General features: G+C 37.0%; 1 protein-coding gene across 4 annotated transcripts; it reads right to left on the reverse strand.

The window, feature by feature from the left end:
- Nucleotides 1-71,975: 71,975 nt before the first annotated feature.
- On the reverse strand, nt 71,976-235,815 carry egh (beta-1,4-mannosyltransferase egh). Of its 4 annotated transcripts, none has more exons than XM_081739134.1 (4): nt 235,579-235,815; nt 184,661-185,524; nt 86,234-86,770; nt 71,976-73,137 (listed from the first exon to the last, which is right to left on the reverse strand). In XM_081739134.1, exons 2-4 carry the CDS (start codon nt 185,462-185,464, stop codon nt 73,093-73,095), a joined length of 1,386 nt encoding a protein of 461 aa, XP_081595260.1. In that variant the 5' UTR covers nt 185,465-185,524; nt 235,579-235,815; the 3' UTR covers nt 71,976-73,092. The 4 variants fall into 4 exon arrangements, with proteins under 4 accessions (XP_081595260.1, XP_081595258.1, XP_081595261.1 ...); XM_081739132.1 differs by lacking the exon at nt 235,579-235,815 and adding an exon at nt 234,871-235,017; XM_081739135.1 differs by lacking the exon at nt 235,579-235,815 and adding an exon at nt 224,809-224,910.
- Nucleotides 235,816-288,358: the final 52,543 nt, after the last annotated feature.

Below are 288,358 nucleotides of genomic sequence, written 5' to 3' on the forward strand. Positions count from 1 at the left end.
TTAAGGAATTATTTACACTGTTCGTGTGTCCGTCCGTCTGAGAGACAAAAAAAAAAAACCTAAAGAATTACGAGGGCCGTTCGGAAAGTAATTTCCCATTGGTTAAAAAAGAAACACCAAAGTAAATAAGAAGAATTTATTATATGCATCTGAAAACTACTTATTTGCTCTATTTTTCAACACAATTCCCATAAATATTCAAGTTCTTATCATACCTCTGCACTAGCTTAGAAATTGCATCAGAATAAAAATATCCCGCCTGAGCCTTGAGCCAGCCTATGACCGCATCTTCAGCTCCTCATCGTCACCAAAGCGCTGAGAGCCTGGAAATATGCGGAAATTCATCGGAAAGTTCCGAGATTCTGGAACGTTGATTTCCACTATCTTTTCCATCAATTTGCTAAACGAGTTCATCAGCGATCACTGATGGCGTACCACTCCTCTCTTTGTCATGAATGTTTGTTCGTTCACTTTTAAATGAATGAATTCATTCACGAACAACTTCACTCATCACGCTTGCTCCATACACGGCACAAAGTTCCCAATGAACAGCTGCTGCCGAATATTGTTTTGTCGTAAGAAAACGTGTAACAGTTCGCACCTCGCACTTGGCGAAGTTTTCTGTTGCAGCACACATTTTGAGACGCTACAAAAGTGGAACTAGTGATCAGACAACCTTCACTGTACCACGGCTGGATACAGATTGATGTACCGCGCATGTCTGTGCAAACATGAGAGCGCTGCTCCCACTACTTCACGCACAGTGACTAATCGGAGGTTACTTTCCGAACGCGCCTCGTATTTGATGGATCGACATAAATTTTACCAGCACGTAGGCCTATACGGGCAAAAGTTTGGAATCGAGTTCATTGGCGGAAGTTAAATTCAAACCGGAAGTGGTACCAATCAACCACTTTCGTTTATTACGTCGATCACTATACAGCAAAAATGGAATAGATATCGAGAAGTGGCTTCCTGTCAAGAACGCACTCACGGAGGGTGTGTGTGTCGTAACTCGACTATCATTTGTACACTTTCTTAACATAATTATACTTATTTACCAGAGAAATTATTGATATAGCCTAAAGGTTTGATTTTATACCTCATCAGTACTCTTCCTTTCCTTATAAAAATAAACTAGTTCTATCAGATATTCTAAGAATATATAGGTGGCACTAATTAACTATTACTTATCGTGTTTTTGGGTGCAGAGCAACACAGGTCCAATACTACGTAGACATATTGGACCCTCCGCCCAGAAAAAAAACTTTGGACTCCTCCCAACAAAATATTCTGGATGCACGCCTGCTTCCTGTAATCGATTAAAAGTCCCAACAATACAAGTTTCAACTCCATCGTGACTCTCTACTAAAACCGGAAATCCACTCCAACTTCCGGTTTCAATATTGATTTATACTGAAGAAAAATTCGTTACCCTGAGAGAGTATCCGGACTTTGGTTGGTATATTATACAAATACACGGAATCCTTATGTTTACTATGGAAATCTGTACGGTGCATACGTTATCCATATGCTAAATACATACTGCCCTTTTCCCGCTTAGATGTTACATCATGCCACTGCATGATGTCCGATATACTAACAGTCTTCCGAATATTACATACGTCAGCTATATGATATGTAGGTATGTGAGATCCTAAGTGATGAAAGGAAAAACAGGACAAACCAAAGATTGGGCGCAGCTAGTTGCACTGCTCGGTACTAATAGAAATAGCTATATTACTACATGTAATTATCATGAACTCTTATAAATCGCTTATCTTATTTATTCAATTAATTACTTGCACATATCTGAGCCGTACTCTTATCTTAAAAACACAATCGATCTTAACATGAATCTAACTGACCACTCCCATTATACAATTCACAATAATCACAGGTAAATACATTTCATTGCCCAACACTAAATATAAATATACCACATTGACTTGACACCTAGTGTTCCGTTTCAGGCGCTGCTATCGGCTGAAAGAATTCCACTGTCTTTCGCTAAGGCTCTCTCGCTTAGCAGCTGCTGAACCCTTATTGGCTCAACGCGTGGGTGTGACGGGGTGTGAGCTTTAGTTCGCATTTTTGCCACGGCTCAATACATTTTGGGAGCACAATACCTATATACAGTTCTTTCGTATTGAAAGTACGTTTATTCGGAACACTTATACGGAAAGTACTGTACACATAAAACATACCGGTTTGCTTTCAGTTATACGTTTGCTGCAAGAGGTTACATAGAGTTATATGTTAAGTCCAAAAACTACAGGATTTACGCATGTAACCTACGTTTTTATGTACACCACATACTTTTTACTCAGTGTACATGGAGCAAAACCTATAAGAGATAGCGAGAAGTGTGCGTGTGTGTGTTCTTAATTCATTTAGTAATCTACTAATAATAGGTAGAATACTATCTTATCTCTTAACCCTGTATTCAAACGGAAAAGGGCAAAAATCAACCACAATTGAGTAAAAGTAATAAAATGGTTTTATATTCCGTCCCAAGAATATATTCAATCTCTACTCTCGTCTCTCTGCTAAAACCGGAAGTAGCAGAAATCAACCGATTCCCGTTTTAATATTGATCTCTATAGATTGCTACCACTTCCTGTTTAAATATCAATTGAAAAAATTATCACAAACCAAACCAAACCCCGTCACGTGGTGTGCACATGACGCTTTGACACTTACAAGGGAAGCATCAATGAGCTCATATCGAAACCTACCGTAAAATTTCACTCAGAGGAAGGAAGTCCCACAGAAAGATCACACACAAAAAAGCAGCTGCGTTTTTGAAGTGGAATTAACCAAAATGGCAGGTTGAAATGTAGCGTATCCATGTCGACAATTGCACAATACATTCAGTACCATCCCTTGTAAACGGCCTCTTAATAATAAAATGTCAATAACAACAATGTGGGTACATACTATACCTAAGGGGGAGTCGTACGGTAAGGTGAACCTTGACGGCAGCCATCTTGAAATACGTCATCTTGAATTCAGGTCAAGTTTTGTAAATAGGAATAGGGCAACATGATACATGGAAACGTACACAATAAATATGCCTGTAACTTTTTACCAAATGCACGTATCTTAAAACTCTTGCTACCATTGTTTTCTGCTTAAATTCTAGCCCAAAATTATGTATCATATTGCCCTATTCCTATTTACAAAACTTGACCTGAATTCAAGATGACGGATTTCAAGATGGTTTTCGTCAAAGTTCACCTTACCGTACGACTTTCCCTTAGGTATAGTATGTACCCACATTGTTGTCACTGACTTTTTATTATTGACAGGCCGTTTACAAGACGTGGTACTGTACGTATTGTGTAATTGTCGACATGGATACACGACATTTCAATCTGCCATTTTGGTTAATTCCACTTCAAAAACGCAGCTGCTTTTTTGTGTGTGGTCTTTCTGTGGGACTTCCTTCCTCAGAGTGAAATTTTACGGTAGGTTTCGATATGAGCTCATTGATACTTCCCTTGTTAGAAAAGACAACCGCGTAGTGATAATTCTTTTTTATGGCCGAGAAAGATGGACGCAGAAGAAAGTGATAGTCGAACTCAAAAATAACTACACACATGGCCATGTGTACTCGAGAAGTTGCAACCAGTGGTACTTTCAGGCATACTATCCTCTCGAGGTCTAAGACAGGCCAAGTGCTCTTACGAAGTTACACATTGCTGCCGTGATCTCAAGAATCATTTGAACATACACCTTTAACACCTTTGGTGATTATAACTTATTTTGAAAACTTATTTTAGCCAGATAAGTAGTTAGTTCGCCTGCTACCTGCTTTGTAATTCTTGTTGGGAGAAAAGTTCATCTTCTATTCTTGCAGTGACATATACTTTGACCTATTGAATTTTTCTTAATTTACACACACGAGTGATTTATTTTTAAATACATGTACAGATTTTACAAAGGAAGATGCAGTGGTGGATTTAGCCCGGGGACGGGGAAGCCTGGCCCCCAGTTTTTTGAGTGACAAAAATAATTTAATCTACTATTTATATATATATTTTTGAAACTTTATAGTAAACTCATGTATACCTACGATAGTATGGGTTCCGGCTGCCCCCTCCCCCAGCTTTTACCTTCTGCATACGTCACAGGGAAGATGCATGTACAAGATTTTTGAACTTGACTATAGGTATATTTCTTGCTTCGACTTCCTTACATAGGGCTATATTCATTGTCTGTGAATAAAAATCCGCATTCGTGAAGTTTCAATATGTATAGGTAATTGTGAGAGGGTGCACTATGGGACTGCACTCAGATTACAGCCCCTATTATTTGGATTTCCCGTTTAACAAAATTGTGTTGAAAATATTTCCAAGAACAAAACTACTAAGCACTGCACTACACATTCTCACTCCTGTATCTTAAATTCAAACACGAGTCGTGCCATACTGTGTGTACGGGTATAACTGAAATGCGTGTATATAAGCCAATAATAAAATTGTTATAGAAGTCTTCGAAACATGTCTTCAGAAGAAACATCAGTTCATCAGCGAAAGCACGCTTTTCACTTCAAGAGAATTGGGTTATACCGCATCACAGGCTTAATAATGAAATATCAATTAAATAAATAAGCGTTGTTGAGAAAGCAAACTAACAAAATTTACTATCCCATTACTACTTAAAAATATAGATTATACGTAACATTATGTTATCATATTTGGTCTAGCAATTAATTCGTGCGGTTGGTACGCACACATTGAAGCTGTAGTACAAACACAAAATACATAAATACCTTAAGAAAAATATTGTCCATCGCTAGCCACCACTTTCGCCCATCTGTCAGGCAATGTACGGATTCCGTGGCGAAAGAAGTCCTCATCCTTGGAAGCGATCCAGTCAGAGACCCATGTTTCGATATCTTCTGAAGAAGTAAACCGCTGTCCAATCAAATCGTTGTTCATGCAATCGAACAAGTAGTAGTCCGAAGGAGCAACGTCTGGTGAATACGGCGGGTGGGGTAAAACTTCCCATCCGACATTTTCTAAATAGGTTTTGACCGGTTTTGCGACATGTGGGCGAGCGTTATCATGTTGAACAATAAGTTTATCATGTCTGTTCTCCCATTCTGGTCGTGTTCTGGCCAGAGCTTGCTTCAAACGCATTAATTGTCGTCGATAACGTTCTCCATTCATAGTTTCACCCGGTTGCAGCAGCTCATAGTACACCACACCTTTCATATCCCACCATATGCACAGCATAACCTTTGCACAGTGAATATCTCGTTTTAGTTGTGATGGACCTGGTTCACCTGGTTTCACCCAGGCCTTTTTTTCGTTTAGGGTTCTCGTAATGGATCCACTTCTCATCACCCGTAATAATTCGATGCAGAAACCCCTTTCTGCTCTGTCGTTGAAGCAGCAATTCGCAAATGGTTTTTCGTCTTTCAACGTCTCTGTCTTTCAATTCATGTGGAACCCAATGTGACATCTTTTGAATCATTCCCATGGCTTTCAAGCGTTTGGAGACTGTTGTTTGATCAACGCCTAATGCTGCTGCAAGTTGTTCCTGCGTTTGACACCAATCCTGCTCGAGCAATGCTGTCAATTCTTCGTCTTGAAATTTTTTTGGCTGTCCAGCTCGCTCTTGGTCTGCCAAGCCGAAATCACCACTTCTAAACCGTGCAAATCACTTCTGACACGTTCGCTCAGCTAGAGCATGGTCACCATACACTTCCACCAAAATACGATGACTTTCAGTCGCACTTTTCTGCATGTTAAAGTAATGCAGCAGGACACCCCGCAAAAACACTTTATCAGGCACAAATTGCGCCATGTTCACTTAACTACAAACTGGTGTTGTTGACGCTTTAATCCACTGCCCTATACTACGAACGATACGCGATGACAGGGGTTTACAACAGATGTGTGGATACACAGAACTGTGGGACGCTCCGTTCGTTGCGCCATCTCTTGTCCACCCGCACGAATTAATTCCTAGACCAAATATAATATATTTATATTAATGAAATTTGATCAAAATTAAACTCTCCTATTTGAATTCCTATAAGATAAATAACTTATGTCATATTAAACAGTTCTTAATGAACTTATGAAATAGGAAAGTTATTATTTTTCGACGAAATTCACCTTATCAGTAATATTACCCTTCCTACACTTTTTCAAAATATACTAATAATTCCCTATTGTAGAGTTAATTATGAACCATTTAAAAAAAATCGAGAGTAAAATCATCAAAATTTGGCCAAAGAGAAAAAATGATAATATGAAATCTTGTGTTAAAGTTTCAGCAATATATATAGCAGATATCTGATGAAGATAATGGGTCCGATTAAGGCAATAATGATAAAGATATCAATGAAAATAATGAGTATGATGAAGGCAATGATGAAAATAATGTGTCTAATCAATCCAGTGATAATAATATCTGATAAAGATAATGCATCTGATGAAGGCAATGATAATTGTTTGTGATAAATATAATGTGTCTGATGAAAGCGAAGACATTTGATAAAGGTAATCTGTCTAGTGAATGCAATGAAAATGATATCTGATAAAATGATGTTTTTGATGAAGACAATGTGTCTAATGCAATGCAGAAGGAAATACAACCTCAGCACTCGTAAAGTGGGTTACATGTAGTGGATTATAGAGTGGTTGGTTACATGTAAAAATAATTGAAAATAATCGATATTAGTGTCGAATTCATAGTTTTTCGGGGTTGCTGAGATGATTAGTGATACTCATCTACTCGCCATAACATTTTAATCTAAGTTTAGGCAAGAAAGGACATGTCAGATGGCCTTGAAAACAACAGGGGGATACAAGGCCAAAAGCGATCACCGAAAAGTGACAGGGGCTGAAGGCGTTGCTCAGTCTTATTTGCTGCACTTATTTCTTAATTTTCGACAGGGTCGGTAACGCCGAATGTATTTCCCGGGAACTAACAAGCGCAACGTTACTTTTTTTTTTATTATTTATTTATTTTCAGAGGGACAATATCGAAGGTGTTTCTCTTCGTTAATAAGTTTACTAATCGTTGCCTGAGAATTGACAGGGGTAATCCTAAAGGCGTTGCACTTTGTAATTTGTTTCAGTATTTCTTTATTTTCAGAGGCAACACCGACTCATTTTATTTGGCGTTGTCCGAGAATTGATAAGGGCAACGCTAAAGGTGTTGATCTTCGTAATTTGTTTCATTGTTTCTTTATTTTTAATGAAAGCGTGGGAACAACAACGGCAACAGCTTTGTTGTTCATTTCACTCATTCCTTTACTTGCAAGGAAGACGTGGAAACGGAAGTATCGAAGGTGTTTTGCTCTTAACGTCATTCTTCCCGTGTGTCATTAGATGGGAACACGTCACAAAACCTAAACAATACAGAACCTAAACGGCATAAGAAATAAACGACACAAGGCCTGAACGGCATAAGGCATAAACAGCATAAAACCTAAACGGCACAAGACTTAAACAACATAAGACCTAAACGGCGCAACACCTAAAATGCACAAGACTTAAACAGCATAAGACCTAAACGGCGCAACACCTAAACGGCACAAGACTTAAAATTTAGGTCTAGTATGCCTATATTTTTAGGTTTTATGCCGTTTAGGTCTTATGAATGTTACCCAACTAGACTGGGGATTCACATGGACTTCAAAGACGAAAGCGCTGTTCTTTATTTAAATAACCCATTCATTTATTTTCAACGAAGGCATTGATGGTGAAGGGAGGGTGTGAGAAGAGGCTGGCATTACAAATTTTTTTCGTTACGCTTTCATTGAAATGCGCATCCAAAGAGGGAATGGGTTAACATACTTTCAATAAAACTATTCGTTCCCTGAGAAGACATGGCATTTCAGCTAGAATTCAATAAAATATCAAACAATTTTATACAAATATAATTAAACAGCAATGGTGTTATTCTAATTATTCAACAACCGATATATATAGGATGGGTAGATAGATAGATATAACTCTCTTTAAAAAAAAAAAAAAAAAAACATACAAAGTAGACGAAAGCAATCTTTTTACTGGATATCACAAGTGACAAGTAGAGATCTACACAGCATCCTAATACCAGATGGTGCGACGAAATTAGATAGCACTGTGAATATCTTGGAAACAAATTATCCAAGATAAATAGTTGTCAAGAAGTACTGGAGAGACCTTAATTCTGCAATGGACAGATAATTGTTGATAATGGTATATATGCGTTTCAAATAGAAATAATCATAATTACTAAACTCATGGGAACCAGGGGTAAAAGTGGATCTGAAAAGGTACATGACATCACGTCGTTCCCCATGCCTATCTTTGCCCATTGTAATTTATAGGAAGTGGGGGGATGCCATAGATGTTTTCTGGAAGTGGGGGAGCGTTTCCCTCACTTTTACCTCTGATGTGAACCCAATTCTCATTCTTGATATCTGATAAAATGAAATCTTTGAGTTTTACGTTCCACGGTTATGCGGTTAGGCTAAAGGAGACGGTGATGATGAGTAATGAATGAAATGGTGGAATGAAGAAAGTGGGAGGAAACGGGAGAACCCCGAGGAAACCCACGCACACGATATTTGTCCACCACAAAGTTCACTTGGCGGGGCTGGGATCGAACCCGGGACCCCATGCACCAGAGGTGAACGCTCTACCACTGAGCCACTGCGGCCCCCTCATTCTAGATATCTGATCATTTGAGATTAAGAAATGAACTCTTCTACCTTGTTCTAGGAGATAATATCTTTAACCTTGTAGCTGTAAGAATTTCTAAAAACAAAGATACGTAAACTAAAATGTACTGTTCCTGGGTATAAGTGGGTAAAATTTACTGTTATGTCTGGGGATAACAAATGGTTCTGCGAATACGAAATATTTTCACAATCGGTTACCGGCTGAATAGCACAACTGTAGGGTCTATAAACAGTGCATATAAGAATGCAAGACTTCGTTTAAAGACTTTGCATACAAAATAGCTCTCTCATTAGGCATTCAAAATGTTCTAAAAAGCAAACCATTTCATACATGTCGAAGCTATCCAGTTCTTTGTAATTTACAAAAGAATACAAGAGTATATTTTAATTTAGCTCCACGCTGTGCTTTCCGAGAAAAGCTGAAAGGGCTCTGCGGGTTATTTTTTACAAAAACAAACTAACCTTCAATGAGGTATTGATTCTCTGACATAAAGTAAGACCACAAATTAAATAAAGACCTTATTTTTCTTCGTGAGTTTGAAAACATTTCGTCTGAAGGCCAAAGTAAACTTCATTCGTTAAGATACACAAACATTAGTTGGTTAGCCTCTCTCTGTAGCAACGAGACTCATAAATATTTATACAATTATTCAGGGAATAGTAGTAAAATTGGTACCTCACCGTCAGAATTCTTTCGTAACCAAGGTAACTTTCCATTCGAAACACAATTTGATTGGCATAATTCCAATTGATGGTTTTTCAAAACAGACTAAACAAATGGTCCTGGGTTGAATATCTTAGCACAATTTTGCAAATGCTTTATTCACATTAGAAGAAACTTTTGTGTTGAATAATTTTCCGTGAGTGATGTACGAAAAACCAAACTCTAAGTGAGGTTTATAATGTATAAATGTGCGGCTCGAGTAAACATAATGATAACCGCCACTTCTGGTGGAATCGAGTTATTAGATGAAATGGGTTGTGATAATAGCACAGAAGAGTATGTAGGTAGTTTAATTTCGGAAGTGTACCTGTAGATAACAGGAAAAGCTTGTAATCATTGCATTGAATTGCACGGGAATATTGAGCCTTCTTTCCCAGGTTAGAAAGAAAATGTTTCCCCGAAGTGGGCAAGGGCGCCGATCCTGGGGAGGCCGGGGGGCCGGGGCCTCCCAAAGCTCATGTGGGCCTCCTAATTGTATTTATGAATATACAATATTTGGCATAATTTGAATGGAATTTGTCTTAAAATCATCATATATATATACCTTCTGCACTTGAATGCCCCCCCCCCAAATTTACGGAGAAATCGGCGCCCTTGGAAGTGGGCCTCAATGGCTCAGTGGTAGAGCGTTCACCTCTGACGAATGGGATCCATGGTTCGATCCCAGCTCGCACCAAGTGAGCTTTGTGGTGGACAAACACCGTGTGCGTAGGTTTTCCCGGGATTCTCCGTTCATTCATTTTTCAAAACCGTCTCCTTTAGCCTGGCCGGCATAAACGTGGGACATAAAACTTAAATATTTCATTTCATTCTTTTATTCATTTTATGGTTTCCCGAGCCGGTTAAATATAGATGTGAATTGAAGACTAAAGTTCGCTCTTCAGGTCCGTATTTACACTCGAAAACATGGAAAATTAATGGTAAAGATAAATTATTGGACAAAATGACAAATGTATAGCAGCCCTATGCGCTGATTTAATGGTTAGCGCGTTCGCTTAGGTGCTCAGAGTCCCTGGTTCAATTCACGGTGGGAGAGCATGTTGAACCCATTGCGGTGGTTCATGTCCCACCGTAAACAGTAAAAGTCTTTCAGTTTATCGTCCCACTTTTATGCCCTTTATGTCAAAGGAGACGGATAATTAAGACAAGTGAATGATAACGGAAGAATTAGTGGGATGATAATGTAGGAGGAAAGTACACCGAGAAAACCCACAGGCACAATGTTGCCCATCACAGACTTATTGGGCCGGGAATCGAACCAGGAACCCTACGGAACAGAAGATATAACTCTACCACTAAGCCACCCTACCTTGCAGTTCAATCTGTAGATCCACATCTCGTACAGCCTCGGTGCTGAAAAAGAAAGCTAAACTTCAGCAAACAAAGGAATAAATGTATCACCCTGTTGATAAAATTCTTGATCTGCGTCAGTTAATCATCAAACTGAAGGAAACGCCTGAAGAAAATGTAACTTCCACGCTTATTACAGCGTAAGACTACCGTTAGCCTGTAGAATGAATCCTGAATGATTTCCAGGGGAATATTGCACCATTCTTCGCGGAGCGCAGCACACAGTTCCATTAACGAGGGTGGAGGATATCTACTCCGAAATTTGAGCTCCAGCGTTGATCGTGGGTTCAATAACATTCAGGTCTGGAGAGACTGTTCATCCAGATTATCATGAAACATCGCCACGACAGCTCCAGCAGTATGCATTTGCCATCTTTGGAAATTGCGTCATTAGCTGGACTATAGGATTCATGTTGTCGCCTGAAATATTCACTTCATTACTCGCAGTAATGCGTTTTGTAAGCGTAAGCACAGGACCCAAGGAATACAAGGAAATGTGACTCATAGAATCACAGAATGAATAGAAAATGTGAATTAATGAATACCACCAGGATGCCAGGATGAATAAGAACTGCAAAATGAATTCGCAGTACTACCAGGACTCATTATGCCGATCTACGAGCATGAATTAAAAAAAAAAAAAACGTACGGAAACAAGATCAACATGGTCCGCATCTACCAAGATGAAGCTCCATCATACGACGGCTAGTCAAGAAAGACTTGGACTGATTTTTTTTCTAGGCAATTTATTATTACTCAGCAAAAGGCACATGATCCTTTTCAAAGTAGTCCCCGCCCATTTGAATGCACTTTTTCATTCGAGTCTTCCAGTCCTCAAACACGTGTCGCAGGCCATTCTTTGAGAGGTCCTTCAAAACCGCCTCCGATGCCTTCAGAACCTCGGAATTATCGGAGAAGCGGCGTCCACGCAGTCTGGATTTTAGGGCAGGGAATAGAAAAAAGTCGCACGGTGCGGTAGGCGTTTCCACCATCCTCAAACCTTTGCAACAGCTCCCTGTAAGTCTCCACTCGAACGGCCTTCTGCTCTGGTGTCAGGAGTCGCGGAATCCATCGCGCACACACTCGGCTCATGTGGAGGTGGTCATGCAAAATTTTGAAGGCACTGCCATGAGATATGCGTAGTGCGGCTGCCAGATCATCGATACTGATGCGGCAATCTTCTCTAACAATGACTGCTGCCGTGTTAATGTCACCTCAGTAACAGCTGACGCTGATACACCTGGTCCACCAGCTTTCGTGATTGTCATTCGGCCCTCTTTAAACTCTTTGAACCACCAGAACACTGTACTTCGTGGCAGAGCGTCATCTTTGTAGGCTGCTCTCAACATTCCTAGAGTTTCTGTTGCACTTTTCCCCAGGCGATAGCAGAACCGTATAGCTGCAAATTGTTCATCTCGTAATGACTCCATTTCTTCTACAGGCGACTTCTAGAGGCGGCGCAGAACATCACCTGCAATAAAAAGTCGTGGTTACCAAACATGCAATGATTCCTTAACAACATTTTATATATATGCACAGCAAGACCCACCCTACTTGTATGCCAAACTATGAAGCTCCAGCGTTAACAGAACTGCCGGGAAAAAAATCAGTCCAAGTCTTTCTTGACTTGCCCTCGTACATCTGAAAATCGACCCTTGCATTCTACCAGGATATCACAGAGGCTACTGTAATACAGGTCATGCCTTTCAACGAAAGATCTGTGAAATCTCTGTAGGCAAGTCTAATGATTTTTTGTGGATTTAGACTACTAAAAAGGGTGGGCAAGTGGCATGTGACAAGTGTGAGTGGAATCTGGAAAGTTGTGAAAGTAAAATACAATAAAATTTCCTCATAGTTCTCCAACGGAGCTTTCTGAAATGGAAGCTACATTCTGGGCCATTGTTTTGAATCAGGGGAAATACATCGAGTACTGTCGACCTGGCGTCATAGATTTTCACAGCTATTTGGTAATTACAATTTGGTCACACACGCGCGAAAAACTTCTATAGCAGAAACGATCCACCCTACTGTTTATTTGAAACGCTTGCATTATGCGGCAAGTTTTAAAAAGGACCCTACTCAGTTTTCAGTAAAATTATTCCTTTGTACTGAGTTAAAGGTAAAACCGATGCTATTCCTGTATACCTTCAAGGTACCTTTACACCTTTAGAATTACAACACTTACGCCACATTTATCCTGTCGAACGAATACTGCTTCCAGCATCCACAGTAAAACAACTACCATTCACTTCCCACTCATGCACTCACTCTCTCATTATCATGAGAGAAATTAGGTCTGTTTTTCAAAGGAAACGTAACACAGCTCCAGGATTTGACAGAACCACTTATCACCATATTAAGGAAAGCAAATAGACCTGTTCTGTCACTACTTATAGCCACTCATACATTAACAGTCCGTGTAGCCTTCTTCTGGGCTGTAAAATATCAAAGACATTTATGTTCCCTAAACTCAACAAACTATCGTCTGACGAATCTTCCTATAAAATTGATTAGATTAGTTTCTACTTTCAGTAAAACAATCGAACACATCCCCTTCAAATGATGCCATCCATCCTTACAATCTCATTAAAGAATATCCTTCTGCTCTAATGATTTTTCAGCCAGGCACTTAAGCCTTCCTACTTTGTCCAGGCTTCATCCCAACAAAATGGAAAATGTCAGAAACGCATATATTCCATCGACAAACAAACCGCTTTCTGATGTCTCTTATGATCGATCCAGTTACCTTCTACTTCCAGTAAAACATTTGAATGCATTGTCGTCTAAATACTGTTCTATAGCTTACAGGACAATTTCTACCAACTCACGAAACACACTTCAGACCATATTCCATCAATGTCAGGTACCTCTCAACCAATCACTCTAATTGTTTAACCTTTCTTCTCTTATATTATTCGAACTAAAGAAGGCATTGACAAAGTATGGCAGCTAATTCATAACATTATCCAGATTAGGTTTTCAGTTACGTAGAAATATATTCTCATCTATTATCTTCTTGCCAATAGTCTCGCTCACTTTATCACCAATAAATCACTTACCATATTCAATCTTCCTTACGTTTGGTGTCCCACAGGTGTTGACGTTACCAATGCCACTTTATATTCTGTTTCTCTCTAATTTTCCACAGCTACCAAACAATTGTTTATCGATTTCAGTATGCTGAGGACAAAGCTTTTCTCCATCTTGGCAAATCTGTACAAGTGAATCTCTCATTTCAAGAAGCAATAAATCGATTCACTATCTAGTATTGTACTAGAATTAATGGAACTTCGTAATTAACAAAGCCAAAATTAAATCCGTAGTTTCCGCCAGTTTTAGAAACACCCAACTCTTCATTCCTAAGAATTGCGATACGGTTAGCATTTAACGGGAGAGAGGGCATGGTGGCTCAGTGGTAGAGCGCTTACCTCTGGTGCGTGGAGTCCCTAGTTTGATTCCAGGTCAAGTAAGTTTGTGGTGGATAACATCTTGCTTGTGGGTTTCCCAGGAGTACTCCCGTTTCCTCCCGCTTTCTCATTCCATCATCATTCACTTGTCTTAATTATCCATCTCCCTTCGCCTAAAGGCTATAATCATAAGACGTTAAACTGAAAGATATTTCCTTGAAAGTGTTTTTATCTAAACTCACCAAAAAGTAGGGTTGTATTTAGGAACCCTCTGCTCGGGGTGTTGGACGCAGATTACGAGCTGAGTGTTAACATTAAGTTTTGCGGTAAGCTATCAAACAGTCCTTGTGAAACACGGAATATGGTACAGTGAGCATATAGTGACGAAACATTATCAAGAACCCATGTTTCTCAGGGGGGCGCGGTGGTTCAGTGGGAGAGCGTTCACCTCCGGTGCTTGGGGTCCCTGGTTCGATCGCAGCTCGCGCTGTGTGGACTTTATGGTGCACAAATACCGTGCTCGTGGGTTTTATCGGGGTTCTCTCGTTTTCTCCCACTTTCTTCATTCCACCATTTAACTCATCTCTCATAATCACCGTCTCCTTTAACCTAACCGACATATCCGTGAGACGTAAAACTTAAAGATTTCATTTCATTTCCATGTTTTTGAGTGGCACAAAAGGTTTCAGGAAGGCAGAGACACAGTGCAAGATGATCCTAGAGCATGCATGCTACCAGTCAATATCACATGCCACTTCAAATGTGGAACATATGAGGTAGTTACGACAAGAAGACTTTCACGTAGCTGTGCGCACGATATACAGCAGAAGTGCTGATATTGGATGGGGATGTGTGTCACTGGAAGAATTGTTCCTAACACATTGACAGGAAGTAGATAGAAATCACGCGAATAAACATTGCAGTGCTTTCAGTTTTACAGAGCGAGAATTGATTCCATATATTGTTAAACATTATTCCAGGAGATGAAGATTGGTACTACCGGTACGACCATGAAACGAAGCGCCATGAAAATATTGCAACAACCTAAGCTTCTGAGAAGCATTTCTGAGTAGTCTAAGACATTTCCGCTAACGCACAATTTTTCAGTCGCAAAAATGGATAAAAACATCCAATGGACGAATTTCTAAACGAGAAAATCAATCTGTTGTTTCCATGTCTCCCAAAGAAACGGTGGCAACTGTGCGTAGATAGGCGACGGTATACTTTCAGGAAACAAGGGCGCCGATCCTGGGGGGCGGGGGCCGAGCCTCCCAAAGCTCATGTGGGCCCCCTTATTGTATTTATGAATATACAATATTTGACATAATTTGAATGTAATTTGTCTTAAAATCCTCATATATATATATATACCTTCTGCATCTGAATGCCCCCCCCCCAAAAAAAAAAATTACAGAGAAATCGGCGCCCTTGTCGGAAGACCTAGGACCGTTAGTTGCTGAGTTGAATAAATTACTTTTTATGACAGAGATACCGTGGGTCAATAAAAACTTGTCCCATGACCCACCCACCGTGACTCACCTTGACCCACCACCCACCAAAACTCATCGTTATCAATTGTGACCCCCATGAACCACGTCCTCTTCTCCACTGATTAAAAAGTTTACACTTGTAATAAAACAAGGCTAAGAAATTATCACTAATCAGAGTTTGAATTTCTACGGCCAATTGTTCAAGCACTGCTCTGTTACAACACCGGTGGATCTGACCTTTACGATATAAAATGGTAAAGTGTTTGTAGTGGGCCATATTACGATGAATTCCCATTTAATTATTATATATTATAATTACTTCCTTGTTGAATTACAGATACTTTTCAGTGGAAAATAGGATGAAATATGAGTCTCAAATCAAGGTAAAATAGGCCAACGTAAAGGGGAAAAAATGTAAAATTCGACTGTGTCTCGATAGCCAAGTAGGAAGTCCTATTGCTGCTATTACAGTTACAAATATCAATATCCAAAAGTGCCTGAAGCTCTTTTTTCGTTTAAATATATTCGTCTCAGGTAAGTAAATGGAAACAAATAGAAAAGGAAGAGAAATGGAGGCCTTGGAAGTAAAACGTAGACAAATTCACCAGTGTTCAGAAGATGTTGTCTACAATGCACTGAGCAAAGTGGGTCGGTAAGTGGTACTGGGCCGGTGGGTCAGAGTGGGTCATGGTCGGTCACGGTAAGTCGCAGTGGGTCACGTTCTGTTGACCCACGACCCATTGACCCATTCACAAATCTTGACCCACTTGACTCACGACCTACTTACGAGCTCAGTCCCGGAACTTCTCTGGTAAAGGTTCTGCATAAATACAGTACTTAACACAGGAACAGTATAACAGCGTAACTATTTTTAAAAACTTCGAGCGTGGTGTTAACAAGCTTATAAACTGATAGCATTAAACTAAATAAATAAGATGCTGACAGTACACAGTGTAGTTGGTAAACGAATGCTGGCGTTGATGTTGTACAGAAACATATTGTTTACATCACTGTATCAAGATAATGTATATTTCTGTGCACCTGTCATTTCTAACTTGTTTAACACTACCAGATATGTAAGTTGTCAACACACACATATACATGACATACATATAATCAGAACTCAAGGACAGGCACTTGTTGTGGTCAAGTACCATGGTTATTCCAAGGGAAATGAATCATTCTATATTGTTGAGTACTTACAGTACTTTTATGAAGTTTTTTTTTTTTTAAGTAAATGTATTTACGCATTACTGTCTGTCAAAGCAACAGGCAACACAGTGATTCACATTTAATAATAGAGCACCTGATTACATTGAATATTTTTTATTTTTAATGTACAGTAATAAGAGTACTGTTTTTTAAAAAAAAATCTTACGCACACGCCGTATTTTAGAATATGGTATCCAGCATGGTAACCACACGAAAGAAATTCTAAAACTTTGGCTCTGAACTAAGGTCTCAATTTGATATAGAAAACACACGATTATTTGATTTAACTGCAACTGTAGGGAAGATTACAGAGATTTTCGAAGAGAGGTAGGTGGCCAGGATTTTTTGAACAACGATACCTATAGTGTTTGTGGAATTTCGAAGAGAAATTTCCTATCAATAACACAAAATTTCCCCTTTTTAGTTAAATTTTCTAAATAGTTTGTACACTGTAGTATTTTATGCAATACCGTAGTTTATGTGTGTTCATTAAAAGATACGTACATTTCGTATTACTGGTAAAGAAATGTGTCAAAATAAATAAATAAATCATACTTAACTATGTGATTTTGTGCATATGGTAATGAAATATACGAGGAAGAATCAGAAATTAAGGTTACAAGGCTGATATTTCTGGAATTTCGTCTGTTATAGAGGAATGAGAAGTGTGTGGTAATTTTAATATATGGAGTTGGCAACTGTGCAGAGTTTCAGCCACCCACCACCTAGTGCACTAGTTGTAGGTAAACACAAATGGCAACTCTTTTGCAAAACTAGTCCCGCGAAGAAGTCCGTTCAGTTATTCGATTTCTGCGGACGAAATATGTAACCGCGACTGAAATTCACCTGCAGGTGGTACAGGTTTAAGGAAAAACTGTAATCTCTCGTCAGCATATCGCAGAATGGTGCCGAACGTTTGTGGCTGCTAGAGAAAACGTCATATCACGCTCTTGAAGCTCAAAGGACCATCACGCTGTTGAAACTAGGGATGGCCACAAAGTTCCGGTTCCGGCGGAACCGGTTACTCGGTTCTCGGAGATCCGGTTTTCAGAACCGGTTCCGGACCTGGATCCGAAAACCCGGTTCCAGAACCGAATCTTAGAAACCGGTTCCAGACCTGGATCCGAAAACCAGGTTCCAGAACCGAGTCTTAGGAACCGGTTGCAGACCTGGATCTGAAAACCCGGTTCCAGAACCGGATCTTAGGAACCGGTTCCAGATCTGGATCTGAAAACCTGGTTCTAGAACCGTTTCCAGACCTGGATCCGACAGCCCCCAAAGACCCCTTAAAGGAGGCACAAACTTCACCTTCAAAAAAAATGCAAAGAGGACCATATGCTTGTAGCCTTCCCCGCCCAGACCCGCTTGTGCCCCCAGAAAAAAAATTTGGTCCATCAGTGGGTGTTTTTCAAATGAGTTGGCCAGTTTGCCTGTTTAGCCAATGAGTTTGCCAGTTACCCAGTTTATTTAGCCAAATGAGACAAGCTGCCGCCGTCTGGGCGCCTGCCTGTCGCTTCCACCATTTTATCTAGCATACTGTTCACAGCCTGCCAGCAATTCGGGTTTAGCGTAGAAATGGTCATAAAGTTTCGGTTCCAGCGGAACCGGTTCCCCGAGGAACCGGTTGTTGGAGATCCAGTTTTCAGAACCGGTTCTGGTTCCAAAGAACCGGTTCTAGACCTAGATCCGAAAAACCGGTTCCGGAACCGGATCTTCTAGAACCGGATCCGTTCAGACCCGAAAACCGTAGGGGGGCCACCAGGAACAGGTTCTGGCCATCCCTAGTTGAAAGAGTTTTGCTGGGATATCATCGACCACCCTATGTACAGCCTAGACTTCCTCCAAGCGACTTTCTCCTGTCTTGCACTTGAAGGAGTACCTCGGAGGCCGTCGCTTCGCTTCCGACAGGGGGTGAAACACTTCGTGACGACGTAGCTGAACACGCAAGGACAGGGTTTGTACCCAGAAGGAATCTTCAAACTCATCCCACGATGCGACAAGTGTCTCAACTGATATGGAGACTATGTCGAAAAGTACCCTAATGTATGTACTATAGGCTATGTAATGTATGTACTGTTGGCTATATTGGTTGTATAAAATAGTATATACACGTTTGACTGCAGGCTTTGTAACCTTATTTTCTTATGTCCGTTTGCTTCGTAGATATAGCAAATTTACCAAGACTTCTGAACAAGGAACTTCCATATAATTACGGTTAATGGTCAGAAATGTAGACATTCCCATCGGAGGATAAGTTCCCTTCCGACGCATATCTGTGATCGTGCTTAATATGGGTTCGTTAGTTGAGTAAAATTTAGCGTCCCTATAAGCAGCGAGACTATGTGAGACATGGGCCAACAGCTTAACGTGGAATCCGAGTCACATGAGCTCCCACCGAGAATCGAACCCGGGCATCCAGCGCCAAAGATGAGTACGACAACAATATACACATATGAGGAAGCTGATGTACAGTACAATATGAGATACAAATATTTTCGGTGTACTACTTTAAGTCGTCGTGACTTTAAAGTTCACTCCAATCCCCTTCGGGAAGGAAATGTTCTGAAATCACTACTATCCATAACGAATAAAGGAACTAATTTGTTCTCCTCTTCAGATGAATACATTTGGAAAAGACAGGTATTGTATCTTCTTGCTTCCTTAACAAGTCATACTTAGAAGTATTATTTTCTTATTATAAACATAATATTTAGAAAAACGATAACCAGAAAATAAAACAAATCATAGACTGAAAAGTAAAAAACAAAATCTTCAAAAAAGTCCCTTTAGAGGCCGTTTAGACGTTATGATAAATCATCAAGGGTAGAGATAAATTTCAGAAATCATAATGTCTAAATTAGTTTATCTCATGATATCTCTCCTGCATATGATACGATGCGATAAGTTCGACATGTTCAACTTATCGCATGCAAGCCAGGTATAGCCCCCCGTAGAGAAACAAAGGAATGAATAGGTCACCGCTTCCAACCCTCCTTGGCTGCCAGCTTCTTGGAAGGAAAGCGGGAAATAATTTTCCGAAATATCTGGTTAAAAACAGGTTTTGTTAAGAATTTGCTTATACCTGTCGTCCAGTGGTTTGTTCTGTTGACAAAAAGGAAAGAAATATATTTTCCCCGGTTTCCGTTCATGAAATGCGAGAAGACTTCCAAACTACGAAAACTACAACAAATTAACCGCTTCAATTTGGTTTGCTTTGATATCTGAAGTTTAACCTCGGCTAAAGCAAAGGTAGATCCATAGTTTAAAATGAGATAAAACCGGGAATTGAAACCTGGGCCACATACATCAGAAGCGACACGTCCTTGATTGAAACCCTTTTCATGTCTTCAAAACAAGTCATTATAACCAACCAGAGATGGCCAACACATCAACCAAAGTCTCTAGCCTACCGGCAATCGTGAGAGGTAGCCCGCGGTGGTCTGTGTCACACTATCTGTATCAATCAGTCTCGATGGACTGTTTTCTAGTTTCTGATAACAAATGAACGTTTCTGAGAAAATAAAAATGAATTAATTAGGTTTTTAAAAAAATATTTAATTAATCCTAATTTTATTGTTCGTATTTACTTCTTCTTTACTGTCCATCACGTCCTCATTATTAATCTATATTTTGATTAGTAGATCACTAGAGAATTCGGAAATGAGAAGTAGCCCTCAAACCTAAGAGAGGCTAGCCACCCCTGTTGTAAACCTATTCAATATTGTTTTATTTTCGGTTCTTACTCTGGTTTGTCAATCAAGCGCTTTAGTGCTTATCTCATGTTATTATAATCAATTTCGAATTCCAAAATTGTATATAGATACTTCATAATTAAAATTTCGAATTTTGAATTTATGTATAGTTGTTTCATACTTCTTTACTTCTATATAAATTGTATTTTATTTTAAATATCGTATTAAAATATTTGAACCAAAAGTCACCGCGTTAACCATTATGTTAGTCGGGTTAATCTTCTCCCTAGAACTTCTAAGATTATATGTAATAACAACATTATATATATATATATATATATATATATATATATATATATATATATATATATATATATATATATATATATATATATATATATATATAATGATTAAATGAGCGCATACAGTAAATTAGAAATTTTATAATGTAAAATTCAATTAAATAACAATGTACTTGTAATTATAAACCATCATTATATCCACCTGCCATTTCGTCCTCTGTCAAGATGCCCACTGGCCACTTCCTCCATTAGTTTGGGCTGAAATATTTCCTGCTCTTTTGACCACTCTCAATAATATGTTCTTCTGTTATTTTCTGTGTAAATGATAAGAAGTGACCTAGAAGAGGCCCCGATACCGTATGTATGATCAAATTAAGAAGCACTGAGGAATGATTTGAAAGATGGTTGCCCAAGATGGAATGTTCTGGAGAAATGTTGAAAGATCTTTATCAAACATTGGATTGACAACGGTTGTAAATAATAATTATCATGATTTTATATAATATTTTTGATTCCCCAGATAATACAGATAATTCAAATTGAACAGAGTTGTTAGATTGATTTTCCATCTAGTATAAAATAATAAAAATTTATTGTCATTGCTTATAGCCTACCCAATTTGCAAATATATTACAGTGCAGTGTCTTCTAAACGACCCCCCCCCCCAAGTTGTAGAATTCCTCTAAAGATTTTTAAAATACCTGCAACAAAAGTTAAAAAGTCATGAATATCCCCTAGAGAGTTAGATTCTCAAAATTAACAAAATTAGACAAAACACTGCTGGTGGTTATTTTACAACTTTATCTCACAACACTTGAAGAGCTTTACATAATTCATAGTTCATAGAAATGAATAGTCATAGTTCATTTCTATGCTCAAAGTTAATGTTCTAATTTGCAGTTATTCATTGAGAAACTAATACTGCAAAATTCTAAACTTCGGAAATGAAAAATCAAGTAAAATGTTTTGTTTTAAATAGATTATATCTATATCTATCTACATTATAACTCACAGCATTATTAATCTAATTAATGCGCTTATCGTAGCTCCAGTATTCGGTTGCAGGGGCGTAAATAAGGGGTTCGCGGACCCCGCATTGTGGGGGGCCCACACCATCAGGGAGCTCAAAATTGTGAAGTGGGACGTAGAAAAGGGGTTCCACTCCACGCTGTCTACGGGAGAGTATAACGACTCACCAAGGGTAGTCGTCAACCTGGTTCGATCGATGATATAAAGAACTTGAGTGGTAGTAACTGTTCTCATGTAAAAATATCTTGAATAATTATATATATAATACTATTCTCACCTTCTCTATCAGAATTATAAAGTAGATGAACGGTTTTAAATGGTTTATTAGTTGATACACTTTTAATGTATTTTTCATTCACACTGTCGTGCACACATACATGAGAATTAGGTATCCATAAACAATTACATAACAACGAACTATCTATTACTCTCTAATATCTTACAGATATTAAAAACATTCTTCTTTTGTTATTATTAAATTAACATTCTATAAGGTATAGTGCTTATGTATGAGCACTTTCTACCCAAGGTACAGGTAATTATTAACCTATCCAATATTTCGTTATATAAAAATGTCGCCCGACGATGGGACTGAATATAAAAGTCATAAACGAACTTGGCTTTTATCTTCAAGAATCACTGGTCCGTTTACAATAGAGATCTTACATTACATATGTCCTTTACATTTTGATCGCCCCTCGTATATCTTCATTACATTTCATATATATATATATATATAACAAATCTTTCATTTCATTACTACTTATATTTTTAACAATAAAGTTTCAACACAAAATTAATATAATGTTAACAATTTTTGTGTTTAGTCAATTATGAATTAAATTATAATCCTTCACGTTAATAAGAAAGAATTAAAATCATTAGAAACTTATCGTTGGTTAATGAAAATCAAAGAAAATGAAATTGAATAAAAATCAAAAATTAAACATAACCTATGTTTGAATGAGCAAAAGGAAGAAAATAAATCTATTTTTACACAAACAGAGGACACCCTTTTATATATATATATTTTTTTTTTTTTTAGTCTTCTTAATTCCTATTTATTTGAGCAAGAATGTCAGGCGCGACTAACTTTTTCACTAGATGCATCCATTTTTCTTTTGTATACGGAGTAGGTTTCCAAACCTTTAACTCATCTATATTACGAAGTCCAATTGACGTACCCGTTTTAGCGTTCAATAATTCAAAAACTTTAGGGTTTATTTCCTTAAAACATAAATAAGGACCTGAGAAAATGTCACAAAATTTATAAATCTTCTTTAACAACATATTACTTTGTGGATGTTGTTTAACAAAAACTAAGTCATTGACCTTGATCCGATATTTTCCTTCTTGCAAAGACTCTACTTGAGAATTACGTTTCAAAAATTTGTTATGTCTTCGGATTTTTACCATATTCACTAAGTTGCAAGAATCAATGATTGTTGAATCCTCTAACTTGACATCAAAATGTTGTTCCACAGGGAAAATCAAATCAGAACCATTATGTACATTCGCAGGAGACACGCCTAACGTATCTGATATAGAATGATTCAAAAGGTACGTGATTTGATTGACATGCTTGATCCATTCGGCATGTTTATCTTTACAAAAGTGTCGAAACAGCATACCAAAATTGCGATGTACATTTTCTACCACAGAGCTACTAGGATGGTACGGAGTTACAAAATGAATTTTAATATTAGCCTTGTTCATAGCTTTGAGGAACACATCACTTTTGAACTGCGAACCATTATCACATAATATGTGTTCGATAGGGCCACAATGTGGAATATATACATTCAAGATTTTATTTATGATAGCAGCGGAAGTGGCTCTACGCAGAGGATAAGCTACTACATAACGTGAGAAGATATCCATGGTTGTTAGTAAATAAATTTCTCCAGTAGCTGCTCTTGGTAAAGGTCCATATAGATCGATTGACAGAAACGAATGTGGTCTCTCAGGCGTTATTGAGAGCATTGGTTTTTGTACAGCCTGGTAATTATGTTTAATTCGCATGCACTCAATACAGTCCTTGATATAATTTTTTATTTGAGCTCTCATTCCCTTCCAATAAAAGGATTTATTAATCAAGGCACATACCTTTATATAACCAAAATGACCGAAATCGTCATGATAGGCCTTTAATATGCGTGCTGTTAGCGTAGGTGGAATGCAAATTTTATTTCTAGATTTGAATTTAAAATCTTTAATAAGTAGAATTCCGTTAGATAATTTAAATCTGGAATTCCAATGCTTGGGACAATTACATCCCTCACTGCATGAAGACAAATGTTCCATGATTTGTTTATATTCATGATACTTCATTTGATGTTCTCGTAGATCTTCTATTGAAATGGTAGCTATTTCATCCTGTAAGATCTTAAATTCGTTGATGGACAAGATATGTTGTTCTTCTCCGGGAAACAGACGTGATAATGTATCTACGGGTCCATTATCTACCCCTTTAATGTGTCGTACTTCGAAATCATAAGCTTGAAGATCTAACGACCAGCGAAGTAGTCTGTTATTATATCCCTGTACGCTGTTAAGGTATCGCAACGAATTATGATCGGTAAGTACTATAAAATGACATCCGCTAAGGTATGGAGCAAATTTTTGTATGGCAAAACGTACAGCCAAAAGTTCGATTTCTGTCGTGGTGTATCCTTTTTCAGCTTTCTTTAAAGTACGGCTAGCACAATGAATGACAGCTGGTTCCTGAATAGTTGGATTAGGTTGCCAGAGTACTGCAGAGATTCCAAGTTGAGAACCGTCACACTGTACATAAAAAGGAACGTCATATCGAGGGTGATTCAAATGGATGTTTCGTTTTACGCACTCCTTCAACTTATTAAAACTGTGTTCTTGAATCGGACCCCATTGCCATGGTACTCCTTTCTTTATAATCATAAATAAAGGTTGGGCTATCTCAGCAAATCGTGGGATGGCTTTGCGAAACCAATTGAAAAGTCCTAATATTTGCCGTGTCTGTTTCACATTTAACGGTGCAGGCAGATCTTCTATGGCTTGTACTTTAGATTGACTGAATTGTAAACCAGAGGCATCAATTTGGTATCCAAGAAATTCTATGGAATTCTGCAGAAATTTTGATTTCTGTAGGTTGATAGTAAGGCCTGAACTTTCCAATCTGTCTAAAACTATATCTAAGTACTTCAAATATTCATGTGGATTTTTCCCCATGATTAAGATGTCATCGGCGTAGGTTATCACGTTGCTACGTAAGTCTCGACCCAAGACTTTGTTCAAGCAGGATGCTAACGCCGCACTACCATTAATAAGCCCAAAAACTACACGGTTGTATTCGTATAAGTGACCTTCAAAACTAAATGCTGTGTACGGTTTTGAATCTTCATGTAATTCGACCTGATTGTATGCCATTACTAGATCTAAATTTCCGAAGACTGCATTCCCTTGTAAAGAGGCTAGTATTTCTTCCACTGGGGGATACCTCACTTGTTCCAGATCAATGTGACAATTCGTGCGTCTCAAATCTAAAACCACACGTAGAGAACCATTTTTCTTTGGAACAACATGTAATGGATTAAGGTGAATGCTTCGTGAAGGCCTAATGATCCCATCTCTTAACATATCCGTAATTTGCTGGCGTACATTTTCCCTGTATCTATATGGAATTATATAAAGCTTGGTCACTATGGGTTTGTCTGTTTTAACTTTAAAAGAATAAATAAAATCCTTACAAAGCCCAGGACGTTCTGAAAAGACATTTCTATGTTTGTATAGAATATTCTTAAAGTCAGCTTTTACTGTATTATCTGTAAAATCAAGACTGCTTTCGAGTGACTTAACACGCTCAGAAAATAATACATCGTCTTTTAAATCCACCAAATTTTGTGTGTCTTCCATTCGTTGATCATTTAATTGACCACTTTCTGAACGAACAGAAACATTATTCACTACATGAGAAATATTATTATATTGACAAGCAATATTATCTAATTTTGGAAGCAGTTTCTGAACGATTTCCTGAGGTAAACCAGGTATAGTCAACGTTTGGTTTCTAAAATCGAGCATGACACGCAATTGCGATAATAAATCTAAACCCATAATCACTTTTTCATTCAGTTCCTTTATTACTAAAATAGGGATTGATATTTCAAAATCTTGAATAGTTATTGTCACACGAGTAATTCCAGCTACTCTCTTTTTATGTTTACCGGTAAAATCAACTATAATAAGATTCTCAGCCTTTTGTAACTTAGGATTCGAATAATTACTAGTAATTGTTTTCCACAGCGAATACGATAATAAGGAGGCATTTGCTCCTGTATCAAGTAAAGCTTCAGTGCTTAACCCATTGATTTTGATAGGTATTTTAGCTGTGCTATATGATTTTAAAAATACAAAATTTTTTTCAATATCAAAACCATCATTGACAATATCATCTTTGAACCAACAACGATTTACTACAGGCATAAATTGGTACCGACATCTATTAACTGCTATTTCCGAATAATTATTTACAGAGACATCATGTGAAAGTTCATTTTTATCATTAACATGAATATGTAAGTTGGAATATAAATGTTCATAAGAATCAGTATCTGACGTGCATTTGACATTATCGCTTAACTTTGTAGCTAAATGTTCATGAGAATCTACAGCTGATATGGGTTTAACCCCTACCACATCAGCCGCAATTAGTTTAAATTCATACTCGTGTATGGTTCCAATAAAGTACATTGTACAGCACAATCATGATTATGCCCCGTATTACTGTTCTGTACAGTGCTTACTTCAATACCTGGATCTTGATGCGAAGTGTCATCTCTTGACCCCCGATTACGTCTATCCACGTAGTGTACTGTATTCCTGGAATTTCGCCATGTATTTCGTCGATTTTTAAATTTATTTTGACTATATGGTCTAACATAAGGATTGCCACGATTAATTAGGTTAGGTGTATTCCCTACATAGCTCTGCCTATTTTGCTCGTTTGGATTACTTGAATTTACTCGACTTCGGTTGTATTCCGTATCGTTCATACTACGGATATCTAGATTCCTAACAGGTACAAAATGATCTGAATTATTCTTATTTTTACTCACACCTGCTTGTTGATTCAAAGCATGGTATTGAGTTTCATAACATTGAACGAGCATTAACAAATGATTGAAACTCATACACTGTGTAGAAAACAAGATCTGTTGTAACTTAAATGGGAGCAAATTTCGAATGGATGCTATTATTCTAGATTCCGACTGCAATGGATTAACAACTTTTAATTCGTTGTAGGTGTTTACAACAAACTCGACAACAGATTTGTGTAAACGAGGATTGAAATGTTCATTTCTAATCGTGGCATCTCTATTTGCAAGCAAAAAATCATTTTCATAATTTGCGATCAGTGCTGCCTTGAATTCCTCATATGTATTGATGTGATCACGTATTGCCTTAAACCATAAGGAACATGGTGGGAGTAATAAATGAGGGATTAGCTTCAGATATTGTGATCTATCTATACACATTATATTGCATTCGTCCTGAAATTTTTCCAGGAACGAAGTAGCATTCTCATTACATTTACCACTGAATTTACTCATGGCACGTATTTCACTCATCTTAACGTTTAACTTTACCTTCCTAGTACTTATTGGGTGACAATTCTTATCCATGACGTGATGTGTTGTTGCACCGTCTCTTATCTGCCCATCTGTACTCTTCGGATGAATTTCTTCCAAAATAATGTCCTCATCGGATACGGATGAAGGCGAGGTCATCTCTTGTGAATGGGGAAACTCTAAACGATCACTAACCATATTATTATGGTATGCGTTGTCCCTGACCTGTAGCTTCCTCATTTCCTCCTGTAGAGTAGCTATCAGTTGTGTATTTGCACGTATGTTGTTTGAATTATTGGTGACCTGAACCTTTTGCTGACGAACAGAAGATTCCATTACTTCTAAATCCTTTTTTACACCACTGATTTCTTGGATAATGTGGTCGTGATTATCCTGACAATCCTCAGATATTCTTTTTAACTTTTCCTCGAACTGCGAGGTGATGTCATCCATCGCCTGGATAATTGATTGTTTCGTTTCATCTGACTTCTGTTCCATTCGTTTACTTAATTCCTCATATCGCTTGTTGGATTCTTCGAACTTCTGTTCTATCTTCTGTTCTATCGTCTGCTTCAATTCCTCGTATTGCTTGTTGGTTTCTTCGGACTTCTGTTCTATCGTCTGTTTCAATTCATCGTATTGCTTGTTGGATTCTTCGGACTTCTGTTCTATCTTCTGTTCTATCGTCTGCTTCAATTCGTTGGACATATGAACCAAATTTTGTTCCAATCGCTTCATGGCTTCCGAATCGTCTTTACGACATTGTTCTTGCCGCTGTAAGGCTAACAAGATTCGGTCTTCTAGTGTCATTCCTGGTGCTACACTATGTTCACCGTTGTCACTATCATTGGGTTCATTCTCCATAGCGTTACCGTTCATTTTTCTTATGATTATTCTACCACTTCTCAGTCTTGTGAAATTTGTATTCATTAACTTTTTTACAAAAGTAAATTCACCCTTACTTTGCTTCGGGTAGTGAATTTACAAGGAGTCCCGGGTGAGGTAAACCAAAATTTTTATAACGACTCACCAAGGGTAGTCGTCAACCTGGTTCGATCGATGATATAAAGAACTTGAGTGGTAGTAACTGTTCTCATGTAAAAATATCTTGAATAATTATATATATAATACTATTCTCACCTTCTCTATCAGAATTATAAAGTAGATGAACGGTTTTAAATGGTTTATTAGTTGATACACTTTTAATGTATTTTTCATTCACACTGTCGTGCACACATACATGAGAATTAGGTATCCATAAACAATTACATAACAACGAACTATCTATTACTCTCTAATATCTTACAGATATTAAAAACATTCTTCTTTTGTTATTATTAAATTAACATTCTATAAGGTATAGTGCTTATGTATGAGCACTTTCTACCCAAGGTACAGGTAATTATTAACCTATCCAATATTTCGTTATAAGAGCCCCAAGCTTTTAGACGCCACTGTTCGGTTGTGCCATTTGTTTGTATGGCTGGAGAAATCAAATTTATGTCAAGATAAATTTGACTTCCAGTCCTGGTTTTGGAGAGTCGCTTGAGTAATCAATCACATTGAAATTAAGATCAATGTACTAAATACTATGAGGTCAATTCGGAAAAAGACTGCCGTTTGATATCAATGGCACACACTCGCAGATACAAAATGTTTATTATACACATGGAAAAAATATTACATTACATTACTTTTTAACATATTCACCATTCAAATTGAGGCACTTGTCATAACGTTTTATAAGGTTTGAATTCCTTCTTAAAAAAAAAAAAAAAAAGTGACAACGTTCTTTCACAGCGCGAAGCTTAGGGTTATTGCCATATATATAGTATGATTTGTGTCTTATTTCGTAGCTCATTGGGTCCGTGCAAATTCCCATTCTCGCGACCCATGTTCGAGTTTTCGTTTTACTACTTTTTTATTTTTATTTTTTCATCGATCAGATAGGACTCCAGTAAAGAGGAAAATATTCTTACAGTTAAAGGTGTGATTCGATATTCTGGTAGTATTTATTTATATATTTATTGTCAACGAACAAACTGAAGTAGAATTTTACAAGCGTAAAACTGTTCTAGATTTTACTATTAATAAGTTTACAGCTCAAAAATAAATTGAATGCTCTTCAATTATAGTCCATAATTAGCTATGGTCAAGAAGATGGATTTAAGTTGTTTTGTGTGTGGTCCGCACATTGGCATCCATCATCTTTAATTCTGGAACTAAATATAACTAATTTTATTTTTCGTTTAGAAATAAAATAGTCACCTTTAGCTCTGAACGAAACAGAGAGTATAGTGCAAAAGGTCACTATGGCATTACATTTCGTTATATAAAGAAATGAAAAAAAGTACATTTATACTTGAAAATGTCGAAGATAATTAGACAAATATTATGAACAATTCTATAATGGAATTAAGCAATAATTTATAATAAAATAAAACTGCAATGAAATGCAGGTGATATGAAGTTAAAAAAATTTTTGCCCCTATATGCTGAAATACAAGTTTCTTGATTAGATAGGGAAACTTCGCCTTGAAATATACACCATGAATTTGATTCTCGATAGAATCTGAAATATGTTAAGATCATGGGATTATTTATCGTAGGATCATAGTTTATACTTCATTTTCTTCAGCACAGTGGCGGATCGAAGGAGGCAGGGTGCGAATTACCGGGGATGAGGGGGATTTCCCCCCTAAATCACATTTTGTTTCCCCCCCAAAGAAGTCAGCTGAAGTATCCCCACCGGGGATGCTCGCTTTCCCCCTCAAACTATGCTTAGTATAACTCCAAATTTCACTGAGTTTTGTTATTTCTTGTAAATTTAATCTTCTAGCTGTATTTGGAAATGATCGATGTAAACTGTTCAGTTTTGGTCATTTCTACTTACCACCTAATTACCCACTATTTTCAACGTTGTTTAGTTGAACTATATTATTATGACTACGGTTGTTAGTTGCAACTGTACCTTCGTACCCTTCAGTTCGTCATCGTTTGTGAATTTGAATGTACTAATTGCGTATAACAAAGCCACATATAGATTTATAAATGTTCTTAGCGGCTGGCCAAGAAGAAGTAAACAAATAGCTTCTTCTACCATACTTGGCGAAGTTCGGATATGTCATATTCATCCTCTATATTTGTATCGATTATCATCTTATTTTAATTTTTGTTATAACATGTGATTTCAATTTCCAGTGTACTCTTTGTTAGCACATGGTCTTCATTCCCTAATAGTTTGTGTGTATGCAACTCAAAAGTTGCATTTAATTTGTGATAATTAGCATAATAATCACTGCTTTTACAGTTTACGGAAATGAACTTTTGAAACTGTACTCAAAATCTGAGATATAGGTATTCTTTCGTGAGTATATGTTAACGTACACGCTGGGGATACGCTCGTAGTGAGCAGACATGTTAATGAAGGTGATTTTTAGGTGAATAAGCGAATAATTCAAGATTTGTTTCAGCATTTGTTAATACGACTGGTTCTCCGTGTCATTGTCCGTGTCTGTATAAGCATTTCAACTAGAGCGGTTTTTTTTTTTAAAGTTAACCCTTCATTTTTCCATCTTTTCGCTGTACATTTTGCTGTCCACGCTAATAATGTTGTCTGAAAAACTTCAATGTTTTACTTTATTTGAATAACGTAGCCCATAGTGAATCAACTCATCTTCAACCTAACAGTAAAGTAATTTTTAAGTGTTGACTTTCTGTGCCCATCACGGAATCGATATTTGGAGAAAAAAAAAAAGTCGTGATGAGCACAGCTTTAGCTGGAAGTAGAAGCACAAGCTCGAAATTTGAATTGAGAGATTTTAAATATTTGGCCTTCGATTTGACCTTGATGTGAGAAATCGGGACCAGCAACAATCCATTTATTTGATAGGCTAATATCTAGATTTTCTTAAAATATATATATATATATATATATATATATATATATATATATATATATATATATACAATATATATATATATATGTCCGGTTTAACTGATAATTTTAGTGGTTTTCACAAGACTGAAGTAGGTTTCTTTTCGCAACCTGTATGTATTAATGCAAAGTGGAAGCTTTCAATATGAGTGGAAAAATTAACATATGCTTGTGATCATGGCTATCGCTCGAGCCGAATTATTAACTAAATAAACCTTAGAGAACTACGGGGACAAGAGTGAGTACAACATTAAAACACGTTCAGAAAGGTTTAGTGGGGTGTGTGTATGTCAGACAATATATATGTGCATAGTTATTGTCGGTAGATTTATTAAATTAATAAATCTCTTATTTATTACAGATGTCACTCACACACACACACATATTATATATATATGGGGGGTAGGGCATTTATTGTCTCATTATGTCCTTTGGCCTAATTTTATCTCCCCCCAATATAGATTATTTAATTCACACACTGGAAGGAGGGGCTATAGGGGCTCTAGCCCAGCCTTGACGCTCAGGTATACACTGGATAAAATGGGGTTCAATTCTGATTTACACTGGATAAAGCTACAAACTGCGATTTAGTCCCTTTCTTTATCATATCCTGGATCCGCCACTGATAGAGCACCCTTTTAAACAGTACCACTCATTTGTCCGTATTATACACCAAAAACTAAAAAATCGAGGAAAACCGGGAGATTTTTCGATTTTTTCGAAATTATTGCGTCCTTCTGGCCCGGGCTTGGGTTCAGGTAGGGATATGTTTTTTTTTTCTTTTTTTTTAAACGTAGTTATGTAGACAATACGTGTGCAATATTTCAATCCTGTATCTTGAAAATTAAGGTCGGGAAAAAATTTTGCAATATATATATATATATATATATATATATATATATATATATATATATATATATATATATATATATATATATATATATATATATATATATATATATATAATATACTGTTCCATAATTCATGCAATTTTCTACAGCACTGGGAGAATATGAAGTTTTCACACTATTAATGTAAAATTTGGCACTCTTATTGAGAAATATCTTAATTTTTTGAATTTCTAAAGGAAATAAGAGAAAATTTCTGTTTAGCCTCCCTTTTGGGGGTGTAAACACAAAAGTTCATTTTCCTTATGGGAGATTCAATGTTAAATTTTGGAAGCAGTTTTCTCCAATAATTATTCGTAAAGATTTTGGGGCAAATGAATTGTATTTGTTACAAAATGCAAAAACACTCATTAACAAAGCTAATAAAGCTGTCTCAAACATTATTTTGGGAAGGCCCCTCTTTTGGGGGCAAGGGGCGTAAAAAGGTGGTGGGTGATGTGTTACCAAAATCCCAAAATTTATTTTCGGTGTGCCAGTAAGCGTCAGGTTAATCACGAATGACACAGAATTAAAGCTCCAATGCTCCTTGCATGTGCCAGGGACTTATATGGGGCTATAGCCCCCTCTCAAAAAAATATATAAAAAAAACTCCATAAATATCCTTAGTAGGGACATACGACAAGAAGGTATTTTTTGTTAATTGATGTGAAATTTGGCGTCATTGTAGCAAAAGAGTATGCGTTTTTCAAATCTGGAATGATATTTTGGTAACGCACCGTCTTAGGGGGGCACAGGGAGTGAATCAACAGATGATGGATCTTTATAACAATTCAAAAGTTTGTTCCGGAAATGCCGGTAAGCGTCAGATTATTCACAAATGTCACAGAATTAATATTCCAATGCTCCTTACATGAGCCAGTGACTTATATGGGGCTATAGCCCCCTTTTAAAAATAAAAAAATCACCATAAATATCCTTAGTAGGGACATACGAGAAGAAGGTATTTCTTTGTTAATTAATGAAAAATTTGGCGGCATTGTAGCAAAAAAAGTATGCGTTTATGAAATCTGGAATGTTATTTTGATAACGCACCATCTTAGGGGGCAGAGGGGGCGAAGCATAATTTGGTGGATCTTTATAAAAATTTCAAATTTTATTTTGGAAATTTCAGGAAGCGTTAGATTAATCACAAATGATACAAAATTAATATTCCGATGCTTTTTGCATGTACCAGTGACTGATATTGGGCTACAGCCACCCTTTCAAAATTCATGTAATTTACGATAAATATTCTTCGCAGGGACGTACGGGAAGAAGGTAAATATGCTTTACAATTAATGTGGAATTTGTCATTATTGTAGAAGAATGTTTTGATTTTTTTTTTTTTTTTTTTAAATCTTGAAACTAGTGTAAATGAATATCGTCTGTCAGTGTACCAGATTGAGGATATAACTTTGTTGTATTGGCATCACCGGAATATAATCAAAGATTTTTGTGTTTTTATAAAACAAATTGGACTCTTTTTATAGCATAAAAAAACACATACAAGTTACCTGTATATTTTCTGCCCACTTAAGCAAACCAACTCGAACACAAAATGACAATGGAAAATGCCGCGGGTGTCACGAACGAAAAAATCTTAATGAGAAGTAATATTTTAAAAGTTAAAAGTGTAATAGGTGACCTTTAAGTTTCAGTAATGTTTTCTTTATTCATAAAAAAAAGCGTATATTTTCCCTACTTCTTCCACAATAACTGTATGATCCCACTTTCCACGCAGTAGCTTACTCGTATACTGCACTTGTAAGCACGTCAGGAAATCGTATACTACGGACACATGGTTCCTATAACCGTGTTTCTCTTTTCAATTTTTGGCTTTATCATTTCAAGTAATTCTTCAAATAATTTATCCGGCATTCTAAAATAGTTCGTGTACATTATACTGTCTTCAGTCCTGATTACCTGTACGAGGTTAGCATGAATCCCATGTCCATATCGTCTTCTAATCCAATCTTTTACCCAGACTTTTCGATTTTGTTTTCTTTTTTAAACATAAATACAATGATACCATTGCCACGGACGTGATAAAGCTAAAAGTTGCACCATCGCTGTCTTCCATTCCAAGATCTTTATCTCACTACGGCGGGAACAAATTAGCGAGAAACAGGAATTGTCCTTTTCTGACTGACACGGTGCTCACACACACACACACACACTCACAAACAGCGTGGTCATCTTTTGTTTGTCTAGGAGACACTCAAAGTTTCTGAAGTAGTTCGCATAATCTCCGAAAGATGTCAGGCCCTATTGACCATGTGCTAGAGATATCTACGGAAAATATCGCTGTGTGTAAATAGAAAATATCTCACCTGCATATGATAAAAAAATCTCTACCCTTGATGATTTATCATAACGTCTAAAAAGGGCCTTATACATGACTAAAAAGGAAAGAATGGGGAGCTTTTATAAATTCTTCAATTCTTATGTAAATTAAGTGATTGTATCCATGCATGAGGGTGCTCCCCAAGCTTCTCTTTTTAGTCATTCATAAATAGTTTTTTTTTTAAAGTAATTTTCTTGAACGGTTTATGTGCCAGTTATAGGACCTAAATAAGCGATCAAAGACAACACTACGCTATGGTAACCAAAGTTACCATAAATCCTAAAAGGGCTAAATCTTATGAAAACGACGTAAATGGTAAGTGGAAGTAATTCTGCTATTCATGAAACGAAAGAAAAAAAGTTACCAGCAAAATATGCGGTTGGCAACACCAGATTATTACACCCTCCTTAATTCAACGAGGAAAGGGGAGAACCCTGAGAAAACCAACGCACCGGTATTTGTCCACCATAAGACCCACTTGACGAGAGCTGGAATCTAACCAGGGTCCTCACACACCAGAGATGGGCGCTCTACCAATGAATAATGATGGCTCCCATCGAGGAATATCTAATTGGCAATTAAGATAAATGTATATAATAATCAGTGGTGTTTTTACGTTTTTGTTTCGGGGGAGGAGAGCTTTGCTAACTGTATTCCTGAAGAAGTAAAAACTCTGCAAGATATTTTATTTACTTTAAAATAGTAAATAACATTTCGGGGGCTTAAGCCCGGAAGCCCCCTCAAATGTGCCACTGATAATAGCTTAATTTATGTGTGAAGCAATATGAAAGGAGCCATCGAGCTTTTAAGAGAACTTATTCTGTAGTCATGTTCATTTTATAACAAATAAAACAAGTGACTTGTGGTCTTTAGAAAACGGCAATCAGAAAACAATAAAATATTTATAGTATCGTAAGACTTTTCCTAATTAACGCATACTACTTATCCAATATAATTAGCTTAATTAGTTAAAATTACTCTTGTGTTTTCTAGAGTAAATGTTGTCAACTGCTTTTTGTCGTTTAGAAATAAAAGCAAACAGTTATGAACAAATAGACAAATGGCACTTGCACTTTCAAACAAGAAAAATGACTCTTCTCAGTATGATTACTGTTTACCACTAAACTTAATTTATATTTTATGCAAACAGCGTACTTTGGAAGTCATATTTCTGTGCAATTAAGTATGATTTTTATTTATTCTTTTTCTTCGTGACAAATGTAGTACCATGTGCTTCTCTGCACATATTGATCGACTTGTCGCAAATTACTTCGTTTAGCAATGCAAATTATATTTGAAGAAGGAGTTCCAAACAGTCTGTGTTTGTTCACCATTCTTCCAATTCTTTGTACGAAACAAGAGTTTCCAACTGAATAATAATTTCAATATATTTCGCCGTACTCAAACGGGGAGAAAAGAAGGAATGAACACGAGACAAGGATGTGGTTATCCTATCTCGAAAATGTATTGTGAAAGTGATGTCTCGTCTCGAAAGATATTTCTATTGGAAGAAATTTATCTCAGCTCGAATTTTGTCACGGAAATTCTGTCTCGTATTGAAAAGAGTATATCGTGTTGCTATCGGAGGAACTCTGTCTCGTTCTGAATTGTGTCTCGTCTCAAAAAATATTTCTGTTTTTGTTGGGAAAACTCCCATTTTGTCTCGAATCTCTTCACGAATATTCTGTCTCATCTCAAAAAATGTAGCTGTTTTGTTGGATGAACATCGTCTCATTTCGAATCTCCATACGAACACTGAGAAAAATGCGTTCTCCGGACAGCCGTATATTGTACAAATATACGGAATCCTCTTGCTTACTACAGAAATGAATACGGACCATGCGTTATCCATATGCTACATACGCACTGCCATTAGATGTTACATCATGCCGTTGCAGGATGTCTGGCATCTAACAGTTTTCCGTATATCACATGCATATACTTACGTTACATTCCTCAGCTATATGTTATACACGTCCATTTGTATGTGAGATCCTGACCGCCTATATTGTTCCATACGGAAAGTACGTATAGATGAAACACTTATACATAAAGTATTATAAAACATGCGTTTTCAGTTATACGTCTGCCAACTACAGTCCAAAACCTACAGGAAATACGCATGTAACCTACCTTTTTAAGTACGCCACCTGCAATTTTTTTCTCAGTGAATATTCTGCTGTCTCGTCTCAAAAATATACTCGTTTCTATTGGAAGAACTTCGTCTCATCTCAAATCTCCACGCGAAAATCTGTCTCGTCTCAAGGAATGTAGCTCTTTCTGCTGGATGAACTCCGTCTCGTCTCGAATCTTCCTCACGAAAATCCTATCTCGTCTCAAAAATGCACCTGTTGGATGAACTCCGTTTTGTTTCGAAACTTGCTCACAAAAATTCTGTCTGGTCTCAAAAATGTACATGCTTCTATTGGATAAACTCCGTTTCGTCTGTCTCGTCTCAATAATATACACTCATGTCCAAAGTTATTGTCGCATGACTATAAATATGTTATTGTAGGAATATAATTTGATAACGAATTCGTCCGGTATTTCTGATAATGTTAGTATGTGTATAATCAGCAAACACATGTATGTGGCGAATTGCATGTCAAAAGAGCAGTAAATAAGAACAATAAAACGAAAATAAAACTTTTTTGTCCAATTAGTAACATTTTGTTTAACTCATTCTAATTTTCGTGTTTATAATTCTTTTTTTATGAAAATTACCACAAATATACATTTCCAGATAATACACATAGTATCAGTATTAAAAGTACCTTGAAGAATCATTATCAAATTATAGTCTTACAAGAAGACAGTTATAGATATGCGACAATCATTTTGGATATGAGTGTACCTGTTTCTATTGAAATAACTCCGTCTCGTCTCGAATTTCGTCACGAAAATTCTCTCTCGTCTCAAAAATGTACCTGTTTATGTTTAAAAAACTTTGTCTCTTTTAAATGTCCTCCAGTGCTATCAAACGGGACGGGTCGGGTCACTGGGGTGGGGTCGGTCTTCAACCCGTCCCGTTGAGAGCACTTTGTCTACTATTAGGTGCCCTAGAAGTAATATGTATTAGTATGGCTTTGAGATTTGTCAATTGTCCCCTTAATTAATTTGTCATGTATGAAACGGGCTCAGGGGCGCAGCTAATGGTCCCGCTGACCTTGCCGTGGCCCACAGGTTCCGGGCCTGGAAGTATTCGTAACATAGGGCCCCCTTGAAATTGTAGGCTCCAGGGCCCCAAAAGCCTTAATCCGCCCAGTGATTTATCTACACGCCCGCCCAGCGATTTATCTACACCCCTAACACCCCCAGCACCCTCCTAAAATTTCCGGACATCCCCGAAAATAAATTTCTTACACGCCCCAAGTAGGGGGGGTGCAATATTCGAAAGATTCATTCTCGTTCTGCCTAAAGCCCTCGAGGATTTTGTAGAAAATATTTTAAATGATCTTATCTTTAGGCAGAACGGGAATTCCCGTTCTGCCAAATCTTTGGAGACAGTACATTCTATGCGAGGAGGAATTTTTGAGGGAAATGCAGCACCGAAAAGCTTGACTCCTAGCGTGTTTGTATGCAGAGCGAAACTCATGCATAAAATGGCAGTAGTAACGAGGGGGAACTAAATCCAAGCAGTCAAAATACAAGGAAAATTCTGACGAGGACAAAATCCAAAGGACAAAATCACAGGAATATATATTGGATATACCAGTGCACATCCTATATGATTATTTTTCCCTTCAATTGTCATATATTCTAAAATGTTATCTGTATTTTTTCAACCGAAATAAATTTTTCTTTCTTTTAAAATGCTGAAAACTCGTAAAATGTTATAATAAAAGGGCAGATTAACCCATTTGGCGCCAATGTCCTATATATAGGACAGTGATAAAATATGTCAGTATTCAACACTGATTAATCAAATAAAATTTGTTCCTGTATGCGCATGATCGGAAAGTCACATGCTTTCTTCCAATATGGTTTGTGGGAAATTGGTGCAATTTAAAGTTAACTATTGTACCCTGAAATAGCTGAAATTTTTACTGTCGATCAAGATTAACTTGTCGTATGAATAAAACATGGAAAGAACGAATAAATCTAAGGTAAGCACTTATTTTATACTCTCCAAATATTATTTTTTCTGGTTTTATTATTGTTTAAATCCGCAACATAAAATCTTTTGATATAGAGACCTTGTTTCTCTAGTGTCCTGTATACAGGACATTGGACACTTGACCTACCGGTTTTTAGGATATTTCAATTCTGACTAAATATACTAAGTAAACTTTATGTATGCAGTAATTATAAAATACCAGATTTTTTATATTCTAAAATAAAGCATAATAAACTTAAAACGTAAATTAGCAACAGGTGGACCTTCAGCATGCATTACTATTCCTTCGCAGAAATATTACTATGCCATTACTCGCGTTGTCTCCAGCAACAAGAATTCACCCAGGAACACAGGGATTCTGTAGAAAGTGTCCAGACACGAAAAGTAAGCAAACATACGTTAATACGAAATCACGAAAGAAAGCAAAGAAGATGCAAATCCGAAGAAACTGGTAACATCGTACCATCAATGTAATGTTGGTTTTTGCATAGTGTCATGCTTTGATGATTATGATCGCTAATGTAAAAATGCTGTGTATTGATTTTAGAACATAATATACCAGTATGTAGTCTTGCAAAAATAGTAGTTTAATAAAACTGGCGTGAGTCGTAATCACGTATAATTTTTACGTTTTAAATATTATCAACCTAAATGGGCAATGTCCTATATATAGGACAGATTGTACCAGACGTACCCGACGTACCCCGGTACACACAACCGTACTCTTTTCTTTTTTTTCGAATATGTGTTAAATGTATAAGAAAATATGTAACATGCAATCATTTATACGCAGTAGAAAAATTATGGCACCAAATGGGTTAAAATTAATTACTTTCACACATACCCATATGAAAAGTTCTGGGTATTCTTATTTATTATGCCTTTACTACATTTGAAATACGTTTAGAATATTACAGTAAGACCATTCATTTTAATTACGAAAAGTAACTGTGATGCTATTTGATTTTTAAAAAGTCGCTCTTGTGTGGTAGCATATAGCAGTCTTTTATTTTAGGTAATGTATAAATATTTATTTTAATTGTGAAATACTGATCAAGAGTTTTTAAAATCAAAATGTGAAATATATACTTACCATAATAGCCTTACGTCTTTTATTGGGTTTTCAGCATATATAAAAAAAATGTTATTTCCGTAAAGTGAAGAATTTCAGACAACAGTTTAGAATGCATATTAGTTGCATCTAAACTGATGCATATTAGATGCATATTAGACAACAGTTTAGATGCACAGCCTAGTTGAAGAAAAAAATAATTATTACTTTTATCAAGCTGCACCTATGTAACTTGAATTTAGTCCGTTTATTATTATTATTATTATTATTATTATTATTATTATTATTATTACTGCGGTAGTGATTTTACTTTCTCGGCACTAAATTACTTGCTGATTTTATATAAAGTTGCAAATATCTTCTAGATAAATTAATCAAGAAAAAAATAAAAGCTAATTCCCTACAGAATATGATATTTCAGTGCAATTAGTTCCTTATGATTCTATCAGACACCAACGCTGTTTTTAAATAGAAAAATCGGAATGTTAACGCGATGAAATTTTTGTTTATACTTTATTACACAGCAAAAAATATTTAAGGAAGTTCTAAATACATTCCTTACTAGAAAATCATGTTGTCTTCAGACTTCAAATTTTATTTTGACTTTGAAAGTTGATTCCCTGCATTTTAACCTTGGAAATTTGGAAGTGGAGGCAAATAGAGAAGGTTAGCTGGGTAGAGAGGAAAACGAATTAGGAAATGCTGGAAAAATGCAAGAGAAGAGAGTAATATTAGACGATATAAGGAAGCGAAAAAAAAAATGGATGGGTCACAAGTTTCGATCTTGCGAAGGGATTGCATTCTGAGAGATGTAATAAAGGGGGTGATATGAGGAGAGCGAGAGTGTGTAAGAAGGTTGCAATTGATAGATTGTGATAAGGAGGGTGGTACATTATGTTGGGTTGCGAGGAAGATATTAGCGGGAAATCGCAAAAATGGAAGCTTCTTACCTAGCTCACGGAAACTGGTCTGTCATTAATGGCAGAACACTGAGGAGGAGGAGGAGGATAATTATACAACAAATAAAAAAGCCGAAACAATGATTTATGCATACGAATTGCCCAGCATTTTTTTTTCTGGTGGCAGCTTTGTAAGGTTCTAGTTCTCTCAAACTAGTTAGATTGTCAGGTCAGGTCACTCGGGTCAGCTTGAGTCGGGTCACTCGGGTCAGCTCGGGTCGAGTCATCGGGTCAGCTCGGATCGGGTCACTGGCGTGTAGTCACGGGTCGGGTCGGGTCGTTCTTCTGACCCGTTGAGAGCACTAATCTCCACCAAAATTAAGTCTCGTCTCGAAAATGTACCTATTTTTATTGGAAGAACTCTGTTCTGTCTCGAATCAGAACCTGATTCTATTGGAAGAACGGTAGCGTCTCGAGTCTCCACATGATTATTTTGTCTCGTCTCAAAAATATATCTGTTTCTATTGGAAGAACTGTCTCGTCTCGAGTGTCCAAATGAATATTCTGTCTCGTTTCAAAAATGTACCTGTTTCTATTGGAAGAACTCCGTCTCGGCTCGAATCTACTCACGAAAATTCTTTTCGTCTCAAAAAATGTACTGTTTCTATTGGGAAAATTCCGTCTCGTATCAAAAATATACCTGTTTCTGTGAGAAAAAACTCCGTCTCGTTTTCAATCTCCTCACGAAACTTCTCTCAAAAATGTATCTGTTTCTTTTGGTAGAACCCCGTCTCCTCTCGAATTTGCACACGAAAATTTTATCTCGTCTCAAAAATGTATCTGTTTCTATTGGAAGAAATCTGTCTCGTCTCGAATCTCCTAAATATAATTCTTTGTCGTCTCAAAAAATATGTTTCTATTGGAAGAGTTCCGTCTCGTCTCGAATCTCTTCACGAAAATTGTGTCTCGTCTCAAAAAATATACTTATTTGTTGGAAAAAATGCTTCTCGTCTTAAAATGTAACATGGCATTTTTTTCTTGTACTCTTCATTTATTTCAATTCTTATCGTTTACATTTTATGTTGTTCATATCCTTTGGATTAAATGGGATTAGAATTTAGCGCTCTTTTCAGCACTGAGGCTATATTGGACGTGGACCTACAGTTTAATGTGAAATCCGAACCACGGTAATGTGTCTAATTTCAAAGTTTTCCTTGCAGTGATCGTACCCGAGACCCCGTGCACCAAAGGCAATACGTTGTTCGTAGTTTCATCCAGTAAGTTTATGCAATGTGGGAAGATTTATAAAGTTAACATGAATAATATTGCCTACTAATCTACATTTTGATGCTATCGTTGGATTGAGCTGAGGTTTTTAAAAATTAAAATTTAATATTTTAATTTATATACAGTATTGTTTATCAACCAGGACCGCGGTGGCTCAGTGGTAGAATGAGTTCCCTTCTTCCTGGTGAGTGGGGTCTCTTGTTCCTCACTCGGATCTAGCTCCCGTCAATTGGATTTTGCGGCGGACAATCACCGTATAGGGGATTTTTCGAGGTTTTCCCGTTTCCTCCTACCTTCTTCCTTCCACCATTGCATTCATTTCTCATCATCACCGTCTCCTTTAACATAGCTGGCATAACTGTGGGACGTAAAGCTGAAAGATTTCATTTCACTTCATATGTTTATCAACCAGGCTGAGTTCTTCCGTTTATTTTACTTGATTTGATTTCGAGTTAGCGCTCCGTTTAGCAGCGAGGTAATATGAGATGTGTACTTACAGCCCAACGTGGGAACCAAACCGCTTGAATTCCTGTCTGGAATCGAACCCGGGTCTTCCACATCAAAGTATCATTCGTTGATTAAAGCACAAATCGGAATCAGATATTGACCTCGGCTAGGTTTGACAACGAGTAAATAGTTGTGGCTGTCTCATTTTGGAAAGATGCAGTGAAAGTAGTTTCGTCTCGGAAAATGTATCTCTTATTTTTTTTTTTTTTTTTTTTCTATTGGAAGAGCTCCATCTCGTGTCATATCATCCCCTTTTTGTGATAGGGTTTGATGAAGCCAAGTGGTTAGTTGGCAAAATTCTCACAAAATATTAGTTTTATCATAATAAATTGGTTTGTTTTCCTCAGCGATTAGTTTATTTTTATTATAGTATAAATAGGTAAAGCTCGTATAATAGAAAATATTACAATGTTAATTAAAACTGGCCTCTACATCTCCTTAAAAAGCATATTCTTGGAACTGTGTTTAACCTTTATACACCGGGCAGCGATATGAACGAAATCGTAGACTCATGTTGTGGGCCCCAGTGATTCCCTCCCCCCTAATTATCGCAGGGAAATAATTTATACCTAGTTGGAAAGCTCATGGAGCATTGCTTTCAGCGAGGTAATACTTGTGCAAGTTCCGCCCTATTTATAGAAAAAGAAAAAGAAACAAAAAATACTTTTAAAAATATGAAAAAAATTATAATTTGGGGAGGGGGCTAGCGACCCTTACAGTCACTCTACGCTGGCAAAATCAACTAAAATGTAGGCAATATATTTGTGTCATCAACATGAAAAGAGGTAGACACTGCTGCAATACAAAGCGGTATAAAAATTCAGAACGAAATTCTTATAAAAACGCCCTGTGCAGTGGCGTATTTAGGGGGGCTTCCGGGCTTAAGCCCCCCCGAAATCTTACTTACTGTAGTGAAGTATATGAAATATCTTGCAGAATTTTCACATTTTCAGGCAAAGCCCCCCGAAACAAAATCGTAAATACGCCACTGGCCCTGTGTATCATTTTCGAAGGGCTGTTGCAGATCTTCACGTTGTCGGCCCTGGTAATCTTCCTAATTATCACAGAGTCATGATTTATACATCGTTGGAAAACTTATGGAACACAGATTCCAACTACATTTGTGTAATTTCCGCCCTATTCGCAGTAGAAGAAGAAGAAACAAAACTCCAGTAAACAATAACATCCTCGCTGGCTATTTTTAGCTTGGCTTGTAGACAAGAATGTAGGGGTGAAAATGATGTTAGATACTCTTTTCCTCCTACAAGAAATTTAGTGGGAGTGTACGTGTGTGTTTCAGACAAAATAGAATTTTGTGTTTTACTAAAAAGAAAAATCGTAAAAGCTTCACATACCAATTTTTATAACTGTACCTTCAAGGGGGGAATGGCCTCACAACAAATCTGATGGAGAAACAAAAAGAAAAAAAAAAAACGCGAATTTTACCCTTCATCCTCTCTGCCCTGGTATATACATAAAGTGCATATCGGTGGCAAGCTTCATCCTTCGGAAATGCATTGATACCAAAATTCTCTTCCTAGCTTAAGGGTCTTCACTACAGCGAAATTAAACTACCGCTAATTTTAGAGTTTTCCTGTAATATCTTCAAAACAAATAAAAATATTCGAAAAGCAGAAACGTAGTGAACTAGACAATACGATTTTGCATGTGATACCATTATCACAACTCATCTATCTGCTTTCGATTTGCAACTGTAGATAGATTTAGCATTTTTTTTGCGGGTTCTGTAAATAGCGGCATACCAAAAGTAGTGTGGTAAATGCATCACATGCAAAATAGTATTGCCTAGTTCACTACGTCTCTGCTTTTCGAATATTTTTATTTGTTTTGAAGATATTACAGAAAAGCTCTAAAATTAGCGGTAGTTTAATTTCGCTGTAGTGAAGACCCTTAATTAGGGGCTGAGATATTAAGGTTGAAAGCGTTGACGCAGTAGTTGCGTCCTTCGGCGTTTAAAGGTTAAGAAATGTTAATACTCTTGCTTGAAATAAATATCTGAATCAATCAAAGAAGATTCAAACATCTCTGATTAAAATCCATCCAAAGATGTAAATCGGAAGCGTTCCCCCAACAAAAAATGACGTGGATAATAGGTTCTTTTTAAGACAATAATATACATTGGAGTTCTTGTGTAAGAAATGTCTCCTCGAGAATCAAACTTATGACCTCGTATACAAAGAATACAGGTAATAAACATTCAACATTCAAAAGTGGTATCGCAGGCTATATATATAGATTTATGTGGTTTCGACAGCAAGACTTGTAAACGAAAAGTACGTGACATTTCTGTTAAACGTTTTCCGGTCAATGCTTAAGAGTTGCCTAACCTTTTGAAGGTAAACTTTCAAATGAATTTCATATTGACATACAAACAAACAAAAACTAAAGAAAAAAATAAGAAAAGAAAGAGGTTTATTTCTTTTGTCGCCGTGACGGATTACTTTATTCATTTGTCCTTCTTCCGAAATGAAAGAAAAGTCTGAGGAAAATTAATTTTAGATATGAAATAAGTTGTCTTTGTTATCAATGAATTAATTTCCAGAACTTCTCCGGTTGCTATAGTTAAACATGTTTACTTTCCTTTTCACTAGAAATATTTTGTTCTATTGTTAGGTTATTTTAGTCTATAAATTTGAACTCTTAACGCAGTCCCGGATATAGAAATTTTTCCGTCTTGCGTTGCTAAAATAAGCTCATATTCATAAACTGAAAAAAAAAAAAAAAGTTAAATAGATCGCTCATATCGCTTGATCGTAGAACAGAGTTTAAAAAAAAATGACTGAAATATATTGGATCTTGGATCAGGAGGCCACAAAATTTTTCAACGGCCCCTAAACCGAGTTTTCGTATTTTCTACGGAATAATAGCATCATACGGTGTACTGAGCTAAATGATAGTTTGGGTTTGGGTACACTATATGTACTTCTCCAGATATAAGGTGTACAAAGAAGTTTCGATTGAATGAAATATATTGGATCTTCGATCAGGAGCCGCAAAATGTTTGAACGTGTCCTAAATCGAATTTTTTGTATTTTCTACGGAATAAGCCCATCATACTGAGTTTATAGTTTGGGTTTGGCTACACTATATGTAGTTCTCCAGGTATAAGGCGTACAAAAGAGTTTTGACTGAATGAAATATATTGGATCTTCGATCAGGTGCCACAAAATGTTTAAACGACCTCAAAAATTGAGAGATCGAGCCGCCTCCTGAATGAAATAAGTATTTTTGTATTTTGTTGTTGAAAACCAGCGGACATAATAAGGATGTTAAATTATGTACTAGTGCATAATCATGTTTAAGCAACAAAAATATAATTATATGCGTTTGATTGATATTACTTGATTTCCAGATATAAAATAGTAGCTTAAAACAAACAAATATTGAAAATTAGGAAAGTGGTGGGCACAAAAACCGGTTTTTCGGTTTTCGGTTTTCTTCAAAACCGGTTTCGGTTTTCTCCAAAACCGGTTCGGTTTTTCACCGAAACCGGTTATCGGCTTTCTCAAAAAACGGTTCGGTTTTTTACCTGGTCCGATTTCGGTTTTCTTCAAAACCGATTCCGGTTTTTTTTTCAAAATTTGTTCTATTTCTGACCAGAATGGTGTTTCGTTGTTCTCCGGAAACCGAATCCATTTCCACAGAAATAGTTTTGTGTGTTTTCGAAAAGTTTTCACCGAAACCAGTTTCGGTGAAAAACCGAACCGGTTCTGGAGAAAACCGAAACCGGTTTCGGTGAAAACCGAAATGTAGGTTTTCGGGTTTCGGTTTTTATAAAAACCGGTTTTCGGTTTTTATAAAACCGGTTTTGCCCATCCCTATAAGGAATAGCACTATATAATTGATGAGCTACTGTATTTGTATTCAAGAGTTGCTGCTATTGTTTTTAGGGGGTATTATTGGGTAAACAAGGCATGGGAAAAGAGGACATGAATGGTTTTTTGGATTATTTTGCTGCAGCGGTTCCTAATCTTTTTGGTTGACTACACACTTTAGTGTACCTCCACGACATCGCGATAGGCTTATTTCACATTGTTTTATTAATAATAATATAGATTCATTAGTCGACAATTTTTTTTTTTCAAATTTCTGCCTATTTTTATTTTTCAGCGGCTTCTTAATGATTTGTACTCGCTGATTACAAATTTCACATTGGTTTTGCGGTAGTGTCAACGATTCATATTATTAGAAGCATTTCATATTATATTGAAGCAATAATAATTTATAAGTGTGTCATATAGGAATATTTAACTACAAATAAAGCATAAACAATTCACTCATCAAGTAATCTATTCATAAAATAATATATGAATACGATTCAAATATCGTACTGAATAAATGACTATTTGACTTTCATTTGTTACATGACATATATATATTAAAATTTTATAGCTACAATCAATTCGGTAATCTAATTCCTTCAAGACTCGTTTCAGCATGATTTCATCAACAGTGTACACTGCAGAAGTAATGCGCTCTTGCAGTTGAGGAATATCTTCGGGCAGAGTTGGTTGGTTACAGAGAAAATCACAGAAGGTTAAGTCCAGTCATCTTGGTGGCCATCGTAAAAGATGTTAACCATTTTAAGCGGCTCGTCCAATCTAGCAGAGTAACAATCTCTCTTTAACCTAACTCCTATCATTGCGATAAAAGTGCTTAGGGATATATATATAAAGTTTGCACTCTCATGTTCAAACTGTGGCATAAGTCACGTAGTAAGTATATGCAGAAATGTTTCTCCATCCACAGTTTCTTCGGCGAGGAAATGTCCATCAAACACTTTGGAAGATGAAATAGTGCAAGTGCAAAATAAATTTGTTTTTGGTTAATCACGCACAATTTTAACGATTTTATGACGCTTTTCAGACCCCCAGATACGAACATTTTGTTTGTTCACTCTTCCGGTCATACGCAAGGTAGCCTTATCACTGAAACACAGTTTGTTCAGAAAAACTTTCGACACTTCTGTTGGCAGTGGCACGAAGTTGGCACAAAGTGCTTTCGAATTGAACAAATACTATTATGAACGTTGAAAATAGCATTAACCTGTGCAAATATAGATAGAATATGGGACTACAAGATTCTACGGATTATGATGTACAATTCTTTTAGTGTATTTGTTGAATACATGGAAAATAAGTAATTGTGTTGTAGTTGGGTTCAGCTGAATAATAAAGGTATTAAATAATTTAAATACGTATTTTTTTTAGAATGCAATAACTTCAAAACTTTTGGAATACCTCACAATATTCTTTGCGGGACACATGATCATATTAGGTATTAAATGTTGTTACACTCGATATGAGATAACTTTGTAAACGCTTACGTATCACGCACCATGTAGTTGTTCGGGGCACTTGAAGTTCTCGACACTTTCACTGTACACTTTTGAGTGCTACGTTGAAAACAAGTTCGTACTCTTGCTTCAAACATAGAAGGCCCACCAGATGATTTTCTCTTGCAAATGCATCCTCTTGTCTTGGATTATTGATATCATTTGAGAATGGAGTTCTTTGATAGTGGTTCTTTACGAAATGTTGTGCGAAACTCAAGTTGTACACCGACTATTATAGGATGCTAAATGTTTTATCTGGACTACAAGTAGCTATCTTGCAACTTATCACTCTGCAGAAGAACTGGCAGAACTGCTACAACTGGCAGAAGAATTTCGAACTACTACAGCCATGCCATAGAAAATTTGAGGATGAGGTTGAAAGCATTTCAATACAATTTTAAACATCGATGAATTTTAGCGCTTATGGAATAATTTTTTTTTTTTATCGTTCGAATCATTTTGAAACAAATTGCATTCATACCTTATACATATGTTATATATCATATATATTTTATACATGTTTCTAAAAATATATGGCAATAGAAATCAGAAGTGTACGAAGCTCTCAGAACGACCTATATAGTATACCTTTAGAGGATATATATAGCAGAACTACCTTCAACTCCTACACTTACGCTATTATAGTATTTTTTTTTTAATTTGATAAATCTGTTCTAGGTTGTTATTATTCAAAAAGAGGTTTCTAGGATTAGTAAGACTATTATCTTTATTTCGTCTGAAGCTGAAGAATGCTCATTCCCCCTCTCAACCATACATCATAGACTAGAACAGGTCGTATATAAGATTATTATTATTATTATTATTTTATTGCAATATATCATTCCATTTCTAATGGAGTAGATATTTCTCAAAATATGTAGACTAAGCTCAAACACATATATTTAGTAAGTGCTTGGGGTATATATCGTTAGACTATTCACTTCATCGAAGGGACATTTCTCTGTTAATGATTGAGGCAGATATTGAAATGTACAAACAAAATGGACATTTTAACCTCCTTCTCTTACAACTCCAAAATCACTTTTTTTTTTTTTTTTTAACTTTTACGAAAATTGAAAATCCCGATAATATATTAAGAAATACTCAAATATTCTATGAACCTCGAACTCATACATTTGGACATCTAGCACAACTATTTACGAACACAGCTATATGATAATTTACAATTCTCCTTCTTCAAACTGGTAGTTTGATTTTTTTTTTGTACCCTAGCCTCTGGTCGATAGTGTCATATACAGGCATTCTAGAAAAAATTGTCCAGAGAGAAGGGTATCAAAATGAGAGGGGGATGTACTGGGACACTATTTTGCTATATTGGCAATAGCAATTTAATTTTCCTTCATTCCGGGGGAAGTGAGCACTGGAAGTATGCCTGAAAGAAACACTATTCACATATATCACCCATCAAACTTCATCAACAAACAAGTTGAGAATGCTCCAAGAGCATTGCCAGAACGCAGTTAAAAAGAATTAATTTTTTTTCGAAATTTGTATGAAATTATACCTTAAATTTATTTGATTAACTGATAACGCAATAATTATTAAATTATTAACTGCTATTGTTTTTGAATCAGAATTGGTATTGATCAGCACCAATATCATCTCTCTATGACTTACGTACTGTTCCTGAAATATGGTTCCTTAAATCTCTCGAAATCGGAACATTTTTTGGTCAATATCTCGAGAACGGTAAGAGTGACGCGAAAATTCCATCACTTCTTTTGAGTGTTTGATGCTCCATAGAATAGAGGGCTCAAAATTGAAAAATTCGCAAATAACAGACAGACATAGAGAATTCAGTAACGAACTTCTTAAGTTCGTTGAAAATGAAAACTTTTTGACTGATATGTATAAAATAAACAGTGGTTTTAAAACCATTTCTTACGAAAATGCAATAAAAAGTTTTAGAACCGCTATTCACTTTCGAACATTTCGTACAATTTAAGCTATAGATAATGCAAGAGTGCACAATACCATGGTCCATGACCACCTTAAATTCTGTTGATATGTCTCACCTTGAAATTTCCCATACACTTGCTACCGGTGATGAATAATGGTTTCATCATAAAAATTCAATTAAACGAAGAAAGATGTGATACACTGTATTGAAATTTACACTACTGGTTTCTATAAAGGTAAGCAAGAAAGTTCTATCGCTTTTTCACCTACCATCTTCGAACATCGATATGCCACCTAAGATTTATCTGGAAGATCAAAAATAGTCCCAATCAGCATCGAAGACCTTCTGCCAACGTTCTGGAAAGCTATGGATTCCATCGCGGTAGAACTTGGTGGGCTGTGAAGCGAAGAAGGTATCAAGTACATTTTGCACCTCCACTAGGGATTTGAATTGGCGTCCTATAAGGTGATTGTTCAAGGAATGGAACAGGTGATAATCGGATGGTGCAACGTCCGGGGAGTATGGCGGATGCAATAGTGTTTCCCATCCAAGGAGTAGAATGGTGTGGCTTTGCGTTGTCCTGTAACAGAAGGACCCCTTAACGATTCTGAAGTGCTGGCTTCAGAGTTTTGAGTTTTTCTTGAACACGGCTCACTGTGATCATATGTCACCACATGTTAACATCCTGTCCAGAAATGGCTCCTTCCTCAGACGAGACAGCAAAGGAAAATAGGTGCCTTCTCGCGTTGCCTTTTGGCCCGGAGTCAATCATGTGGTACCCATCGACCCAACTTGTAGTGCTTCCCAAGTTGATGGAGGTGCTGGCGAATGGTTTCTCCACTCCCGGTTCCTCAAATGTCTGGCTACTGTTCGCCTCAATTGCTGCGTGAAGATTTTCATCTTGTATATGTGTTAGTCTTCCGGCACGTGGTGCGTCTTCGAGTGTTTCGTCACCATCCTTAAACTTGATAAACCACCGCTGCACTCTCCACGTAGTCACGACACCCTCACCAAAGGTCTGGCATATCTTCCGCCCTGCTGCAGTGGCGTTTAACCCCAGCTAAAAAGTCGTACAGCATACACGTCTTTATGACGCTCTGTGGAAGTCCCATATTCACTCTGTCCTTACGCAAGTTCACGGTGCAACTGAACTGACACAACCAGGTAGTAAGTTGGATATACCCACACCAACAACTTACCTTCGCCTTATCTCCATTCGCACTGAACTCACGGTTTGAGGGCCAATTGAACAAAAAGCAACAGAACTTTCTTGGTTACCTTACGCACACACACTCACACACAAGTGGGAATTTGAGACAGCGTTACCAACTTCTACAGCGCTAAATTCTCAGCTTTTACAAACATCCGAATATCTCGGTAAGTACATGACTTATCGACTTCAAATAAATGTGAAAATGCTTCTTATGACATAGCAAATTGTCCTATAAATTTTAAACCGTAATGTACTTATGGCCTTTTTCGAGTTATTGCACCATATCCAAACTCGACTTTTGTCTTTTCTGTTATGTCAACACTGTTTAACGGACAGATCTAAACTTGGTGTCAATTTAAACCGTTCTGGCCAATATTTAAATTATTGTGCAAAACTAGTGTGTACCTCACTCCCTGTGTGTGCGAAAGGCGTTTAAATGTGACACATATTTAACGTTATTTCTCAAGAAGTTTTCAACACTGACCTGCGGGTGGCATATCTTTCGTCTTCCTTTTTAGTGTTGAATTCAATTATGAAATACAATTTAGGTCGTTCCATTTAAAAAATCATAACTTTATATTGGGTTGGCAACACTGTTCATCCGGTGATGTCAAATAATACGTCTACGAATGTGCCCCTTTGTATAGTTGCTTCGTGCAAAGTTTCGCTTCTCTCTCTCTTTTGGTTTCTCCGTTATCAAGGTTTGACATTATAAATGACGCATCCGGTATATATATATATATATATATATATAAAGGATGTTTCAAAACCACACCAACAACGTTTGAGAGGTAATTCCTGACAGCAAGATAAGACGAAAAGTATAGACCAACTTGGGTGCACAAATGCTTCCTTTCGGAGTTATAGACTACCGAAAACATAAAAAAAATGAAGTTTAAAGGTCCATACCTCTGAAACTATGGGACTAACGTAGTCGGGTCACGACTTCACTTAGAAAGTAATATGTGTGTTATCCAGAAATACACGTTTCAGAATCCTAAGATACTCACGCAACAATTTTTATAGAGGCTGTTTGGCTACGGGCATATAATTTGAAGTACTCACCAACTACCTTTATAAAAATTGTTGCGTGGGTACCTTAGGATTCTGAAACATAGGGAGAGTTCTCGATAGGGAACATATTAGTTGCCAAATGAAGTCTTGACCCGACTACGGTAGGTCGCACAGCGTTGGAGCTAGGGACCTTAAGCTAAGTTCATATTTTCATGTTTTTGGCAGAGTATAACTCTGTTGGTCTATACTTTTTGTCTTATTTTGGTCAGGAATCACCCCCCAAACGTTGTCGGGGTTGTTTAGAAACATCATATATATATATATATATATATATATATATATATATATATATATATATATATATATATATATATATATATATATATACACGTTTGTGTTTGTTTTATTTTGTGATTTTTTTTTTATTACAAAAGCAATTAAATGGAGGAACACACTTGAAAACACTGGTTCACATGAACTCGTTAGGTGCAAGGGCACTTGCTTGACTTTCTTTTGTTGTTGTTCTGCCTGCTGATGTGAGTAGAAGAAAAAAAATGGAAGATCGTCCTTCATCTTACGTCAAACAGGAAGCAGAATGAAATTACATATTTCATTGTAAACTGTTCCTTGTTGCAATGGGAAAACATTTTAAAATTAACACTGGCTAGATAACTAGCAGTTACATGCGTCCAGTTAGAATACATGTGAAAGGGAAGGGGATTATGTCTTGTATAATAATTAAAGAATACGTGCAAAAAAGAAAGGAAAAAAAAGGAAAATGCCGCTAATATTTTGAGCAAACTTGTTCTGAAAAGAGAAGAAAAGAATGATAATTTGAACTTGTTATGAAGAGCTAAAACAAACCTAGTCCATGGCATTGAGCAGTAGCTTGCCCAAGGGAATGGTACTCAAAGACGAAGAAAATAACTCAACTGTTTCTCTAGGTATCCTTGCAGTTTTCTGGTTTCATTTGTCAACTGTGAAAATATTTAAATAAAAAATAATACATCTAATGTTAAAAGTACGAAACACAAAAGGACGATTATATGTGAACAAAGCTGAAAATTTTGACACCTCTATTTGCAAAAACAATCAGAAATGAAAGTTCGATGAAATTCCCATTTTCTTTCTTTTTTTTTTTTTAAAAAAAAAAGTAAATTTAGTCTTTAGAAAGCATAGTTGAAAAAAGATATAGACCAGACAAAAGTATTTGATATGGTATGGACGACTCCAAAAGTGAATTCCACTTGTAATTCTACTTTTCCTGCAATAGTAGGCAACCAAAAACAGGGTCGTTGGGGTGGTTGAGAATTACAAAGGCGTTGGACCAACCCTCAATTCTGTTACAAATATATCAGTGTAGCAAACTGCAAATAAGATAATAAAACAAATTGTTAAGAATTGACGATTTTATGATCGTAAGGGCAATGGATGACAAAAAGTTACAAAATGATCTTTCTTAAGCAATTCAAACAAGAAGAATGGAAGGAAATAGATATCAGAGGAAAGCAGTTTCTCTTTTTTTTTTCCAAAAAAGCTCGTAAAAATGAAAAGGGTTACATAGTGTAAAGGTCTAATATCAAAAGCTAATAGCACAAAAACAAACATCCACACGAAACGGAGAGACAAACACAGAATAACGGACGCCAATGGCGTAGCAGACTTGCAGGCCTCCTATGCAAGATAAAGAGATGGGACACTAGTTGTAAACTCAATGATAATAATAACAATAATGATAATAATAATAATAATAATAATAATAATTATTATTATTATTATTATTATTATTATTAACTCATTACCTATTCAAAATCTCTGACTCTGCCTAAGAGCATGTCTGCATATAGCGGTCATATGTGCACTTCTTATCAATTTACGGTTCCAAAGGCCAAAGGAGATAGAAATTTCCGAGAGAGAGAGAGAGAGAGAGGGAGAGAGAGAAAGAGGTACAAAAAAGTTTATGATAAATTCTAGGTCAAGGTTCGAAACACTTGCTTTCCACAGGCGTTTTTTTATTCATTTTCAGAAACAAAAGAGTTTTTTGCGGCTAACAAATTATAGTATATAATATGAAAATTTGAAATGGCTTTATTTATATTGCAACTGGCGGTACTAAATAAATTGTCATTAGAAGACATTATTGTAAAAAAATAAGTTTTATTTCTTCATTCATCGCAAGTCTTAGGGGCCTCCTATACGTCACCCCCGAATATCAATATTAAAAATTTAGGATGTTGACATATCGACGTCGATATATTTGCGATATCGAATGTTGATATAAGTCAATATAGATATCGATATATCGACATATCGCACAGACCTACATCCAAGAAATAAACTGACTTGAAATATACTGGCATCAACAATCAAAATCTAAATATCTTCCATTCCGTACCCAAGATTGAGGGGTAAGGAGGTGAACCCGAACAAAATATTAAGCCAAAAAATTTGATAAAATAAAGATAGTTATACTTTCTCCTTAATAGAAAACTATTACCCTAATTTACCTATTATTTCTGTTTCTGATTGTCATGAGAAATCACTGACAGTACACATACTTTACATAGTATAGCAATATACTCTATAATTTTTCACAACTTAGCACACCGGAAGATGAAATTCCTGGGATATTAAAGTGGAATGTTCTAAACCGGAAGATAAAATTCCTTGATATTAAAGTGGAATGTTCTACAAAATAATCATAATTCATGTTCTTACTTCTATCAGTAATTTTCACATAGACTAAGAACTACAAGACTAATAGAATTAGAAATGAGAGATTTCACTCCTTTTTTTTTCCTCAGACTAAAAGACTTCTGCATTTTGCTGTGAATAGTAATTGCGCCAGTTGGTCTCACTTTGGACTTTGACCCCGGGCTGTGATGTCATAGGTCAAAGGTCAATGCCCTTGGTCCGTGGTCAATGACCTAGGGGTATCTAGGACTAACCCTCAAGATTTTGGCAGGGGTACCTTGGCCCACCACCTAAATTTTGGCAGGGGTACATAGGACCACTCACCTTAAATTTTGGATATCGCCAAATCCAAAAATTTGGTATGGTAGCCTAGAACCAGGATATGTACTTCTATCACTATTAGAGGTCCATCTCGTTCCCTTTCATCGGTAAAAAATTGCCAAAAATTGAAATTTCGGAGGTTTTTGACCTGATTTATTCCCCTTAATGAGGTCTTATTACCTTATATGGTTATATGAGCGTATACAGGGGTCTATTCCCTATCATAAGACATGACTACAATGATGCACTCCTTTAAAAATTTGGGGAAGGTACCTTGGCCCACCTCTTAAATTTTGGAAATTGACCAATTTAAGCATTTGGTATAATAGTACAGGACCTTAATATGTACCACTATCAATTTGGGTGGTCCACATTGTTCCTTTCATGGGTAAAAAATTGCCACAATATAAAAGTAAGCAATACGTTGTACCACGTGTAAGGTTTTTCACCTAATTTATCAACTTGGATGAGGTCCTATTACCTTATATGGTTATATGGGTGTGTACAGGGGTTCATTCTCTTTTATTAAACATAAGTATATTGGTGCACCCGTTTAAAATTTTGGTGAAGGTATATTCGCCCACCCCTTAAATTTTGGAAATTGCCCAATTTAAGCATTTGGTATCAGTGAAAGAGCCTAATATGTATCATTATAAATTTGGGTGGTCCATCTTGTTTCCTTTCGTGGGTAAAAAATGCAGAAATTTAGTACGATCACGTGTTCGAATTTTGACCTAATTTATCTCCTTTAATGAGTTCTTATTACCTTATATAGTTATATGGGCATGTATAGGAGTTCATTCCCTATCATAAGACATCGGTGTATTAATGCACCCTTCTTAAAATTTGGGAGGGCCCACCCAAACTTGGCCCACCCCTTGAATTTTGAAATTGCTAAATTTAAACATTTGGTATAATAGTACAGGACCACAATATGTACCACTATACATTTGTATGATTCATCTCGTTCCCTTTTACGGTTAAAAATTGCGAAAAATTCAAATTTCGGAGGTTATTGACACATTTTATTCCATTTGATGAGGTCTTATTACCTTATATGATTATATGGGTAAGTACAATCGTCTATTCTATTTCTTAAGATATGGGTACATTGGTGCATCCTTTGAAAATTGGGAGTACATTGATCCTCACCTTAAATTTTGGAAATGGCGAAATAAAAGAGAATGAACCCCTGTACACACCCATATAACCATATAAGGTAATAGGACCTCATCCAAGTTGATAAATTAGGTGAAAAACCGAACACGTGGTACAACGTATTGCTTACTTTTATATTGTGGCAATTTTTTACCCATGAAAGGAACAATGTGGACCACCCAAATTGATAGTGGTACATAATTAGGTCCTGTACTATTATACCAATTGACCTTAAATTGGTCAATTTCCAAAATTTAAGAGGTGGGCCAAGGTACCTTCCCCAAATTTTTAAAGGAGTGCATCATTGTACCAATGTCTTATGATAGGGAATAGACCCCTGTATACGCCCATATAACTATACAAGGTAATAAGACATCATCAAAGGGGATAAATTAGGTCAAAATCCTCCGAAATTTCAATTTTGGCAATTTTTACCGATGAAAGGGAACGAGATGGACCTCCAATAGTGATAGAAGTACATACCCTGGTCCTAGGCTACCATACCAAGTTTTAGATTTGACAATTTCCAAAATTTAAGGTGAGTGGCCTTAGTACCCCTGCCAAAATTTAGGTGGTGGGCCAAGGTAGCCCTGCCAAAATCTAGAGGGTTGGTCCTAGATACCCCTAGGTCACGGCCACGGGCCAAGGGCATTGACCTTTGACCTATGACATCACAGCCCGGGGTCAAAGTCCAAAGTGAGACCAGCTGGCGCAATTACTACTCTGTGATTATCACTTTATTTAAATATAAGTCCCCTATCCCGGGCCAACTCTGGCTACCAGGGTTTGGAGGTAATTGGTATACGAAATTGTAAATTTTTCGACTTTCAAGTCTCGACAGATTGTTAAAAAAATTTCACATTTCATGTTGTTTTTCTGCGTTACGAAAACACTTGTGGTTGGTTCTACTGTATTCATAGTGAATTACTTAACTTACACACTAAGGATAAGAAATGCGACAGCTAAGCCAGGCAGCTAGTCCACCTAATATACACTTTCATATACCATAATCGTGTCTGGTAAAGGGGCCTCTCTCTCCTCCTTTCCTCTCTCCCATAAAATCAGCAACAACATGAGCACAATTCTAATTTGAAAATATATATGTATTGGTACCAATAAAGCGAAAGAATAAAAAATGAGACGAAATATGATTCATAAGTTAATGTGGGAAGAAACTTAAACCCATCTCAATGAAAAATTGAAGCGAATAGATATATGTTAGATGTACAGAAGTGAGACACAGAGAGAGAAAATGCGACAGAAGAAGAAAAAGAAAAGGGAGCATACATAAAAATATTTGATTTAAACGTAGTTAGTTAGAAAAGACCCTAACATTATAATGTTTTGTTTCCAGTAATATAGAAATAACGTTTGTTTTTTATATTTTCCAGAACTATTCGAATATATAGATGATGCTTGAGAAATCAGTAAGTCACTTCCAAAATGGATACCAAACTTAGTGGTTAAATTAAACACTTAAACACTGAACAAAAAATAAAGAAACAAACAAAAAGAAAAGAAAGAAAAATGAATGCGTTATATTTTACTGACACAGGGAAAAAATAAATTTTACTTGTTTCCTTTATATAAAGTGTTTTTTGTGTACTTGTGTGTAGTGTGTGTGTGTGTGAGAGAGAGAGAGAGAGAGAACGGAGCGATGAAAGATGTGATAAGGAAACGTCAAGAAAGATGGATAGAGAGAAAGAGAGAAGAAAATAAATATGAAAACTAATTATCATTACAATGTATGATGAAGATGCACACATTGTTTAATTGGATTAATCTTGTAATCTTGAACGGCGGATGAATCTCTGTTGGTAGTGAATATTTTACGGGAAAAAGATACTACCTAATGGGGATTCGAACCTAGATCTTCTGTTTGGAAGTCTAGCACGATGTCAATACTCCACCGGTTACTCTACCCGAAACATGTTTAACAAATAATATAGTATTTCTTTCTAAGAACAATAACATGAAAAGTGGATACTACAGATCCATAAAATGTTTGTAATTGTCTTAGTAGCCCCCATAGTTATGATTAGCCGTTTCCCAACCAACATTCGTAGATCGTCTCTTTCCTGCTACAGGTGTTTGCTTCCACATTCTTACGGATTGCTCGTTTAGTATGAGAAGTCAGTGTTCGATTCTTCACGATCACTGTGAAAAAATAAGCTTTGGCTGGAACAGGATTTAAACTTACTTCTTGAAGCTATATTAGTCGTAAATCCAGTATTTTACCCCCACACTATCCTGCCACCTAAAACTAAAACCCAAATGTTACTAGGTTCAGTTCTGCTCTATGGCACGAACCGTCTTCTTTCTATAAGATTATATACATCAAAGTGCACGCAAAACTTTATTTATTCGACGACCTGAAGACAAATTAGTGCCCACTAATAAACGAAATAACATACAATTCAGGAAAATTTACAGAAATAACATACTACGCAGTATTTTTACCACGCAAGTTCAAAAGTAGGCTTATAATAACAATAATAATAATAATATAAATAATAATAATGCTAATAAATAATAATAATAATAATAATAAATGTTCATCTTCACTGTATAGTTGTCACTTCAATGAGTAATAATTTCAATTTGCTTCTATACTTGTGATACCACGTACGGATGCGATTTACGGAGACAATCTAGCGAACATTCTTTGAAGATTAAGCAGTTGCCCCATTTTCTCTTCCGTGTCCAGAAAATCTATCAGAAATCCATGTGACATGAGAAAGAATCGATCTTATGTATACATAAAAGTCGAGCAATACTATACGTTATAGTCGAATAACCTTGTGTGTAGCGTTACAACAATATTTATTTACGTCTCCGTGCGCGTGGACATGGGTTCAAGTCCGTTGGGAACTGTACAAGACAGTGGTTCTTAACATACATTAGCCAAAATGCAAGTCCCGTCATTAGAAGCTCAGCTGTTCGTTTTAGCCTTTCGTAGATAATAATAATTGATAATGTTTAGTACCGCTAATAGTTTTTGTCTTTGCGTATTATTTTAATCTTTCCTTTATTTTAAAACTAGCTGAAATGCCCGCACTTCGCACAGGTCAGATAAAATACCTATGTAAACAATCTTAACAACAAAAGAAAAAATAACTAATTGATTTGACACTATTATCGGTTATTTTGGATTACGTTTACATGTCATGGTATCCCCGCAGTTGACCTCGGTCCGCATGCAATGGTAGCTGAATTTGAAAGTAATCGCTAAAGGAAGTGTCACCATTGATCTCAGCGACCGCGAAAACTATGGATTTGACACTAATATCGGTCATTTTCTACTACGTTTACATGTTCCGTTAAACGTCCCTCTGAGACCCCCTGGTTGGAATCTTGAAGAAAAAACGCTTTGTCTTGGTCTGATTCCTGAACCAGGGTACCCGTGACCCAAATTTGGTAACTCTCGATCCACTGGTCTGGACCCCAGGCCTCACACAAACCGACAGACAGACACAGAAACACAAAAACAAACTAATTTATTTATATTAGAATACAATTAGGAGAGAATATATCCAAAAATGCCACCATAATTACTCTTATTTAGAATGCCAACGAAATCTACAATTGATAACGAACAAAAATTTCCGTTTTGACATTGCTGCAAAAAGTAAAAAACGACAGAGGAAGTGTTGGACTTCGAACCCTTACTAATGGACATCAAAAATATTACCACCACCTCGGATTCTCGCCAATGATCGTCTAGCATCAAAACTATCTCCACATTTTCAAGTTCTCTAACATCAGCAAAGAAAAATAAATTTGCTGTAAGTAGTACAAAACTTGAATAAATTGAACCCTACAAAGTGCTCTAATTCAATTACTTGAGGACCATATAATTTGTAGATGTCATAACGCCTGGACAGATGCAAGCCTACTTACATGAAACTTTTCTCGGCACTGATAACAGTTGGTAGTCCTGGTGTTTATGCAGGTAAAGTTGTAAAGTAGGTAACTAACGAAACAGTTCGTCATTAAAGATGAATCTATGGTTTGATTGTGTTGTCCAATGAACACCACATATTATTCTCAATATTGCTGTGTATGTAATGTTATTTCTTTATATACTATACGTTTAGGGAAATAAAAATACTGACCACACGTGAATCAGCAAATGCTTGAAAGTAGGTGAAAATATTAAATCTAGAACAACTGCTGGAAATAAGTTTGTAAAGCATTGTTTTCATTAATAGAACTTCTCCAATTCTCCTCATTCCAACATTTTTTTCTTTCTGGAGAAAAACAGAAAGATGGATGGCTGCAACAACATCCATTAATACTTCTTCTATCACTCATTTTCAACAATTTACTTTGACAACTATTTTATTATGACCGAAACAGAGTTTTACAACACTGAAATTGTAAAAGTGTACAATTTGTTGAAGACACTTCACACCAGGTTTTCCCTTCTTTAATTAACAGTGATGTCTTAGAGTTGTGAAATAAGCGTTGGTTTACATCCTGTTTTTTCTGAGTTCGATTCCCGTTGAGTAATTAAAGATTTTTATCATTTGTACTGTTGATACTTCCAATGTAAGATAGCATGGAAAATAGTCAATTTCTCTCGGTTTTAGTGTTGAGACGACTTTCTTCAGTGCTCTCGCAATAGAAAACTGACCAACGAAAGATGATGTCAGCCCTATCAATCTTGATCCGTACTGTCTGGGAACTTAAGGGTATTTAGCGAACAAATGGTGAATACGTAAGGCATATCATTAGTATGGGTCAAAAATACGACTGATCTAAAATAAAGGTTATAGATTCGCAGAAATTGCTTATGTTTTTACTGCTTCTTCTACTAGTACTGCTGCTAGAAATATTAATGTTTTAAGCAATTCACCATTTCAGATACGTTCCATATCAACAAAAAGACTTGAAATTGAATAATTAAAAACAAAATATGTAGCCAAGTCTCGATTTTCCAATAATAATAATGATAATAATAATGAAGAAATAACATAATTAAAATACCAATTACGTAAATAATACCTCCCAATTACGAAAAATAATTCGTACGAAGGGTTTCGAACCCGCGTCTCTGCCATACGAGTTTCGTGTTTTCCCAATCTTTTCTTTTAAATTTGCCCCAAACGTCGTAATATTCGCCAGTGGCACCTCATGTTCTTTCGACTTATTCCAAACACGACAGGGACACGAACACAGAAATATCGAGGACAGTTTAATTTCGACCTTGCTCTTCAGAAGGATTCGAACTCCCATTGGGCTTCACCTCACAATCATCACTAATCTGCCATAAATTCATCATACAAGGATAAGAAAATAAACTAGTAGTTACGGAAGATACAAATAGAACTTTCTATTTCTACAAGTTTTAGTACAATTCAAAAAATGCGAAAAGAATGTCTCCCGTCTTCTCTTCTTTGGAAATTAGAAGCTAAGGTGACGAAAAATAATAATGTAAATCGGGACCATTGTTAAAAACGATGAGGTAGCTTTAATTTGAAGAACGTCATTAGTATCTTATGTGCAGTCTTACATGCAATGACTTTAACTAGCTAATAGTTTGAGTGGAAGTTGCAGTGACGCGGTAAATAAATGGTTACCGCATTGAACATCCTATTCGGCGGCCCCGGTTTCAAATCCCCGCCAGGTTCAAACTTTTTCAAATATTTCAATATCAATTTCAATACATAGTGTCAGAAGCAAGATCTCCCCTCCAGAAAGAAAAAAAAATGTTGGAATGAGGAGAATTGGAGTAGTTCTGTCAATGGAAACAATGATTTACAAACTTATTTCCAGCAGTTGTTCTAGATTTGATATTTTCACCTACTTTCAAGCATTTGCTGATTCACGTGTGGTCAGTATTTTTATTTCTCTAAACATACAGTATATAAAGAAATAATACATTACATACACAGCAATATTGAAAATAATATATGGCGTTCATTGGACAGCACGATCCGAACCATAGAGATTCATCTTAGAATGACGAACTGTTTCGTTAGTCACCTACTTTACAATTTTACCTGCATAAACACTTGGATCAGGCTACTAACTGCTATCAGTGCCGAGAAAAGTTCCATGTAAGTAGGGATGCATCAGTCCAGGCGTTGTGACAACTACAAATTATCTGGACCACAAGTAATGGAATTAGAGCACTTAGGGAGGAGAGATAATTTTGCTGATGGGTATACCTTGTTAGGGTAAATACAACACACAATTTTCCACGCTCGTCTAGGTACTAAAGCACGCAACTTTGATGCAAGGTGTCCGGGCTCGGGTGGGAGAATCTTGAAATTTGAACGCATTACGATGGTTTGAATTCCACCTCAAACTGTAGGTCTCGTCTCACTAGCATTTTTACCAAGACAAGTAAAGTTGAAGTGTGCTCTGAGAAGTAATTGTTCAAAAAATATTATTTTAATAATTATTTTGTAATACATTCTAGACTCATATTTTCTTGGCATCTGCCTATAACCGTGTACAGAATTACTGTATAATGAGCATGCAAACTTAACGTGTCATAATAATATACCTACCTACATACATATATGTCATAAACAATATTCTTGCAACCTTGTATGTTTAAAAGTGAGAAATTAAAAATAACATGAACCTACCTGAGTTAGGGGGTCACTATAAGATACTTTTGCATTATCCATGTTCAAGGCAAGCTAGGATAGAGAGCATGCACGGCAGAGCAAGGCAGTCTTCGTAGATTTCCTTAAGGAAATGTCCTTTTTCCTTTTTCTTAAATTCACCTACGAAATTTCCCTAGATTAGCGAAATTTCCCTCAAACTACGAAACTGGCACAGGTTGTATTCGTAGGAGCAGGCGCGTTAGCAATGATAAGTTTGGGTATAAAGAATGAAAAATACGAAAAACACCCACTAACCGGGACGAGTGGTCACAACAAGTTAACTTTGCAATACAATTACGTAGAAATAAACCTCAGTGTACAACGTTTTGTCTGTTTTCACACATCAGTTACATATAATTGGTGCCTATATAGAGGGGTAAAAATGGATCTGAAAAGTTAGGGGAACGCATGACGTCGCGGCGTCCCCCGTGTCTATCTTTGCCCATTGTAATTTTTTTAGGAAGTGGAAGACGCCATAGATATTTTTTGAAAGTCGGGTAACAACGTACCCTACGTTTCCCCTCACTTTCACTCCTGCCCAGTGGTGTATTTAATGGAGTTTCCGGGCTTAAGCCCCCCGAAAGTTTATTTACTATTTTAAACTAAATAAAATATCTTGCAGAATTTTCACATTTCCAGGAATAAAGTTAGAAAAGCCTCCCCTGAAACAAAATCGTAAATACGCCACTGTTCCTGCCTATATAAACAAGTTTCTTAAACATTACATTTTTATTGTGAGTTAACAGATTTTAACTGTAAATTTTCAAGATAATGGTCCAATATTCTTAATCTGCACAATACCATAAATTGTAATCTTTCTCTGTTCTTTATCATCTCTAGTATTATTTAGTCTATCATTATGAGTTTCATTGGCAATTAGGCATAAAACGAAAATGTCATATTTTTATTTCCTTTCCACTAATTAAGGATTCTTGTTGATGAATAAAAAGAACTTAAACCGCATTTCCGTTTGATAAGATTTTGTCGCTCAACTTAGAAAACAAGAACGTACTTTATGTGATGCAGATCAACTACAACAATACAGGAATTATCAAGGATTACGGAGAATAAACTAGAAATTTTCCTCTGTACTGCCACTATTCCGCAGTGGCGACTTTAGCAGGTAGGCCAGGTAGGCACGGAACTATCAAAAAATTTTGAAAAATATATAAACGTTAAAAGATAAAATAAAGAGTAAATATATTTTCCAGTATTTATATTAATGGTAGATAATTATTTCTCAAGTAGCATCAACTACTACTGTAAAAGTAATTTTCTACTGTCATTAATCAATCAAATGTGTATATGTACTCATAAGTGAGGGAGCGGTCCTACCCAAAAATTAAAAAAACTAAAGCTGACCCTGCTATTCGGAGTCTCAAACGTTTAAAAAATTACCCGCGGATGACATGAATGTAATTAAATGACTTAATTATATTCATCATTAATACCTTGCATTCAACAAACGAATCCCGCTTACAACGATAATATGTATTATGTTACTATGGACAATGGTCCGTAGTGTATATCACTTTCTTTTATGGCCAGATCTGCCAATTGATGTTATTTCATTTGTTGCCAGATATTCATATCTATGCTTTATTCAGTTAGTTTAGAACATAAAGGATACGCCACTTTGAAAGAGTGTATATTCGTTTAAGGATAGTTTTAGACGGAAGCATTTATTGTAGCATTTCTCGTAGCAGATGTGCTTCCAAAAATTTCATATAATATTCTATGGCATCAAAAGTATATGGTGCTTTTAAACGGTAGCATTTTGATAAGCATCTGTCGTGAGATAGCAAACAAATCAGTGGAGAATAGCGCAATTATGGCTCCGAAATTAAGCGTGAGGTAGCTAAAACTATAGTAATTGTAACAACAGTTCTCGTTAATCACATTAAAAAAAAACGAAAATCACAAAGAAGTATGTGGGCAAACAGCATCCCTACTCCAACTCATTTTTCTTTACTACAATTCAATTTCCCACACAAAACAAAGGGCATGGATATTTCGCACAAAACCTTTCGCTTCTTTTTAACACACCACGGCGCTGCAATCGGACCAGAAGTGCTGGGGAAAATCAGGGGCGTCATTTCAGACTTTGCTTGAGGGGGGCAAGAGCACCACCGACATAAGATTTTAATGTTTTGTAGTAGTATATTAGTAGACAATCAATTAAAGTATATGTATTCCTCAAACTCTTGGGGAGGGGGGCAATTGCCCCCTCTAAATGACGCCCCTGGGGAAAATGCTACGAAATAGAGCAGGTTATATCGACAAGAAATGCCATAGGATAGCCAAGGCATGGGAAATGTTATAGCATTTGCTACTTTACACGGTAGGATATCGATGATACGATTTTTGCTACGAGAAATGCTGTGATAAATGCTTCCGTCTAAAACTAGCCTAAGAAGAAAACGTTTTGTAAAAATTAAGAAGATAAATGATAAAGTATTTATGCAAAACACACAAATTCGCATATATCGTATTCTGCGTTGTCATTTTGAACAGTTAACTAGTGAATTACGTTAAAGGGATTCTTTAGTACATCAAAAACGACCTTAGGGCATAGGTCCGGAGTCCTTCCGGTTCCTTCTGGTCCGGAGTCAAATCATGTGAGACTCATAGACCCAGGTTGTAGCGGTTCCTAAGTTGATGGAAGTAGTAGTCCCTCACACTGAATTGTCTACATGAGTTGGTCTTTCGGCACATAGTGCGTTTTCGGGTGTTTGTTATCGTGCTGAAACTTGTTAAACCACCGCTGCACTGTCTGCGTAGTTACGACACCCTCACCAAAGGTCTGGCATATCTTCGACGTCGCTGCAGAGGCGTTAGACCCCAGTTTGAACTCGTACAGCATACACGCCGTTATGATGCTCTGTGGAGGTTCCATGTTCACTTTGTCCTTACGCAAGCTCACGATGTAACTGAACTACCACAACCAGGTAGTATGTTGGATATACCCACACAAAAACAACTGACCTTTGCCTCATCTCCATTCTCATTGAACTCACTGTGTTAGGGCCAATTGAACCTATATAGACCTTCACAAAAAGCGACAGAACTTTCTTGGTTACCTTTACAGCTATCACGAACCTCGAACTGGCTTTTTAACATGTTACTTGGATTAAGATGTGCATTCTCATAAGGAGACAGCGGAGAGACAAACTCTATGCGAAAAATTGAGTATCTTGCACTTCTGTTGTTAGGAAGATGAACGGTGATATATACAGGGTGTTTCAAAATACCGACAACGTTTGGAAGGTGATTCCTGACACCAAGATAAGACAAAAAGTGTAGACCAACTTAAGTGCACAAATGCTTCCTTTGGGGAGTTATAGGCTATCAAAATTGTGAAAAAATGAATTATAAAAGGTCCATGGTTCCAAAAGTATTGGACCTACCGTATTTGGATGAAGACTTTACTTAGGAACTAATATGTGCTTTATCTAAAAATGCATGTTTCAGAATCCTGAGGTACTTCCACAATTTTTATAGAAGGAGTTTGGCTACGGTCATATAATTTGAAGTGGTCAGCAATACCCTATTCCTCACTACCAGTGCTGTGCCGTAGAAAATCAGCGCTCGGGGCGAGAGTATACGACGGCGTCCCCGTACATACGAATGAGATCGAGAAACAAGCCGTGAAGCTCCACCGTGGTTGGCGAGAAGCGTAAGAATCTTTTTTTTAAAAAAAAAAAAAATAATTCCTGCTTTTCCTCGATTTTGAACACTTTTTATTACTTTTTCCTTCCATTTTATATATGTGCACATACATTTTGGTAACATGAGTAACATTATTGGACACTTGTTAAAGCAGAAAGAGGACTTAAGTACCTACTAGTTTGTACTGATATGTTTACAAAATTATTTTAATTTTTCAAAATATTTTTTCTTTCTCAAATTTTACGCCCCCTTTCTTTGGCGCCCGAGGCCGTCGCCCCGCTTGCCCTCCCCAGGGCTCGCCACTAGTCACCACAAACTTCTTAATTCTTTTTTGTACATTAGGCGCGATTTTGTCTGTTTCTTGTCGCAATAGGTTGGTTCCTTCTGTATACCTACATACTACATCCATTTGAGATTTATCTCAGATATATCAAGAAAATAACATGAAACGTTCTTAGACTATAGATCAGTATCACAGCCTTTACACTTTGATGTAATTATTAACGCATGCGTTTTACATTACGCATTTAAAATAAAGGCTTTCTTGTTATCTATCTTACAAGGGGAAAGCAAACTTTGGTAAACGAACTTCGGGGCCATCTTTCGCAAGGTAGTAGTGCACATTTAAAGTATTAATATTACAAACTGGGAGAGCGCAATAGCCAGAAATAGCGTCTTAAATCCTGTACTACAATAAGGAAACGTATCCACCATATTGTGAGACTGGTTTGTCCTTCCACTGCAAACCGAAAGGTTTATCGATCCGGCTTAGATTTAGGAGGATGGGACACCAACTCATTATTTGGTTACTGTGCGAGAATTTCTGAAAGAAATGAATCTTAACAGATGGAATAGACGTGGTTTTCCAGTTACTAGCATCTTAACAGATGGAATACAGAAGGTCAATCTGCGTATATGTGTCCAATTTTACATCCGTACCCCTGACCGTAGAAGCGACCGAACCAAGTGGTTAAACGCGTGTGCTATACCTGGAGGTCCATTCTATCGTCTGCCAAGCGAAACTGTGTACCTTGTGCATCATGGTTCCAAAGGTGAACCGTTTTTGGAAGGGCTACGTAATTGGACTTTTCCACGCCAAATATTCGGTTTCTAAAATTCAAAAGCAGTGCAAAGAAAATGGTTGTGCATTGGATTCGACGACTATCAAGAACATAATCAAGCAGTATAAAAAAAGAAGACATACCAGGTAAGCATTCACCCACTAAGGAGTTGAGGAAGCGAGCGTGTACCACAGTGACTCCACAAGTAGCTCAGAAGTTGCGGCGAATGGCCTTACAAGAAAATTCCCCTTCGCAACGTGTGATGGCAGCTCGACTCCACATACCACAGTCAACTGTTAACCGCGCCCTGAGTGGAAAATCAAACCCCCGGAGGGTCTTTAAAAGTCATGGACATTACCTAAGTGCTGTCCATCGCCGTGAGAGAAAGACCAACAGCAGGCGCCTCTATGAACGCCGTCTATCTGGAGAAAAGTGGACGTTTGTGGCCACAATAGATGAAGCATGGGTGTATCTATCAGATTGTGGCAAAATTCGCTCGATAACTTACACTTCGCGAGATGCAAAAAGCCGTCCTGCGTTCATCCGTCATTGCAAAGCAACTTTCTCGAAAGGATTTATGGTTGTCGCCGGTTACTCTTATCAGGGCATGTTAACAATTCGTCAGGTCCCTAAAAACCGTAAAATCAACTCTGCATTCTTTCAGCAACATATACTGAGCCCAATTTATACAGAAGATCTGCCTCGTTTGTATGGGCATGCCATAAAGCAAGTGTCTGTGCATATGGATAAGGCCTCCTCACATACATCTCGTTCTACCCAGAGCTTTCTGAAGCAGATGGAGACAGACATTGGTATTCATGCTATTCCATTTCATGATATACCAGTGAAATCACCAGATGCCAGTCCCATGGATTTCTGCGGGTTTGGTCTACTGAAAAGGGCACTTTCTTCTCGTCGTGTCACTACTCTCAGGGGCCTGTGGAAAGCCTGCCGGGAGGAATGGGAGAAGATTCCACTTCCTGTACTTCGTCGTAGTCTTCTACAGTGGAAGTTACGGTGCATGGCTATTGCCAGAAAACATGGCCATCACACTGAGGCCAACCGATGGTGGTCCCATTGATTTTCATAAGGTTAGTGCTATTTCAAAATTGGACACACATACGCGGATCGACCTTCTGTAGACGTGGTTTTCCAGTTACTAGCATCTTAACAGATGGAATATACGTGGTTTTCCAGTTACTGGCATCTTAACAGATGGAATAGACGTGGTTTTCCAGTTACTAGCATTTTAACAGATGGAATAGACGTGGTTACTAGCATCGTAGTTGGCCTCTTTAAAGTCCTGATCATTCATCAACCAGCAGGTTGCCAGTATGAGTTACCACACAACTAATGAACTAAAACCGCATTACCATACAACTAACATTGATCGTCATGGTCACTCACGCAATAGAGAATTTCAGAATATATATATATATATATATATATATATATATATATATATATATTACATAAATATTTGTTATTACATATATATATATATAATATTACATAAATATATTACATAAAATAATCATATCCAGACATTTTGCATTAAATTACTACTTCATCTCTTAACACAGTTTTTTTTAAATACATAACTTTACCTCATCGCAAAATACATAAATACATAGGGATGTAACGAGACTTTTGGATCATTCTGTACAATAGACGTTTCTTGGCATCCTCCTGGAATCGCAAACACACAATTGATTCATACTTGACTACTCACCTTGTCCAAATATCTTCATACTACTATTAGCACGTTCTCTTCAGGGCAACAGCAACATAACACTCCAATCAGTCTGCCTTTACGGTGACTGGTGTGCCGGGACCATCAAACCTTCATACTTTCCACAGACACATTCTGTGGTGTGAATTTTGTTCGAATCGGTCGATATACTTTATACTGAGTGATCTGAAAGGATTTTGCATCAGCATTAGGTTCATATCGCATGCAGCAAAAATTCAGTTTCGAATATGAAGAACCTCCCTAGGGGAAGAAGTAAGTTCAATAGTGATTTGATTCGAAAGGACATAGCACAAAGACGAATTAGCTTCCATTGAATAAACTAGGCGAAATCTTTTCAGACAAAAGGAATAAAGTGTATGCAGTATTCGTTGATTTGAAAAAGAATTGTAACTTTGAACTAGGTAATCTGAAAGATGCTTGGGATGAAATGAAAGACCACTCAGATGATGAAGATATGATAGGAACGAACCACTAAAAGCCGGAATATAAGATATGATATAGGATAGTGAATTTGGAAGAGATGTTCGAAAAAAAAAAGTCTTTCAGTGACATTGCTTGCTATTTAGAAAAGTAGCAAAAGAGAATTTGATTAAGGTATAAGGGGCCGCGGTGGCTCAGTGGTAGAGCGTTCACCTCTGGTGCTTGGGGTCCCGGGCTCGATCCCAGCCCCCGCCAAGTGAACTTTGTGGTGGACAAACGCCGTGTGCGTGGGTCCGTTTCCTCCCACTTTCTTCATTCATTACTCATTATCACCTTCTCCTTTAGCCTAACCGGCATAACCATGAGACGTAAAACTCAAAGATTTCATTTCATTTTTGATTAAGGTATAGATTACTTTGATAGAAACTCAAAGGACTAGCATATTTGTTTTTCAGATAACATGGCTGTTGTTGCGAAATCTGAATCAAAAATTAACGTGATATCAAAAAAAGATATTTATATAAAAGCTGTGAAACCACTTTAAAACGAAAATAAATGTGAGATTCAGTACATAAAAGCAATTATGTCTGGGATGACTGAAATTGTGACAATTATAGAACTCTGAGCACAGAAAATAGAATAGGTGACTAGCTTTCAATACGTAGGTAGTTAAATTAGTGAAGATGTAAAATGTAGACGATAAACAGAAAGCAATGTGAGAAATTAAGATGACTGTGGTAATACTGATAACAAAAGCAATATACGAGTCACTGAATAAAGACTTACAAAAAGGACTCAGATATGGAGTATTGCATTGTTCGAAGCAGAAACGTGGACAATACAGAAAGACGATAAATGATATTGAGTTCTTCGTATGTTGAAGAGAATGAAAACACAAAGTGATTGGAACAAGAGGCATTAGGAATACGAGCAAAACGAATATACTATGAAATAATTTTAAAAATGTTGGAACATTGTTGAAAAAAAATGTACTCTGAATAACGTGGTAGATTGATGGAAGATAAGCAAAGAAAGTAGAGAAATATAAATGAGTAGCATTAATGGTATAACTCCATCAATATTGTAAGAATCCCCACATCACAACACAAGCACATGCTCATAAATGACACGTGCTAATATTTACAAATAAGCAAACGATACACTAAAGAGGAAAACACGAAGGGAACTGAAAGGAGACGAGCCATACGAAGAGGACATATAAAAGAGGAACCACGGAGGAAGCACGCATTAGTTGACCACTGACCGCAACCTATCCTAATAACCCTGGAGGCTGCTCTGAAGCGAAGGGGTATACCTTAGACATTACTGTAACTCAAGGAGGCTGCTATGAACTGAGGTCTCCTAGAACAATCCTTGGAAAACCCTGGAGGCTGCTATGAAGCGAAAGGGTTCCCCGTACGAAACAATATAATCTTCAACCTGGGTCATAATAGAGACTTTGTTATAAGATTCTTGTTGTGTCTTGTTGTAAAACACAAAAGAAGTATTTTATAATAAAATGGTGAAGGGCTAAATCTCGGTCCATTATTGGCTCTACCCATAAAACATTTCAATATAAACTTCCTTAAGAATCATAGTATGAGGAAACATCAAAATACGTATGTACCACGTGCCCTACTCGTACCAGTGATGGACGAATATCATAATTAATTGTACAGCTGGAGGTAGAAACCAGATCCCGTTAGCTCTTACTTTCCATTTACCTCACAATTTTAATCTAAATTTATTTGGTATCTTTGATCTAGTCGTTATCCTCAATTTTTAAATGTCAACATGCCCAAGCAGGAAGGATTCTATCCGAAAACGATACAAAAGTGTCCATCAAAGAAGCTTTAACAGAATGAGCATTGTAATACAATTTTATATATTTTTTTTATTTCGTTTACTGTTATATTTATTAAATAAAGAGGTAGCTCAGTGGCAGAATTCACATCTGGTACATGAGATCCTTGGTTCGATCGAACTTTGTGGTAGACAAACAACGCGTGCGTGAGTTTTCTCGAGGTTCTCCAGTTTCCTCCCACTTTGTTCATTCCACCGTTTCCTTTATTTCTCATCATCACAGTCTCCTTTAGCCTGGTCGACATAACCGTCGGACGTGAAACTTAAAGGTTTCATTTATTAACTAAATCTTCTTTTCTTTACAGTGCAGTCTTTCACCAGGTCTGAAGTAGAGGGCTTCAAGAAATTAAACAATACATTGCATATAATAAAAAAAAGTTTATTATAAACAATTTGTATTCTTTGCACATTACAATTTTTTTAAATATATATATATATATTCACAATATAAAATTTATTATTTATGTGATTTTTTTAAAAATTAAACATCTTTGGAAGTCTCTACGTGTGATGTCACTACTTTAGCATTTATTTTCTTGGCGCTAGAAAAATGTATACATCTAATCTGCTTATGCCATTTTTTTTTTTTCAAAAATCACTTTTGTCAATTTATACACACACAAAATTTTTTTTACATTACAAGGTAATAAGCTACGAAAATACACTTCCTAATACATTTCAACTACATAGACTCTTCTTAACATTAATCAATGCTGGAGAAAAAACACTTTCATGCAACAAGAGCCAATATAGTTTTCACAAAAAAATTTTTACACTATTATTTGTAATATATATAGATTTCATCTTATTCGTAGGACTTGAATGATAGTGGATGGAAAATTTGCTCCCACTTAATCCATATGTATTCAATTTCGCTAACAACATTTAGTTTTAATCTGAATAATAATAAATAGAGATTATTTATAGCGATTAACATTCATATTTTAGCACTTTTGCTTCTTTATATTCAAGAAAAGATACAAACATGTTACGTAGGTAAGATAGTTGCTTAAAACACTGAATTATGCATGCATCTAATACTGTCAAGCTTTGTGAACTATAACTTTTGAGTTTTCCCAAACCAACATTAAAACGAGTTACTTGAAAACACACATGTATATTATCTATAAAGATATTACGGACTTGTTAAAGGCTATTAGCATATGTTGGAGGAACAGTAATTCGTGACATCATTTATTAATCTTCAAAAAATATTAAAAAGTTAAACAGGAAAGAGGGTAAAATCAATATTTATCTGTGCCTCTTCTTTTTGGTTTACTAAAGTTCCTTATAAAACTCATAGAAATACAAACACAATATACTATAAACCACGTATCTACTGAGACCGTATTAATTTATTGTCAGGCTCATTTCCTTAAAATTATCAATCCAAAGCGTAATAAAAATGTAGAAATATAATGAGTGAAAAAGGCAACACAAAATTCTACAAAAATAAAAGGAAAAAATTTACGTCTTCAGATATTTGCAGTTTCAATTGGCAATATTTCTTCCTGTAGTGCCTACATAAGAAAGAAATATAACACAAGTAAGTGAAGTAATAAGAGCTATGAATCAGAACTACTACTATTGAATAGACACGTGTATTTATTGTATATTTCTAGGTTTCCCTTTTGTTTCTAAGATATGAACATATTAATTTGCTCCAAGTCTTTACTATTATGCACCCGGATTTATGTTATTAAATCACCCCATTTGATAATTACAACTGGATTATATTTAGAACAGAATTGTCTTCTAAACAAAAATGCCTACTTACTTTCTCACCTTTCTTTGGAACATCGAAACAACAAATATATATAAACAAACAAAATTTGGAAAAAGTATTCGAGGGCTTTTCGTTCACGATTAATGTCATGAATCAGGTTTATCATGTTCTAGGTACGACCGTTTTCTAATTTTACTATTTCACTAATTATTAGTGTCTTTAAGAGAATAAACACAACGTGTTAAGGTAAGCATTCCATTTAATTTAATCCCAGCCTACTAGTTCATACTATTTATTTTATTGGGGAAAACTTTACAACTAATAATTCGAAGTGAAATTCATGCTCGCCATATCCCCGCTATTTTTTAAATACTGAAACAAAAAACTATAATCCTATAAATTTTTTAAAGCCTATGACGCGGTAAAAAATGGAAATTTCAACAAAATAAAGTCAAAAGAGTTTTGGAGGAGAAATACATAATATGAACATGTCACGACGCTAGAAAGTTATCATATAGGATTCGTCAGCAGAAAATGTATCCAAAGCCTTTACCACAGCGTTAAAGTAATACTACTTACATTCTATGGCGTTATTTCTATAAATGTTATTACCTTTTGCTCTACACATATTTGGAACAATATAAAATAATGTGAAGTTTTACATCAAGAATCTTTTAGGTAAATGCAACTGCGAATACCAAGAGGTTTTAAGGTATAATTTTCCTTCTAAAGAATTGAATTCATATTTCCTTTGGAAATACTGCGAACAAGAATTGCGAACAAAACATATTAGATTCTGTACAAGTAAATAAAATAATGTCACGTGCATTCTTTTGAAAAAGAAAAATACTGTTTATCTACTTTTATTTTCAAACCATCTTCTTACAACAGGAACGTTTTATACAGCTGACATTCTCAACACCTCCCAACAACTTTTCTACTTGTATTTTCGGGCCACGGTAGTTCAGTGGTAAAAGGTGTGTGGAACCCTTGGTTCGATCCTAGTTCGCGCCAAGTAGGTTTTATGGTGCACAAACACCGTGTGCGTGGGTTTTCTCGGAGTTCTTCCATTTTCTCCCACTTTCTTCATCATACCATTTCATTCATTTCTAAACACCACCACCATCTCCTTTACTCTACACGGCATAAGCGTAGGACGTAAAACTCGAAGATTTCATTTAACTTTTTCTCGTGGTATTTTATTTACGAACATCATTTCAGTACTGCAAAGAACTACATGAACAAACTTAAAGTACAAACAGAATGTATATTTAACAATGAAACAGGAACATGAACTTACTTAAGTATCTCTATATGTTATTTCCTTATTCGTACATGTTTCAATGACGGCTTATCAGAATCCTCGGTACGTGTCTATTGAGCACTTTTTTTAATGTTGATTCGTAGGCTCACGTTAAAGGTAAATTTCTATCCTTAGAAAACCCCATGACTTACTGATGTGCATCAACTCTTGAAATGGTTTACTGAGGTAAAAATTCAAAGTAAGTTTTTTGCTGTAAACGAAGTGGGCTTTCTAAGGACAGAACTTTATTGTTAACGTGGGTGCACGAATCAATGTTTTTCAAACACAACTTAATAGGCATATACCGAGGATGGTGACAATCAGTCGTTGAAACGTATATGCATAAAATACATACGGGTCTTTAAGCGAGTTCAAAGTTAGTATTTCATTATATATGGACATTAGTTGCTAATTCCTAAGACATTGATCATTTCTCTTGGCGTTGGTACGTGAACGAATATGCACTGTCTTGGTCAACTATGTACAGACTTGTCACATAACGCATATTTCTGAATTACACAATTTCACACACGAGGAATGTTCCCAACATTTTAACTAAAAGATTACCAACCAATCTTTTCAAAGAAAAAAGGGTATTAGCAACAAAGAGACCATCGAAAGAAGACGAGACTAATTCATGACAGCCATCTTGAATTAATAATCACGAATTAACTTATGTTAGCTGAGGAAAACATTATGCTACTCGACTTTTCTTTTACCTCAGAATCCGGCGAGTGTATAATTAAAACTGCAGCCAAAATAGATGACATATTGCATAATTAAATCATATTGTTATAACAAAAAACAAGAACTATTATTTCAATCCTAAACGAGACATGGAATATTATAAATACCAGTCAAAATTGTTTTTACTCCCACGCCCTTTCTCTAGAGGCATCAATAAAGCGATGACCTCCCACCGTTTCAAACTTGATTCGAACAATAAGACTGCCTGTATGGTTTACCGACTGTATGAATCAATGGGAGAGGATATATTTCCGCTGTTCTTTTTCTTCCCACGACCAACTCCTTTCTTATCTCCAGGTTTTGCAGCTTTTTGATAAACTTGCTGAAATTATGCTAGATTTGGGCAGGATGCTAAAAGCAAGATGCTAAAGACATGCAAATTATGCTCGACATAGCATCATTATGCTAGATCTGGCACCGCTTGCTGCAATACTACACTGATAGCTTACTAATAATATAGTGATGCTTATTTTTTTTTTCGCATCAGCTCTCGATCACATTCACGAATTATGATAACCTCTCTATCGACTCGATCCTAAAATCACTAATAGCTGCAATGCTGCAAAGTATTGCAAATATTCAACAGTAATATCTCTCAAGAAAAGAATCATTTTCATGGGAGTAATGATATATTGCAGAAGTTAATCATAAATCTAGCATTCAACGGATTAATATATCGTAAAACTAACTAGTGCTATGGTTCTTACAACAAAAACATAACCATAAATAACGTAATATGCTTTATTCGGGACATTTTCCTGTGCTGACACAAAAATATCGGAAAGTATACTGTTTTGTTATATATATATATATATATATATATATATATATATATATATATATATATATAAAAGAAAAGGAACGCTACTCTTAGTAGCCCCCTCCGCACATAAAGGGGCGGAAGGGATAACCATGACAAGTGTCGGGGGTCCTGAAAAATATTAATTTAAGTTTAATTCATTCAACCGTGAATCTTTCAAGTTTGAAATTCTTGACAGCGACAAAATAATCGTAAAATTTCCAGAGATAAAATTAAATTTTAAAAAGCGTAATTTAGCGGCTTTTTTTTTTTTTTTAATCACTTTTGGTGAAAATAATAAAGTTCGGTTCATTGCTAATGCAGCAATTTAGCTATTTTTGAATTGTTTCTTGGCTATTTCAAAAATGGAGACGGCAACAATGCTGACTACCATTGGAAAGAAGTAAGCTCTTAAATTTTGTCTGGGGGCCCTGCTCTTAGGATATTGAAGAGGGGGCAACAATGAAAACTGCTTTTTTTTTCTGCAAATATGGAACTTTTTCGTTTAGACTTAAATGAAGTTTTGTTAAAGCAACATTTATTTGAAGGTTAACATGTGAACGTTTCAAATACAGCGCAAACAAATATTTTTAATAGTTTATTGAACTCCATTAGCATGAAACTACCTGAATAATTTCAAATTTCTTGAACATTTAAAGCTAATCTCAATACTGCAAAAAATATGCTAAAGTGAGATCGCTCATTGCTTTACCACCAGCATAGATATTTTACTGACAACAAAACAAATTACACCAGAAAAACACGGATATTTCAAAATGTTATGTCGGTACTTTCGAAATGTTTTTCGTACACACACATTAAAAACCAATACTACATACATAAGTATCAGTTTAAGGAAGCTTGTATCATTTACAAATATGGTACTCTATATAACAGTGAAGAAGATGCAACCTGACTGCTAATATTATCCTGGAATGTTTTCTATGATACTGCAACCAAAAGTAGTGACACCACTAATATGCTATGTTCGTTGTTACATATTTTCACACCCAATTACTGTATCTAAAAAGTAATTCTGTATATTAACTCAGTGCTAATTCCAAATAATATTTTATTCGTCACGATGTCTCTTACCAGTTCGGTGGTAATGACGAATAACAATATGCCGTGTTCAAATCCACGAAATCACTTTATATATTAGACCACATGATGTTCACTCTGTTCGTAAGTTAAGAAAACGTCGATATTATGCTCGTGTGTTCCAACAGAAGAATTTTACGATCCGAATATACATATGTACAGAGGAAGGTCCATACCTAAGGGCATGTGCACACCAGGTTTTTTTTTTTTTTTTTTTTTTTCTTAAATTAATGTATTCAACAGGAAAGCTGAAGCGTTTTCCACCTTTTCTTCATCTTTTTAAGTTATGAATCAGGATTTTACTTGTTCATTTGGTTAGCATAAAGAATTCGTTTTGAAAAGGCGTACACCCATGAAAGATATATGAAAAGAAGCACAAACACACCAACTTTATACACCCTCTACAGATGTTCAATATGTGACGCTTTGGTGACACGACATACGTCCAGACGATACTCGAGCTCATTTCATACATTTTGTAGCATAGTCCTGTTAGTTATCTGCACTGCAGCACTGATGCATTCTTTGAGCTCGAATAAGCATTGCGGTAGTGGGGGTACGTAAACAAGATTCTTAACGTACCCCCACAGGAAGGAGTCGCAAGGCGTTAAATCAGGAGATCTGGAAGGCCAGGTGCTTTTCCCTTTACACAAGCAACCAGTGTTCTTGAATTGCCGATACCACCGCAAAATGCTTTGTTTACGTGACAGTTCTTATCCATACTCTCTTCTGAAAGCGCATTTCACAGCTATAACAGATGGACATCTAGCATATTCAAGCACACACAAACTTTTTTTTTTCTTGGTTTCCCTCTATTTTTGATAGGTACTAACCTCGTAGTGCCACAAACTTGGTGAGTTTATGGTTCTTTTTATCTATCTTTCATGTGTATATGTGTAATACTTTTGAAAACATAGCCTTTTCAAAACGAATAATCATTTATGCTAACCCTGTATTATGTTCTTCTATAATAAAGCTCTCGTACTGCTAGTTACTGCTCTAGACTTTAAAAAAAAAAAAAAAAAAAAAAAACGCGTACTAACTGGCTCACGGTTGCACACTCAAGACTAGTGATTATACTGAATAGGGGTCCAAATTACGCTAGATTATTCCTAAATTATATCAATTTTCAAATTATCTTTCCGCACTATCTCTAAAGAACCCATCTTATTTTAACAAGATGTTCTAGCTATATTCTCGAAGATGCAGGGGCGGATGCAGGACGGACTTTTGGGGGGGAGGGGTTGTAATACTGCTACTTAGAGCTACTTTTAAGGGCTCCAAACTTTGGGATGGGTTTTATTTATATTTTAAATAAGAAAGTTTGCTCTTCTGGAGGGGGGCAATCGCGCCCTCCCGGATCCGTCCCTGCGAAGATGTCGCAGATAGAATTGGAATAGTTGATTAGATAAACACGTACGACAGATACATAATTCATAACATTTTCATCACTTTGTGTTGATATGAAAGCAATGCACTTAAGAATATTGCACACAAATCCAAAACACTTGTATTAGAAAAAATGTAGTCACAAGTGTTTCAATTTTCCCTGAACATCTTCGGCTCCCCCACCCTTTGCTTAAGGGAAAGAGCGGAACGACCTCAGCTGTGTTGCCAATTTGTCATTTCAGTGGTTTCGTATCGGTGAGTGAAGATCGTAGGCTACTTAGAATTGCAAAGTGCACAGCGAAGTCTGTGAAATCATTCATTGTGGCAACGCTTCCGCATCCAACAACTGAAAGACCTCGGCCACTGCAACTTGTTCCTCCTCTTTGAAGAAAGATACGGGAAAACACACACACATAAACAGCAGCGCCAGCGGGACTCTATCACGAAAACTATGTCTTAGCTATGAGGCTACGCTGCTTGAGAATAAGTGTTTACTATTTAGCTGATCTAAATTATTGTTAAGAGACGAAAGTATTGGCGAGTGCTCTTAAAAATCGATTTGACCTGTCACAATCTTGTACTGACACATTCGTCACATTAATTCGGCCGATAAAAATTACAAAAGTAAATTGCCCTTTGGTACGGATAACTTCCCCTATATATAATCATTAACAATACGAACACTTCACATATATTTTTGTGTGACAATTATTATATAATTTAAATCTTACATTTGACATATCGATAGTTATGGTAAATGCCCTGAACTGTTATTTTATGTAGTTCACAAAGAAACCAAAAGCAAATACGTATGTAACAAATTAATAACAGTAATAATAATAACAGTAATAACAAGGAAGTAATATACAAGTCTGGAAAACTAAGAACTCACATTTCCCTTTGCAGGTCCATTGTAATTTCTTTTCCTTTTCTTAACTATACTAAATATCATCTTAACCATACAAGCAAGCTGAGAATTAGCTACTGTAAAAAGACCAAAGCACTGAATATTAATTTGTAAAAGACCGTTATTTGTTTGTATATATTCTGCACACCAGCAACTGATTGGAGAATTTATATTGATTGAGCAAACAGTGAACTTTTTATTTATTTCCAAAATCATGAAAATTTACTGTTTAGCGTCGATTTGTAAAGGAATTAAAAAAAAAGAAATACTTTGGGTAAAAGTAAACAAACCCAGTTTTGGTTTAATAAAGTTCTTAAATTTTATAGAGAAGAAAATGCAACCACGCCGAATAAAAAGAAACAATATCCCAGCTGTTACGAAACATAGTCAAAAGTATTGTAATTCCACTTGAAATTGGCAAAACTCTTCACTCTACACTGGACATTCATTCATAGTTTTGTCATGTTGCAACATGTGAAGCTTTGTTAACTGGCTACTCAACAGACGCATTCCAGTTAACAGGTATCAAATACCGGTACCACAACTATTTCCAAAAAAGTACTATATAAAGTGATGTTGAAATTAAAAACGTTAAACTGAATTTTACAAAATATTCAAGTTAGAGAGTCGTTACGTGAAAACTGATAATGTGTATATCACTGAATATCCTAGGGATATTAAGATGATCCAGACGTCTAAAATGGGTGAAATACGCACCTTTCCTTGGACAAGATAGGAAGATAATACAGTAAAGCCCCTAAAACTCGGCACTCGAAAACCTGGCAGGCCAGATAACTGGGTTACACCCTGGCAGGATGAAGAAACCCTGCGCGCTAGTTAATTTTCATTATAGACAACTTTAAGCCTTCAGAAAGTATTTTTTCTGAGGTCTGCTTTATCAGGTAAATTACTGTACAGAGTGTATTCATCAATTTTCGTTTTCATGTATAGTAAAGGGTAAAAGGCCTTCATAAAGTATGTACTTTTCCTTTGTTTACGCGTATTTGGGCAGTTTATTCTCTGTTGTATTCTCAAGCAACCAATACATACAAGTACAGTACTGTATTCTGTGAGGAAACACTCTTACTTATTCTTTTTTAACCCCATTCTCGACAACCCGGTATTTTCACAAACTCAGCCATCCTTTAGTCCACACTAGGACGAGTTTTCGGGACTCTACGGTATAAAGATAAGTCTTAAGGAAATGAGTAATAACTGCGACTGAATTTATTTTCACTGAGAAGTGTCCATTGGCGGATTTTATTTCTGTTGCAATAAACTGTCGGATTTCTTAGCCCTAAAACGCCTTTAATTTACACGTGGAATTCATATAATTTTTTTCCCCCTTCTTCGACAACACGATTCAGCTGTAAGATCTGCAACAGGACACATGTAACAACAGAACGCTTCATGTAGTGGAATTCTATCATAGTTTCTTATTGACTCTCACTAAAACATGAACTCACTTGTGTTCATATGGTCTCATGATCTAGGTAATATAAAATTACAGCAAAAATAGCAGTAAAAATTATATATACTGTATAGGTCGCCATATAACACTTTCTCTCTCTTTCTCTTCAGAAAATATTTCACAATGGGATGCATCTCATACGTCAGTAAATATATAGTTATTTTCACGATGAGAAAGGTAGCACATTGCAGTAACGCTTCTAAGGTAAGGTATTTCGCATCAAGATTTGTTGTTATCGAACACTGAGACCAAGTCTTCACAATATTGTTAAGCCTATCTGAATTGGCTGGTGTAGTGTTCCGAACAAAGAAACACAATATTTTATTATTTCAGTAAAGTACAATAGATTCGTACTGTTGAAAAATTCGTAGCCTAACCCAGAAGAGTGCAGGTACAGTAGAATGATGAAACTGTACAGTTTTAAAGAACATATCTCTGTATATAGAAATACAAAATTTTCATATTAGTAATGATATTATTGTTGTGCTTTCTAGGCCCCTGAAGTGATCTTGTGTACCCAACCAGCGAGTTTCACGAGCATCGAGATCAGAGCTGCTCCCAGACTTTTGTTCCACCAAGGAAAGTCACCAAAGCAAATTCATGAGGAAATCAGTGAAATACTACAGAACTCCCCTCCGTCACAGCATTGGGGATAAACGGGTAGCACAGTTTAAATGTGGCGATTGATCAACAGATAATGCATTATATGAAGAAAGACCAAAAAGAGTGACTGCCCCCGAAATTGTGAATGTAATTCATGACACTATTCTTGAAAACCACAGAATCTTAGCAAAACGTGAGGCAGAGATTGTGGGTATTTTTCGGGAACGAGTCGGTAGCACAATTCATAATGACTTGGGCATGTGCAAGCTCTCGGCAAAATGGGTTCCCAAAAATCTGTGAGCAGATCATGAGCGTGAAAGAGTAAGAGCATCAAGGGATATCATTTCCCATTTTGACCACAATGCCGACCCATTTTGACGGTGGACGATACATCATTGTACCATTACGATTCTGAAACGAAAAAACAGTCAGTAGAGTGGCAGCACTCAGGCTCCCTTTTCCCGAGAAGTTAAAAAGACAGAAGTCGACACGGAAAGTGTATGGAACATTCTCCTAGGATAAGGATGGGGTCATGCTCATAGACCACTTCCTCAAGTATCAGACTTTAGTGCAGAGTATTACTCTGCATTACTTACAAAACTGAAAGACAAATAGAAAGTGCAACGCCGAGGTAAATTTAAAAAAAAAAAAAATCTACTCCTTCAGGACAATGACCCTGTCCATCGAGCACTGCAAACATAACTAACATTGTATGATTTTGGGTTTCAATGTCTAGATCCTATTATTTCCCCCTCAGAGTACTTATTCCCTGAACTGAACACTTGAAAGGATGTCATTTTGGATCTGATAAGGTGATTAGTGCTATAGAACCGTCTTCAGATTTGTTTTAACTGATCTGCATAAATTGAAGCACAGTGCAAGGGAAGTGTATTGAACTTCTGGGGGGTGTCTATAGAATAACTGCAAAATTTCATCATTTTACGTGCTTTCCTATATTGGGCTACAAACTTTTCAGCAGCCCCTCGTATAGTAATATTTTAAAAAAAAAAAATCAAAAAGTGCGTAATTCTGGTACTACTCCCATTAAGTAATATTAAAATTTCTCTCTCTAATGAAAGATATTTGGAAGAATTTTTTGATGAACTGGAATATTGCTTTACAATTAATCGGTACGGAAAAAAAAAAATACTACAAACAACTACGATTGTTATGCTGCATTTGATATACAGAGCAAATATTATAAAATTCCATTTGACTAAACACTTTACAACATGCAAACAACTTATGATAACAAGCTGGAAGAACTTACTAATATGTCTAGCAACATGTAGATCGAAGACTTCATTATTAGTTAAGACTGGCAATTTACTGGTACTACTTACTGCAAAAATCAGCAAACACACAATTCAAATGGTGTGTGGCTAAAGGTGATATAAACAGGTATTCTTTGTAAAATGGTAGACAAAATTACCGCCTTGTATTTTACACTGGGGTAGTCAAAACCTGTTAAATGTTCATCTTAAGAGTAAGCAACTTTTCCTTTCCTTTAGACTGGAAACTAACATTGAAGTGTTGGTACAAGTATATTTCTATAATACAAACAAGGCCTGCTAAATGCTTGATTGAGGTACATAAAAATACAGTACTCACCTGAATTATGCAAAACATCTGTTGGGCAAGATTTAAGGGAAAGAAAGAAAAATCAAATTACTGAGTACTGCAGTTAGTTTCCAGCTTTAACGTATCTACTTCTCTACTTAGTTCTTCTTATATATGTTGTTCCAGTACTTTAATTTTAAAGCAGTATGAATAAAATATAGTAACTTGAACTGAAGAAGTAACTACCTGATGGCCCCTTGCGTGTTAAGATCTCATGTGTGTCTGTATCACAAATAACATTTCGGATACAGACATTACGAATATGAGAACTATATATATAAGCTTTCAAAAGAGGTATAACTCATTAATATACAATAATGAACGGCTGAATAGTACAGTGTCAAAGTGGAAGCCATGAGATGTACTATTCGGTAAAGCCACACACACACAGAATTATCATTTGCACTTATCCACTATGGAAGACTCAAAGCGAACATAAAAGTACAATACTGTGAAAAAAATAAGAAAGAGAAAGTTAATTTTCCTGACGTTTTTCGTATTTCACACATTCCGTTTTATAACGATGTCCAAATTTACAATTAATAACAGTGTAACATGACGTTTGGAATATGCATTGCGGGAGTCGAAAAAGTTCACTGCGTTGTGAATTTTATCTCTAATGAATGCACACAGAGTTTAAGACATTTCAGTTTTCTAATACAATAATAATTTCCTTAATCGTCTGTACATTTTACATAGTTCCATTTACAAGAAGAAAAAAAAAAGTTGAAATGTAAAACATGGATTCGTTCATGTAGCTCTACGAGAACATTCTTTATAGAGTAAATGTGTTTCTATCATGTTATTAAATTAGATTGACCTTGTATTAATTATACCGAAAATATATTTTACAGATATCCAGATTACAATTAAACAATTTGGCAAAGCACAGAAACCCCCGACATGATGGTATACTAATGGATCAGTTCAAAATGGCTTTAAAAAAAAATTGTAAATGATCAATCCGTTTCAGATTTATGACAAATGCAAAGAGGGAGCATAATCCACATTTTTTTCACAAAATGATAAAACATGGAGACGACATGTTAAGAAATGTTTACACAAACAATTTTCCGCAAATATACAGAACAGACATAACAAAGGGCGGACTTTTGCTCCAAAATCCTTTCTGAAATCTTTAAGTCTTCTATCATTGATTAATATCTACGTAAAGAAATCTCAAATGATCGAGGATCAACCTCAAACTCATTCACCCTCACATTGAGAAGGACTTCAAAATGTTGTGAAGTATACAAGGTATGTCCTCACCTTTAACTTGGGTAGTATTTCGGAGGTTTATATTTGATTTTTTTCTAGAGGGGAAATTCCAACCTCTTCCTCACAAATCGAACACTCATGACTAGTGAAGTACCATTTGAGATAACTTATAGAAAAAAAAAATACTGATTGTTAGAGAAAAAAAAAGTATTGATTCACCTGTTAACCTCATCCAATAACCCGAATTAGAATTTCACGTAATACGTCAGAATAAATATATTTAGAAATAGAAACAAAATCTGTACTGTTTTCCATGGTCTTTGGTTCTACTTTGCAATTAGAATTCCGCATCAAGGTTTTAATTATGACCTTTTATTAACTGAAGTTACAAAAAGAAAAAAAAGTATGGAATACAGTCAATTTAAACATAGTTTCTTTCCAATATTTACTTTCTGCAAATCATAAATGCATTCTACTTCTTAAAAAGAAAACACATCACAGTGCAATAATTATCATTACTGGAAAAGAGCAATGACTGTTACTAATTGTAATTGACAAAGACACAAAACTGGGTTTTACTAAACATTTTCTTTGATAATCCATTACTAATACTCTCCAATCAGTTTTTATCATATTGAACATGTCAAAGAGTCAATGCAATAAGTGGAAAAGCTACCCTAACTCAATACTAATGTATGTCATTGGTCACTTGACACAGATATGGAATTAAAAAAAAAAAAAAAAAAAAATACCTTCAACATTAAAGAGATCATTAATGTATTATGAATTATCAATATAAATACAAGTGGGTCAAAAAGAACAGAACGAACATGGTGTTAAAAATTTGAAGAACATATACCTGTAATTATACAAATAGGCCCGTCAGGAAGTACCTAGTAATGCATGTATATATTATATATGTATGTATTTAATACACTCTTTGAAGAGAAGATTAAAAGTGACAATGTTTGTGATTGGTTCAATCTTTCACAATGCACACACTTATAAATTCTAGACTTCTGTCCTCAATATGAGGTAATATAACAGACTGAACCGTATAAATAACTGCTACCAGTTCTGTTACGAATATGTGATGTAAAAATGATTATGCTTGTATGTGTGTGTGAAATCCTTACCTACGATACGACAGGGCAGGGCAGGGGAATATACAGAAATGCATAATGTACTACCAGTACGCACTAAAATACTTTCCTTTTGTTTTAATACTTGTCAACAATAGCGTGAGTACTATGAACATTCTTTAATAATAAAAAAAAAAAGAAAGAAATAGTTTAAGTAACATCCTTATGAGTCAATCTTTTCTAGTAAAGTTTAATTCACAAGCTATAGTAATTGAATTATTTCTTATTTTGAACTGTCATATTAATACGATCATTCAGCACAAAAAAAAAAAAAAAAAAAAAACTCTCACATTCACTCAACAATACGCACACATTTTGATCTTTGGAACCCTTTTGGAACTGTTGTCAATAGAGATCATTGTGGGGGAATTCAAAGTACCCACAAACTCTACTTCAAATATTTATTTTTATAGTCATAAATTAGCCACTAAACACAGCCATACCAAGCAGTCACACTACAACAACAACTTTGTGTAGCGACAAAAAAATAATGATAAATTGAAGTGCAACAAGAAACTAGTTGCATGACTAATCAGTAACAAAATTCTACAAGATCAAACTGTGATTGGTGGTCGAATTTCTTTGCTTACCACATAAAAGCGATGTTTATTTCCGAATAGCCCCCATATAACAGCAGCATTTTCTATTACGACGTTGACTGGTATGGTGCACAATGCACCGCAGATGCACAACAAAAATCGCACCATGCCGAATCGATAGAGAGAAAACGATTTGACTACACCAAATATGTACATGTAAATATTTACAGCTGCAATGAAGGCACACAGGAAGTCTATGAGAGGCGGGCAAGGAATCGGACACAAAGCTGCCAGCACCACATTCGACGTAGACAGAGGCATTGTGATCCAGGAATAACACGAGATGGCCAGCAAGAACTTGTTCCGCACTGGAATCGCTGGTGAGTGGACTACCAGCAGAATTCCTTGAATCCAACGCTTGCGTTGCTGGACAAAATCATACAAAGAAAACGGCGACTTCTCCCACATCTCACCCTCTACGAAGCTGAACGAATATCCTTCTTTGTACGCCATCATTCCAAAGAAACAATCCTCGGCCACTGAACCATCTAAGCCATTATCAAAGGACACCTTCCTCTCGGCTCCCACCTGAAATAAAAGAGAGACAAGTTTCTCGTTAGCATTATTTATAATATTATCACGCAAACATTAAAATAGTAAAAATGAACATTAACATTTCAGTAATTCGAATTTATCTATAACCACAACACCGGAGAGAAATAGATTTGATCCATCTAGCCTGGACATGAAATAATTCATCAAAAACACTCAGAGACTAGGATCGAACCAGGGGTTTCATGCCCCAGAGGTGAACATTTTTCACTCAGATATCATGTCCTTAACAATTAAGAGCTCGGTATAATTACAAAAAAGAAAAAAAAAAGTGTTCTAGTCAAGGTAGTACCCGTGAAGGGGCATTGAAGAGCATTTTGTCAAGGAGGTAAAATGTAAGAATTCAGGAATGGGTCAGACCCTTAATAAGAACGGTGATCAAAGCTATATAAAATTCAAACTTCAAATGCCATTTGTTACAAGTATAATGTACGTTACTATTAGGAGTCTTTCGTCACCTACGTAACTCATCGTAAGGACAAATACAACAGTAATAATCTATTACTTTACTGTGTACACTGATCAATAGTTGAATTGAAGACAGCAGGACAACTGCAGAAATCACCCTGCAGAGGCTCCACCAGTACATGTGAATGAAACGCATCGCGCGTGTACTGCTGCCGTGTGCTTTCTCTGTCTGTGTCCGTGTTAGTGCAGTGCGTAATAGGCAAGACGAAGGACCTGAGTGCATTTGACCGTGGTCAAATCGTAAGGGCCAGACGACTGAACGGCTAGTTTTCGGAAGTAGCTGCGGCACTCGGATTTTCAAAGGCAACTATATCAAGGGTGTATCGTGAGTACCTGGCTTCCGGTAAAACCGCATCCGCACGGGCAAACTGCAGCGGTCAGGGGCGTGTAGACGGACGGGTCACAGTGGTTCAAATCGCGGAGAGGTTCAATGCAATACAACAAAACGCCGTATAAACAGTCACACAATCCACAACCACCTACTAGCCATGGGGTACAGAAGCCATCGGCCTACGTGAGTACCCCTTCTAACCGAACAACATAGGGTACAATGTCTAGCATGGACAAAGGAACAAAGACACTGGACCGTGAACACGTGGGAAAAGGCTGTCTGGACAGATCAGTACGTTTCACATTGGTACATGCTGACGGACGGGTACGGGTGCGTCGCCAACTGTACAAGGCAATGAATCCATCGTGCCAGGGAAAACTGTTCGGGCCAGTGGTGGTGGTATTCTCATCTGGGGCATGTTTACGTGGACTGAAATAGGTATTCTAACATGTGTGACACGGTCCCTGACAGGTGAACGCTACCGCGATCTTGTGGATGAGCATGTTGTCATTTGCTCGGCTACAATATCCCGATGGTGACCCCATCTTTCAGTGGAATAATGCGCCGGCCCACCGCTCTAGGATGGCAGCAGACTGGTTTGATGAGCATTTCTCTGATCTGGCAATACTTTCCTGGCTATCACGGTCACCGGACCTCAATCCCATCGAACACACCTGAGACACCATGGAACGATGCCTTCAGGCTGTGGACCCTTTACCGACCAACATGCGGCTCTACGGGAGACTTTGTAGCATATATGGATTAAGATGGCACAACAACACTTCAGGTGCCGCATGGAGACCATGCGGCGGGGGTAACCGCCGTTATCAGAGCGAAAGGTGGCGTTACACGGTATTAGACAGGCATCTCTATTTCAACTGATGATTAGGGTATATCAGGTTGTCTAAAAAAACTTATTACCTTTTATTAATGTATCTCTTTTAGCCTGAAGGGATAAATATAAGACATAAAACTACTAATTTCATTTCATTATTTTTTTCGAACTTCCTAAACGAAACGAGAATATAAGAACCCAACTATTATGCAATACCCGACAAAATTCTATTCACGAGTTTGACAATTTAAAAATTCTACCGTACATCACAAGGTTATTATTTTGAAAGTCACTGCTACATATCGAACAATTATAGTCTGTTAAATTCAAAAATATTACTTCAAACAGTAAACTGTAAAGAAATCTGGTACGCATATCCGATGTTTCTTCACTGAGTTTAAAACAATGCTCATTAAGTACCATAGCAACTGCGTTACCCACCATTCATTTGGTCATCGCATAATGATTTTAAGAAAAAGAGTTTTCCTTGGAACTGTAGTCATGTAGGAAATAACAGTTTATAGCTTCTTTGACGATTTTCTTCGCTTTTCATTTTGCCAAGCATTTATCCTCCCTATTGGACGTAAATAGCGTATAATCAACAACCAACACGAGTATGCGAGCGAAATAAATACCTCAGAAAAGCATGGCAGTGATGCATTCAAGGAAAAACCAAGAAAATTTTCAGAAAAGCTTGAAAACGAAGAATCCAACTCTATTCTTTATTTAGAGGTATTACTAGTTACCTCATAATTCCTATAAAATACCAAAGTACAAATAAAAGTGTCGAACGAACTTTACAGAAAGAGGCTTTTAAATACCTACCAAGACAAATATTTCTAAAATTAAACGAGAACAACATAAATGAAATATCATTACATACTTATAGGGGAGAGTAGATATGTAAGGACTTTAAAAAAGTATTTTTTTTTAAATCTAAGTTTTTCACACGACTTACTTGACGGAAATTTTGGACTTCTAAGAAGTAATATTTAATTTTAATGGATAGCTAACAGTACGTTTCATCTTTCCTTTCCCATAATATGAGGGCCGTCCAAAAAGTAGCCGACGTTTTGAAATAAAGTAACAGAATGAATAAACCAAATTGTATTACATATATTTGAAATGTAAACTTTTAAGCTTTTATATATATAATCACCATGCAAATTAAGGCGTGTATCATACCGTGACACAAGTTTTAAAATCGCAAGCGGACGGTTTCTACCACGACAGTATTGAAACTAGTGGTGGGCACAAAAACCGGTTTTTCGATTTTTCTCCGAAACCGGTTATCGGTTTTCTCCAAAACCGGTTCGGTTTTTCACCTGATCCGGTTTCGGTTTTCTTCAAAACCGATTCCAGTTTTTTTTACAAAATTTGTTCTATTTCTGAATAGAATGGTGTTTCGTTGTTCTCCGGAAACCGAATCCATTTCCACAGAAATAGTCTTATGTGTTTTCGAAAAGTTTTCACCGAAACCAGTTTCGGTGAAAACCGAACGTTTTGGAGAAAACCGAACCGGTTTTGAAGAAAACCGAAACCGGTTTCGGTGAAAAACCGAACCGGTTTAGGAGAAAACCGAAATGTCGGTTTTCGGGTTTCGGTTTTTATAGAAACCGGTTTTTGGTTTTTATAAAAAAACCGGTTTTGCCCATCCCTAATTGAAACCACTGGTTTACACCGGCATGCAGTTAGGCGTCAGTATCAAAGCGCTGTGTAACGAGCCATGTCTTCCCCGCTGGGAATCGTGAAACTACGATTTGTACGAATTTTGTCTTCGATTTGCATAATCAGTTCACCAGACACAAGACTAGGCCTACCACTGCGGTCCTCATCGTAAACACTAGAACGGCCATTTTCAAAATCAATACACCATTGCCTCACTTGGCCTTTACTCATTATTCCATGCCGTACACTTCACACAGTTGGCGATGGATTTCAATTGACTTGTGGTTTTCTGCCAACGAAAACCTAATTACAGAACGCACCTCACAAGAGGAGGGATTTTCTATTGCAGTGGACATTGTAACACGTCACAGTCCTCACATTATCACAGCTGGATGCGTACTGAGTATGGCAACGTTTTAACACCAAAATGGCGACTCTCGCGATAGCCAAAACATCTGGGACTTTCTGGACAGCCCTCGTAATACAAAAAGAAGCGTTTGATTGCTTAATCAGAAGAAGAAAAATTCAGGAATCAAAGAATATCGGTTATTCAATAGAAAAGAAAGTGCGAATCGGTGGACGCATTGTTTTTTTTTTTTTTCTAGTTCCAACGAATTATTTGTAGAGTTATTAGATGAACGCTTAACAACAAAAAAGTTTTAGTACAAAGTTTAATAATGTTAGCAGGAACTGTTTTGAAAATGTCGTAGATTTCGTGTTGATTCCTAACTTTTGACACTCTACATCCGAAATATTCGAAATTAATAGCCGAATTATGAGTCTTATTTCGAATAGTATATTAATTTTGATGATGGGATTCTTTATAATTGATGGAATTAAATGAAAATAACCAGGGACGCTATATTTCTGAACTGTGGGTGATATCGAACGTAGTGTCTACTTCTATTATGGAGTGCATATAAAACATTTTGGATAAACTTGCTCACTTCCTTGATTCTGCAACTCAAATGGAATGAATACTGCCATTTTCTAAAGAGTGAACTAGGCTAATAACGTGAAACAAGAGGATTTATATTAGGAACAGGCATACTTAATTTTTAAGGGATGATCGTGCCACTGTCTTTCCTGTGTAATTTGCCACAGACCTTACCTGAAAGCTTACGACCTCACCGCCACTTGTGATAGTATACCGCCGTGCAGTTTATCACTGGTTGGAATGACCTGGATTAAGTCTCTCGCTTAAGGTGGTCGCTTAGGACCCATGCCAAAAGTAGGGTAATGGGATAATATGCCTATTGCGCAATAAACCGAAACCTACCTCCGAGATATAACTACTGGTGAGGGGAATTCTCCTAGTGGGTATGAGTTACAGACATCTCCACTGTCAGCACCGGAGGGTACGGAAAGTTCACCTCCCATTTTTAGCACCGTAAGGTGCCGAATCCTGTGGTGTAACGTGATGGGTCGAGAAATTTTTCGAGTCTTGTGGGCACGTAAGTCTTAGAACTCAAGCACTGGTTTACTGTTGATGATTCACAATTTAAAAAGTATTGATAACGTGATTTGTATAAACACAATGAAGAGCGTTTATGAACGTTTAAAGATACACTGTTATCATACAATATACTCTGTTTGAATGTTATGTGAAACCACTCGTGAACCTCTCGTGACGCGAAAGAAAAAAAAAATCAGAGGACAAATTTCCTACACAAATTTATAAAACAAAACGTATTTATAGCCTTGGACAACAGTAATAACCACAAGCCGACAGAGACCAATCCATTTCTGGGGTACCTCTGAACACCAGAGGGACTTACCCTGTCTACCTCAATTACTTTCAAATTTGCATGCTAAGGTATCACCGTACACTTCTGAGCCCAGTTATGGCACTATTAGAAACAGCAAATATATATATTATTCAATTGTGTTGAAGCCATTACCTCTCCTCTTTCCTTGTTTCGCCACTGTTGATTGAAGTCCTGAGGCGAGGGCGACGATTTCTCTAACTGTGGGAAGGGGACATTGAAATGTATGTTTGGTTGCGGACAAGGGTCTAAGAAGGCATATATGAGGATTTAAAGACTAACTGAATTCAAATTATGCAAAATATCGTAAATTAATTTAAAAAATACATGTAACAATAAAAAATATATATTCATAAAAATACATGGGGGCCCACATGAGCATTGGGGCACAGAATCGACGGCCTTGTCCTGAGGTCCATTCTTTTAATGTTTCAAGCATAGCATGAACAAGCCATCAACACTGAGAAGTTCAAAGAACTTAAATCAGGAAACACGAGGCTCACAGTCACTTTCATTTTTGTACTAACTACAAAAATAAGAAAAGTTCTTTCTCAGTTACCATCATCTACAGGAATTCCGTGATGGAAAGCATCAGGAATCTATTGTTACACGCGCATTGTCTCTTCTTCACTCGTCGACTCATTTCACCACCACAATTTAACTGCTAATTGTTAAGTCTCATGAAGGAATGTACTACTAACCATGACCTAATATTATCACCTGTGTGCTAAGATTCTTGTATTTTCTGCCCCGTATTGTATGCGTGTCAGCCCATGTGCTTGTGACACACAGGAAAGCATCTGTATTACCTTCCCACATAGTTTATCTCCAGAGATAGCTTTCTCTTACTATCAACTTACATTTTCACTGGTTTAACTTTCTACGATAAAAATATTTTACATCTCCTAAGTTTCATCGTCTTTGCGTGGTTTACTATCTTTGGACCAACAGCAAACTTTAAGAGGTAAACAATATGAAGCTTACTTTGGCCCACTGCACGACATAATTAGCACATTTAACGGAAGTTTACAACATGATTGATACTTTCTAAAAACTTGCCCCCTCTCCCTAATTTCAATCTCGAACAATCTCAGAGATCTACCGTGGCTGTAAGGTTAGCTACGCGCCCTTGCCGTTGGGGACTTGGATTCGATTCCCAGTGGGAGCTCACGTAGTTGATATCCCACGTTAAGCTGTAGGCCAATGTCTCATATAGCCTCAGTGCTGAGAGGGACGCGCAACTCCAAATCAACCACCAATCAATCTAAAAAAAACACACATCATGTTTTGTCAAAATCGGAAAAGCTTCCGAAGTTTTTTTTTGAGAACACTTTGTTTTAAGCGGGAAAGGAAGAAGTAATGATTATAGGAGTTCAGCTGATTTTGACTTTAACATCCCTTTCAGTAGCGAGGCTATATGAGACGGGACCTACTGATTAACGTGGAATCCGAACCACATGAGTTCCCGCCGGGAATCGAACTCGGGTCTCCACGCCGAATAATTCCAGGAATGCCTCGGAGAAATTATACATTTATTCCATAAATAAATAAATAAATAAACGAAAGCTATTATGGAACATGTTTGTGTAAATTGGAAGGGAAGTGGCGGGAGAGCGTAAACTCACCCTTTTACTTGATATTTCTTTGACTCAAGCAGTGGGGATGATTGGGAAGCCTCAAAGAAAATATATACTAAATTTGATCAAAATCTAATAACAATGACACAAAACTTGCGGATTCAAGGGGAGGGCTATAATCCCCCCTTGACGCTCAGGTATACACTGGATAAAATGGGGTTCAATCCTACTTACTTTACACTGAATAAAGCAGAAGCTATGGTTTAGCCCCTCCTTTGATTACATCCTGGATGCGCGGTTTTTTATATATACACACACAGTGGCAGATCCAGGATGTGATCAAGGGAGGGGCTAAACCATAATTTGCAGCTTTATCTAGTGTAAAATAGGATTGAAGCCCATTTTATCCTGTGTATACCTGAGCGTCAAGGTGGGGCTATAGGCCCCCTTGGATCCGCCCCTATTATATATTGCGATTGCATAATTTTTACAACGATTATAATGGAAAATTAGGTTATCAAGTGCAAACCTGCGCGATGAAATGAATTTTACATCGTTAAAAAAATGAAATGAAATGTTTGTTTTACGTCCCACGGTTATGCCAGTTAGGCTAAAGGAATGATGTAGGAGGAAACGGGAGAACCCCGAGAAAACCCAAGCACGGTGTTTGTCTACCACAAAGTCCACACGGCGCGAGGTGGGATCGAACCAGGGACCCCAAGCACCGGAGGTGAACGTTCTACTACTAAGCCACAGCGCCCCCTTTACATCGTTAATGTGAATGGATTTTAACCTCGAACAACAGGGTTATTTCGTATGATTTGCGGAAGGAACATACAAAGTTCCGTTAAAATAACATAATTACGAGGTCGTCGTACAACAAACGGACTCAGAAGTGCTAATCGAATCGAATGAAAGAAGCTCCGTACGCTCGTTTCAATTAATTGGAGTCTGTTTCATTTTTGGAAATATTAACACTGGAAAAAGGGAGGGGGATTCTGTAGGTCAGTCGGTCAGGGCTGAGGGAACATCAGAATAACAACCAAAATCTTAGACTCTGGGATTCGAGCTGCAGACCTCCCGACGACAAAGCCAAAATACCAACATTCACCTATGTACGCTCGGTCGCAGAGTTGGCCAAAACCACGGTTTTTATTGAAAAAAAAACTTTTTTTGTTTAAACCAGGTTTTTTTGTTTAAATAATTTACTGTATGTATTTATAACACGTATGGACAGAAATAAGTTTGTTTCACTTTGGTGTTATTATGCAACAACTGGGTTATGCTGGAAGGGGTCACATAAGCTTAAAGCGGAGTCCAAACCGTTTCTCGACTTACGTCCGAAACAAATTGTCCTCCATTTGAACTCGAAACCGGGACTAATTGGCCACAAATGCGATACGTCTACCGACTCACTCACGAAGGACTCCTGATACGCTGTACTGATCTTTACATACTTTGAATATAATTGTCTAATTGTCAAGAGTCATTTGAGAAGGACAAAAAGATAAGCAGTTGCACAAGTGAAATCATTATACAGAATTACATATGGACAATTTCAAAATACTGCAGAGTACAGAAGAACGGAATTTAGTTGAAGTTAGTTCACTACGACTTTTATTAGTCCAAGTTAAAGAAATACAATGACTTAATTTGCATAGCAGTAAGAAAAGTGAATAAAGATACGAATTATTTGAGTTCACCTTGGCTCTGACCCGTTTATACATAAAATGCCTCTCATGGGGTTTGTATTTCCGCCCCTCCCCCCAAGTACGGTTTTTGGATGTATTTTATCAATAGTAAACATTATTAAAACCAACAATATTTAGAATTTTTCTTTGATTGCAACTGCATAACAATAAACTATAAAAAAAAATCACAAAACATATTGGTTTTTTAGTTTAATCTCTTTGAGTAATGAATGGGGAATTTATAATAAGTCTGAATATAATACGAACAATATGCGAGTGTGACACGTGATAACCCACAGATATGTGTTCAAGATTTTACGAACACACACTTTTACGAACATTTTTTTTCATTTTTTGGTTTAAACCATTTTTTCTTAAAATTAGCTGGTTTAAACCAGCCAACCCTGCTCGGTCTATTGCGTTTTTTGTCGTAACTTATTTTGGTCTATTGTGATATTTGCTACGACCGGTTCTATGACCTAGGAAGGATCACGAAAACTTGTTGCATTATCTCCATCAAATTCTTGCCCTGTTAAGAGATTCTTTCTCCTGTAGCAACATATTTTAATATGCTTCAATTTTCTGTCTATTTAAAAAAAGCTTCTTCTGCATGTGTACAGCCACTCGTAACACATGGCCATCATATACCGTCAATGATGACTTCCTTCTTTCCCCCAAGCATCATTCTAATCGAAGGATGATTCATGCCGCCATCTGCTGCAGATAATAAGAGGCTGACGCTCATGTCGGTACAAAGAGAATAAAAATATGCTGGATTTGGATGTTTCGTCAAGGAAAAAAAGCTCAAATGAAAATTACCCTCTGGTAATAGCATAGCAAATTTTAGTGTAATCATTTTTAAAATACAGCAATAATCTACACCAGTGGTAACAGATTTATAATGCATGGTAAGGTCGACCAAAAAGAACAATATTTGAGTCATTTTGCAATACCGTATCCCCCCGAATCAACAGTTAACTTACTTCACGAAAGTCATACATTTTCTAAATTTTCGTTCTATTCTGGGTATTCTGCTTCTTGTTTCTTGGGTCTGAGGCAATTAGGACCTGAGATACGAACATCTGACAGTAATGTATTACCCTAAATTTTATCTTTTTCTTTTCTTTTTTTTTTATCGGCCCAGTTCGGTGTCGCTTACCATACAGAATCTGCTGGTAATCAACAGGTTAAAGAAAATATTTTCAAGACTAAGCGTATGGCTATTTGAGAATACGTTACCCCCCGCAGGGAACGCGGTCAAAGTGGCTATTGCCAGAGTTATAAATCATATTGTGAGTTGCCAGGTCCAGGTCTATACTAGGAGAATTCCAATACTCTGCACAAAGCATCTTCGGAGCAGGTGTTTCTTTCTAAAAATCCCATTGCCTGGCAACACGTCTTTCCTTTTTGTCCTTCCTTTAGACATCTTTTAAACAGCAGGCAGTCTATTGTTCCGAAACGCACTAAATACGCTCGAGCTGACGTTTTCTCCGCGTTTTTATTGCTTTCGCGTTTGTGATTAGCCATCTACATTTAAATACAGGGTCAGCGTATTCCATGCGTACGCATGATCCATAAAAACGTGTTACGAACGCATCATTAACCGTAGACTAAAACTTAAGTATTAATTCAGGTATATTATGATAGCCGCGACACTATATCTGTTTCATTTGAGTTTAAACTTTTTATATTATTATTCGAAGGCCGCCAGCTTAGAAGAATAAGATTCTCTTCTTGTCTCCTTTTATAAATTTATGCCCTGATTTTGTCCCCTTAATTTCCTTCTGTTTCTTTCCTCTTAATGCATATGGGAAATTATTTTTTTAATCCTTTATTGGGCAGTGTTGCTCTCAAGCAACATCGCATTCTATTGCGTTATGCACACAAATTATAACTTCAATGATCATTTAATTGGCACCATTGCTTTCATACAATATTCATATACATGATTTGCGGGTCGTTTCATTAGATACTTCTAATCTTCGTCAACAGGGGACAGTCAAATTTAGTATTGTAGAAGCTTTATCTCCTACGTTCCGCGAAAGTTCTTTATTTTTTTCTTGCTCTGTAGGAAAATATTTCAACGAAATTGTTGGTAATTACTGAGAGTATAATATTTTACCATAATAGGGCAATGCTGCTCAGTAGCGATACATAAGACCTATTTCTATTTCAATGTTGCTTTGAAATAAACACTGTATTTTGTAACCGAAGTATAAAAATACTTTAAAAACTAGGAAATTATGATCAGGAAGACATGGTTCAACCATAAAAGCAAACTAAATATTTTAATTGTAATGCTATCAATGTTGGCCAATTAAAGTTTATATCATATATATATATATATATATATATATATATATATATATATATATATATATATATATATATATATATATATATATATATACTGGAATTTAAATGATTCAATTTCGCTGATTTCTTCTTTAATTCTATCTAAATACGAAGGATATTTAATTTATAACCGGATTTTTTTTTCAGGTATTACTGTGCGCAGCTTGGCGTCCGTATCCCATCCTGTGATAGGGTAGTTCTGACACTTTTCTGCGACAACAAGCACTTCAGGAGATCGAGCCTGAGAGAGCGGCGATAGACGCTAGCATCCAGGCAGGCAGTGTGAAGCTGGCGGCTCTAGTGGAGCAGCGCTGCATCAAGTTTCTCCTGAAGGGAGGTGTGAAACCTAATAAACAGCAACCTCCTCCGGACCAAAGTCAAAGAGGCTTTGAGAAGAAAACAAATACGGACGGTGAAGCATGGAGTCATCCTCCTGCATGACAACGTGCGGCCTCATACAGCACGACAACGGTCACAGCTGCCAACAAAGTTGATTGGGAGATCCTAGACCATCCCCCGTATAGCTCCGATCTATCACCTTGCGACTTTCATCTTTTTGGTCCCCTCAAGGAGCAGTTAGGAGGATAAAAATTAAACATCGACGACGAAGAAAACGTGCGTGCTGAAATGGCTGAAAGATCGTCCTAAAGAATTCCATGCCGCAAGGATACGGGCACTCTCTCACACCGATGGGTCGAGTGTGTGCGTTCACATGGGGAGTACCTTCAAAAAGAACAGTAATTGATTCGCATTTTGTCTTCTCTAAATTCATTTTGAGTACACAAGAAACAAGTCAAAGTGCTGCCTTGTTCCTGTGCTCTATCCGAAGGCATGTTCTAGCCCAATTACCGAACGTGGCTAGGAAAGACGTTAAGCTTGAAGACAAGATGTAAGGTTTCCCTGACTGAAAATATAGATACTATTATTATTTGACGGGGAGATTAAATATAGACGCACAGTATAGTGTAAGTGGCTGTCAGTTTTGACTGATTAAATTTGATTACTGCCATGCTCCTTCAATGAAAGGGTTAACTGCGTAAGTGGTTTCATGTGGGATCCATTAAAGCAATGGCAATCCAAGAATACTAATGAAAGTCTTCATCAGTCAATTCAGAGCAAGATTTCCACAGGACACAAGCATCCGTATGGATCCTGGAACAGAAGATTTTCGCTTACTTCATACGGCGTGTTCCAAAAAGTTTATTTAACAATGCAGGGTAGAATTCTTGGGTAAATATAGTGCATAAATAATATGTAAAAATTACGACTGGAAAGTGTTCGTTTTTATGCCACGCGTTGCTGAAGAAATTGACGCTAAAATCACACAACACTAAAGCAGAATATGTATTTGAAACGAAATGTTTAGTTTGACGCCCTGTTGAATTCAGTTTAACGTACATATCGTATGACGCTAAAAATGATAATGAATGTTGCAAACTGTTGAAGGAAGTAGGAGGAAACGGAACGAGAAAATCAAGGGACACGATTATGTTCACTATAAAATCACATTACTAGAGATTGAACCAGGAACTCTTGGCTGGGACGTAGTGTTATCCACGAGATTTAAGGGGCAGAAATTTTCGTGATGACATGAGACGAAACAGCTTAAAAAAAGAAAAAAGAAAAGAAAAGAAAGAAAGAAAGAAAAAGGAACAAGTACACTTTTCCCGACATCAATCAGTTTCACTACACTGTTTCGATTGTTAGTTGATTGAGTTTTCGCGTCCCGTTCAGCAGCGAGATTATATGAGACGTGTACCTACTAGCCCAATATGAAATCCGAATTACATGAGATCGCGCCGGGAATCGAAACCGGGTCGCCTGCACTGAAGAGGCGTACTACCGTTTCGAGACGGGTCTCACATGGAATTCTTCTCAGAAGTGAGCCTTCCGAATAAATGTTCGAAATGATTTGTATTTCTACTCAGGAAAAAACATGAGTGTCCTTATACAAAGTACAATACGTTCTGGAATGTTCCCGTGAGTGATCCCACAAATGGAAAGTTTGGATAAAGATTCCGCTATCACGAAGCCCAGTTAATTTCACACTTGAGATAATATTTTATGATTACCTGAATAGAATTACAAAACATTTCCGACACTTATTGGCAGGAAATCATGTATAAAATGACTAGAACTTCGGGACACACTATGTTCTTGACACGTGTTTACTTCCTTTATTATACATTTACCGGCAAACGAACGATATCAGGATATGAAATACAGTATTATTTTGACCCAAAGATACGAATATTGACTCAAGATTATAAATATCCTGTATATGAATTGAACTTATGATTATTACTGCTCAAGAATAGAGTATGTAGAGAACTTTTCTGCAATACATCTTGTTTTTGCATATAAAAATGTGTTCACTATTAAAGGTGGTTGCGTTAAAAAAAAAAAAAGAAAAAGAAAGAAAAAAAACACCTCAGTGACATTTCAAAATTATGATCCGAAGTAGATAATCCTAACAGGTTTTCTTGTCCTAACACGTTATGTTATCTTATTTACCACATTCACATAAAAAAAGAATGCTTACGCTTAATTCGTCCTTCAGAGCAGAAATTAACATCCTTCTTATACATGGTTTACAGGTATGTACATATTATACAGTGAAACCTCTGAATAACGGACACTATGGAACATGAATTTTGGTCCGTTACTAAGAGGGCCCGTTACAGAAATTTAATTTCTCACAACGTTAATTGTGTGTAGTAATATACAGTAAATACATTATACATGAGAGTAAATACAAAAATTCAATATGAAAAAACTATTTAGTACGTACTTGAATTACTGGAAGGGATGAAGGAGTAATTCATTTCTGCTATATATTATTATTACTGGGGGATGTGTTACTATATTCGTATACTGCAAAAGATAATGTGTACCTAGGTATATGGTAATGTATGTTAAGAAGCAACTACCCGTCTAAACTCTTGTTTAGCGAAAAAGTCATGCTTTTTCTTTTACAAGGATAATAAAACTCATTAGCAAGTTTCCTGAGAATCTTCAGTACAGCTGCGAAAGAAACACATACACACATATTATATTTTATATATATATATATATATATATATATATATATATATATATATATATAAAATATGTGTGTGTGTGTGTATTTGTTTGTTTTTGGGTACTGGCGTGGTATCTTCGTTGGCGGAATGGATGAAAAGCCAAGTTATTGGAAGTGCATATGTTTATTGACCCAGCCCCAATTACAAAGAATATCCTCTTTGAGAAAGTGGAAAAGGAAGCCGGGAAAACTCTAACCCAGACTTGTTTCAGTATCATAAATAGAAGAAAATCCAAGAATTATGCTTTTCCAAAAAAGTAAGAGAAGAAACATTGCTCGTTGAAAATGTTATTTTAAAACAATATTTATTTTTGTTATCCATGAAATTGTCGGGAAAGATACAAGGACCAAAGGAAAAAGAACTACACTTGTTAGGAAAGGAAAGAATAGAATTCTTGACCATACGACTGATCCTGCATGAGTGTTATTGCTTACTGAAGGTTTTCTACAATCGGATTTCCAGCAGATTGCGGAAAAAAAAAATTCAAGTTCAGCTTGATGCTGTTCTGTTTCATGGTTCACCAGGTCTAGACTCATGATAGATACATTAGTGGGGCAAAGAGTTTACTGTAATATATCGCATAACCGAGAATAATTTCTGTCCGTTATGAAGAGGTTACTGAAACGTTTAGGAGAGTTTTGTTCCGTAAGAGAACATATATATTTTTGCCGGGAGAAAACAATCTGTCCGTATTAAAGAGGTGTCCGCTAAGGGAGGATATATATAAACAATTTGACGAAGGGTCGTATCTCAAAATCTCACTTTTTCAGATATAAAGAAAGAAAATAATTACATGGACAGGAAAGTAGTTGAATATGTAATAACTCGTCACCTATTCTAGATAATTGTAGAATTAATGCATATTTCACTTTTTCCTCCTCTGTGGAATTATATTTTTTTCTTTATGTCTGAAAAAGTACAATTTTGAAATATGACCCTTCGTCAAATTGTTCACGATATATATATATATATATATATATATATATATATATATATATATATATATATATATATATATATATATATATATATATATATATATATATATATATGATTTGCTGCACAGGACACCAAGTTATGTAACTCGGTGAGGAAATTATTTTGATATCAGTTACAGTTCGAAAGCCAGGATGCGTAAGTTGAAATTGATAGGAACTACTTGGTTAGACATAATGTTATCAGTTTCGATCACTGCACAAGTTAACTTGGAAGGATCAAACATACATTAAGCATTGAAACGGGCAAATGAAGTCTGCCTGTAAGCGCTGTTGGCAAATCGGAGGGCTGCGGCCATGCGATGTTGTCACACTAACACCAGTTTATACACGAAATAAGCTACTGACCATTCACTTGTGCCCAAGGGCGCCAACCCTGGGGGGTCCTTTCCCCCCCCCAGTGCTCATGTGGGGCCTCATGTATTTTTATCAATATATATTTTTATATGCATTTTTTATTGTTATATGTATTTTTTTGAACGCCTCCCCCCCCCGAAGTTACAGATAAATCGATGCCCTTACTTTGTTTTGGTAACCATACAGCTGTACCACATTGTAACGTCGCGTCAAAAGCTTTTGTTTCATTCCCCTATCAAATGTGTACAAAGTTTAGTGATAAGAACATAGCGGTGCACAGAAATCCACTTAGCACACTTAGGAGGATCAACCTGGAAAAGTCGAGCTGGGGTTAGGAGTGTGGTTCTGAAATCAGGTCTCTCCGGGGCGGGACATGGGGATTTTCATATAATAATCAAAATCTTTTTAATAAGTTATCAAAATACTTCGTCACGAGAGGTTCACGAAGGGTATGATATAATATTTAAATCATATTTATTATTGGCGTATATTGTGTAATGACCTGCATATCTTAAAACATCGATAAATGATCACTATGTTCGTAAAATTATTTTATCAATTTAGTTTTTATACTATGAATAACCCACATAACACTAAAACAGTGCTCGAGATCTAAGACTTAGGTGAACTAGTGTTGCTTACAAGACACGTGAAATTCATCGCCTTATCTTAAATATACACCCCCCCTTGTGGCTAAACGGTTAGCGTATGCGCCTTTGACGTTGGAAACCCGGGTTCGATTCCCGGTGAGAGCTCACGTGGTTTGGAACCCACATTATGCTGTAGATCCACGTCTTATATAGTCTCGCTGCTAACAGGGACACCAACTCTAAATCAGATCAGATCAAATCAAATCGTTTCGATTTTAGAAAGTTACTTCTCATTTCCTCTACTCGTTTCCGAGACGAAACGAGAAATTTCTCGTCACTAAGATTACAAGACAGATATTTCTGGAGTTTCGTCTGTTGTTATAAAGGAATGAGGAGTGTGCGGTAATTTCAATATGGAGTTGGTAACTGTGCAGTTTCAGCCACCCGCCACCTACGGTGCGAATTGTAGGGAAACACAAATAGCGACTAGTTTGGAAAACTGGTCTCGCAAAGAAGTCCGTTCAGTTATTCGATTTCTGTGAGCGAAACCTGTAACCGTGGTTGAGATTCACCGGCAGCTGGTACAGGTTTACGGAGAGATTGTAATATCTCGTCAACATGTCGCAGAAAGTTTGCGGCTGGTAGAGAAAAAGTCACAGACGAGGAGAGTAGTGGAGGACCGCTGTTAAAGCAGTTTCGCTGGGACATCATCGACCACTCTCCCTACAGCCCGGATTTTGCTCCAAGTGACTTCTACCTGTTCCCGCACTTGAAGGAGCACCTCGAAGGAGCCGTCGTTTCGCTTCAGACGAGAGGTGAAACATTTCATGACAATGTGGGAAACACGCAAGGACAGGATTTTTACCAGGATGGAATCTTCAAACTTATCAAACGATGTGACAAGTGTCTCAACTGATATTGAGACTATGTCGAAAAATAACCTAATGTATGTACTATCTGTTGGTTGTATTGGTTGTATGATATAATAAATACACGTTTCACTGCAGACTTTGTAACCTTATTTTCTGATTACTCCTCGTACTGCTGACGAAGGACGAAAAAACAAAATCAATCAATCAATGCCCAGTTATTTGAGATGAACGAACCTGGTATCATAGTGGTCATCTTCCAACTAGGTACAATAGCTGTCAAGTCAACCCATAGTTAACATCAAGAAATTTTCCTAACCAAGTTACGCGTTTCCCTGTCATCTGCACTCTCAGTTTGTAGATCCAGTTAGCACTCTGTACAAAGAGGCTGTAGTCGTCATACCATACAAGGTCACAGAAGGAAAAATCTTATGAATATGTAGTAATTTCTCTCGTCTTCTACATTTGAATGGCATCTCTTATTGAACGAAGGAATCAGCTGAGCATTCAAAATGAAACAACTGGATATCGAGGACTACCATACTTAAACCACAACGGAACAATGAAGCATGCATACGATATTTTTTTCCCCCTTCAGATTCACACACACTACACATGGAGCGAAACAAAAGAGAAGGCGTTAAGTAATGCAGAAGAGAAAATGAGTGCACTTTTAACGCAAGTCAGGAATCACGTGAAGTCGTATGTCCCGCATGACAGTAGCTGAAGTTTTGCCTTGACTTTTAAGAATATTAAGTCCGTTGTCAAGACATTCCCAACGGGAGTAATCATAGAATATTCAAGTCATTATAAAAGAGCTTTCTTGTTTCTAAACGAGGAAAACTTTACGTCAGAATTTTTTAAAGCGGCTTTCAGTTTCGCTTATATTAGCATACTACCAAATGAATCTATATATAAATGAAAGTGGCCATGTTTCTGACTTAATAACTCTTGAACCATCCCACCGATCTCATCAATTTTTCAACATAGATGAGATTGAAGCGTGGGACGCTTTTTATTATTTCACTTTGACGGGGCAAGGTAGGGGAGGAGGAGAAGAAGATACATAAAAATCGAAAATGGCCGATATCAGTGTCGAATCCATAGTTTTTGGGGTCGCTGAGACGAACAGTGACACTTCCGATCCCGTTTAAATCCAAATTCAGCCTCGCAACTTAGGAAAAGGAATTTATACAAAAATGATCGAAAACGACAGATATTAGTGTCGAATTCATAGTTTTCGGGGTCGTTGGGACGAACAGTCACACTTCTTTTTTCGATCCCGTTTAAAGGCAAATTTAGCCCCGCAACTTGGGGGAGGGGGATATAATACATAGAATGATCATCAATGACAATGATCGATATTTATGTCGATTTCATTGTTTTCGGTGTCGTTGAAACAAACAGTGGCACTTCTTATGCCGTTTAAATCCACATTCAGTCCCGCAACTTGGGGGGAAGGGAGATAAATAAAAATGAACGAAAACGACCAATATCAGAGTGTTATTCCAGGAAAGATAAGCAAAATATAGGGGTCGTATCGGACTAATTAAATGAAAGCTGAATTTCTCAGTATCGGTATTTCAAACTAAACCTTAAAATATACTAAAAGTCTCCATAGATCCCACTCCGGCTTCACTTTCAAAATGGCGTCTAAAAATGGCGGCACAAGAATTCGTTACTCTCTCGCATTTGTTCCTATAACTTGAACAAATATACGTAGATTTTTCATCTTCTAAGCGCCTAATTACGAAAATTAAAATGGGTTACTTTATGTTCATTATTAAATTAAGGTAAATTTTAAAAAGAAATTTTTATTGAGTAAAGCCCTTTTATTCCCCCCTTTTTTTGTTCGTGAATATACATGTAATCTCAACATTGTAGATAATAAATTGTAATTTCAAGTACCCTTTTTCTTTAAAAAAAAAAAAAAAAAGAAAGAAAGAAAGAAAGAAAAGAAAATTAGAGCATTTGATGTACTTATGAATAGATGTATTTACAATAACGCAGGATGTATTAGAAATGATTTAATATAATAGTTCATAATTGTATGGAGCTACAAGTGGTTTACAAGACATCGTCGACAACTTCACCTGGTTCATCAGAAATAATTTCTTGAGCACTAATGCAGGTCATTACACTGTAGTTTTTGCAGAATTTAATACAGAACAGTCCGTTGTTTCGACATTCACATCTTCCGAAACAATCACTACGAAGAGATATTTAACAGTGACAACTAATTTGATTCAAGAGTTCATCAGGCACCGCTGGAAAAGTTGTTAATACTGGGACCAATTTTACATTTTTCATATACCAACCCCATTCTGTGGGTTCGAGCTTATTTCCAAATCAAAACTAGACTTGAAGGTATTCTCTTAGTGAATGTTATCTGGCAGCTGCAGACTTTGGAGGTAGGTACGCAAGATCAACGGTGGATAACGACAGTCACCCAAGAGTTATTTTCTATATATGTATCGAAGGGAATCAAGATCCTCATCTTTCTTACCGCCGTACAGTCTCACCAAGAATTTTTCTCCTGTAGTTATTATGAATTCAGTGTCTTAACTTTTACCATTAAAAAGAGTTAGAGAGTAAGCTAATTCGTTATCTGTTTGAATCAGTTTGAGAGCAGACTTTTTGTCCTTCTTGAAAAGAACTGATACTGAGTCACAGCCTGTTAATGGATGTAATGCAGGTATCGAAACAGAAAGAGGCTTCATTTCCTTATTAACCCTTTCAGACCTGATTTTTTGTTTACTCTCCGATGTTATTGTTATTTTGAATTATTATTCTTTATGACTTAACAAATGAAATACAACCGTCAATTCGTTTGCGGATGTCATATTTAGAGAATTATGGACGAAACATTTTGCGTGCATTAGGGTTGAAATACGTATGTAAAATAAAAAATGGGATTAATCGAACACATCATTGTGATCTATATAGTTTAGAAACTCAAAATACATCACTAAAACAAAAGGATAATTTATTGCAAATAGCTTGTTTCGCCAAGAATAAAACAGCCTACGTGGCTGAGCTTTGTCCATTGTGATAGCCCCTGCAAGTAGTCTACAAGAAATGTGCATTGCTTCCTGACAACAGATTAAAACACCACAGAAATAGTGAAAAGTGACTTAGAAAAGTTCAAAGAATTCTGACATAAAAACACAGCCATTTAGAATCCTCCAGAGTAATTATATTAAGCTTAAAACTTAATGTACACAAATGTGACCACCAGGTCTGAAAGGGTTAATAATCCCAAATCGTAACACCTAATTTCCATTGTGGTAGATTTTGGTTTTTCGAAGTACAGGTAATTTTCTGATTATGAGGGTCCTATCATAATTGCCAACAAACCAGTGTATATATCAACAATAGCAACTGACCGAGCGAAATTAAACTACCGCTAATTTTAGAGTTTTTCTCTAATATCTTCAAAACAAGTAAAAATAATTGAAAAGTAGAAACGTAGTGACCTAGACAATACGATTTTGAATGTGATACCGTTATCACAACTCATCTATCTACTTTTGATTTGCAACTGCAGATAGATTTAACTTTTTTTTTTTTTTTTTTTGCGGGTTCTGTAAATAGCGGCATACCAAAAGCAGATAGGTGGATATTTTTTATTTGTTTTGAAGGTATTACAGAAAAACGAAAATTAGCAGTAGTCTAATTTAGCTGTAGTGAAGATCCTTAACCCCTTTGGGATCCTATGGTACAATTTGTACCATACGCGTTTTTCATGGTACATTGCGTTATTTCTCTTCTATTTGAGCTTTTTCGTCCGGTTTTTTTTTTTCCAAGTCCAGAGGCCTTGAAGAAGACATTACGCATGGTTTCAGACCGTCCTGCGTCCAGACATAGGAGGTGATGACGTCATAAGTCAAAAATTTATTTTCTCATTTTCTAAGCATATGTTCAATATTTTTTGGCGGGCTTATTTTTCTGTGTAAAAGATTGAAATTTTGCACAAACATTCAGTCCACCGAGTAGTATTTACCAGATTTTTTGTTCCGATGTCAGTGCTAAAACAGGGGGGGGGACCAGAGGGGCAAAGGGGTAAAAAAAAGGGATTTTTTTACCCCCAAAATCCCGTTTTTCGTAATTTTCCCGCCTTACATACATGATAGGACCACGTGAGTCATACCGTCTGAAAGGCAGTTCCATTCTGAAGAGAACGACGGTCGAATTATTATCCTAGGGTAATTAGGGATGTCTCAGGGAATTTTTAAAAAATATACTTCTATATAGGGAAAAATGGGGCATTGTCGGTATATATATTTTTTGGCGGGCTTATTTTTGAACGTAGAAGATTGAAATTTTGCACAAACATTCAGTCCACCGAGTAGTATTTACCAGATTTTTTTGTTCCGATGTCAGTGTTAAAACAGGGGGGGGGAACCAGAGGGGCAAAGGGTTAAAAAAGGGATTTTTTAACCCCAAAAATCCCGTTTGTCGTCATTTTCCCGCCTCACATACATGATAGGACCACGTGAGTCACACCGTCTGAAAGGCAGTTCCATTCTGAAGAGAACGACGGTCGAATTATTATTCTAAGGTAATTAGGGCCGTCTCAGTGACTTTTTATCCAAATATGCTTCTGTATAGGGTAAAAGTGGGGCATGGTAGGGAATTTTTTTTTGTCGGGCCTATTTTTTCACGTAGAAGATTGAAATTTTGCACAAACATTCAGTCCACCGAGTAGTATTTACCAGAAGTTTTTTTTCCGATTTCTGCGTAAAAACAGGGGGGGTCCAGAGGGACAAAAGTTGAAAAAAGGGAAATTTTGCCCTAAAAAATCCATTTTTTCAGGAATTTCCCGCCTTAGATACATGATGGAGACATGTGAATGGTACCGCCTGAAAGACAGTTCTATTCTGAAGAGAATGATTGGCGAATTATAGTCCTAGGGTAATTAGGGATGTCTCAGGATTTTTTTTCCCTGAGATCATAGTGTTTTATGGTAATTTGTGGCATTGTGGGAATTTTTGGTACAAATTCTCTCGCCCTTACTATTCAAGATAGAAACTTGAAATTTGGCACACACATTCAGTATACCAAGTACTATTTATCAGATTTTTTTAGATGGCTACGATCACACAGGGGGGGGGGGAGTCCAGGGGGGCCAAAGTTCGAGAAAAAAAATTTCCCTCCGAAATTTCCACTTTGACATTTTTTCCCGCTTCTGGTATATGGTATGGGCATGCAAGTGATACCATTTGAAAGCCAGCTCTATTCTGAAGAGAACGAGGTATGAACCATGATCCTAGGATAAATTGTGACGATGCAGTAGCTGCTTGACTGAAAGTCTAAAAAATAGCCCAAAATGCCAGGACCCTAAAAGGGTTAATAGCTGTCGACACGATCATTTCATCAGCACCTTCTTCCGCCTGCAAAATGTTAATGTTCTCAAACAGCAACAATAGAGTAAGTTTTTCAATGAGACGTGTCTTATTCAGTGAATTGCACAAAGTTTGCTGTCAAGATGTGCATAAAACCACTCCGTAGAGGGGTTGGAGACACTTAAGAAATCAGTTCTTAACCATATATTGTCAAGAAACTCTAGCTTTTTAACATCAAGTTTGTCATACGTCCCTGATAATACATCCTTTACTATCAAACTCTTGATTCCCAAATTAACTTAGTTGGCCTTTTGTAGACTTTGTTTCTTTAGCAACATGATCAGATTTGGGAACTTCAGTGACTCTGGAAATTTCAGTTCTTTCAACTACTTCTGGAGGTGTGCATATTTTTATTCCTTCCATACTATGAAACGAATTGTGATAAAAAATAAAAAAAAATCCATTGTCAAATGCGAACTGAATAAATGAATTTACTTTTTGTTGACTCCTCTGCATTTATTCTTGAATATTCGTAACGTCTTATCTATTGGTATCGGACACTTATTCTAAGACTAGTCAAAATATCTATTAGTTCTCAAGATGCGTAGTGACACTTATCGTTGAATTTAGGGGGGAAATAAATAATCTAGGCCGACCACCAGAAGTGATAAATGAACGCTTACGGTTAGGTCGTTCCTCTTCTTTGTTATTTCACGAATCAAAAGTTTCAGGGATTCAGGAACCAGTTCATCACCACTTATTGTTTGTTCATTCAAAGGTGTATAGTATTCAGTATTGTACGGTTAAATTTGGATGTCTCCTCTAATAATTCCTACTGCTTTTTTTACACGATTCGAAGAAGTTCTTCTAATTTAGGTTGTGTATTGCTACCACGCTTCATGCAACAACTTATTGGCATAGCCTCTAAACGTGAATATTACTTCTTTATCATACGAAGTCCAACCTTCTGTTATGACCAATCTCTCTCTATAGTGATGAATAAGCTTTTTCTTCAACTCCTTGTCAGAGTAACCAGACATCCATCATTACTATCAATATGTTCAATGAGTGTATTTAAGGCTTGGAGTCTAATTTCATCCATAAATGTTAGATCTTTGCTGATTTTTTCACCAACAAAGAAGCTATTGAAACAGTTATGATAATATATGGCATCTGCTGCTACAAGATCAATGATACTTTCGATTACTTTTTGTCCTTCACTCTCTCTCTCTGGTTTTCTCCCGCAATAAAACAGTTTTCTGAAACGAGAGTGTTCGGGAATTAAAATTTCCTGTGGTTGGAAACACTGCTACCAGACAAACGCAAACTATCTCAAACGATGGTATCCCACTAATATATCCTAGAAATATTATGACAATATCTAATAAACTAAGCATCTTATTTTAAAAAATCCTACCTACAAAAGTCACAATTATGTTTCCATTTAGAGAGCAAGGTCTACTGTAAACCTCAACTGTACTTCCCCTAATTGTCCACGTGAAACTTTCTATGCTGCGTAAGACGAGGCTTTTAGATAGTGCTATGTTTGTTCCAATGTAGCCAACAAGAGGGGAATTATAGAGGGAAAGACGGGATATTTTCCGAATTTCCCCTCTATAATACTAGGGAACTAAAATATTCTATGGCTAGAAATACTGCTACTAGACAGACGAAAACTATCTTAAAATAAACTTCGGTACACCACTAATATATCCTACAAGTATCATGTCAATATCTAAGAAACGAAGCTTCCAAATAAAATAATATATATATATATATATATATATATATATATATATATATATATATATATATATATATATATATATATATATGGTAAAGAGAAAAGTAAAAAAGTCATGGTTAGAACCTGAATTCGAATTTTTCGTACGCCCCCTAATTATCCAAATGTAACGATCTCTATTTGCTTTTGTTCAGTAAGGACTAATGTTCGACTGGTGTAAGTTGACTTGGTTCGTACGTATAGGTACAGATTTAAAAACGTTAATTTCGAAATTTGTCGAATTTTTGACCAGAAAATAGGGAAATTTTAATTTCCCTAGATCGCAGCACTGATTTCGAGTTAAATTCGAAACTCGAAAAATCTAGATTTTTTCTTACTTTGGGCTCAAATTTAAGAGGGAAATTCGACACTCAGATAAAAAAAATACCATAAGGATAAACTATGGTCCAACCATGTTTTGTATAGAAAACATCATCCCGGTATCTTAGTGTTCACACAGGATATGATTAAGTAAGTGTCACTACCGTTAGTGACACTTCGCCACCCTGCCTTGAAAGGTTAAACGAAAAAATTCAATAAACCTTATTCTCCCTTGACGTGACATCTTTTTTAATAGGCTAGTTAGAACGTAGACTTTAAAATTAAGAAAAAGAAAATTAAAGTGATAAAACGTTTAGAATATGAAAATCAATGTTTATTTGTTCAAGATATAGGAACAAATGTGAGAGAGTAACGATTTCTTGTGCTGCCATCTTTAGACGCCATTTTGAGAGTGAAGCCGGCATGAAATCCATGGAGAATTTTAGTGTTTTAAGGTTTAGTTTGAACTACCAATACTGAGAAATTCAGCTTTAATTTAATTAGTACGATATCGAAGCATATCTTTCCTGGGCTAAATGTTTCAGTAATAGTAAAAATGACAGACCGACTAACGGAACATGGAACATATTACTAATTTTTCTTCCTTTAACCCAGCAAAGCGGCTAACTGACATTAGTTTAAGTATAAATATTAGTGTTTAGCGAAAAAAAAAATGTAAAAATGAGACATGTATGAATTTATAGATCTCATTGAGCTAAACAAAATGCAATAGGTAAATAAAAATCTTCATGCGTAGTTTTTGAGAAAATCGAGGAAAATATTTTTCTAAACAAAAATAAATGCAGTTAGATAACCACGCTACATACTTAGATGAAACTGCTGTACATGGATACCCTCAAGTTTTTCCATTGTGGCGCAACCAAGGCGACAATATACAGCAGGGCTGGCAAAATAATCGATCGCCGCGCCGCTGAGGAACAGGTAGATCGCGGAAGTTCTCAGAGATTGTGATATCATTTGAAAGGAAATCTTACACACCAATTACCTTTCTCTTAAGTGAGTTTCAATTCAGATAAAATAATTTCAAACAAAAGAACGAAAACACAATATTTTCATACAGAAAGGAACACAGAAATCGTACCTATATTCACTTAGCTGGCCTTAATTAAAAATTTCGTTTTCAAGTTCAGAAGTTTCCCAAATCTTCCAATCAATTTTCGGCGAAGTGATGCTTTTGTGCATTTATCTTGGTCTATAAATTTGTTTCATGTTCTCGTGCGAGGATTAGCTTTTAATTTTTCTGTTTTAATGTTGTTTCCGAACACCCTATGTAACTATACTCTTAATATCAACTGTTTGGGCAGTGTTAATGCGGTCTTACTTTTGTTGACGATATGACTATCAAAGTGAACAGGAAGTTTCTGGCGGAATTTGATTATGCATTGCGTGATCTGTCATTGTGCACGGAGAACATGAAACAAAGGCGGGAAACCCGGTCTCCCACCGATACCATCAACACAACAACAACAACATTGATTTAGAATATAAACGAACGTTTCTGGATTTCCTATCTACGTAAATTAGTCCTTGAATTGCCAGCGTTTCAACAAGAAAGTTTCATCATCGGAGCTGACCAGCATTAAAACTATTGACATTTTTATGAAATGTTGATGATAAAAAGGTGACAGACGAAAATACAATCAAGACTAAAATATAAGCAGATGCGTTTAGTTTGACATTGTCCAACTACAGAGGATTCCAAACAACAGGAATTCAATATAGAAATCGGAAATACAGTAAAACTTTTCTTTAGCGGAATCGAACGGGACTCGCAAAAAATCTGTTAGACACAGGTTTCGGATTAACGAAGGTAGATCTATGTAAAATAATAATAATAATAATAATAATAATAATAATAATAATAATAATAATAATAATAATAAAAGTACATGAATATAATGGACATATGAAATAAGATACTGTACGTACCTTCATCAATTTACAATATTTATTACTACTACGAACTAATACATGTATAACTTGCATTTCGACGTAAGGCAAATTGTCGCAGTTCCTTTACACTTTTGACAGCATCTTGATAAATCTTAGGTACTCTTCTTTCAACTCAATGGCATAGTTTTTAACTTGCTCTCTTTTGATTTGTTGAGTGTCGAATACGATGCAGCGTGCAGTTGAAGATTTCTTCTCACTGCAGACTGCTGAGTGCATGGTTGCAAATGACTACTATTTTGATTAATCAACTATTGTATTCTTTGGGGGTGGAACTGACGCATATTTCTCGGGCATTTCATTCGCACCAATCTAATATTGTTGAAGTTACAGTGTTCAATCCTGTTGGAACACTCGTGAAAGAATTAACTTTTGATAAACTACATTTATGTGCGGGTATATCGGCAACTGCTATCCTCTGCTATACCTTTTTATGCAAATATATCCTTACTTGAATGGCAAAGGGTTAACATACGAAAAATCCTATGAGAACTATAGACTCAGCCGTAGATCGAGTTGCCAACTGGCTTGTATTTCACAGACCTGCCCGGAAATATTGCTATTATTTTGATTGAGGTCGGTGACCGGTACAAACTTCTTACCAGCTCTTGTACGACCGGTATTTGAAAATCTGTAAGCCAAAATAAAATATCGAAATTCTTCAACAGTGCCTTTACAAATACAATTTTCCGTTGTATTATACATTAAGCGTTTTTTTTTTTTTTTTTTTTTTATCTATGGAGTTCTCATTTATTTCCGAGAAATTTTATTTTGAAACACAGTTTTCAACAAGAGAGACAGATGTCCATTATTTGTCTGAATTGTCGGGCATAAATAAACCGATAAATTTAAATTACACATCGATTGTTGGCAATAACTTTTAGGCATTTCGTTAGTATATTGTTTCACGTCCCTAGCTGCTGCGTATAACAACTTTCCTTAAACTTCCAACTTCCTTTCTTAGGACTTCTCAAAGCAATTACCTGGAGTTAGAGTAAATTTCATTTTATAATTCTAAAATGGTCACATAAGGATTAATATACTTTTGTTCATCTGTTCCGATTTTTTTTAAAGTATCAGTTACTGGTAAATGGAATAAAATTATCAATACCGACTTCAGTTTCTCATTTTTAGCACAATGTATCTATTAAGCTTATTGGTGAATGTACTAAGCATATACAGAATACATGTGTTAATGCACTTTTGTCCACGATAGTACATTTTCTTCCGAACAATGGGTCCAAACAGAGGTACTTCACACTTACCAGTTAGACCTATATAATAGAAATTTTGAGGGGGTGCTGGCAATTTTATTTTCCAGAGTTGGCAACCCTAGCCGGAGAGTTGCTCTAAGAAGACTGATTGGTTAGAATAAAACAACCATTCGACGGAACTTTTACGAATACGAACCACTTGAATAATTTCTATATATACATACATGTACAGTAATTTCAATATTTCTCCTTTCCTTCAGTTTCAATTTCCATAACATGAACTAAAAATATATTTCACTTATAATGATGATAGCGTGTGTGGTTCAGACTGGATGTTATTGAATAACAATCAAGCTATTATTATGACTACGATATGAAAGCGTTATAACAGCAGCTGCCTATGACATTGATAGCAATTTGTTCATGTTCGTACGCGTACGTAAGAACTTCATCAAATCACAATCATATTCCCATTTGAATTTTATTGACAGAAAACAATCATAGCTGACAGTACTATCATTTGTTTTTTAAGGGTGGAGAAAATCAATTATCAACATTCTATATACAATTTGATTTACACAATACACAAACGAACACGCTGGAACTCGAGTTAATATTATTGTTTTTGTTTTACAATTTGAAAAAAGAAGAAAATAACTGAACGTATTACGAACATACTCTACTACTGTGTCCAAGTCACACTCTAGTACATGTGCAAATATCCTTTGCTTTTAATGTTTGTATTTTAATTGTCAGTGGGTACAAAAATCGGTTATCAACCAAAAACCGGTTTGAGTGAAAAAACGAACCAGCTTTGAAGAAACCGAATTGTCGGTTTTTCTACAAACAGGATTCCGGTTTTTATAAAAACCTGTTTTGACCATTCCTAATTTTGATTCAACTTGGGGTCAGCATCTACGTAGTATCATTCAAGAGGAACTGATAGAATAACTAATACAACGGGATAAGAAGGGTGGAAAGGATCACGACAATCACAATTCATGGAAGACATTGCAGCCAAATTTTCATTTGGCCTTCAGTAATGTTCCAGTGATGCCAATCCGTAGGAAAATTCGATTTTGCAGGAATTTTTTACATTGTTTTTTCGAGAGAGACAATGGGAATTTTTGTCGAAATTGGCAACACGAATTAGATTTCACTATACTATATACGAGACACACGCCAATAAAATTCTGTAGGAGAGGAAAGTACACACAAGTCATCAATAAGCGAAAAATTCGAGTTATTGTCAAATTATGGTCTGAAGCATTTCTTTGTTTCGGGAAAGTGTAAACAAGTGTGGAATTGGTTTGTCAAATAACTTAACGACGTTTTAATATTGCAAACCGCGTAAGAAGAATAGAATTAGTTAAATCTTTTGCCCATTTTATATGGACATTTCTACATCTACGCATGCATGGCATATACAGTCAAATAGAACCAAGAGTCACCAACAGATAAGGGCAAAGCACCCGAAAAAGCACATACATGGACATTCCTTGTTTTTTTCCCCTTACCCTTCATATTATATATATATATATGTACCTCACTAGTTCAACCTCACTAAAAATACTTAAAATGTTCAACCTTGTGAGTACTAGCTTTAACAGGAAGGTGGCACTCTTTAAAAAAAAAAAAAAAAAAAAAAAAAAAAAAAAAAAAAAACTTATTGACTATGATGCTGAAAATTGTTTTAGAGGCTACGAGAGTTCTACGTAAACACATCCCAGTTGAACGTAACCCCTTTGCTACGTAGAAACAATTGTCTCATATGTAAGCCCATGTTAGCTTATACCAGTGTCACTGCAACCCCATGCAACTGAATTTTAATCTTAAATATTAAAATCCTTGGTAAAAAGATTGAACATCCGTAAAAACAATCGACTACCTATTTGGACAACTAGTTTCAGTGGTTAGTTAAAATTTTGGATGTTCGCCTTAAATAGGTTTCGCTATAGCAGGCATTAGAGCCTACAAAAAAGTAACAGCAGGTCAAGCGTCTGTAGTTGAGTAACTGGTACCCATTGCATTTGTGAACTGGAGTAATAACTTTTTTATTCAGCAGTTATCCAGCTGGCTCACGATACTAATCGAGCACCTAAAATTCTGTGCTCCCACTGGGAATCGAGCCCAGGACCACGCTTAACAAAAGGTGCAAGACCAGCCCATTAAACGGGAGGGAACTTTTAAATTTTGTATTTCGTTTTTTAAAAATGTCTAGGTGATATATGATATACGCATTGCAGTAAGTGAAATTAGTTGAACATTCATTCGAGACTAAAATGAGCAATTAGATACACATGAACAATAAACATTGCTACAGTTATTGCTGCAATAAAGCTGCTGATCTTGCCAACTTGGTTGTCCCGTTCACACGTATCATTAGCGAGATATCCTGTTGTGTACACAGAAGGCCGAAGAGCGTTGTTAAAGCGTGGTTTCCTTTCTGTCCTCTCTTACATTCTCATTTACATAAAAATACAAGATGTGACGGTGCATACTATTCACGGATGTTTGGGGAGTTAACCACAAGGCCTGGCCCCTTCAAATTATAGTTCTGTCTACAGACAGCGTAACTGCTACTATTTCATTGTTAACAGTTGACATGGAAGATATGAAAGAGACTCAAAGTTGCATTACTACGTTAAATTTTCTACAATGACTAGACGTCTGTAGTTCTGAAATAATTGTAATTTATACGTTAATCGTAACACTGCATTATTATGAGTTTATAATAGCTTATTTACAATAAACTATTTCTAAGATCTGCGTTTACTGAAGCAATTGACTGAAGGCCTACTAGAATTTAAAAATAAACAGGTTTTATAAAATGCACTATATTTGGTTACACAATATCAAGTAATTGTACGAAGACAAAAACATTAGGTGCTCTTCCTAAAACTGAAAGCTAAAGCTTTCATAGTATCACGAAGTGGTTCGATATAATCCATTATAACCAATCGCGACTAATCCTCTTTGTTCAATTTCTTCAATTTACTCTGCCATATTATATATATAGGGCGCAAAATTTCCGGTCGCCAGGTCGCCATTGGCGACTAGACATTAAGAGCTGGCGACCAGTGTTCAGCAGGAATTGTTTCTGCCTAAACTCACAGGACTGCCAATTTCTGTTTCGCACGAAAATAATTGTCACTGAGTGACAGAAAACACTGAATGTGAAGTCTTCACAACGTTGTAGTTCGTACCTCTTTTCCCACCTTTAGTCGAAAACTTCATTACGCGATTCCCAAATTTGCTTCCAATTGTCACATTTTGTGCAGTTTTATCTGTGAATTTTGCTGGTAATTTGCTGAAAATTTCTATCAATGGCCCTTCACTTAAGGACTTTGATCCGAAAACTGCAATCGAGAGCGTAACGTGAAATCTTAAAGTAAGATTTTTTTTAACATATATATGAATTGTTCAATTCAAAATTGATTACTCTGAATATAATTGTCTGGTTTTTAAATTTTATGCTCTGATGCAATCTCTTTCTTTGCCAAACCAAAGGTCGTGAGGGGGAGGACCTCTCATTCATTATTTGTACGTGAGAGATATTGGCGATCATAATTTTTGAATTGGCGAGTGCGTCTGACTTTGAAATTTTGCGCCCTATATATATAGGAAAATTGCCAAAAGTGAATATTTTTAATTTTGTGGTCTAAAGGAGGGATGAAGAATTTCCCCATGTTATTTACATGGAGGTTTTTTTTTAAACCTATAATCTCATGTTTTAGGTACTTGGAATAAAAACTTGAAATTCGGCATGCTTGTACGTTTTCGTTAGCGTTAACTAAGTAAATAAGTAAAAGTAAATAAATTCTAACTGTAGAGTGGTTTTATGGGGAAGTGAAAAATCTCTCCCATGTTATTTATATGGGACAAGTTTTACACCCCGAAATTATTGGGCACTTCCTGTAGGGCTACAATTACTAAATTTGACATGATTGTAGCTTTTTGGGACTAACCAACAGAAAAATTTCCATAAGTGAATATTTTTAATTTTTAGAGGGCCTAAAGGGGAGATGAAGAAATTCCCCATGTTATTTAAATGAGCGTTTTTTGGGGATACAAAATCTTATCTTTTAGATAGTTGAAACAGGAAAAAAACTTGAAATTTGATAGAATTATGGATTTAAGAGATGCGAGGCCGTAGGTCAAGTAAACGTGAGGGTCAGGGGGCGAAGCCCCCAGCTGTGCCAAATTCAGGAAATGTAATTAAAGAGCAAATGCACAAAATTTACTCTTGATGCAAAGGCGGATCCCCCAGCTAGCCAAAGGATAATATTATATATATATATATATATATATATATATATATATATATATATATATATATATATATATATATATACAGTATAACCTCGTTAACACGAACTCGCTTAAGCCGAACACTCGGTTAGGACGAACAAAATTTCGGTCCCGGCATCGCTGAACGTTATCTTATAGGAAGTTTTATCGGTTAACACGAATTTCGATTAGCACGAATTACGAACTAATTTTTAGTCCCTTGAGTCAGTAAATGTTTTCATTTAACACGAACTTTCAATCCTTAGTTTTTTTTTCAGATCATTATTCCTATTTTAGATTTCACTCCAGATCAGTTTTTGTCATACAGTATTTATACAAGACGAAAATTGCCTTGTAAATAAGAGAAAAACCAGAAACAAATATCTTTCCTCTCTTATGAGGTGTTGATTCTGTCCTCCGTCAAGCGCTGAACATGCAGGTGCTTGGCAGACGAGCTGGTGACAGCTCGGGACAAAACGTCTTCTCTCCCCTGTAACTCCAAACTGGTGACAGCAGTCATAAATACCTTTCCGTTACTAGCGGTACCCAACCTGCTAGCAGAGTTGTCAATTTTATAACTTGACCTTGATTTTCTGCGTGGAAACTTTTTTTTTTTTTTTTATCTTCGAAGATAATAAGCTTACTGTAGTGTTTTCACTTTTCAGAGGATGGTACCGAGACCGAAACTAGTCTCGATCTCGATCTTAACTCGAATTTGAGACCGAGCCGTGCTTTTCGACATCGAGACGAGACCGAAACTCTCATCTCGATACAATTCTGTGGATGGTATCAAGACGGAGAATAGTCTTGGTCTCGTCTCGAATTTGGAACCGAGACTACTCAGTCTCGTCTCGATACCATCTCTAGTGTTTTCTATGGCATACATAATATACTGTAGTGGTATGTATAGTCTGTATACTGTAGTGTGTATGTATGGAGAAAATGTATTCGAATAATAAAATTTGGGTCCCCGGTTAACACGAATTTTTTTAACACAAACTCCTGATTTTTCAGTCCCTTGGAATTCGTGTTAACGTGGGTTTACTGTGTATATATATATAATAAAATTCAAAGTGACTATGTTTGTTACTCTTAATCTCTTGAACCGCCCGACAGATCTCGATCAAATTTTCAACGTAGATGCGGTTCTGGGCTGGGAGTGTTTTTAGCTAGTTCCTTTGGCGGTAGAACTTAGGGGAGGGGGACAGAAAAAGTAAATAAAACTTAATAACTCTTGAACCATCCGAACGATCTTGATCAAATTTTCAATGTAGGTGAGGTTTGGGACTGGGATTATTTTTATCATTTGACTTTGACGGAGCAACGTCGGGGAGGAGGTGGAGGGGGAAATATACAAAGTTCAATAAATATAAAAGTGACTATGTTTGTGAATTAATAACTCTTGAACCACCCGATCGATCTCAATCTTATTTTTAACATATATGAAGTTCAAACCTGGGAAGTTTCTTTACCATTTCATTTTGACAGTAGATTTTAGGGGAGAGGAGGAGGAGGAGGGGAAATATGCCAAAATGAATAAAACTTAACTCTTGAACCACCAGACCGATCTTAATCAAACTTTCAACATAGATAGGCTTTGGGCCTGGGATGTTTTCGTCATTTCACTTTTACGGTGCAACCTAGGGAGGGGGAGGGAGGAGATATATAAAAATCAATTTATATAAGACTGGAAGTGACTATTTTTGTAACTTAATAACTCTTGAACTATCCGACCGACCTCAATCAAATTTTCAGATACCTGAGATTCGGATCTGAAAACATATTTGCAATTTCACTTTAACGGTAGATCCTAGGAAAGGGAGAGGGAAGGGGGGCGTATAAATAAAAAATAATAAAACCTAATAACTTTTGAAGCACCCAACCAACCTCGATCAAATTTTGAACATATGAGGGTCGGGCCTTCGGAGTTTCTTTTTTATCTTTTCACTTTGACGGGCCAACGTAGCGGAGGGGAGGGGTATATATATGTAAAAAAAAAAAATGACTACTTTTGTGACTTCGTCACTCTTGAACCACCCGACCGATCTCAATCAAATTTTCAACATACATGGGTTTAGGGGCAAGGATTACTTTAGGCTATTCAGTTTGACGATGCAACGTAGGGGAGGGGGAGACAACTTTCAAAATGATCAAAAATAACCGATATTAGTGTTTAATCCATAGTTTTTGGGGTCGATGAGAGAAACAGTGACACTTTTGATCCTGTTTTGAATCCAAGTTCAGCCCTGATAGTTGGGGAGGGGGAGGGTACAACTTAGGGGAGGGGGATAAACATTTAAAAATGATCGAAAATGACTAATATTAGTGTCAAATCCATAGTTTTAGGAGTAGCTGGGATTAACAGTGACAATTCTGATGCCGTGTGTCGCAGCAAGGAGGAGGGGGAGGGGGCTATATATAATAATGCTCGAAAATGATCAATATTAGTGTCTAATCCATAGTTTTCGGGATCATTCAGATGAACAGTGACATTTCCGATCCAGTTTAAATCTAAAACCAGCCCCGCCACTTGGGGGACAGGAAGAAAGAGAGATATAAAAATGGTCGTAAAAGGTCACTATCAGTGTCGAATTTATAGTTTTCTGGATCCCTTAGATCAGCGTTTTCCAACCTTTTTCAACTTGCGGCACACTACGGGTGTTACTTGGATTCTCGCGGCACACTTATAGATATTATTATTTGTAAATATAAAATACAGTGGTATTTTTTTCTGTGATTATTGATCTTCTCACAAAGAAGAGAGCTATATCACTGGGTTTTCCCCGTGGTAAATCATTATGCTTACTTTTCATTCTAATTTTAAAATACAAAACAACTGCAATGAAATATTGGACTCAGGTTTTATAAAAATACGCTTTCTTTTTAAAAACTGTGTCCAACCTTTTACAAAGAAGGAAGATCACTAAATAACGAACGAACAAACAAATTTATTTTACGTACTTTTAAAATACAAATGTAGGTAATTTGTCGGAAGGATTGAATGATGTTTTAAATTTTCAAGTTACGAAATAGTCTGCAACAATAAGGAAGCAATAATGGTCATAACAATAATAACACATACTTTTTTCAACATTAGAAATGTACAGAGCAGTAACCGGTATGAAACTTAAATTTTTATTCATAGTAGAGGTTCATAGTAATGTAAACTAGAAATATACATTTTCCCCTACGTTTTGATTGCTATAAAATTCATAATTTTATTTCGATTCCTCGCGGCACACCGGTTGGGAAACGCTGCCTTAGATGAATAGTGGTACTTCCGATCCCGTTTAAATCCAAATTCAAACCCACAACTTGGGGGAGGGGGAGGAACAAATATTTACAAACCATCGAAAATAACGGACATTAGTCCTGAATCCACATTTTTTGAGGTCGCTGAGATGAACGGTGCCACTTCCAATGCCATGGCCCGTAACATGGGGGTGGGGGATATATATATGAATGGTCAAAAGTGACAGATACTAGTGTTGAATCTATAGTTCTTGCGGTCGCCATAATGAACAGTGACACTTTTGATGCTATTTAAGTCCATTTTCAGCCCTGACACTTGGGGCATGAGGAGGGATGAGAGAAGGAGATGAGACGGGGTGACATTACGGATTTCTGTCGTTACACTTCTATTGAAATATATATCCTAAGGGGGAAGGGGTAATTCAAGCGAAGAAGAAACATTTTGTTTACTTAAAAATACGGGACGAAGCTAAGTTCTTCATGTTCGGGAACATGACAGCAAATGTCATACATCAGAAATATAATTAATAACAGCTGACAAAAATACATATACATATTGCGAAAAATATAATGAAGTGAAAGTTATTTATGATTTCTTTATGGTCTGCGGCTTCAATAGATACACTAATCATACGTAGGCCTACACCGTGCTTCGTTCCAAGGACTGCGATTTGTATTGGTAAGTTTATTCATTCGGAAGAGAAAAAACTTAGTCCATTCTGTAGCAGTGATGCATTGCGGATGGTGGGATTTTTTTTTTTTTTTTAACATATTTAGTTCTTATCCAGTTTTCAATTCCGATTATTTTTCTTTCGTTCATGTGGTTAGAAGCTTATTGCATAACGACTACCTACGCGCAACAAAACAGCACATACCAACTTCACGTCCTTGCATCATGTCATTGAGAGTGACGTGCTCGGAGTCTGTAAAGTTGTCAGGAGGAAAATATACTCACTGCTGCCTGGTTTCTTTAACAGCACGACGAAATGCTTTTTGTTGTCATATTATGAACGTATATACATTTTTTTTTAACGCAATGCCATTATAAAATCATAAACGCTTTTGTTTGAACTAACGACAACTACGAGCCCCACACAAAAGGAAAAGCCTCTACGGTTTCATTGTCACAAACAGATTCATATACAAAAGCAGGAAAATAAAACGGACGGCTGAAGAATGAGAGAATGGCGTGACTGAAAAAATACTATTTATCTGCTGCCCTCTCTTCCTTCGCAAACACACAATATACGTATAAGTCGAACCTTGACTGCAATATTGATCCGTGATCGCCAAAACTTTCGAACACACGCTTTGTTTATAGATTCCATTATGCTAGTGTTTCCCAACTTTATTTACCTACCACCCGTCTCTTAAGCCCTGAATACTTCACGTCACCCTCCTTCTCCAATTTCAGATGTAGCATCGAATTTTTAAATAATAATAGTAAGAACTAGGCTATATTCTCAGCAATTTATATTTTATCTAGAATTACCACAGTTATCCAAGTAGGATAGGTATGATCTAAGGAACCATAACTGGTTTAATTATTCATTCGCGATTTTTACTACCTCCCCGTGCCGGAGTCGGTAATTTGCGCGCATGTTACCTTCCTTGGATGTGGTAGACATTTCTCAGGTTCCCTCTCCGGAATCGAACCCTGATTCCCCGTTACTCGTAACAACCAACTCGACATGCAACTAGAAACCCGCCCAGCAATGGAAAGGATGCTTTTATATTTTTTGTATTTCAGCAAGTTTTCTGTATATCACTGTAGTGGGTTATTATTATTACTACGTTTCTTCCTATCGAAACAACAGTTCTTACTAAAAAGTCCGGCAATCGAAATGAAATCGACCAATTTCCAGGTCAAAGGTTAGTGACAAAATTTCTTTATTTTTACTTAAGAACCGGCGGGAGTCAAGTGACCTTGACAAATCGAAGATATCGCAGTGAAAAGTGTTTCCTTATTTTGGCAACAGATGGGGTTGTCGCTGAAATGCCGTCAAAGCAAATGCACCCGTCCTTTTCCTTCGTTTTCCCCTGCATGTGGTCAAAGTTGGACAGCGTAGGAGGGGGATGGTTACGGCTGTAAATGGGACAGAAGAGTGAAATTCTTTTCTTTTGGCTAAAAGAGAAACCGAACTGAAGAAACAAATAAATAAGAGGGACCAACATGATATCAGCCGTCAGCTCCCTGTCAGAGAGCCACTCAAATATCTACAACGATCACAAACATATCATAGAGAACTAAAGCACTTGTCGCCTGTCTCTTTCTCAAAGGATTCTACCTATGGTAAATAACAGAATAGTGCGGGAAGAATCTGATATAAAATGAAGAACCATGCCAATATTTAAAAAAAAAAAACACACACACACACACACACACACACACGGGAGAGTCGATATTCTAATTTATTTAGAGCCTTCGTGGTTTAAAAAAAAAACAACTTGGAATTGAAAGGCAGAAAACCCAGACAAACATTTGAAATGTATTGCAAGTGACACTTTTGGATCACTTGCTGGTTTTTATGTTTAAATAATGTTTTTAATTTTATATATGTTTTATATCTTAATATTGGTACTGGTTTATATATTTTAAGTTATTATTATTAGGTTAAGAAATCCAGATCTGGTCATTGGGTGATTAATTATTGTTATTATTAATTGTATGTAAATGTAATTGTATTTATTATGTATATTTATATTATTTCTGTTTTCAGCTATTATATAAAAACCTCCTCTAGTAAAAAGAATAGTTAGATAGCAACTCTGTTTCAGGGAATAACAGTCAGTTTGAAAGCATTCAGAGAAAGCTTCTTGTTGGTGGGAGAACTCTCCTCCCTACCACTCGTTTTTTCTACATAGCTATTGATATGATAGCTTTCCTATATAAACAGAAGATTTTTACTGGAAAGGGGTCAGTTGACCGTCAGTCTTGGGGGAGACTTCGAACAGTCTCCAAGATGTAGTCTATAGAACGGACTCGGCTCTGTGAGCCGAGTGGGAACCTTTTTCTCCCCGTAAGAGAATATTAGCTCTTCAAGTAAATGAAGGGGGAGTATTACGGTGGTCTTGCTTAGACGCGTTAGGTTCTCCGAGTCTTAAATAGGGCAGAAGGCATGAGCTATATTAGGTTCTACCTTCTAGTAGGTTTTTATTTTTAAGGGACTTCTTTCTTGGACTAAAATGAGGTCCTGTGAGAAGAAGAGATATAGAAATATAATTCTTATACTAATTCAAGAAACAGATTTTTGCTAGGGAATTAGGCCCTGTAGAATAGGGACAGGATTTGATCCTTGAAATGCTACATTCCATATTTAGGTGGATATGGCATTTAGATTAACAATTCCCTGATACTAGGATTTTTGAGTACGTGTTTCAAATCTGACGCTGTATACGGCTTTGGTCGGTTATAAGGTAATTTGTTCCTCTTGCAGGACACAATAGGTTTTTATGAATACTCTGAACACAGATTCCTGGGTTCGATTCCTCGAAGTGGACTCGTAAGAGGCTACTGATAGAGTTCTTAGATTTTTTTTTTTTTTTTTAATCACATCTCCTAATTCAGGGAGTATGGTTCTTAACTAACCTTTACCTGCCAGATCTATTTAAGGATCTTTCGCTACTTTAAGGCGAACTCATTCTCCTTACCTACCTATCCCTATAATAAGTATTTAGATAGATATCCTTCTAGTGCATCTCCTATTTAAGGGAGTACACGAAATAGGGTCGTAGGCCAGGGCTTTTGATGTAGTGAGTCAATGCCCTTTATAAGTTAAGGTTGACAGAGGACGCTTTTAGTGAGGGCTAACCCTTCTGTCTGCCACAGGCACATAATTAGAGAAACATTAGCTTTATTAGGTTTACTAAAACTAGAGAATAATTAAGGAATTAGAGAAGAGAATATCCAACAGTATTTCTCATGCACTTCTAAAGAAAGATATTTCATAGAATTATTGACATTTTCTAAATAAACTTTTAATAGAGGTAACTCATGTGTTATGATTTCATATGTAGATAAGATCCTGAGTTATAAACCTGTTTATTAAGTTAATTACCCTAGACATTATTTTGTTTTAAGATACGAGTCTGAATCTAATTTATTATATTCTAATTTTTTTAAAAAGTTTGTCGATTATTTTGTCCTAGAGACGGAAAGAGTCTGTACGCACAGGCTGACGGATTTTAGAGTTACAAAGAAAAAGTAACCATTTATTATTTTTTTTTCTTCGACAAACAGTATTGACAATGTGAATCATTTTTTTTAGTGGAATCCATTTCCTTATTTTCTTTTCAAAATATGACCACCAGATTTACCCTCTCTCTCGCCTTCACATTCGAATGGTCCTGGGTTCGATACCAGTTGCTGACCATCCTGAGTCTTTCCTATTATAACAGGAAAAAGCCGCAATGTTACATTCAGCCTTGGGGGCCGGCTTAGAAGGACAGGAGGGAGCACATGCCCTGCTTGATGTTGGTTTTTATTGGGGGAAATAGACCACTTCATTAACAATAGAATTAAAAGATGTGTCACTCATGTCCAAAATTATTGTCGCATGTCTATAAATATGTTATTGTAGGAATATAATTTGATAACGAATTCACCCGGTATTTCTTATAATGTTAGTATGCGTACAATCGGCAAAGACATGTATGTGGCAAATTTCATGTCAAAAGAGCAGTAAATAAGAACAATAAAACGAAAACAAAACTTTCGTGTCCATTTAGCAACATTTTATTTTACTCTTTCTAATCTTCGTATTTATAATTACTGTATTTTCCTATGAAATTTACCACATATATTTCCTGATTGTACACATAGTATCAGTATTAAAAGTCTCCTGCAAAATCATTATTACATGATATTTTTATAAGAAGACAGTTATAGAAATGCGACAATCATTTTGGACATGAGTGTACAAGGATGTAACAGGTGTTTGTTTCAAACATTAAATAAGTGTTCGTATAAATTGAACTTATTTCCTGACGTCATAGAACTAAGAACTGTTGCAGAGCGATGTAAGTCCGGTGACAATACAATATTCCATTCTTACTTTCATACTTTGCAATATATCTATTTATTTTAAAAGCAAATTTTAATATGTTTTTATTTTCAACTTCCTTATCCTAAAATAAATACTAGCCTTTAACCAGCCCTGGTATCCCTGGTTGCATATCACTTTAGGATATGGAAAAGGTGTCCAACGAATTAAAAAAAAAATGATAAGACACCTTTTAAAGACATTCTTTTGTTAATAAATTCCCACTAAAAAGTTAAAAATAATTTTATTTATGCAAGACTAAATAAAAAGAATGGAGCGCGTCATTTTAAGAATTTATAAAGTAACTGTAAGCCTATATGAGAGCGCATCCCTTTTTTTTTAGTCACGCATAAACATTTTTTTAAAGTGCGACTTGATTAATGAAAGAATGTCTTTAAAATGTTTATTATTATCTTTTTTTATTATTGTTAATGTTTGCGTCCTTGGCATAGGGTGTTTATTTTGGTAAGGTACCGTATGGTACGTTTCTATACTACTAGGGTATATTAAAATTTAGTTTCCTATGCGTTACTACATACATTAAAAAGCATTTTTTTTAAGAATTACTACCGAATATTACTACCGCTCCGCTAATAAGAGGGAGACAGACTGAGGATACCAAACACCTCTACCGTTAATTGAGAAATATTTAGGTGTCGACACTGATGAGCAACATCTACATATGAATTTGAATGTTTTATGGGCTTTAGACAATTGATTCAGACCGGGAAACATGGGGGACAGAATGTTGGAAGCAAGTAGTCCAGTCCCTAGTTTGAATGTCTGGAATGAGTAAGGACTCTTCCCCCCTTGGTAAAACCTGCCGGAATTGGAAGCAATATCAAAGAAACACTGCTTCGAAAAGAGACCGAGCAAACATGCATAAATAGTCAGAGTCGGATTTAGGTTTAGTGGGGCCCCAAGCTGTTGAAAGTAATGGGGTCCTTTATGTGTCCAGATGAACATAGGCACCCTACATACAGAAATGAACAAACTAGAGATAATTTAGGAAGCAGACTGGTAGAAGGAGCCCTATTAATTACACGAACGTAAGCTACACAGCAGGAAGCACTGTTGCTACGTATATATAAATTTTACTTTATTTTTTAAAATTTTCTTATATTTTAGAAATCCAATTTTTCTTTAGATTTTGGGGCCCCCAAGAGAGCGGGAACCTAAGCTATAGCTCGTTTCGCTTACACGTAACTCCGGCACTGTAAATAGTATACATATACAGGCGCGGATCCAAGGGTGGCTATAGAGGCTATAGCCCCCCCCCTTGACGCTCAGGTATACACTGGATAAAATGGGCTTCAATCCTGTTTACTCTGGATAAAGAGGCAAACTATGGTTTACCTCCTCCCTTGATTATATCCTGGATCCGCCACTATATATATATATATATATATATATATATATATATATATATATATATATATATATATATGTACATGTATGTATGTATATAAATGTGTGTGTCTAGTATGTTGTACGATGGAAGCTGATGAAAAGAGCTTTATACCATATTATTCTTGATTTTTTGACAGGTAAACAAAGAATATTTCGGGAATTAATCTATCCTAAAGATTATAATAATGTATCTTATTTTTTCTCTTGCATGTATATTCTTAGCCTGCAGGAAGTTTTCATTTCTTTCTTGGAATAGATAAACGAAGACTTTGGTTCGGCTTCTCCTTCACAAATTTTTGTCGAAAGGTTGACTTTATCGCTACAAACACAAATTACTTCTTCTCACAGAAACCATCTACAAACACACTGTACTGCTGAAAAGCGCGCCATAGACGCACGCACTTGCATTACCAACATGTATGAAAGGTTTCTTTCATCAAGCATCTTGAAAGAATTTTTTACCCACACACGTACCAACGTGCTGTCCAACATACTGAAAGTAGTTTGAGAAATGTGGAGGACGAGGTAACGCGTGCTTTATCTTTCTGCAACTGCACGACCTTGGCATGCGACGGAGGACAGAGTCACGTGATTTCTTCCGCTGTCGTGATTGGCGGATCTAAATATAAAACAGCCACCTTGCATGAACGAGCCCATACACGGTAAACATGCACGCAGAACGGCAAAAATATCAAACATGTTTTCAGAAGATTTTGAAAACTTTTAACATGAATGAACGAGGCCATACACGATCAACTTGCCTGTGGTTTTATCATTTTTCATACAAGTCGGGCTGTTTCTTCAGGCATGTGTTTACGTGTATGGGCTGCTAAACAGAAACCATCAACCAAAGAGGTCATAAATTTTGCCATTCCTCATGTTTGAAGTTCCCGTTCTTCACAATGATTTCCTTCCTCCCGCCCCTGTTAAGAAGTTCAAAGTAGATTTTCAAAAGGACTGGCTCCCGCTGAGAAGGAAAGTGGGATGAGGAATGACTATAGTGCCATCTAGCAGTTATACGGCCAAGTACGTGAACACGAAAAAATCTGATTTCTGATTTCTGTAGATTCAATTATGAAGGATATAATTTCTCATCGATTGTGAAATGGATGTCTTTGGAAACAGCGAAAAAATAGTACAGTAGCGCACAAATACAAAGATTGTACTCCATTCTCAAAAAAGTCCGGAGTTTTTAGCTCTTTTCCTTACTGTAAAAAAACAGAAGACTTTTCCGTCTGATTTTGATCATTTTCTTATGGGAATTTGGATTATAATTATCTGTATTTATAAGAAGAAAATATCACGCACAGCGTTCAAATTGCACCTTTAAAATGAGATGCATCATATTTAGTGCGCTACTGAGACATTTTTGCGAAAGAACGAAATGAAACCGTGATTTGCCTAAAAAATGGTTGAGATCCCATGTTAAATTGAACACCAATATTCCGGCCGCTGTGGCGCACTCCTTCTCCCTCTTAAGACTGTACTATATTCATAAAGTTGAAAACGGGTATGCATTTATGTTTTTGCTGCGCAGGTTTGTTTGTAATGATTATATTGTTGTATAGGCGCGTGTGCGTGTTTTGCACTTTTCAGAAGATTCCGCTAAACGCTGTAACTTTTTAGATTTTAAAGATAATGAGTTCAAACCAAAGCCATATGTAAGATAATGGAATGGACAACATTCTGTGTTCTGTGCACACTGAGACGTACTTCAGAACGTCGAAAAAGAAAGCTTTGAACGTCTCAATGTGCACAGAACATAGAATGTTGTCCATTCCATTATCTTTCATATGGTTTTGGTTTGAACTTATTATCTTTAAAATCGAAAAAAGTTACAGCGTTTAACGGAATCCTTTGAGAAGTTCAAAATACGCTCAGGTGCCTATACAAAATGGCCGCTACGACAAAACCTGCGCGGCTAAAAAATAAATGTATACTCGTTTTCAACTCCCTGAATGTAGCACAAACTTAGGTAAAAACAATTAAAAACTAAATTTTCTCAGCAACCATCATTGGTCGATTTCGTTTGGATTGCGCCTAACTTTGTGTTTCTGAGATATTTAATTTAGCGTCTCTTTCTTGCAACATCGTAATATGATATTTGTAATTACGAATGTAATTTATTTCTGTCAGAGCATGCGCCCCCTTGCTCGCTCCTTAGGTCTCCAGGTTGGGAACCGCATACTTATAATAATAAGAATAATAGCTACTGACAAGGGTTACGCTCTGGAGCGAAAATTCGATCCTTGGCAGCACGATGTGAATATTGTAAGTACCGCATCCATAGGTTAAATAAAATTAGTGGAGAGTCCAGACAGCCGCTTTGCAACCACTTCTAAAGTTTTTCCACAATAGTTGCAGAAATCAAATAATATCCCTAAAACTTTTTGCATTTTTCTAGGAGTTGCGCAGTATTGTACGCAAATGGTTCCCAACCGGTGTGTTCCGAAATTTAGAATTTAGAAATTACGAACAATTTCATGAAGCAGTTAATACCAATTTCGAGACGGAATGTACCAGTGAAAGCATCCAGCAACGCTAAAATGTTGTGTACTATACAGTCGTTACTTAATAATAATATTTATTGCTGTAAATTTCTAATATTAATAATGATAATGATAAAAAGACAAACAGATGTGTCGCAATGTCCTCAGAGTTCGGTAAAGCGTGCCGTCAGATAAAAGAGGCCGAGAATCACTGCCCTAACCATCTCTTTTCTGCGAGTATTAAGTAATCTGGGTAATTCAAGATGGATGAAGTCAAAGCTACATGCATATTAATCGAAAACTCGGATTATGTGAGTTTGTTGTGAAGAGCATCGTGTCGGTGGGTTTTCTCGGGATTCTCCCATCTCCTCTACATTCTCATTCCACCATTTGTTTCAAAATCATATATTTTCATTATTTATCATTCTTCTTTAGCCTTAAGAGCATAATAGTGGGACGTTAAGGATTTATTTTTTTTTTCGAATCGTGGAATCCTACTGTAATGCAGTAAGAGAACAACTTTCACACCCATAAAACTCAATGGGAGAACAAATCTTTAAGCACTTACGCAACGATTGAAGATTTTACACGACGTACTAAAACACACCATCATAGTTTGGAAAGGGAGACGGGTCGAAAAAATTGGGTAAAAATCCCCCGGAAGTGTACCTGAAAGAACCTCTGTTTATTTATTTATTTTGAAAACTCTCACGTCTATGTTCGTATCTTCCAGTTACGCCCAGCTTTCAGATTCATATAGTGGAACGGGCAAAATTACGCTATTATACATTTTTAGCGTAATGTACGAGTCCTCATATAATATCTTTCACAAATGCACACATTATATTCTAACTTTTAGAAAAGTGAGAAAAAAGGCATCTTTTTCATGCATCTTGAATTAAAATCAATCGAATTCGTTTTTACTCAACCAGAAATATCAACCAACGTCATTGTGTCAATCAATCTAGGAAACAGGAAATAAGTTGAAAATAAAGATCCGCAATCTGGTTTGAAGATTCCTGTTTATTAAAACTACATTTCCAGGAAATATCTACAAGGAAGTGGCAAGGAATAGTTAAGGAAGGTAGCGGTAGGTAGTGTGGGTTTCACAACACTATATTTGTTTCTTTGATTTTTCACTTACGTAGTGTACTCGATAGGATGTCTACATACCAATCGGGTTTCCAGTCCCGGTAGTCGCTGAATTTCCGTTCAACACTCATATACATTGTAGCTCACAATTTTATCATGTAACCATCCACCTGGGCATCTACGGGCCAGAGCAAAGTAATGATTAAATCACCATTTTCCGAGGTCCCAAAAATGTATATTAGTACTGTTAAAATTACTCGAGTATTTAGATAATGTATAATTCGATTTTTTAACAATACTAATACGACTTCTTACCAACAATTCCTAGACCAATCTTTGCTGTTCAGCAACAGAGAAAGGGGATGGGGTGTATGATTATTGTTAATCTTCATACGTTAACGTCCGAGATGAAATTCCTCGGAGTGACATTTACTTCTTCGCAGTTAGTACTGGGTCGTTCCAAAAGAATTGGATATTTCAGAAGTAACAAGTAGAAGTGCCACATGTACACCAAAGTTTTGTTTCATGTGACGTTTTCAATATTTAAACCGGAAGTGGTAGTAGATTTCTGCCATTTTTGATTTTAGTACAGAATTCACAGTGGGGATGAAATATATCCTTGGTACTCTTAATTGATTGCAGACAACTTCCTTGCTGTCTACTACTGTTTTACTTTATAGTGATCAACGCTAAAACAGAAGTGATTGATTTCTGCCACTTCCGGTTTAAACAGAGGCAGCAGCGTACAGACCTGCACGGGCCGAATTATTCGGCCCGAGCCCAATGCAGCCCGAATGTACGTAGGCCCAGCCCAGCCCGGGCCCGAAAAGTTTTGGAGATTTTCGGCCCGAGCCCGGCCCGATAAGTTTTTTAAAATTCTTGGCTCAAGCCCGGCCCGGACCCGATATATTTTAGAAGTTTCATTTTGTAACATTTTTAACGGGCACACTTCTTCAACGTTTGCCTTTATTCTAATTATCGTTTAACGAATGTCAATAATTATTAAAGAATTGCAATTAATGGGCCCCAGCCCGGCCCGACCTGAAGAGAAATCAGTGTCGGCCCGCCCAGGCCCGGCCCGTGCAGGTCTCTACAGCAGCGTCATTTCAGATTTAGCTTTCGGGGTAAAACTCTAGATGTCAGTAGGTTTTCAATCTTTTATTTATGTATTATTATCTTATGGATTACAATGTATACAAATGTCCAACTCAGGGAAAGGCAACTCCCCCAAAGCCCCAAATGTCGCCTCTGAAGAGAGGGTTAAGAGAGAAGATGGCACCTGTTCTAATCGTTTTCAAAAAATTCTTCTCGCTATCTCCATCATTTTTGCTCTATGTAGATCATTACTGAAACCGGAAGTTGTAATGGATTACTATCACTTCCAGCTTTAGTACAGAGTTAAAGGTGAAATGCATTTATGGGCTGCTTAATCACTTGCAGAAAACCGTATCTCGCTATCTATTGCAGTTTTTGCTCTAGTGATCAATGTTGAAACCGGAAATGGTTAATTTCTACAATTTTCGGTCTGAATATCACCTTCTTCAACGAACTCTGTTTCTAAGTTTTGATCCTCCACATCCTGGCCAAAACTTATGTTGATCCATCAAAAGAGAGGACGGACAGGGTAAACATGTAAAGTAGTTTGGGAAACCAAACGCCTTAACAAAAATTAATGAAGAAATATTTCGGATGGACAATTTCTATTTTATCTATATGACTACCGTTTTCCTTATAATCACTCTGGACAGATATAAACACTTTGTCATTCACCTCCTATGAAATTTCTGTCTAAATAGTTTGCATTTTTGAACTGATTCGAACAATCTTGATTCCAAACAGAGCCATCCATGTGTCGTGCACATCTCAATGATCTTTTCTGCATTTTTCCGAAATGTTAAACTTAAAAAAAGCATCGCGAGGTACGAGTCATGACTCAAACACTGTCTTTCTGAAATAGTTTGTCTCAGAACTAATATTAACAAAGCTCACTTGGCGCGAGTGCGGATAGAACCAAGCACCAGAGGTGAACGCTCTACCACTGAGCCACCGCGGCCCGCATCTCGTCTCTCAAAACTAATATTAACAAAGCTCACTTGGCGTGAGTGCGGATAGAACCAAGCACCAGAGGTGAACGCTCTACCACTGAGCCACCGCGGCCCGCTTCTCGTCTCTCAGAACTAATATTAACAAAGCTCACTTGGCGTGAGTGCGGATAGAACCAAGCACCAGAGGTGAACGCTCTACCACTGAGCCACCGCGGCCCGCTTCTCGTCTCTCAGAACTAATATTAACAAAGCTCACTTGGCGCGAGTGCGGATAGAACCAAGCACCAGAGGTGAACGCTCTATCACTGAGCCACCGCGGCCCGCTTCTCGTCTTTCAGAACTAATATTAACAAAGCTCACTTGACGCGAGTGCGGATAGAACCAACCACCAGAGGTGAACGCTCTACCACTGAGCCACCGCGGCCCGCTTCTCGTATCTCAGAACTAATATTAACAAAGCTCACTTGACGCGAGTGCGGATAAAACCAAGCACCAGAGGTGAACGCTCTACCACTGAGCCACCGCGGCCCGCATCTCGTCTCTCAGAACTAATATTAACAAAGCTCACTTGACGCGAGTGCGGATAGAACCAAGCACCAGAGGTGAACGCTCTACCACTGAGCCACCGCGGCCCGCATCTCTTCTCTCAGAACTAAAATTAACGAAGCTCCCTTGGCGTGAGTGCGGATAGAACCAAGCACCAGAGGTGAACGCTCTACCACTGAGCCACCACGGCCCGCTTCTCGTCTCGCATCGAATTTTGAATGCAATTCTCGTTTCCAGACTAGGCAACACTACCCGCACCAACGTCATTGCTCTGATGATTTAGCTGTAAGGGAACTCCACAAGATTTGTAGTTTTCGAATGTTTACTATCTGTTGTTACCCCGTCCAGTCAATGTATAAGAACTTGACCTTGGTCAAAGTACAATTCGGAAAAATACGTTAATATATTCTTTCATCAGTTTCTTTCGTACGAAGTATATACACATTTGTCTTCCTAGACAATGAATGACAATCTGACGAAATCACGTAGCAGACCCTTGTACGTCACCAGACTTCCTAACTGTTAGGCGATATTTTCACATACACACACACACACACACACACACAACGCCGCATCCTCAGTGGTTTTACAACCGCTGATTACTCATTCGTATTCTAGCATCCTCTTCCTTGATGTCTATCTTTGATTACTGTTTTCCTCTGCATGTACGAGAACCAGGAAAAAGTTAAAATGCCTATTGACAACAAATATGTTTGAATAGTAGTTATCGCAGAATCACGTGTGCAGAGGCGAATTTATTAATATCGATGAAGTAACCGAAAATGAAATTCAAAGTACAACTGAAGTGAGATAAGCTTATGTAATTTCAAAGTGCATATGGATTAATTAAAAAGAAATATGGCATTTAAACTGACATGAACTATTTTACATAATGATCATTATAGGTATTCTGCGATTGTTGATAAGTCACTGCTACGAACTGAGGAACTTCCATACACCACGGTCTTCAACTTGACGTAGGAATTTCCTGTTTTACTACCGTCCATCAACTGCAGACACTATCACACCTCCTTTATCCGCCACCGAACCTACCCTCATGACAAGTTCCTTCTCAGCCAATGTCTCAACCAATGTCTGTTCCTTTCTTAAAAGTGACTTCAATTAAAAATGTTCTATTTTCCCCATTCTTTTCTACATCCTCATATTAGAAGCCTCCAGTCATTTTTAGTGTCTATGTTTAATGTTTCTGACCCATAGAAAAGAATGAAATGAAAAAAATTCACGATTATGCTCGAACATTTACGATTATGGTAGGCTAAGGGAGACAATAATGAAGGCAAATGAAGATGGAAGAATTGGTGGAATGAGGATGTGGAAGGAAACGGGAGTACCCCCAAGAAAACCCACGGATACGATGTTGTCCACCACGAACTTATTTGGAGAGGGATCGAACCAGCGACCGCGCCTTCTCCTATCTAATTATAACTTGTGTCAATGAGTTTGCAGATGTCTGAACATGCTTCAAATATTCAAAAAATATCGGTTTCCGGACGAAGAATGTACACTTCGAAAAGTCACAGCGAAAAATACATGTCTAGCAAGTGTCCATGAAGTATACTTTAAGGAAATTCCCATTTTAAAAAATCGGTATTTTTCGTAAGCTAGTAGGTATAAATTCTTGCAAAACTGAACATATAGGAAATATTTAATGCATGGAGCTTGAAAACGAAAGTATATACGAAGAATCCTGATCTTTGGACACTTGTATATTATACATAAAAGGTTTCTTGTATTATTATTAATTTTGTTACCGAATGTGAATCGTATAGGTGCAGAATGCAAATGAGAGGTATACTCGATATTCATATAAATAACCCTTATTTGAAGTTTAAACAACTGATCGACTCTAGCTTCATTTCTCGATTGACGTTTTATTTAAAACTATATGAAGCCATATTTATCTATCTACGTAACTACCACATAACCCAGTAACACTGAGTATAGGAGTGTCTTTAATTTAAAAAAATAAAATAAAAAATACAAATATAGAATTCAAACTTTTCACATGCAACGCGTCCCCGAAACCACGAAGTAAGTAGAATACATAGGATATAAAGGAATTAAGGTCACATTCTACCCTGCTTGTATAGACTCTACAGAACTATAGTCATTATTACTGGCCATGGGTGCTTAGCAATTAACTTTAAGCAGCCTGGGCCAGTGGTGACGTTCTGTAATCCATTCCTTGGAAACGAGATTGTATTATGGAAAATGATCTTGCCTTATGGCGTGTGTATAGGCCAGTTCGGAGCTCATGTTAATAGTAGATCTCAGTGTTTAATAACGACGCAAAACACGAAAACTCACACTCACATAAATGTTAAGTTTTGTTTGTGTGCATGATGACTCACTGGTAAAGAGCCACAAGGGGCCACGGACTTCTGGTTCGATCTCAAGATATTTAAGTCTGTAGTCGACAATATAGTGCATATGGGTTTTCTCTTTCCTCTTGTCTCTTCATTCCAACAACTTAATCATAATCACCAACTTTCATTAACGCAAGTCTCATTTAGCTTGAACTGCATGGCCTATGGAAACGGAAGTCCAATGCCGCATTCACAAAAAGCTCTCCATTGACTTCTGTTCTTAGCCAAGGGGATCCAGTTTCTACTTTGTATTCCTATTTCCGTGAGATCCATCTTAATATTATCCTTCCATCTGGGCCTAGGTCCTCCTAATAGACATTTTTAGATTGGATTTCCAGTTAAAACTGTAAAAGTGCTCCTACTTTTTTCTATTGTGGCTACATGACCTGCCCACCTGAGCCTCCTAGGCTTGATGAATGTAACACTGTTTGGTGCACGGTATAAATTGTGCAGTTCCTTGTTACGAGGTTTCCGCCATTCCCCATTCCCGTTCCTCTTGGGTCTGAATAATTATTCCGTCTCAGGATTTTATTCTCGAATTAATTTAATTTTTGATTGAAGTTGATTTCTCCCATCACTTGAACTCGCTTCATATCTTGAACTTGCTCAGCAGAACATGGAATATAAAACTAATTAAGCACATTTGCCGCTAATATCCAGTGACTATTGTTTCATCGCCAAAGATGAATGAATAGCACTTACATGCAAATAACGCAATATCGTCCCTGACAAAATCATCTTGCGAATCTGCAAGTCATGTGAAAGGAGGAGTGACTCATAATACTCGAGAGGAGCAGGTCAATTCTTATTAACCTTTGATGAATATTCATCATATAAAGGTTGTGATCTTCCCTCTTACACTCATTTTATAATCATTCTAACATTTACCGTTCTTCCTGTTACTCACAAACGCATGCAACCGTCTCCCGTCGACTACTCATGATTTCTGAGTCACTAGGACGCCATCTGCTCTTACGTAGAACTGTTTTGATCTAATTTTTTACCCAACCGAAAAAGATATTTTTATTACTAATATACTCTCTCACACACATGCACTGACTGTATGTAATCTCATCTAGAGATATGGTACTAAGATAGTGATACAAGTGCTCACCTCTGGTGCGAAGAATTGCAAGTGCAAGAACTCTCTCTCTAGTTTATACAGGGTGTTTCACAAATCAGGTTACAACGATTGGAAAGTGAAACTATCGAAAAGCAAGCCAAACTATATGAAGCGATTTCCATCTTTGATATTTCCTTCCTTCAACTGATACATATTGCAATGTTCTGTAGGTAGAGACTAAAAAAATGTATACGGAATTTTAATCCTTCATCTTTTTATTATAAAAAGAATGTCTTATAATTTTTTTTTTTTTTACAAAGTTATTGTATGTCTTTTTTCCCTCTAAGTCTAGTACTATTAAATACGGGAACTATACAGTGATTAATAAATAAATTCTCAAGTAGTATGAGCATAATTGAAGGGTAAGGGGAAAAAACAAGGAATGTCCATGCCTGCGCTTTATCGGGTGCTTTGTCCTATCTGTTGGTGACTCTTAGTACTATTTGATTGTATATACCATGCATGAGTAGATGTAGAAATATCCATGTAAAAGGGGCAAAAGATTTGAATAACCCTATTCATTTTGTACGCAGTTTTCAATGTTAAAACGCCGTCTTCTCAAAAATGTAGTTTTGTGACATTCCTTCATTTTTTCCCTTACCCTTCAATTGTTCAAACGAAATCAACAACACATACAATCTGTCACCAAGTGGTTCATATTTTTCTTACACAGAACTAATTCAGCAGAATAAAAAATATCAACTACATCAAATTGGCAATGAAACCACATATCTTTTAATGCCATAAAAAAATCGTTTCATTCGATTTTCTCGAATATTATGCATGAGAATTCATACATCTTCAAACATATCTTTCTGATCTCTATGTGATCTATTGATTGATGTCTTATATTTGGGCAATATCCGAGTTAAATAACAACAACAACAAAAAAAGTTTAAGAGTTGCTCTTAATTTTGGGCTATATCTATTAGCCACTAAGAACTGACCATAATTTTGGGCTATATCTCATTAGCCATTACGAGTTGATCGTAATTTTGGGCTATATTTCATTAGCCATTAAGAGTTTATCATACTTTGGGCTGTATCTCATTTAGTCATACAACGTACTGTCAGTCTTATTATGTATTGCATGAGTAGGCTCCAACGGTACGTTTGTAAGGTTCGGCTAATTCGCTCCACAATTATTAACTTTTCATCAACAGTTTTTGATTTTGCGCAAACGAACAAACCACCTCCAACAAAACACACAGCTTCATCTGTCCACAGGATATTGCTGAAAAGATCAGGCCATTCTTTATACCAAGCAAGTAACCATTAGCTTTAAATGGCGCTTTCTTATGTTCTTTGCATCTACCAAGGCGAGGCTCTTCCACACTTCGCCACCATCTCTACAGTATCACAGACAGTGCATCATATCACAGACAGTACAGTGTATCATACTTCATACCAGGATGTCATTTGAGCCCGCTCACATAAGGTTAAACGCAGCATTACCATCCGCCACTGATACTTGCAATGACAAAGAGGAAGGCGAAGAGTAGGAACAAGAACACAACTGATCGATGATTAAAAATAGAAGAAAATATTGGGAGCTAAAACAGAAAGCTGAAGACCGAGTACAAAGAATTTTTTTATTATTGTTATTATTACAATCCAAAGGAGTTGATTCCCGCCGAACTTGTAGAATTCACGAACGATAATTATTTTTATGTCACATGTACTGGATTAGTGATGGATTGTAGTCCATGGAAGTTTTTAAGAGCGGTTATGGATTTCTCAGTGATTGGGGGACACTTACAGGGTTTGTATGATAAGTAATGAGACCAGGTCTGGAAACATTGTTTTATTGATCTGATCTGTACAGGGACTTAAAAGCTTTCGAAGTACTCTCCTCTTGCGTCGATGCACTTCTGCAATCGATGTTTCCACGCTGCAAACGCCCCCTGGAAGTCAGCAGCCGGCATGTCCTTTAGAAATGTGGTCACGGCTGCTTGGATGGCTGTGACGTCTGCAAAACGGGTTCCTTTCAAGCGTGGCTTCAGCTTCGGGAAGAGGAAGAAGTCGGCCGGGCTCACATCTGGGCTGTAGGGTGGTTGTGGAAGGACTTCCACCCCAATCCGGGTCAAAAAGGAGGTCACTAAGAAGGCGGTGTGGGCAGGGGCATTGTCGTGATGCAACTTCCACCGGCTAGCGATCGCCGGTCTTTTCCGCTTGACGCTCCTGTGCAGTCTCTCAAGGACTTGTTTGTAGAAGGCGGTGTTGACGGCTTGTCCTTGGGGTACAAACTCCTTGTGGACCACCCCCACATTGTCAAAAAAAAACAATCAACATTGTTTTCACCTTTGACTTCGACATTCTGGCCTTCTTGGGGCGCGGGGACGCAGGAGTGTGCCACTCCGCGCTTTGACGTTTCGTTTCAGGGTCGTACTGGAACACCCACGACTCGTCACCTGTTATGACGTCATCTTCAAAGTTAGGGTCACTGTTCATGAGGTTCAACAGTTCCTGACAACAATCAACACGTCGTTGCTTTTGTTCGTCAGTCAACACTCGCGGCACCAGTTTCGCACAGATTTTTCTCATTCCCAATTGTTCCGTCACAATCTTGTGCACTGTTGTGTGGTTCATATCGAGTTCATCAGCAATCAATATCAACGATAATCGACGGTCTGAGTTCAGGAGATCCCTCACTTTTGCCACAGTTTCGTCCGTAGTCACTGTTGTCGGGCGTCCAGCCCTCTCCAGATCCTCAACGCTTTCCCGGCCGTTCCGGAACGCACTGTGCCAACGAAACACCTGGGCTTTGGATAGGGCTTCCTCTTTGTAGGCCTCCGTGATGAGAGAAAGCGTCTGAGTAGCCGTTTTCCCCAGGCGAACGCAAAATTTGATCGCATAACGCTGTTCGATGGAACCCTCCATGTTTGTTGATTTTCCGCCGTGACAAGAATGTTCACAAGGGCTTTGTCCAAGGCTTGTCCGCGCTCCACTAAGGCTCGGAGCCAACTGACGCGCGGTGCGTTGCTTTGCTCGGACCCCCCCCCCCTACATCCTCCATCACCGACAAACCCGCTCCAGCGACACGCGCGCCGCGGCGCGGCGAGTCTCATTACTTATCATACAGACCTTGTACTATGATAATTTACCTATAGATGAAGATATAACAGTTAAAACACTAGAGTACTGGCTTTATTCTGAATGCCCACTTAGGCCGCAATGTGTACTGTATAAACCGTTGGTGTATGTAAATCTTTTCTGATCTAGGCTGCAACATGTTTGTGTAAATAGGTCATTGTATCATTTGGTCCGTGGCATGTGTCCAGGGCGACCGTGCCAAACGCAAGGGATGTTTCTAATGAATGAGGAAAGGAGTTAAAATAGACAACATCCTTCTCTTCTCCCGATTTCAAACGACTTGTTGGGTCTAGGTTAGTGGAAATAGCTTGCGCTGAGACTAGAAAAGTTCGGTCAACAGAGTGCAACACACAATTCTGTTAAGAGCCTGATTTACTAAAAACAATACAAAATTTATCATTTTTCTTTTCTTGCTTTTCATAAGTGAACGGAGATAATGAAATGCAACTTACTACAATCATAGATAATGAAAAAATAAAATGAAATCTTTGAGTTTTACGTTCCACAATTATGCCGGTTAGGCTAAAGGAGACGGTGATTATGAGAAATGAATGAAATGGTGGAATGAAGAAAGTGGGAGGAAACGGGAAAACCCTGAGAAAGCCCATGCATACGGTGTTTGTCCACCACAAAGTTCACTTGGCGGGGGCTGGGATCGAACCCGGAACCCCAAGCAACAGACGTGAACGCTCTACCACTGAGCCACCGCGGCCTCTACAATCATAGATAATGTTATTCTACAACAAAAAACATAAACCTGAAGATTTTTTAGTGCTGCCATGCATAGAAATTACAATGTTGCCAGAATAACAATTCCCCCCCAAAATGTAAGTTAAGGTAAGTAGAGGAACAATCTCAACTGCATTTGATTACGTATAATGTTGTCTTGGAATCGTGTGAAGTACTTTTCAAATAATAGTTGTATTTAGTTTGTAATAAACAAAACAGTTTAACCATACAATCATTAAAATTAAATAATAATGTTATTTAAAAAGTAGTTCACAGAATACCAAAAACAACGTGATACGTAATCAAATGCAGTTGAGTTCATTCCTCTGGTTGCTGTCTTAACTTAGATTTTTGGGGAATTGTTATTCTGACAACACTGAAGGGTAAGCGTGATTTTCGTACGCATATGTTAATATACTAAATATCTATATTAGGGATGGCCAAAATTTTCTGGAATTCGGATTCCGGAAAACAAAAATTCCGGAATTAACCATCCTTAATACTTACTTTGTCGGTCCGTGTTGTGTGTCCATCCAGAAGACGAAAAAAAAAAAAAAAAAAAAACTAGAACCACTTTTGATGATCGCAACTACATTTGGTCAGAATGGAGACGCTCAGAAGTTAGGAACAAAGTTTGCTGATAGTAAGAGACATGGCTTCAACTTCCGATAGGAACTTATGTGGTTCGGACCCAATGTTAAGCTGTAGGTTCACGTCTCTAGTAACACATAATCTAATCCAGTGTTGCCAATAAGTTAATACAAAAAGTCGCTAAATAGGAGATGAAATGACTCCAATTTTGGGTGAAAAGTCGCTAAAAAAATTTTCGTGGAATTTTGCCTCTTTCATATATATATATATATATATATATATAAATATATATGTGTGTGTGTGTGTGTGTATATAAGATACGTGATCAATTCAAACCATAGTACTATCTATGCTACAAGAACGTATATGAAAGACATATATAACTAATAATTATTTCACTTTTATACATTTTTAACTTTATGATCAATTTTGCTTCAACGAAATCAAAAATGAGTTTAGAAAAACGAACAAAATTAAAGGTCTAGGAAAAAATCTTACACACTTCACTTCTACTCTCGCTTCTACAGATAATCTGTTTGCTATCGGCAATGTATTATTTGTGCCTCTAAAGGAAGCTCTGTAAACTAAAGGTCATTAAAAGCTGGGATTGGTCCCCATGAGGAGGTTAGAGATAACAGCAATCAAAGTAGGAATATAGAGATAAATGTTATGCACTTTCCCAGCTCGCCAACACCTGCACTAATTCAAAATAAACATATATCTGAACTGATTCGAGCTAATAGTGCTTATTTTAGGACAAGTTGTTCGCAGCACAAAAGTCGCTAGATTTGTAGGTAAGTCGCCAAATCGTCATTCCAAAATCACCAAAAAAGTCGCTAATTGGAAAAATTATTTTTTGTCGCTATCCTGGACAGCGAATCCCCTAGATTTAGCGACTTTTCCCCCAAATTGCCAACACTGATCTAATCCCAGTCCCTAGTAACATATTATAGGTTTCCGTTAAATGTCACTTTTTTTCCCTCTTAATTGGGAGTTTTGCTTTATGATATATACTTGAAACATCCAATCAATTGTAACAATTTATTTATTTATTCTAATCATTTGTTTGATGGTTTCTTTTGAATTACAACTTTGCATGTCAACAGTAAACTGGATAAAAATAATTACTGCGTTATCACTTATGTCTATTATACAAGCACGTTTAAACAAGTCTTATCAATAGTTTACATTAAGACGCGTTACAATAGAAAAACAGTTTTAAATAAATAAACACAAAGGTCATTAAAACACGAGTCTAATACCCAAAAAAAAAGTGTTCTTAAAAAACACAGGTTAACACGTCATTTCTGTCAACATGACTCAACGACTTTTGGTTTCACAATGCAAACATATCAATAGTTTATGAACCTGCAACATAAATATTACTAACGTTTTCGGACTGAAACAGGTAGGTTTCAAAATTTGGATGAAAATACCAAAATTAAATAAGAAATAACCTTTATATGCGTAAGTAATACAGGAAATAAATTTCTTTTTCGTAACAACAAAACCACTGTATGAACACGTTCAATAAAATTTGAATGAGTGAAATAATGTGAGGCGAGAATTGAATCCGATTCCCCGGTTTACGGAGAAGTGTCCTAACCATTACGATGCACAGTAACTGGGAGACCTGGGGTCTTATTCTGCATCAGTTTGCGTTAACGAAACTCAAAACTTGCTTTCTACTTTGCGATATTATTTATCACATACTGATTTTGCGATATGACGTCAGTGACGCAAAATTTGCGTTCTGGCATTATCCATCCAGTGACAGGCACGGCATCAACAGATTTGATCACACACCTCACGTGAAGGATCAGGACAACAGGAGGATTACGTTACGGTATCTAATGGCAGAATTGGGAATGTCGTTAGGAAGCGTTCGTCATATCACCGTCGCTTCGCATCAGACGAGCAGGTGAAACACTTCGTGACAACGTAGATGAACATGCAAGGACAGGACTTCAACCAAGAGGGAATTTTCAAACTCATCCCACGATGCGACAAGTGCCTCAAACGATACGGAGACTGCGAAAAAATAACCTAATGTACACTCATGTCCAAAATGATTGTCGCATATCTATAACTGTCTTCTTGTGAGAATATAATGATTTTGCAGGGTACTTTTAATACTGACACTGTGTGTATAATCGGGAAATGTGTATTTGTAGTAAATTTCATAGGAAAAGGATTATAAATACGAAAATTAGAATGAGTAAAACAAAATGTTCCTAAATTGACAAGAAAGTTTTATTTTAGTTTTATTGTACTTATTTACTGTTCTTTTGACATGAAATTTGCCACATACATGTCCTTGCCGATTATATACATACTAACATTGTAAGAAATACCAGGTGAATTCGTTATCAAATTATATTCCTACAACAACGTATTTATAGACATGCGACAATAATTTTGGACATGAGTGCACGTACTTAAGTTGATTTTAACGTTCCTTTCTGCAGCGAGGCTATATGAAACGTGACCTACTGATTAACGAAGAATCCGAACCATATGAGCTCCTGACGGGAATTGAACTTGGGTCTCACACGCCACAGGCGCGTACGCTAACCGCTTAGCCACGAAGGAGCTCTCTAATGTATGTACTACCTATTGGCTGTATTGCTTGTATAAAAATAATATATACACGTTTCACTGCAGGCTTTGTAACCTTACTTTCCAATCACTTCTCATATTTCGAATATTTTTTCCCCGTTAAACACAACTAATATTAATACAACTTCAATCCTGAAGGATATTTGAATGCATTTCTCATGAATGTTATAAAACATTATTAGAGCATAACTTATTGGCGTTTCATTGTCAGCAGCGCTTCTTCCATTCATGCAAACGTTACAATACAATGTCTACAAATACAAAAATTTTCTCATGAAATTGTAAGAATAATACATGTTTATATCAATTTTAATTTCCAGTGCACCCAGTACATGTAGAACCGTTTGCTTCATTTTTTTTTTTTCCTCTTTTCCTTTCTCATCGATTTAATTAAGACCAAGGTCGCTTTCCTCACATTTTCCATTCCCACCAATACTGTTTAAAAAAAAAAAAAAAAAAAAAAAGTGAGGAAGACTTTATTAAATCTCTATCTCGAGGTTATCTTGTCTCTCCGCTAAACTTTCGCATGCCTTTATCAGACTCAATAATATAATGCGCACTGAGACTTAATTGAATTTTCTTCGAACTAATTTTTCCACTATTTGAAGTAGTTAACGATCGTCAAGAGCAGTAAAGCACTCCATGCTAAAATGCCATCACAGCTTAGGTTTTTAACGAAAAAAAATTTCTGAAATAATTTGCTTTTGATTACATGTAATTTTATTTTCTAAAACTATCTGAATCTGCGCTCTCTACACAGCATGTCTCTCTTTGTCATTCCTCACAATAGCTGTACATGTCCCTTTAGAGACACAAGTGAAAGACGTGTTAATATAAATCGGCAAGGGGATATTTTTTCGATTGCTTTTTCTATATTTTGCACCATTTGCAAGATTTGAGCCTACTTCCGGTTGGAGTTTCTAATACATGCATTATTAGTGTTTTCTTTATTCTTGCATACAGTATGTAATAAGCAAATACGTTACACACACAATTATGTCAGTGATATATGGTGTTCATTTGGCAAAATACTCCCAACAATAAAGATTCATCTTGGACTGGAGAAAATGGTTATTCTTCGTTTTTCATTATCATTTGGCCATGAAACAAATGCCTGAGATATACAACCCCGGTATACAACCATGTTGTGTTGGAATGTGTACCTCCTAGGATATAAGGGAGGCGGGGGTAATAAGAGACAAACAAAACATTATTGCACTTATATTGATTTTTTGAGAAACTAGAAAGAAATATAGGTGGTTGTACTAAAAAATGAAACCTGCTGATGTATTAACACATTTTTTCAGTTGCTTTTTCATACCAAAAAACATCACGAAAAACTTTGTTAAAGTCAGTGTTTCTTATTACCTCTTAGTACACACAGAATAGAAAATGAGTAGTGGTTTAAGGAAAAATGTTCAGACAATTCTGAACAATTTAATTTTTTCAGATCCGAAATATGTACATATGTTTCCGAAATATCAAGATGTAAAAAATGAAATTGAATAGTTCGTTCGGAAAATTTATTTGCCTGAGTATTAAATATCAAAAACCATTGAAACAATGTATAGTTGCGTTTTACGGAATCTAGATACATCATAGATAAAACACTACCAAATAAAAAAAGAATGCTGACAAGAAAATTTCTGAAGAATGTTGAAAATGAACTTAAAAACTGCCTAAATTCTCAAATGAAGAAAAAACACCGCATTTGAAAAATAGTTTTAGCTAACTTAAATGGATTGAAAGAGCAATTAAACTGTAATCATACACGAAGAGAACATTGAAGAATGTTGTAAACCTATTCTTGTCCAAATTTTATGTAAAATGTAGCCTATGTAAAGTTGCACTTTCGAAAAATATGTAAGATGAATATTCAACCTTTTAAGATGTACAGTCGAACAATCATATGAAAATGTACAAAAGAGTTCGGAAATTTTATGCTAGCCTATGTAAACTCCAAGTTAACATTTATGAACCTCATAAATCTAATTTAAACTTTAGTGTAACATAATTATAGTAGGTAGGCCTTATTATCTTAAGCTGGGCCACTTAAAGTAGTAATGTATAGGCCAAAATGCACTGTTCGCATATAAGAGTGAGTTTAACAAATATTAAGAATAGTCCTACAAATACCTAGGTCTACCAAAAGAAGAGGAGTCATATTTAATATTTCTGTTTTGGTTTCAAAAGTCCCTTTTCACTTTGCTATAAACAACGAATTTTTTGGAGCTATCCTCTTGAAGTCTGAAAGGCCAATTTTCCATTTCTATCCAGTTTGATAGGTCCCAAAACACAAATTTGAATGTCACTGTTTGAATGTCATCATAGGCAGGCCAATTGAAACCACTTAGTTCCTTTTCCAAAAATTTAACCTTGCACGGTCCTTCATCTGGGAAAGCAATAACCCTCCCAATATACCAGTCATGATCGTAGTACACGGCGTAATACATTTGTAAGCAAGATTCTGCTCTGTTGGATCAATTTCTTCTGGCAAACTTTCACCAGTTGATGATGAAATTAGTTGATCCAAAGCATATTCTCCACTGTCACTATCTATGCACAAACTGACTGAATTGCCGGAGTAGGAATTTTCCAATTTACTTTCTATATACAAAAAATAGCAGGTTATACTCGTCACATGCGCGCTAAATAAAGTTGAACTGGGGTAATAAGAGACATATTGACATATCTCTTCATATCACAAAATCAAACTGTGTATACCGCTCCTTCCTACTTACAAAACATTACAAAAAGTGAAATTTTACCGATACTGATGTTTACTTTCACTAGTAAGTTTCTCATAGAAAGGAGAAACATACGTAAATATCTATAGGTCTAGTTTTTACTTCAATCCATTACTTATCAAATGATTTTTGTTTTATCCTTCTAGACCAAGTACTGTTTTCGTAATGAACGTTTTTGTTAACCCTTACAATCGTGAAAGTAGGCGTGCGCCACGAAACAAATATGGCCGCCACTGGTAAACCGCTTCAGATTGGCATATTATAAACACAGTTTTAAAGTCTTAAAACATGAAGCAAACAACTGTGTAGGTTTCATAATTTTCAAAAACGGTCGCGCAACCACATCTGGATCACTTTAAATGGATTGACCCGTACATGACTGTATACCGACTTTTGGGCCACTCTGTATTTATGTTCATGGTCATTCGCTATCTTTGTCCATGTTCGTCAACATCTAAAAATACCTTACATCATCATTCATACAAAACTGTCATGCGATATGACTTCACTGCTTACAACAGGAATATTGCTTCATCTGCAAGTAAGTACAGAAAATTCACGTTCTTCTAAGGTGTTATCGTATTTTATGTATATAGGTTACAATACACCTAATAGCTTAGCTTGCATTTGCTCCCGTTAAGTACACTTAGCCCAATTATCGGTGTTTTACCTGTTCTATCTTAATAATCTATGAGTCATCTCACGCACATCATTGTGAAGAAACGATCGATAAATCCATAAACACGAACAGCAGAACAATAGCATGCTTTAAAATGTCTAATCTCGATCAACTTATGTTCTGATACTAGAAATAAGCCTTGATTAAATTACGAAGATATTAAAGCAACAACTTTTTTCTCCTTTTTAATAGTCCAATATACAAGAAAAAATACATAATTAGTATGTACGTTCGTTTCTTACGTAGTATAACATTCACCGTTTTTATTAGAAAGCGCACATAGAGGATGAATAGCATATTAGCTAACACCAAAATAATAGTATCCTTTCTTCTTTCCTTTTACTACCGACATCCTAACTATATATAAAACTACATGAACTGACAAATTAAGGGGTACTCTCGATTGATGTGGAAAGTTGAAATTTGGAACGATTATAGATTTTCGACATTTACCCACAGGAAAACTGACAAAAATGAATATCTTATTCTACATTTTTAGGAGATCTAAAAGGGAGTAAAGAAATTCTGCATGTTATTTAATTTTTCTTTTAACCTATAATCTCATTATTTAGGTACTTGGAATAAAACCTTGAAATTCGATATGGTTGTACGTTTTCGTTAGCGTTATCAGCAAAAATAAAATATTGGTGATAACCACCAATCAAGTAATAAAAAATAAAAAAATCCAACTTTAGAGTGGTTTTATAGGGAACTGAAAAATCTGTTATTTATATGGGACATCTTCTATACTCCAAAATGTTTAGGCATTTCCGACAGGATTAGAATGATGAAATTTTTGATGATTGTAGCCTTCCAGAACTAACCCATAGGAAAATTGCCAAAAGTAAGTCTTTTTTTTTTATTTTTTGAGGGGTAAAAAGGGGGATGAAGTTCCCATGCTATTTAAATGGGCGTTTTCTTGGGACACAAAATCTTATCTTTTAGACAGCTGAAACAGGGGAAAGAAACTTGAAACTCGGTAGAATTGTGGGTTTTAAGAGGTGCAAGGACGTACGCGATGCAAACGAGGAAGTCTGTGGGCAAAGACCCCAGCTGGCCAGGTTCACGAAATATTGAAAGCAAAGACGGACACATAAGAGATACAAACAAGTAGGCCGAGCAAAGGTGGGGGTCTGGGGTCACTAAAAATATGTTCGTTGTAAATATGATGCAGTTTATAGTTTTTATTCTAATGAAATAGATTTATTTATTTATTTTGTGCTGCATATGAAAAATATACACTGCTAAGAAGCAGACTTTATCTATTATTGTATTTCTCCTACCAGCAATGCACATTCTATCTGTAATTTACATTCGCTATCATCTTTACTTGTACTTTCGCAGTTGTTTTCACCTTCATTTCCCCATACACCTATACAATCATTTTAAGGCCGAGAAACTCTACAGGTGGATCGCCAGCATAAATTCTACGTGAAATATCTAAAAGCAAAAATGACAACCAATGTACGACATTAGTACAATAGAAAATAGTTCACAAGACTACTACAACAATTAGGGCCTACAGGTGTCCACTTCTCCCTTATGGCGGTCAACGGGTTTAGTTTCAAATTATTTCTTTTTAATAGAAGGAAGTCCGAACTTTCGATTTGGAACTTCCCGTACAAGATTAAATAATAACTACACTAACTATATATATATCACAGAGAGCTTATGCAGTTCTCTCTATATAGTACAATGTACAGAGTGACTTATAGTGTAATCCTTATTAAAATGGCAAGTTTTCAGTTCCAGAGCATATTTCGTACATTTCAATTCGAGAAATTTCATGAGTTTCATTGGCAACAAACATTAGTTCACCCCAATTATGGATCTTAAACACTGTTTTCGTGTTACCTGATTCCTACTACAAAAACTATAAATTGGTACGAGTTACGAACACAATGAAGAGAGTTTTTTAAAGCTTATAAATATCCTATTTATTGAAGAATATAGTCCTATAATAAATATGGCTTAAATGTTATATCTCAATCTTCGTGGACTTCATTTAACGCGGAAGGACTATTTACATAACTTGTAGACGAAATTAAGCAAAAAAACAAAAAAAAAATGAGGGCATAGATTCTGTACATGAATTTAAACCAAAAGAATAAAAGTTTTCGAAAATCAAAGCGAGACGAGACTATAAAACAATATTTTTCGTAATGATGATCAAACGGTCTTTTCACATGTCAATTCCACAGATTTTGTGACGTGCGAACTTTTTTGGCTGACGGAGGTGTACGTTGTAAAAATCTGGAATTTGGATTATTTGCCGAACGGACAACCAGTGATGCTCTATATCTTCGCATGTTAAAGAAAACTCAAAGCAACATGGACAGTTTAAGGAAGTGAGTTGAGAACTGTGTAAGACGTGTGGAGCGCGCTTCATATTAAGGTAATAAAGTGATTGGTTATCGCCTTCAAATCAACCTACATGATGATCAATAAAACAATTCATCAACATAATAAACAATGGCTTTCGCAACACTTTCTTTCTCCACACACTACCACCACCACCAAGAATTCAAAAAAAAAATTAAAAAAATACATGATTCGAGGAACGAGGAGTATGTGTTTTGCGAATGCGTTGCCAGCGGGAAGGCCGGCAAAGGTCAACGAGCTGTGTCGGCACTCGTGCAGAGTCCTTTTGTCTACGGAAAACACGAGAAAAATGCAATTGAGGGAACGAAGGCTTCAATGAAAGGATGCTCCAGGTCATTTATCAGCAGCACAATTCGCATACCTTAACGCCTTCCACCTTTCACTATTCTTTCATTCGGCTCTCCAATGCATACACCGTCAAATATCACTGGTATTAAGGCGGTTCTATACCTACAACTATGCATCACATTAACATAAATTTTAGTTAGCAATATTTCCTTAGCCATAAGCAAAACATCTCTAACAAATATTACAATGTTCTTATACATTTTCTCACTATTACAAATTAATGTACGTGTTTACATACAGTATTACACTTTTCACATTTGTAGAGCTACTGTGAAGATAGGAAGAATAATTTCAAAATCAATCTTAAGAAAGTATTTAAATTACAAAGAAACCCAACAGAAACACTTAACAATGAAAGATGAAGAACTTTGGAAGAGCGTACGCCGGGCCATTTGTGAGGTCTGGATCAACAGTAAATTGCGATGTCAACGATGTAGGCGAGAATTTCATATCCAGCATTAACATATCATTCTGGAACAACTTTGTCTTCACGACGTACAATGTGTAACCGTAAAAATGTCTTACAACATGATGGTTCATCATCTCTAAGTATTTCGAATCCCAAGAATGACTGAAACAGTAAACGTCTTACGTTTCCTGAAGAACCTACCTTCCTCTTCACATGCGCGGGATCATCCAAATTGCCTGGCTAAGCCAGTCATGTTGACAAATACCATCGCTGGTATTGGCTTAGTGGAACTGAGGAAAAGCCTGAAAACAGGCAAGATGATCAGTCAACGAATTCGATTTTTTGGATTTGGATTTGAGTTTAGCGTTTTGTTTAGCACGAAGGCTGTGTAAGACGTGGGATTAGTCCCACATTACGTATTGGGCGAATTATGTCACTCCGGGTTTTATTGGTTGAATGACAAACAACTGACCGAGGATTTAAAAAATAGAAGAAAATATTAGGAGAAAAAGAGGAAGATGAGGATCGAGAAACATGAAGAAAACATTTTCAGGCCCAAATCTAAATTTGAAAAAATCTCATTACTTCCAGGACCTACCACAAGGCATAATACCTAATAAGAAGTGCGATTCATTTTAGATATTGACAACGTGAATAATATTAACTTGTTTTACTTTATGTAAACTATTTATAAAAGACTTGAATAGATAAACGAAACTAGCTTTCGTTTTTCACTTTTTTCGTGAAATGTTCGCACGAAATTTGATTCAACTGGTTAGCACCGAGTCATAAACAGAGAACAGAAAATGTATACATGGGGCAAAATAAGAAACAAAAGGAAATTTTTAGCTTAACGTCCAACGATTATATCCTGTAGTGTAAAGGAAACGAACGGTTAATGGAAGTTAACGAATTGGTGGAATGAGAATGTGAGAAAATTCACGGATACAATGTTTTCATCACAAACTCAACTATCCTGACATTGAAACAGGGACCCCTCGTGCCAAAGGTGAACTCCCTACCGCTGATCAACAACACTCCCTTAAAATGAAAAACGAATTTATAATGCTTATTATCTTATTTTATTTATTTATTTATTTTAGTGTAACGTCCTATGTTATGCTCGAAGGCTAAGTGAAACGGTAATGATGAGAACGAACAAATGGTGGACTGTAGAAAGTGGGAGGAGATAACAAAACACGATGTTTGTTCGTCACATACCGCACTTGACGAGTGCTGGGGTGGAACCAGGGATCCCCACACAAGAGGAGAATGCTCTACTACTAAGCCACTAGGGTTCCTTAGGAGTTACGTGTGTGTGTGTGTGTGTGTTATGAAACACGAACATACAATTTGATTGTGAATTGTTTTACATCTATACAGTACATAAATATTCTGTTTGAGAACAAAAACTACCGTACCAACAATGATGACGAACGACATCCTTTCGAGCGCCATAAAAATTAGTGGCACTATAGTGTCCGCGACGACTCGTGAAGCCTGGGCTCTACACGAATCATAAACTGCTTTCTCTCACGTGTCATCAATCGGAAGGATTCGGTATGGTTCGTGAACTTCCTTCCGGATGCACGCATGAAAAAAGTGAAAGAGAAGTGCACTAACAACATTGCCAACCTTAGAGATGGCAAACAAGCGGAAAAAAAAATTAAAAAACTATTAAAACGAACACTAACAATTATTTGAATTAAACGTAAGAATAATAATAGCAAAACATAAAATAACAACGATAAAACGAAACTTAGCGGCAATTTGACAACACTGCACCCTCAGATGTTCTCCGTACAGCACGAAAGATAACAGTGGTAAAATTTCATGGGGGAGGTTGACCCTCGCGTTTTATTGGGTGGTGAAATTCGTAAATCTGGGTCAAATTTCACGACTTGTCGCGACTACTATAAAAAGCCTGAGAACATACCCTCAACCACCTGACTTTGTTCAGTTCGATGTCGTTTATCTTTGGAAATTGCTACAGTTAAATAAGCATGAAAGCTTAAGAGTTAATCATTCATTTTAGACCAGGGCGCAAAATTTCAAAGTCAGACGCACTCGCCAATTCAAAAGTGACGGTCGCCAGTATCTCTCACATACAAATTATGAGAGTCCTTCCCCCCCTTGCGGCACCAGGAGATAATCGCGTTGACACAATGACAAAGAAAAGATGAAATCTCTGAAGTTTCGGTCCCATGGTTACGCCGGCTAGGCTAAAGGAGACGGTGAGGATGAGAAATGAATGAAATGGTGGAATGAAGAAAGTGGATGGGGGAATTGAGAGAACCCCGAGAAAACCCACGCATACGGTGTACAATGACAAATAATGGCATGTTCAGGGCTCATAATGGTCTAGTCTCTTGTATATAGTTATAAAGTGACCAAAAGCACACGAAAGTTACCAAAATCTCATCATGCTCCTTTTTTCCTTTGTCAATTTCCTCATCACCTCTCTTTTTGTTGTTTTCTTTCATCTCTTCTTCTTTACTACTTCTTTTTGAGCTTCCGCCTTTATCTTAGGTTTTCCAAGTACGCTTTCTAGTTACGGTAAGCAGACTTAGCACATGTAAGAAGCTTCTGAGTAAGTGAAACCAGTTCTGGCCTATTTCCGAACTTCCCAGACATTATATTTAACTTTGCATTGAGAGTTCTCAAAGCTATGAAATATTCAAATTCATTACCTACTCTTAAGAAAAACATACAAGAAGCATAACACAAGACGAATATGATGAACCACACACACACAACGTTGAGCGGAGCGTTAGCTATTACGAGAGAAAACTAAAAGACTATTATGATAGAAGAAAGAATAGACACAGAAGGGGTCTCAACCCCATCTTGAGAGCTTAAGAATACACCAACCATCTACTGGGCTTTAGAAAGAATAAAAGCTTACTGTTTCACATGTGGCAGCAAGTACTGAAGCTTTCGAAAAAGTAATAAGTAACAAGTTTCTGCCTTTTTTCATTTATTTTTACATTTTTTCTTAGAGAACTGCCAATGCAAAACATAAATCTCCCGAAAAAGTAACTTTTGGTGACAAATTTGAAAAAAAAAAAAAAAAGTAACTTTTAATGACCAACTTGAAAAAAAATAACTTTTAGTTTAAAACGTGACTCGCTATGAGCCCTGTATGTTTCTTCCATCCTTGCACGAATCGCTATTTCGATTAGCGTTTGTTAAATTGGATCTCCAGTACTCGTATAGAGGCACTATTGTCGATGAATTTCACAACTAGGGCCGGATGGAAGTACGGTGGGAAAGGAGGAGCGAATTACAACATTGTGAAAACTTCATATTCCGTATTTTCTCTCACTCAATGACAATTATCTTCATGAGAAACAGAAACTGCAGCCGTGAGTTTAGGCAGAAACCATTCCTACTGAACACTAGTCGCCAATGGCGACCGAAATTTTGCGCCCTGCTTTAAAGTAGATCAGTAGCTTGTGCTTCTTTTGTTCGCTTTAAAACAATCCCATCTCATTCAAAGGTGAAAGTTAATTCAATATTACACATTGTAGGCCTATTTGTATAACTAAAAAGCACAAAAAAAAAAAAAAAGCAATTCTTAATTTCCTGAAAAATCACCGTTGATGTTTCACGGAATCATGTTGAGAACACCTGCTGTATCAGAGGAGCTCGAAAGACTGTATACACATTCTCAAACGCAATACGGTTCTCTGAATTTTTAAAATTCCTCCTACTTCAGAGTTCCAATATTGCGGAATCAAAGCCAACTGAGTCGGCAATTTCATCGTCGTGGACACGCCACATGGCACAAGAAAAGACGAAAGAAAAAAGAGAGAGGAAAAAAGATCGAACATAAATCATGCAGTTGTCATTATTTACTGCCACTTCTAAGAACGGAAAACAGAAAGAGATCGATAATTCCCTCTTCACTTCACAACGGCATCAGTGTCATGTGCTTTTCCTTAGCCAGCACGATACACAAAAAACGAAAACTTCTGCAACTGAGCTTGGTCGACTCACTGGCGTAAACTAGAAAGCTTTTTATTCGTAGCTCAAAATACCCGTTCTTCGCACGGAAAAAAATATGTTTATGGATCATACTACGAGTTCAAGAACTCTGTATTGCGCACGAAAAAAACCTAAAAAGCCTCTCGAAATCCGCGAAGAAAATGCTGTATCTATAGCAATAATAATTATACTCGAGGAATGCAACGTCGCTTTACAGGTACTAGGAATCAAATTCATTAAAAAGGTCAGATGTATCTAATGATTCTGTATTTGCACATCTATTCTTAATATGCACCGAAGTGCCCGGCATAATCTGCAAAAATTCTAATTAGTCTGATTGCGTAAAATAGATTTGCACCGAGGAATGGAACGTCGCTTACAAAATATCATTTTTGAAGGCACTAATAATATTTGATCGAAAATGACATATCTCGTATTGATACATCTAGTCTTAACCCGCACCAAGAACCCGGCAAAAAATTCTAAATAGTCTCAATCATTTGTGTAAAGCGAAAGTTTTTGGTAAGAATGAGCTTCTGTATATAGTATTATTGTTGAGTAAATGTAAGTATAAAAACTTTAATGGTACACACTAGGGATGGCCAAAATTTTCCGGAATCCGGGTTCCGGAAAGGAAATTTCACTTTGATTTTACTTTTCGGATTTCAGAACGTAAAAATTCCGGATTAGCCATCCCTAGTACAGACCTTCGTTCAAGTTACTGGGGTCTTGGGCCGACCAAAATGTTTGCCAATTGGGGCCCCTCCTAAGGCCGGACCTGTATAAGAGCGCTTTAATTATTATTTAGTTAAATAACTATAATACTTTCCTGATTCATCTGAAAATATTCAGAATACTTGTTTGAATTCTAATATTTTTCTACATTCACATTTATGTCGCTGTAAATTGAACAGTCAATGTTCCCCCGACATGACTGAGAACGGTTTAATTCTATATTCCATTAGTAATGCCATATGTATTAGTAACACTTATATATTTACTCTGTGGTATTACTAATGGAATATAGAATTGAACCGTTATGGAAGGAAGACCACTTGGGGCAGAAATAAATGTATTCCCTAAAGTATGGCAATGCAGAAAAAGAGTCGGCCGGCAATAAAGCAGTCTCACATACCATTTGGTGGCATTCTAAGCCATCTGCGGTGTAGCGGCAACAACAATTGTACACGAAGAACACACACACCTATACACAACAATTCGCATTCTCCAGTTTTGGAAAGAACTGCGTGAACGGACACCAAAGGCTTCGTGGAATCCTGCTTCACTATGACAACGTCAGCTCACACACACAGCTGTTCGAACAATTGTCTTTTTGTTTGAAAACAGAAACTATTGACACATCATTCCTATTCGCTGGACTTAACACCATGTTAATCTTTCCAAGACTCGAGGAAGCATATAAAGGGATCAAGTTTGATTATTAATTACGTTACTACAAATAGTCAATGCAAATAATGTCTTCACGGTAGTAGAAGGATTTTTTTTCTTAAGAGCTTTAGAAGCTAGTTTCCAAGAATGAGCTCTAAGAGGAAGACAACTTTAAGTGCCTGGCAAGTGTTGCAACATTCAAACATGCATGAACTTCTGGCGTGACACTTGCACGAAACTTGTACGTAAAACGATCAGTATTTTCAAGTTACGATTGACAATGGTTTGAACTTCGGAATTGTACTGTTTACCAATGAAAAAATGTATGTGAAATACATCAATGACGTTCAACATTTCGTAACTAAAATATACTTAAAAGAATTTTTCAAAGTTGTTTTATTATTATTATTATTATTATTATTATTATTATTATAGAACATACTCAATGCTTCCAAGGATATAAACTAGAAAAATAACAGCTCATAGTATAAGTACCTGATAATCCCGAAGAATTGGAAGAAAAATTAATTCTATTGATTCGATAAGATTATTATACATGATAAATACATATTAATTTTAGATTGTCAATGGTTACTCAAGACTACTATTGTCTGATAGATAATGAGGTATAATTCATGGAAAAAATATTCAACGAAACAATCTTTAAAGAATTTTACGTATTTTCAATTTTCTTTAGTACTAGTGATTACATCAAACATACGCACGATCACTAACAGTGCAAAGATTACTACACTAGTTGGTCTAGTTCACGTGGACAGTCAGCACGACATGGATAATTTTTATGTGCAGTCTTGAGTGTGTCGTATAGTAATTTCCAGACATTAGCTTTTTCAAAGCTTTGTTTTCTGTTAAGCCATGAGTGAAATCTTGAAACGTAAATTTCACGGTCTTTCATACTAACTGGAGCTCTGACATTATGTAAACATACGTAAACCCAATGAAAACACATCATGTCCATTTCACTGCAGCTTATCATTCTGTAGTAAAATTAATAAAATTAATAATTTAAAAAGAATTTTGAGCGCGTGCTGCTTATATAACTCAAATTCTCCCGGAAGTTTGGCCAGTTCCAGACTACTAAGCGTTCTGTTGACTTCGTAACAACTCCGAAAATAAAATGAAATATTTCAATCCAATGTCCCATGATTATGCCTTTAGGCTAAGGAAGACGATGATTAAGGCAAATGACTGATGATGGAACAATTGATGGAATAATGTGGGAGGAAACGGAAGTACCCCGAGATAAACAACGGACACGATGCTGTCGACCATAAATTTCCTTGGCCGGGGATTTTACTTGGGTCCTACACACCAGAGGTAAGCGTTCTATCACCGAGCCACCGTCCCCCAAATAACAACTTTCAGGACGTACGAGGGTGATTCAGAAAGTAATGCATCCAAACCCACTACTTGACCAATAAGTACTGCAAACATTCTGAACTGGTTATCATTAATGCACTGATGTTTAAGCTATAGAATGTCACTTGTTCCACCTTCCTATCTCTTCTCGTTCCAGAATAATGGAGCAATCCATGGCATTCAGTGGTGACATCCGGTTGAAAAAGCGGGCTGTCATTGAATTTCTGACTACGGAAGATTGTGCGCCCAGGAACATTCATCGCCGACTACAAATCGTGGATTTACCATTACCACCTAGAAGCGAAGCTCCAGTCGGTGGACTACTGACATATGTCCTTTCCTCAGCCAAAAGAATTCAAAGTTGTCCTATATCCTGGCAGTGTTGTTGACATTCTGCCTCATCCTGCCTATAGTCCGGACGTTGCGCCCTGCGATTTTTGGCTCTTCCTGAAACTTACGGATTACCTTAAGGCCAACGCTACAGTTGTGGCGCGGAGGTGGAAGGAGCAGTTCGGCAATAGTGTCGCAGCAGCCACCAAAATTCTTCTCCGATGGCATGAAAAATTTGTTTCACGTTGGCACAAATGTGTTGCCCATAACGGAGACTATGTTGCAAGATGATGCCACCATTTGTAGCTGACATTGGAAGCTTTCCACTGATACCTGTATCAGTGTTACCTGTCTAACACAAATAAATGTATCACCATGGAGGCATTACTTTTTGAATCACTCTCGTATATATATTATATATGGGGTACAATAAAGGTTAGCCCTAAACCTTAGGAAAAGCGACCAATGTTTTAGGTCTTAGTCCCACTTCCGATCTTTGCAGAAATTCACACCATTTCAGTGTTCCCCGTCACTCTCGTATTTAGCGTGTTCCTTCACTACAGGTAAGGAACCCGGTTTTGAGCTAAAAGTTACTACAACTCTTAAATAAGTTATTATCCCATTTCTAACAATAAATATTAATAATGGAACACCATACACTGAGCTTTATGCTAAAACATGTATCATTTTCAGAAAGTCTTTCCCTCTTCTCTTTCACTGGTTTGTCTCGTAAGCACATAGAGGCACTTAAGGGTTTAGCATGTTATATCAATTTGCGGTGAATTCTGAACACAAATGGAACACAGAAATGCCTCTAGCACAAACCTTTCCTTTTGCAAGATGAAAGGAAGTAAAGAATAAATATAAAAAAGATCTGGTAATAATCCGTATACATTAGGCTATGAGATTTTTCTTTGTCAATTACACCGAAGTCCTACTTTTGTTTCCGAAGAGAGAAAGCATATTATTCTGCTGCCACTCTTTCCGTATACACAGGAAAACATTAACGGTCATAATGTCTCCATAATTCCGACTCCTTTGACCTTCATTTCCGGGAAGCTTCACATAATTACAGTCTATGCTTCAGTTTCGCATCCAGCTTTAACCACATTCTACTTTTATTTACTTGTTTATACATGAAAAATAATATTGTTAATACTCTGTCCCATACAGGTTGTAGGTAGGGCGTTAATAAAAAGAGCGTCCAGAATCGACTCCCATTACCGACTTTTATTATAAAATTTCACTATAAACAGTATTTTACAAAAATACTACAAAGATAATTTGTCTAAGTTTGCACGGTTAGATGTGGGTAGTCTTTGACCGCAAGGTCGCAGACAGGATCTCCACAGAGCCCCGTAGCAGGCTAACGTAAGCAGAGTGGCGTTAGGGATCCCAATGCTCCGTGGCAAGCAAAGGGTTGGTTAGACAACTACAGAGCCCCGTAGCAGGCAGGCTAGGCCAGGAGAAAGGAAAAGCCAAGAGTCCCGGAGATAGGTTACTCCTAATGTTCCGTTCCAAAGAGAAGGAAGGGCACTAGAGAACTGGTACAGGTCCGCTGTCGGCCATCAAATTTATAGGGGTCTTCAGACGGCTGTGGCGCTGCTGCTCCGTTGTCGTAGTCTGCTTCGTGGGAGGAGCCAGAAGTCCGTTGTCTGTAGGTGATAGTGGATTCATCTAGTGTGTAGAATCCTCTTGTAAAACCATGTGATGGTGTTTGTAAACATAAGATGAAGTTGTTTGTATACAACACCACGTGGGACATTATAATATACACAGTAGCTGGAAACACCACCAAGAAATCCTTTAACCCACAAATCCCCAGTGTATCACAGGTGTCACATTGATTTCCTGTTGACCTTATAAAGTTAGTTTCAAACGTTTTACACAAATACCCATTGTACTTTATAAGCCACACATAAACCTTTGTAGCAAGCTTTGTTTCGTTCCTTTTCTTCAGGTTTTAGCAATTTTATTCAACTTTTCTTGTCAGTATCTGCATGTGGCTCATGGAGTTCTCGAGCGCCTTTCAGCTTCCGGATATATTTTATTTATTCCTATGATAAGTAAGTATTTAACTCCCTAATAATTTATTTTTCCTGTATCTAAAAGGGTCAACAATTACTCCGGTAAAATAGTAACTGTTCATGTACTAAATTAAAGTTGTAAACTACGTCCGTTGCTCGCTGAGTCACAGGTGTCACATTAGGTTTCCAATTAATTCAAAAACACTTTTTTGGACACTTCTGTTATCTAAGACCCTCATTTAGTGAATCATGAAAGTTTTGTTCAAAAATCCTTACTTGAACAATGTTTGGGTTTTTGTGGGTTAAATACGGGGAAAGATAGTCGGTGAACATAACCCGCAAGATTCACGCGTGCAAAGTTCTGAAACAGCCTCTGCTGTCCTTTTTGCCAATTAAACATTAATTTGCACAAAAAGTGCAAATGAAGCATCACATACAAGGCAAGCCTGTCTCTAGCTGAGCTGGGCCATCAAATATGGCAATGAGATACTTGCCCGCCAAATTTCGTTCAGATTTGGAGAGTAATTACCGAGGAATAAAATACCATAACTACGGCGAGGCGGGCCGGGCCAAACATTACAATGGGCTACTATCCGACTAAATTTCATTCAGATCTGGCCAGTAGTTTCCGAGAAACAAAGTAGCACATACAAGGCGAGCCGAGCCGAGCTTGTCCCTAGCCAAACCGGGTTACCAAATGTAGAGATCTTTATTCCTTAGACAATGGACTATTTGCCAACCAAACTTAGTTACGGCTAGACGTTACTACTAAGCACAAACTCACGCCATCCTGAGTGAAATTACAAATTATTTACTCTGAAAGCTAAATATCAATCCTTTCACGAAAACATGAAAAAACTTATAGACCAACATACGGTGCACAAATTCGCCATTTCAAAGCTATAACCCATCGAAAATTGATAGGATCGATAAAATAAACGGTCATATAGAGACGGAAATGTCGTATCAAGGTTGAAAAATGATTAAATGCACTACTAGATCTGAAACAGGAGCGACACGGGATTAGTCTGGGTAACACAAGGAAATTCGTAAAATCTCCTGGAAATTAAAAATAACATATCAGGTACTAAAATGAGACAAACATTCCATATTCAGTGCTACATTAATGGAAACAAGGCTTAAAATAATCTCTATGCTCTTTTGCTTGGACTACACTCAACAGACCCTATTTTTGTTCCCCTTTCAATATCGTTTCGAAGAATTTTCGGCGGTGTGGTACTTCAAAATAGTGCATTTGTGTACCCACATTTAGTACTACAACTATTTTTTTTTTTTTTTTTTTTAATGTTCTGTAACTTTGAAATGAAATGAAATCAATGTCTGCTTTCATGTCTAGACTAAGAGAGACGGAAATGGAAAAATTACGGGAAAACCCATCAACACAATATTGCCCACTACAAACTCTCATCCGCTGGGATCGAACCAGCTCCTCAAACCAGAGGCGAGTTTTAAAAACACTGTCGACCATCAATTATCCCTTTCTATACTGCATAGACTTCTAAAAAGTGAATATTTTTATATCGTGAGTAAAAATACAGGGAGACGGAAATGATGAAAAAGGTTATATTCCATATAACCATATTATACAAGGTTATATTTTTGTTTCAAAAACAAATTTTTATGTACACTCATGTCCAAAATTATTGTCGCATGTCTAATATGTTGTTGCAGGAATATAATTTGATAACGAATTCGTCCGGTATTTCTTATAATGTTAGTATGTGTATAATTGGCAAAGACGTGTATGTGGCAAATTTCATGTTAAAAGAGCAGTAAGTAAGAACAATAAAACGAAAATAAAACTTTCTTGTTCATTTAGCAACATTTTGTTTTTTCTCATTCTAATTTTCGTATTTATAATTCTTTTCCTATGAAATTTACCACAAATATACATTTCCCGATTATACACTCAGTATCAGTATTAAAAGTACCCTGAAAAATTATCAAATTATATTCTTACAAGAAGATAGTTATAGATATGCAACAATCATTTTGGACATGTGTGTACATTCATGTGTACAAAAAGATCTTTATATTCTTTTCGTCCTAGCTCCTCCCCCCTTGATGCTGCTTCAGTTACTTCCGACCATGTAAATGGAATTCCTAAATATCGGCATAGACTGTATCTCCAATAATTGCAACCGTGACGAAAATAACGATCCATAATGAGAATAGTAATTCACACATGTATAGCACAAGCGGACATCTCCCATACGCTACCAGACTCCACCCTATTTGACCGGAAATCCCATTTCCTATTCACAAATTGACATTTATTCATAGTTCATACTATGATATTTAAAAAAAGAACGAGAAAAATAAAGCCAGTAGGTGACAGAAAAAAAATTATGAAATTAAAATCGTGCTGTTACAAAGATCACCACGATTTAAAAAAAAAAAAAAAAAAAAAAAAAAGTTCGTCCGGGAACTTCGTGCTTCATAAAATATTAAATAACAATCGTCTGCTAGTGCGTGTGTGAAACGATATATTACAGGTCATCGTACTTTTTTTCACTTATTATTTAAAAAGATTATATGTGGATACGAACTTGAATAAAGAAAAATCTGAATAATAAAAAATATTTACTATTTATTCAACGATCAGGAATGCAACTTCCTTATGACTTTTACGTAAAAGTTAAAAACAACCGTATAAGGCTTTTAACCATAAAAATTCAGGAAATAAAGGAAACGAATTTAATGTAATGCACCTGTTAGTACGTAAGAATGATGTGCTATTGTATTATAAGTACAGCGCGTGACTTGTTTTGCATATTCGCCAACTAATGATTGCGTTTACAACATATACATTTTAAAAAATGAGAAGCTATTAATTCCAGGTCGATTCCCGGTTGTCACGGAGGGTTTGTCAAACGTAAGCAATCGTGAGGATTTACTGGTTTCTGACCTCATAAGCATGGTTAGGTAGTAGCCGTAAATAGGGTTTCCCACGAGATAACACCATTTTCTGACGATACACACTTTTACCCAACCAATACCCTTTACGAGACGAGAAATCAACTCCACGACATCTTTTCGAGACGAGACAGACTCAGGTCTTATTTCGTAGGAAACCATAACCATAAACCTAAATTGCTCTTTAAAAAAAATAAATAAAACAATGTCACAGGGTTGGCTGGTTTAAACCAACTGATTTAAACCAAAAAACTAAAAATGTTCGTAAAAGTGTGTGTTCGTAAAATCTTGAATATACATTTGTGGATTATCGTGTTTCATTCCCGTCTATTATTCAGACCTAAATTCCCCGTTCATTACTCAAAGAGATTATACTACAAAAGCAACTTTTGATTTATTCTAAGTTAATGAATGTTTCTTTTGTGATTTTTTTTATAGTTTGTTATTGTTATGCAATTGCAATCAAAAAAATTCTGAATATTGTTTCGTTTTAATAATGTATACTATTGATAAAATACATCGAAATGCCGTACTTTGGGGGGGGGGGTGCATGCAACGAGAGGCGTTTATTGAAATCTGAAGTATCTTTTGTATCTATTTATGATAAACGCGTCACAGCCAAAGTGGACTCAAATAATACGTATCTCTATTCACTTTTCACTTTACGCGAATTAAATCGTCGTATTTCTTTAACTTGAACTAATAAAAGTCGTAGGAAACTAACTTGGGCTAAATTAGTTCTTCTTCTGTACTCTGCAGTATTTTGAAATTGTCCATACCTAATTCTGTATAATGGTTTCAATTGTGCAACTGTTTATCTTTTTGTCCTTCTGAAATGACACTTGACAATTATATTAACAAGTAGGTAACGATCAGTACAACGTATTTTTATCAGGAGTCCTACGCGAATGAGTCGGCAGACGTATCGTATTTGTGGCCAATTAGTCCCGGTTTCGAGTTCAAATGGAGGACAATTTCTCTCGGATGTAGCCGAGAAACGGTTTGGATTTCACTTTAAGCTTACATGACCTCTTCCAGCATAACCCGGCTGTTGCTTAATAACTCCAAGGCGAAACAAACTTATTTCTGTCCATATGTGATACAAATAAATAGAGCAAATTATTTAAACCAAAAAAAAAAACTGTTTTTTTTGTTGTTTTTTTTTTTTTTTTTTTTGTTTTTTCAATAAAAACCATGGTTTTTGCCAACCCTGGTCTGTCAATAGGCGGATGAAACGTAATGATCCTATCCTTCCTAACTATATATAAAACTACATGAACTGATATGAAATAACAGGTATTTCCAGTTGACGTAGAAAGTTGAATATTGGCATGACTGTAGCTTTTCGGGAGTAACCCACAGGAAAACTGCCAAATGGGAATATTTATAATTTTTACGGGCTTTTAAGGAAAGATGATATATATATATATATATATATATATATATATATATATATATATAAAAGAGAACGCACAAAATCCTTTGTCCGCTCATCACGCTAATACGGCTGAACCGATTTCTTTCATTTTTGGGGGGTTGTTAGGATTTGGACCCTAGATGGTTTTTATCATATCACTTTAATTTTCAATTACCAGTGTCTTGAGATAATTGACCAATCAGGTGTCAATACGTAAAAAAAATCCTTTGTCCGCTCATCACGCTAATACGGCTGAACCGATTTCTTTCATTTTTGGGGGGTTGTTAGGATGTGGACCCTAGATGGTTTTTATCATATCACTTTAATTTTCAATTACCAGTGTCTTGAGATAATTGACCATTCAGGTGTCCATACGTACAAATCCTTTGTTATTAGTTCATCATAGGTATAAAAATAAACGTATTTATATGCAACCCGCATGACCCTGTGACTCGGCGGGTTAACATAACTGACAGGCGCTATAAATCACTTGAAAGCGAAAAAGTAAAAATTATCTAAGTAACAAAGTTTATTGCGTTCCGGGGTGACCGCAGCGAAGCGGGGTGAACGCTGCTTGTATATATATATATATATATACAATCTCATATTTTAGCAACTTCGAATTGGAATAAAAACTTGAAATTCAGTATGCTTGTACGTTTTCGTTAGAATTACCTACGTGAATCACCAACTTTAGAGTGGTTTTATGGGAACTGAAAAATCGTTCCCATGTTAGCTATATGGAACATCATCTACACCTCAGAATGTTTAGGCATTTCCAGCAGGATTAGAATGATGAAATTTTTCATGATTGTAGCCTTCCGGAACTAACCGACAGGAACATTGATTGCTAAAAATGAATATTTTTAGTTTTTAAGGGGTCTAAGGAGGGAATGAAAAAATTCCCCATGTTATTTAAACGGGTGTTTTCTTAGGATACAAAATCTTATCTTTTGGATAGTTGAAAAAGAAGCTTGAAATTCAGTTTAACTGTGGGATCACGAGACCGGAGATCGGACACGAGATAAGTTCCCCAGCTGGCCAGGTTCGCGAAATATTAAGAGCAAACAAACGAAATACATGAAAAGGCTGATACATAAGAGATGTGACGTCGAGCAAAGACGGGGGTCTGGGGGGCGTTGTTCCAGCTAGCCAAACGCTAGTCCTATCATAAAAGAAGATTTTAGCCTGTGTGTAATGTACAAGAGCTTCCACCGGGAATCGAACCTGGGTTCCCGCGACAAGGCCGCGTACGCATAAGAATATTAAGTAACAACATTATTTAATGTCCCACGTTTATGCTCCGAGGCTAAGGAAGCCGATGATGATGGAATGAATGAACTGGTGGAATGAAGACAGTAAGAGCCCCGAGAAAACGCACGCGTATGGTGTTTGTCCACCGCAAAGCTCACTTGGTGCGAGCTTAGATCGAACAAGGAACCCCACACACTAGAGATTAGCACTCTACTACTGAGCTACTCCGGTCCTCATTATACGACAATGAGAAAGGAAGTGGAATGAAATTGGCAAGTGTCTTTGTCTAGAGGTACCATTCCAGTATTCCCCTGGAGAAACTGAGTAAAAAAAACTTAGAGAAACCAGTCACGACGTGCGGCCACCAGACTAAAACTAGTGGTGGGCACAAAAACCGGTTTTTCGGTTTTTTTTAGAAAAACCGAAACCGGTTTTTGAAAATTTTCAAAAAAACTGTTTTCGGTTTTTCGCCGAAACCGGTTCGGTTTTTCGCCGAAACTGTTCGGTTTTTCACCTGATCCGGTTTCGGTTTTCTTCAAATCCGATTTCGTTTTTTTTTTTCAAAACTTGTTCTATTTCTGACCAGAATGGTGTTTCGTTGTTCTCCGGAAACCGAATCCATTTCCACAGAAATAGTCTTATGTGTTTTCGAAAAGTTTTCACCGAAACCAGTTTCGGTGAAAACCAAACCGGCGGTTTCGGTGAAAAACCGCACCGGTTTTGGAGAAAACCGAAATGTCGGTTTTTCGGGTTTCGGTTTTTATAAAAACCGGTTTTGCCCATCCCTAACTAAAACACGGACCTCCCGACTGCTAATAACACTAATCACTAGAACGCTAAACTCGCTTGGTGTTTGAAAAATAAAGCAACAATAGCTCAGTGAGTTTGATAACACAAGCCCTCGCTCGCTCGTTAGCCATCTGTTTAATTTAAATGCGGCCGCAAGCTTATCAGAGGAGAAAAGCTCCGCACACAGCCCCTTCCTTTTGAGTTCGATGCGTGATGCAGCAGAGGTTGTACGCCAGCCAGCCAGCACACGAGACAATGACGTCACAGGAAAGCACGTTCCACACAGACACATTGGCGTCACTTCGCATCTATTCCAGGCAATCCTCTCCCAGCAGAATACTACTATGGTGCTCGGAGTGTATTTCGCAGTGTCTGCAATTACCTCTACATAATTACGTATTGATGTGCTAATCTATATAGAGTAAACCCAATGACTCTTTCACTCAACTTAACTTAAACTACAAGCAGAACCTAGAAAATGAAATCGTTAAGTTTTACGTCCTATAATTATGGCGGGAAGGATAAAAAAGACGGTAATGATGAGGAATGAAATGGTGGAATGAAGAAAGTGGGAGAAAACGGGAGAACCCCGTGAAAACCCATGCACACGGTGTTTGTCCACCAGAAAGCTCACTTGGCGCGAACTGGAATCGAACCAAGGACACAGTGCACCAGACGTGAACGCTGTACCACTGAGTCACCGCAGCCCGAGTAGAACCTAGAATTCTGTATAAGTAATTTTTCATGTCCTAGGCTGACTATAAGAGGAGGTTCTACGAAATGTGGCGCCTGAGGGACGAAACTGAGCTAAGCGTTTACGTAACTCCAATACCATCAAACCTGCATCAAGGATACGGCTAACAGACGTCCCGATTTTGTATGGCAGTCTTTCCTTTCTGATCCTAGTTCCAACTTTTTTCAACTTACGTTATTTTTTCTTAAATTGTTATTTTGATTTACAGTTTTTTTGTTGCAAAACGCACGAAAAAAATTAAATGCCGACTAAAAGCTGGGAATTCGTGTTATTATTCAATTTAAAATTTCTTGTGGTTGCGAATTCTGTCGAAAAATTTGAAGCTTAAAATGTATAAAAATGATAATATTGCCCGTTGTTCTGAATGGTTGCGAAACATGATCGCTCATTCTGAGGGAAGAACGTAGAATGAAAGTATTATAGAGTAAGATCCTGAGACGAATACTCGCACCCACGGGAAACGGGAATGGTCGAAACTTAATAGCGAGGAACTACATAATTTATACCGTTTAAACATTGTTAGCATCATCAAATCTCGGAGGCTTAGATGAGGAGGTCATGTGGCGAGAATGGAAGAAAGTAGGAAGGCTTGCAAAGTTTTGATAGGAATTCCAATCGGAAAGCGACCATTAGGAAGACCTAGGTGCAGATTGAAGGACAATATTAAGATGGATCTCGCTGAAATAGGAATATAAAGTAGCAAGTGGATTCAGTTGGTTAAGGATAGAAGTCAATGGAGAGCTTTTGTAGACGCGACATTGAACATTCGAGTTCCATAGGCCATAGAGTGAGTGAGTTAGTTTATTACAAAAGTATATAAAGTTTACTGCTCATAAGTTTTTTTAAGTTCGTCTCGTGTCGATTCTCGAAGAATTCCTTTTTGTCTGGTCGACATTCTCAGAAACCTTTTCTCGTCTCGTTTTGTACACTCATGTCCAAAATTATTGTCGCATGTCTATAAATATATTGATGTAGGAATATAATTTGATAATGAATTCGCCCGGTATTTCTTATAATGTTACTATGTGTATAATCGGCAAAGACATGTACGTGGCAAATTTCATGTCAAAAGAGCAGAAAATAAGAACAATAAAACGAAAATAAAACTTTCTTGTCTATTTAGCAACATTTTGTTGTACTCACTCTAATTTTCGTATTTATAATTCTTTTGCTATGAAATTTAACACAAATATACATTTCCCGATAACACACATAGTATCAGTATTAAAAGTACCCTGCAAAATCATTATCGAATTATATTCTTACAAGAAGACAATTATAGATATACGACAATCATTTTGGACATGAGTGTACAATTATATACAAAATTTCTACGATTTTTTCTTAATTTCAAATAAAAGTTACAAAGCCCTTCCATGTCACGAAAGTTTCACGAAGGATGTTATTAAACATCATTTAAACCATGTTTATTATTGGAGTATATTGTGTAATGTAATCACTAGTGTTATCTTTATAAATTTAACTGCCACGGAACACCCTAAAATGGTAGGTCACTGCATCTTTCAGGTTTGTAGCCACATGTGTCACCGTTGGGGCACGTTTTTACAGTTCTATATGGTAATACATTTTTTGCCGGCATGTAAATCCAGAATTAAAAGCGTATCTAATTTCACGCATGTATATTTATTGTTCGTAAAAATGTACAAACATTCTAAACTATTCCGGAACCTCGTGTAATTTACTTTTATACGTGTCGGCAGTCAACGTGTTAAAAGCTCTTCATTGAGTCTGCATAATCACTTTATCGATTTATAGTTTTATACATTGAAACAGAACTTAAGACTTCGGTGGACAAGAAGTATCAGGTTTTCATCTCACCTCATGGGCAACACTACAGGTGAGTTTGCCTTTAAATTCTCGCGTGCAGACATTGAAGATGCCGGTAGATTTCTCTCCACCAATAGGTATAAATGCGAATGGCGTACTCCAGTAACTTTAGTCAAAAACATAATGAGTACTGCAAGAACAATCTTGAACGAACACTTCAATTAATCCTTGCAATCATGGTAAGCTGGCCTATGGTAGGGTAAATATGCATCCCACGAGAGGAACAATTCTTGAAGAAAACTGGTGCTCATTAATCACAGTAAGTCTCACTTTACTTCAGGCTCAAACTCGAATGCTCAATAAGGCTGGACCCCACTATCCTCATGAGCATTCACTCTCTCTTAGAAGAAGTTAAGGAAAGATAGGTATAAACCATAATCCCAGCATAAATAGACATACACCCCTTATTTGTTTTTTCAATGAATTCACGAGTCGATCAATTTTAATTCAGTATTCTGTGACGTGGAAAAAACGTGATTCTCTCTGAAACATCCTAAATGGTCCATTTGTTCGGAAACTGTGGACAAAAGGACATGTGAGGTGTGGATAGACTCCTTTTGTTTTGTGCAGTTTTCCATGACCCCTCTGGTACTCTATTTATTGCTGTTAACATCCGCGAGGAACGCCCAATCCATCTAAGCAGAATGGATGGACCTCAGAAATTACTGGAGAAATGTTTGTGGGTGAGTAAAGGTGTGGTTTTATAAACATGTTCAGTACTGTTTACGTCTGGATAATTTGATGATCGATTAAAAACAAATCAAATAGTATCATTAAAGGATTCACACTAGAATTCTGGTATTGATTCCCTAAATTTTCGTAAATAATTAATTTTCCCTGCCCCGAGACACTGCGAACACTATAATTTATGATAGGTTTAGAAAAAAAGAATATTTAATTGCCCTCCTCCATCCATATAGTCGTCCAACGTACTCTTCTTTTAATTTTTGTTTAAATAAAGTATAAGCTTACATTTTTACCGTAAGTATTTAATTCAAAATTTTCCGTATTTTGATCAATTGCACATAACACAATATCAATTAACACATATCGCACTTGATCAATTTCTCCCTTAGTTCAGTATTAAGCCTGCTATTTAAGAGTGACCTTTTCTTGTTTAATACTTCTTTGGCCATAGCAATTCTCGACCTGATCTCTTTGGTGCAGTACGCGTCCTTTCGTCAAAATATGTCCCAGATATTTGAAATGATCGACCTCTTCAAGTACTAGAAGAAAAAATAAATATAATGATGGTAAAACATTCCGGAGTTTCACTATAAAAATAAAATGGGTTGTGTAAATAGACATCTGGATCTTCTGTATTACAAATTTCACGACATACCTCAAGGGTAAGGCTACCAGTTGAAACTTGCTTCGCTTCTTCGCTCTGGATACTACTACCGAACGCAATTGTTGGAATTCAAATATTGTGCCACAACAATGCGTATCTCAAAACTTTCGTAGTGATCCTCGTATTTAACATTAACTCCGTATTTTTAATGATATAAACATTCTAGGTTATGCCGGAAGCAAGATTCTGAATACAAAGCTTTTAAAACTGAAGCCTTAAATTTACCCGCCACCACTCTCATTAAATGGGGAGGGGGGAGGAAAAAAGAAGCATTTGAAACGCGAACGATATGTTCTATTTTGTTCCTTCAGTTCAGAAGTTTTCCACAGCACCAAATTAGTTGTTTCTTTTATTTATTTATTTAGTTTCCTTTTCCAAAAATAAAAGTATGTGAAAACTTTGCCAGCAGCCACATATGAAACATCCGCGTGCCACTAGTGATACGCGTGCCGTGGGTTAGCTCCCGCTCTCACTAACATCTGACTAGTCATGAAAGTAAAGTCGCAGTAGCAACTTCTCACTTTTGATTATTATATCCCAACAATAACTTTTCAGAAGCAATATTCAATACCGTCGTTTGCATTTGATGGTCGTGGCGTGCATGGAGTTCGTGCCACTTTCCCAGTTGGAAAGAGGCCTTCAAAAACTTCTCGATTTGCATGGGCGAGGAGCCAACGTTTTTGTGAAGTGACGAAGATTACAGCACCCGTACTTTGAGAAGGAAATCCCCAAGGACTTTAGTAACTACTGCAGTTACTAATTATAGTACCATTGCGTTTCTTCCCAATATATATTGTATTTCGAATAACCCCTGCATCTACATATGCGCACGCGCTTTAGTCACACGAAAATACATGACTAATTCCTTATGTTACCATGTAACTAAGGATGGCCAAATTCGGACTGTGAGAAATTAAACACGTGAGTTTCGTTTCGCAGTATGAAATGACGGTAGACATTTGAAAAAACGAAAACAAAACAAAAAAAAACGCAAATGTTTTTCCGAAACGGGAAAAAAACATAACTTCCAGTTGCAGTAAATCAGCGTCTCCCAACCGGTGTGCCGCGAATGGGCCGCTGGTGTGCCACGAGGAAATCGAAACAAATTATTAATTCTATAGAAACCAAATTGCAAGACATAGGGGAAATGTATATTTGTATTTCACATTACTATGAACCTGTACTCTACTATAAATCTTCAATTTTAAGTTTCGTACTGTGTTACTTTTCTGTATATTTTTAATGGTGAAAAACGTATTTATCATTGTCATGACCATTATTGCTTCTTTATTGTTGCAGACTTATTTCGTAACTTGAAATTTTAACATATCATTCAATAAATTCAACAAAGAAAACATGCATACAAATTACCTACATTTGTGTTTTAAAAGTATAGGAGATTTGTTTATTTGTTCGTTATTTAGTGACCTTCCCTTTTAGTGAAAGGTTAGATACAGTTTTCGAAAGAGAAAGTGGATTTTTAAAAACCTGAGTCCTATATTTCATTGCAATTGTTTTCTATTTTAAAATTAGAATGAAAAATAAGCATAATGATTTACCATGGGGGAAAATCAGTGATCGAGCTTTTTTCTCTGTAAGAAGGAGATCTGTAATCACATAAAAATACCATGGTATTTTCTATTTACAAATAATAATAGTAATTATATATATGGGTGTGCTGCGAGAATTCAAGTTACATCTGTAGTGTGCCGCAACTTGAAAACGGTTGGGAAACGCTGCAATAGATGAATAAATCAGAGATGGAACGTGTTCTTTGGATAATAAAACGCCACTCATTTTTCGTTATCTCTTCCTGTATTTCCTCTTTGGAGATCAATATTGAAATCAGAAGTGGAACTTGATTTCTGCCACTTCCGGTTGTGATAAGTAAATAAAGTCTGAGATTGAAGCTATACATGTAGTACAGAGTTCATATCAAAACACTGCTTCTAGCTACCTAATACCGCTTTGTCATTGACATTATAGTAACCGCGACGACTCGTGAAGCCTGGGCTCTACACCAATCCTAGAATTGCTTTCCCTCACGTGTGATGCATCGGAAGAATTCGGTACAATTCGTGGAGCTGCCTTCCGAAGGCACACTTGAGAAAACGTGAAATGGAAATACACCAACAATGTTGCCGAACTTAGAAGACGTGGCGATATTATATATATAACACTAACAATTATTCGAATTAAAATGGTAACAGTAATAACAGCAAAAATTTAAAACGACCAGTACAACAATAACAACAAAATGAAACCCTCAGGAGATTATGTCTATACAGCGCAAGAGACGACACTGGCAATATTTTGTGGATAGGAGTTGACGACTGGGACACACTTTTGTGTTCTATTGTGTGCTCAAATTGGTAGATCTAGGTCAAGCTTCACGATTCCTTGCGCTACTATTAGGGATGCGCAAGTAGGGATGGTACCGAGACCGAGACTAGTCTCGGTCTCGTCTCGGTCTCGTCTCGAATTATCGAGACGAGACCGAGACCGAGACGGGCTTTTATATATCGAGACGAGACCGAGACCGAGACGGATTTATATAACCGAGACGAGACCGAGACCGAGACAGGCCTCTATAAATCGAGACGAGACCGAGACGAGACTTAGGTCAGTCTCGAAAGTCTCGGTCTCGTCTCGAATATTGATAAAAATTAAAATTGTCTTCACTCAAAAATTTCTTTCGTCGCAGTGTTAGATAATATGGGAACGGTTGACTGATGTACAGTCCTGTATTTAGGAGGTGCCTATCAGGCTCAAGCCCCTCCCGAAATAAATTTGTGACTATTTTTCGCATTGCACGTACAGCACAAATGTTTCTTACCCGTTTCTCAACCTCTCCCGAAACAAAATCCCCTGCTGATGTAGCCTTCTCTGTCCGTCTGTCTGTCTGTCTGTCTCTCTCTCTATATCTATCTATCTATCTATCTATCTATCTATAATATATATATATATATATATATATATATATATGTATATATATATATATATATAGATAGATAGATAGATAGATAGATATATAATCAACAACGTTTTGGGAGGTGATTCCTGACACCAAGATAAGACAAAAAGTATAGACCAACCTGGGTGCACAAATGCTTACTTTTGGAATTATAGGCTGCCGGAAACATGAAAAAATGAACTTTAATGGTCCCTAGCTCCAATACTATAGGATCTACGGTAGTCGGATCAAGACTTTACTTAGGAACTATTATGTGACCTATCAAAAAATACATATTTCAGAATCCTGCGGTACTCACGCAACAATTTTCAAAAAAAGGAGTTTGGCTAAGGGCATATAATTTTAAGTACTCACCAACTACCTCTGTGAAAGCAGTTGCAGAAGTACCGCAAGATACTGATACATGGATATTTGGATAGGGCACATACTAGTTCTTAGTTGAAGTCTTGACCCGACTACGGTAGATCCCATAGTATTGGAGCTATGCAATAGCATAGCTAGAATGTTTTTCAAGGGGGCCAGTGAAGGGACCACGAAAATTTTGAGGGGGGCATCTTCAATGAATGGAAAAACTTGATGCATACAGTGACTCAAAAAAGTATTCATACACCCAAAAAATTAGTCGTAGGTGAATTATATGTGAGAGCAGGAAAATAAAACTTATATTGAAACAAAGATACGGAATAGCACTAACAGTTGCATGAGTTGAAAATCCACCAAGACTATAAGGAGACAAACACAATGTGAATCACGTAATTATGAGACTCAAAAAAGTATTCATACAGCGAGACAGGTATCCTGTTCTGTGCCTTGAACACTTGTAGTGTCTAACTCGAGCAGTCGTACTGTACCTGCATTGTCTGTTACTTGCAGTTCATTGCATGTCTGTTAGCCTGTTCTCATTGTGAGTGCTAGTGGTCAACATGGGGCGCAAGAAGAGTGAACTTCCCTTAACGCAACGTGATGGGGTAGTTTCTCTTTATAAAGAAGGTAGAAGTTATCGTGAAATTGCAAAGACTCTCTCAATTAGCTTTGGTACTGTTAGTTCCATCATAAAGAAGTATAAAGAAACTGGAACAACAGAAAATAGACGAAGGTCAGGACGCCCAAAAGTGCTTACACGCCGCGACCAACGGAAAATAGTCAATTTAGCACGTAAAGACCCCTTCAGAAGTGCTGTGTCTTTGGCTGAAGAAATCGCGTCAACGTCTACTTGCACTGTGAATCCTCAAACTATACGAAATGTGCTACATAGTGCCAATTTTCATGCTAGGACAGCCAGAAAAAACCCATACATCTCAGAAGTAAACCGACAAAAGCGCTTAAAATTTGCCAACGAATACCATACTAAGCCTAATGAATTTTGGGATACTGTTGTATTTTCCGATGAATCTAAGTTTAATATATTCGGATCAGATGGCAAAAGATGGATGTGGCGAAAGCCAAACACTGAATTGCAATCGCAACATATTATTCCTACAGTAAAACACGGAGGAGGGAGTGTGATGGTTTGGGGATGCATGGCGTCTTCTGGAGTGGGAAATTTAGTTTTTATTGAAGGTGTCATGGATGCTAATAAGTATATTAGTATGTCGCGCCATAACTTGTCAAGCAGTGTGCAGAAGTTGGGTCTTGACAGGGTCTTTGTTTTCCAGCAGGACAATGACCCTAAGCACACTGCTTTGAAAACTAGGGAGTGGTTACTGTATAACGCTCCACGACGGCTTCTGACTCCTCCACAAAGCCCAGATGGGAATCCTATCGAGCATTTGTGGGATTATATGGGCAAAAAAGTACAGAAACGCCGTCCTTCGAGCAAGGAAGCACTACAAAAGATACTTTCGGATGAGTGGTCTAAGATTTCCCCAGAAATGACCAAAACGCTCGTTCGGTCCATGCCAAGGCGTCTCGAGTCAATAATTAGTGTTAAAGGTATACACACAAAGTATTAAAATCTTGATTTTCTCATAGAGATTGTTAGAACTTGTCGAGATTTGAAGTTCGTGTTGCTGTATGAATACTTTTTTGAGTTGAGAAAGAACATTTATTTACTTTTGTCATCTAAAGATTTCTTCTTTAGAATTTTTTTTTTACGAAGAAACATAGTAAATTATGTATATTTTTAGATGATTGTAACATTGTTTTTATTTAACCCTTATATATAATCCTACGTCAAAAAATTTGCGTGTATGAATACTTTTTTGATTCACTGTATACTCACAAAACTTGTAAGGTTCAATCACAAGCTAAAATGTACTGAATAATTTAAAAATCATTGAATATGCATATCTTATTCTATCCATTTGGCCTATCCTATCCAAAAGCACTATTTAAAAAAAAAAGCAGAAATACGATAACTACTTATTTTTTAGTAGTCGTTAAGAAAATCAAAGCGAACTAGGAAACAAGTCTGTTTATCATATTTATACAGTGGAACATTACTTCTGAAAGTTGAATGGAAACTGTAAACTACAAGCTGTTCGCAGAACATGCCGCGACATCCTTTTTGAGTAAACCTAGTGCTCGTGATTGCTGCCAAACATGAGCAAGGGTTAGGTGACTACTCCACTTAGACGTGACGGCGGAGGTTGACTGCTATAATAGAATTGGACATAAGGCGAAGCTTAAGGTTATAGGCAGTAGTCATCTCAAATTTTACCAGTTCGAAACATTCCTTCTTGCACACATGAGACCAGTTTGCCTGATGGAATGATGGAAGTGAATAAATATCACAAGTTCCAGATTTGTTTTAATACCGCATAATAATATACAGTCATGGTCATAAGTATTCGTACAGTGCAAATGTTGAAGAAAAGACACATATTTCTGCCATTAGGTAAATAATTAGACGCATGTGTTGTGCGAGACATATGCTTCATTCAGCAAAGAATATGCACAAAATAAACGGAAAACAAAACATAGATTGATTTGCTACAACAATGAAAAGAAACAAACAATATGCACTGTGTGCTGGACATAAGTATTCGTACAGCAAACGAAAAGTTTTTTGGTTATGAATGACAAACCATAAATATCTTGCCTTAATACTTTGTATGCATGCCTCGCTTTCGAATAACCTCCCTCAATCTGTTGGGCATTGAATGACCAAGAGACGTAGTGGTTTCATGTGTAATATTCTGCCACTCTTGCAAAAGTCTCTCTTTCAGTCTAGTTTTATTAGTTATTTCATGTTTTCGTATGCGCGTTTCCAATTCACTCCACAAATGTTCAATGGGGTTCAGGTCTGGGAACTGCACTGGGGTTTTCAGGGTATGAGGCGTGTGGTATAATAACCACATACTCACAAGCTCGGCGGTATGTTTTGGTTCGTTGTCCTGTTGGAAGTAATAATCCTGTCCAAGACCCAATTTATCCACACTCTTCTGCAAATTTCGTTTTAGGATGTCTAAATATACATATTTATCCATCGTTCCGTCAATAAATACAAGGTCTCCAACGCCCGCGGTAGACATACAGCCCCAGACCATCACCCCTAAACCACCATGCTTAACTGTCGCTTGTATATTCTGAACTTCAAGCTCAGTATTGGGTCTTCTCCACACTAAAATTCTGCCATCATTGTGGAAAATATTAAATTTACTTTCATTTGTAAACAATACCTTATCCCAAAAGCCTGTACTTTTACTTATATGCTCCTGTGCAAACGTTAAGCGAAATTTCCTGTTTTTCTTATTGATGAATGCTTTTCGTCTCGGTACCCAGCTCGATTGAAAAGCCGCTGAATAGTTCGTGAGGACACTTGTTTCCCGAAGTGTTCATATACATATGCCGCTATCGCTGACGATGACACTTTCGGCGTTTTCTTCATAATTCTCAACACTAAACGTGTTTCCCTCGTAGTGAGCTTTTGTGGACGACCCACCCTTTCACTGTTTATGTATATTGTTTTCCCTTTATATCGTTCTACTATACACTGTACAGTCGAACGACTTCTCTCCACTATTTCTGCGATTTGTGAATACGATTTGTTCTTCTGAAATAGTGATAGAATTAGTTTCCTTTCCTCGGGTGTGGTTTCTTTCCTTTTCCGCCCCATTATCTCTTTCTAGGTTACAGCGAACACCACCTCACACTTCACCTGACACTTCGAGCGTCTCAGTAATGACTATCTAGTCTCTGCCTGCTGGCACTAGTGATTTGATGGTACTTGTCTAGTATTATTCTGCGGTGTACGAATACATATGTCCAGGAAAATATCGCTCTGCCCACGCATTTCCTTTATTTGTACATTCCATAGTAAGGATATTTCTACGAATTCGTGTTGCGTCTACTCTTTCAACTGCAGGGTCATGTCTGTGCTGGAGACATAACTCCCTCATTCACCATTTGCCTGTCAATGCATTGTTAATTCTGGCACAGGTGCTGTATGAATACTTATGTCCAGTACTGTAAATAGTTATTTATATTATTATGTAGATAAACTGTAATAATAATAATAATAATAATAATAATAATAATAATAATAATAATAATAATAATAATAATAATAATAATAATAATAATAATAATAATAATAATAATTATTATTATTATTATTATTATTATTATTATTATTATTATTATTATTATTAGTAGTAGTAGTAGTAGTAGTAGTAGTAGTAGTAGTAGTAGTACCAAATTATTTAATGATTACTATGCATTTGTTCTATGTCACCATAGTCAATGAGAATTAACAACTTACTGTACGAATTGTAATAGGTAATGTACGAACACTTCTTTCGTCCAACGCAAGTGTAATGGTTTACTAAAGTGTATGCTATCTGTAAGTAAGTGTCTCATATTTTAGTATAAATTTCAGCATTGAAGCAAATGAGAATGCCGACTGATTTTGCTTTTCTTTCTGGCTCTTTGTCGAAAACAAAAGAGATAACTACGTCAATAAGATACAGGGGTTAAAAGGTAGTTCAAGTGGTGAGATCAATGCATGCATCCCACAGATTTCGGTGAATTAGATCTTGCTGTACTACGAACATAAACTAGTAGAGCTATTTTACTCGAAACGCAGAGCAGTGGTTCAGTGGTAGAGCGTCCACCTTTGGTCCGATCACAGCTCGCGTCAAATGAACTTTGTGGTGGACAAACACCGCGTGCGTGGGTTTTCTTGGGGTTCTCCCGTTTCCTCTCACTTTCTTCATTCCACCATTTCATTCATCTTTCGTCGTCACCGTCACCATTAGCCTAGTTGGCATATCCGTGGGACGTAATTCTTGATTTCATTTCATTTCGGAACGCAGACTATTGCAACATATGGTATTCTGCAGTTGATAACTCTGTTGTGGAGAGATGTTTTGGTAGTAGTTTCACTTGTGGCTACGACTCACTTAGCGTTTGTAAACCTGTAGCTATATCACTGTGTGGGGGGCACTAGGGGGCCAAGATTTTGAGCAAGGGGGCCTGGCCTCCCTGACCTTCCCTTGGCTCCGCCACTGGAGCTGTGGAATATTAAAATTCATTTTTTTCATGTTTTTGGCAGCGTGTAACTCCGAAAGGAAGCATTTTGTCTTATCTTGGTGTCAGGAATCACCTCCCAATCGTCGGTGTTGTTTTATATATATATATATATATATACAGGCGTCAATTGTAATACTGGGTGCAACACCCTTATTTCATGTGGCTACGTACGTCAGTAAGTGAGAGCATCAATTACTCCTGTGAGAACAAGAAGCATCACTCTCACTTACTGACTATGTCGCCATAGAAATGAGGGTGTTTCACCCAGTATTAAGACTGACACCACTGTCTTGTCATAGTGTTCCCAACAAAAAGCATATTATCCTCGTTTTATCCCAAAATCTGGACTTGGGTTTTTTCTTCAGTGTATATGCAATTATTCAAAGACTTACAGTTAGTAATACGCATTGTGTTGATTTTTGGGTTAACTTGTTTTAGTTTAACGTCCCACGGATATGATAGGGCGGCTAAAGGAGACGTGGAGCTACTGATTATAGTGGAACCACTTTGGTCGTTCAACTGTACCCACACCGGGAATCGAACTTGGAACCACGCGAATTGTAGTTAAGCGTACTGCTTACGGCTCTGCTGTAGTCTGCTTACGTCTCTGCGTGACATCATTGAAATGAGAGCAAAACATAAATTAAATTAAATAAAAATAAATAAATATACTTCACATAAACTACTGCGAAGAGTAGTACGAAGAGTAAAACAAGATATTTGAAAAAGGAAACAAATTATTGCTTTGTCCTACTTAGATGAGTAACAATAACTCTATGGATTCCTAAAGCTGATTTCGTCGCCACCGAGGGTCGACATTTTCCCTAGCGTACAAAGAGATAGATCTGCAGTATTCATGACAATTTATTTAAATTATAGCACTAAATTCTTCAATTTCTTACGTATTATCCTTTCCATATTTCTCAGAGTAGAAATTTTGTAAGCCTGACTGGGTTTTTCGACGCTCTTATAGGTGAGGACCCCGGGACAATCTCAGTTGCTCCTGCCTAGTTACGGCTATGCATAGTAATGCATTACGACCTTACGATCTCGTATAAGAAACCGAATGTACTTAAATTGAGACGCGAACTATGCGAAATATCGGACTTTGAATCTAACTTGTTTGTTGATTTCAACCCAAGACCACACATAACAAAGGTGGGTGTCTTAGCTCCCACCACAAGGTTCAGGAAGTCCGTGTTATAAAGTGTAAATTAAATACGTATATATGAAACGCTAATAAAGCATTTGATCAATTAGAAACAAAATATATTGTAGTAATAATTTACCCTATTTGTTAAGATCATGAATGTTATATTCTGTTTTTAAAATGACAGTCAAAGCAGAATGTATTGGACAATAAATGAGGTATTGTAAAATTTCAATTTCGGTCCGATTTAATACTTTCGAGCTGCTATGTGTTGTGTTATCCGTTAGGAGATATTGATCAATTCTGATTCAAAGGAAGAAAATAAACTACAGTATAGTACTGGAGTTAATTTAATAGAGTTTAATTGTATAGGCAGTAGTGAGGCTATTTGAGACAAAGTCTATTGCTAGAAAGTGAAATATGGGTTACTATTAGGGTTTTATTCCAGATATGATATACCAACAGACATGGGCGGCGGTTAGGGGGGCATAGGGGGGCAGTTGCCCCCCACTTTTTTGAAATTACCCATTAATGTATATAGTTTCATTTGGAAATATAAAGTTTTGTATGTATTATTGGTTCATAGAATAAAAATGGTGCCATAAAATATTTGTCGTTTCATGAGTACGTATTGGTTGTCTTCCCGTGGAATTAAGAAAGCTAAAGGAATTGCGTTTGAACTGCTACTAAAAATGGACCAAAAATTAACCTATTGGAGCGCCACAATTAGAGCGTACAGTAGAGCGTCGATTATCCGAAGTAATTGGGGGACATGGGTGTTCGGAAACTGGTTTGTTCGGATAATCGAACTGTACTGTACTGTACTGCACTGTACTGGACTGTACTTCTACAGCCAGTGCCAAACCGACAGAAGTGTGCTGATTGTTGAAACACAGCGACTGGCGGCTTGGCCGGTCAGCAGCGCCTTATGAAAGCCCCATTAGAAGCAATGTTCCGCCAGCGGTGGCTCAGTGCGACGACTACTGTGGGAAACTTGGTTTGGGAGTGAGGGGGATGATGGACGGTAGGGTGGCAGAGTAACAGGTGCGAGCGAGTACACAGTTCGGTTAAGCGGTCGTTCGGTTGACCGACGTTCGGATAATCGACGCTCTACTGTACTTTAATTTCTTCTTGCAAGTTCTCGATATGTTAGTCAGCTGCTCTGGAACTAATCGAGATAACATTTCGCAAGAAAAGAAGTCCTTCACAAGTTATTCTTTAATTGCACAAAAATCGACAGTTCCTAAAATGTATTTTGTTCTTTCTAATAATAAGGAATATTTTGATTTGATTTTTTTTAGTTTAACATCCTGTTCAGCAGCGAAGTTATGTGAGATGTGGACTTAATTATCAACGTGGAGTCCGAACCACGTGAGCTCCCCCGGGGAATCGAACCCGGGTCTCCCACGTCAAAGGCGTTTACGCTAACCGCTTAGCCACGAAGGAGCTCAGTAAGGAATATTAATTTTGCAGTATAATATAGGAGTTTAGGGGTGTGCATATACAGTTTTGTATATACAATTCAATTTATTAAATTTAGCATAATTCTAGATTTTAGGATTATTTTGTATAACTGAAAAGTGGAGTCACTAAGTATTGCTGAGTTTTGATATATTCCAAGAAAGTGAAAACTGTACTTAATGGCAGCGAATATGTTTCGGGAAGGTGCAAAAGTATTTCTTTAAATGTCGTAGCATATGCTTGTAGTATTCACTGTCATTCTAAGAGTAATAACATATATAATAGCATGCGTGGAATTAAAAATAAGTTGTTCATTAATTTCCAGTTTCAATATAACTTTTGCAAAACAAGCCCCATTATTCATTACTATGATTATTTGATTAATATTATCCTTTCTGTTTATTTGTTTTGCAAATTTATTAAATATGCCTCTAATCTGATCACAATTTTCCACACAGATATTCATGAGCAAGGAATCAAATCTCTTCTTACACCTTCGTTGTTTAAGAGTACAAAGGGCTAGTGTCTACTTGCGTTTCTCTTGTCAATTTACTTAATAAAATATGAAATACGATATACGGTATTTTAACTGAAAAAGATAGTATCCTATTAGTTATACAACCTTTCGTTAAACAAAGTGTTACAAGTAACCAGGAAAACTAACATTGATATCAAATATTCAGATCATGTCTTCCCCCCCCCACACACTTTTAACGTCCAACTTCCGCCACTGCCCACAGATGACTGAACCTGGAACACACGCATGGAAAGCATTAGCGCTAGCAAATTAGCTATGAAGAGGTACAGCATACCATAATAGTCAAGAATGAAAGCAAAAAATAAGAAGCGGAAACGACAGACTGTACGATAATAATACTTTCACAATTTTAATTTCACACTATTTATTTCGAGACTTTCGAGACTTTCGAGACGAGACCGAGATTTGGTCCTCGAGACCGAGACCGAGATCGAGACAAGCATCTATTGACCGAGACGAGACCGAGACCGAGACGGCGATTTTTGACTCGAGACGAGACCGAGACCGAGACCGCTATTTATCAACCGAGACGAGACCGAGACTGTACAAAGTCTCGTCTCGTCTCGTCTCGATACCATCCCTATGCGCAAGAGACGAGTCGAGACAGGATTTTCCTGACAAAAGTCGAGTCGAGACACGGCTCTTCCAATAGAGAAATATACATTTTTCGTGTCGAGACATCACTTTTACAGCACATTTTCGAGACGAGACAGCCACAAATCTTGTCTCGTGCGCATCCCTAGCTACTATAACTCTATAACCCGGAGGTTCAATGACGCGTTCAAAATCTCTCCACTGACTTTTGCCCTTAGCCAACCAAATCCAGCTTCTACTTTGTATTCTTATTTCTGCGACATCCATCTTAATATTGTCCTTCCATCTGCGTCTAGGTCTTCTAATGATCGTTTCCCGATTGGACTTTTCGGAAATAGTAATTTTCAACACTTCCCGTTCGAGTAGAATACTAAATGCCGAGACGAAACTTATTCTTGAAACGATTGATTTATATCCAACAAACATTTCCCAATATCCTTTACCACCTTTGCTCTATGGAAATACTGAAACCAGTAAGTTTGTGCCACTTCCGGTTTCAGTTGGGAAATAAGGGTGAAGAAAGAATCTATTCTTGTTACGCTGCAACGATTCCGTAAACCTCTTCTCATTATTACCGTTTCTGTTCTATGTTGAATCTCAAAACAGTGGATGCCTATCAGTTCCGGTTTGAACAGAGTTAACGGAGGAGATTAAACCTATTCTAGGGACGCAGAATACATTTAAAAACTTTCTGAATTTTTTTAAATTTTAAAAGTAAATAAGAGAAAATTACTGTTTAGCACACTTTTTGGGGCGTAAACAAGAAAGTGCATTTCTCTTATGGGAGATTCAATGTTAAATTTTGGAAGCAGTTTTTTTTTTTTTTTTTTTTATAATTATTGGTAAGGATTTTGACGCAAATAAGTGTTCCTTGTTACAAAATGCATTAACACTCATCCGCAGTTCTAGTACAGCTATCCCGAACATTATTTTGGGTAAGGTCCTCCTTTGGGGGCCAAAGGACGTCAAAAAGGGGAGTTGGAGTGTTACCAAAATCCCAAATTTTATTTTGAGAATCCCAGTAAGCAAGGCAACACTGCCTTTTTTCTGTAATTAACGTATTGCAGCGACATAATCTTATTAACTACTCTAAGGGACAGTGTTTATTGGCGTTTAAAGGCGGCGCTGTGTTCCCTTTTTTCTATACATTCATGTCAGTGTATCTGCTCGTGTTGCAATGCGTCTGCTTAGCCACACCCTTTTTAACACACGGCAATGTCGCCGTCACAGCTATCGTTTCATTAGCCTAGCCCACACGCCGACTATATTCCAAGTTTTAATAAAGATCTCGCTCGTCACTAAAAGTTAACTTTCTCGCTTAGGTACTGTGCGCACGAGACAATAGTCGAGACTAGCTCGTCTCGAAAATATTTACCGAATGTGATGTCTCGAAAAATGTATCTATTTCTATTGGAAGAGCTCTGTCTTGATTCGAATCTCACCATGGAAATCCTATCTTCTCATCTCGTCTTGTGTGCAATCAAATGTGCTTCGGATCCCACATTAAAGTTCTGATCCAAGACTCACAAAACCTTGAAGCCAAAAAAACACATTTTAAAAAAATTAATAATAATCGACACAAATTGAAAATAATACGATATTCTTATTCTATAGTAAGCATAAGCAGTCTGGACTACCCCCGTCAACTATTCATGTTAAATCTTCCCGCAACACACCTAATACAGTTCATAATAAAAGAACCAAAATGTAAGCGTTACTCACCTGAGTGACGACATACGATCCCTTCCAACTGAACAGCGGCTTATGGAACATGTTGAACTGCAATCGGAGCTTTCCCATGTCATCCGCCACACGGAAACTGTCGGCTAAGGTTGTCACCCAATTCACAACGTCTTCATTCGCGTACGTAATTAGTCCTTGACCAAACTGGTGTTTCCCGTCGATCACGAAATTCAAAATACCTCGAATGGAGTTTTCAGTGAGCAATGTCTCCTCGTCCAAATGGACAATCCAGTCATTGTCGCTCAGAATGTTCACATCGTCCTCTAAGCAATACTGTAGAGCGCGGGCTTTAAATAACGCACCACTTTTTGTACGATACGTTGAGGGAACGACCACTTCCCTTATTCGTCTGTGTTTAGTTAAGTTAATAGCTCGATCTGTAACAACTTCTATAATGAAGTTCTCGAGTCCAACATCTATACACTTGTTCATGTTTTTACTTACATTATTTTTAACTAAGTCTGGATAATCGCCTCGCGTCACAATTCGTATGCAAATAAAAGGTGCCAACAATGGCGATCCTTTGAGCTGCACTTTATCCGGAAACGCATTGTACAGAGTCAAACCGAGAAAATTGAACAGAACTTGAGGCAAGGGTAAAAATGTAAGAAATCGTAGAAAATACAGAATAAATGCTCCAATGTACCCATACGTCACCCAGGGGTTGATTTCGTCTTTCTTGTCAGGCCAAATGTGAAGCCCACCAGTGAAAACTTCAAACAAGGTGATCACAGTAAAAAACAAGCAACAATGCAGGAGGTGCTTTGCTCTGCCTGTTAACATTCTGCAGAATAACCAAACGATGGACGATGTACGAAGAAGGTCCTTTTCCCAGCCGATCACCTGAAACAAAGAAACGTTTTCAATAAACTGTTAACATTAACGTCAAACTTACATTTTTTTAAAAAAAAAATCTCTGAGCAATCGGTTTATCAACAAACTGATAAGTGAGGTTATCTTCAGTTCATTCTTGATAAAACTGTAGAGTGTTTCAAGAAAATAGGTGACACCAATACATCCGTTCTAAAAATGCCTTATAAAAATTATTTCTTGTACAGTAATGTAAGTACTCTGTACGCAACAGCCCACTACAGTCTTGCCAAATTTAAATAACGGTCAGAATTGTTTCCTCTCATTTGTTTATCTAGTGTTTGTACTATAGGACAAAAGTGTTTGGACTATACGATAAAGTTTAGTGAACTTAACTATCACGTTATATGCGGATGTCCTACAGTCCATCAGAATATTACATGATTGGATGTTTCCAGGAAAATTGCTACTTTATTTTGTGCCACACGAAAAATGCTGGATTTAGACACGGGCCGCCACTGGTCCTATAACTAAATTAATCTACCAACACTATTGTTTGCACTATTTCCAAAATCAGGTATAGTAGACTATAGACTATCCGGCCTAGTTTGAAAAAAGAAAGAAAACAAGAAGAGACAGAGAAACTCCGTAATAAAATGAGGATTATTTTCTAAAACGATCCACTCGACTTGTAACGCTTTCATAAAAACGTGACTCTGCCGAGGGGCAGCAGTCATCTATCACAGACATTTTCAAAAATTAAATCTAAGTTTTGACTTTTTTAGGCTTACTTTTTCACATTTGTGTAATAATTTATCAATGTTAATGTTCTATATATTTTAAGGTTGTATGTATGTACAGTGTATATCACTTTTTTTCAACCTGTGGTACGCGAACCGCTGCTGGGTGGTACGACTTATGGTAGTACGCCAAAGTTAAACATTATTAAATTTATCTTCAAATGTGAACATTACTTTTATTCTTTGACTCACTTTTTTCAAAATATTGTTTTTAAAGCATGCAGTACGAGCTATATATATATATATATATATATATATATATATATATATATATATATATATATATATATATATATAACGAAAGTCACTATGTTTGTGACTTCAACTCTTGAATCATGAAGAAATTTTCAACATAGATGAGGTTCCGGCCTGGGATGGTTTTAATCATTTCACATTTAACGGTGCAACTCGGTGCAGGATATTTAGAAATGATCGAAAACGACCGACATTAGTGCCGAATACAGTTTCCAGGGTCACAAAGATGAACAGCGACACTCCTGATGCCATTTAAAACCAAATTCAACTCTGTAACTTGAAGGAGTACATACATAAAAATGATCGAAAATGACTGATATTAGTATCGAATCCATAGTTTTCAGGGTCGCAGACACGAACAATGGTACTTCCGATGCCATTCAAATCCAAACTCCCCATTATATCCAAAATGAAACATTCTTTCTATGCGAAGGACGGGTATTCTGCTAGTATATCTCTAAGTCAGTCAATCTAGTAAGTTTTCAATCTAGTAAGTTAAGTTACACCCATTAAATAAAATTTACCAATTAACATTAATTACCTCGATGTTATAAACTTAAAAACGTACTACTTGTCTTTTCTGGTAAATTAAATGGTTGACTTCGAGATTCGCTGTCGTCAAACTGACTCGAAATCACATGCGTGTACATCAACTCCTGAACAATTCCGTCTCAGTAATTTCGTGAGAGGCGAAGAGAGTACGTCAAATGTAAATTAGCTTATTTTTTGTTTGCCAACACAAACTGACGAATTACGCAAAAAGCACTGACAGATTCAATCTTTTGACAAGACATTTCCGTCTGGGCTTCCTGTTTGGTTAAGGTACAAACGCAATGGAGTGCTTTTCAAGTTCACAAAAGTTCCATCAAAATATTCTTCAACCTTACTGCAGATATATATAATGGTACTACAGTGCTGTATATGTTGATTCACATGAACAATTCCATGACAAATACGTAACAGAAAGTGATGAAAATAATCTAAACGTCACATCAACACAGATCATTTATACGGATGTGTATGACGATCGTAAATCAGAAGATGAGGCTATCCCCCTACTTCTTTTTCATTTTTCTTTTATTTATTTAACTAAAAAAACTATATTTTCGAAAGTCAAGAATTCATATATTGCTTACAGGAAAGAAAAGAAAACACCCAACTGCAAGACTGTTAGACCTGGACACCAATTTAGTGAGCGTTTAGCTAGGCTCTTTCACATACAAGATGACATTACAATGTTATTTACGAAGAGCTTTCAAAAAGTTTTGCACAATGGGCCGTAAGCACTAGCACCATAATTTTTTTTCTGTGCATCTATTTGTGTTATTTATGCTGCAGTTGTATAACAAATCATCTTCCTGTATTTACAGACACGCCCACAGTGGTGAACGAAGTAGACAGCCGAACTAGCCCACGTTCAGGCATTGAATTAATGTACAAGACTGGAGATCACTTTGCCACAACATTGTCCAGGGATAAGTACAAACGTTTCAGAGTGGTGATTTCTGTATGCTGGACCAACCACGGTCCAGCAGACCATCAACTGCAATGAATAACGTAAAATAAGACGACGCTGATCTGGAATGACGGCAGTGTAACTATATGATAGCTTGCTGAAGCAACTGGGCGATAGGTTTGTCACTGGCAACACTGCGACGTGCTCTAAAAACAAAGGTTCTCCGGAGATCAAACAAACTCATCAAACTGCACCACGATAATACGTGGCCCCACTCTGCCAATCACACACACAGCAGAAAATCAGGAGTATGAAATGGAAAATGATCCCTCAATTTCCCTATAGTCCGAACCTGGCCTTGTCCGATTTCTTTCAGTTTGGTCGTCTGAATGCCCACCTTTGTAGTAGGCAGTTGGTCAGTGACCAAGAACTGTGAAACAATCGTGTAGTAGGCAACGTACAGGGTTTTCCCGAAGTGCATTTACGGCAGGGAAAGAACGGTGGGCTAAATATGTCACAATTGACGGAGGATGCATTGAGTGAACATGCACACAAGAGTCCATGGCCGTAGTACTTGAGCCCCTTTTGTATGTTGATTGATCCCGCTTCCCCTACAGAGGGTGAATTTTCCAAAACTATGGAACACATATCGACTTACAAGTTTCATCACCCTAAGACGAAATACCCTATTTTTGGCTTACATATCTGAGTTAACACTACAAAGGCATAAAATTCACGTTGAAAAAACAAGTTTGACAATGTTAGCGGTGATAAGTGCCTACGCCATTATTTTTTTAGCCCACTGATTTATTGAGTGTGTTATTTTTCTGTTTACTTTGAAATCTTTAAGTTTTACGTCCCACAGTTATGCCGGCTAGGCTAAAAGAGACGGTGATGATGAGAAATAAAAGAAATGCTGGAATGAATAAAGTGGGAGAAAACGAGAGATTCCCAAGTAAACCCACGCACACGATGTTTGTCCATTACAAATCTCACCTGGAGCGAGGTGGGATCGAACCAAAGAGCCTAGGCACTAGAAATAAACCCTCTACCATTGAACCACCAAGGCTCACTGTTTACTTTGAATGAACTGGATTTTCAATGTTTTGATTTTAGTGATTCCTTTTTGAAGCATAGTTAAATGTCCTCTGTCTTTTTCAAAGTGAATTTCCATTCTACGTAAAGTTAATTTTACTCAAATTAAATGCGATTATTAAATTTTACAATTATATATCACAAAACTTACTTTTCACTAAATTAACAACATTTAAGTAGGGTGTACAAGGAATCATTAACATCAAACCATAAAATTTCGAATTCATCTCAAAGAGAACAGAAAAATCAGTGGGCTAAAAAATCAAAGATGGTGCACGTATTCAGCAATGTTTAGCTTAGCTCTGCTACCAAAGACAATCTCTGCCACTCATCAGCCTTTATTATGTTCACGTAAGACCTGCAACGCAACAACACCGGATGTCCCAAAATTAGTACTGATTCAATTGTTGTTAGGTGCGGTAGGCTGTATGATTGATGTTTGTTTCTTGTTTTGTTTGTGTTATGGTGTAATGGTGTTTTTCCTTTTTCTCAGTTGGCAACACAAGATGGCGGCTCGCCTGACGCTTGAGAAACGTGTCCAATGTGCTCGCCTATTTTCTGAGACACGCAACGTTACGGAAGCCCAACAACAAATGAAGGAACTGTACGGTGATCCTGCGCTACAGCGGAAGACAATAATAGGTATATAAACAAACCCTTCGATACCTCTGGTAATGTAATTAACGCCAAGAGGGCGGGTAAGGCCTAGGTCCGTCAACAATCCCGCAAATGCGGCTCCGATACAGGCGGAATCTGGATGCAGGCATGTATCGATGTTAATGGCCGCCAGGTGGACTTCGACTGGAGAATAGGTATTAGATTAGGGATGCAAATAAGCAACAAAATTTTACTAGCCCATATCCCACAACAGAAATAATTTACTTATCTTCGGTATGATATTAAATATTCGCCCGCACCGATAAACTACTCGCCCCCGGGCGAGTGGTTATTTGCATCCCTGGATTAGATACTGCAAAGCACTTGATTTTCACATAATTCCTCTGTACCTACATTTTTGTTTCATGCCATTCTTGTTCATAATAAAAATGCACTGATCACTCAAAAGGTAAGTCACTACTTCTAGTACACCCTGTATACAAGGTACTCATATTAACTTGAGTCTGTACAACTACTCGACAATCCTTTAAACTGGATGCATTAATCTACATTTTATATCAACGAACAACCAACAACTCTACTGATTGATTTGAACACCACAAAGCTCCGTATGCGTTCAAACCCAATATTACACTTACGTCCTCCAACATTTAAAAGGAAGAAGTTACAGGAAAAGCTTAACAAATAAAAGAAGTCGATGTAAATTACTATTTACACCGTATTATTATTTATTTAAAGAAAGCCTACAGCTCTGCATATGATAATTGTCTCTCTTTTCTGTTTTACTATTCCTTCAAGGTCGTCCAAAAGAAAATTACGCGACTAAAATATCAAAACACTGTGCGAAAACGTTTGAGAAAAAACATGTACGTAAGTAAATACGGTACTTCACTCTTTCTCCTTCGGTTACTTACTTGTATATCTTTTTTATTATTAATATTATTATTATGTTTGTATTCTCAGGCATGTAAACATACAATGATATAGCATACGTTTACCAGAAATTATTAGATTTTACCACGTACCAACCATTTACTACAACTTTTCCCCTTTTCTCATTGAATTGTCGCTAAAATACTAAAAATTATATATTTTCATTAATGCAGCAAATAGCATAAGTTTCATTCCTCCAAGGAATGTTACACTTATATTTGTTCTACACATTTATTTTAAACCCCTTCGCTTTTCTATTTCGCCTATTTCCTTCCAATACAGCCAATGAATTGAACATAACACTTAAAGGGTGCAGGAGTGAATACAGCTAGTATGGGCTAAGAGCTTCAATTTTAACATGGGCTCCAAACATTTCTCATTCGTGATTTCTACAAATATTTTAAGTTTTAAATTTTCTCCTGACTTTATTTATTTTTTGTCTCCCCTTATAGCCGACCAGAACTAGCTTTTATATTCAATCTAGGTTATTTTTAATATTACGATTTAATGTTTAGGTGCAAACTACAGAGAAATACCCCCTCCCCTACATACTCAGCTTATCTGTACAAGGCATCAAATATGACACGTAGACAAATACATTTTATCGTGAATTGCACGTAACATATTCAGTTTTGTGTACACAATTAATAACTATCTACTTGTGATCCTTTCGTTGTCCGAAGGATATCCAGGCGTCCACCCATGCGTTGGTCTTCTTTACGTGAGAGACGGATGTTATGACGTCAGTAATTCTGGGATGTCGTCCACTGGTGTTTCGTAAACCTGGTCCTTGACATAGCCCCAAAGGAACAAATCCAGTGGTGTTATGTCCGGTGATCACGGAGACCAGTTTATGGGATCATCACGCCCTATTCATCTTCCCGGAAATGCATCCAAATAGGCAGGGACATCTAATCCCCAATGAGGTGGCGCGCCATCTCAAATCCAGAATGTCCTGAATCTGTGGCACAACAAATAACTGCAACATATCAAGTTAGGTATTGACTGTTATCGTCTTTTCACTGAAGAAAAAAAGTCCTATGATATTATTGTGCATAAGATAGCACCACACTTTCAGCTTACGGTTGTCTCTGATAGTCTCCAACATAGCGTGGGGATTCTCGGACCCCCAGACCCTAGCATTTGAACGGCTGGCAACACCGTTCAAATGAAAAGTGGCCTCATCTGAGAAAAGGAAACGTTTCAGATGTCAACAATCTTCCTCAATCTCAACCAGCATGGCAACAGCGAAGTTATAACGAAAACTGTAATCCGTTGGTTGTAGAGTTTGCACGATCTGGACTTTGTACGCAAGGAAAAGGAGATGTCTAGAGGATGCGGTACACTGATGTCTTAGGAATCTGCAACTCACGTAAGGCTCTGTAGACTACTTCATGGGACTTCTCACGAAGACGTCTCTCACTGTCTAAATTGTCTGCGCACTAGACCCAGGTCTTCCTGTTCTAGGTAGATGCTGCTGCCTGTTTCCTAAAACTTAGTATACCACATCTTAATGATTTTAACATCTTTTAACAACCTACACGGCCTGGGCTTCCTTAGTGACAGTATCGCCTGGCTACAAGTCTATCCCCGGTACTCATCTTCCAAGGCTGATCCAACCTCTGCAACTTCCGGACTAGGTAAACTCCTCGTACATCCACCAACGATTGAATACGGATCGCTGGATTGGCAGTAGGACACTAATGACTGAACTACAAACCAAATCATCTCAATTTAGCAACTAATTTAAAAATTATTATTTTAAAACGTGTATTTTCCAGCTACAAGCAGCTTGTTGTAGCCTATATTTAATTTGTTTATTCGTAGGATATATATTTGGTAAACTACCCTAACTTTCTCTAACCAAACTTAATTTCCCTATCTCTCCCTGACTTTCCTGGTAAGTAAAATTCCCCTCATTGTGTAGCGCAGGGTCTATGAAGCGTTTTGGAGTTGAGTTGATTTTGCGTTTAACGTCCCTTTTCAGCACCGAGGCTATATGAGACGTGGGTCTACTGATTAACGCGGAATCCGAACATAAGCTCCAGCCGGGAATCGAATCCGGGTCTCCCGCGTCAAAGGCGCGTATGCTAACCGCTTAGCCACAGATGAGCTCAAAGCGTTTTGGAAAAATAACTCAATAGTTTTATATAAACGACAGATACCTTAGTATAACGGTGTAGGTGGAAGTTTCATACCATAGCTTGAATAAGCTCATGAACCTTCCACCTATACATTTGTATTAACACAGGGTGCAAAATTTCAAAGTCAGACGCACTCGCCAATCCAAAAATTATGGTCGCCAGTATCTCTCAATTACAAATTATAACAGACCCCTCCCCAGGGCCTTTGGTTTGATCAAGAAAGATTTCACATTCCGTGTTTTCTCTCACTCAGTAACAATTATTTTCGTGCAAAACAAACTGCGCAGAGCTGTGAGTTAGGCAGAAACTATCCCTACTGAACACTGGTCGCCAGCTCTAAATTTCTAGTTGCCAATGGCGACCGAAAATTTTGCGCCCTGTATTAACATATCTGTCCTTTACATTGAACTATGGTGCTATTAAATAATAATAATAATAATACACCAAAGATATATTCTATAATATATTTAGCGCTTAACAGCGTAGTTTCGAGAAAATGAAGGTTAAAAAAATTCATTTGTAAATTAAAAATGTATGCTGTACGAGAATCATCCCACATATATTGAGGTGAAACAGTGAAATATACTCTTATTAACCTCTTAGTTATGTTATTACGAGGGAGAATCAGGAACTAAGATTACAAGGTCGATAACTGATGTTTCGTCTGTTATAGAGGAATGAGGAGTGGGCGGTAATTTTAATACATGGAATTAGCAACTGTCCAAAGTTTCAATCACCTCCCACCTACGGCGCTAGCTGTCCAGTGGTGCCAATGTGTGCGCAATTGCACAAAATGTGTGCAATTTTATCCTGTGTGTGCATTTTGTGTGTAATGCCAATCTGTGTGCATTTTGTGTGTAGTTTGGCACAATTCAAAATTTTGATCATGATTCATTTTTTTTTTCTTTGAAAACAACGAGCGCCAACGCCTGACTCCAGGGCAGGGTGACAATAAAACCTATTTTGCTTCCTTTGTCATTTTATTTATTTTTTTTTTTTAATCTCATTTCTTGTTTTTCAGAAGCGTGTGTCATGCCCGTTAGCCCACATGTCCGAGGATCAAGCAAAGCAATATAAACAAATGTTGACCCCCAATGTTGGCCAAAGCATGAGGGGGAGGAGGGTAACAAGTCTCTTTGTCTTCTCAACACTTGTCAAGAAAATACAATTTTGCAAACAGATGAACAACAAAGTGAACGAGAGGGATGGGAGTCTTTTATTGAACGAAAGGCAAAAAAGGAAAAAAAAAAGAGAGAGAGAGAGAGAGAGAGAGAGAGAAGTTAGATAAAAATTCAACACACTTTCTGTGACAAAGGGTGGGAAGAAGATGATGGTTTTACGATAATAATAATAATAATAATAATAATAATAATAATAATAATAATAATAATAATAATAATAATAATAAATCAAATGATATATCTTTGAACAATGGCTGGTCGATGTATGTACATGTGTGTACATAATCAAACATAAGATACATAGGTAGTTATGTATTGTGCAATTTTGTGTGCACTATCTTCCAGTTTGTGTGTAAAATTGTGCAATTTGGACGGAACGTGTGTGTAATTTCCCTTGCCGTGTCTGGCAACACTGAGGTAAACACAAATGCCGGCTCGTTTGGAAAACTGGTCTCACGAAGTCCGCTCACTTATTCGATATTTCGATTTCTGTGATCGAAATATAAAACTGCAGCTGAAATACACCGGCAGCTGGTAGATGTTTACGGAGAGACTGTAATGTCTCGTTGGCATGTCGCAGAATGATGTCGAAAGTTTGCGGCTAGTAAAGAAAACGTCACCGACGGGGAGCACAGTCGCCGACCCAGCACGGCATAAACAGATATGAACACAGCTTGTGTGGACGACCACCATTCACAGAGCCTGGACGGCCTGGGCCTCGTTCCAAGCGACTTTCACCTGTTCCCGCTGTCATTAACACAGCGTTTCCCAACCGGTGTGCCGCGGCACACTGGTGTGCCGTGAATGTGCCGCGAGGAATCGAAACAAACTTATTAATTTTATAGCAATCAAATTGCAAAACCTATTGAAAATTGTATATTTGTATTTCACATTAACCCTGGAACTCCAGACATATTTTTATACCTTTGTGTACCAGTCGGGTCCAATGGACCCACAGTAATATATTGAGACCATCTAGACAAATAATTAAATTTTGGGGAGAAAATGAACGAAACACTTAAGAATGTCGTTTTTGCAATGTATTTATAACGAATTAATAAAATACACTTCGTAGTTATCGTAGTTATACCGTGCACTAGAAATATGCTAACTTAGCAGTATTACTATTTCTTTATATGAGCTCAAATAGAAGTTCTGATTTTTAGGCATAATGAGATAATCAACCTTTTACATACACATATTTGCTTTCAAAAAACTGAAAGTTACGATCCCTTTGCCTTTTCTTTTGAATTTGTTAAGGTTAGTGTACGAAACATTTTTCACAAACAACTCTGCTATACTCAGAACGCACATTTGTCTTGCATTTGGTACAGAAGGTTCTTGTCTTGTGATCCCGTTTTGATGGGCAGATCCCGCATCGAGCTTTCTTTTTGGATGACTCTTTTTCCGTGAGCTGATCAGTTCCTGTGTGGCTTCTCTTCTGTGGAAAGTCTTCTCCAATATGGGCCAATATTTTGCCGACGCAAATCAGGAAGTTACGGCGTTTCAATCTCCGCCTCTTGTCTTTCTTCTGTTGTGACAAGAATATAATATAAGCGTTGAGTGTGCTTATATCAATCATGTTGAAGAATACTACCAGAGGCCATCTCCTTGTCATTCGCTTTGTGCTGTAACAGCGGGTCATCTGGTTCATAGTGTCCAAGCCAGACTTTGTTTTGTTATAGTAAAGGATTACTTCTGGCTTTTTCTCTGCTGTAGAAGTGTCAACTTCAGGCTGGTTATGCATTGTACTCAGAAGAGTAACAGTTTAGTACTTGTTTGGACAGTACGAAACTATCATGGCATCCTGTTAGAATCCAAACTGCTTCCTACAGCCCTACTTTTATCCGGTTTGGTAAATGAAAATAGGGAGTTCTGGCTTACTCTTCCGTATAGTTCCGACGTAGGTGAGTTTTCGTTCCTTCTATTTACGTGCAAGAGAAAGACTTGTAAAGAAGTTATCCCCAGTAATATTTCTACCACTTACAACAATATCTTCTGTTAGTTGAAGAACGACTCTTTCCCCTTGATTGACTTCTCTTCTCCTTTCTGGACTTTTTCCGCTATATATTTGCATCTTCCACACATAGCTTGTGGTACTATCACAAATAACCCAGAACTTTATTCCATATTTACCCGGTTTACTTGGTATGTATTGCCGAAATGGACAACGTCCGCGAAAAGTCACAAGCTGTTCGTCCACCGTCATGTTATCTTCGGGAATATAAGCGTCCTGTAGAGTTTTAACCCAGTCTTCAAACACTGCACGAATTGGTGATAGTCTATCATCAGGTGTTCTCTGTCGCCTGCGCTCTGCATCATCAAAACGTAGAGCAGAATTGAATTGTTGAAAACGATTCCTGCTCATAATGGAATTGAAGATAGATCGACCGTTTTCCTTACTCCAGAGCTGCCTAGTATCTTCATTCTTTGATTTGTATACCCCCAATAAGTATTAGCACGCCGATATATTTCTGAAGTTCCTCAAGAGTAACAGGTTTCCACTCACAAGAAAATTTTATCCTACCTTCGTTGTTAGTCCACTTGCAAATTGTTTCCAGAATGTTCCTACGAAAAAATAGACAAAAAGCAGATTTCTCATCATCAACTCCCCTGTTAGCATACCGTGTAGGACCACGGTCCTTTCTAGTTACGTTGGCAGCACCAGCACGCCCGCGACTGGTAGCGAAGGGTACTAAATTCCAATGTTCTAAGCCACTTCAAGAGCGGAAAATTGCTTCATCTTGCACGTCACTGTCACTAACATAAGAAAAATCACTCTCACTTGCAGGTAACTCTAATAATTCACTGTCCACTTCTCCATCATCTGTCGAATCATAACAAAAATCCTCCTCTTCTGCCAACAGACATTGGCGTATATCGTTATCGGTAAGTCCGCTACGTGCCATTATCATCACACACTAAAGCCAATGACTAAAGTGAAAGTGATCTTGCTGGTTTAGAATATATTAAAGGTAGAAAATTTATAATATGCCCCTGAGAAATGGTGTCAGGGAGAAAACACCATAAACCAGTCGACATTACGTAAAAGAGGAATAATTAGGGACACTTACTAAAGCTGCATTAAACTACTTTATAAGTAAAACATTTTTAAACATAATATTGATAACAAAGAATAAAGAACACGCTGACGTTAATTCTGCCATCTATGATCCACAATGTAAATCAAAACAAAATTTGAACAGTATTCCTATTTAAAGTATATGGTACACAATGCTATAAATTTTATATATACCCCCTGACTTAAAGGAACAAAGTATTTCTGACATAACATGTGAGAGGAGCACCATAAAGAAAAAGTCACGTAATATTAGCGACCACTCACGAAAACTTACTCTGTAATTAATAAACGAAAAGTCATATGGGTCCAATGGACCCGTTTGGGACTTCCAGGGTTAATATGAACCTCTACTATGAATCTACAATTTTAAGTTTCATACCGTGTTACTGTTCTGTACATTTCTAATATTGAAAAAAGTATTTGTTATCATTGTTATGACCATTATTGCTTCTTTATTGTTGCAGACTATTTCGTAACTTGAAAATTTAAAATATCATTCAATCCTTTCGACAAATTACCTATATTTGTGTTTTAAAAGTAAAATAGATTTGTTTGTTCGTTCGTTATTTAGTGATCTTTCTTCTTAGTAAAAGGTTGGATACAGTTGTTAAAAAGAAAATGTATTTTTAAAAACCTGAGTCCAATATTTCATTGCAATTGTTTTCTATTTTTAAATTAGAATGAAAAATAAGCATAACGATTTACCACGGGGAAAAACCAGTGATCGAGCTTTCTTCTCTGTGAGAAGATCAATAATCACAGAAAAAATACCACTGTGTTTTATATTTACAAATAATAATATCTATAAGTGTGCCGCGAGAATCCAAGTAACACCCGTAGTGTGCCGCAAGTTGAAAAAGGTTGGGAAACGCTGCATTAACACTTGAAAGAGCACCTAGGAGGCCGTCGCTTAGCTTCAGACGAGAAGGTGACAAATACTTTGTTACAACGTGGCTGAACATACAAGGATAGGATTTTTACCAGGAGAGAATCTTGAAACTCATCCCACGATGCGACACATGCCTCAAGGATATAGAGACTATGTCGAAAAATAACCTAATGTATGTACTATCTGTTGGCTGTATTGGTTGTATGACATCATATATACACGTTTCATTGCAGACTTTGTAACCTTATTTTCTGATCACCCCTCGTGTATAGTATAGTTAATGATATATAGGATAAAACTGTCATTAACACTTAAAATTTAATTCTTGTTTAACCAAAATAATTTCCAAATACAAGACATACAGTGTATCACTCAATAGATCACATCAAGCTGTGTAATTTAAGAAAAAAAAAATTTAAAAAAAAGAGTATTTGTGGCGCTGAAAAGCAGTCATTACCAACAATACTTTTGGCAGTTTTATTTTGCTGAAAGAATTTATGATTATTTATGTATAGTACATGTAACAAAATATATTGCTAACTAGCAGATTGCTGTCTCTGTTTTCCTAACAATAACCACATACTCCTTTTACGCACATACTCTTGTAATGGAAAGTGTTTATGACCCGTGTTAGGTCGAAGCTCTTAATCCACAGTGGTACAGTACGCGTGTAATCGTTTTATGTGCTGCATTATCTCTACAGATGACACACGTAACTTGAATGTTAACGATGTACAATTGTTGAAACAAACAACATGTACAGATTACTACGGTAGCAACGTACTTAAGATTTTCTGAAGAAAGTTATATGTAGGGAAAAATGAATGAAAACTATGTCACAAAAATAATTTGTTCAAAAGCCCCTCTCCTTAAAACTTTCAAACGATGCTATACGAAAGTGTGGAGAGTGTTACAGGCTGGTTATACCCGTGCATCTGTGAAGAGGTAACAGAGAGGAAAAAAAAAACTGTATGATATGGAGAATTATATTTTTGAAGTCGATTCCGAGTAAGGATGGCCAGAACCGGTTCTCGGGTCTGAACGGATCCGGTTCCGGAACCGGTTTTTCGGATCCAGGTCTGGAACCGGTTCCGCCGGAACCGGAACTTTGTGGCCATCCCTAATTCCGAGCCCCAACAATAGGTTCCACTTATTCAACCGGAATTAGTGTAAGAACCGTTTCCAGTTTTAACGTTCATCGCCATAGAACAAAAACGGTAAGGTATCGCTGTTTTTATTGGAATCGATTCAGGATCTGAAGAAAGTATATCATATTCATATTTCTCTACTACAAGTAGTGGCAGAAATTTACTACTACTTCTGGTCAGAGATGGCGTGAGTCAATGAAAATTTTACCTATGACCCACTGACCCACCACCCACCATGACTCACGACCCACTGGAACAACCAATCAAAATCCGTCATTATCAACTCTGACCCATGATTCACTCCCTCCTCTCCCTCCACTGACTGAAGAGTTTACACTTGTAATAAAACAGGGCTATGAAATTATCACTAATCGAGTTTGAATTTCTAAGGTCAATCGCCCAAACATCGCTTTGTTACAATACTGGTGGAACTGGCCTTCACGATATAAAATAGTAAAGTGTTTGTCATGAGCTATATTACGATGAATTTCAATTTAATTATCACATATAATTATTATTCCCTTGCTCTTTTGCAGATACTTTTCAGTGGAAAAAAACGATGAAATCTGAAAGTCTCAAATTAAAGTAGGCCAACGTAACGGGAAGGGAGTATAAAATCGGACTGTGTATCGAAAGCCTTGTAGTAAATCCTATCCCTATTATAACAATTACAAATATCAATATCCAAAATTGCTTCAAGTTCTTTTTTTCACTTAGATCTACATATCTCAGGTAAGTAAATAGAAACAATGCAAAAAGAGGAAAAATGGAGGCCTGGAAAATAAAATGTAGACTAATTCATTAATGTTCAGAAGATGCTGTCTACAATGCACTGAGTGGAATGGATCGTAGTGGGTCACGTCCTATTGACCCATGAGCATATCCACTCTATCTCTGCTTCTAGTTTCAACGCTGACCTTCCTAGAGCAAAAACGGTCACAGATAGCGACAGTCGGTTTCTTGGAATCGATTCATAGTGACAACAATAGGTCCCACCTACTCTACTAACCCCATATTCAAACAAAAAGTGGTAGAAAATAATTTCCTGTTTCAATGTTTATCACCGCAGAGTAAGATGGTAAGATATAGCGTGAAGAAGTCTTTCAGAATCGATTCGCTGTTTCAAGAATAGATTTTATGTTCTCTGCTAACCTTCTAATCAAACCGGAAGAGGCAGAAATAATATATTTCCCGTTTTACTGTTGATCATCATACAGCAAAAGAATATATAGGGTGACAATTAATGAACTATATGAAACAGTAAAATCGTCATCATTTTTGAACGGTTCGCGTGATGGCGTCAGAACTGCGTGGCCGACCACAGTGCATGATGGGAATTCGTATGCGCATGCGCACGCAACGTGTGATATCGGCCATTTCCAAGTGAAAACTGGCACATTTGGGGGACTGAGAATCCGCATTTAGCAATGGAGAAATCTCTCCACCCTGAACAGGTGACGATGTGGTGTACAATGTCCAGCCATGGAATAGGTGCGATATTCCTTGACGGCAAGGTGACTACTGCATGATACGTGACGGTTTTGAAAAATGATTTCAAATCCATTATCCAAAGTAACCCTGATTTCGACAAGATGTGGTCCATGGAAGACGGATCTCGACCCTATCGGACCATGAGATTATTTGACGTCCCGCAGGAGAATTTCGGGGGCCGCATTCTGGCTCTGAGGTACCCAGAGGCCATTAGAAGATGACTCGCTTGGCCGCCATATTCCCCGGATCTGAACCCATATGACAAATTTTTGTGGGGTTAATGACAAGGTGTACAGCAATAACTCCAAATTCATTGCCGAGCTGAAAACTGCCATTTAGTATGTTATCTACATGTTCCGACACTTCAGCGGGTCACGCAGAATTTTGCTGTTCGTCTGCGCCACATCATCGCTAGAGATGACAGAGATATCGAACATGTCATATCCTAAATCCGAATGTCTGTAGCACCGTTTCCATGTGCAATACAGTTTGTGTACTACTAGTTTGTCACTAATTTCCGTTTTATTTCATATAGTTCATTAATTGTCACCCTGTAACAGATAGCAAGGAATGTATTTATTTATTCTTGGAGCGTCCCACCAACATATTCCATCACCACAATTTTTTGTTTTAATATTGATCTCCATACAGCAAAACGTAAGAGACGGCTAAAAGTGGCTACTTTGTACGGATTACGTGTCTCAAGAATGAATACACGACAAAACGTACCTCTTTCCCTGATGGTTGTTTGTGATGGGTTTTCTTAAAACACTTTAAATAATGACAAGGACAAAACGTACCACTTGCCTGGAGGACTACTTGCGAAGAGTCTTCCGATCAGCCATCAAATAATGACAGGCGTCTAAACTTACCACTTGATAGGACGATATATATATATATATACCGGCCAAAATAAGGTTACAATTGAACAGATTGGTGGTGAGAAAAGTACCGATGTACGTGTAAGAACAAGACTAAGACCAAGGGAGGCAAGACCAAGACCATGCCTGATTTCCTCATTCTGTCGATACTCCACCAAAAGTGCTATCTCCTGAACTTTCCCCCAAAGGCATTTCTTAAAATGGAAGAAGCATCCACTGATTTCTGTCGAAGGAAATACTTGGCGAAGCGCAGATATGGCCGACGATTCAAAATCCACATTCACTATTTCTGGTTTCCACTCCGGAACAGACTGAAGTATGAGTCGAAACAAACGAATATATGTATCTTTATTCTTATTGGACAATAAAGCAAACACTGCCGGACTGATGTCAGTTTCTTCATACGTACTGCCAAACTCTGCATGGATACTGTAAATCTGAGAAAACTGTTTACTAGAGCACTTGAAAGTACCATTCATGAAAAAATGATTAAAGCGTCTCAAGCTCTCTGCGCTTATCACTACAAAAAAATATAATTCTATTTTCTTCTCCGTCGTCAGCTAACAGAAAAGAAGTACCGTCAAACATCTTGAGTGTTTCTTCTTTTAATACCACTTCTTTAGGCCTCTTTCACATTATCCGGCGATTTGCCGGATCCGGTTTCGGCCCCTTTCATATTATCCGGCGTTTTGCCGTGGATGAAAAATATGCGAGCAGGGTTGCTGTGCAACTGAAGAAACAAAACTCAGTGACTCTTGTCGTGTTGTGGTGGTTGTAATGGACAGACGCAAAATGTGTTTTCTACTCGCCTTGTTAAGACACAGGCAAAAAAAAAAAAAAAAAAAAGTCAGAGAGACACATGGGTTCACCCTTTTTTTAGAGAAGCGGTATCTTGAAAGAGATTTTTCTATACTGTTTCCACAATTAAGGGAAGACGAAGGAAAATTCTTTAATTACTTTCGTATGTCTATCGCATCTTTTGATGAGTTGTTCGATTGCGTATGGACCCAGCTGCAAAGGCAGAATTCAAAGTTTAGGAACTGTATTCAACCTCCAGAAATGTTGGCTGTAACATTAAGGTAAGATAATTTGTATTTTTTATACACATAGATATCGTTAAATTTAATGTAATTGAGATGGTTGAAGAAAGGATCTGAGTCAATTTCGTGTAGTCATAAGATATTGAAGAAAAAACATGTTAAAACATTTCACTACAATATACGAAACGAAACACTCAACACAAGAAGTTAATTCCTTTATCAATAGTACTTTACATATATTCACAGCCGAATTTGCAGTGGACAAATGCAAAATAATATGCATTTTATTCGCTTTGTTACCAGGCCCGTAGCCAGCCCAAAAATTTAGAGCGGGCCCGGTAGAAGTTAGGGGGGGCCCGACCCAATCATAGTATACTTCATCACCATATTATAGTTCATTTGCAAGCCTACCATGAAAATTTTAGGGGGCCAGCCAAAGTTTAGGGTACCCGGCCCCCTAGCCCCCGTGGATACGGGCTGTTTGTTACCGAAATGAGAAAGCATGCCACATACAGAAAAGATGTGCACTTTTTATTAGAGAAGCGGTATTTTGGAAGACATTTTTCTATACTGTTTCCACAATTGATAAACTTGGGCAAAATAGCGGCCCGGTTCTGGATATTTAAAATACCGTTCCGGTATTCAACTGTTGTGACTGAGAAAACCAGGCTAAAGTCCTCTCGGGATAGTCAACCGTTGAGGTCTATCCGAGAATCTCAAGCCAACATTCAGCTACTGACCCCAAGACTGGTCTGCAGGCATTATTATTGTTATTACTAGCTGTTATGCCCGTTCTTCGCACGGGTCAGATAAAATATCAATGTAAACAAACTGAACAATGAGAGAAGAATTAAGAAACATTTCTAAAATTAGATACATTTTGTGTGAATATATATCCAACAACGTACGTGTTTTCATTGGGAAGGCCGATGGGGCTGAATTTGAACATAAACACTATCGAGAGTATCAATATACATCTGAGCGACCTCGATAAATATGAATTCGACACAAATATTGGTCATTTTCTACTACTTTTACATGTCCCGGTAAACGCCCCCTGAGACCCCTCCCTGGTTCGAATTGTGAAAAAATCGCCTCTGGTCTTCAGCCGATACCGCAAAGACTATGAATGTGACACTAACATCTGTCATTTTCTACTACTTTTACATAGAAAGTAAACGCCTCTATGATCCTCTGGTTCCAATTTTGGAAAAACAACGCCTCTGGCTCCCAGTCGACGGGGGCTGTATTTGGAAGTCAACGCCTTGGGAGAATCACTATTCATCTCAGCGACAGCGAAAACTATTGATTTGACACTAATATTGGTCATTTTCGATTATTTTTACATGTCTCGCAATTCTCCAGCCCGGTGACTCCCGGCCCGCATACAATGGTGGCTGAATTTGAAAATCATCGCTAATGAAAGTATCACCATTTATCTCAGACCGCGAAAACTGTGAATTTCACACTAATATTGGTCATTGTGGATTATTTTTTACATGTCTCAGTGATCTCCTGGCTCAAGTTCCTTAGCTGATGGGGACTAAATGTGAAAGTAAACGCTATCTTGAGTTTCACCATTGAGCTTAGTGATCCCGAAAGCTATGGATTTGACATTAATATCGTCATTTTCGATTATTTTTACATGTCTCGAAATTCCTTCCCCCCTCTGGTGATCCCCGGCCCGCATACAAATGGTGGGTGAAGTCATCGCTAATGGTAGTGTTACCATTGATCTTAGTGACCGCGAAAACTATGGATTTGACACTAATATCGGTCATTTTCTACTATTTTTACATGTCCTGGTAAACGCCCCCCTGAGACTTCCTGGTTCGAATTTTGAAAAAACGCATCGGTTTGATCTGGAGCCTGGACCAAGGTACCCGTGACCAAATTTTTGTAACTTTCGGTCCATTCGTATGGTCCCTAGGCCGCAAACAGACAGACAGACACATAAACTCTTTATTTTATTTATATTAGATGATGATGATTATTATTATTATTATACTATTTCGGGTTTATTCTTTTGTTTTAAGCGTTCCGACTATTGACTCAAGTCTCTTTAAAGCACTGCTCTAGTCTCTGAATTCAGAGGACTATTCAAGAAATTACAGCCAGATAATTATAAAATATATAAAGTACGGTATATTTATCAAATATCACCTCATGAATTCTCTCTTGCTTTGCGTAGCAAAATAGTACATAAATATATAGCAAAGGACTGTATTGCTGAAATATTTGATAGTGTATATTTCAATTTTGGGTCACCACAAATTTATAGGTCATCTGTCCAGTGCTACACGGACATCTCCCAATCTTCTATTACATAGAAAAATAATAATTTATATTGATTTCGACACTTCGGTAGTATTGGTCGTTTTCAATTAATTTTACATGTCACCTTTCCTCATATATTGTATGTACAGGTTTCGTTAATTACTCCAGATGTACTGGGCTAGAACATAACCACATACACAAACACACTCCACATAACACACACAACCACACGCTCCCATATTATAGCAGCCACTTTCTACTCTTTCCTGGCAACACTTGCTTCCTCCCCCAACACCCATCCGGTAGTTTGCCGCGTATATGTGAAGAGCTTCATTGCTTGTAATGTCCCGCTTGGCTATACACGGCGATTTGCCGCGCCGGATTCTAGCACGGAGATCCGGCTGTTTTTGCTCGCCGGAAGAGCTTCATTGCTTGCAATGTCTTTCTACCTCGTCCGGCAATTCGCCGGGACCGGATCCGGCAAATCGCCGGATAATGTGAAAGGGACATTACAGTTGTTCGGTTCTTTTGTATTTCCTTGCGCCGCACATCTCTGTCTCTGTGGAGTTCTTCTCAGTAGCGAGGAGGCCTATTTTCCCCCCACGAAAACCTTTGGTGAAAGTAAATTTTAATAACCACCACCGACCCTGTTTATGTCAGATTTCCTCTAAGTAAATGTCTGACACTTCAAGGTCAACCTTTTCCTTGAAGTGGTACGTTTTGTCGCTGATTAAATACCTGAAATGTTTTAATTAGTCCATGACAGGTTGTCATTTATGTCAGGTCGTCAAAAGTGGTACGTTTTGTCGGCACATCCTCAAGAATAAATCTTTCTTCGACCGTTATCCCTCTACTGATACCACAAGTGGTGGAAAAAATTCCGATTTCCGGTTTCAACACTGGTCATAGTGAAAAAATTGTGCAGTTAGTAGTAGTTTCTTCCATCTGAGGAACGCAGGGTATTATGTCCTGACTTCATTCCTACATCATAACCAGAAGTTGTAGAAATAACTACCATTTCCGGTTCTAATATTAATTCCCTACAGAGCGAAAACAGAAATACGAGGTGTGAACCAAAAGTACGGTGAATAATTTTATTAGAAACAAAATAAGAAGCTTATATATAATTTTATTTTTATCTCCTTCAAAGTACTGTCCCTGACTAGCAATGAACTTATCTCCAACATAGAATCCATGACTGGAAGCATTTCTAGTAGGCTTCTTTTGGTAGAGCGAACAGCTGCTCTGCAGTGGTCATCTTAATGTGAGGAATGGTGTCTAAAGGTTTTCCTTTAAGCCCAGTTTTAATTTTTGGGAAGAGCCAGAAGTCGCGTCATGTTATATCTGGACATAGTACGGTGGATGTGAACAGACAGGAATATTTTTTCGGCCGAAAACTCTTGAGATCAAAAGCAAGGTGTGGTACGGGTGTTTTCGAGGTGAAGGAAGCCATTTGCCCATTTAATCTGAGGTTAAAATGCTTTCCACGGATATTTAATTCTTCAGAAAGCTCTCGAATAGTCATTCGCCTGTTTGAACAAATCATTTGTGCCACTTTTTTGCACGTTTTCATCTGTTTTTGACGTCGAAGGACGTCTCGATCATTCCTCGTTTTCAACGAACTCTTTGCCGCTTTTGAATCGCTCATATCAATTGCGAACAGTCTTCAATATCACCACTTTTCACCAGCTTAGAATAAAACTGAATGTTGGTAGACACTCCTAACACGTGCTCACTCCTCTGCCTCTGGAAGCCAACTAACATGTCCCAACTATTTCAAACTCGACACTGATTGTACCCAAGGTTTAGGCTACCGGGCTTACTAGTTGAAATGGATACAACGCAGTTTTGCAACACTTGGTACAATTGTACCAAATTCAGCCCTTTTTGTCATTCAACGGCCCGTTGGTATCACGCTGGCATTTTCAGCTCCTTTTGTGAAAAAGTTGGGACAATTCTACCCAATTCAGCACTATTTAGTAAATACTTGTGATATTTTCAAAAGTGTCAATACTAATATCCTCCTTCGGTCGTAAAATAAGCAAGAATAAGGTGCAATAATTTATATTTTAACACACGAACTCGGAGATGATTGACTTGTTCCTCGTTTTATATATATTTTGTTCCTCGTTTTATATATATTTTTTCATATATGACTATAATACCGTTTTGGTTTATTGGTTACTTTCAAATAGAGGCGCGTTTGGTTTCCTTACAATACATACCAAAGATGGTAACTGTTTTCCCTTTTAATTTGCGACCTCTGTTATACTCTCTACATGCGAGAAAAGTTTCATCTACTTCCACGGCGTTTCGGGGTCCTCTTATTTGGATGTTTCTAGAAAATAATTTTTGAAAAGAGTACTTTCTTTATTTTCACTCTTGGAGGGAGGGAAGTGTTATAGAATTTTACCTCTTTTAGTTTCGTGTTATAAAGCCATGTATTACATTGGTATAAAATAATGAATTCAGCCCTTTTTGTTTCAATTTGGTACTATTTTTCAGCCCACTCCAGATCTAACACTGTGGCAACACTGATACAACATCGATAGATGGCACAGTGCAACTACACTCGCCGTACTTTTTGATTAAACCTTGTATGGACAGCAAAAAGTTTTTTGATACCAATTAAACAATAAATTTCACTTAAGCTATTATTCTGTTGAAACCGGTAGTATGTCAGTATTCATTTCTTTTTCTATATATAAATAATTATAAGAGATAAGGAAAAGCTGTTATGACCACGATCCGAAAGACAGGTTCATTTTCTTATCTTCTCTATCTATTGTACCTTAAGTTGTAGACCATTTCCGGTTTCAGTAATGAATTCGCCGAGTTCGCTAGTCTAATGAGAAAGGAAACACGCTTGTTTAAATAGGCAAATATGGTAACCTTAACGTAGCGATAGACCTACTATCAATGTTCCCGAAATAATTAAAATTCTTTACTTTGCCGATAGCAAATACTGAAGAAAACTTCTGGAAAGTTTTTGCTTAAAAAAAAGAATGAACCTTACCTCAGAAAAGAAACCATAAAAATAGCACGGATAAGGCAACGAAGACATCTACACACAATAAAAAAATTTTTAAAAAAGTTACGTCAGTATTTTATCCGCTCAGCCGAACCTTCTATCGATCACGAATGACATGACATTGGGCATTAACTCGGAATGCTATCTGTATCAGTAAAAGATAACGTTACACTCCCAACAATAGTGTTGGAAAAATACTTTGATTGAGACGCACCTACAGATAAGATTAAAGGAACAGCGACGTGCTCTTATGGCATAACTTTCAGTTTTCCGCATTAACTAAAGCTATAGCGATTAGGCGAAAAGGGAAGAGTTATACTAAAATCACAGACACACAAAGCGGCAAATATCGCGGTGGTGGACGCAGCGGCAAATACCGTATTGATAAATGGAACCATACAAATGGCCGCCCATAACACGTTTTACAAGCAGCATAATACCTAGGTATTGTGTCACTATTGCAGTACACATGTCGTTTAGCGCATAAGCTACGAGGGTTGTCACAAATTTTTCAAATCTTAAGAAATATTTGTGTCTACAGCTTCAACCTCGGAAAAGGCTCCGGCAAGTGTACAAAATGTCATTTCCAGCGCTAAAGGAAATAATTATTTAAGATCTACGTCTACGATATCACATAATAGCCATAACACTGATGTATATAGTGTCAGAAATAACGCAGCCTGTGAGCAATAGTGAGGTCATCATTTTCTTTGCTGAGAAGGAAGTTCGCTGCGTGGCAACGTAATCTTGTAACTATAAATGCAAAAATTATGATATGCAAAAGCATAGCTGTACTTGTCTATTTTATTTCTAAGACTTCTAAAGACAAAGTACGTTTTTTTTTTTTTTTTTTTTTTTTGCAAAATTACCAAAAAGAGACTTTAGATTTTACTATCTAGGAACCCTAGGCCCAGGGGCGGAGCCAGGACGGACTTCTGGGCGGAGCGGTGGGTTGTAATACTGCTACTTAGAGCTACTTTTAAGAGCTCCAAACTCTGGGATGGGATTTATTTATATATAAAATGTATAAAACTTTCCTCTTCTGGGGGGGGGGGATGATTGCCCCCATTCCTGAATCCGCCACTGCTTAGGCCTCTAAGTCCAGGTTTGCTAGTATTACGAGCCAATGGCGAATCCACGGGGAGGAAGACGGAGTAGACTGCTATTCCCATTCCACTACCTTTTTTTCTGTTTTGGTTTTGATACACAAAAAACGTTCGACTCCCAACTAATCCAAGTTTAACAGAGTTCCCTCCAAATGGAACAGATGCTGATGTCGTTGTACGGTTGTAAAGAAATTAATATTGCATTACTTGATTCTGTCTTGATCTAAAATTCCGCACCTCCAGCTTATATTCATCTTCCAGTTGGTGACTGGCCCCCTCCACCTAAACAACCCTCCTCGAAAATTTTTGTTTTACGTCCCACAATTATGCTGATTAGGCTAAAGGAGACTGATGATGACAATGAATAAAATGATGGAATAAGAAAACGGGATAATCCTTGATATGTTCCTTTTCGGGTTACGTCCCGTCATCATTGAATTATAGTTAATATCGTAATTAGTATACCAAGGAGGAATAGGGAGGGGTCGTATTGATGAAATCATTTAGTGAGACCTGTAGTTGTAATTAAGGTCCCTAAAGCTCCAGTAAAAGGTCAGGGGCTTTGATCAACTAGATGGTAAGGGTGATTTTGTGGTGCTGACATAAGTAACTTCTCTTGGATATAATGTAACTATGACTGCAAATACACAGGATTGAATAACTGCGACGGCGGATTCTAGTATTAGTAGGGTAATATGCCCAGTTATTAACAATGAAAGTATAGAGTGATAAAGAGGGACCAGTATTACCTAATAATGTTAGAAGGAGATGACCTGCAATTATATTTGCTATTAATCGCACAGCTAGGGTTCCAGGTCGGATAATATTACTAATTATTTCAATACATCCCGAGGAAACCCACATACACGGTGTTTGTTCACCACAAAGCTCACTTCGCGCGAGCTGGGATCGAACCAAGGACCCCGTGCCCAGACGTGAAAGATCTACCACTGCACCACCGTGGCCCCACGACCCTTCTCGATTCGCTACTGTTAGGAGCATTCTCACCTCAACTCTTCATGTTCCTATGTCGGAACATTCCAAAGGACAGCTTGCTTCTGTAAAATATGCTGCTGGCAACACTGCTTTCTTTTCCTGGTATTATACATTAACCAGTTCTTCGCTAACCATTCATCAGTCGGGTACTAGTCTTCCATTCGTATTCTTCGAAAATTATCATTTTGCGAGCGGAAATGTAAACAAGTGTGAGTTTGAGATAACTTCAAACAATCAGATGCGTTGGACATTTCTTCCTACTTCACAAAATTCCTTACCAAATCTTTTGCAGTGGAACCCCCGCCCCTTGTTATCTTCTTCACAAATTCGCATCCTGCTTTTAAAACACGCTCTTATTGCTGCCTATTTGTCTACAGCGGAAGTGTATAGATCTCCAAGCTTTCTTATCAACGTCGAAACATACAGGCTATATCGAGTGCAATGTAACTTGCTTAGACTCACGCGTCTTTTCTACGTCAAAGAAAATGTACCCAAATTGGTAATTCATTCTAAACGAGAAATCAATGTAAGATAAAGTTGACACAGCATGGACCTTTGATGACAGTTGCAAAATACTACGTTCCGAAGAAATTTGCTGCCAGCTTTTTCGATCAGTGAATGAGGATAATGTTAACCAACTACACGTATGTAAGTGTTAGCGATACTTCATTGACAACCCTTCATTCACATTTGGAATCTTCAATTATTAATTAATCTTCAAGCTCGTGTTCTTTCTAATTATCAGAGTTAATCTACAGTATATTACACAAAAGAGACTCACTCATAAATGCCCAAGTCATATTTCTAGTCAGAAACGTAAAGTTTGAACTACAAACTTCTTTGGACACGAAAGCAGCGGAGAAGAAAGGATTTTTTAAAACATGTATCCCAATAGAAGTTATATGGGAAGGTAATGGGGCGTTGAACAGCGAAGGAAAGAGAATATTTTACTTAGCTACGGTTTGCAAATGATATGACGCTTCTTGCTGAATCAGAGAATAATATGTTAGAAAACTTGAGGAAGGGCTGTGAAGAATATGGGATGAAAATAAAATGTTTGAAAGACAAAAGCCATGGTAATTGAAATGAAGGGGTCGGTATCAAATATAGAAGTAAAAGAGGAAAAAATAGAACAAGTGAATAGTTTTCGATACTTGGGTAGTATTATTAGTAATGATATGAAGTGTGAAAGTGAAATAAATGGCGAAGGAAGCGTTTAGGAGAAAGAAAATACTATTTTGTGGGAGCCTGAATAAAGAGTTGAAAAAGACTAATAAAATACTTCGTATAGAGAGCATTGTCCTGTAGGGTCAGAAACATGGATATTACGCAAAAATGATGAAAAGCAGCTTTCGAAATGGGAGCGTGGAGAAGAATGGAGGGAATTAGTTGGGTCGAGCGGAAAACGAATGACAGGGTGTTAGAAGTGGTGGAGGGGAAAAAACAATTTTAGATATTATTAAGAAGAGGAAGAGAAACTAGTTGGGACATTGTCTAAGAAGGAACTGTATCATGAGGGACGTGCTAGAGGGTATGATGGCAGGAAAGAGAGGGAGAGGACGAAGGAGACTTCAGTTAGTGGACGATATCGAAATAGAGAAATTGTACGTAAAGACAAAGAGGTTAGAGGAAGATTGTGGAGCATGGAAACTTTTCAGCTGCAGCAAATGACCTGCCAATAATGCCAGAATACCTATAATGATGATGTACTCTAAGAGGATGTTAACTTTTATCCTTTCGTCAAGAACAGTTTTTTCTCACGAATCCCTGAAATTTTAATTCGAAAATTTTCGCTGTTAAGAGGGTAATGAGGAACTATTTCTATAAAATGTCTGTTTCCTTTTAGTCAGAAAATGCCCGACATGAAGCTTTTCTCTATCTATATTTTAGATTTAAAAAAAGAAAGAAAAACTACACACTGACTATAAAAATCATCGATATCTACGAACATTGGCCATTCGAAATTAAACAAAATGAAATTTCTAGTTTTACGTCCCCACGATGATAACTTATGCCCTTTAGGCTAAAGGAGACTGAATTATTAAAGAAAGTGAATGGTTATAAAAAAAATGACGGAATGAAAAAGGAGAACCCACGAACACGAGTTGTTCACTACAAAATCAAATTGTCCGGGATTGAACCTAGCTGAACTCTTACACTGAGCCATCGTGCTTTCCACTGGCGAATCGAGTAACAGAAAATATAAGAATAATAATACATAATAATGGATATAATGGGTGAGTCAAGTAATTTCGTAATTTGGTGACAACGAAAGTGCAAGGCTTGAAAAGTTGCTCTCTTGGTTCCAATCACCATAGCCGCTAAGTAAAGAAAGGATACGCCGGTATACTGACGCGCACCCAGAAATTATGTTCGGCGGGATTTAAAGTTTCAGAGGATTTCAATACTATAAGACCCTATCCCAATACTACAAAACCCTATCCCTATATAGCAGGGCGCAAAATTCCCGGTCGCCATTGGAGACTAGAAATTTGGAGATTAGGAATGGTTTCTCCCTAAATTCACAGAGATGAGAATTTTCTGTTTCCCACAAAAATAATTGACAATAAGTGAGAGAAAACACGGAATGTGAAGTTTTCACAACGCACATGAAAAGTGAAGCATTTACAACGTTGTAATTCGCCCCTCCTTAACAGTGAAAATTTCATTATGAGATTCCCAAATTTGCTTCCAACTATCACATTTTGTGAAGTTTTTACCTGTGAGTACTGCTTCATATAAGTGAGGCTTCAGTAGTCTCAACAGAGTTAAAACTGCCTACAGGAATTCACTGAAGACTGACACACTGGATGATTTGCTGACAATATTCATCAATGGTCCTTCACTTAAAGGACTTTGATCCAAAAACTGCAATCGACAACTGGTACTTCAGTGCAGAGAGAGAGAGACAGCTTTACACAAATGTGAAGTCTTAAGGTAAGATATTTTTTTACATGTATATAAATTGTCCAATTCAAAATTGATTATCCTGAATCTAATTGTCTTGTTTTGAAATTTTATGATCTGATGTAAACTCTTTCTTTGTCAAATCAAAGACCGCGGGGAAGGGGGGGGGGAGAGGGCTCTCATAAATTGTACGTACAAGACACTGGGGGCCATCATTTTTGGATTGGCAGGTACGTCTGATTTTGAAATTTTGCGCCCTGCTATACAGTATTGAACAGGTGTTATTTTGCATCCGAAAACATGATAAACAATTAAGTATTGTCAGCTATACGGGGTGATCAGAAAATAAGGTTACAAAGCCTGTAGTGAAACGTGTATAGCCCTATATTATTTCATAGAACCAATACAGCCAAGGTTATTTTCGACATAGTCTCCATATCAGTTGAGGCTTATTGCATCGCGGGATGAGTTGGAAGATTCCCTCCTAGTAAAAATCTTGTCCTTTTGTGTTCAGTCACGTTGTTACGAAGTGTTTCACCTCCTCGTCTGATGGGACACACTTCCGAACGAAATTTCCAATTCTGCCATCAGATGCCGTAACGTGGTCCATTTGTTCTCCTGAATCAGCTCATCCAAGCGAGCTGTGTTCAAATCTGTTGATACCGTACTGGGTCAGCCACTGTGCTCATCGTCGGTGACGTATACTCTATCGGCCGCAAACTTTCGACACCATTCTGCAAGATATTGACGAGAAATTACCGTCTCTCCGTGAACATCTACCAGCTGCCGGTGAATTTAAGCCGTGGTTACATACAAGGGTTGGAGTTTTAGCAATGGCAACAACGGTATATCTTGAGAAGTAGAGTACTTACAAAGTTCGAAGTTTTACAGGCCCTCGATGTAATCACCAGCATTGTGACTCGGTTGACAGAGCCTGATCTCTGGATAGGGCGGATGGAGCGATCGGTCGCCCGAAGATCATCAACTGTACGGAATGCGTGTCCCACGAAGTTGTTCCTTCATTTTCGGGAAGAGGTGGTAGTCGCAGAGGCAAATCTGGAGAATGCCGGGGGTGATACAGAACTTTCTTGCCCCAACGATGCAACAAATCAGTGACCGCACCTGCGGGAATGTGCCCTTGCATTGTCAAGCAGAATGATGGATGGATTCACCTGGAAATGGCGTCGTTTTCGTCTTATAGCTGCTCGCAGATTGTTTTGAAAAAATGCAGTAGTACTCTGGACTAACGTTGGGTCCTTGGGGAACGGTATCGTTTATGATTATACCATCCCAGCCGTATGCAATGATGAGCATAGCTTTCACATTGGTTGGGGTATTCCGAACTGTTGTTTTTCTCGGTGACCCAGGAAACGCCACTCGTTTGACTGCTGTTTTCAGCTTTGGTTCATACGCTCTGGCCCAGGTCTCATCAATAGCAATGATCCGCCGTAAGAAGGCCTCACCATCACTTTGATACCGTTCGAAGTGTGTTCGAGCGGCATCATATCGTAGCCACTAGTGTTGTTCAGTCAGATCAGTTGGAATCAACCTTTACGCAATTCCAGGTTCTTCAGAATTTTGAGGACAGTCGAATGCGCTAGTCCTGTGTTGTTGGCCAATTGACGAATCGTGGCGTTCCGATCTGCTAGCACTAACGCATTCACGTTCTGTACATCTTCACTTACAGGCATGTCTGTGAGATTTTATCGTCCGTCATTAAAGGCCTTGACCCACCTTCCTATTGTAAGTCTGGTAATGCAATTGCACCGCAAACATTTTGCAATACTACATAGCACTGATTTTCAAACAGATCTTACTTTGTAAACATGACTGTATTCCGCGAGCACTGACGCAGCGTGACAGTATCCACGAGCTCTCACTCAGAACTGCCTTCTAACTGCTGGCGCTGGGCGCGCATGGCGGGAAGGGCAGGTGAGTTCATGTGCTCTGAGGGAGGGTCGGCATCTACTATGCTCACCTGGTATGAATTATAATGGATTGCTTTGTTCCCGAGTATATGTATAGCAGTGTTCCCATTACTAAAAATCCAACCCTTGTATTTCGCCTACAGAAATCAATAACTGAGCGGACTTCTCCGCGATACCATTTCTCCAAACGAGTCGCCATTTGTGTTTACCTACAAGTAGCGCTGTAGGTGGCCATGGCCGAAACTCTGCACAGTTTCAAACTCCATATATTGAAATTACCATATACTCCTCATTCCTCTATAACAGACGAAACTCCAGAAATATCAGCCTTGTAACCTAGTTTCTGATCCTCCCTCGTATTCTATTATTAGAGTAAAACTAGACTGCTTTATAAGAAAAGAAAAGAGTACAGATGAGGCGTGAAATAAAATATTTTGGGTGCACCAAACATTTATCTGGTAAACAATCACAATTTTACAAAGAAAATGTACAAATATGTATATCGAGTCACGAAATTTTTGAGGGATTACGAATACCGGACCCGGTAACCCCCCTGTGTGGGTGCGTCATTGCCGGTATATAATTTATATTTATTTCCATGCAACACATTTCCTTACTTTTCATGTCAATCTTTTTTGAAGTTTCGTGTTTCGGAAATTTCAATCCTTTAATTATAGTGTTTTAGCTCAACATTGCAACTGAACACAATACCCGATAACTACAGAATCTAAAATGAAACAGCTCCGATGTAACAATCCTAACTATTAAAACTGCATGAAATCAATCACTCACTGACAAAATAACGAGTACTTCCGGTTGACGTGGTAAGTTGAAATTTGGCATAATTATAACTTTTTGCGACTAACCCAGAGGAAAATTTCCAAAAGTGAACACTTTTAGTTTTTAGGGGGTCTAAAGAGAGGCGTTTTCTAGGTCTACAATATCATGCCTAAGGTACTTAGGATTTGAATAAGGGGCCGCGGTGGTTCAATGGTAGAGCGTTCACCTCTAGTGCATGGAGTCCCAGGTTCGATCCCAGCTCGCGTCAAGTGAACTTCGTGGTGGACAAATACCGTTGCGTGGGTTTCCTCGGGGTTCTCCCGTTTCCTCCCTCTTTCTTTATTCCACCATTTCATTCATTTCTCATCATCACCGTCTCCTTTAGCCTAGCCGCAAAACCGTGGGACGTAAAGCTCAAAGATCTCAATTTCAATTAGAGTTTGAAATTCGGATGCTTGTACGTTTTCGTTAGCGTTACTTAAGTAAATCACTGAAAATAAAAATTTCCAATTTTAGTAGGGTTAATGGGAAGTTGAAAAATCTTTCCCATATTATTTATATGGCACGTATACTACACCTTAAAATGGCACATCCAGGCACATCCAGCACGATTAGAATGATGAAATTTGGTATGATTGTAGCTTTCCGGGACTAACCCACAGGAAAATTGCCAAAAGTAAATATTTTTAGTTTTTACGGGGTCTAAAGGGGAAATGAAAAATCTCCATGTTATTTAAATGGGCGTTTTCTTTGGATACAAAACGTTATCTTTTAGGTAGTGAAATAAGAAAAAAAAATGAAATTCGGTAAAACTGAGTTTAAGAGGTGCGAGGCCGTAGACTGAGATAAACGGGTAAAACGGAACCTGTTTGTTGCAGTTGTCTTGGGTCGGTACCATACTGTTAATCTGCACGGTTATTGTTATCTTACGTTATCATTATGGTAGTTACTATTACATACAAAATGCGAGCCCGTAGGCAGAGCAAAAGCGGGAGTCCTGGGGGGCAACGTCCCCAGCTAGCCAAAGGTTAATTTGAATATTATAAAACATCAAATTTCAAACATTTTAAAGCACATTCGCTCCTGAAACAATGCCTACAGGATATCGGCCAATATGAAAAATGCGTCTATAACTTAATAGTGAAATTAACTTGTTTTACTGTCACATTCATGACACGGACACATTGTATTAAATATGATGATAAAGATGCCAACACTATTTCTGTGAAAGATAAATGCTGTAAGTACAGAGAAAAGAAAAAGTGAGTTGAAAAGTTGGCGATGAATAAAAGCAGCTATACATAAAAGTGCAGAGACTATTCGTTAGCAAGAATGTTCCTCTACCAGGAACGCGTTGGCACGCAACAGGAACAGAAGACAAGGAAGCCTTTGGAATATCAATTGGGCGTCTTCATGCATTCATTCACTGTCAGAACTCTTTGTTTCAACACATGGAAAGTTCACACTTCGAGAGATATTTCAAATAACGTTAACTATGTACTACTTAATGGTGGCTCTCCAAAGATTAGTCTGCATGCAAAATCAGTTGCAAGAACCGAGAGGTGTTGTGTTTCCCGCTTCTTAGGTTTTATTTATTTATTTATTTCAAAGTCCAAAAATAATTCTACAGTTTAGTGCTCGGGAAATCCCGCTGTTTGGGTCATGAATTCTTTTCTTCTTTTATTTATCTTTAAATTTCACCAAAAAACACGAAACTTTTTTGCGGATAGTTCTTTCTTTCATACGAGGAGTGTTCAACAACTATTATTCTTTATATAGAAGAATCTGAACAAAAATTGTGTGCTTCTAATATGTTTGTACTCTACAGCTTTACAAACACCATGTGTGCCAAAGTATAGAGCAATGTCATTGGTACTAGTTGTACTCTCCGTTTTGCAGGTAGTAAGTGCATCCGGATTGTGAAAATGGAGAAAACTAATCAAATACTTCCAGAGCGCAGATGCACTCTGATATGGTTAGTGTGTCGGGCGATAGTGTCCCCTTCCACCAACTGGCAAAAAAAAAAAAAAGAAAGAAAGAAAGAAAGAAAAGAAAAAGTTACCTAAATTCCATTGTGGGAGACAAAGCTGTAAAGTGATGCTAGTCCTCCAACAGCAGTGTATATGCAAGAAAGCCTTAATGTTGCGCATGATCGGATAATAAATGACAAGAATAATAGTGCCCAAAATAAGCGAGACCTTGGGCATATCCACTGATTCAATAAAAAGAAACTTGCATGAAAATTTAGGGTCTAAAAAGTGTTTTTTTAGATAGATCCCACAAGTGTTAGCTGTGGATAAAAAGCGCGAGATTCCATGCATCAGAGACCAAGTTAGCCCTGACCGAACGGAATCATGAGAACTCTACTCTTGATCAACATACGTAACCGTTGATAAGACGTGAGCAAAGTTACGGCCACTGTGTTTTGGGACGCCAAAGGGGTTCCCCTTGCACTATCTAGAACACGGACACACACTATCATGGGCCACTAATACCTACAGTTAATTCTCAAATTAAAGGGGGCCGTCAAGGAAAAAAGAGAGGTATGTACGCAGACTACTCCTCTTACACCAGGATAATGACCCAGCCCTCAGAAGTCACCATGCAATAGCAGCAATTGACATTGCAGGATTTCAACTACATGCATCCTCCCTATTGTCGAGTTCCCGCCCCCAGGAACTTCCATTTGTTCTCCAAATTAAAACGGCACATTTGGGAGAAAAATTTTGAAAATTATGCGGCCGTCACACATACTGTAGAACAATGGCTTGCTGACTAGCCCGCCACTTTTGTGGCACGGCAACTGGCAGCGTTGATTAGTGATTGAAGTCTATTTATTGAGAATTTTAAACAAAATCAAAGTATTGCGTTTCTTTATATTAAAAGAAAATGTACCAAGGATCTAGTCTGCTGATCAGAAACGTCAAATAGTGCGACTCGCACAATGAAATTTGATGTTATTTGTCCATGGTCCTATGGATTCCGGGACAGGACGTTTGCGCGCCACCATTTAGGCGCCAGACGTTTGGGCGCGAGGTACATAGTAAAAATCACAATTTACAACATATAAAGTAAGCTAGGCACTGATAATTAAGCGCAAATCAAGATATATATACATTTCCTACACTTCTATTTTTATTTCACCTCATTTATCTGTATATTTTCTAAATTAAATAGTTTAATGTGTTTCTGGTATTTGTTGCCTAACCTCGTCATGGACTGAATTTTTCGCTTGATCACTATTCTTGTACTTCTGATCTAATGATCTAATTTTTGTATTATATAAGAAAGCTAGGAAATGAAGGAATCAGACGAACTGTTAATAATGCCGGGGTAGTATCTAATTTATAGGTCCAGGCCGCTTCCTATTTTCCCTTTCCCCGGATAGTGTGCTCCCTCAAACGTGACGGGTTAAATGGCTTTAGATGTCGAGAGCCCAGAAATCTAAAAATCCTAAATCCTAATCGAGTTGAGGGATAGATGTTAATACAGGGTGTCTAAGACATTGGGTTTAGGAACTGCAGTATGCCGTATTTCTGGTATCACTTTTTTATATTAACATTCCAATATAAAAATCAAAACTTAACATACTTTTTTTTTCATCCCATTGTAAGCATTTAATCTGCATTAAAGAAAGTGGCGAAAGGAAAAAAAGAACGATTTCAAAGTGAAAAATATTGTTAAGTGTTCATATATTGGTCATTTAGCCACTAGAAATGTGTGACATTCACACTTATTGCATAACTACAGTAGAAGGCCTGTTTAATTTGTTTAATGGAATAGGCTCACTATGTATGTAATGCAGTCAATCATATCTAATTTGGTCTACTTACCTTTGGCTTGAAAAGTTATCAAATAAAAAGCACACTTAACTTTGGCTGAAACTTAAATTTACAAAATTTAATTGTTAATTCAGTTTTTACAATTTTGAAATTCCAGTATTTCTAGTATGTAAAACAAAATCCAGTATAATTCAAGGACTTCCACTACAGTAGACACCTTTTGATATCTTGATTCGAACTTAGTACTCAGAGCCTAACATAATGACTTTTTAATTTAACTCACGCCCAAACGTCTGGCGTCCAAATGGCTTCGCGCCCAAAGGTCCAGTGCCCAAACGTCACGTACCGTATGGGATCTATACAAAAGAAGATAAAATGAGTCACTCCTCAATTCGATATTTAATATTGTGTGACTAAATATCTGCTGTGTCTCTGTATTAAATTGTGCTTACTGCAACAGGTAAGTAAAGACATGCAAATTAAAGAAGCATACTCAGCACGCATAACGTTCAAGAAATGGGCGGATTAGCGAGAGTGCAATGTGGCATGAACCGTTTAGTACAATGTCCAACCCTGTAGGCAATAATTATAACATAATTACAGTAGGTCGTCAATAATCCGAACGCGGTCCTTAAAAGCCAGTGACAGTACACTAATTCAAATTTCTTTGTATGAAGTCAGTGTTTTTACAAAAGCTCATTCATATGTAATTGTCTGTCATACATATTTTTATTTTCCCTTAGGCCTATACAAGTTAAGTTTTAAGTGTGAGTTACAAGAACAGTGTAATTCAGTGTACGAGCAGGTTCTTCAGAAACATTACATGGAAGTAGCCTTACGTACGGTATTGTAATTACTGTTTGTACTGTATAACCACTGTATCGATAAAAGAGCATACTGTGCAGTATATTTAAGTCTAAATAGCATTTTCTTGGTCATTTTCGAAAATCCGAACTACCTGTGATCCCAATTAGTTCGGATTTTCGACTTTCTATTGTACTACAGAAGAATTGGCAGAGTGAAACCTCTGAATAACATACACCAATTGGACGTGATCATCTGTCTGTAAACGATATATATTCATTGCATACATCGAAAAGTCGAAAGTCATGAAAATATCCCGAGGAAACGCGCCCTTACGGGTCAGAGTAGAAAAACTTAAAAAGGTCGAGAATTTCAGGTATCTGGGAAGTATTTTGACAAGAGACGCCTAGTGCACCAAAGAGATCAGGTCAAGAATTGCCATAGCGAAAGAAGCATTCAACAAGAAAAGATTACTCTTAACTTAGGAAGAAGTTGCTCAAGTGCTATATCTGGAGCACTGGACTGTATGGTTCTGAGATTTGGACATCACGGAAGTTAGTGAAGAAATATTTGGAGAGCTTCGAAATGTGGTGTTGGAGGAAAATGGAGGGAAAAAAATGGACAGAGAGAGAGCAACAAACGAAGATGTTTTAAAACGTATAGGAGAGAAGAGAACACTTCTAGCCAGCATCCTTCACAGGAAGGCCAATTGTTCTGGACACATCTTGCGAAGAAATTGTATTCTTCATACCGCCATAAAAGGGAAGATGGAAGGAAAGCGAGGAATAGGAAGAAGAACACAACTGATCGATGATTTGAGAAACAGAAGAAAATATTTGGAGTTAAAAGAGGAAGCTGAAGATCGAAAAAGTTGGAAGAAACATTTCCAGAACTAAATCTAAAATTGAAAAAGCTCTTTAGTCCCAGGACCTGCCGAAAGGCAGAATACTTAATCCGAAAGGCAGAATCCATTTCATACAGGCTACACATAAAACATGCGATCATCTCAGTAGTAAAAATACCATCAAGAAAATACAGAATTATTCTCGGTTTCAGAGGTCTTTGTTTACAAACAGCAATATTACAAAAAGTTGCTTAACATAAGCAGTATATTATATACAATGAAAAACAACGCAGCAGTACTTAATTTGTAATAACTTTCCTGTTTGCCATGAGCCTGATGGCAAACTTTCTTTGTCTTTCCGCGATAAGCTTTTGTAAGTCAAAAATTTTGTGCAGAAGAAACACTTGTGATTGTCAAAAATACACTTTGCGCGACGTAAAAAACAGTTCAAACTATATTTATGCGAGTCGTCCGTGAATTTAAGACATCTACACATAGCAGGCATGTTTTTATACTTTTCTGTTTGTTTTTTATTTTTTCTGCACAGGCACGGCAAATTTTCTGCCATCACATCGCAGATCGCGGCATGTTTTGCTATGGGGGCCATGAGTATTGCAGTGGTGCCCCCCCCCAATTGTCTATCCGTAGGTGTTCTTCCATGAAAAAATCATCTTTTCGATTAATTTTTACACCCGCTCAAACATATTTATATAGATTTTTACCCCCGCCAAATATTTCAATGACGCAATTTGCGTCATGCCCCCCCCCCCCTCTGTGGGCATCCCTGAGTATTGTAAATTAGTATTCAAAATTGATTTTGAACATTTCTTCCGAGGTAACTCCTGAATGCTAAATTGTACGTAGCTAGAAACTAAGAACTGGCTAATGAATAACCTCTTAAAATACATTTTTAGCGTTCATGTTCTGCTCAAATTTGAATCTGGGATATGCAGTCAATAGCTCTTCCACGTTTCAGTCCTTTTTCGAGATGAAGCAAACAGTTTGAGACTCTTGCTGGTTTGCGCGTGCACCTTTCGTCCTGGATTCAACTCCCGGTGGGAGAAAAGATTATGGTGGTTCGGATCCTACTTTAACTGTAGGTCCACATCTCACATAACCTTTATACTGAAAAGGGACACGAAATTTCAACGAACAACATCAACCATCTAACAAAATTAAATATCCACAGTATGCACATTCGGTACGAAATATGGAGAAATGTGCACTGAGAACAACTTGCAAATATAGGAAAATAGAAAATAATCATACAGATCAGAAAGATGATGTAAGTGGCGGATATTATCAGGAAAATACAGGCAGTGATAGCGAGTCGATCATGTTGCAAGAAATAACGATAATAGGTGAACAAAAGCAATTCATGATTAGATACCAAGGGACAAAAAATGTCTTTACCCACACAGTGTTGTATAGAAACTGGAACGACTAACGTGGAAAATAATTTCTAAAGATATGCGTAGGTACTTGTAGACAAAAGTTCCAGAAACATCCATCCAGTAATGGATCGACAAGGTTTCACTATGTTAAACTAATTTGCTTTTAGAATATAATGAGATGCGCTGAGTCACTACTTCCCAGTTCATTTTTGACAAAATTAGTCTATTCGGAATTATTGTCATTTTGATTAATTAATCCTTTACTACACTTAACATCTCGCGTTTATACGGTAAATATGTTGGTTAGTTAGTTTGAAGTTTTACATTCCTTTCAGCACCGAGGCTCTATGATCTATGAGTAGATCTATAGCTTACTATGAGATCTGAACATCTCAGTGGGAATCGAACCCAGTCTCCCGCGCTAACCATGTACTATGAAGGAGTTCTGTAAGATAAATGGGGAAATAAGAAACTACTATGATAACAGTAGTCAATATAACATTATGTCATACAAACACCGCCTTCCGTGGCAAGCAGAACTCGCACTTGTAACTTAATGTTGTTTGCCAACCAGCGTTTGACACACTCAACTACGAGGGTTGCAGGTTATAAAGATCGAAAAAGTAATGCATTGAGAGTTTGTCAATGATATTACTGAAAAAACACAGGAAGGTGTACATGTACAAACTCTTTGCTTAGTGGAGCCATAGTCAAATGGCCCGCGATCCGGATCCAGCCCAAAAATTAAAATAAAAGCCTTCTTAAAATTCATACGTGACAGGGACAATGTATCAATCTAATCTACCTGAATCGAGATTTAGCTTTTTAACTGTGAAAATTATACTTAAAACCTTTTGGTTACCAAATCTATTGTGAAATGCAAGAGCATTAGTATCGAGCGGATCTCTGGGATAATGCATACTACATAAAATTACTTTCAAATGTTCGTAGTTCAGGTACGGTAATAAGTGGTTTAGATACATGAAACAAGGAGCAGGTTAAGAAGAATAGAATGGAGATTCAAAAAATCTCTGACGTTCGCAAATTCATCGAGCCATCACCTCACGAGAACAAGACAAATGTAAAATTGCACCGAAGTCCTGGCGCACAATGTTTTCTAAATTGGATTAGTACACCGCAATTATTTTAAATAATTCCTCCATTCGGTTGGTAATACTTCTTTATTAATTTCATACCAGATTCTCTAAGAAGCTGAATACTCTGGTTAAACTTCGAACCTTCCTCGAAGTTAAAAAGTGTGTATTGATAACGACACAAAGCATACCTCCCTGATGGGTACTGAAATACTACAGGACGAAGTGAAGGGCAACAGGACTCGCCAATATTCTGAACATTTAGATGGGGGAAATAGTGGAATTATTTTTGCTTATAGTGTATCTGTTAGTGTCCTGTACATGGGCTACTTACAGAAATAGAACTGTAATCGGTTTACTTTTCGGAATTATCTAAGCTTCCCGAAATTTATTGAAAGACTTACGTGCTGGTGCCTGGCTTGCCTTATGTAAAGGCCGTCATTGCTTCCGCTTCCCCTCAATCGAACAATGTTATAACTCGTACCTGGCTTTATGCACACAAAACATTACTTATTCCTTCAATGTAACGCCTCCCATCTCATATCACATTCTGTCACACTGTGCGGAAGGCGTCATACACCGTCAGTGCGTCAATCTTTCTCAATGTTCACAGGGATTGCCATATAGTATGAATTAGGGATGGGCAATTCCGGAATTTTTAATTTCCGGAATCCGGAAAGTAAAATCGGAAAATTTACGATTTCGGAATATAAACTTCCGGATTCCGGAAAATTTGGACCAACCCTAGTATGAATGGTAGTTTCTGTTGTGTCGTAGTACTTCCCATAAAGTAGTTCCTTCATTTTGGCGAAAAGTTTCTCACGAAATCCCCGAAATTGTCGCACACTGCGGCCATGTGTCACTTCAGTCCTGATCCACGCACGTTGTTTGCCTTTCCGAAACATATTGTCATGGTACTTCCACTTTCCTCCTGAGTTCCTTCATGGCTAAGCGTTTAGCGTACGTGCCTTTACCGTGGGAGACCTGGGCTCGTTTCCCGGCGGCAGCTCATGTGGTTCGGATTCCACATTAATCAGTAGGTCATGTCTCATATAGCCTCCCTGCTGAAAAGGTCGTTAAAATCAAATCAACTCAATCCCACTTTCCTCCTCAACTTCACGGCACTGCTGTTTTTGACTGAATAACACAATCGTTATCACTGGTCACACTTCATTGCTTCACATTACCTTATCAGCCACGGAACTCTTGTAGTGCTGAGAAATAGTATTCTGGCGTGATAACAGCGTTGCCACTGCTTTTTATGCACTCTGTAATTTCAGGAAAATTGAAAAACATCACGGTTCATTTGAAACAATCAGAGCCTTTTAAAAAAAATTAAATCAGAAATTACAGAACCTCACCTCCTAACACTCAACAGTCAGCCATAAATTAAAAACTGTGGCACGGACCATTCACGTTGTTCGGCACTTGTAACCAATGTATAACCACGTTTCCTCCTTCGATCAATTTATTAAGAGAGCAGTTGGTTTAAAATATGGTTAAATGAACTGATACGTCATCATCAGTAATCAAAACAAACACTTAGTCATCAATGACAACCTCACATGAAGAATGCTTCGTATTGTCCACGCAAACACTTGGCTTTTACGTTTAAAAGTAAACAAAATTGCAAAATCGTGAACAAACACGGACAGAGGAAACAAGTGTTTCACAAGGCTTCTTCCTTGGACCTTTGCTTTCTTACTCTTCTTCGAAAAAAGATATTTATTCATTTAAACATATTTATTCATATAGATATAGTCTCTATATGAGCGAGCCATATCCCCGATCATTATGTAACCGTTGAGCAAAGTAGCGTCTTTCTCATATTATATATAATACAGCACGTATTACTTAGAAGATAAACGCTATCTAAATACACTTAACGGATTAGCTTGGCAACAGTGACAATTATAAATACAGATGTATTGACTTCCTTCCCTAAGGATAATGTAGTTATCGTCTGAGTTTATTTTAGTACTTCCTAACTCCAGTAGCAGATCAGACCGCGTGCCAAGGACAGAACCTAAAGATGCGTTTTCTCCTTTACTATTTCTCGAAGAGAGGAAAATAAAAACAAAGTACGAGCCATCACACTAAACCTTGTTGCTCCCAAGTCTTAAAATCGTCATGCTATGCTGCAGTTACTCCTGAAGCTATTATTGTAAATATTTATGGAATATGAACAAAATTATCACAGTTATCCTTGAAAAAATCTTCCGGAAATAAACTACCGCTTACGTTTTTTTTTTTTTTTTGTTTTTTTTCAAAAAAACTTATTTATGCTATATTCTAGAGCTCTTAATGAAACATGAACACAATCGCCTGCGTATTTTTTGACCAAATTTATCGAACATATATACAGGGTTCATTATGAATGTAATGAGCATTGCTTTAGAAAAACTGTTTTATTGTTCCAATTGTTACAAATCTTTAAAATTCCTCAAAATACGCTCCTTCTGCATCGATCCACTTCTGGAGACGTGTTTTCCACGCCTGGAAAGCATCTTTAAAGTCCTCGGTTGGAACAGCTTTTAAAAACCTTGTAACATGGGCTTGAATGTTCTGCACGGAGTCCCAATGTTTTCCTTTGAGGTGTCTCTTCAAACGGGGAAACAAAAAAAAAAAAAAAAAAAAGTCACTAGGAGCCAGGTCAAGACTATACGGAGGTGGGGGACCACTGGGGTTCTGCTCGGGGCCAGGAAGTCGACAAAGGTGAAGGCGGTGTGACTTGGTGCATTGTCGTGGTGGAGTCTCATTGAGTCTTTGATGTCACTTCGAACGCAGGCGACCCTGCGCTTCAGTCTCTTGAGCAATTCTAGATAAAATCCTGCGTTGACAGGTTGTCCTGGTGGCACAAACTCGAAATGGATGATTCCTCGGACGTAGAAGAAGACAAAGCATGGTTTTGATTCGGAATTTGCTCATGCGCGCCTTTATATATATACTTATCCCAAAACTGAATTCTCTTTTGGATTTCCCAACCTTAAATATTATCACACTATATTAAAGGGGTTTTAATGAAACTTTGATTTATGAAATACAAGCGTCAATTACGTGCTTCGCTGGGTTAAAATAGGAAAAGTTAGTAATATGTTCCGTTAGTCAGTCAGTTTTTCTATTACCGAAGCGCTTTCTGATATCGATCATTTTATATATCTCCCCGTCCCCCATTTGCGGGGTTGAATTTGGATTTAAACTGCATCGGAAGTGTCATTGTTCATCTCAGCGACTCTGAAAACCACGGATTCGACACTAATATGCCATTTTTGATCATTTTTGTATATATCTTCCCTAAGTTGCACCGTGAAAGTGAAATGCTGAATATTGCCATGGGCTCGAACCTCATATACGTTGAAAATTTGATCGATATCGGTCAGATGGTTCAAGAGTTAAGTCATAAACATAGTCACTTTCATTTTTAATTATATAGGTAGAAAGAAACAACAAAGTTGTTAAAGCCATCCCCGGGAAAATTCACAATCCTTTACCTTCAGCCTGCAGCACACAACTTTCCCTTGCTTTTGGAGGTAGGGAGAAAATTAAGACCACCACCCACAGTATATTACGAAAAATCTTAAGCTTAAATCTTGGTAATGCCTCTAGGAGCGAGTAACTTATAGAATTCGGATGGACAAGAAGTTACCCAAATAAATCACTTTTTCGTTATCATGACATCATTATCTCTCCTGTCGACGCTCGGAAAAGAAAATGCTTTTGGTTTACTAAATTTATCAAAATATTGTTTATCAAGGAGTAGACGGTGAATCCCAAGATCATCTTATAAAATTGTATAGCAACGCATTATATACACTAATTTAGTACCGAGGAGATTAAATCTCTATTGCTACTAGAGAACTAAGGTGACTTGTCTCGATACTGAAAAGATGCTCTTTCCAAAAATTACATTCACAAATTAATTATGACAAAGAAACGATGGAGGTAGTTTTCAGAAACACACTTATCATGGGTATAGAAAGAAACAACAAAGTTGTTAAAGCCATCCTCGGGAAAACACACGAGAAATATACTAACCGAAAGAAATTTCCCAGAAGCTCTATATTTAACCCTTTATAAGATTTCTGCAAACTAGTAATAAATTGCATTCTTAACCTTTTTCCATAACATATGCCTCAAAATTTGTCATATGCTGGTTTGAATATAAAGCATTTAACAAGCAAAACAAAGCCGGTGAACCGAACTCAGAAATTTCCAGTTAGGATTGGGACGAGTCGAGCTAAAACTCGACTCGAGTTTCGAGTCAGGTTTCTCGAGTAGAGTCAGCTCGTTTTGAAATCACGGCCTGATTAGACTGGAAAACAAAAGCCATGAGAAATGTAAGCACTAATGTGGAATGCTTTTAGTGCTGGTGAACTATTGGCTCGACTTACTTCTCGGTTCGGCTCGATAGTAAATGAGTTGTGAGCCGAGCCGCTGACAACCCTAAACCCTGGCCGAGCAGTTTTGAATATGTTTGGCTGGCGCTCTATAACTTTTAACAACTTATACGAGTACTTGCTCTTCCGGAATTCAATCCCAGAACCTCGAGAACGATGTTCAAAAGGCTTCTCGACGACGAAGATTTGAAATCAACTAGCTTTTAGTATTCAAATACAAATCGCCCATCTTTCATAATAATAATAATAATAATATTTTGTCCCACACGTGACTTTCGTGTGCATAGTTTCAGATTCGATTAGTTACATTTGAGTTTGGCATCTCTTCTAGCAACGAGTCTATATGAAACGTGGTCCTAAAACTTGTGATATCCGAATCATAAGAGCGCCTATCGGGAAAAGAACCCAGGTCTCCTGCGCCAAAGGTGTGAACGCTAACAATACAGCCACGAGAGATTTAGTTCCAGGTTCCATTACTAACAACGCATAAAATATTGATCGCACTCATAGAATACTTAAAATTCACTAACATTTTGATGTCCATCCCATCTACTATGCACAAAACATATATCACTTTTTAGCACTTTCGAAACTCTCAACCTCTACTCGTAAATGTAACTTAATTTAAACATGTTCCAGCATTTAGAGATAGGATAATAAATACGACAATAAAGAAATTAATAAATTTCCTTAATATAACTCTACAATAAAATCTTGATATCTATGACTCTACAACTGTTTAAACTTACTGGGCCTTATGCAAAATTGTTTTGACGCGTGATTAGTGCCATACTAAAGAGTTCGACTAACATGTTTCCTGCAGCAGTCAGGCCTTTAGTATGACGCAAATCATGTCAAAACGACTCTGCCTAAGACCCACTGGCTTTGACAATACCATACTAGCACTTTTTTTACTACATCTTATCTAGAATAAATCACTTCCAAAAACCATGTTGTTCTATTTACTCTTCAACAGCTTCTCACGCCAAAGTAACATTTTCAAATCACGTTTCAAAAAATTGTGAGCGAAGCTTATAGAAACCTGAGGTATACGGTAAGAACTGGAAGAGACTTCAAGAAACAAGACACATTGAAAACGATATATAACGCAATCGCTAAATCGAAACTAGAATATGGTGCCGACATTCGGAACCCTGCAAGCTAAAAATATAGCCGTAAAATAGAAATGTTAGAATCAAACCTCGCAAGGTAGGCTACATAGTTTCAAGAAAACAGGCATATATCCTAAATTTTAAACTACCAATGCTTTTAAACAACCAAACATTGTATTCGTTGACAGAAGAAGAAAAGTTAGGTTGCTGTGCTTTCTATATAAAGCTTTAAACAACGAAATCCAAGTGTCGCAATTACTTGAATTTCTTAAATTTAAAAAGTTCCTAACGTCAGAACACATCCAAAACCTGGTTTATTTCACCGTAAAACATTAAAAACGAATATGATTAAAAACTCACCTATTTGGAGCATGTGTGACCTCTACAACAAACTTTGTATGGTTGATCCAAATATTGACATACTCAGAATATCCTTCACTAAATTTAAAAATGTAGTAAATTCTTTGAGTGCCAGAATCGATTATTAAAATTATCACTTGTCTATTTATTCTACCGTTATATGTTCAGCTGTTTTGTGAATACTGTACATGGGTATCTTTATCTGTAGTATTCGTCTATCTAAATAAAAAATAAACTTATTAGCTTTAGTTTCCAAGTCCGCCAGCGACAAAATAATCACGATAGACCATGACAAAAGTAAAATTATGACAAGTATATTCCCTCTACTGGGCGCATACGATAGGACATATATTCATTGCATTGCAGGGGTAACACCCTAAAATAATGGGCAGGGCGTCTACTAAAATTCCAAAATGGAATTTCGTGACCTTTTTTCCCCTAAAATTTAGTAACATTCTCAAGAACGAATTTGAGCGCGAATTGGACCGCATTTTCATGCATGCGATAGAAGCACGCTTTACTTGCGATTTGGTAGCATCTAAAGCTGACCATAGACATTTTTGGTGGTGCATTTTCACGGTTTATAGAACAAAATTTTCCCGTCTATACTTATATTTGTACAGATGAAAAAATCGTGACCCAAAAGCTAAATTTCCTGACTTTCATAACCGATTTCTGGTTTCGTGACTTTTTCATGATTTTCGTGACCGATAGATACCCTGATGGAGGAGAAAAAGTGAAATTCCTATTTATTAAAAAGAAATACTGCGAACTATCTCCAGAAATAAACCATAACGCCACAAATATATCTATTAATATTAAATATCTTTGAAATAAACAATTATGGCGAAGTTATAAGAAAGGAAAATAAAATTGGAAGAATGAAAACTAAATCTTATAAAAACCAGCTCAGAAAGTCTAAAGAATGAACTAAACACTTTCTAAATTAGATTATCCTGATTCTCATTTAAATAAATAAATATTCTACTTAAAAACAATACAAACATTAACAAAATTTATCTTATATTTCAACACTCAAACTATTCTTGAACAGTCCGTCCGAATTCCCAATATGACAAATTTCATTCTTGCTAAACAGAACCACACAAGTGTACCGGCAGTTTTAAAGCATTATTTCCAGATATGCAACTTTTCTTTTTCCTCACTCATCTTCGAAGTCTCCAAGCTTTCATAAAATAAATACATTATTAAAAAAAAAAAAAAAAAAAAAAAGTAAAGTTATTCCAATCACTAAGAAGACACACTGAATATTTCCCAAAATACACTCATCATTGAATGTCACACTGAGATCTAAAATGGGCAGGATACATTGTTCCCATATGCATGCAACGCATCGAGCTAAAATCCTGGAATTAGCTAAATAATAATAACAGTAATAAAAAAGCCTTCAGTAGACTATAAAGGGATAAAATAAAGAATCTTTAGAAGATATGTAAAAATAATTTTGGATATCATTTAGTTTCTCCCTCAAATCACTTGGTTGTGACTACAGTTCGTTATTTAGGTTAGGTTAAGTGTTAACTTTGATTTCCAGTAATCGTCTACAACGATTCATTATAAGTCATAGTACCGACATCTTAGCCGTCGATGGATTTCGGGAAGATACTAGATGCCATCCATAATTTTAACCGGATATGGTTAGCTATCTTGGCACCCAAGACAAGATTAAAATTCCACGACAACGATTTATCAGTTCCTTAAGCTACATGGATAATTAGCTAGGAAACAAATATGGCACAAGAGTTATCTCATGCCCATATCTTCAACATATACGCCTTTGCGCGGAAGACCTGGGTTCGATTCCCTAAGGCGGCAGCTGGTGTGGTTTGGACACAATAACATTACCTAGTAAAGCTAGGTACTGAAAAGGTGAGGTTCTAATATGATACGGAAACAACTTAAACTAAAGTGTCACCATGCTCGTTACCGGTCTTTACCACCCGTCCTTATTTTGTCGCAACGGACCCGATTTCGGAAAAATGTCCCGAAGTTCAAGTTTATTAATGAAGTTAGTGACTTACCATTATTATTATTATTAAAATTTAGTTTTCAAATTATTACACAGAGCCTTTGAAATAAAAGGAAACCATACAACAGGGGTAGGCAAGCAGATAAATGTGTATCCGGTAAAGAGGTCTGTACACAGGCTATATACGCTATTACTTCAACTGACTATATATTATATAATATAGGACCTACGTGATTTATATGCTCTCACACACTCTTCACTAGAAAGACTTATTTTACATTATTACGGCAAAAGTATGACTGGTACATCTCTTCCCCCTTCCCTACCTTTCGCCATTAGTTGCATGAAGTATCCCTACATTTGGCTTTAGAAAGGTGGCAATCCTATAGTACACTCCGCTGATACCGATCCCAGGTCCGATCCTAGTTTTAGAACAATTTGAATTAGTGGCAGCAAATAATTCCAGTATCGTAGCCTTCAAAACATAAAACAGACAATGACAAAAAAGTGCCAACCATTCAAGAAGTATATTTTTGGATATTATCCACCCCCAACTATCATAAAGTGTAGCTGCACAGGAATAGGATGTCTAGATCAACAACCATGAACATAAGAAACAAGCTTCTGATACTAAAATGAACCAAGGCTACGATCTGAACATCAAAAACCAAATTATTTCCGTCAAATAAACCTAATATACAAATAGAGTATAACCAAAGGTTCACCGAACCACAGAATTAACTCCGGTGATCCTAAGTAATTACCTAACGTACGAAACCCTAAAGTGCGGTATATTGGAGACAAACTTTTCAAAAAAACGAACACACAACTAGTCCATCGACAACTCAATAAAGTAAGATCTTTGGTGCTAAAATTAAACAGGAAATAGTTATACAGCAGCATCAATTCACACAAATCGTTATCAATGCGAATTACGATCTAGGACGTAATAAAAAAAAAATAAATAAAAAAAAAAAAAAACACAAATGATAACCATGATCAAAACTTAGAGAACGATAAATCCATTCTCACCTCATGACCACCGTCCCACTTTGATGTGACAACTTTTCCGTTTTATACGGGACCTCCCGTATTTGGCACAATTTTTAAACTGTCCCCTGATTTGGTTAAGCCCAGAAACTAAAATTCCCGTATTTACAAAAAAACTATGGGAGCAAAATATTACTTAAACCTGCCGCGCAGTTGGAAGAAATTTGCGTAACTCTTGCACAATTATATTTAAATCTCTAAAGATTTTTATTACTTAAGAGAAAATGTAAATTAGAAAATTTCCACTGATGGCAATACTTTAGAAAAATGGATATCTGTAAAGATATAGGCAAAAGGGACAAGAATTAATCGATCACGAATTGAACAAAATTCTTACTTTCTTCTGAATGTTACAACATCTAGTGCTCATTTAGAATGCAAAGGAATGAGAAGTGAAACGTGTAAATAAATATAGATTTAAAGAGTTCACTCGCACAGACGGTTCTACCAAATAGAAAATTTATATGCAAAAGACGATCTGAAACATTTTTCGTGAAGGAATGAGCGTGTGAATATACGTAATTTCTGTCAGTGCACAGCATACTGAAATGAATTTTGAAGAATGAAAGTATTGTGTAAGTAACTATTTACTGAAGCGGAAGGCGGTAGAACACAAGAATGCAAACTGGGTAAAAATGAGAAAAATCAAGCTAAAGTTAAACACATGTGCTTTCTGTACAATATACCAAAAGCAACTACAAGTGGTTGAATGTGTCATACATTGTACAAAAAACCACATGTGTTTACTTGATTTTTCTCCATTTTTAAAAATGTGGGCTAGACCACTGTTGCGTTCACCCCCTCAATTATACAATAAAAGACAAATTCTGACCAAAACATATATTAACTAATAAATAATAATAGCGTTACAGTTTCGGCAAAACATCTTTGCCTTCATCAGGCACATTATTTGATGTGTTTGAGGTATAATGTATGAGATAATGTGTCTGATGAAGGCAAATATGATATGCCGAAACTGTAACGCTATTATTTATTAGTTAATATGTTTTAATCAGAATTTGTCATTTATTGTCTACAAAGTTCCAAAGCTCTGAGTGGTATTCAGAGTAATTATCACCAGTATTTTAGAAACCCTAATCTAATCTAACCTGAAAATGTAAGAATTCTGTCAAAATTTGGTGGAACCAATCTGAAAGCTCTGATCTAACCTGTAACAAATCTGTAAAAATTTGGTAGAATCGTCTACTCGAGTAATGGCGATTCAAATAAGGACCTCTGTACTCTACAATCATTTTATAACTATTTAGCGTACTAAAATGTGGATGATATTTAAAACCTCCCCCAAACTCGTTTCATGGCCCCAGAGCCGAGTACCTTGTTTATGCCTACACTGTGATAAAGAAAAAAACGAGCCCTGCGAGACTTCCAACCCCCTTCGCCCAAAGTAGCTCGCTCAGCTGCATTTTGTGAAGTAGCAAACACTGGAGATCTTATATGCGTAAAATTGGGGAAGAAACTAATATAGGCCTAAAATGTTTTCCAAGTAGCCCTATACTTAGGCATATATGTGGGTCTTGGGAGCCAGAATCTCTTCGAGTTAAAATTTCTTACTTTCTTGGTATATTTTCTGTATTTTTGTTGGTTCAGGTTAGGTTAGTTTCGGATAAGTAAGGTTAACTTTGTATTGTCCCCCAGTTCCAAAAGCATCCCTATACTTTCATCCATTCATACTAACCGTAACTTCCCATTTATTAAAAAAAAAAAAAAAGTTGGCAACCCTGCCCTACCTCCTTTTCCAAACATTATACAAAAATTAAAAAAGAAATTATAAGCCTACATTTAATTATAATAATGGGTTATGATTAGCAGAAGAGGTCCAAAAGCACGTAAAAAGTGTAAAATTTACAGGAGAAAAGTGTAAAATTTACAGGATGATACAAGTACTTATAACTAACATAACTTAACAAAATCTAACCTAACCTGAACTAACCTAATATTAATAGAAATTCTTCTAACCTAACCTAAGCTAAGCTAACCTGAACTTATTACTGTAGTAGAAATAAGCGAAACTCCATCAATATTTTGGAAAATTATGCTGGACCCCAACATTAACACAATGTAGCATAAACTAACCTAACCTAATTAAATGTGAACAGAAATTACCTACATTGTAACAGTTTTTAGGAACAATTTGCTGGACCCCTTCTGTCAAATTAATAAATCCAAACCGATAAACGTAAACTAAAACTGAACTTCGCAGTTTAAAGAGCACATTATTTTCGACTCACGGATATTCAGTTTTGAGGGACTTCTCGTACTTCAAATTAAAATCTATGCCTCTCTGCTTGAATGTGCAATCATTACGTGAGCCTTATACGCAAAGGAAGAAATGCAATAAAATTTTAGGTATATGCCTTTTTAAAAGCATCAATTGAACACAAAGCTGATTTTGTCAATTTAAATAACGCAATACACTAACTTACAAATAATTATAATCTTACGATGAATTCTCTATTTCCTTAAATTATCTATTTTTAGTAAGTTGATACTTGCCCTTCTCTCCCTAACTAATAGGGGAGATCTGATATAAATCATTATGTTTTGCTTCAAATATTTCTTCAAAATGTATTATAAACACAATGAATACAAAATAGGGTAGATCCGCCTGTTCATTTTTTAATTCTTTTTTATTATTATCATATTATTTTAAAATATAAACTAACGAGAAACAAAACACAATCTTGAAAATATTTTGTTTATAAACTAAAGTGGCAAGTTATAAAATATTAGCACTCTTAACCTGATAATCTGTCATAATGACGGTTTGAAACAAGTTGGAGAATTTCCAACGATTCCATGAGATAAAATGCAATAATCCATTGATAAAATAGAATACGTACTACAATAATGGCAGCATAATATTACACTCGGATTGTTCAAGGGGGTTCACTGAATGAATCACCACCACGCTTATTCTATTATCATTGTTAACGACGCCGGTCTTTTCCTTTGATATATTAGTCCTATGTTTACATTCATTCTTAGTCAAACAATATCATTTTAAGTAATGTAATTGACACTCCTCTCCCTAGGGAGTAATAATACGAGTTATAAATACAACTATTTACAGCTAATTAATTGATCAAAACAAAAACAAAATATGAAGTTAAGCTGCATCTGTCCACACCTAACACACCGGTCGGTTGACGCTTTCTCACGCTAGATAATGAAGTAGGAAAAAAATGTAATAATATATCCTACCTTAATCTCAGGTCAGTTAAAATTATAAATATTCCAATACACACATCCTCACACTATCACTCACACACCCACATTTATCATACAACTAACTGTATTTAAATGCAATACAACCGCCCAATTGGCGGCTACCCCTCGAACACAAGTTCTGATCCCAACCGAAGAGCACAGACCCCGCACCGCGGCCAAGTGAATTGTGGGAAGAAAACGCTGAGCTTTCCGTGTTTCCGTTTCGTACCGCAAGAGAGTAGCACAATCCTATCGTTTTTCAGAAAGAAGAAAAAAAATCAAGGACGCTTGCGCAAAATTCAATTGAGAATGACCTTCCACCTTACGGCATAGCACCAATTCTATGCATGTCCAGAGTTGCCTTTAGTTATTTACTAGTTAATCAACTCATTTTGCTACAATCAGTGATACTCTATTTCTAGACACACAGAAAATGCTTCGACAGAATCAGCACCAAATTTCTATATTTCGTTTATTTCTACGTAAAGACACTAGGTAAATTTACGTCCCGTCTATAACTAGATATTGCTTTTGACATCTAAAATTTAAACAGAGAACTTAACTGAGAAAATAAACCAAACACATTTAACTTTATGTAAATCCTCAAAAGTTGTCCTAAGTGAGTTTTCTAAAATTAAGAACTAGATACATCGTTCCCTTGCATCCAGTAGTGTAGGCAGAATTTTTGTTTGGAGGGCTTGGTGTTGTGATATACAAATATACAGGGCGGTAAAAAAAAAAAAAAAAAAAAAAAAAAAACTATTTGAACAAACTTCGGGAGCTGACAACGAAACAAGCAAAAAAGTCCTCTGGAACTTTGGTCAGTGAGGGATAGTTTCGGCGATATAAGGTGCCGAAAGCGTGGGAAAATTAACTTCAGAGGGCTGTAATTCAAAAACAACGCAACGTAGAGAGTGCGGTTTAGAACATGACACTCGAAGCCATACCTGCTCGATTGAAAAATGTATGCTTCAAACCTCCACAAGATGTATGTGTGAGGGATTCCCCAAAGGAACGTAGGGATCTCCTATAACCAGGCAAGTGATCTCTACGTTATGTTCTAAACCGCACTATCTACGTTGCGTTGTTTTTGAATTACAGCCCTCTGAAGTTCATTTTTCCTACGCTTTCGGCACTTTATCGCCGAAACTATCCCTCACTGACCAAAGTTCCACAGGATTTTTTTGCTTGTTTCGGTGTCAGGAATCAGCTCCAGAAATGTGCTCAAATAATTTCTTACCACCCTGTATATAGGTTTAATATATATATAAGGTGTTTCCTGACACAAGGTAAGACTTAGAAAAGAAAGTATAGACCAACCTGGATACAGAAATCCGTCATTTCGGATATATAGGCTGCCAAAAACATGAAAAAATTAACTTTAAAGGTCCATAGCTCCAATACTATAGGACCTACCATAGTCGGGTCAAGACTTCACTTAGGAACTAATGTGTACACTATTCAAATATCCATGCTTCAGAATCCTGTTGTTCTCACACAACTTTTATGGAGTGAGTTTAGTTACGGGCAAATAATTTGAAATACTTACCAACTAGCTCTATAAAAATTACTGCGCAAGTGCCACAGAATTCTGAAACAGATAGTTGGATAAGGCAAGTGAAGTCTTGATTCGACTACGGTAGGACCATAGTATTGGAGCTATGGACCTTTAAAGTTTATTTTTTCATGTTTTCGACAGTCTATAACTAAAAAATGACGAGTTTCTGCACCCAGGTTAGTCTATACTTTTTTGCTTTATCTTGGTGTCAGGAATCACCTCCCAAACGTTGTCGGTGTTGTTTTGAAACATTATATGTATGCGTTTGTATATGTTTGTCAGAGGAGATATTTAGAATAAACTAGTAATAACACGAAATATAATAAATTAGTTAATATAATAAAGTTACATAAAATGTTAATCTACATTTGATAAGTAACAGAAATAATCACAAAAGAAATCCAAAATTCTGTCTTTGGTAAATGAATTGAAACGGAATAAACCATGAGCAACGATCAAGCCTAAGTATTCGCTAGTAATAAATGGCCCAAAAGTAGACAAAGATTTTCCAGATTGCCAGTTGCTGCAATGCAAGGTAACAACTGAAAAAATAAGAACTATAGTAGAACTAGAACAAGTACTGAAGTACATTGTCGGATAGCTTTGAGAGGACCGAGGCCCCCCTGGACGCCACTGCTTGCATACCCGAAAAAAAGTTCTTAAAAGATCGTTACGTGCGTTTTTGTTCTAGATTACATTTCCACAGGGACGAACAGAAGGGGTCGGTCTTGGGTGTCCAGACCCCTCCCAAAAAAGTCCCAACTTTTCTGTAAAACCATTCTAATTTTAGCAGTAATTTTATAAATTTTAATACAAGTATCCTTATATAGAATTTGGACCGCCCCAAAAGCTTTGGACCCCTCGCGCAATAAATTCCTGCGTATGTACCTACATTTCCCTATCCCTCTCTTTTCCACAATCGAACGGAAATAGTTTCTCCTCTCATAATTCATTTATCTGATATCATTTTGAAAAAAAAAAAAAACTGAGAAACCGAGCTTCATTTAATGAAATTTTGCAATTTTCCAAGTTGATCCTTAAGTGAGTTTTCGCATAGTACTAATCGCTTTTTCACGAAGCTTTGCAGCCCTTGTAAACAATGCAGACGGCAGTGTGTAAATGCTGCCAACTAACAGACTAAAAGGTTTATGGAAAACCTCGAGCTGACAAATTAAGAAACAAACCGAAGAGCGGGAGATTGAAAATGAAATGGCATGGACTTCTGATATATTACCAAGATGCATTTTCTCTCTCCTGAATGTTTGAAGCAGCATATAAATATAGACACAGAACACTAGGAAGCATGGCTGCCCGTAGCGGGGAAGGGGAAAAGGGGATGTTGCCTCCCTGGGTTTTGAAAGGTTTTTGGAAGAGCATGTCAAGCAGGGACGTCATTTAGGGAGGGCAGGAGGGGGCAATTGCCCCCCCCCAAGGGTTTGAAGAATACATATACTTTAATCGATGTCTACTAATATACTAGTACAAAACGTAAAAATCTAATGTCGATGGTGTTCTTGCCCCCCTCAAGCGAAGTCTGAAATGACGCCCCTGATGTCAAGACATACTAATTTGCTTACTTAAATGTTATAACACTTAATATATTCATATTAAATACTATAGTATCTGGTATTATAGATTATTTATTGTAATTAATAAGCATACGCGCGTAAATAACTGTTGTTTTACTTGATGTATTATGTGCCCTCGTGTATCAAAATATTGTGTATTCGCGACTGAGTTTGTGTGTCGGTCTCTTGCCCCTCCCCCTGGAATCGGTGTTTATTAGCTACTTCCCTTTCTTACACTTCTATTTTTTTTAACTCGTTATGTCTGGTTTTGAAATGTAAACTAATCTCTGAATGTCTTTTTTGCTTCTACTCCTCTACTCAAAAAATACCCCTTTAAGTTATTTTTCTCAAAATCAAAATCTACCTAAACCGTTTACTAGAACCTAAAAATAATAATTAATCAGGGCCGGATTTAAGGGAGGGTGCAAAGGTGTACATGCACCCACCCTTTACTGTAAATATACACTATCTAAAATGAAAAGCTACCAGTGAAAATACCAACACTTTCCGAACCTCCCCTTCCATCATGTTTCTTTTGGGTCTTAATAGAAAACAGAGCTTTGCATAAGCAATAGAGTAAGTCGATTTTCTAAAAGTTGACGGAAAAGGATTCACCAAGCAAAACTATATAACATTTGCCAAGTACGGAAGGAAACAGAAGCCAGGAGAAGAAAACATTTTTTTTTCCCCTGCATATCATTTGCAACGCAATTTAAAATACTTTCCTCCGTTCTATGCATCAGAGTTGTCAGGGATAAAGAATATTGTCACATGTCACTTTGAAGAGTTTCAATGTGATTGGTTATTTTGGTAGTTATTGGTGCACCTCCCCTCAGACAATCTTGGATCCGGTCTTGTAATCAATTGGATGAAATTGACATCTTTCTCCTATGGATTTTTTATTTCATCTTTACCTCATGATCATTCAATGACAGGACCAATCCTTTGAGTGACCACTGCAAAATTCGGTGTTCACCAGTTCAGCAAATTTCGTAGCTGTAGGCATCTTAGATACTTCAAAGTGCCCCCATAATCTGTGCAAGTATAGATCCTCTTCCGGGAAGCTTTGTTTCCTCCAATATCTAAGTTAAACTAGTGATGCTATTAGTGGCGTATTTAGGATTTTATGCGCAACACGGGGAAGCAGAGGGCAATTGCCCACCTGAGTTTGAGAATTAAATATATTTTAATTTATGCATAAATTGAAGTTTTTGTGACAAGAAATGCAGACTGGTGAATCTTAAGTGATATGATACAAACATTTAGCAATGAATCTACCTTTTATTCTATTCAGCAGCGCAAATCTGTCTTCAGCATTGGAGGGGACAAGTAAGACCGTTTTGCTTTTTTTCTTCTTAAGCGATACTCAAAATATTTGTGAAGTTGAAAAACAATCCTGTGGAGGATCAGGGAGCAGAGTTGTCTTCAACACTGGGAGGTGAGGAGACTCGAGGCTTATTCTGGGGGCACGTCAATTTCATCTCACTTTCCTTTGTGGCAATCGGACAAAAATCATCACATTTTTTTTTTCCAAACACACATTTCAAATCGGATTATTGGGGGGGCCGGCCCCCCAGTTCCAAGATTGGAGGGACATGTTCCCCTTACCTCCCGGGATTTGCGCCAGTTATTCTATTCATAGAAGAAAAAGGAAGCATTTTCTTGGCCTACCTAATTTCTCGGGCTACTTATTCCCCCCCCCTCTTGATTTTCTTTAACCCACTACCGGCCATTGTGTATTTGAAGTCACAAACTACGTCATAACATTTGACATGATGTTAGTGGTGGATTTCCTGTGTTTCTTCGTGAATTTTTGAACGTAGGGACTTCCTTTCAAGAATCAGCACCTTGTACTCATTTTTTCCAAAATGACTATTTTTTAGTTTGTACGGACAAAATTAAATTGTATAAATGCAAAAAGGAATTTTTTGGATGTTGATAAATAATTCGGCCGGTAAAGGGTTAATTCAAACCTCTACATTTCTTTATAACGAATGCTATAATAACTTTGCTATAATAACTAAAGTCCCGTTATGTTGATATCCGTGCGAGTTGGTGTGGAACCGCTAATCAGCTCCTCTTACAAGGGAAGAGAGGGAGGTTATATATCGAATTGAAAGATGGTTTATACATCAATCGAAAGCACTAATGACACCTATTACGAAACTATGCGTATTTAGATTATTGTTTTAAACAAAATAAAAATTTTAAACATTTTTTTTTTGTTTAAAACAAAGTACTTTGTTTTAAACGTTTAAAACGTTTTAAACAAAAAAAACATGTTTTAAACATAAAAAACGTTCTTTTTGTTTTTTAAAAAAACTTTTTTTGAGGTGATCAGAAATATGTTGACTAAAAAGTGTATACTCACATAAATCAACCAGAAAATGAAAGCACTGACTTGCTAAATCAGAGAAACAAATAACAGCAAAGCAGGCCAGTCTTAAAAAGAATACACTTAATTCTATTCTATTCATAGAGAATAAAAGTAGAAAAAAATTAAAAAGATATAATTTAGATAAAAACAAATTTACTTCTGAACCCTTAAAGTATTTACATCAGTTACACTTGTCAAAATAACTAATAACATATACAACATTTTCATTTAGTTTGTCTAGACACATTTTCACATTTCGATTTTCTAAATAACACTTTTACATTATTAAAAAAAAAACACACACACACTTCAATAGCATTTAAACATAATAAATGGTGGATGGCAACGGGTAAAAAAACTCAACATTCTATCATTACCATATTCACATTTTGTTCTTGATAGGTACACTCATGTCCAAAATTATTGTCGCATGTCTATAAATACGTTGTTGTAGGAATATAATTTGAAAACAAATTCGCCCGGTATTTCTTACAATGTTAGTATGTGTATAATCGGCAAAGACATATATGTAGCAAATTTTACGTCAAAAGAACAGTAAATAAGAACAATAAAACGAAAATAAAAATTACTTGTCCATTTAGCAACATTTTGTTTCACTCGTTCTAATTTTTGTATTTACGATTCTTTTCGTATGAAATTTACCACAAATATACATTTTCCGTTTATACACATAGTATCAGTATTAAAAGTACCCAGGAAATTAATTATCAAATTATATTCCTACAAGAAGACAGTTATAGATATGCGACAATCATTTTGGACATGAGTGTACATCTATATTTTACTTATTTAGAATATATGCGCGAAACACGATAACTACAAAAAAAAAAAAAAAAAACTCAGCATTCTACAACTACCGTACATATTTCACATTTTGATCATTTCTGACGAAAATTTGATCAGTATATCAGAATTATTTATAAAAAAAAAATATTCATAAAACACTACCAACAAACAAATCAAGACTTGTGTACGCCATCTCATAAGGATTAAATTAAAATACTTCAATGAATGGTCTTACAACAATATGCTGAGTGTCTTAAATGTATTATATATGTTGGGAGCAATGTTCGAAAACGGCCATTGGCCGAAGAAAGTGATCAATTCTAAGTTTGGACAGATGCAATTATCCAAAGTACGAAGAAGTCTATCATTTCGGGGTTTGGTCGCTTAATAGTATCCAAAGCTAGGTTTGGATAATTACAGTTCATCCAAAGCTCAATTTAGAAAGGAAAATAAGAAAAAAAATTATTAATTTTTTCACATTTTACACATTTTACAAGATTTTTATTTTTCAATGTTTAAGAAATGAAAATGTATATCACAAAATTCTGTCAAATAAGAAGTATGAAATTCGTATATGAATAAAAATAGTTCTTCGTATTAATTCCTTCTAATTCAGCTTACTTTCTTTTTTAGAAGACTTTTAGAAAATATGCACCATATAAAAATAAGTACAATAATTAATTAAGCATTAACAGCAAAGTGCGTTAAATGTTTTAAGTTCAGTTATTAACACAATGAAACAGTGAAGAATTTGAAAAACGTGTGCTGAAAATTTTAAGCTGTAAGTGCGAAAAAATATAATGAACTTACAGTTATAAAATGGAATAACTGAAATGCAGATTCGCCACATATACAGGCTCTTCAAGTACATTGTAATAGGTCAACTGTCCAGTTACTTGTTCCTACACGCACTTGAGGAATGACACTTTGAGTTACACTTTACACCCTTCTTTACACAATTACATTTTTTGTTCAAACAGAAGTTCCTGCAGCCGCACTTAATAAACCCCTGCCTGGAGTGTGTTTCTGCTTCAGCTACACTTCTAAGTGAAATGTCTCTCTGCGGAACATCACTGATCTGAAGAAACTGTTCATCTGCGAACTGGAACTCATTGCGCGCGTACAGCTTTCTAATAATTCCCGAAGAAGTCCCCAACTGGTAGAGATCGTTATCGTTTCTCCCCATAACCACAGCCATGACGTTCCTCGGAGCAGCTCTGCCTCTGTCCAATTCTGGGATTTTGATTAGAACAGTTTGTCCTACGTCTGCACGAGGGAATTTTTTACATGACGCCATTAACATTTCATTTGCTTGTCGCTTTAAATGTATTTTGGATCCCTCACGTGCCTCTCGTATACTCTCACTTCTTGTGCAGATGTTGCATCTTTTTTCTTGATTTGCGCACGGACATGGAGATTCATTTGCTTCCACAATTGCAGTGTTGATGGTCTCTAAAGAAGCTGGAAATTCTGGAAAAGTCTCTCTTTCCTGCCGAAGATTATTAAGGGAATCACGAACGAATGAATGCTGTGCGTCCTGTCCTGAAGTGTCTTCTTGTACATCACGAGTCAATGAATACTGTACATCCTGTCCTGAGCCTTCCTCTTCCTGCATGGTGTCACAGTGTGGATCACGAGTCAATAAATTCTGTACATCCTGTCCTGAACCTTCCTCTTCCTGCATGGTGTCACAGTGTGGATCACGAGTCAATGAATTCTGTACATCCTGTCCTGAGCCTTCCCCTTCCTGCATGGTGTCACAATGTGGATCACGAGCCAATATTTCTTGTAGATCTTCCTCATTGGTCAAGTCTCGTAATAAATCACATGGAAGAGATGAATCCGAAAGTCCATTTCTCATGGGAACGCCAAACAAAGCCTCGTAGGGGCTCCGGTTAATGCCCCTATGGAAGGACCTGTTTTTCTTCATCTGGACAAAACGAAGACCCTCAGCCCAAGACGAACAGCTATTTTCTGCCATCCATGTAATAAGAATGTCTCGAACATCTTGGTTCGCTCTCTCAACACTTCCTTGAGACTGAGAGTGGCGCGGCTTGCCGTGCACTATTTTCGACCCAAACACTGAGGCCAGCTCACTTGTAACTTCAGCTGCGAACTCACGTCCGTTATCACTTTGAAGAATACAAGGTGCACCAATAATGCAAAATATATCCATCAGATGATAAGCAACTTCTGATGCTCTTTTTGTCTTTAATGGGCGCAAAAACAGAAACTTTGTGAGATGATCCTGATAATTTAATATGAACTTGTATCCTTTGTCCGGTTCACTCTGCATGTCGATAAGATCAACCTGACCCCTAGAATTAAGCAGATTACTGAGAATAGGTTTAACAGTCAGTCCTTTGCACTTTTGCTTCTTTTTCAACTGACACTGCCCACACAATTTGAGATAAATATTGATGATCTCTCGTGTTACATTACAGTACTTTAGCTTAAGTTCTTTGTCCAAGCATCTCAAACGTTTGTGGCCAGTGTCAATGTGAGCTTTATGAATGACACTGTATAATTCTCCGGTGTGACAGAAATACCTAATAACACTATCACCATCTTTACGTTTTTCGATAAGTTTCTCAACCCCACCAATACTTAAAACATCATATCTCTTCAGGCGACGATAGTCCAGTGACGTCAGTGACTCACCTCTTTTCTTTTTCTCTTGCGAAGCCTTCACCTCCAACAGCAATTCATTGTACTTCTCTGGAGATAACAAGAACGTATTATCTGCTGTACTAGCTCGAACGTAGTCGTCTAGTTTTGCTTTGAAGTCTTCTGCTGCAACCATACTCATTGTTGTGCACGGTCTTCAATTTCACTTCAACGAATAAACAATTGTGAGTGGCAAAGAAAGCATACACGTTAACACATAAAGCTACCGCCTGACTGAAGACTGACTTCTGCTTTACCCTCCCTATATTCTCCGAATGCGCATGCGCCACGAATAAAAAATTGCAATGACATCTCGCAAGAACAACTGGAAATAACTAAATTGAGCTTTGGATGAACTGTAATTATCCAAACCTAGCTTTGGATACTATTAAGCGACCAAACCCCGAAATGATAGACTTCTTCGTACTTTGGATAATTGCATCTGTCCAAACTTAGAATTGATCACTTTCTTCGGCCAATGGCCGTTTTCGAACATTGCTCCCAACATATATAATAAAATTGAGATGAAAATACATATTTTTACAATGTACTTGTACATACATACATACTTTTACATACTTTCATATGGATGTGATAAATAATTAAAGCTCATCTGCACTCTTACACAGACAATCTTACATGATTTATTGGACTTTCAGTTCTTTAAAAGTTAATGAAATGTTATTTCAATAAATTCGAGAATTACAGATAAAACTTTAGAATGCTTGACAATTGAAGAAAGAAACAAACACAATTTAATTCGGGTATTTACAGGCACAAACCACAGCTACGCACATGATACTGTTCCTTGGATTTTATCCGCTAGGATTTTGTCCGCCTTGCCAGAATTTAGCTTGAATTTTGTCCGAATGGATTTCGTCTGCACCCCACTCAAAACAAGGTATTTATATGCATTATGACAAGAAGACACACCATACATACGAAAGAAACGATTCAATATGCACATCAAACTATAATAGATTAATTTCTTTCAAGAGACCTCATATTACAAATAAAAGGTAGGAAAAAGATAACAAAAATGTCGGTGTTGTCAACTTGGAAATTATTCCTACATAAGAGATATTTTTTTTATGTGCAATGGTATTCGCCAATTACTATGTATAAAATGGATTTAATAAAAGTATTTAGCATCTACTTTCCAGTTACGGTATGTCTAGATCACTGAAAAGCCAGAGGCGGTATGCCTTCATGACGGAAAATCCCGAGACGGTATGGCATACCACCGCATACCTTCTCACTTCGACCACTTATTGATAACAGAAAAGAAATGCCTCGATAATTATTACAATCAGTTTTGTCTCCTTTCTTGTGAATTGGAACAATGATTCATTCTTTCCACTCTTCTGGTAAATCCTCCTTGTTCCAGATAAAGAGAATGAGTTTGTATGTCTTGTTCCAAACTTTTCCTCTCCAGCAAAAATTAACCCAGCCGAAATTTTGTCTATACCAAGAGATTTGTGTTTCTTTAATTTCTTTAAAGTGATTTCTACTTCTGTTCGGCTAGACTCTGGAATATATGGTTCTGTTATGTGCATTTCCCTTTCTCCACCAACATTAGTTTTTGGCTGCGTGTTAAGCAAATCGTCAAAGAAATCTTTTCATCTATTCAAGATGCCATCTGTATCAGTGAAAATTGTTCCGTCCACCGTCATACACTTTCTTAAATTCATTCATTCCCTTATACATGTCTCGATTTTTTTTTTACTATTATCTTCAAGTTCATTAATTTTAGCTTTCAAAAAACCGCGTTCCTTTGTTCTATACATTTTGGCGTTCGGATTTTGTAGCCAATGCAGTTTCACCTGTTTTTCCTATTCTGCTAGTTTGGTGCATTCGTGGTCGAACCATGGTTTGTTCTTACGTATCTCCGCGGGCCCCATTTTTTCTTTTGCTGAAATTTTAAGTCTATCCCTAATTTGAACCCAGTATTCTCAAAACTATTGCTCTCAAAACCTTCTAAAACCGAGAATTTATTCGATCCTTCAATCTCGTATTTCTCTCTAGCCTTGTTCTCCTCTTATTCTTTAAGCTAAACATCTTCGTTTTTAGAAGTTGAATATTCCCTTTATTGAACGATAATCTCTCCCTTATTACCGCTGCTACCAGATAGTGATCAGTATCACAGTCAGGTCTTCTGAACGATCGAACATCAATTATGCTAAACTGCCTTTTTCTATCTACTAAAACGTCATCAATTTGATTGTGTGTTCTTCCATTTGGCGAGGTCTATGTGTATTTATGAACATCGTAATGTGGGAATTTTGTACTCTTCACGATAAGTTTTTTTGGATGTTGCAAAGTTCATGAGTCTCCCAGATAGCAAAAATGACTTGCAACAAACTTGCAGCAGATTTGCAATTCAAGTCTGGCAAAGTTGTAGCAGACTTGTCATGCAAGTCTGCAAGATTGATGCAAGTTTAATGCAAACTTCCTAGTTGACGCTCTTCGAACGTGCAGCACGCCTGCAGTGCAAGTATATGGTAAGTTTGCAAAGCAAGTTTCTGCAAGGGGTTTACTTGCACGGCCTACTGCAAGTTTCCAATTGCATTGCAAGTCTACAGCATGTTTGTAGTAAGTCTTCTGCAAGTATATACTTGCATTGGAAGTCTACAGCAGATCTTCGGCAAGTAAGTGTAGTAAGTCTTCTGCAGGTATATACTTGCGTTGCGTTGCTTGCCTTTTACAAACCGAACATTTACTGTATACGAACAATCACACAGTATATTTTTCTCAACAACTCAGTCAAACAATACATGTTTATAATATAAATTATCTCTACATACTGGGTACTTACGTAATTATCTTAATTATCCACTTGTTTTAATGCTTCGCACACTTCGCACCTACTACAAATGGCGGCCTGGGGACGAGATTTCTAAGATTAGACTTTTTGTGCCACCTGTTGGTAGAAACTAGAACTGACACACTTGCTACAAAGTTGCAGCAAGCCTCCGAGGTAAGTAAAATCTAGCAAGTGAAAATCAAATTATAACATTTGCGGGTAAATCTTTCAAAACACCTGCAGTAGGTTTACAGTGCACGGAAAGTCTTGCAAGTAAAAATCAAATATAGTGAAAGACTTGCTGCAAACTATCATGCTATTAGGGCTAACGCCGTTGTCATTACTTTGTTATGCAGACTTTCATTCCATATAATCAATTTGAAAATATTCTCTCGTCCTACCTTCGTACTGAAATCCCCTAAGAGAATTTTCATATGGTAATTTGGACTTGGTCAAATACTCATTCTACTACTTCTTCGTAAAAGCTATCTTTTGTATCGTCATCCTTATCTTCTGTTGGGGCATGCACATTTGAAACAATAATATCACACCATCAACCCTTAAGAGCAATAAAAGAAAGTCTATCATTAATGAATTCAACCCGCTCAATTGCTGGTATTAAACGAATCGAAATGAAAATGCTATTTATGTGGTTATATACAGAATAAAATTACACAAGTTTACAATTATTACTTGAAATTAATGCTGTCACCTGTTTCGAACATTTTAAATTGAAATTTCATTTCTTATCGATAGTATGAAACATTGTAAATAGCTGTAAATTTTTATAACTATTCTTCAAGTGGATATGTATACAACCAAAGATAGTTTTTCAGCTCATATTGCATCAGATTGATGGAATATTGTTGGTGAATTGGCAATGGCTTTCATGTTCTTGATGCTATTCCTTACATTTCCGACTCTTTGAACTCACGTTTACTTAGTGTGAGTGCATTTTTTCTGGGCATTTTTCGTTACGTGTTTCCATACATGTGAATCACGCTGCTTCATCTGTTGTGTTTTACCGATACTCCAGATGTCTTTCTAGGGCATTAGAGTACAAATTTACTACACTTAATACTCAGAACGTCACTTTTGGCCAGCATCCGTATCTGGCGATTATGCAACCACACACAATGGGCATGAAGGTGTCCGCCATTTTGTATTTGTTCCAGATATCGACTTAATACAAAGTTACCTGGTAGAAACCCTATCAATTCATATCCATTTAGACGAATTTTCATTTGGCAGATTATCCGGGACTCCCTACGTTCCTTTGGGGAATCCCTTGCGCGTGCATAGTAGGATTGTGAAGCATGCAAAATTCATTACAGCAGGTATGACTTTTTCAGTGAATTTTTTACCCGCCCTCTTTACGCTGGATAGTTTCCGAACTATTGGCGTCGGAAAGTCATTTTCCCACGATTTCGGCACCTTGTAGATCCGAAACTATGTCCGATAGCCGAAAGTTCAAGAGAACTTTTCTTCTTGTCTCAGTGGCAGGAATCACCTCCCAAGAGTTGTAACACTTATTTTGCAACGCCCGATATATATATATATTTAGAGAGAGAGAGAGAGAGAGAGAGAGAAATACATAGATGTAGATCTCCAATAGTCTAGTGCGTACCTTAGCGCGCATGTACAAGGTTCTGGTTAGATCCTCAACAGAGGAACATTGAACGTACTACAATGGTTAGATCGTTTGTGCCTATGGCTTTTTTTATGTACTCTAGGCATTATCTATCCTAATGTTTAGATACAATAAATATTTAAAGAAAACACTTTTACCATTCATATATATGACTGTAAACTTCCTATTTTTTTATTAATTCTTGAAAAATGATAAAAACGTTCACCTGCATTGTGATCTTTTGGGCTGTACATTTTCAAATCATTTTAAAGCTATATCCGTGTGTTAGCTATATATTCATTAAAGTATATCACCTTGGGGTCATATTGTGGAGCAGAAATGGAAAAGCATAGAAGTGTGTGCGTATATTTACTGAATACTTCAATAGTACAGAGGTTGTTCAGCCTACATTTGGCCAATTTCGTTCCTTCCCCCTCCCGGGCAGAAAGGACTCACCCGATCTGGCTCGTGGCGTCCTGCTGTGTTGTTCAGTGGCTTCCTGGGATCGGAGTTGTATTTCCGCGCGCACGACAATAACGCACAAAATAGGACCATTGTTGTGAGTGTTAAATTTGTTTCCAAGTGTGTGGGTTTCCGCTCTGTGACCAACACGACGCCCAAAATAAGCCGGTTTTGGGAAGGCTATGTTGCGGTTCTTTATGACGCCCACTTTAGTGTTTCTGTCATTAGAAACAGTGCAAGAAGAATGGTTGCAACATCAGTTTAAGTGGAATAAAAAAAGTTATTAAAAAGTACAAGGGCTACGAAGCTTCACCATTTGGATCACCAACGAAGTTCCCTAGGAAGCGGGAATGCACCAAGGCCACCTCCACCATGCAGAGGAAACTTCGCAAAATGGCAATGCGAGAAAATCCGCCAACAAAGGTGTATGGCTAATCGTCTTGACGTGTCTTTGGGGACTGTGAGCCGGACGTTACACCATCAACTCAAGCTGGAAAAAGTCATGAAAGCTCGCGGCCATCTTCTCACGGATGCCCACCAAAAGGAACGAAAGTGTAACGTCCGGAAGCTGTACGAACGGCATCTGGCAAAACAAAGGTGGATGTACGTCATAACGCTCGATGAAGCGTGGATTTACCTTTCCGACTGCGGCAAACCGAGAGCCATCATGTACCGAGAGAAAGGCGCCAAGTACTTCAGAAGGTGGGTCCGTGCCTGTAAAGGATCCTTCCCAAAAGGATTCATGGTCGTTACTGGCTACTGTTACCGAGGTAAGCTGAAGATTCGTAGGGTGGCGAAGAACTGCAAAATAAATTCGCAGTGATTTCAGGAGCAGATCATACGGCCGATCTACGAGTATGAGATTCCAACAATGTACAGAAAGGACGCCAATCTGTTGCGCATTCATGTGGACAAGGCCTCATCACATACCTCACGATCGTCCCTCGCATTCTACAGGGTATTGGAGGAGACAAGTGGTATACAGGTGATACCTTTCAAGTGGTACCTGTTAAATCTCCAGATGCAAGTCCTATGGACTATTGTGGATTTGGATTGCTGAAGTGGGCTTTGGGAAAACGGCGTGTGACAACTGTGGAAGGACTTTGGAAAACTGTGCAAAGGGGATGGGACAAGATTCCCCTCCCAGTTCTTCAGAGAAGCCCATTACAGTGAAAATTACGCTGTCGGGCTGTTGTTAGGAACCAAGGGAAACACAACGAGCTCTTACGGACCTGGCGCCATGGATTCTTCTAAGTTTTTAGGTAAGTCGAAATTGGCCAAATGTAGACTGAACAACCTCTGTAATCATACATTATTGATACATTGATCATTTTTCTGCAATATCTTAATATCAGTCATTTAAGAAACAAATAAGTTAACAATTAACACCCATCTCTATTCAGTTCCAACCATGTTTCTCCATAATGTGTTATGTTATCTTTCTAATAATATTACCCAGCTCTAATGTATAATAAGAGATTTCAATTATGAAACAATGGAATAAAAAAGTTATGCAGTAGAATTGAATCGTTGAGTTCGAAAACCAGTCATCTTTATCGAAACTAATTTTACAGAAGGTGCAAAAAAAAAAAAAAAACTAAATTAGTCAATATACATCTTCTTATAGGACTGTTTTCATTTTTTAACCATAGAATATGGATGTTTACATAAGATTCCATCACTCTGATGTGACAATAACACGCTTTATTTAATTAAAAGCAAAATTAAAAATTAGAGATGACTTGTTTTCGTACAAAACAGGAAAAGATACTTTACATTATGTTAAACAAATGAAAAAATATTAAAAATTTTCACACACAACTTGAAATAAATGTATTATATATGTCACAGAGTACATGGATATGGTTATGTCTGTCACTGTAATATTATTAACAGTTAACCAAAAGCTAAACTAAGTCTATATGTTTAGACATCCTTTTCGATCATGGTTATAACAGGTAGCAAACTAAGAGTGTAAATTTAGAAATTTTCTTCTATATCATGACAATCTGTGGTGGACCACAAACAAACTTCTTCATATAGAAAAGCAAAAACTCGCGTGGGGTGAATGTGAGCATATTCTTTATGCCTGTAATTTTCTGGTTTGTGGCTACTTTTTTCAAAATATGCTTCCCTCATTGGTAGTGGAGTCACTTTCAGGGTACTTTTTCTTTAAACAAAGAAAACTTGAATGAGCATAAACCACCAAAGCAATTAGATAATTCAACTTCATCAAGTGTCGAGCTTTCGTAACTAAAACTGCTGTAATTAGGCACCTGAAATTGCTGTTTCTCATTTCTTGTTTTTTGATAGGAATCTGTTGATAATACAGTTTCCTTTACTCCAGCCATCAACTTTTGGAATTAAATATTACATTTGTTGTCACCTCCTTTACAGTGAACTTCCATTATGTGGTTGATAATTCTATCAATGTTATCTATTGTTGAGGAATGTACAAGGGTGAATCAAAAAGTAAGGTGAATTGTTGATTTACAGAAAAGCGTACAGAGACACGTCGATGAAGCTTTACTATGTTTGAAGTATGGTATCACACTATTATTCGAAGAAGGAACCGTAGTTGTCTAAACATTTATTCCAACGTGGCACCAAATCATTCATGCCCGGTTCAAAGAAATGTGGTTCCAGATTTCCTAACCAGGTACGTGTAGCCTGTTGTGCCTCTGTCAGTGTCTGGAAACGCTGCCCACGGAGATGTTGCTTCAGGGGGCCGAACAAATGGTAATCCGACGGGGCTAAATCAGGGCTATATGGAGGGTGATCGAGAATTTCCCACTTGAATCCGCGGAGGTGTGTACGGCTCCGTTCGGCTGTATGTGGATGTGTGTTATCATGCAGTAACAACACGCCCTCTCGGAGTGCCCCCCGCCGTTTCTGCCGTATGGCTGCTTTCAGCCTGTCCAGGGTTTGGCAGTAGGTGTCTGCATTAATGGTCGTACTATTTTCCAGAAATTCAACATGAATAACACCGAGACGGTCCCAAAAGACAGTAGCCATTGTTTTCTGAGCAGATGCTATTGTCTTGCATTTCTTGGCCTGTAATGACGATGGATGTTTCCATGTCATGCTCTGACGTTTGGATTCAGGTGTCCATAGAGGCATCGGAGTTTCATCGCCCGTTATGATGCGATGAAGGAATGAATTTCCTTCGTCGGCATAACGTGTGAGGTGGCTCAGGGAAATGCCCATTCGCTGGTTTTTGTGTTCGTTACTCAGAAGCTTGGGTACCCAGCGCGCACACACTTTTGTGAAGCCCAGTTGGTCATGGGCGATACCGCTTACGGAACCATAAGAGATATTCAATTCATTGGCAAGGTCCTGCAACCGCACTCTTCTGTCTTCACGCATCATGACATCGACGACAGCCACATTCGTGTCGGTGATGGACGTTGATGGTCTGCCACTTCTGCCACCATCTGTGACAGTACTCCTACCACTTGCAAATGCGTTACACCACACGTACACTTGTTTCAGCGACATAACACTATCTCCGTAGACCTGCACCAATTCTCGATGAATATCACATGGTTTTGTTCCCTTGGCCAAGAAAAAAAAACGAATGACACCGCTCACTTCCTCCTTGGTGTATTGTTCCAGTCGTTGCGCCATCTTTGAGTTGCCCTCAGCACCAGACGGGTGGACATAGAATGTTGTACAAGCCGTCACACTTCTATTACCAGATTATCTGTAACATGGAAAAGAATTAATTAGCTACACACAATACTATGGGTTTGACAGGCAATTTCACCTTACTTTTTGATTTATCCTTGTATATATGGTCTTCGATTTGGAATTTTCTCTTCATGAACCCAAAATTACGGTCACAACGATTGAATGAATGACTACATAGTGGGAAAAAGTGGTGAATTGCATCAAAACGACCAAAGACATTAGAAATCTTATGACTGTGTGATTTTGATTCTGTCCTAGGCATCCATCAAAAAATATGGTACGCAAATATCTTCTGCCAACCCATTCAGTTAATAACACAAAAGAACCAACTTCAGTAGACCCTTTGTTGGCCATTCCTTCATGATAAGAATAGAAGATTGATCTATTCATTTGAGATCATGGCTGCAAAATTCATTGATCCATAATTGGCTATAATAGAAAATGTCCTGGACAGAAATGTCTAGCAGGGGCAGATTTTGCATGTAATCAATTACGATACCAGTCAGGACAGGATCCAGGATGGTCTGGGGGGGTGTACCAATAACTACCAAAATAACCAATCATACTGAAACTCTTCAAAGTGACATGTGACAATATTCTTTGCCCCTAACAACACTGATGCATAGAACGGAGGAAAGCGTTTTAAAGAGGATCGCAAGTGGAATTGCAGGACAAACATGTTCTTCTCTCCTCCTGCCTTCTGTTTTCTTTCTTACTTGACAAATGTTATATTATTTTGCTTGGTGAAACCTTCAGAAAATCAACTTAAATTATTGCTTTCGCAAAACTCTGCTTTCTTTTAAGCCCCAAACGGTAACATGATGGCAAAAAGTTTCGGAATGTGCTGCTATTTTCACTGCTAGCTTACCATTTTAGATAGTGTATATTTACAATAAAGGGAGGGGTTGCACGTGCACCTTCACACCCTTCCTAAATCCGGCCCTGATACCAGTGGTATCTTCACGAGTGCACGTTTTTTCTTTACCTCATCAAGTTTAACAACAATTTTTGGCACGTTTTCTGTGCACAATGAGTTCAGCTGCAACATCACGTTTCGCTTTATCAGATACATTTGGATCCTTCAACTTCGTTGATAGTTCCAAGTTTAGTTGGAGAACAAGTCATCTCCAGGATATAGCATGTTTCCAAACTAAATGGAGATTTCTATACTCAATATTTTCTATAGTCAGTCGCAGCAGATTACTTGTTCTCACCATAAATGTCTGTCCATATCATTTGAGCTGGAAAGTGCAATAATCTCAATTTAGTCAAAATGTGGAGATGACTGGTTTTCGAACTCAGACTCAATTGAAACTAAGAAAAATAATCCGAAAAAACATTACAAGAAACCTATTTATCAATTCTAGAAACTTGTGTTCTATTGTATTAACTAAGAAGCTGCAAAACTTTAGGGATCCGTCATATTATATATATCTATATCTATCTATCTATCTATATATATATATATATATATATATATATATATATATATATATATATAAATTTATGTATGTGTGTGTGTGTGAAACTCAAGGGGCAATTGGCCATCCCTGCAACCCTAAATGATGCCTCTGGTACTAACCGTTATTTTTACGTGTAAGTTTTCAAAAGTGAGATTAGGATAAAGTATAATCTCGATTGAGCTTTTGTAGTTTATCAGCGGCTCAACTCACTGACCAAATCAAAACGTAAAAATATAAATTTTGTGTTCTTCGTAAGCAGGCCCGTGCTGGCCCACCGGGACACCGGGACGTGTTCCGGTGCGCCCTCCGAAATATCACACTATAAATAATGGTATAAGTTTTTAGTAATAAATTCTTACAGTTTTATTGGTAAAGAACCCGTGAAAGGTGCAGTGTGCCCTTTACATTAGGCGCCCTTCCGAGACCACATCAAAGATGAACGATTTTATTTACTTTTCTGTATAGCACGTTCTGTACAATAAATACACACACTTATTGTTGGTGAAGAACCCGTGAAAGGTATAGTGCGCCCTTTACATAAGGCGCCCTACGAAACATCACATTATAGATAAGTGGTTTTAGTTATCCTGTATACCAGCTTTGCTTAATAAATTCAAATACTGACTGGTAGTACAGAACCTGTGAAGAATACAAGGCGCCCTTTATATAGGATGCCCTGCGAAGTATCACATTATTTTTTTTTTTAATTTTATTTTCTGTATTTCAGTTTTGTATTATAAATTCAAACAGTTGCTATTGGCAGAGAACAGGTAAAGAGTATAATCACTTACAAAATATTATAAAGTTATATAGCTATAAAACGAAACAATTTGATATATCAAGAATAGTTCGGATAGTCAAACGTACGATGCATTTATGTAATACTATACTGACACTAGTGTCTAATTTACGATTTTTATGGCATCGAAGCTTTTACAGTCTTAATATGCATCCATATATATATATTGAGCATATTGATTGTTACTGTGTGTTTTAAAGCAGTGTTCGGATAATCAGTACCTTTTGTATTTCTGAAATATAGCTGTATTAATATCTGTAAAATGTGGTCTTCCTGTCACCACGGCACGGCGCGTCCTAAGGTTGTGGATCGAGGAAAAGGCCTCTGGGATATAGAGGTTAGCTGCGAATATACTGAGTAAGCAGTTGCGGACAGACAAGGGGTTATACTCCAGCTTGAGAATTTGGTGTGAGGATGACAACCTCATTCTGTTAAAAAAAAAAAAAAAAAAAAAAAAGGATTGTTCAGATAAGTTCGCAGAATCCTCGGATCAGAACTGATAACTTGGCACGAATTCCGCAAAGTAAAATCGACATAAGATTTGGAACATGAAATGTAAGAAGTCTCTATAGGGCAGGCGCATTAAAATTTGTAAAAAATGAGTTTAGAAATAGAGGTTGGACCTAGGGGGATATCAGGAAGTTAGATGAGAAGGAAATGGAGAAGTCAAGTCGGGAAATTTTACGTTCTTTTACGGCGAACAAATTAAAAATTACCAACTAGAAACAGGGTTTTCCGTTCACAAACGAATACGTAATATCAGCAATTACATAGGTAGAATTTGTTAATATATTTTCTTTTACTTCTCGTAAGGGTCGGTGGTGTAATATTATTTAAATGCACATGCTCCAACAGAAAATAAGAATGGCGATTTAAAAAATACATTTTTTACGAAAGAATAGAACGGGTATTTGATCATCTCCTGCAATACCATATGAAAATTCTGTTAGGCGGTTTCAATGCGAAGGTAGGACCAGAGGATGTTTCCAAACCGATTATAGGGAATAAATGTTTGCATAAGGAAGGTTGTGACAATGGCGTTAGACTCGTGAACTGTGCAATATCCAGAAACCTTATCGTGAAGATTACAAAATTCCAACATCGCGACATTCATAAATATACTTGGACTTCATCAGATGGAAAAACACATATTCAAACTGATCATGTTTTAGTAGACAGAAAAGAACAGTCTAGCACAACTGATGTTCGATCGTTCAGAGGAGTTGATTGTGATAGTAAGAGAGAGACTATCGTTGAATAAAGGAAATATTCAATATCTGAAAACGAAGTGGTTTAATTTTTTTTTAAATAGAGGAGAGTCAGGTGAAAGGGGAGCCAAATTGAAGTGTCGAATAGATTCTCGGTTTTAGAAGATTCGGAGTGCACTAGCGTTCACAATACTTGGTTGAAATTAGAGATAACATTAAAATTTCAGCAAAAGAAATATTGGAGCACGCAGAAATACGTAGGAACAAACCATGGTTCAACCAGCAATGTACTAAAGTAGCAGAGAAGAGAAAACAGAAGAAACTGCGTTGGCTACAAAATCCGAAGGAAATAACTACATAAAATTTCGTCATCTGACAGTGACTTCTAAAACTTCTAAAACTTTTAGAACAAAGAAACGCGACTTTTGAAAGTTAAAATTAATTAACTTGAAGATAATAGTGAAAACAAAAACATTCGGGACATGTATAAATGAATCAACGAACTTAAGAAAGGCTATCGACTTCGTGCTTATATATTAAAGAAATCTAAAGTAACAGTTCTCACTGATACAGATAGCATCTTACATAGATGGAAAGATTTCTTTGACGATTTGCTTAACACATAGTCAAAAACTAATGCGCGTGGAGAAAGTGAAATGCATGCAGCATAACCGTATATTCCAGAACCTAACCAGACAGAAATAAAAATCGCATTTTAAAAAAAATAAACACACATCTCCGGGTGTAGACGAAATTCCGGGTGTTGACTTAATTTTAGCTGGAGGGGAAAAATTGTAGAGCAAGATACACAAACTCGTTCTCATTATCTGGAACAAGGAGGAATTACCACAAGATTGAAGAGAATCAATCATTGTTCCAGTTCAGAAGAAAAGCAACAAAACAGATTTAATAGTTATCGAGACATTTCTCTTCTGTCAACATCCAATAAATCCTCTTAAACATTGTATTAGCAAGATTGACTCCATACGCAGATGAAATTATTGGAGATTATCAGAACGGATTTAGGTAAAAATCGATCAACTATCGACCAGATATTTACCATTTGACTAATACTTGAAAAGAAATGAGAGAATACAACATCCTGGCACATCAATTATTGACTTTAGGCTCTGGTAGGAGGGAAACATTGTACAACATGCTTACAGAATTTGCAATACCGAAAAAGGTAGATTAATTAAGATATGTTTAAATGAATCCCAAAGTAGGGTTCGAGTAGAGAAATTCTTGTTCACGATCTTTCACGTTGAGAATGACCTGAAACAAGGAGATGTGTTGTCGTCATTATTATTTAACTTTGTTCTGAAGAACACGATAAGGAAAATCAAAGACAGCAATCAGGTCCTAGAGCTGAATTGTATTTGCCAGGTTATGGCGTATGCTGATGATGTAAATTTAATAAGTAATGATAGAATAATAGAAAGGAATGCAGAAATCTTAATTAACGCTTGCAGGGATATAGGCTTAAAAGTAAATGCAGAAAAAACTGAATAAATGGAAGTTTGTCGGGATCGTAATACTGCATTTTATTGATGCGTTAAAATACCAAATAATATTTTCTTTCGACAAAGTGGATACTTTCAAATATCTAGGATCATTATTAACAAACCAAAACCATAATCACAAAAAAAAAAAAAAAAATTGATGTCAACTGAAAGTAGGGATTTCGTGCTATTATTCAGTTAAAAATCTTTTGTTGTCCCTAATTCTGTTGAGGAATTTGTAGCTCAAAATAAAAAGATAATCATGCCTGTTGTGCTGTATGGTTGCGAAACATGGTAACTGACTGAGGGAAAATCGCAGACTGAAAGTATTTGAAAACAAGATTCTTAAACCAATATTCGAACTCCAAAATGAACGGGAATGGGGAAAGGCGGAAACTTCATAAGGAGGAACTGCATAATTTTATACCGTTTACCAAACATTGTTAGGGTCATCAAGTCTAGGAGGCTCAAATGGTCATTTTATGTAGCCAGAATGGAAGAAATTAGAAACGCTTTCAAAGTTGTAACTGGAAATCCAAATAGGAAAATGACCGTTAGGAAGACCGAGGCGCAGATGGGGGACAATATTAAAATAGTTCTCGCAGAGATTGAAATATAAAATAGAAACTGGGTTCAGTTTTCTAAGGACAGAAATCAATGGAGAGCTTTTGTAAACGCGGCAATAAGCCTCCTGCGTCCATAGGTGTGCTATATTAAGTTGTTGATACATTTAGTTTCTTTTTATTTGACAAAAATGTTATTACAGGAACTAAAAAGTTTTTCTGTAGTAAAGAGGATTTCGATTCGAGGTTAGCTATTTACGTTAATACTAAAACAAATTTGGTGCTGATTTTGATATAAAATGACACCCATAATTTCTCTCTCTCTCTCTCTCTCTCTCTCTCTCTCTCTCTCTCTCTCTCTCTCTCTCTCTCTCTCTCTCCATTCTGGCTACATAAAATGACCATTTTTTGAGCCTCCTAGACTTGATGACCCTAACAATATATATATATTCCCGTTTGTATAGGCGCCCTTTTAGTAGACTTGTCCACCGCCCTCATTAGTATCCCAGCACGGCCCTGTTCGTAACCTTCGTATTGTATCATTGTCAATTGTAAAATATTCCTAGTGGTGTATATCCTATTTGAAATAAACTATTTCTTACTTTTATTTGTTTTAAAATGCATGAATCCATCTTCCTGACCTAGTTGTTATATTTCTTATCTTTACTTAGCTCTATGTGTCATTTTTAAAATTTAGTAAGTTTTCTTTTTCTACTTTATATTGTACTAGTTAAATATACCCATTAGGGGCCTGAATTTGGAAGTCAACGCCTGTGGGAGTATCATCATTCATCTCAGCAAATGCGAAAACTATGGATTTGCCACTAATATCAGTCATTTTGGACTATTTTTAAATGTCTCGGTATCCCCTCCTGACCTCTGGCCTGTAAACAATGGTAGCTAAATTTGCAAGTCAAAGCTAATGGAATTGTCACCATTGATCTCAGCGACCGCGAATTCTATGGATCGACCATTTTGAATTACTTTTACATGTCTCGGTATACCCCGCCCCCGCCTCTGATCCCCGGCCCGCAGCCGAATAGAGTGAATTTGGAAGTTAATACTATCGACGTTTCACCTTTGATCTCAGCGACCGCGAACACTATGAATTCGACACTAATATCGGTCATTTTCTACTACTTTTATATGCCCCGGTAAACGCCCCTTTAGACCCCCTGTTTCGAATTTTGAAAAAACGTTTCGCCTTTGTCTGGGGCCTGGACCAAGGTATCCGTGACCAAAATTTGGTAACTCTCGGTCAACTTGTCTGGTCCCCAGACCGGTCCCAGTAAACGTCCCCCCTGGTTCAAAATTAAAAAAAAAACGCTTCGTCTTGATCTGGGGCCTTGACCAAAGTACCCGTGACCAAATTTTGGTAACTCTCGGTCTACTCGTCTGGTCTCCAGACCACACACAGACAGACAAACAAACACACAAGCAAACTCTATTTTATTTATATTACATATCATGGAGACACAAAGAATCACTTCAGCTTAGCTGTTATGTTTGCTTCCTTTTCCTATATTTTCTTTCTTTGCTCAGAAACTCGGCGATGAAGTTGTAAAATGAATTGTATAAAAGAAACCAGTCTGTGTTTGCTATAGTTTTAAATCTAAGTCCGTGAAACGAAAAATTTTGAACTTAAGATATGTTCATAATCACGACGGATATAGACCTTACGCCGTTTATTTTCTGAGTACCACTGGACGCCATCTTTAAATTACATAAGATTTTATATAAGGATCTTTGCTCAGGTAAATAACATGACGTAAAGTCAGATGCAGTCTGAAAACTCTTCGGGTTCGAGTTATAAAGTTCCAGAACAAATTTCGGAATTTGGGAAGTAAGAAATATGTCTGTGCCAGCTTTCAGTAATAAGCTCATTCGTTGCGTACATAAATGTGTCATTAGTACACAGAACGTATTCACAGACGTGATTGTACAGTATATAATTCAGTGTTTACATCATGTTCCAATTCTTGAAACTTCCAATGTTCCAATTCCACTTTGAAACACTTGGAACAATTCTTGAATCACCGCGAAACCTCGTTTAATACTATAGAAAATCGATCGGAAAACGAACAGTAGAATTTTATGCCCGCCATTCTGTTCCTCAACATTTTTGAAAACTCTTAGAGTGTAACAAATTAGTTAAACTTAAGAATTGACTCCAATACAAAATATTGAAAAATATACTGGTAAATAGGGCATTTCCCTGCAGATTACGAATGTCTTGTCAGCCGTTTTGATTTGTGTTCTCGTCAAAATTCAGCCTGGCATCCGGCAAGGTATGTTACAGGGACCTAAGTATCATGGCTCTACGGTGGATGCCTCCGTCTAATTCAATTCTTTGGAATCTTACGATAAAATAAAAATGAAGAGAAATGTACAATCTAGAAAATCGGAAGTTTTGAAAACATGTCAGACTATAAAACTTAAGATGACTCTTTATGTATACACATTACGATTCAACCATCTTGTTTTCCGCCATTTTAAAGATATTCAGAACTAAATAGTTTGTAGAAACAAGCTTCCTGCGTATAAAAAGTGATATTTCACATGACAATATTAAAAACACATTAAAGAGATTTTTTTACATGTATCGCGTCCACCATCTTGTTTTCCGCCATTTTGAAAACATACAGAGGGGAACCAATGGTATGAACAAATAGCTCGCCCCCAAATACCCTAGGTTTGGTGCCAAAATATTGAAGATCCACCGCAAAATAAGGAAGTTCTTGTGTAGGATAAGAATTTGGAGTCCGCCATTTTGTTTCCGCTATTTTGGGAATTTTCCCCCCAAAATTCAGCCTGGCATCCGGCAAGTCGTGTTACAGGGGCCTATGTACTATGACTCTACGGTGGATGCCTGTTGCTAACACGCAAATGCCATCGGTTGACAAGTACCGATAAAGTGGCCGGCTGACTATAAACACTGATGCGTGGAATTGTTTCTTTACATCAAATAGGATATTACAATATACAGCGTGATTCAATAAGAACGTACCAGGCCTATATCGCAGCTAATACTGCACGTAGAGCTTTCAAACAAAAAATTGCAATGCCAAATCGTGTGTGTAGAATGCAATAAAAATAGTAGCGAGACCAGTGGCGTCTCGTGAATACCTCCAACGGGGGGCAACTTCAAAATTTGAAATGGAAAGTGGTATAACTGTTGGAATCGTTCGAAAGGACATTAAATGTCATGCAACTTTTGGAGGACAAACTTTCTTATATCCTTTTCCATTTAGCCGCTAGAGGCGTTGTTGGAGACTTGTATCTGACTACTCGTAGCAGGCCTTTATCTCAGCAAATGATGCACATAGAGCCGTCAAACAAACAATTGAACTATCAAATCGTATGTGTAGACGTCAATAAAAATAGTAGCGACCACCAGTGACGTATAGTGAATATCTCCAACGGGGTCATCTGCAAAATTTGACATGGAAACAGGGGTTGGTTGTGCCTCCATCGAAACAAGTGCACAATGGGAGAAACGTCGAGAGGAAACACGTTGGCATATTTCGTCCTCTGTGGCAGCAGCACGATCGCATTACGAGATCAAAGTCAGATGATGCGATGATTTCTGCATGCGGAACTAAAGGGAAGAGTAACCACTGGTCTGAAACGAACGGGACGTACAATTGTACATACGCGGAATCACGTCGTGTAAGTAGCGACAACAATGGCGTCAGCAAGAGACCACGGCGGGGAGAGGGTACATACTGTAACAGTAAGCAGAGGTACGTTTGCTGCTGTTGAATGAAACTCTAAATAGGGAACCAATGACATATGCAATGTTTGAAGAGAGTGGTTTCCGTATGGCTGCGACAGAAGCGCAGTGGATGGGTAGAACTATGATGAGGGACAATTTACGATGCTATAACAAAACAGAAAAATAAACTATTGGTTGCAACGAAGAAAGGCGAACCGAATGTGCTGTTGCCAAAGCATGGAACAAAACATGGGGACAGAAAGCTGAGGCGTTGCAATCAAGCTATTGGAGAAAGATAAGTAAAGAGCTAAAGAATCAGCTTACCTTCTGCGGAGTGTAGTCGAGGCCCCCTGGCTTTCACAAATGTTCAAAGTGATGTTCCCGAACAGCAATACAGCGATGTATTCGCTGTACGTAATTGTGAGCAACAACTTCAAACTCGGCCACGTTGATGCTCCGGGATGCGGTTGTAATGCGGTCTTGCATGTTGCGAATTGTAGTTGGTCGGTTGACATATACAAGATCCGTAATTCGACCCCAGAAAAAATAGTCCACACAAGTAAGGTCAGGTGACCGCGGAGGAAACTGTGGATTGGAACCTCTTCCGATCTAGCGTTGCGGAAATTAAACATTTAGCCCTTTCCTACACATGGCAGCATTATGGGCTGGACAGCCATCTAATTGAAACCACAGCGTCTGACGTATATGGAGCGGTACGTTTTGAAATAGCGCCTGTAGATGGTGTCGCAAGAAATCACGAAACATTGCACCTGTTAAATGCCCAGCAAAAAAACATGGCCCAATAACCTGAGTCCCTACAATGCCACCCCACACATTAATGCGCCGTCGGTGTTGCCGATTGACTTCTCTCATCCAGTGAGGGTTCTCCGCTGCCCAGTAATGTGCATTGTGGAGATTCACGTTGCCATCACTGTAGAATGTCACTTCATCAGTCCATAAAATGAAGTGAATGAAATTCGGATGTTCTCTCACGCGATTGACCACCCAGTTGCAGAACAGAAGCTGTAAATTACAGTCCGCATCACTTAGTTCTTGATACAGAGAGAGGTGGTACGGGGGAAAATGCGATTTCCACAAAATACGCAGGACACTATCTTGACTGATACCACGATCTCGTGCGATCTGCCGCGAAAATACATGAGGATTTACTGCGATAGCGGCAAGTACATCAATGGCGACGTCTTCATTTTGTACGACTCTCCTCCGGACACCATAACGTCCGCGCATGTTGCCTGTCTGCCGCAATCGTGCTGCTAATCTCCGCAGCAGATTGTGGCAAACAGCTTATCGCTGTGGATAGCGTTCAGCGTATAATCGAGCTGCAGCCCTATAATTTTCCCGGCATTCCCCTAAAATCATGAGCATTTGGAATGCCTTCAAATTCGTATACCGCATGAATGTTATTTACTACCGACACTTCCTACTACAATCACTCAAATAGCAACACAATCAAAGAGGTTTCACTGCTTGTGGAAGTTTCGTATTCATCCCGTCACGAGTTTGTAATGCACAGGGGTAGTAGAACTCAATGCACGACACATTGACCAGTACACGGACCACTTTAACTCACTTCAGAAGTTAATCACTCTCGGACTCTACACGCTTGTGTTACCTGTTTTGGCTACAGCATCGCTCCTTCTGCCCTCTGTCTGACATAGCAGCAATCGCCTGTTTGAGGACGCATAGATTATGTCTTGAGCAAGGTCATGTACGTGTTAGCTACTGGATCTACAAGAGTGCCACCATGCAATCACTGGCAACGATAAATGAGTGTGCTGTTCGAAACAACGACAAACAAGCCCACAACACATGCGCCCGGATTTGGGAGATATTTCATATTGTACGTACGCACACAAGATACACCGCGCGTCCACGTCATTGTGGGTCTGGGCTACCCTTGGCTTAGGCCCCGAGTTCATCCTGCAAATGCGTCGGCGGTTGATTGCCAGGGCATGGTTTGTTTTACTCCCAGGAATCACTCTTCTGCTTTTGTACAACGAATTTAGCGCTATATTATAGAGTAGCGCGGACAACGAATTTAGCGCGGACAGTAGAGTAACCTGGAGGGACCTTAGTATCCTGATATATATATATATATATATATATATATATATATATATATATATATATATATATATATATATATATATATATATATATATATATGTGTGTGTGTGTATGTGTGTGTGTGTTGCGCCAGAATGTTTTAAAAAATGAAATCTTTGAGTTTTACGTCCCACAGTTATGCCGGTTAGGCTAAAGGAGACGGTGATGATGAGAGATGAGTGAAATGGTGGAATGAAGAAAGTGGGAGGAAACGGGAGAACCCCGAGAAAACCCACGAGCATGGACTATGTCCAACACAAAGTAAACACTGCGCGAGTTGGGATCGAACCAGGGACCCCAAGCACAGGAGGTGAGCGCTCTATCACTGAGCCACCACCAGAATATTTAGTTGAAATAATAATAATAATAATAATAATAATAATAATAATTATTATTATTATTATTATTATTATTATTATTATTATTATTATTATTATTATTATTATTATTACATCTTCTCTGAAGTACCGGTACTGTTCATTTCTTCGATGTTTCTCGATTGCTGTTTGTGCACATTTTCTTCGCTAAAATTAACACTACTACTGTCTTTTTTCGTTCTACTCATTTTTCTGAGCCTTTCTCCGTTTTTTAAAATTTCTTTGTTTACACATTTTCCTCACCGAAACTAACACAATTGTCTTTTTCCCGCTTTAACAACTTTTGTTGGACGTTTTCCGATATTTTGCAATTGCAAAGTAAGTTCTTATTTCGACACCCCGAACACGTCTAACTCAACAACTCTTCTGAACTGCTCTAATTGATCAAATATCAGAGATTGCTGTGAGAACCTGTTTGAAACTTATTCAGCGAAGTTCTTGAAACTTTAATATTATAAAGGTAACCAAGAAAGTTCTTTCGCTTTTTGTATAGCTCTGTGTTCAATTGGCCCTCACACCGTGAGTTGAATGCGAATGGAGATGCGAAGGTCAGTTGTTGCTGTGGATATACCCAACATACTACCTGATTGTGGCAGTTCAGTTACACAGTGAACTTGCGTAAGGACAGAGTAAACATGGAACCTCTACAAAGAGCCCTAGGGGCGAGTATAGTGTACGAGTTCAAACTGAGGTCAAACTCCGCTGTAGCAAAGGAGAAGATATGCCAGGTCTTTGTGAGAGTGTCGTGACTACGCGGACAATGCAACGGCGGTTTAACAAGTTTAAAAACGGTGACGAAACACTGGAAGACGCGCCACGTGCCGGAATATAAACACTTGTACAAAAGGAAGATCTTCATGCAGCAATTAAGGCGAACAATGGCCAGACATGTGAGGAATTGAGACTATAATTCAGTGTGAGTGAAGAAACCGTTAGGCAGCACCTCCATCAACTTTGGAAGCACTACAAGTTGGGTCGATGGGTCCCACATGATTGGATCCGAACATGTATGCAACGCGAACAGATACCTGTGTTTCTTTGCTGTCTTGTCTGAGGAAGGAGAAATTTCTGGAAAGGTGTTGACATATGATGAGAAGTGGGTCCTGTACGAAGCTCCACAGCGCCGTCATCATTGATTAGCATCTCATGAACCTGTTCAAAAACAGCCAAAACCAGCACTGCACCAAAAGAAAGTCCTCCTGTGTGTTTAGTGGAATGCTCGTGGCATCGTGCATCGGGAACTGCTACCAGCTTGTCAGAGCATCAATGCAACTGTGTACTTTGAACAATTGGTTTGTATTCAATAACAACTTAAAACTCTACCTAGGTAGAGCCAGTACATCTGAATCGCAAAGGGGTCATGCTGTTACAGGACAACAATAAGCCCCACGTGGCTAGGATGACCCGGGACACCATTCTGACTTTTATGGGAAACACTACTGCATCCGCCATGCTCCCCGGACATTATACCTTCCAATTACCACCTGTTCTACCGCGATAGAATCCATGGCCTTCCAGACTATTGGTAGAAGGTCGTAGATGCTGATGGAACTATTTTTGATCTTCCAGATACATCTTAGGTGACATACCGATGTTTGAAGGTTGTGGGTGAAAAAGCGACAGAACTTTCTTTGTTACCTTTATAATAACAAATCTCCGCCTCCTTTGGAGACAAGGGGACGCTCGTACCAAAATTATAAAATCTTTTCCAGTTAGTAGTTGAGGTATGAAAGATTTCAAAATTTTGTAAACTGTAGGTAGCCCTTGGATTATTTACTTCTATTTTTCCTTATAGAGACAGAACCTCATTTATAGTACGATTTTATCTTTGTAAATAGCTTGCGGAACTTTTAAATTTTGATGAGAACACAAGCAAGCATTGGACTTTTTATTTTATCTTTTATTTATGTATTTATTTATTGTAACAGGTTGAACTAGATCTATTGAATTACTAAAGATTCTTACAAATCTTCACATTCTTTTTATGAAACATGTTTTTATTTTGCATTTTTGCTGTGCAGGTCCTTAAATCTATTGTTAAAATACTTGAGTTTGTGGAAGTTTAATTGAATATTACATCTCAACAGGCACGTAGCCAAGGGGTGGGTCCAGGGGTCCGCCCCCCCCCTTCGGGACCAGAAATAAAATAAATAAGAAGGGATGAAACAAAAAGAAACAAGAAATAGGAAGAATCAGCGTTAAAAATAAAGATAAAATATAAAGATAAAAATAAAGCTAAAAATAAAAATAGTTTTTTATCATCGCTTCCCTGTAGTATCAAACATGTTATTTCGAAAACAATTTTCTACTGCTCCTTTAACTTGTCATTTGGAACAGACAGTACTTGACGGGGAAAAAAAAGTTATGTGGAAAGCAAGTCCTGTTAACATTTGATTCAACAGAGAAAGGAACGCAGATATTATAAATATTTTACAAGACATTTTAGATAGTACTTTTTTTCTTTTTCTTTTTCTTTTTTTCTTTTTTTTTTTAATAGTTGAGGTCATAATGAAAGGAAAATTTTTACTTTTGGATGAACAGAAGAAGGAACGTAGATATTGTAATTTTTTTAAAAATATTTTTTAAAATATTCTTTTATTCGAGATTTCTTTATAGTTTGTTACTAAAATACTTACTAACATGCATGGGTGCCGATCCTGGGGGCCGAGGGAGCCCGGTCCCCCAAAGGTCATGTGTGCCTCCTTGTTATATTTACGAATATACAATATATTGGCATAATTTGGATGCAATTTGTCTTAAAATCCCCATATATGCCTTCTACATCTGAATGGACCTCCCTCATATTTACAGAGAAATTGGCGCCCTTGCTAACATGTCCTAATTTTAAAGTCTTAACATACCAATATATGTTGCTACTAAAATAGTTTAAATTGATCAGGTCCCTGGTGTGATAACCACAATACTTCATATCAAACTCCCCCCCCCCCCCATCACGAAATCCTGACTAAACGAACCAATATGATGTTACCAGTAAAATAGTTTGAATCATCGAACTCTGGTGTGATAACCACAGTATTTCATGTCTCGCACCCCCCCTATTGCGAAATCCTGGCTACGTGCCTGATCTCAAAATATTTCGTGGAAAAATAAAACAAAAAATACGTTATCTCTATTATTTTGCTCCTACCAGTCTGCCCCAAACCAGTAAAAGAGTGGTACAGTTTGCATTGCAGACCTTTCGTAAAATGTTATTTACTCCAGGTAGGACATTAGTAGAAACAATATTGTACATTATAAATGTAGCTAAAGAATCACAGTTTAAGTAGGAAAAAATCATGTTTCTCAAGCTGACGATATGTTCTAAAATCTCGGAGTAGTAATTGCAGCACCTGAGGACACTTTGGACTTTGACCCCGACCTTTATGACGTCATAGGTCAAAGGTCAATGACCTTGGCCCGGGGTCAATGACCTAGGGGTACCTAGAACCACCACCTCTAAATTTTGGCAGGGGTGCCTTGGCCCACCCCCTAAATTTTGGCAGAGGTACATAGGACCACCCCCCTTAAATTTTGGAAATTGCCAAATCTAAAAATTTGGTATGGTAGCCTAGGACCATAGTATGTACCCCTATCAGTATTGGGGGTCTATGTCGTTCTCTTTCATGGGTAAAAAATTGCCAAAAATTCAAATTTCGGGGTTTTTTGACCTAATTTATCCCCTTTGATGAGGTGTTATTACCTTATATGGTTATATGGGCGTATACAGGGGTCCATTACCTTTCATAAGACATGGGTACATTAATGCACCCCTTGAAAAATTTGGGAGGGGTACCTTGGCCCACCCCTTAAATTTTGGAAATTGACCAATTTAAACATTGGGTATTATAGTACAGGACCCTAATATGTATTATGATAAATTTGGGTGGTCCACCTTGTTCCCTTCTAGGGGTACAAAATTGCCAAAATATAAACGTGAGCAATACGTAGTACCACGTGTTTGGTTTTTGGTCGATTTTATCCCCTTTGATGAGGTGTTATTATCCTATATAGTTATATGGTCATGTATAGGGGTCCATTCCCTTTCATAAGATATGGGTATATTTGTGCACCCCTTCAAAATTTTGGGAGGGGTACCTTGGCCCACCACTTAAATTTTGGAAATTGACCAATTTAAACATTGGGTATTATAGTACAGGACCCTAATATGTATTATGATAAATTTGGATGGTCCACCTCGTTCCCTTCTAGGGGTACAAAATTGCCAAATATAAACGTAAGCAATACGTTGTACCACGTGTTTGTTCTTTTGACCCATTTTATCCCCTTTGATGAGGTCCTATTACCTTATATAGTTATATGGTTATGTATAGGGGTCTATTCCCTATCATAAGACATAGGTACATTTGTGCACCCCTTTAAAAATTTCGGAGGGGTACCTAGGCCCACCCCTTCATTTTTAGAAATTGCCCATTTTACACATTTGGTATAATAATATAGGACTCTAATATATATTACTATAAATTTGGGTGGCCCACCTCGTTCCCTTTCATGGGTACGAAATTGCCAAATTTTTAGTACAACCACGTGTTTGGTTTTGGCTCAATTTATCCCCTTGGATGAGGTCCTATTACCTTATATGGTTGTATGGTTATGTATAGGGGTCCATTACCTATTATAAGACATAGGTACATTTGTGCACCCGGGAGGGGTACCTTGGCCCACCCCCTTTAATTTTGGAAATTACCCATTTTATATATTTGGTATTATAATATAGGACCCTAATAGAGATTACTATAAATTTGGTTGGTTCACCTCGTTCCCTTTCATGGGTACGAAATTGCCAAATTTTAATACATTCACGTGTTTGTTTTTTGGCTCAGTTTATCCCCTTGGATGAGATCCTATTACCTTATATGGTTATATGGTCATGTATATTGGTCCATTTTCCTATCATAAGACATAGGTACATTTGTGCACCCCAGGAGGGGTACCTTGGCCCATCCCTTTAATTTTGGAAATTGCCCAATTTAAACATTTGGTATAATAGTATAGGACCTAATATATGTATATATATATTACTATAAATTTGGATGGTCCACCTCGTTCCGTTGTAGGGGTACGAACTTGCCAAATTTTAGTACAATCACGTGTTTCGTTTTTGACCAAATTTATTCCCTTGGATGAGGTCCTATTACCTAATATGATTATATGATCATGTATAGGGGTCCATTTTCTATCATAAGACATAAGTACATTGATGCACCCCGGAGGGGTACCATAGCCAATCCCTTAAATTTTGGAAATTTTCCAATTTAAGCATTCGGTATTATAGTACATGACCTCAATATGTATCATGATAAATTTGGGTGGTCCACCTTATTCCCTTTCATGGGTAAAAAAAATTGCCAAAATATGAAGATAAGCAATATGTTGTACCACGTGTTTGGTTTTTGGCCCAATTTTCCCCCTTTGATGAGGTTTTATTACCTTATATGGTTATATGGTCATGTATATAGGTTCATTTCCTATCATAAGACGTGGGTACATTGATGCACCCTTTAAAAATTTGGTAGGGGTATCTTGGCTCATCCACTCAGTTTTAGAAATTGTTTAATATAAGCATTTGGTATCTTCGTACAGGTCTTCAATATGTACCACTATAAATTTGGATGGTCCACCTCGTTCCCTTTCATGGGTAAAGAACTACCAAAAATCAAATTTCGGAGGTTATTGACCCCTATTTAACACGTTATATGGTTTATTACCTTCATATGTTTATGTTCCCTTTTAAATTTGGGAATTATCAAATAACAAAATTCAGTAAACGTTTTCTAGGGCCCATTGGTATTCCTCTTATGGCCAAATATTCAAAATTTAAAGGTTATTGACCGGCTTTATTATTGAATAAGTACAGGATTTATTACTTTTTTCATAAGACACAGGTGTGTTTGTGTACCAATCTTAAATTTTGGGAGGGGTACATTTCTTATTGTCATATCAATAATTGGTAATTGTTCTTAGAATTGGGTGGTATCTCTTTCTTTGGGTAAATAATTGTCAAATATGAGTATGATCACGTGATCAGTTATTGACCTATGATGGAATTAGGAGTCCAGGACATTGGTACATTTAAACTTTCTAGGATAATTTGAGAATGCGTCATTGGTTTTGATTATTACAGCCTATGGACCAAATATAAACGTAAGCAATACGATGTACCATGTGTTTGACCTTGATGAGGTAGTGTACAGGGATACATAGCTAACCTTATTGAATCTTATGACTCATAGTCTTAAGGAAATACATGCTACAACACTGGCAAAGTTATTGTTGATGCAATTTGATTGGTTGATCACTATCTTTCGTGCAATCTGATTGGCTGATCAGTATCTTTCGTGCAATCTGATTGGTTGCTGATTTTCAAATCTTTGCTGCATTCAGTTTTAAGTTTTGTTTAACATTTAAAGAGTTTTTGAAATTTTTGTTTGAAACTTTGGTTTGACATTTTTTTCGTTTGATATTTTTAGTTTGAAACTTTTTGTTTCGAAATTTTTGTTTGAAATTTTTTAGTTTCAAAATTTTTTGTTTGAAACTTTGGTTTGAAATTTTTTCGTTTGAAATTTTTAGTTTGAAAATTTATTTCTAAAGTTTTGTTTAAAAAATTTTTGTTTGAAATTTTTGTTTTGACATTTTTGTTTCAAAATTTTGTTTGAATTTTTTTTCGTTTCCTAACTAAAAAAAATTTTTGTTTAAGAAATGTTCGAATTTTTTTCTGTTTAAAATTTTTTGTTTCAACATTTTTGTTTTGGAAAATTTTGGTTTCAAATTTGTAAGTTTGTGCACTCATTAGTGAAGAACCGGAACTGCTTAGAAGAAAATTCGGTTTGAAAATTTTTGTTTCGAAAGTTTTGTTTGAAATTTTTGTTTTAAAGTTTGGTTTGACATTTTAAAAAGTTTGTGTACTCATTAGTAAAGAACAGGAACTGTTTAGAACAAAAACCTCTGGCAACATTGTCATGCAATGGTACACGTCAGAACATGTTAATGCAACGTCATCAGTTTTGCATCATATATAAGTATCGTTCGAGTTAGTATTCATGATAACATCATCATGGCTACTTGTCTGCAGTTTCTAAACACACGTGATGTGATGAAATCATTTACCAAGATTACTGATTTACAACAGCATGTACCTTATAGAATCTTAGATAGCCAAATGATCCCTACAAAGTTTGGATTAAGAATCGTAGTGAAGCTTGAAAATGATAAGAATATAATTTTACCAGCAAGATATTTACCCATGGAAGCATCAAAACAAGAAGAACTGCTGCGTTTCTTAAATACTGGATCTGTATCTTTATGTTACAAAGGTTTCTTGGGTCGAAGTCATCAATTTGAATTTAGTACACAGCCAGATTCGTCAGCAATTGTGATGAAATCATGAATTGAAACGTAGCACATTCCTTTGACGTCAGACATAGTTGTATGAATTTGGTTGGTCAGCATGACATCAGCAACTGTGATGAAACCATGAATTCAAACGTCAGCACATTCCTTTCCAATGACGTCAGCCGTAGTTCTATAAATCAACCAATACACTGTCATCCCACGAAATCATTTGAGCAAGTGCTTTTCAGGAGGAAAGATGTGTACTTCTAACGATAAAGAGTTCATCTTCGCAAGCTATTATCCAATAAATATATTTCAAACAAAACATGTGATGATTGGTATCAGTGCTAGAACATTTGAACCAGTGATTCGATTGGGCAAAGCAGAACAATTTGGTGTACAACTGACCTGTGAAGAATGGCAAATATTATGTTCACGAATCGACCAAATGAACGATTATTTTCATGATGAGCTAAATGTGACCATAGTCAAATCATTAGGCTCAAATCATGAAGTGGTGCTGCGTACAGTCCTCGAAGAGAAGATGGTGCTGTTACGTAAAAAGAGTACATTCCATGTCCCTCGCAACATGGTGTATCTAACGCAAACGGAATGGAACAAATTCATCAGCGTATTTCAGTGTGTGAAACATGCAGTGGAAGTGTGCAACAAAACAAGTATATTTCTAAAAAAGTACTATTTTGAAAAATGTGTTATGAATATTGTACAACATGTATCTAGATATTGTGATGGTTGTCAACATCGTTCGTGGGTGCATACCTGTATTGATAAACAGTTTATTTCTGATCAAATGGACATTGAGTTTCCACCAATTGATATCGCAATAGACCTTAAAAGACTTCAATTGGAATTAAAATTATACGCTAAAGACAAACTAGTGCAAGAAGTTCAAAATACATTGTATCGACAATATCCAGAACCACTATCTGGTATGGATGTATGTGGAGTGTAATAAAATGATCCATTTCAATGAATTGTGTTTTTTCATTTCAAGTACAACCCCATATTCTGATGTGTACTATTGCACCACAATGTTGCCAGAGGTTTTAGTTCTAATCAGTTCCGGTTCTTTACTAATGAGTGCACAAACTTTTAAAAATGTCAAACCAAACTTTGAAACAAAATTTCAAACAAAACTTTCGAAACAAAATTTTAAAACGAAAAAAATTTTCAAACAAAATTTTGAAAAAACAAAATTCGAAACAAAAAAATTTTAAACAAAAAATTTGGAAACGAAAAATTTCAAACGAAAAAATTTTAAACAAAAAATTTTCAAACAAAATTTTGCAACAAAAAAAATTAAAAATTTTCAAACAAAATTTTGCAACAAAAAATTAAAAATTTTCAAACAAAAAAAATTTTCAAACAAAAATTTTGAAACATAAATTTCAAACAAAATTCTGAAAGAAAAAATTCAAACAAATTTGAAACAAGAGTTTTCAAACAAAAACTTTCAAACAAAAACTTTTCAAACTAAAAAAAAATTTCACGTTTCACGGTTAACCGTCAAACTTTATCCGGTTTTTAACTATTCGATTAACAAATAAACGGTTTTGATCATATTTATCAGTGAGTGCAAAATGTTGAACGAAACCAAGATTTTTAAATATTAAACAAAACTTAAAACTGAATGCAGCAAAGATTTGAAAATCAGCAACCAATCAGATTGCACGAAAGATAGTGATCAGCCAATCTGATTGCACGAAAGATAGTGATCAACCAATCAAATTGCATCAACAATAACTTTGCCAGTGTTGTAGCATGTATTCCCTTAAGACTATGAGTCATAAGATTCAATAAGGTTAGCTATGTATCCCTGTACACTACCTCATCAAGGTCAATCACGTGGTACATCGTATTGCTTACGTTTATATTTGGCTGTAATAATCAATACCAATGACGCATTCTCAAATTATCCTACAAAGTTTAAATGTACCAATGTCCTGGACTCCTAATCCCATCATAGGTCAATAACTGATCACGTGATCATAATTATTTACCCAATGAACAATTACCAATTATTGATATGACAATAAGAAATGTACCCCTCCCAAAATTTAAGATTGGTACACAAATACACCTGTCTTATAAAAAAGTAATAAATCCTGTAGTTATTCAATAATAAAGCCGGTCAATAACCTTTAAATTTTGAATATTTGGCCATAAGAGGAACACCAATGGGTCCTAGAAAACGTTTACCAAATTATGTTATTTTATAATTCCCAAATTTAAAAGAGAACATAAACATATAAAGGTAATAATCCATATAACGTGCTAAATACTTATCAAAGAGTCAATAACCTCCGAAATTTGATTTTTGGTAGTTCTTTACCCATGAAAGCGAACGATGTGGACCATCCAAATTTATAGTGGTACATATTGAAGATCTGTACGAAGATACCAAATGCTTATATTAAACAATTTCTAAAACTGAGTGGATGAGTCAAGATACCCCTCCCAAAATTTTAAAGGGTGCATCAATGTACTCATGTCTTATGATAGGAAATGAACCTATATACATGACCATATGACCATATACGGTATAAGACCGCATCAAACGGGATAAATTGGGCCAAAAACCAAACACGTGATACAACATATTGCTTATGTTTATATTTTGGCATTTTTTTTACTCATGAAAGGGAACAAGGTGGACCACCCAAATTTATCATGATACATATTGAGGTCATGTACTATGATAGCGAATGCTTAAATTGAAAAATTTCCAAAATTTAAGGGATTGGCTATGGTACCCCTCCCGGGGTGCATCAATGTACTTATGTCTTATGATAGAAAATGGACCCCTATACATGACCATATGATCATATTAGGTAATAGGACCTCATCCAAGTGAATAAATTAGGTCAAAAACCAAAAACGTGGTTGTACTAAAATTTGGCAATTTCGTACCCATGAAAGGGAACGAGATGGACCACCCAAATTTATAGTAATATATATATATATTAGGGTCTTATACTATTATACCAAATGTTTAAATTGGGCAATTTCCAAAATAAAGAGGTGGGCCAAGGTACCCCTCCCAAATTTTTAAAGGGTGCATCAATATACCCATGTCTTATAATAGAGAATGGACCAATATACATAACCATATAATCATATAAGGTAATAGGACCTCATCCAAGGGGATAAATTGAGCCAAAACAAACACGTGCTACAACGTATTGCTTACGTTTATATTTTGACAATTTTGTACCCCTAAAAGGGAACGAGGTGGACCACCCAAATTTATCATAATACATGTTAGGGTCCAGTACTATAATACCAAATATATAAAATGAGCAATTTCTAAAATTTAAGGGGTGGGCCAAGGTACCCCTCACAAATATTTAAAGGAGTGCACAAATGTACCTATGTCTTATGATAGGGAATAGACCCCTATACATAACCATATAACCATATAAGATAATAGAACCTCATCCAAGATGATAAATTGTGCCAAAAGAACAAACACGTGGTACAACGTATTGCTTACGTTTATATTTTAGCAATTTTGTACCCCTAGAAGGGAACGAGGTGGACCACCCAAATTTATTATAATACATGTTAGGGTCAGTACTATAATACCAAATATATAAAATGAGCAATTTCCAAAATTTAAGGGGTGGGCCAATGTACCCCTCCCAAATTTTTAAAGGAGTGCACAAATATACCCATATCTTATGAAAGGTAATGGACCCCTATACATGACCATATAACTATATAGGATAATAACACCTCATCAAAGGGGATAAAATCGACCAAAAACCAAACACGTGGTACTACGTATTGCTCACGTTTATATTTTGGCAATTTTGTACCCCTAGAAGGGAACAAGGTGGACCACCCAAATTTATCATAATACATATTAGGGTCCTGTACTATAATACCCAATGTTTAAATTGGTCAATTTCCAAAATTTAAGGGGTAGGCCAAGGTACCCCTCCCAAATTTTTCAAGGGGTGCATTAATATACCCATGTCTTATGAAAGGGAATGGATCCCTGTATACGCTCATATAACCATATAGGGTAATAACACCTCATCAAAGGGGATAAATTAGGTAAAAAAAACCACGAATTTTGATTTTTTGGCAATTTTTTACCCATGAAAGGGAACGACATAGACACCCAATACGGATAGAGGTACATACTGTGGTCCTAGGCTACCATACCAAATTTTTAGATTTGGCAATTTCTAAAATTTAAGGGGGGTGGTCCTATGTACCCCTGCCAAAATTTAGGGGGTGGGCCATGGTACCCCTGCCAAAATTTAGAGGGGGTGGTCCTATGTACCCCTAGGTCATTGACCCCGGCCAGGGACCATGGGTCCTGAGGCAGGGACCCAGGGGCCAAAAAGTTTCCTCAGGTGCTGCAATTACTACTCTCGGATAAGTAAAAATCGTACCAATGTCCCCCCCCCCTCTCCCTTACATAATTTAATCAATAATGCATTAATAGCAAAAATTATACCCTTAGATAACCTATATAATTGGAGAGTTATGTCCTGCCTTCTTTCCTAAGAAAAACATGAAATGACGCGAATGATTGAAATGTGTATTTCTGTTTTGCATATTGGTCATAGTCTGAATCTAAGAAAACCGAACTGAATTGCATCTTTACAACCATGAAAAGAAATTCGTTTATCTCTACAGATCATACAACATAAACTTAGACCAAGAAAGTTCTATTCAACATAGATTATGCTATAAATTTTCTAATTTTATTTCTCTGTTAATGATTCATCGTAATAAGGGCCACTGGCGCAAATCCCGGGGGGGACGAGGGGGACATGTCCCCCCAATCTTGGACCTGGGGGGGACTGTCCCCCCCAATAATCTGATTTAAAAAGTGCTTTTTCGGATAAGTGTCATGATTTGTGTCCGACTGCCCCAAAGGAATGTAAGATGAAATTGATTTCTCTTGGCTTTTCCATTATTTTTTTTAAAGAATCGTATTCTGTAGTATTTCAAACTGAACTTCGTGCTGTAGTGAGTTTAGTAGTCTCATCAATATGTATTAATTCCACTTCAACTATTTGGGCACAAATTGCAATAAATGCCAGAGGAGGATATGCCCCTCTCCTCATGCTGGAAAGTTGTCTCAGCTGTAGGTACGGGCACAAATTCCGGGGAAATGGGGAGACATGTCCCCCCCAACATTGGAACTGGAGGCTCTTCCAATAATCCGATTTGAAAAGTGCTTTTTGCAGATAACTGTGATGAGTTGTGTCCGACTGCCACAAAGGAATGTGAGATGAAATTTGTTTCTCTTGGCTTTTCCATTTTTAATGAAAATGAAGGCGTGCGACTGTGCGTGACGTAACCTGATATGAAATCTTATCTCCTCCTCTCCCCTAGGCCCTAGCACACGAAGAGTATATAGAATATCCAATGTCAATAGAACCCATCTTTTCAGTAAATGCGCATTTAATCTATTTGTAGTATCAGAATAGGCATCTACTCATGCTTCGTAAGCTAACTAACTCTATAGCCTATGGAACCCGGAGGTTCAATGCTGCGTTCACAAAAGCTCTCTACTGACTTCTATTCTTGGCCAACTGGATCCAGTTTCTACTTTGTATTCCTATCTCTGCGAGATCCATCTTAATATTGTCTTCTCATCTGCGCCTAAGTCTTCTTAATAGTCGTTTTCCGATTGGTCTTACAGGTTTGGTAAGCCGTATAATTTACGTAGTTCGTCGTTATGAAGTTTCCACCATTCCCCATTCCCGTTCCTCTTGGTCCGAATATTTCTCTCGGGATCTTGTTCTCAAATACTTTCAGTCTATGCTCTGCACTCAGTAAGCGACCATGTTTCGAAACCATACAGAACAACAGGTATGATTATCGTTTTATACATTTTAAGCTTCAAATCCCTCGACAGAATTCGCGACAACAAGAGGTTTTGAACTGAATAATAACACGAATTCCCTGTTTTTAGTCGACATTTAATTTCTTCGTGAATATGATTTTCGTCTGTTAATATTGATCCTAATATTTGAAAGTATCCACTTTATCAAAAGTATTATTTAATATTTTAACACATACATAATTTGCCGTATTATGGTCCCGACGCACTTCCATGTATTTAGTTTTCTCTGCATTTACTTCTAAACCCATGTCCATGCAAGCGCATCTAATAAGACCTCTTCATTTCTTTCTATTGTTCTCCTATCATCCCCTACTAAATTTACATAATCAGCGTACGCATAACCTGGTGAACACCGTTCAGCTCTAGGCCCTGGTTGCTATCTTTGATTTTCCTTATAGCGTATTCCAGGACAAAGTTGAATAATAATGGCGACAACGCATCTTCTTGTTTCAGGCCATTCTTAACGTGAAAGCTCGTGGCCAAAAATTTTCCTACCCGGACTTTACTTTGAGATTCATTTAAACATGCCTTAATTGATCTTGTTAGCTTTTTCGGTATTCCAAATGCTGAAAGAACGTTATACAATGTTTCTCTCCTAACCGGGTTATAAACCTTTCTAAAATCAATAAATAGTTGATGTACCGGACTACTGTATTCCCGCTTGTTTTCGAGTATTTGGCGAATGGTAAATATTTGGTCGATAGTTGATCGATTTCGTCTAAATCCACACTAATAATCTCCAAAAATTTCATCTGCGTATGGGGTCAATCTTGCTAATAGAATGTTTGAAAGGATTTTATAGGATGTTGACAGAAGAGAGATGCCTCGATAAGTCGGTTTTGTCGCCTTTCTTGTGGATTCGAACAATGATTGATTCTTTCCACTCTTGTGGCAATTCTTCCTTGTTGTAGATAAGGAGAATGAGTTTGTGTACCTTGTTCCACAATTTTTCGCCTCCAGCTAAAATTAACTCAGTCGGAATTTCGTTTACACCCGGAGATTTGTGTTTCTTTAATTTCTTTATAGCGATTTTTACTTCTATTCGATTGGGTTCTGGAACATATGGTTCTGTGGTGTGTATGTTCCTTTCTCCACGCACATTAATTTTTGGCTGCGTGTTAAGCAAATCGTCAAAGAAATCTTTCCATCGATTTAAAATGCTATCTGTATCAGTGAGAACTGTTCCATCAGCTTTCTTTCATATATAAGAACGAGGTTAATAGCCTTTTTTAAATTCGTTGATCCCTTTATACATGTCCCGAATGTTTTTATTTTTACTATTATCTTCAAGTTCCTAAATTTTAGCTTTCAAAATATCACGTTTCTTTGTTCTAAAAGTTTTGGAAGTCCCTCGCCTGATGTCTACGAAATTTTGTGTAGTTATTTCATTCGGGTTTTGTAGCCAACGTAATTTTGCCTGTTTTCTCTTCTCTGCTAGATCGAACCATGGTTTGTTCCTACGTATTTCCGCGTGTCCCAATTTTTCTTTTGAGAGAGGATGTTTCGTAAGCAAAGAAAAGAATTCAATTGCTGGAATATTTTTCTCTATAATCTTAAGATTACATCTGTTAAGTAAAGAGTATGACATGCGTCAGATTTCTGAAACGATTCCTGTAATGTTATTGAGATTATAATCATTTTGCTCAAAGAGTATTGTTGCGTCATACATAATTGATATTCTTTCTTTATAGTTTTGGGGAAGTCGTCATTTATATTATTATATTACTATAAAACAATTTTAAAGTGGATCTTTGTGGATGCCTACTTAGAAACATACCAATTATAAATATGCATGTATTCAGATTTCAGAATGCTTTCACGGCAGTGATTTGTAATACTGATATGTACTACTACTTCATCTACATCACCTAATATATAATATACTCTACAATAGTTGATCAGATTCATCTACCGTAATATGAGTTTCATCTCCCTTATCTAGAATAAACCTCAAATCTGCCCACCTTCCAATGTTGAAAACAACCAATGGCGTATTTAGGATTTTCTTTCGAGGGCTATACCCAACACAAGGAAGGAAGTGGGCAATTGTCCACCTGAGTTTGAGAATTAAATATATTTTAATTATGCATAAATTGAAGTTATAATGGCAAGAATTACAGATCGATAAATCCTATATGATATGATGCAAAAATTTAGAAGTGAAACTAACCCTTTATTCTATTCATACAAGAAAAAGAAAGCATCCTCTTGGCCGTCCTAATTTCCCGGGCTAATTATTCCCCCGTTTTGATTTTCTTTAATTCTAACATTTCCTTCTTTTAAAAATAACTAAACGATATAATTGTTCCTTTGTTATAATAACTAAAGTCCTGTCATGTTGATATCCGAGCATGTTGGTGTGGAACACTAGTTTCGCTTATCAACTCCTCTTAGTTTTGGTGTTTCTGATGACGGCCAACTTGAATCACAACTGACAACGGTCGATAAACTATGATAGGCGAAATGAAAGTAGTAACGTCAAGAAAAAGAAACAGAAAAATAGAAAGGATGACAGAAAGAACCATTAAGGACGCAGTTCTTACATGGAATGAAATTTGATAAATACAGTATTATTTCTGAACAAAAAGCATAAGAAAATGGAAAGTCAATGACATTCTTAGAAATGGTAAGAAGGATTATTGTTGTACGTGGAATGCGTAAAACTAACAAATTATTTCGAGGGGAGAATGAGCCCGATAGCCTCCTAAATACGTCACTGAAGACAATTCTGCTCCCCTGATCCTTCACAGCATTGTTTTTCAACTTCATAAATATTTTAAACATCGCTTATATATATATATATGGGTGTTCGGAAAACTGGTTTGTTCGGATAATCGAACTGTACATGTTTATTTGCCAAAAAGAAGTACTGTACTGTTTGCATGCACCGCACATAAGGCCGAAAAACGAAATTACGGCGCCAAAAATAGAAAAAAATATTGTGATGAAACTATTCAGAAGTGCCTTCAAAACAGTCCATACACACCAGTCTACGATGTACAGTAAGAATTTGTTTTGTAAACGCAACACAGTAGCCAGCGTATGCGCTCAAAGTAGGAGTTTATTTCGAAGGGCCAACAGCAGTTAGTTGTACCTGAGTTGCTGACGAAGAAACACCTCGTGCTAAATTTCCCCAAAGTGACAGTAACAAGGTTTCAATATGAATATTGAAGAGTTAGATATATAGTGTACATCTGAAATAACTGTGAACCTAACAAGTGAGCCTAGTGTAAATATAGTACAGATAGTATGAAGGACTAGTTCGGTGTCGAAACAAGGAAGAAATATTTATTATACATAGAGTTATAAAAAAAGTTCCAAAAAGTACCGCGACTATTCTTGGCCACTTCGACAATATATCTTATATCGAACATAGAACAGGAAAACACACGTCCCCCCTTTTCCCCCTTTCCTGAATGGAGCGTATTGTTTACACGCAGTTGTAGCAACGTACTGTGAAGAACGTGAAAACTACGAGAAGATAACTCTTTATAGTGTTATTTAAAGGACATTTTTACAATAGGTCTTCATTAAAATGTAATGAACAATTACTACAGTATATATTAAACAAGTGTGGTGTCAGTGAACTTGCTTAACAATGTGAAAATAAACTTAAAACTGTAGTGAAAGTATTTGTGTCAAAGCTTTTGGCAAAATGGTGGGCATGTAATTACATGTTCGAGTGGTTTAGAAATAAGTATGTGGAGTGGCTTGATCAAGACGTAACACTTCCGGTATTACAACCATCACAGCGTCCCTCAACATCACGGCTTTCGGAGCAAATGAGAAGAAGAAGACCAAGAAAAGTGTTCGAGTTTGCAACGAAGTAAGAAAAGATATGGGTGGGAAATTATAAATACCAGTTCCGGAAAGCTGTGCTTGGCTGCAGAATCAAATTTGGTGAAATCTGGCAAGAGTACTGCAGCCGAAGTTGTGAAATTAGGGATCCAGTCTTCGCCTAAGAGACTGAAAAAATATGAAAGCGATCCATGACATAATCTGCTATTATACGTCCGTACAGCCCTGACCAAGCTTTAGGCCTTCTAGTGGATCTTAGCTTGACAAAGGAAGATTATAAAAGGATGAGACTTGGAGCAAAAGAAACAGGAGCAGATAAGTATCCCTCATATCATGTGCTAGCACAGACGAAGTAGTGTTATCCTGCACACATTACGATAACTGAAAACGAGGCTGTGATGCCACTGAAAGATCTACTCAACCATACTACACAGCGTTCAGTACACGTACAGAGTGATGTAATACTGCACAACATTTCGGAGGACTGTGATACTATCGACATTTATTATAAATGGGGCCTAGATGGTAGCGGTGGCCACAGCATATATAAATAATTCCCAATATGTGGATTCCAACATAATTTATGTACCATTGTGCCATTGCACCTGTGTGAATCTAATTGTAAGAACAATATTTTGGAAGAACATGACCCCATTATCGACAAGGTAGTGCCGACCAGTTTCCTTTAAGATAAAAAGGAAACGGTTCACAATGTGAAATCAGAGTGTGAAGAAGTACAAACACAAATATTGCAATTGCAGCCAACAATAATCGTTCTCAGCAATAAGACAATAAAATTTAATCACATTTCCCATATAGGCATACAGGCGTAGTCATCTCATAGGATTTCTGAGCAGGATATCCAATAAAATCAACTTTTTTATTTTTGGCACCGTAACTCGATACTTTGGCCCTATGTGCACCGTGAGAAGCTCTTCTTGGGGGCGCGCAATCCTTCAAACTGCGCGGAGCGGCACGCCTCAACTCTAAGCTGGCGCAGCTGTTGCTGTGAACAGCTTTGATACTGCCGCTACTTCGACAGCCAGTGCCAAACCGACAGAAGTGTGCTGATTGTTGAAATAGGTGCGAGCGAGTACACAGTTCGGTTAAGCGGTCGTTCGGTTGACCGACGTCCGGATAATCGACGCTCTACTGTATATATATATATACAGTGGCGTATTTAGGGGGGTGGCTTCCGGGCTTAAGCCCCCCACGAAATCTTACTTAGTATAGTAAAGTAAATGAAATATCTTGCAGAATTTTCACATTTCCAGGCAAAGCCCCCCCCCGAAAGTTAGCAAAGCCCCTCCCGAAACAAAATCGTAAATACGCCACTGTATATATATATATATATATATATATATATATATATATGGAAACGTCTTATCCGTCCCCCCCAATGTTGAAGACAGATTTGCGCCTATGATAAGGGCATAAGTGATCCAAGATACGCTGTTTGAGAAATGATGGTTGAATGAACTGAGCTGATGCTTTTTGTATTTTCACTACCATTGCAAGTGGTACGTGATACCATTTCTAGCAGTTTTCCATTGTGGTCAACAATACATACAGCGTTGCCAGACCACAGAAACAAATTTATTGTCACAACAACTAAAAATTATTGAATATTGGAAGAAATTATCGTATTTCTCGTACACACACAAAAGCATGGGCGGCGATTAGGGGGGGCAAAGGGGGGCAGTTGACCCCGCACTTTTTTGAAGTAACCCATTAATGTATATAGTTTCATTTAGAAAAGTAAAGTTTTTGTATGTATTTACTGATTCACAGAAAAAATGGTGCCGTATATTTGCCGTTCCGTGAGTATGTATTGATTATCTTCCCGTGGAGTAAAGAAAACTACAGGAATTGCGTTTTAATTGCCACAGAAAATACGTAACCCCAAAATTAACCTATTGGAGCACAACAATTTCAGCATACTTTCACTTCTTACAAGGACTCGATATATTAGTCAGCCGCTTTGAAACTAATTCAGAGAGCATTTCGCGAAAGCAAAAAAAAAAAAAAAAAAAAAAAAGTCTTTCACAACTTATTTTTTAATTGCACAAAAATTGACAGTTCCTAAAATGTCTTTTCTTCTTTCTAAAGTAAGGGAAAAAGAATAATAAGAAACAACAACTATCTTTTCCATTGTTTTGTAGTGCAATATATGAGTGAAGTGGTGTGTTAGGAGTGTACAAGTGTATATACAATTATATTTAGTGAATTCAATATAATTCTAGGTTTTGGTGTTATTTTGTATAACTGGAGTATGGAGTGATTCTAATTATTGTTGTGTTTTGATGTGCTCCAAGAAACTGAAAACTGCACCTAATGGGAACGAACATATTTCGGGAAGTTGCAAAAGCAAATATTTCTTTAAATGTCGTAGCATATGCTTGTAGTATTTACTGCCTTTCATTTTCTAAGAGTAATAACATACATTTAATAGCATGTGTGGGATTAAAAGTTAAGTTGTTCATTAATCCCTGTTTCAATATGACTTTAGCAAAACAAGCATCATTATTTATTACTATGATTAATATTATCCTTTCTATTTATTTGTTTTGCAAATTTGTTACTCAATAATTTGATCACACAGTTTTCCAGACAGAATTTTAAGATGTTCAAGAGCAAGGAATCAAATCTCTTCTTACACTTTTGTTGTTTAAGAATATAAAGGGCTACTACCTACTGGTGTTGCTCTTGCTCTTGTCAATTTATTTAATAAAATATGAAATATCTATATACGGAAATATCTATTTTAACTGAAAAAGATAGTATCCTATTAGTTATACAACCTTTCGTCAAACAAAATATTAGAAACAAGCACTAAAACTAACATTTATATGCAAATATTGAGATCATGTCTTGCCCCCTCACTTTTAACGTCCAACCGCCGCCACTGACACAAAGTATATATAAAGCTATATAATGGGAGGGAAAAATGCAAAAAGCAGTTAGGATCGTCAATTCCCAATATTTGGCGTACCGCTACTCTATTTGATTTATCAGAAAGCCTGCCTCTGTTTCATGTGTGGAGGTACACACAGGGAAGAACAATGTTACACTTGTTCCCCTCGTCAACCAAAAATACAACCAAGTTTCATTGATTTTATGGCCTGAGGTTTGTCAGCTGGAGCGGTTCAAAAAGAACTGTCATTTTGTTTCCTTTTACAGTCGGACTTTTTCTTTCCTTGTCCATCTCTGCATAAACATGTGTTCTCCCTTACACACAAAGCTATCATGTGGAACATAACATTATATATTTTCATAATTATCGTACCGTCTGGCCACACTAAATACTTATAAATTACATTCATCTCAATTACATATAGCAGAACAAAGGCTTATAATACCTATTGCTCTTTCAAAAAGTAATTGCTTTTAAATAAGCTGAAGAAGGAAGTAGTCTTCCGAAAGCGCTAAGCAGCAATGACGAGCCTGACTACTAATGTTTTATATTCACTTATGAAATTGTATGTATTTGAGTTTTCTTTCTTAATGTCCTCAAACAATGTCGTTAATTTGAATTATAGATCCACTGTTTGATGACGGTGTTTAGTTGAAGTAAATGACGTATAATTGTTTCAGTATACTTCAACATTGGTGACGCATTTTACATCCAGTTATTAGATCAAAAATGCTGCCATCTATTGTCAACAGTAAACAGTAATGGAAATCAACCAATAATTCTGCCGTGTTTGATATGTAAATTTCAATTATTAAATATTGAGTTAAACTTGTGCTTATCTATCACACGGTTTAATACACAATTGCATTGTCCACGATAACAAAAATAAAATAAAACAACGTGCAGGTTTACTTTTGGCGCACCACTCGAAATAATTGTTGAAAAAATATTCTTTCACTAAGTTATTGTTCCCTAAAAGATTTGCGCTGGGCGACATGAAAGTATCTCACTTGGCTAATAAAATTCAACGGGACCACCAGAGATAATTATTGAAAATTACAATTCTTTTCGATCTGCGTATAAATACGGTGTCCGGAGGTATGGCATAAGAACTACAGTGCAAAAGTATAAACCGACCTGTGTTAAGTGATTACTAAAACGCACGAACGCTATCTAACCGAATCAGCGTAGGGATAAGCTGGTGGGCCCGCGCCGTGGCACATCTAAAAGGAGCAGGCGCGTCCGCGATAGTGGGTATACGCCTCAGCGAGGATAGTGAAAAAGAAGTGGATTTTACCAAATATACGAATTTCAATAGCACTTGTCATGCTTTCATACTAGCAACGTTCCACTTGTACGCAAAAAATACAGCTCCTGTACACTGTGCAGAAATACACCGCCGGTGCAAAATAACATCTAATAGAGTCATCTTTCATATGCATTCAGATATTTTATCCATCGTAAAGTATTTGTAATAATTTTACAGTAGTAACCTTACATTTGTAAACCTAAAGTACAGCTGTATTACTTTGTATAAAATTCTGTCGCCCTGAGAAATGTGTTCCTTATAAATATGCCTTTTCATACAATTCTTCCAAAATGTCGTGCGCCGAAAGTAAACCAGCACTTAAAATAGAAAAGAAAGAAGAAAATAGCGCGTATGGCAAAACCATTAAGAAGAGAACATGTCTAATTTTTTAAAAAAAAATTAAAACACAAAACAAAAATAATAAGAGTATAATGACCATGTGCCAGAATAAGCCTACATACCGAAATAAATATTGATTGAGTCTTCATTGATAAAACAAGAAGTGATCTTTGTTGATTTTGAAATACGGCTATCGAGGTTGACTTTCAAATATCTTCCGGACAGTAGAGTAACCTGGAGGGGCCTTAGTATCCTGATATATATATATATATATATATGTGTGTGTGTGTGTGTTGCGCCAGAATGTTTTAAAAAATATCTTTCAGTTTTACGTCCCACAGTTATGCCGGTTAGGCTAAAGGAGACAGTGATTATGAGAAATGAATGAAATGGTGGAATGAAGAAAGTGGGAGGAAGCGGGAGAACCCCGAGAAAACCCACGAGCATGGTGTTTGTCCACCACAAAGTCTAAGCGGCGCGAGCTGGGATCGAACCGGGTACCCCAAGCACCGGAAGTGAACGCTCTACAACTGAGCCACCGCTAGAATGTTTACTTGGTATAATAATAATAATACATCTTTCTCTGAAGTATTGTTCAGGTCTTCGATGTTTCTCGATTGCTTTTTATGCACATTTTCTTCGCCAAAATTAGCACCATTACTGTCCTTTTTTTCGTTGTAGCTATTTTTCTAAAACGTTTTTCGAGCCTTATTCTGAATTAATATCTTTAGGTTTTCCTCCGTTTTCTTTTCTTTCCTTTTTTTTTTTTTTTTTTTTTGGTTTCTTTGTTTACACATTTTCCTTACCGAAATTAATACAATTGTCTTTTGTTGTTGTTTTGATTTAACAACTTTTGTTGAACGTTTTGCGATATTTTTCAATTGCAAAGTAAGTTCTTTCGACACCCTGAACACTTCTTACTCAGGCAACTCTTCTGAACTGCTCTCATTTATCAAATATCAGAGATTGCTGTGAGATAGTCACACGCTACAAGTCTACTATTGTTTTCAACCCTCTCCTGTTAATAATGTTTCCTCAAATATTTTCCATCTGAATGAAACTAAAACAACAAAAGAAAATCTTTATTTTTATCCCCGTTCTTTCTTTCTTTTTTTTTTTTTTTTCCTAGTAGGTTAAGGAAACTAGCAGCTGAGCATTTATTAAAATCCATTAATCGCTGCTTTCTTTGATGCCAATTGCGACTAGAAGTGAAAAACCGAGGATTCCTGTTTCTAGTTCATCCTGTTGGGAACGGCTATGAATGATTCGAAATAAGCGATAACAGGTCACGTGCTTTGCTATTTTTGTCGAGGTCAGTGATTTCTTGGGCTTAAATATGTCCATTCCCTCAACCCTTCAACTAACGTAAACTAATTTTTTCGGAACCTTCTTTATATGATTAGAAAGGGACCGATCAGATAGATAGTATTGCCTGGATCAATTTGCAAAGGCTTTGGGCCAAAGAAGATACATGACAACTGTGGTCATTGCTATGTCAAACAGTAAAACAATAACTTCAAGGTCACTATATGCATACGAGTATAGGCTCTCACTCTTTCCATCCTTCCCTTTGAACAGCAAGGATTGATTGAAAACTCGATTTACATACTCCCCTCCCAACTGCAAACATTTTAAAGAATAAAGACGACGTTGGCGAACACAGCTTGTCTAGGAACTGTTTAGTGACATATTTTATTTTGAAATAGAGTACATGCAAGGCAATTGTTGTTTCTTCCGAGAAAAAAATACGAACATCAAAGTATCAACGTACATTATGCGAACCCTTTGGGGGCGGCCTTCTGGCTCCTTCCCTACGCCACTGCTTCCGGGAGATCATTTCACAATACCACGGCTGTGA

This window comes from Thermobia domestica, chromosome 14 (assembly GCF_964235325.1).
Source record: "Thermobia domestica chromosome 14, izTheDome1.hap1.1, whole genome shotgun sequence".
In the NCBI taxonomy this organism is placed as follows: domain Eukaryota; kingdom Metazoa; phylum Arthropoda; class Insecta; order Zygentoma; family Lepismatidae; genus Thermobia; species Thermobia domestica.

What these genes read in the sequence shown, in the direction of transcription:
- egh (XM_081739132.1), bottom strand. Translation starts at nt 234,912, where the DNA reads ATGATTTATATCAGATCTCCCCTATTAGTTAGGGAGAGAAGG. An exon ending in GATCGTATGTCGTCACTCAG is followed by an intron (nt 86,771 to 184,660) that starts GTGAGTAACGCT and finishes CTTTTATTTCAG; the next exon opens with GTGGGAGCCGAGAGGAAGGT. An exon ending in ATAAACATCGCTTTTATGTG is followed by an intron (nt 73,138 to 86,233) that starts GTAAGCAAAGAA and finishes TTTCTTATGTAG; the next exon opens with GCACTACAGGAAGAAATATT.